Raw genomic sequence first — 266,528 nt, 5'->3', positions numbered from 1 at the left:
CAGCAGGGCAGCCGTGGGCGGATGTGTATGGTGTATTCACTCGATGTTATCGTGCATTGCGCTGTCAGTGGTATTTTGATAAAAGAATTTGAACAACATATAAGAAGCGTATAAATTATTAAACAGTAAAACATTAACATTTAAGAAGTAAAGTTACATTAAGTACTACTGCTGTGCCTTCGGGTATACCTCATTTTTTGTTTGCCCATTACATGCTTAAATGTATACATTTTTTGGTGCACCTACCCGAGAACACGCGACATATAACCGAGCGTGGGAGAAGCATGGATTTTAAACACGCGTTGAGTTCATCTGCTGGTCTCCCTCGTGGAATAACTGGTAATGTTTGACTAAAATCTACAGCGAGTAAAACGACATTACCTCCTATTTTTTTTTTTACGATCTCTGAGATTTTGCTTTTTTCGGTTCAAGGCTTCATAAGCTCTTTTATGTTGTATGGTGTACTTATCCCAAACCATCATCTTTGAATGTTGCAAGACTTTCGCCTTGTATGTAGATCGGGGTAATTACATTCATTGCATTCCTAGTCTGAATCACAATCTGATTGTATGGGTGGTTACCTGGCACTGTAGGGTTGCCACCCGTCCTTTAAAATACGGAATCGTGCCGCGTTTGAGAATGAAATTGCGCGTCCCGTTTTGAATCAATACTGGACGGGATTTATCCCGTATTTTTTTTATCATTTTTTTTTTAAAGCAGCGTCTCATGCAAATCATCCCACACGCATTTTATGAAGATGCCTCCTTTCCTACTTTTGATTGGGTAATACTTGATGTCATCGTTAGTTTGATTGGTGTTTTTAACTGTCCAGTGAGTAGGGCGTGTCTTTCAACGGAATGAAAAAAAGGCCCACCTGACGACCCACCCATTCCATTTTTATATATATAGATATATATACATATATATACATATATATATATACATATACATACATACATATATATACATACATATATATATATACATATATATATACACTAGCAAAATACCCGCGCTTCGCAGCGGAGAAGTAGTGTGTTAAAGAGGTTATGAAAAAGTAAAGGAAACATTTTAAAAATAACGTAACATGATTGTCAATGTAATTGTGTTGTCATTGTTATGAGTGTTGCTGTCATATATATATACATATACACATATACACACACATATACAGATATATATACATATACACATATATTTTTTATATATATATTTTTTATATATATATATATATATATACACATACATACATACATACATACATATACACACATAGATGCACTTACAATAACATAGAAATCAATATAAACAACATTAACATCATTATCATATGAGAATATGAAGTAATATATAAGAAGCATATTTCATATAAATATAAATAATTAAACAGTAAAATCTTCTTGTATAATTTGCTACCGTGGCTTTTCGTTGGTCTGTCCAGGATATTTAAATCACCTGTAGCTTGCAAACTGTTTCACCTATTGACTTGAAATGTGGTACACATATAATACGTCACGTCTGCTATCCGCTTTATGGGTGATGAATGTATTACTCTTTTTATGTTTATTTTATTTTAGAATCAACTCCTATCTGCGCACACCAGGGCGGCCGTGGGCAGATGCGTATGGTGTATTCACTCCATGTTATCGTGCATTGCGCTGTCACTGGTATTTTGATAAAAGAATTTGAACAATATATAAGAAGCGTATAAATTATTAAACAGTAAAACATTAACATTTAAGAAGTAAAGTTACATTGAGTACTACTGCAGTGCCTTCGGGTATACCTCATTTTTTCTTTGCCCATTACATGCTTAAATGTATACATTTTTTGGTGTACCTACCCGAGAACACGCGACATATAACCGACCGTGGGAGAAGCATGGATTTTAAAGAAGCGTTGAGTTCATCTGCTGGTCTCCCTCGTGGAATAACTGGTAATGTTTGACTAAAATCTACAGCGAGTAAAACGACATTACCTCCTTTTTTTTTTGTACGATCTCTGAGATGTTGCTTTTTTCGGTTCAAGGCTTCATAAGCTCTTTTATGTTCCATGGTGTACTTAATAAGTACTAATTATCCCAAACCATCATCTTTGAATGTTGCAAGACTTTCGCCTTGTATGTAGATCGGGGTAATTACATTCATTGCATTCCTAGTCTGAATCACAATCTGATTGTATGGGTGGTTACCTGGCACTGTAGGGTTGCCACCCGTCCTTTAAAATACGGAATCGTGCCGCGTTTGACAATGAAATTGCGCGTCCCGTTTTGAATCAGTACTGGACGGAATTTATCCCGTATTTTTGTAATCATTTTTTTTTTAAAGCAGCGTCTCATGCAAATCATCCCACACGCATTTTATGAAGATGCCTCCTTTCCTACTTTTGATTGGGTAATACTTGATGTCATCGTTAGTTTGATTGGTGTTTTTAACTGTCCAGTGAGGAGGGCGTGTCTTTTAAGTACAGTCTGCAAAGTGTTGGCACTGAGATGTGGCGTCAGCGCCATACTTGAAGCCCCTAACGTTGCGGTCAGCAAGTCGGCCAACATCCGCCATGTGCCGTCTTTCAGTTGCGAGAAGCAGATCATAGAATGGTTGAAACTGTTGCCCCTAACGTTGCGCCACGGCGTGTGGTTCGTTTATACCTCGTGTCTTCTCATTAAACTTTTATCTCGCGAATATGTTATTGCAATCCGCAGCTGGAGCGTTTCTATAAACTTTATTTAAACTTACGTTTTACACCGTGGTTTGTTTCCCTTATGAACATGCATGTATGCTTAACTCGCTCCGTTCTCAATTGTTTAATTAATTTTTTGCTCTTCGCTGTTTGCGGCTGTTCCTCCATTTCCCCCTACTTCGTTCTTTTATCTCGCGAATATGTTATTGCAATCCTTAACGGGAGCGTTTCAATAAACTGATTGAAAATAGTTTTGCATTTACCTTTTTAGTAAAAGGTGAGCTTTTAAGCCTGAGAAATCACCCCGTAAATGCACACGTTTAATTGCACATGTGTTAATATGTATGCTTACACAGTATTAAAAGACAGTCAAAAATTAACGTCATTTACCTTCGTTCCCGCGTGCGACTCGTGCTGTAAATCTCTTCCTTGTTTTTAGTTCACGTGATTACGTAGGAGGCGTGATGACGCGATACGTGACTCCGCCTCCTCCATTACAGTGTATGGACAAAAAATATGTTCCAGTTATGACCATTACGCTTTGAATTTCGAAATGAAACCTGCCTAACTTTTGTAAGTAAGCTGTAAGGAATGAGCCTGCCAAATTTCAGCCTTCTACCTACACGGGAAGTTGGAGAATTAGTGATGAGTGAGTCAGTGAGTGAGTGAGTCAGTCAGTGAGGGCTTTGCCTTTTATTAGTATAGATATATATACATACATATATATATACATATATATACATACATATATATATACATATATATACATACATATATATATATACATACATATATATACATACATATATATATACATACATATATATATATATACATACATATATATATCTATAATAATAAAAGGCAAAGCCCTCACTGACTGACTGACTCACTCACTCACTCACTCACTCACTCACTGACTGACTCACTCATCACTAATTCTCCAACTTCCCGTGTAGGTGGAAGGCTGAAATTTGGCAGGCTGATTCCTTACAGCTTACTTACAAAAGTTAGGCAGGTTTCATTTCGAAATTCAAAGCGTAATGGTCATAACTGGAACATATTTTTTGTCCATACACTGTAATGGAGGAGGCGGAGTCACGTATCGCGTCATCACGCCTCCTACGTAATCACGTGAACTAAAAACAAGGAAGAGATTTACAGCACGAGTCACACGCGGGAACGAAGGTAAATGACGTTAATTTTTGACTGTCTTTTAATACTGTGTAAGCATACGTATTAACACATGTGCAATTAAACGTGTGCATTTACGGGGTGATTTCTCAGGCTTAAAAGCTCACCTTTTATCAAACGCGGGAAGAAAGGTAACTGACGTTGTTCACTGTCTTTTAATACTGTGTAACCATACATATTAACACATGTCCAATTAAACGTGTGCATTTACGGGGTGATTTCTCAGGCTTAAAAGCTCGCCTTTTACTAAAAAGGTAAATGCAAAACTATTTTCAATCAGTTTATTGAAACGCTCCCGTTAAGGATTGCAATAACATATTCGCGAGATAAAAGAACGAAGTAGGGGGAAATGGAGGAACAGCCGCAAACAGCGAAGAGCAAAAAATTGATTAAACAATTGAGAACGGAGCGAGTTAAGCATACAAGCATGTTCATAAGGGAAACAAAGCACGGTGTAAAACGTAAGTTTAAATTAAGTTTATAGAAACACTCCCGCTGCGGATTGCAATAACATATTCGCGAGATAAAAGTTTAATGAGAAGACACGAGGTATAAACGAACCACACGCCGTGGCGCAACGTTAGGGGCAACAGTTTCAACCATTCTATGATCTGCTTCTCGCAACTGAAAGACGGCACATGGCGGATGTTAGCCGACTTGCTGACCGCAACGTTAGGGGCTTCAACTATGGCGCTGACGCCACATCTCAGTGCCAACACTTTGCAGACTGTACTTAAAAGACACGCCCTCCTCACTGGACAGTTAAAAACACCAATCAAACTAACGATGACATAAGTATTACCCAATCAAAAGTAGGAAAGGAGGCATCTTCATAAAATGCGTGTGGGATGATTTGCATGAGACGCTGCTTTAAAAAAAAAAAAGATAAAAAAAATATGGGATAAATCCCGTCCAGTATTGATTCAAAACGGGACGCGCAATTTCATTGTCAAATGCGGCACGATTCCGTATTTTAAAGGACGGGTGGCAACCCTACAGTGCCAGGTAACCACCCATACAATCAGATTGTGATTCAGACTAGGAATGCAATGAATGTAATTACCCCGATCTACATACAAGGCGAAAGTCTTGCAACATTCAAAGATGATGGTTTGGGATAAGTACACCATACAACATAAAACAGCTTATGAAGCCTTGAACCGAAAAAAGCAAAATCTCAGAGATCGTAAAAAAAAAAATAGGAGGTAATGTCGTTTTACTCGCTGTAGATTTTAGTCAAACATTACCAGTTATTCCACGAGGGAGACCAGCAGATGAACTCAACGCGTGTTTAAAATCCATGCTTCTCCCACGCTCGGTTATATGTCGCGTGTTCTCGGGTAGGTGCACCAAAAAATGTATACATTTAAGCATGTAATGGGCAAACAAAAAATTAGGTATACCCGAAGGCACTGCAGTAGTACTTAATGTAACTTTACTTCTTAAATGTTAATGTTTTACTGTTTAATAATTTATACGCTTCTTATATGTTGTTCAAATTCTTTTATCAAAATACCACTGACAGCGCAATGCACGATAACATGGAGTGAATACACCATATGCATCCGCCCACGGCTGCCCTGCTGTGCGCAGATAGGAGTTGATTCTACAATAAAATAAAATAAAGATAAAAACAGTAAAACAATCATCACCCATAAAGCGTGTGTGTGTGTATATATGTGTATATGTATATGTTGATATGTGGATGTGTATATGTATATATATATATATATATATATATATATATATGTAGATATGTATATATATGTGTATATGTATATGTATATATATGTTTATATGTGTGTGTGTGTATTTTATATATATAAAACACAGCAACACTCATAACAATGACAACACAATTACATTGACAATCATGTTACGTTCTTTTTAAAATGTTTCCTTTTTTTTTTCATAACCTCTTTAACACACTACTTCTCCGCTGCGAAGCGCGGGTATTTTGCTAGTACATATATATACATATACATATATATACATACATATATATATACATATATATACATACATATATATATACATATATATACACATATATATATACACATATATATACATACATATATATACATACATATATATACATACATATATACATGGTTGAAATAGTTTACTGCTGACGGAGAATGTTTTCTTCAGCGCTCTTTGGGGCTTTTCCTTGTTTTCAGTTCACGTGATTACATAGGAGGCGTGATGACACGATACACGACTCCGCCTCCTCCATTACAGTATATGGACAAAAAAGAGGTTCCAGTTATGACCATTACGTGTAGAATTTCGAAATGAAACCTGCCTAACTTTTGTAAGTAAGCTGTAAGGAATGAGCCTGCCAAATTTCAGCCTTCCACCTACACGGGAAGTTGGAGAATTAGTGATGAGTGAGTGAGTGAGGGCTTTGCCTTTTATTAGTATAGATATATTGTAACACACGTGCGCTTGGGAGGCAGGCTAAGAGCTTAACCGAGGGCAAAAAACAAGGGCAGGGATTAACGAAGTGCACTAACCTTTCTCCTCCCTCTTCTGCAGATCACCTGAACAGAGTCCCACTTAAAACTTCACCAGTTCCTGCACTCCTTTCCTAGCCACGCCTCCTTCTGTCCTCAATTCAGGCCTGAACACTCATGGACCCGCCTCTTCCTCCCGTACAACTATAAAAGCCAAGCACCTTCCCTTCCTACTCTGTTCCTATATGGATGTTGACCCAGACAGTGAGCTGTTTTTTCCTTGCAATTGTGTACAATATACGGGGTGGATCCCCAACTCTTTTTCTGCCTTCTGTCTCTTGTTTCACTATATTATATATATATATATATATTGTATATTATATATATTTATATATATATATATATATACTAGCCATGTGTGCACAACTACGTTGCGCGTGTTAAAGTTGTCTGTGAAGGGCTCCCTGTTTAAGCGCGGCTGCCAGTTGTGAACTGGGCCCTTCGTCGCACAGCATTATGATTTTTTATAAGGGAAACAAAATTACAAAACCCTTGGACATTGATTCAATAGGAATGGCCTACTCGGAATCACTGTCCGAATAGTAATTATGTGGTGGTGGAGGAGCATTTCTGCTTCTCTCCGTTCACAGTCCATCTCATTTTCACGATGCTGTTGTTTCCTCTCACGATCTCTTCTCAACCTTTCTCCAATCTCGCAGGTTGCTTTGTGGCAATCCAAAGAGCAAGGAAGAACCAATGCTTCTTTCTTGAACTCCAAATGCCGACTGATGGAAAATCACAGAAGTGTGTCTGACTTATATACTCTGACTGCCGACTCCAAGAAGTGGGTGAACATTCGATTTGGACGAAGTGCTGCCAACAACGGTCGATAGAAACACAAAAAACCACAGTCTCGACAACGAAGCAGGTGTCGACGCCAGATCTAAACACAAAGAGTGGTATCGACAGTGTTTGTAAAGAAAAGTAACAACCAAGGCAGTGTCAGGGGAACATGAATTCGCGGACAAACAAAGATCAAGATCCAAATGAAGATTATATATAAAGATTTGTTAATTTAAAGCACAACAATTTGTTTAGTTTGAATATCTGTGTTTTGAGGTGTGACTGGAGTACTACAGTCTTCAGTACTATAAGCCTGGAGGAGATTCTTAATGCAATGCCTATGTTTTAGATGTGTCTCTACTGCCATCTAGTGCTTCTTCTTCTAATTCATTCGCGGACAAACAAAGATCAAGATCCAAATGAAGATTATATATATATATATATATATATATATATATATATATATATATATATATATATAAAGCAAATACTAAAAACATATTCTAAAGATAATCCGTGAAATCACTCCTACTCAGCAAAGAGAGTATATATGAGAAGAAGGCCCAATCTAAAGTTGCTCTTCATCCATAATAAAACAGTGAATAAAACGAAAGGCTCAGCAACAGGCTCGGTCTGCTTTCTTTAGAATTACATGAACGGATTCTCAAAAGGAAAATTCATTTTTTTCCAAATCCATAGCATATTGAGAATAGCACTGTTTTTCCCTGGAGTTACAGAAGGTGCACTGGGATTTTTCCAGTTGAACAAAACAGTCTTTGTGCAAATAGTGTAATAAAGATTATCCGAGTAGATACTTCACAGCACACTTTAATCCAACCTGACATTACTCCAAATACTGCTGTTAAAGCATTAGGAGGGTTCAAGGCTATTCGAAAGATGTTTTGTCCAAAATAGTTTAGGTGTAGAATACTTTCAAAAAATTTGACCCTGTAATCCAGATGCTTAATGACATCACTCTCAGGTTAGTTCTTGCCCGTGGTATATGTTATACAATTTTCGATGAGATGTAGATTTAAGTTGTCACTTTCCAATATTTCATTGTACAAATTTGTAGCTCAGTAATAGAACAGAACATTACTGATTAAAACAGTTGCTGCATAGGTCCTCAAATAGGCATACTAACTACTGTATATTAAGAGCATATGGTCCATGCAACATATTTCAAAAATAAACAATCTCTTATGACCTGAACCAAAGTTCTCCTACTTTTGGTCATTTATGTTACAAATGATCAGAATTAAAGTGGCCAAAGGGTAATGGGATTGCTGCTTCAATCTATTGCTGAAGCCCACACTGTCCAGTACAGGGCTTTTGAAAGCTGAGTCTATTGGGCCAGCAACAGGTGCAAGGCAGAATCCAGCACTAGACAGATCCATCTCAGGGTAAGCTCAGTTAAACTTCACCAATGTAAGTCTGCCAGACCCCTTAAATTGTATGTCTCTGACATGCTGGAGGAAGTGGACATACAGTAGAAAGAAAATGGCAGTCTCCAAACAGATAGTGACCAGGCTGGGAATCAAATGCAGATCCGTGTCGCAGGGTCTAGGAAGCAATAACTCTGAACAATATGTGAAAATATCACCAGATTTAGCTGCTTCTGTTTTTATTTTAACACAATATACAACATATATTATAAATATTAAAGTGCATGGAGGATGAAAAGGGACTTAAAAGTAAGTAAATTAATACATCCCATTATCCAACCCGCTATATCCTAAACACAGGGTCACGGGGGTCTGCTGGAGCCAATCCCAGCCAACACAGGGCACAAGGCAGGAAACAAACCCTGGGCAGGGCGCCAGCCCACCGCATAAATAATTTTTTTCCATAACTAAAAGAATAAATACATCTGTAGAATAAATTAATTTCTATTCATGCCAAAGATGTATTGATTTATTAAATTCTTTATTTCTAGACTTACTAGGGGGCTTTGCCCCCTGCTTCCTTCGCTCGCCAACCCCCCTGGTTGCGCTACACGCTAGCTCTTTGTGGTTCTGCCACTCACGTATGGGGATGCGGTTGTACAATTTAAACAGATTGTTATTTTCATAGGAATTGTTACATATGCATAATAGAACTATTTTACATTACAGTGAGTAATTAACCATATTAAAAAATAGTAAAACGTAATAATTTGAAAGTGAATTATGTTTCATGGTGCATTAGAGTTATTCGTTGAGTAATATGATTTTGTTGTGTTTGGCTTTGAAATTAACACGCAAATACTTTTTAAACTTACACTTTTACTGTAAAACTTCAGTAAAAACAATTTTTTAAATTAAATTTTTGCCAATATTGCATTGAATTTTGATTCTGTGTTTTTAGACTTTTGGCTCTGAGATTTGTTAATTGTCTTTGCAAAATCTATTCTATCAGGAAACTGTTAATATTTTAATACAAATGGCATACAGTGGTGTGAAAAACTATTTGCCCCCTTCCTGATTTCTTATTCTTTTGCATGTTTGTCACACAAAATGTTTCTGATCATCAAACACATTTAACCATTAGTCAAATATAACACAAGTAAACACAAAATGCAGTTTTTAAATGATGGTGTTTATTATTTAGGGAGAAAAAAAAAATCCAAACCTACATGGCCCTGTGTGAAAAAGTAATTGCCCCCTTGTTAAAAAATAACCTAACTGTGGTGTATCACACCTGAGTTCAATTTCCGTAGCCACCCCCAGGCCTGATTACTGCCACACCTGTTTCAATCAAGAAATCACTTAAATAGGAGCTGCCTGACACAGAGAAGTAGACCAAAAGCACCTCAAAAGCTAGACATCATGCCAAGATCCAAAGAAATTCAGGAACAAATAAGAACAGAAGTAATTGAGATCTATCAGTCTGGTAAAGGTTATAAAGCCATTTCTAAAGCTTTGGGACTCCAGCGAACCACAGTGAGAGCCATTATCCACAAATGGCAAAAACATGGAACAGTGGTGAACCTTCCCAGGAGTGGCCGGCCGACCAAAATTACCCCAAGAGCGCAGAGACGACTCATCCGAGAGGTCACAAAAGACCCCAGGACAACGTCTAAAGAACTGCAGGCCTCACTTGCCTCAATTAAGGTCAGTGTTCACGACTCCACCATAAGAAAGAGACTGGGCAAAAACGGCCTGCATGGCAGATTTCCAAGACGCAAACCACTGTTAAGCAAAAAGAACATTAGGGCTTGTCTCAATTTTGCTAAGAAACATCTCAATGATTGCCAAGACTTTTGGGAAAATACCTTGTGGACTGATGAGTCAAAAGTTGAACTTTTTGGAAGGCAAATGTCCCGTTACATCTGGCATAAAAGGAACACAGCATTTCAGAAAAAGAACATCATACCAACAGTAAAATATGGTGGTGGTAGTGTGATGGTCTGGGGTTGTTTTGCTGCTTCAGGACCTGGAAGGCTTGCTGTGATAGATGGAACCATGAATTCTACTGTCTACCAAAAAATCCTGAAGGAGAATGTCCGGCCATCTGTTTGTCAACTCAAGCTGAAGCGATCTTGGGTGCTGCAACAGGACAATGACCCAAAACACACCAGCAAATCCACCTCTGAATGGCTGAAGAAAAACAAAATGAAGACTTTGGAGTGGCCTAGTCAAAGTCCTGACCTGAATCCAATTGAGATGCTATGGCATGACCTTAAAAAAGGCGGTTCATGCTAGAAAACCCTCAAATAAAGCTGAATTATAACAATTTTGCAAAGATGAGTGGGCCAAAATTCCTCCAGAGCGCTGTAAAAGACTCATCGCAAGTTATCGCAAACGCTTGATTGCAGTTATTGCTGCTAAGGGTGGCCCAACCAGTTATTAGGTTCAGGGGGCAATTACTTTTTCACACAGGGCCATGTAGGTTTGGATTTTTTTTTCTCCCTAAATAATAAAAACCACCATTTACAAACTGCATTTTGTGTTTACTTGTGTTATATTTGACTAATGGTTAAATGTGTTTGATGATCAGAAACATTTTGTGTGACAAACATGCAAAAGAATAAGAAATCAGGAAGGGGGCAAAAAGTTTTTCACACCACTGTATCAAGATCTCCTTTGGTGTCTGTTATCTGCGGGAGATGTACTACATTACCTTTCTTGGAAACATCCTTCTTCCTACAGTAATTCGTGCGATGGAAGACCAGACGGTGTTAACAATTGTAGATATTCTTTGGGATATTGCAAGTTAATGTTTTCATCTTCCGCATGATCACCACCAACTGTTTCAGCAAAATCTATTGATACACATTTAAGCAATTTGCTGTGTAACCAATCCACATTTTTGTTGTTGATTTGTTTGACTTCATTGTTTCTCTGTGCTTGGATTGCCCGTGTACTCATTTTTACCGTTGATAACCCTTCATGATGAAATTCTTCAATAAGATTTGGATATAATACGTCAACATTTATTAGAGCTGAGAGACCAGGAACTGTGTCTGTAAAAAGCATTCACATGAATGAGAGGGGAGAGTACCGTGTGCGTGGTTGAATATGGTTGAGAGGAGAGCGTGACTTGAAAAAATCTCACTGCCAAAGTCTCATCTTGTGGGACTTAAAAAAAATCTTCCAAAAAGTCTTGTCTCGTGCCAGGATTTTTTTATATAATAGAGAGATTTATTTTGTTGATTTATTTATTTACAGATTTCTTCATCTCTGTGTTAATGAGATGGGCAGCTCTAACCTTTTCCTAGAGCACTAGTTATTGGTCAGGTGGATTATGTTGATCTGCACTCCAATATCTTGGCCTTGCTTGGATGAGAAGAAATACTAGCTGGCTTTCTTGTTGGGTAATGACAGCTAGCCAAAAAAAAAAAAAAAAAAGAATCAATTTTTAGCTGATGGCAAACGCTTACAAATTCTTGCTACTGAACTAAGGTCATTAGCTAATGAAGTTGAAAACTGACCACCAAATGATTATGTTCAATTTGCTTGGAGGGGTTCATGGATAATTTGGCACAGCTAAATGCAGAGTTAGATATAGATGTAGACCCAGCAGCATTGGACAGACTTCAAGACGTTTCCCTCCAACATCAATAGAGGTTTAATTGTGGAAGGCATTGCATGACAAGAGTGAAGTGAAGAGAACAAGTCGATCAGTGGCTGTTGTTTCTGACTGGTTTGCCCCCTGGCCAATAATGCTTTAGGAAAAGCTTAGGGCTGCCCACATCATTAACAGAGAGATGAAGAAATCTGTAAATAAATAAATCCGTAAATCTGGAGATAAATAAATCCGTAAATCTGGAGATAAATAAATCAATACATCTTTGGTGTGAATAAATAGTATTCATGAACAGTATTTGAACAGTATTTGTTCATTTATTCAACATATTTATTTGTTTATTATTTTATTTATGGCAAGGATTTATTCATTGATTTCTACCAACATCATCTTTATTTATTTATTCCAAAGATGTATATATTTACTTTTAAATCACATTTCGTCCTCTATAAAAGTGTTTTTTATTGTATATTTATTTAGTAATCCCATGATGTTTAGGCACTGCCTTCTGCAAACTACCTTTAATAATGTCCATTCACGAAAGTGGATATTGATAAAACGTACAGTAAGCCATTTGCTTTGAAAACAGTGTAGTGATGATGTTAAAGACTGGACAAGGGGGAACACACCAAAACAGTGGAAACCCTATTGTGCATGAAATGACAACAACGGAATCTGTCAGTTTGAAATGAAAGTGAAGAGGCCGGCTCCAGTAAATACCTTGACGGCTGAGTGCAAGTAAACTGCTTCATGAAAATCAGTCTAAAATGATTAAAGGTATGTCGTGAGTTAGTTACAGAAAAACTATTGTTGTTGTCAGGGACATTTTTCACCCTGAACAGTATGTACTGTACATTATTTTGGCAAAGCTCAAGTTAAGCCCCTAATCTGGCTGTCAGCCTTGCTCTGTGTCAATGTAGCATCTGCCTCTTGACTTGTTCTTGTTTTAATTTGTCAAAATAAAACACAGGTAATGTGCGAAAAGGAATGACATTATTGGGTGTTTTCTACCAGCGGTCAATAGTCATTATTGGGTGTTTTCTACCAGCGGTCAATAGTCTTGTCTGTTAGATCAGTTGAGCCATCTGAAAATAACTTTGATAGTGGTTGCTTGCTTGAGAACCAGTATTCACATATTTACTTTACAGGTTCCAGAAAACAAGCACCATCACATTTTAATGCACCCATGTACACTCTGTTTAAAAGAAAGGCTTACCTTCCATGATAAATATGAACCAGGTAATGAAGAGGACCAATAGACAGTCATAAAAATCCATTAGCAAAGTGCTTTGGTAAATATTCCAAAAAGCAGCGTGCCTTACGACGGAGTCTGCCACAAGGGTACTTGACATGTGGTTTGAGAGGCAGCCTGGCACCACATGCAGAGAACACTTTCAGAAGGCTTCATCTCCAGGTGGGCTTCTGAGCCTGACTGCCCGAGACATGCTATAATCTTGGTAATTATATCCAATGGGTAGGCCTGACAGGCGATTAGTCAAATAAGATCCTGCTCACAACACCATGCACTGGAGTTACATAGATTCAGATACATACAGGGGTCGTCAAAAGTAGGCTTACTGTTGCTCGTATGGATAAAGATAGATAGATAGACATGCAGGTTATGATTATTACAATGGCTTTATTAACTCTATAGCTTTAAGAAGAAGACAAATAATACAAATAAATAATACAAAATAAATAAATAATAAACTCTGTGTTTTGCCTACTCAACCCTAACCCTAAACCTACTTTTGCCAACCCTTGCATATATATATATCTAATATATATATATATATATATATATCTAATATATATATATATATATATATATCTAATATATATATATATATATATATATATATATATATCTAATATATATATATATATATATATCTAATATATATATATATATATATCTATATATAGTGGAAAGCAGCCCGGACACAGAAAGGCAGACATCGTTATAAGTCACCCAACACACGCTTTATTTACAACTATTATATACAGTGCAGCACACAACCCCAGAACTCCCCCACAGTCCAGGCCTTTCCACTCCTCCCGAGCTCTGTCCTTCTCCTTTCCCAACTCAAGCCATTGAATGGAGGGAGGCGGCCCCTTTTATAATCACCCAGATGTGCTCCAGGTTCTTCCTGATAATCTTCCGCTGGCACTCCCCAGTGTGGCGGAAGTACTGGCTGCGCACCCGGGTCCCAGGTATGGTGGAAGTGCTGAGGACCAAGGCATTCCAGGCATCGGGGCACCCCCTGGCGGTGACCATGGGCCCCTATAGGGTTGAGCTATACATACACACATACAGTATATATATATATATATATATATATATATATATACTAGCAAAATACCCGCGCTTTGCAGCGGAGAAGTAGTGTGTTAAAGAGGTTATGTAAACATATATATATACATAAACATATATACATATATATACATATCTACATATACACATATCTACATATATACATATATATATATATATATACACATATACACATCCACATATATATACATATATCAACATATATATACACATACATATACACACATACACACACATATATATATATATATATATACACACACACACACATACAGACACATATATATACATATACATATTTACATATCTACATATATATACACATATATACATATCTACATACATACACATACATCTATATATATCTATCTATCTATCTATATATATATATCTCTATCTATCTATCTATATATATACATCCCCGTGCTTTGCAGCGGCGAAGTACTGCTTTTAAATTTTTATTAAGAAGAAAACCTTTTTAAATTGAGTGAAAATCTACCAATAACAATTTGTTAAAGATCTGTTTTTTTGTGAAGCTGACTTCACACAGCCTCTCCGCTGTTTTATAAACGAACGTCATATAAGGTCTTCCTTTTTCGTTGCTTTGCCAATGGAAGCAGCCTTTTTATTTAATCCTGTTTTTACGATTGTTCTGTTTGTATATCACATTGTCAGTTCAGCACTCCGGTTGTAATATGACCAAGCCGTGCAAGCACACTCTTGAGAATGCAACGTATAGTTGTACAGGAGAAAAGCAATCTTGCCTGAAATTAATGGCAACCTTTTGTAGGTCTATGAACTTAATTTAAACTTTAGGTTTACACGGTGCTTTCTTTCCGAAGTACCTGCACTCATGAATATGTCTGTATGCGTCAGTCGCTCAAATCCCCGCGGTTCGCACCGGCGAAGTTCTGCTTTTAAATTTTTATTAAGAAGAAAAGAAAACCTTTTAAAATTGAGGTAAAATATACCAATAACAGTTTGTTAAGGATCTGTTTTTTTTGTGAAGCTGTCTTCACTCGAGTGATCACTTCGAGCTTTACGCCTGAGAAATCACCCCATAAATGCACACATTTAATTGCACATCTGTTAATATGTATGCTTACAAAGTATTAAAAGACACTCAACAATTACATAGTATTAAAAGACACTCAACAATTAATGTCATTTACCTTCGTTCCCACGTTTGACTCGTGCTGTAAATCTCTTCCTTGTTTTCACTTCACGTGATTACGTAGGAGGCGTAATACGTGATGACGCGATACGTGACTCCGCCTCCTCCATTAGATTATATGGACAAAAAACAGGTTCCAGTTATGACCATTACGCGTAGAATTTCGAAATGAAACCTGCCTAACTTTTGTAAGTAAGCTGTAAGGAATGAGCCTGCCAAATTTCAGCCTTCTACCTACACGGGAAGTTGGAGAATTAGTGATGAGTGAGTCAGTCAGTCAGTGAGGACTTTGCCTTTTATTAGTATAGATATATATATATATATATATATATATATATATATATATATATATATATATATATATATATATATACAGTACTGTGCAAAAGTTTTAGGCAGGTCTGAAAAAATGCTGTAAACAAAGAATGCTTTCAAAAATGGAAGTGTTAATCATTTATTTTCATCAATCAACAAAATGCAGTGAATGAACAAAAGAGAAATCTAAATCAAATCAATATTTGGTGTGACCACCCTTTGCCTTCAAAACAGTATCAATTCTTCTGGGTACACTTGCACAGTTTTTGAAGGAACTCGGCTGGTAGATTGTTCCAAACATCTTGGAGAACTAACCACAGATCTTCTGTGGATGTAGGCTTCCTCATATCCTTCTGTCTCTTCATGTAATCCCAGACACACTTGATGATGCTGAGATCAGGGCTATACCATCACTTCCAGGACTTCTTGTTCTTCTTTACGCTGAAGATAGTTCTTAATGACTTTGGCTGTATGTTTGGGGTCGTTGTCCTGCTGCAGAATAAATTTGGGGCCAATCATATGCCTCCCTGATGGTATTGCATGATGGATAAGTATCTGCCTGTATTTCTCAGCATTGAGAACACCATTAATCCTGACCAAATCTCCAACTCCATTTGCAGAAATGTAGCCCCAAACGTTCAAGGAACCTCCACCATGCTTCACTGTTGCCTGCAGACATTCATTATTGTACTGCTCTCCAGCTCTTCGGCGAACAAACTGCCTTCTGCTACAGCCAAATATTTCAAATTTTGACTCATCTGTCCAGAGCACCTGCTGTCATTTTTCTGCACCCCAGTTCCTATGTTTTCATGCATACTTGAGTTGCTTGGCCTTGTTTCCACGTCGGAGGTATGGATTTTTAGCTGCAACTCTTCCATGAAGACCACTTCTGGCCAGACTTCTCCGAACAGTAGATGGGTGTACCTGGGTCCTACTGGTTTTTGCCAGTTCTGAGCTGATGGCACTGCTGGACATCTTCCGATTTCGAAGGGTAATAAGCTTGATGTGTCTTTCATCTGCTGCACTAAGTTTCCTTGGCCGACCACTGCGTCTATGATCCTCAACGTTGCCCGTTTCTTTGTGCTTCTTCAAAAGAGCGTGAACAGCACATCTTGAAACCCCAGTCTGCTTTGAAATCTTTGTCTGGGAGAGACCTTGCTGATGCAGTATAACTACCTTGTGTCTTGTTGCTGTGCTCAATCTTGCCATGACATGAAACTGTCTTCCACAACCTCACCTTGGTAGCAGAGTTTGGCTGTTCCTCACCCAGTTTTAAGCCTCCTACACAGCTGTTTCTGTTTCAGTTAATGACTGTGGTTCAACCTACATGTGACATTGATGATCATTAGCACCTGTTTGGTATAATTGGTTGATCATACACCTGACTAGAATCCTACAAAATCCCTGACTTTGTGCAAGTGTACCTATAAGAATTGATGCTGGTTTGAAGGAAAAAGGTAGTAACACCAAATATTGATTTGATTTAGATTTTTCTTTTGTTCGCTTACTTTGCATTTTGTAAATTGATAACAATAAGCAATCATTATTTATATTTCTGAAAGCATTCTTTGTTTACAGCATTTTTTCACACCTGCCTAAAACTTTTGCACATTACTGTATATATAGGGTTACATACATACATATATACACACATATACATATATACATATACACACACACACACATATATATATATATATATATATATACACATACATACATACATACATACAGGTGCTGGTCATAAAATTAGAATATATTAGATTCATTCATTACACACAGACTGATGTATTTCAAATGTTTCTTTTAATGTTGATGATTATAACTGACAACTAATGAAAGTCCCAAATTCAGTATCTCGGAAAATTAGAATATCAATTAAGACCAATGCAAAAAAAGGATTTTTAGAAATGTTGGCCAACTGAAAGGTATGAACATGAAAAGTATGAGCATGTACAGCACTCAATATTTAGTTGGGGCTCCTTTGGCCTGGATTACTGCAGCAATGCGGCGTGGCATGGAGTCGATCAGTCTGTGGCACTGCTCAGGTGTTATGAGAGCCCATGTTGCTCTGATAGTGGCCTTCAGCTCTTCTGAATTGTTGGGTCTGGCGTATTGCATCTTCCTCTTCACAATACCCCATATATTTTCTATGGGGTTAAGGTCAGGCGAGTTTGCTGGCCAATCAAGAACAGGGATACCATGGTCCTTAAACCAGGTACTGGTAGCTTTGGCACTGTGTGCAGGTGCCAGGTCCTGTTGGAAAATGAAATCTGCATCTACATAAAGTTCGTCAGCAGCAGGAAGCATGAAGTGCTCTAAAACTTCCTGGTAGACGGCTGCGTTGACCTTGGACCTCAGAAAACACAATGGACCAACACCAGCAGATGACATGGCACCCCAAACCATCACTGACTGTGGAAACTTTACACTGGACCTCACGCAACGTGGATTCTGTGCCTCTCCTCTCTTCCTCCAGACTCTGGGACCTTGATTTCCAAAGGAAATGCAAAATTTACTTTCATCAGAGAACATAACTTTGGACCACTCAGCAGCAGTCCAAAAGCGAGATGCTTCTGACGCTGTCTCTTGTTCAAGAGTGGCTTGACACAAGGAATGCGACAGCTGAAACCCATGTCTTGCATACGTCTGTGTGTGGTGGTTCTTGAAACACTGACTCCAGCTGCAGTCCACTCTTTGTGAATCTCCCCCGCATTTTTGAATGAGTTTTGTTTCACAATCCTCTCCAGGGTGCGGTTATCCCTATTGCTTGTACACTTTTTTCTACGACATCTTGTCCTTCCCTTCGCCTCTCTATTAATGTGCTTGGACACAGAGCTCTGTGAACAGCCAGCCTCTTTAGCAATGACCTTTTATGTTTTGTCCTCCTTGTGCAAGGTGTCAATGGTCGTCTTTTGGACAACTGTCAAGTCAGCAGTCTTCCCCATGATTGTGTAGTCTACAGAACTAGACTGAGAGACCATTTAAAGGCTTTTGCAGGTGTTTTGAGTTAATTAGCCGATTAGAGTGTGGCACCAGGTGTCTTCAATATTGAACCTTTTCACAATATTCTAATTTTCCGAGATACTGAATTTGGGACTTTCATTAGTTGTCAGTTATAATCATCAAAATTAAAAGAATTAAACATTTGATTAAACATCAGTCTGTGTGTAATGAATGAATCTAATATACAAGTTTCACTTTTTGAATGGAATTACTGAAATAAATCAACTTGATATTCTAATTTTATGACCAGCACCTGTATATATATTCCAAAATGGATTAAATTCATTTGTTTCCTCAGAATTCTACACACAACACCCCATAATGACGATGTGAAAAAGGTTTACTTGAGATTTTTGCAAATTTATTAAAAATAAAAAAATTGAGAAAGCACATGTACATAAGTTTTCACAGCCTTTGCCATGAAGCTCAAAATTGAGCTCAGGTGTATCCTGTTTCCCCTGATCATCCTTGAGATGTTTCTGCAGCTTAATTGGAGTCCACCAGTGGTAAATTCAGTTGGTTGGACATGATTTGGAAAGGCACACACCTGTCTATATAAAGGTCCCACAGTTGACAGTTCATGTCAGAGCACAAACCAAGCATGAAGTCAAAGGAATTGTCTGTAGACCTCCAAGACAGGATTGTCTCGAGGCAGAAATCTGGGGAAGGTTACAGAAAAATTTCTGCTGCTTTGAAGGTCCCAATGAGCACAGTGGCCTGCATCATCCGTAAGTGGAAGAAGTTCGAAACCACCAGGACTCTTCCTAGAGCTGGCTGGCCATCTAAACTGCGCAATCGGGGGAGAAGGGCCTTAGTCAGGGAGGTGACCAAGAACCCGATGGTCACTCTGTCAGAGCTCCAGAGGTCCTTTGTGGAGAGAGGAGAACCTTCCAGAAGGACAACATCTCTGCAGCAATCCACCAATCACGCCTGTATGGTAGAGTGGCCAGACGGAAGCCACTCCTTAGTAAAAGGCACATGGCAGCCCGCCTGGAGTTTGCCAAAAGGCACCTGAAGGGCTCTCAGACCATGAGAAATTACAATATGTGTATATGTATACACACACACTATATATATATATATATATATATATATATATATATATATACACACACACACACACACACATATATATACTGTATACACACACAAATATATATACTGTACATAAACACACACATCAACTTTCCTGATAAACCCTTTACTCCAGTTTACAAATTTTTTCAATTATGCTCCCACGTATTAATGAGTCATTTACCTTTAGTCATGCAATAATACAATCACCTTTTTTATTGTTACATCAGTCCCTATTATTTATATTTTTTGAAATTGTATATGAATGGAGCTGCTAATGCTTTGTTATCATGTCCTTGATTTGTACAATGCTTTAGCCCAGCGAACACTATCCTAAGGTATTCTCAAACATGTTAGACCTAGCGTCCCACTGTGAGCCAATGTTAGGACTGAAAAGATAACTGTGATTCGAGTCCAAGGTCTTAGTCTCTAGGCTAACAAGTTTCCACACATTAGAGAAATAACCAAATCAACTTGATCTATACTAAAATATTTTTTATGGAATTACAATATTTACTGCAGCAACAGCTAGAATGCTAAGGGACTTCACTGAAGAAAAAAAAACAAAAAACTGGAGGCCATTTTCTCCCAACTTAAATACTAACAGGGCCTTTTTCTCTACTCTGCGTTCTCCAGGGTTGAGTACCAGCTCATTTTTCTTCACTTTGAACACACATCTAATGTAGACACTTTTTTGTTGACAAATGCTTCTTTGACTTTGATACCCTTACTTAATACTGGGCCACACCATTTAATATTGAAGATTCTCCGAGTATACCTTTGTCAATCACCTGCTTAACGTCTTAATGGACTGTAACTCAATGAAACTATAGTGTCCTATGGGGCTGGGTGAGCACTTTCACACCAGGCTAAGTCACTGTTTGAAGGTGGTCTGATGTGATAAACCAATCTGCTTTCCATCGTTCAACTCCTGGAAGTGCTGCACTGCCACTTGTGATATTTAAGGAAATTTACATACTGCTTAATGCCTAAATTCGATTTAAATGACCAAGGAATCTTACTGTATTCAGTCTTTATTTTGTTGCAACCTGAGCTTGTTATTTATTATTATTATTTATTTTGGATCGCATTCACCAAAGATAACCAGATATTTGCTATTCTGTTTCTTAAATTTGAATGTTTTGTTCCCTGTCTCACACATTGTTTCTGAGTCTCCTGCTCTCTTCAAAGCTGGTTACTTTGTGCAGTCAATCTCAGTAGCCTTTCTACAAAACTGTATCATGTGAACTAACCTAACCTATCTTAGTGTCACTTCAGTGCATTCAGAGACCATGTAGACTGCCTCCTGAAGGATGCTTTATAGCAGGGGTCCCCCAGCTCCAGTCCATAGTGGCTGCAGGTTTACATTCTAACCCTTTTCCTAATTAGCGACCTGTTTATATTTTACCAGTGCTCTTAGAAATGACAAAATCAGCAATTTCAGAAATGTATGCAATTGCACAATGAGAGCAGCAACAAGCCATGGCACTAAAGAACGGGTTTAAATTAACGACAAGAATCGGAGCCTAATTAAGCAACTGGTTGGAGTGAAATTGGTTGGAGTTTGAGGCCCTGACTTAGTTGGCCTTCTGTTGGTTCCCTCACGTCATATTTCATTTCTGTTTGGGTGCCATGTAAGGAAAGAAATGAAGCAAATCAGTGGAATGATGAAGAAATTCAGGGGAACAAATCTTGGAAAACAAGTCAATTAAAATGAAAGACAAAGGAGTTAATTAGCAGCAAAAACAGGTCACTAATTAAGTAAAGGGTCAGAATGAAAACCTGCAGCCCTTCAGGACCAGAGTTGGAGACCCCTGCATTGCAGATAAAACTTATCAAGCTAGTGTTTTATTTTCTCTGGAATGGGGGATGTTTTTCAATGACCATCTATTTTAACCAAGGCAAAACTATCACATCATTAAGGACAGTCTTGCACATCCCTACTGCTAATCTTTCTTTTAGACCATTTTTCTGGGAATGACAAATAGCTGCACTTAACTTCTTGATGTATAATATTCTGCCCATTTTTTTTTTAACACAAAATGATTTTTTTGATTAATTTGTAATTAAGTGAAGACAATCCTGGATATTTCACAGTCATTGGTTGATTCTGATTTATACAAAGGGGCAATACTGAATCAAGAATATATTAGTAACAACCCTTCCAAAAGCAGATAATCATTTGAAATTATGTGTTCTACTAGGATTGCCTTAGATATCAAAGGGGCTGGAATGTGTTTTGGGGACAACTGATTGGTGTGATGAAACAGTTTCAGAGTCAAAATAACTCTGATATCACTTTCAAGACATTTGACTAACCTGGTCAAAACTATTACTGTATGAATAGTTGCAGGCTCTGATTTACGCTCCAGGGTCCGATTACTTCAGCTCTTATATACAGTACTAGCTACACCACACTCTTACACTATTGCTTGACACTGCAAGTACAATACAATTTATTTTTGTGTAGCCCAAAATCACACAAGGAGTGCCGCAATGGGCTTTAACAGGCCCTGTCTCTTGACAGCCCCCCAGCCTTGACTCTCTAAGACGACAAGGAAAAACGTAGCAGGGGAAAAAAATGGAAGAAACCTTGGGAAAGGCAGGTCACAGAGAGACCCCTTTCCAGCTAGGTTGGGTGTGCAGTGGGTGTCAAAAGAGTAATTACAGTACAATACACAGAACAGAACACAAGTAATCTTCAATACAATATAATAGTGCAATAGAAATATTACAAGTACTGAGCAGAATTCAACAGTACATGATATTACATAATACGATTTGGATTTGAGATTCCTGGAGATCTCGGCCAATCAAGTCTTATCCATGGACAGGACTGGTGGGCTTTGTTCTCATCTACATTGTTCTAATGTGCCAGTTGTGGACTTGCTGTCTCTTAGCCAAACTCTGCATGTATGCTACTTTCAGCATCCAGTGTCGTTCAGAGATTCGGAGGCACATCCCAGATTTCTCACTGGGTCTCTTTTTGAACAGCGTTACTAAGGAAGGTGCCTAATCAGATGAATCGGGTGAGTCAGTCTGCTCAGATTTAACAAGGATAGTAAGGTACATCAACTATGGTCATCTTCAGGAGCTCACCACTTGTGTCGTGTTTCCATTCATTCAATGTTCAGAGAGTCAATCACAATAAAATTGAATTACATAAAAATAAAACTTCAAACTATTCTAAATGCTAAATGTAAGCTGTGGGCTGTAAAGTGACACGCACTTCAAAAAAAAAAAACAGACTTAAAACCTGAACTTCTACTGCATTTCAAATTAATTGTGACCTAAACTGAATGTCATTTTGATTTTATTTTGAAACCATGGACGGCTTAAGAACACATTCTTAAATTCAGTTAGATTCAGAATTCCAGGCATTTCCTAGTCAAAATTACCATAATAATACTCATTTTTGCTTTTGTATTGCTTTAGCATAATTATTAGCTACTGGAAGACATTTGTTGTGATAATTTTATTCAGATATAACTAAGGCCATTACAGTTTTAGAATCAGCATTTCAGTTTCAGCTTTCTGTCAGGGCAGCCACTATCTTAGCAAATGAATCGACTTCAACTTCTTATCTTAAGGTGTTATTAGCTGTACTGAGCAATCAAGAATGATCAGACTATATCTTCTGAATTAGCCAGTAGAAGTCAATGCTGCTTCTGGATATGGTTAACATTTGGCTTCTTTTTTTGCACAGTAAAGTTTTAAGTGGAATTTATGAATGTAACTCCATATTGCAGTGCTTGACAAAGGTTTGCCAAAGTAATCCTTTGCCCATGTGGTTACGTATATCAGTTATTGAGGAGTGACAGTTCTTGATGTAGTGCCGTCTGAAGGATCGGAGATCACAGGTGTTCAGCTTAGACTTGCGCCCTTGCCCTTTACGCACTGAAATTCATCCAGATTCCTTGGCTAGCTTAATGATATTATGCACTATAGTGGGAAAATATGCAAATTCCTTCCAAACTTTCTTTGAGGAACATGGTTTTTAAACATTTCAAAAGTTTTTCTCACGTATTTGTCGACAAACTGGAGACCCTCTGCCCATCTTTGCTTTTCGTGGATACTTCTTTTGTACCAAATCATGATAACAATCGCCTGTCTGAAATCACCTCATTATTTAATTATTTTACCTCATTACTGGCCCTAATTTTCCCCCCATCACAACTATTTTTGGAATGTATTGCAGGCCTGAAATGTGGGAATGGATGCATATTAGCAAATGAAATGAAGTTGACCAGACAAGACATGAAATATCTTGGGTTACAGTATCTTGGGAGACTGTCTGTAACGAAATAAAAGTCAAAGTAAATTTAAGAATCACTGACTGTTTTTTTTTTTTTTTGCATTTTCCATAATGTCCCACCTTTTTCTGATTTGGGGTTGTTCATTATGATTCCTATTTGTACTAGAACATATTATAATATTAGCAGTAATCAGGCTACTTGTCAACATCAAAATTCAATGTTTTCCCTTGAGACTGCAGCTTTCTGTTTATTATGTGTGATCCTGTCAATCCTGGGAGTCATCCACCTTAATCCAAAGCCACCCCCTGTCAGCTCCCAGACACCTACAGACTAATTACTTTGGAGCCTGATCTAGTCAGCTCTCATAAGCCTGCATTTTAATCCCCTCAGAACCTGATTTCATTAGACTGTTGCTTCATTGGCTTTTTGTGTCATTGTCGAGATTCAGAATAACAGCACAACCAAAGAGGTAAGGTAAATTTTGTGCTTTTCTTATACACAGCCAGATAGAATAATTAACAATTACAATAGTTTGAATAGAATTAACTTTCAGGTTTCTTAATAAGAACTACAATAGCCATTGTGTTATTTTGCATATTGTATAATATATATTTGCCCAGTTGACACTCTTCTGCTCCACTTATTCCCTCAAAAAGTAAAGTCACTATTAAGTTAAAAACCAAGGAGTCAGTTTTAATAATGATTAAGTGTTCTTTAGTAACTGTTGGCTGCAGAGAGCGTTAGTTCCATGAATGAAACAGGTGCACCTCAGAAAGGTCGTTCCACTTACAGTGCCACCTCAAAACCACAATGATGACCAAGTAACCATTAAACAACATACAGTAAATCAATCAAGACACAAAAAATAAGTTATACTCAGCTTGTATGAAAAAATAATCACAAATCTTGAATGAGGCTCTGTCAGGGGAACCACCATAGCAGTTGATGGAGATGAATGCAGCAGTTAAATGCGGTCTCTCTGTATGCTGGCTGTTATCTTAGATCCTGTTGCTCTATTCAGAAGTTTGGAGGGTGGAGTGAAGAAATTTAAAAGTGACAAAGTTAAGCTGGGTCAACAGCCGTGCAGCTCGAGCATGTCTAGGGTCCAGCAGCTGTGAGGTCTCAAAATGCAACTACATTATAGACAATTTGCTATCTACCATTGAATTCTCATTGTTCTCTCTCCCTGCTTCAGCCTTACGGTGCCACAGGAGACTTGACAAAGAACATTTATGAACCTTGGATCAAGTAAAATAAAATAAAACTGACTTGAATTCCGATGTACACTGGATAAACTCACTTTTTAAATCTTTCAGTTTATTTTAAATAAAGTAGAATAAAAAAATATTTTAGAAGTCAATACAGTACTTAAGAATGCCATTTGGAATGACAACATATACTACTGAAAATCTGTCAAAATGTATATTGTGAAATCTGAAATAAATTGGTTTCAGAATCATTTAGAAGCAGGAACATTCATTATTAATTCTCATAGACCTTAACCAATTAACCTCATATTGGCTAAGAAAAGATACACATTTAAGAAGTTAATTTATATCTTCAAGGTGTATGCTTTTGTCTTTTCCAAAACTTCTTAACATCAGAATGCCCAGCTGGAGTGACCACCATGAGTCTCTTCTGAGGGTTTTCCCAAACAAGAACACCAAGGTCTCTAGCATGATTCCGTAGTACTTCAAAATCCACTTGTGATAAGAACTGGTTGTACAAGACTCCTGCGTACAAAAAAGACCACAATAGTGTTATGTTGTGCCAATACACTTAAATGCTTAATATATTTTTAGTCACTGTATAACAGATCTTTGGTGTAACAGAAACAAAACATCTAATGGAAATAAACTAACTCTGAATAGCAAAAACAATGTCTGGTGTCCTTTAAATAGGGTAGTGTTTTCTGTTTTGATATCTGCTTTGAAGAAAAAAAACCACAAAAAAACACAGAAGTGTTACAGTGAATTCATTCTTTGTTTGCTTAATAACAGAATGAAGCTTGACTCACATATTCAAATATTTAGCAGTCAAGTTATATAGATATACAATATATAACTGGATCATACCTTAGTAAGCATAGGTAACAAAAATATTTTTTCTTCATTATTTTAAAATAAGTGAAATACTTTTAATTGGGAAAAAATAATCTAATTAAATTGCAAGTCCACTTGCAAGAAGACCCTTTTACTATTGAAATTTAGAACACAAGATATTGTGCTTGAGACAATCAAACCATATTATGGTAATCGAAGATTCAATGATTAAAACCGTAATATTCTTCTTTTTAACAAAATGAAAATGGGAAAGCTATATCCTGATGTAATAAAATGACTCTCAATCTCTATTCCTCTGTGCTTTGCTAGGAACCTGCATTAAACACACAAAAAAATCTTATTACTGTTATGACAATGAATTATAAAGAAAGGAAAAAGGGTTTCACAGACAGAAAGTTTAATATAAAAGGAAATGTAAATGACACAGAGTTACAATTTAAACATGTTGTACCACCTGCACCAATTTTTTAAACAAGACACATTTTCAGCACAAGACATTTAAAAATTCCCTAAATGGAAATAAACATTATTGCTCTTTTACATTTTTAAGTTTTCTGGCATTCAACATATTACGGAAGCGTATTAGGGCCACGGTGAAGAAAAAAAAAAACTATATGTCGAGAATAAAGTCGACATGTTGACTTTATTCTCGACATTTCCACTTTAATCTCGACGCTTATGTCGAGAATAAAGTCAACATTTCCACCTTATTCTCAATATTTCTTGTTTATTCTTTCTGTTTATGTCGAGATTAAAGTCGACATATTGACTTTATTCTCTTAGTTTGTCATTAAAGTAGAACATTGTAAACTAAACTTAATCTTAAAATGAACATTTAATTTACTAGATTTTCTCAAACCCCGTCATAAATGATGTAGCACATGAAATGCTTTGTGTTAAGTGTTCCCCAACCCATGTTAATCACTACGTGCTTCTTAAACTGGCTTTCTGTTGCACTAAGAGGAGGCGCAGGCAGCGATCACCATGCAGAATATATTAATTTCATGATATTCCTGCTCCCTGAACATTTACAATGCTAAGATAAATACTTGATATCATTTTCAAGATGAAATGCATTAAAGCATGTACTAATCATGTGGGGGCATGGTGGCGTGGAGGCTGCACTGTTGCCTTGCAGCAAGGGGGTCCCGGGTGTTACCTGCCTTGAGTTTACATGTTTTTCTGGTGGGTTTACTCAGTGTGCTTCAGTTTCCTTTCAAAGTCATGTAGGCAGTGGGGGTTTGTTCTGCTAAACTGCCCCTAGTGTATGTGTGTGCTTGCATTCACCCTGCGATGAGCTGGTACCTCGTTCAGGATTTCTTCCTGCCTCACACACGATGCTTGCTGGGATAGGCGCAACCGTGAATGGATGGCATAATTAAAAATGTACAATGAAGATTTTTTAAAGTTCTCAAATTCCTCTTCAAAGATCTCCTTGAAGATTCTACGTCTCTAAATAATGAATCTGATTTCATTTATTTATTATTTGATTTTAACAAATAATTTTCTTATTAGAATAGTACAACATTATGTAATGATATTTTGGTTGTGTTTGTGTTTTAAATATACCAGAAAGCAGTGTGCTGTAGTAAACAAGGCACAGGGCAGTAAAACACAATTCTCCAGGTTTGATCTTCATTACTAACCCACTGCACACCTCTGTGTCATTTATTCTGCCAATGCTCCAGTTGAAAAAATAGTATGTAAGAAAAAAGGATGGTGGAACTATACTTCTGTATTTGTGGAAGAGAAAGTCTGTGATACGGTTTGCATATTTGCATCTGGAGATCCACAAATTGAGAAAATGAATCACGTTTTTATTCCTGAGCTTTCAGCCCCTACCAGGGGCCTTCATCAGAGGATAATGCTTAGACTGACAAGAATCAAAGGCAATATATAGCAAAAATTACGTAGTTTGGTGGGGGGCTAAGTCAGTGTGAACGGGAGGGGGGTGGGGTTATTGGTTGTAAAGATATTATTTATTATGAACATGTTCTTCTTAAGCTTGAATATGCTGGATTTATGTCCAAATGTCTGCTGATGGCATTCTCATTTGATAGCCATGATTCGGCCAGCTCTCTGGCACTTTTGGTACTGGCCTTAAATCTTACTTGTACATTGTCCCAGTTAAATGTATGTCCTGTTGATTTAGTATGCGTGTAGATCAGTGATCGTGAGTCCTTTCTTCTGACGGCGTTGTGATGTTCATGTATTCGTGTTGCGATTCTTTTTGATGTTTGTCCTATGTATACCGCTGGGCAACAACTGCATGGAATGCTATAAAATGCGTTTCGTGTTTCTGCTGTTGATTTCTTGTTTTCCTTTGGATTACACTCACTACAAAATTCTCTGAAAGTTCAGATTTCTGTAACATTACCCTTTATTAACAATATAGCTCTAACCTAGTGATGAAAGATATATAACAGATTTTACTAATCTAGCCTTGATTTGCTCATAAAATCAGGCAATTTTAACTTCATGTAACAAATGACAGAGGGAACACACTCCTCAGCCTCCCTGGAAAAGTCTATTCAGGGGTCCTGGAGAGGAGGGTCCGTCAGATAGTCGAGCCTCGGATTCAGGAGGAACAGTGTGGTTTTCGTCCTGGTCGCGGAACAGTGGACCAGCTCTATACCCTTAGCAGGGTCCTGGAGGGTGCATGGGAGTTTGCCCAACCAGTCTACATGTGTTTTGTGGACTTAGAAAAGGCATTCGACCGTGTCCCTCGGGGAATCCTGTGGGGGGTACTCCGAGAGTATGGGGTACCGGCCCCCCTGATAAGGGCTGTTCAGTCCCTGTACGATCAGTGCCAGAGCTTGGTCCGCATTGCCGGCAGTAAGTCGAACCCGTTTCCAGTGAGAGTTGGACTCCGCCAGGGCTGCCCTTTGTCACCGATTCTGTTCATAACTTTTATGGACAGAATTTCTAGGCGCAGCCAGGGTGTTGAGGGGGTCCGGTTTGGTGGGCTCAGGATTGGGTCACTGCTTTTTGCAGATGATGTTGTCCTGTTTGCTTCATCAGGCCGTGATCTTCAGCTCTCTCTGGATCGGTTCGCAGCCGAGTGTGAAGCGGCTGGGATGAGAATCAGCACCTCCAAATCCGAGACCATGGTCCTCAACCGGAAAAGGGTGGAGTGCCCTCTCAGGGTTGGTAGCGAGATCCTGCCCCAAGTGGAGGAGTTCAAGTATCTCGGGGTCTTGTTCACGAGTGAGGGAAGAATGGAGCGTGAGATCGACAGGCGGATCGGTGCGGCATCCGCAGTAATGCGGGCGTTGCATCGGTCTGTCGTGGTGAAAAAGGAGCTGAGCCGCAAGGCGAAGCTCTCAATTTACCAGTCGATCTATGTTCCTACCCTCACCTATGGTCATGAGCTATGGGTAGTGACCGAAAGAACGAGATCGCGAATACAAGCGGCTGAAATGAGTTTCCTCCACAGGGTGTCTGGGCTTTCCCTTAAAGATAGGGTGAGAAGCTCAGTCATCCGGGAGGGGCTCAGAGTAGAGCCGCTGCTCCTCCGCATCGAGAGGAGTCAGATGAGGTGGCTCGGGCATCTGATCAGGATGCCTCCTGGACGCCTCCCTGGTGAGGTGTTCCAGGCACGTCCAACCGGGAGGAGGCCCCAGGGAAGACCCAGGACACGCTGGAGGGACTATGTCTCTTGACTGGCCTGGGAACGCCTTGGGATTCTCCCGGAAGAGCTAGAAGAAGTGGCCGGGGAGAGGGAAGTCTGGGCATCTCTGCTCAAGCTGCTGCCCCCGCGACCCGACCTCGGATAAGCGGGAGACAATGGATGGATGGATGGATGGTAACAAATGACACATACACTTTACAGTTTACTTTGAAATTATTTAACTGGTAATAGGGACTTGGTGAACAGTAAACGATTGTTATTTATATATATATATATATATATATATATATATATATATTGTGGCACCCGGCTGGGGTTCATGCCCGGCCGGGATGCCTAGGAGGACCGGAAGAGAGCTTGTACCTCCTCTGGAACACGAGGGGGCGTCCGTCCTGGTTGCTTTGGGGGCCACGGGTACAGAGCTTGGAAGCTCTACCCTGTAGGGGCCCGTGGTCACCGCCAGGGGGGCGCCCCGATGCCTTGGGAGCCCTGGACCTCAGCACTTCCGCCACACCCGGAATTGCTGGGGGGAAGAGGATTGGGGACACCCAGAGGACTTCCGGGTTCACAGCCAGAGCTTCCGCCACATAGGGGTGTGTCTACGGAGGCTCCTCAGGATGCACCTGGAGTCCATCCGGGGTGTATAAAAGGGGCTGCCTCCCTCCGGTCAATGGCAAGAGTCGGGTGGAAGAGGACGAAGCTTGGTGGAGAGGAGTGGAGGCGGACCAAAGGCTGAGAGGGCATTGTGTTGTGTGGCCAGGACTTAAGGGGTGATTGGTGCTGCGGCACTGGGTTTGTGCACTTAAGAACTTGTAAATAATGTATAATAAACGTGTGTGTGGTGAAGCCATCGTGTCTGCCTGTCTGTGTCCGGGCTGTTCCCCACAATATATATATATATATATATATATATATATATATATATATATATATATATATATATATATAAAAAATAAATCCAACGTTTGCCTGTCTGTCTGCATTTCTCGAGAGAACTACTTAACGGACTTAGATTGGGTTTTCTTCTATAATTTGCCTGAACATTCCGGTTGATTTTGTGACGTCTCTCATTTCAGTATGTATCATAGTTCTCATGCAGTACCAATTTATTTGCGTGAATCCGAGAGACATGCAGCAGGCCAAGGGGAGGGGGGCTGGGACCTCCTCACTCATGCACCAGCCTTGGGGCGTGTACCTTACCTCCACTTAGCTAGCGAACTACTTAACAGATTTAGATCAGGTTTTTTTCTATAATTTGCTTGAACATTCTGGTTGGTTTAGCGACTTCTTACATCGTACTAAGAATCATAGTTCACTTGCGGGAGCGATATATTTGCGCTAATCCGAGACAGAGGCTGCAGGCCGTGGGGAGGAGGAAGCGTGACGTTAGGAGTAGGGAGCTGGGCGGGGCCCTCCTCACTGTCCTGTTTCACTATTATGTGGGCAGTGCCACGGGGGACGGCTAGTATTCTATATGTAAAACTACAGAACTCTAGGAGGCAGCACTTATTTTTATTATATGATTATATATGTTCCATTTAAATCACAATCTTGTAATCCTGTAAGGCTGAAAGAAAAAAAGTCACAATCCTCACAATGAACAGCCATTTAGATTTTGTCACAAAAACAATGCAATACCTTCATTAAACTGTAATCTGTCCCTTTCTAGCTCCCATAATCTGATCTGGTCAGTTAGTGTAGGGGGCAACACAGGCACCTGTTAAAACAAAAACAGGAAATGTAGCATCTTTTAAAGAAAGCCACAAACCACACAGTAATAAAGATTGATTGGCTCAGACTTATTTCTTAAATTATCATTGAAACCTAACAGCCACTGCTAAACTCTCTGCTCCCACAAAGAATATAATGTAGCTGTATAAAAAAAGAGTAAACGTAAATAGTAGAATTATTTGAATACATTATTGTTTAATGCAATCCTTCATCACACTAGACATATTGTTATCAGATACCTTGCTTCAAATCTTTTGTTATAGTCTCATCAGTCAAAAATGGAATAAATCACAGGAATTTTCTGCTGTTGTCCTGGGTGGAAAAGACTACCACATGCTAAAAATCACACTAAGCAGAAATTGTAATCTTAACATAAGCAGGGAGAAATAAAAAAATTGTATCTAAGTTCCCTTAGTTGATAGACTGACATTCAAAACAAAATTAAATTTTAGAAACTCGTTTGTTGAGTGTTGATTTAACTTGACATCAAGTTATTGTGTACAATGAAGTGATTTTATTTACCTGTTTCAACATAATTGGATGAGCTCTTGTTCTTAGAAAATGAATGATCTAAAATGACAAAATAGAAAACAAAATATCACAGAATACACATAAAACCAAATGTTTCAATTTTGTAATTAAACTACCATAAGATAGAAAAGAACCCAACCCACCCTGTCCCTGACTGAGCCAAAATATTCTGGGAAAACCCAGGCACCAGAGAAGTGGAGAGGAGGGATAAAGGATCACGATCAAGGAACAACAGCAAAGAACAGTTAAAGAAAACCCCAAAAAAACATCAAAACACAAATGACCAACAGTTAAAAGAAGTAGCAAATTAGCAGCTGTACTCCAAGTTTCAATTGAATTGCTGCACTATTAATCTGTGTTGTGGACAATTTAAAGTCTATTAAATTGTAGAAGGAAGATTGCCAATTATTCACAGTAATGCACTAAGGTGCCTTCCAGCAGGAGGCAAGAATTAATTTGGCTGCCAGTGTACCAAGACAGAATAATTTACATTCCGGAGATTTAACTGGAAGCATTGAGGGGTCTAAATGAAGAAAGATTTAAAGAACATTTTAGAGACATTTTAAAGAAAGAAAAGAAGATAGTAGGTGACATAAATAAGTCCAAAAGTAAAAGACAGGAGGTCAGTGCCAGAATATGTGGAATAAAGTGCTAGATAAACCAAAAAGGCATAATTGACAGTGGTGAGTTTCACAAGCAGCTGATTACCGGGAATTAGATAAAGTCTATGCAGAATTCCTGACAGTTGGAATATACAGAGTAAGATCTAGCACTGGAGAAAGCAGTGTCTTAATGGGGAAAGGCAAGAAGAAAGGTTTTTGTATCAAAGAGGAATCAAGGGAAGACATTTGTAAGACGCTTTACAAAGTAAGAAGTTACAGGATGGAAACAGATTTTTATTGGGAAAGAAAGAGCAAAATAAAGAGCGCAATTGATGGTTTGGTAGAGAGATGCATAGAGAAACTCCACATGCACTGATCGAAACTGAAGGTAGAAAAAGAAACCTGAACTAGGTAAATTAAAATGTGCTTGAAAGATTGAAAAATCGTAAGTCCTGAACTATGAAACAAATCACCATGCATATTGATCCACTTCCGCAGACAAGATAGAAATACGCAGGGCCAACCACCTACTGAGAGAGCAGGGTTATGAAATATGGGAGTGATGGAATTCTATTTTCCAGAGGAAGAAAGAATCTGTTTCATACAGTGCCAGATGTTGACGACATATATAAAAAGAGGAAAGTTTGGAACAGAAATTAGGACTCAAGTCACAAATTTAAGGACTTCTGACTCGACTCAAAAATAATCAAAAACGCTTGCAATTCAACTTGGACTTTTTTTTTTTTAGAACATTAGAACACTCTAGACGAGAACAGGCCATTCAGCTCAACAAAGCTCGCCAGTCCTATCCAGCAATGACTTCCACTTGGACTTCGACCTCTGTCTTATGACTCGTGAAAGCTTGAGGTCTAAAGGCTGGTTTATACTTGACGCTCGCACATGGGGAGTGAGGGCTGCATGGTGAAAATGATGTCAGACATACACACGCACGCAAACCAAAGATACATAGGAGTTCGCTAAACCGTAAGTTAGTAACTGTAAAATAACAGCCAGTTTAACTTTACAGATTCCTACTATTGATCTGAAGCTTTTCAAGTACATTTTATTACATTTACATCTGTTGCTTGCACAGGCTGTTAGGGAGACAACGTGTCCGGCAATTGTCAAAACTGGGCTCCAGTTTGTTAAAAAAGATGGAGACAAACAGGATTAGCCACAATAAAACGGCATGGTGGCAACCCATTAAAAAAATAACGTCAGAAAATAGACAGTATTGAAAAAATAAATGCATAATTAGCTGATAAGGGAAAAAGATATATCAATATCCCATGTTGGCATCCTTCTCTTACTTGTGCAATTTTTGTGCCGGGATGCCAGGATTAGACCTAGATTACACTGAAAGCTAGTTAATCCTTCCTAAATATCAACAATTTCTCGAAAGTTTCTTCAAGCGAGATGGCCTGCATCCGAACAGTTTCAGCGCCCGGGTCCTCTCCGAAAACATATCTAAGCTAATTCGTTTATCTTGACTATCTATCTCTACTCTTAACCCCTTCCGAAATGCTACTGCTGTGCTAGGACATGATAATTGTTTAATAAAATCTTCAGTAAAAGTGCACAACATTAATACTATAATAACTAATCTCAATGCACGTAGAAAATTTAGGCAATATGGGATAAACACCAATAATTTAATTAAAATTACTACTTTAGATGAACAATGTATTAAAACTATAAAAATAGACTATAGATTAAACAAAAAATACACACAGAGAGGCGCTAATAAAAATAACTTAGCTCCTGTTCCAAATATCAATAACGCACATAGTATTCATCTCTGCCCCTCTGAAACATTAAATATGGTACTATTAAATGTTGTAGCTTTAACTAATAAGACGTTTTTTATCAATGATCTTATTAGTGATAGAAAAACAGATTTTATTGCACTTAGTGAAACGTGGCTTAGCTCAGATGGCGCAGCTGTTTTAATCGAATCTGCGCCTCCGGATTACAGTTTTACTCATGCGGATCGCCAAGGAAAGAAAGGCGGTGGCTTGGCAAACATTTACTCAAGCCAGTTAAAGTGTAAAGATGTAAATTTTGGTAAATTCAAGTCCTTTGAGTATCTCACCGTTGTTATTCATGGAGATTCTCACATTCTAGTATTATCCGTGTATAGACCTCCTAAATTCAATGTGTCTTTCTTTGAGGAATTCTCTGACTTAATGTCAATTTTAATTACGAACTATGACACACTCTGAATAGTCGGTCGACTTTAATTTTCATATAGATAATCAGTGTGACCAAAAAGTAAAAGAATTTATGAACCTCCTGGACTCTTTTGATTTGAGACAGCTCGTTAATCAGCCTACACATAAAGCAGGTCATACGTTAGACTTGATTAGTGATTACTAAAGGACTAAAAGTTGATGTAAAGCAGGTCATTGATATTGGTCTATCAGACCATTTTCTTCTACTTTTTAATATAGAAATAATGATAGAAAACACTCATGAGAAGCATATTGTTAAAAATGCTTCTTTGACTCATCAGCAGCTTTAAAACTTACAAACATTCTAAGCAATCAGTCCGTTTATAGTGCCAACTATAATAGCAAGGATAATGTAAATAATAAGGTGGAAAGATTTAATACTAAAGTGAGAGCTGCTGTTGACATATTTGCACCTGTAAAGACAGTTAAAAAAATATTCTAGCATTGTTATACTATGGAAGACCCAAAGAGTGTCTGATTTAAAGAGAACATTTAAACTAACTATCCACTATGAAATATTAAAAGTTAAAATAACATAATACAATAACACAGTCCGTCTTGAGAGGCGCTGCTATTTCTCTAAGATTATAAATAACAATACTAGTAATCCCAGAGTTTTATTCTCGACGATTGATCGTCTGCTAAACCCAGGTAACTCAAAGGAATGCCTCCTAAGTATTTCCAGTAAATCCTGTGAGGCTATTGCTGTATTTTTCAATCAAAAAACTAATGATATTAGAAATAACATAGTATATCTTCCCAACACTAAGGATCCTCCTAAACCCCAGTATTCCGTTATAAACAAATTAAACTCTTTCACTAGGATAGATTTACCTGATTTACATAAAATAATTTCTCAACTGAAACCCTCCACCTGTGTCCTTGACCCAATACCAACAAATTTTTTCAAAGAAGTATCGGGCGTGCTAATTGATAATGTTCTTGACATAGTAAATTCGTCTAATTAGATATGGGGGTCTTTCCAGACTGTCTTAAGACTGCTGCAGTTAAACCCCTACTTAAGAAAAATAATCTCGACCCCTCTGCTCTTGAAAATTTTAGACCCATCTCCAACCTGCCTTTCTTAAGTAAAATTCTAGAGAAGGCAGTCATTATGCAGTTAAATAACCACCTCAATAAACATGCTATTCTTGATAAATTTCAGTCAGGTTTTAGAACAAATCACAGCACAGAAACTGCACTCGTTAAAGTAGTAAATGACTTGCGGGTAAATGCAGACAGAGGCCATTTATCTGTTCTCATCCTCTTAGATCTGAGTGCCGCATTTGACACCATTGATCATAATATTCTTAGAAATCGCCTTAGTCAATGGGTGGGCCTCTCTGGCAGTGTCTTAAATTGGTTTGAATCCTACCTGGCAGGGAGAAAATTCTTTGTCAGTTGTGGTAATTACAACTCAAAGACACATGATATCCTATATGGTGTTCCACAAGGCTCTATCCTGGGTCCGCTGCTTTTCTCAATCTACATGCTTTCGTTAGGTCAGATTATCTCAGGGCACAATGTGAGCTACCACATCTATGCTGATGGCACACAGCTGTATTTATCAATAGCACCTGATGACTCCGATTCTCTTGATTCACTAACACAATGTCTGACTTGTATTTCAGAATGGATGAACAGTAACTTTCTCAAGCTAAATAAAGAGAAAACTGAAATCTTAGTGATTGGCAAAAATGGATACAATGAGGCTATTAGAAATAAACTGGATGCATTAGGATTAAAAGTCAAGACGGAGGTAAAAAGCTTAGGGGGTAACTGTTGACTGTAATCTGAATTTTAAATCGCATATTAATCAGGTCACTAGGACAGCATTTTTTCACTTAAGAAACACAGCAAAAGTTAAACCTCTTATATCATTTAAAGATGCTGAGAAATTAGTTCACGTGTTTGTTTTCAGTCGGCTAGATTACTGTAACGCAATCCTCTCAGGAATACTCAAAAAAGACAAATCGTTTGCAACTAGTGCAGAATGCAGCTGCTAGAATCCTAACCAGGAAAAGAAAATCCGAGCACATTTCTCCAGTTTTTATGTCACTACACTGGTTACCTGTATCATTCAGGATTGACTTTAAAATTCTGCTTATGGTTTATAAAGCCTTAAATAATCTCGCCCCATCTTATATATCGGAATGTCTGACATCTTATATTCCAAATCGTAACCTCAGATCCTCAAATGAGTGTCTTCTTAGAATTCCAAGAGCAAAACTTAAAAGAAGTGGTGAGGCCACCTTCTACTGTTATGTACCTAAAATCTGGAATTCGCCAGGCTAATACAGTGAATTTAATATAATATGAATTTCCCCTTGGGATTAATAAAGTATCTATCTATCTATCTATCTATCTATCTATCTATCTATCTATCTATCTATCTATCTATCTATCTATCTATCTACCTACCTACCTACCTACCTACCTACCTACCTACCTACCTACCTACCTACCTACAGTGGAGCACTTTAAAAAAACTGCTGAAAACACATTATTTTAACATGGCCTTCTCATAACTTCACTGTAATTTAATCCTGATACTCTGTATATCCAATTCATTATAATAACTATTCATGGTGGCTCTAAAATCTGTACTAACCCCTACTCTCTCTTCTGTTTCCTTTTCCGGTGTCCTTTTGGTGGTGCCATCTACTCAAAGCACCGTGATGTTCCAACAGTGATGGATTAAAAGCCAGAAGTCTGCATGACCATCATCATCAAGTCCTTCCGTGAGAACCCTAAAAACAAAGAGGACTATTTCATTTATGTTAGGTAGCATGCCCAGAGGGGACTGGGCGGTCTCGTGGCCTGGAACCCCTACAGATTTTATTTTTTTCTCCAGCCTTCTGGAGTTTTTTTTTTTTGTTTTTTCTGTCCCCCCTGGCCATCGGACCTTACTCTTTTCTATGTTAATTAATGTTGTCTTATTTTAATTTATTTTGTCTTTTATTTTTCTTTTCTTCATTATGTAAAGCACTTTGAGCTACTTTTTGTATGAAAATGTGCTATATAAATAAATGTTGTTGTTGTTGAAAGGATAACCAGAAACATTAAAAAAAACTGAGCAAAAAAATTGTCTCTATGACTGTGTAGGACAGACTGGCATTATCCATTTTGCCAGGCTGGTACCCAAATCCTGTCTTAACAAACTTTTGCAAGAACCTTTTATTGCCAACTAAAGTCTCAGTTTGCCTGACTGGGCCTCCCTTTGGAATGCAGCATCTGTAGACTTATCTGATAAGATGATTGATACCACACCATGTAACAGTCAGGGACTTCTCTCTCTCTCTCTCTCTCTCTCTCTCTCTCTCTCTCTCTAACGTGTGAAATGAACTAAAGTTCTGAACAAAGGACAATAAATTAAGGATTAGTAATATTGATGGACACAATTATGCACCAGTGGTCATTCAAGAGGATGGACTTATGTGCACCCAAGAAGCCAATGATACAACCTCTATTCCTGTCTACAAAAACCCAAGTAATACCATAAAAACTGCTTATCTCTCACTTTGCTACACCTTGATCTGACCATAATTTGGCTGCCCATAGCCTGAATCCATAGCTGATAGGGTGTGGCTGCAACAGAGGTCAAAGCTATCTCTCTACTCCAAAGGCACCCGTGCTGGACTGAAAAGGTAGAATACTTGTCGGTGTCTGAGTTTTTGTGTTCTGTTTTTGGACAAGGTTTCGATTAGTCCAACCTTGCTGAGGGACAGCGAGGACAGGAACAAGAGAAACAGACTATATGTAAATCATGTGTTCATCTTGCTAACGACAGTCACTGTGTGATCACCAGTTGACTTAGCAGCCATAACTTTGCCAGCATCTGAGGATACTTTGTATAAAACCTTTGAAGAGAAGATTGCAGTACTGCCTACCACCAAAAGGCGATGAAGGATATCTCCTAAACAAAGAAAAGAAAGTACACTGAACACGTGTTTGGAGAAAGTCAACCAGGAAAGGAATCAAGCATCGCTCACCGCAAACCATATGTATCCTTTAATTCAGAGAATTATTAACTGTAATTTAACAGGACAAAGCCAGCAGGACTAAAGATAATAATCTTGTGAAGAATACATTCTGGATATAAGTTTCTCATCCTAAAACCAAAAGGAAAGGGCAAAGCAGCACTTCACACATGCACACACACTCATACACTGAGACTGAGAACTCTGTGTGGTGGGGGTTGTTCCCTGAGCCATGACAAATGCTAGCTGCTGTGAGAAAATGAATGCCACTTGCCAGCAATAAAACTTTACAACCAGCTAGACAACTCTTCCTTCTTAAACTCATGAATTGAAAATTCAGGATTCTTAACGTCATGTGCCATTTCCTGTAAGAGAGGAAAGTTCCATCTAAGCCAAGAGACAGAAGTGATAAGTTACGTGCCTTTTTCTATATGAGAGAAAGAGTTAAATGAAGCTTTAGTATTTTTTGTTTTGTACTGTTTATGTCAAGTAGTACTAGGGTGTTGTACCGTGTTAGCCATTATGAATGTAGAGAAAAGCCAAGCAAAATGACACCTTTTATTGGCTAACTAAAAAGATTACAATATGCAAGCTTTCGAGGCAACTCAGGCCCCTTCTTCAGGCAAGATATAACTTGATTCACTTCATGATATTCCTGCTCTCTGAAAATTTATAATGTTAAAATAAATACTTGATATACTTTTCAGGACGAAATGCATTAAAGCAGGTATTAAACATGCACGGTAGTGTGGCAGTAGTGCTGCTCCCTCACAGTAAGGGGTCCCCAGGTGTACATTCAGTTTAGAAAACTTTATGGCAGGTGTGACGAGGCTCCAAAAAACTGGATGTATGAATGGGTATCGCACAGGTTTAACTTAAATATTGTGTAAATGTTGGGTTCGTGATCTGGTGTTCGGAGACATGAACACAGAATTCAATGGACGTTCATCACTTTATTGCATGCGTGCCGTCTCTGTCTGACATACCAAACCCCCAGTTCCTATCCTTCCTTTTTTCTTTCTTCACATAACCAATCACCACAGAATAAACATCTTTGTGAAATTAAAACTAGTTATATACTTAGACCACAGAGTGTTCAGAACTTTAAAAAAAAAAACCTTCGTTATGCATGTTTAATTATGCCATACATTCAGAGTTGTGCCCATCCCAGCAAGCATTGCGTGCGAGGCAGGAGAAAATCCTGAACGGGGTGCCAGCACATCGCAGGGTGAATACGAGCAATACATACACTAGCAGGGTTAATACAGCATAACAAAACCCCACATCCTACATGACTTTGAAAGGAAACTGAAGCACGCCGAGTAAACCCACCAGAAAAATATGCAAATTCAAAGCAGGGAACACCAGGGACCCCATTGCTGCAAGGCAGCAGTACAACCTCCTCTTAGTGCAAGAGGAAGTCAGTTTAAGAAGCACGTAGCAATTAACATGGGAACACTTAACACAAAGCATTTAATGTGCTACATAACTTATGACAGGGTTTGAGAAAATCTAGTAAATTAAACATTGACTTTAGGATGAAGTTTAGTTAAGGATGTTCTACTTTAATAACAAATTATGAGAATAAAGTCAACATGTCGACTTTAATCTCGACAAACAGCGAGAATAAAGTAGAAATGTCGAGAATAAAGTCAGCATGTCGACTTTATCGTCATAAGCGTTGATAATGGTTGATAACATAATGGTCCACATCCGACCTTTTAAATCCAAAGTATCTCCAGACAACAGACGTGACTCCTTTTTCCAGCAAAAGTTCTTCTGTGTCATCATGTTCAACTTTATTACCTGCTACAGCTTCAGTTTCAGAATGTTCTCTGTCTATTTTCACAGCGCAATACCTCCACTACCGCATGTACTCCGTTGCATGTGTGTTTAGCGGTGTAGCAGTGAAAAAGTTCCCCCTTAAACAGTTTCCCACTGCGCCATGTTCTGAACGTTGTTTAGGCAATTTAAACCGGTGTTACAGTATAAGAAAAATCCATATCATAACAAAAATAAAAAACGGTTTTTGGTATGAACCGGTATACCGTCCAGCACTAATCTATATATTTCCATATATCCATCTCTTATTATCCTTATGTTAAAAATAAATTGTATTATTTTGCTTATTTGAACAAGTATGTCTGGCTTATTTGTGAAAACAAGTCTTTGGCCACATTTTGAATCACAACAGAGAAAGTGAAAGTGTTAATATAGACTTTCATTGATAAATTAACCTTGCTCATAAATTGTACAGATCTCTTCAGATTTTTGGCATCCTTACCGGAACATGAAACAGAAATCTCACACCCTATTTACTGCATTCATTTGCCGTCCTGTGGTGGGTGTCTTATTAATTACTAATGAACGAAGACTCCTACAACTATTACTTCCTTCATCAGTAAACTGATGGGAAACACTAGAGTATGATCACCTTCTCAATTCTCCCCTTACTGTTCAGTGAGGAAAAAAAACATTTTACTTTAATAAAATGCATAAAATTATTTGTTTACTTACTACTTCTCCTTCAATTATATCAAAACCAGCAGAAATAAGAGAAGCTAATGTGGATTGTTGCTAAAGTACAAGATTACTGTATCATGCATGTTTTTTCTGTTGCATTTATGAGTGAGTTTTTTTTTGTGATTTAACCGTGTACTTCATCGTTATTAAAATTTCATGATTATATTATTTTCTTTCTTCTTGGTTTATTATTTCATTACATTTACTGTATATGTATTTTCTTTATTAATAATATATATTTTATGTTTTTTGTTGAATTAATTTTACTTTAATTATTGCTCTTTACAATCTGTTATGTTAATGTACAACTCTATTTTATGATTTATTATTCCTACTTACTTTCAGCCATTATCACTAAACTGGTGTTGCACAGTATTAGTGCTTCTGCCTAGCATAATGGAGATTAGGGATCAAATCCTGGTTGCTCCCTGTGTGAAGCTTGCGTATTCCTTTTCTGTCAGTCATCCACAAACATAAGCACCTGGAGTTTGTAAAACGTTACAACTTTAACTGGAACCGTATTCTATGGTCTGATGAAACAAAAATTTAAATTTTTGGCAATAAACATGCAAAGTGGGTTTGGTGTAAAAAGAAGGATGGCTATACAGTGATCCCTCCACGATCGCGGGGGTTGCGTTCCAGAGCCCCCCGCGAAAGGTGAAAATCCGCGAAGTAGAAACCATATGTTTATATGGTTATTTTTATATTGTCATGCTTGGGTCACAGATTTGCACAGAAACACAGGAGGTTGTAGAGAGTCAGGAACTTTATTCAAACACTGCAAACAAACATTTGTTTCTTTTTCAAAAGTTTAAACGTGCTCCATGACAACACAGAGATGACAGTTCCATCTCACAATTAAAAGAATGCAAACATATCTTCCTCTACAAAGGACTGCACGTCTGGAGCAGAGAATGTCAGAGAGAGAGAGAGAGAGAAGCAAACAAACAGAAATCAATAGGTGCTTTTTGGGCTTTTAAGTATGCGAAGCACCGTGTGGGAAGCATGTCGCTTGACAAAGCAGCTGCAAGGAAGTGAGCAATGTGAAGGTAGTCTTTCAGCATTTTTTAGACGAGCGTCCGTATCCTCTAGGGGTGCTTCTCAGCCATCTGCTAATAGCGTCCATTGTATGAAATCAGCTGGGCAAACCAACTGAGGAAGCATGTACCAGAAATTAAAAGACCCATTGTCCACTGAAACCCACGAACCAGCGAAAAATCCGTGATATATATTTAAATATGCTTACATATAAAATCCGTGATAGAGTGAAGCCGCGAAAGTAGAAGCGCGATATAGCGAGGGATTACTGTAATGAAAAGAACCTTGTCCCAACTGTGAAATATGGTGGAGGTTCTGTGATATTGTGGGGCTGTTTTTCCTCCAAAGGCCCTGGAAACATTGTTAGGGTACATGGCATCATGGATTCTATGAAATATCAGGAGATTTTAAATCAAAACCTGTCTGCCTATGTCAGGAAACTAAAACTGGGTCATAATTGGATCTTCCAGCAGGATAATGATCCAAAACACATGTCCAAATCAACCCTGCAATGGTTAACTGACCACAAAATCAAAGTTTTGCTATGGCCATCTCATTCTCCTGACCTGAACCTTATTACAAACCTGTGGAGTGAGTGTTATAATAAGTATGTTATAATATTAAGTTTAATGTCACTGTCTCTGTGCAGACATTTTAAACTCTGTTTTGCTTTTCTTTGTACATGCATATCTGAGCCATATTTAGTACAAAGGGGCTCAGCATTTAGAATTGCCAAGCCAAGCATAGGACTAGATAGCCAAAGACAGCTGCAGGAATGTATAGTCAGCCTAAAGACAGAATAGTATACATCTGTCCTCTATCAGCACAAAATCTTCTTTCCTTGTTTGGAGATTGAGACAACTGCAAGTAGGCATTGTGCTATTCCTGTATTTTTGGAGGTGGGGTTGAGTCCTTTCCTGTTCTTGTTTGGAGACCAGAGAGAAAGCCTGCACATGGAGAAACCAGTATATAAGGCTTGAACTGCTGCCAATACACTTTGAAGCTGATGGAAGGAAGATTATGTCATCCGTCTGGAAAATCCTTTCAGCGCAGCGAATGAAAGATGGCAGACTGCATAGAGCAAAATCCCACCTTGATAAAAGTTTGTCATAAGCTTCCTGTTCTGTAATGCCGCGTAAAGTCGTCAGTAAAGAAAGCTATTAAAGTATATCCTTTTCTCTGAAGTGATTTTGTACTGCCGTAGCACTATGGGAGGGATATCGCCTTTTAATATTATATCTCTATATTTTTCGGTTACTTAACACGCCGCAATTTCAAAAGAACACATTTCCAGAGAGCTAGTGCCTCCTAAGGAAACAGTGAGCTGAAGTGAAGAGTACACAGGAGATGGCCTAGGACCCTGGATGATCTAGAGAGATTACGTAAAGAAGAATGGTCTCAGATGCCCTGCTCTGTATTCTCCAACCTTATAAAAGGTTACAAGAGAAGACTCCTTGCTGTTATATTTTAAAAGGGAGGTTGTACAAAGTATTAAATGCAGGGGTGCCAACAATTGTGGCACATGTTTTTCTTAAAAATATTTATTTCTTGATGAGGGCTTTGTTTTTCTTTGAATTAACTTGTTTCAATTAAAAGTCAGATGTTTCTCATTTTTTCAATGCAAGATGACAGTTCTTCAGCAAGCAGTGATTTTTTCTAACCCTTCTTGCTATTTTTTACAAGAGGTGCCAGTAATAGTTGAGGGCACTGTATAAGGATATGACATGAATGGAATCTGAAAATATAATATTGGGGGGAATAGATGGAAAATGCCAACAGTTCAAGAGAGAAGTCAAAGAGTAAAGGAGACAAAGGACAGCCCTGTCTAGCTCCCCAAATACTGGGGAAGGGATCCAAGATATTTATATTAGACAAGAGGACTGCAGAGAGGAAAAAGTAAGGAGTCTTGACCAGATTTACAAAACCTGTACAAAAGTCCATTATGTGCACTAAGAATTGCCAATTCCTGAAGTCAAAAGCCTTCTCATGATCAAGAAAAAGAAGAGCAGCAGGGCTTGAAAGGGAAGGAACCAAATCAACAATATGCAGAAGTCTACGAATGTTATCAAAGAGAGTATGAATGGGTGAGTTTCTGTAAGTGATGGGCCTGAACTTTAGCAATGAGAAATTGGGGGCCTATATCTCTGACACAGAGTAGGGTTTTTACCTATCTTTAAAAATTGAGTAATAACTGCCATGTTATTTCTAGGGTTTAGATGGCCAGAAAAGGTGGCTTCACTAACCACATCAAACAGGGGAAGAGACAGAGACACCCATTTATCCACAGGGCCTCGCCTGTGCTCATAGAGTCTAGCTCCTCTAAGCTTAGCCAATGAAAAAGTAACATATAGAAAAGAAGCTTCTTTCCCTGTGAGACGGGGAAATGGAAGGATGTTGAGGAATGATTTGATATCAGAGGGGAGGGGTACTAGAGTTGTCAATAAATAGTCTAGAGTGGAAATCTGAAAAATTCCTTATTGATTTTACGAGAATCATTTAAAATGTATGTATGAATGATTGTATGACATTTTATTTGATTCTGAAAGTAAGCAGCCAACTTGGCTTAGTCCTAGAGATGTATTAGTGATTTCTAGTATGATGATTTATTGACCTTAGGGGGCCATGCTCTTTCTAGGGATGAGAGCTTAGGCTCAATTTCCTTCATGTTTTGGAGTTTACAGTGTAAGAAAAGGAAAACAGTAAAGCCCCAAATAAAGTCTTTAATTGCATCCAAAAATCACACCTGCATTAGCTGCAGAACCAGTACAGAATGTTAGAAACTCATCTACATTGAGAGCAGGTTGTTTATAAACAAATTGTTTTTCAGAAGAAAGGTACTGAATTTCCACCTCTGAGCATGGGACCTAAAAAATGGAAGGTGCAACTGCAAAAGGTTAAATATGTGGTTGGATAAGGCAGATGAGACCAATGAGTCATCTGCAACAAAACAAGCAATGGCACATAATGTAAAACTATGATCAATATAACATTATGAATTATGAAAGGAAAAGAAAAAAATGAATTCTCTCCCTCAAGGTAAGTAAATGAAATGGAGCTATTAAATTAAGATTGCCAACAGAAGATTGGACTCAGTGTAACAATGGACTTAGTGTTGCCTTCACCTTAATGCTGACCAGAATTTAAGAAGACAGCTAGTTAAGTCGGAAAAGGAGGGGTGATATGAGATACAGCCATGTGCAGAGATGAAAAATAATTTGCAACCGCCCAGCTTGGCCTGCAAGAAACAGAATCAACCCAAGCTGTCGTCACCCAATCCCAAATTCTTAATTTGTAAGTTGTACCACGATAGAGTAAGAACACTACATCTTCTAGATTGAGCAGAGGATGGCACCGCAACCCTGTAATACTTGCTGTAACAACATGAGACATCCAGAGCCAGCAGATGATGGAAGAAATCTAGGAGGCAAGGAGTACTTCTGACCTGAATTCATGGCTTTCATGTTCCACTAAATAATGTTAAGCGTTGCCATAATTCAGTTAATAAAACAGACTAACTGGAGATAAAGTGAAATAAAAAGAAAAGGAAGTAGTAGTGTGCTGTTGTCTAGTGATTGATACCTTTACAGATATAAAAACCTAAAGTTCCCTCAGCTTATGCATCTTGCCAAATCCACCCAAACAACCTGAAATCCACCTCCAACAATGCCCCGAACAATGTGTAATCACCAGAAAAAACAAAAGAAAGCAAGAAGGCCCCAACACACCTCCAACTTCTAATATTCACATCCCTGACTATACCACAAACCACCATGGCAGCAGGCCCACTCACCTGAGTATAATGCAAAGAAACTAGCAAAAAATGAGAACAAGAAGAGGGGCCCAAAATCACCCCCAACCTTCACTCTCATAATTAATCACAAAGATTAAATAATGTCTTACAATAGTATGTGCAATGTGAAGAACAAGCAAGAAACAAAGGACAAAAAGCTGAAGGGACAGGATTAGATGTGGCATCTGGCTACCCACAATGACCCTGAAAATGCCATAAGGCTATGGCTCTCCTATCTCTATCAAACAGAAAAGTAATGCAAAAGTCCCTCAATTTAACACCATTGCCGGTAAATAAAACATCACCAAAATTCAATGAAGAATATAAAAAACATTTTAACAGTCTAAAGAAGGATGAAGCCCAGCTGCATTCACTTTTTGAGCAACACGCCCATTCACATACCTGTGCACTGTAAAGGAACTGAAATCCAGTTAAAGGAAAATCCTGTAAAATTAATATTTTGAATATGACATGCCTCCTTTAGAATTAGTTGGTGGTCTGAAAACTTTATAAATTTAATTATGAGAGGCTGGAGACCAAAACCATCTGCATAGTCAATGTACACCTTAAGAGTCGGCATGATCTTGGGGCAATGTTTGAGAGATTTGGGGACCATTTGGGCTAAGAAAATGGATTGAAATGCCTTTCTCAGTTTTTAGGTTATCACTTTAAGCCTTGTCTTCTTGATTGACAAGTTTAATTTTCAAGTCAGCATCTTCACACAACATGTTGATTTCCAAATTGTGATGGGATACAGTGGACTGTAAAGCTTTGACATCACTATTTAATTTTACCTTCTTAGTAGCCTTCAGCTCAGCATATGTACCACTGAATGTGAGGAGATTTTTCATAAAGTTCCAGTAGGCATCCAATAGTGGACTCCTATGGAGTATGCTGTAGTTTAATAAGTTAAAAGCTAAGGAATGCAGTCTCCAGCCTGAAGAAGACATTTGTTTTCGGTGACAGTATCAGTATACAGTCATTTTAAATATTACTAGTATGACTGGACAAAATGCTGAACCAAAATGCTTATTTGGTGTGGGAGCGGAGTTGGAGATCTAGCCAGCCATCAGACTGAAGCATCACGTGACTCACTTACCAAATGTTTCTTTAATCACATTACCAAATGAAATATTCTGATATGAATTGTGACCACCACAATTTATCGAAGGTATAAACTTTTGGGGGCGGCACGGTGGCGCAGTGGGTAGCACTGCTGCCTCGCAGTTGGGAGATCTGGGGACCTGGGTTCGCTTCCGGGGTCCTCCCTGCGTGGAGTTTGCATGTTCTCCCCGTGTCTGCGTGGGTTTCCTCCAGGTGCTCCGGTTTCCTCCCACAGTCCAAAGACATGCAGGTTAGGTGGATTGGCAATTCTAAATTGGCCCTAGTGTGTGCTTGGTGTGTGGGTGTGTGTCCTGCGGTGGGTTGGCACCCTGCCCAGGATTGTTTCCTGCCTTGTGCCCTGTGTTGGCTGGGATTGGCTCCAGCAGACCCCCGTGACCCTGTGTTCGGATTCAGCGGGTTGGAAAATGGATGGATGGATGGATAAACTTTTGGGCTGATAAATTTTGTGTAACTACCACAGAGATAGGCATGTATAAATTATGACAGAAAAGGTTAACACTGTAAAGCAAAAAACAGGTTACTGTTAATTTCATGATGAAAAATAAAGTCAGAAAGATTAGGAAAATACAGTGCCTCGTGTTTATTACCTATATTTTTTGTATAAGACTAATCTTCACTTTTTTTTTCATTTAAACACTGATGCTGATAAACAGGAGTTTTTCTGTAACTATTAAATATAATTAACATTCTTTTCATTTTAATAGTTTTCCCTAAGCATAATGAAAAAATACTTCAAAAAGATACTGGGCACTGGATACTGGGTAACATGTTATAATTAAGCCTAACGCAGAGACATTAAAACTGCTCTGTGCAAGGATAAATTACCTGTTCTGCAGTGATGCCATTTGCTATAGCCTGCTGGACACTTTCTCTGGTAACTTGTGCCACCACGAAGTTTGGGAAATGACAAAGCATTTCAGAAAACAATGCCACCAAAGCAATCTGCAATGCAGACTCTGAAAATAGTGAAAAAAATAAATAAATAATTACAAACACATATGGAGAGCTCAGTAAAAAGTAAAAAATAAAACAAATGATTTTAAAAATGTCATTTAATAAGAATAACAAATATCTCTCCTTTCTATATAACAATGAACATTTAGCCAAAATATAATAATTCAACAATAAATATCTACAATGTGCATGATGCATGTAAATTGGTCACTTCAGAGTGAAATACTAATTTTTGAGAATTTAAAAATTTTGTTGCAATACACTTAAGGTCACATTTTTAAATGTAGTTTATAACCACAGAAAAGTGTAGCTAAAGACTAGGTTTAAAAAATAAGCCCCTCAGTTAGAGAAAAAAAAAATCTGCATCCACTAACCACTTCACCAATTAATCCATGTAAACTGGTCTCATTGATTATGATGCATGTAATTTCAATGCATTATTACTAAGTTTTACAAAAATAAACAAACAATCTCGAAATCCTGCCTCTTTTAACATTCATAATCTCTAGAAGACATTCTCTTACATCTTGGGTGTAGTCAGTGGCATGACATCTGAACTGACCCTATTTAAAACCTCTTTATAATAAGCAGCAGGAAGGAGTTGTAGATATAACCTTGTTGGTGTTTATCATGGTGGCAACCCTGTTACAACTAGGGCTAAAAAGATACAAGAACAGGTGTTTGTACTATTCAATGGGGGTCTTTAAGACATTACACTACATTAGAGATTAGAATGAAACTCATTGCTACTCAAAATAAATGAATAAATCAATGACTTAATGATCTGGATCTTTTTTACTGAACTAAATGTAAAGCCTCAAATAACTTTTGTCAACACCACAACACTAATCATAAGATATCAGTAACCGATTAGATTTGCAAAAAATGATTTTTAACCTGCATCTACATTACATTCCCTGAGTGTGGAACTTGTATACCATCCTATTATTTACAAAGAGTTACTTCAGTTTCTTATTATCTTATTATTATTATGCTTAATGACTCATAATATAGAGCTGTTTTGCCTCGTCCTGTACCTTCAGGAAACAGATAAATAGAGACATACCAGTCTTATAGCATGCTCTGCCTCCTTTGGCCCTCAGCATGAACAGCATGGGCATGGATCCTAAACATACAGTGGAACCTTGGTTCTTGACCATAATTCATTCCAAAACTCTGGTCGTAAACCGATTTGGTCGTGAACCAAAGCAATTTCCCCCATAGGACTGTATGTAAATACAATTAATCCGTTCCAGACCATACGAAATGTATGTATATATTTTTTTTTAAGTTTTTAAGCACAAATATAGTTAATTAAACCATAGAATGCACAGTGTAATAGTAAACTAAATGTAAAGACATTGAATAACACTGAGAAAACCTTGAACAACAGAGAAAACTAACACTGCAATAATTCGCGGTATAGCGCTACCAACCACTTGCTAAAAACACTTTTTTTAATGAGTTGTAAGCACAGGGAAAAAAATGAACATTTGAAAAAATCCGTAATTTAATAAACCACCAAGAAAAGTAACATTGCAACAATGCACGCTACGAACCAATCGCTGTAAACAGAAGTGAAAACAAAATCAAGCCCAGTGCATTCTTTAACTGCCTTCCTACCTTATGCCTCTAGCTCTCTCTCTCGTTCTGCCTGTGTGTGTGCGTCTCTCTCTCTTTCTCACGCTGCCTGTGTGTGCGTCTCTCTCTCGTGCTGCCTGTGTGTGTGCGTCTCTCTCTCTCGCGCTGCCTGTGTGTGTGAGTCTCTCTCTCTTGCGCTGCCTGTGTGTGCGAGTCTCTCTCTCTCGCGCTGCCTGTGTGTGCAAGTCTCTCTCTCTCGCGCTGCCTGTGTGTGTGTGTGTGTGTGTGTCTCTCTCTCGTGTATGTGTCGCGCTCTCTCGCTCGCTGCACAGGAAATGCACAGGGAGAGACTGAACATGTACAAACCGAAAGGGAAACTGGCTTGTTCGTATACCGAGTGTGTGGTCGTGATCCGAGGCAAAAGTTTGGCAAACTTTTTGGTCGTAAACCAATTTGTATGTGTACCGAGACGTTCGTGAACCGAGGTTCCACTGTATTGGATACATTATTTAGGAATGTTGTACCATGCAGAAATGACTTTGCTGCACAACTGTTGCAAAATGGACAACGGCGGTCTTTCTTCAACCTGCAATATCTGCCTCATCTGAAAGATGTTTGATAGAGTTAAGAGCAGAGGATTGTGCAGGCCAGAGAGCAATCAATGATGATGTGTGCCTTGTGACGTGTCCATCTAAATGTGCATAAATCATTACTGACAAGGGATGAATTGGATTAAAACTGATATTTTAATTTGCCTTGCCAATCAGATATTTTTCAGTGGGTATTAATGAATAATATGTGCCAGGAAACCATTCTCCACACCATAAAACAAACTCTACTGGCCTGTGCTGTTGACACCAAACAGGTGTCTTCATGGACTCATTTTGCTCATGAGAAAATTATGATCCTTCCATCAGCATTGATGGATTCTTAAAAACAAGCAAACTTATTCAACTCCAAAACAGCCCTGTTCAGATATTTGCATGCCCACTGTAGACGTGCTTTCCTTTTTTTGCTGACAACATTGGTACCCAACATGGTCTTTGGCCATTGTAGCTTATTTGTGACAAAATCAAATATAATTGGTACACTCAGAGATGATGTTTTACACCCCCATGTTAAATGTTTTTTTAAAAACATTGTAAAATTTGCAAGTGAATAATTATTTTGATTTTTTTTTTATTTGAATAAGCCCAACATTTTTCTTTTTGACTTTCCTCTGATGGTTAAAACATGAATAAAGTGACACAGACACTGGTAATAAACAAAATCATTTTTCTATCAAGATATTTAAAAATATTAAAGAAAAAAATATGATTATATTTTAGGGGACTTTTGATAGCACTAGCACTCCCTCACTTTGCCTCTCATCACAAGTTTTCCTGACATAACTCTTAAGTATTTCATCTGCTAGTGGATCCCTGCTCTAACTCTCTTTTCTAAGTCTAGAATCAGTAGGACCTTTGGCACTCCCTGATCTTGACAATGCATTGAGCTCTCTAATCATTGCACTTTTTTTTTCTGAATCAAGTTACATGTTTACATCTGAAGAGACAGAAACAAACAAACAAAAAAAAAAACAACAATAGGCAAAAAAAAAATGCCCATGTTCATATTTTCAATGTTGGACCAAAAATCTTATGAAATATTCTTAATCTGATTATGTACTGCCGTTTTTGTGCCTTAATAGCTGATTGATTCAAGTAATTTAATCAGTAGTAAACATCAAATTCATTTTTTTGCAATATCAGAGTATTTTGCCCATCATTCACCTATACATTCTGTGAAAGGATCAGGCAAATGCCAAAGGCGACAAGGAAAAGGGACTTACTTTTCAGGTAGCATGTGCCTCTGCATAAAACACCTGCATTTTTCTGCTTTTCATATTTGTCTAATAAACATTATAAAGTATCACTATACTGAAAGGACAAGGAGCAGCAGTTCATTGGTAGTAATGGTATTGTCATGAGTATAGTGAAACCTGCATGTCCACACAACATACCAGTTTCATACTTGATGGAAGATAATTAAGCCAAAATGCAGAAATTATACATTCGATACAAAAGACCATATTTTAAAAGTTGTTGTCTAGAAACAACAGCAATACATTTAAATAAAAAAACAGATTTCTGACAAAGTTTATCATAATACATCAACAAAAGAAAACATATGAAAAACTGAACTCTAAGTGAGAAAAATAAAGTCTGAAACAAACATTTTGACTTCAGAAAAGCAAAAGAATTGAAATCAACCAAAATGCACCATCTAACTTTATTTCTGAGTATAAAATGGACTTTTATATCTATTTTCATTTTGCAGACACACACTAGCTCAGTAATAACAGCATGATTATATTTAAATAAAATAAGCTACTAACCTCATTATTTGTAAATGAAATTCAATGTGTTCTATATGTGTAGGCATTACTGATAAAAACGTCCATTGCATTTATATACTGTTATTAGTGTTTAACAGTGTGTGTGAATAGCATCAAAAAGACAGAAGCAGAAAATTGGAGCCTGGTCAATAAGTCTATTCTATATTTCATCAGCCTTCCAGAAAATCAGAAGTAAAACATGAATAAATTTTACTTTAAAATGATTTTTATCTTGTTCCTTTAATATTTGTACTACATCACCTTGCAGTCAAAACCAATAATTAAAAAAACACATTTAAACATATACATTTATTTTCCATTCATATATATTACTATTTTTTTAAATGTCTTGAATGCAGAAAATTGCAAAAATGTAATGTAAATATAACATTATTATGAATAAACGATCCTAGGAACTCTAATGACCTCTAGCATTTGAAAGATGGGAGCAATGCACAATGATAAGAGAAAAAGGATTAAAGTAATAAATTGTTTACAAATTTATTATTTCTGACCTGTGTACCCATATATCCTGTAATTAGTATCAACAACGATAAAGCCTTGTGTATGGACGTCAACTGAAGTGCCTGACACTCCTGAAGCTAGGTTGATGGCTAGACGGGTTGGATAGTACCGTCTAGATTTTCTCTGCAAAAGAACAAAAATACATACAAAAAGAAAAGAACAGATAAATACATGTTCACAATAAACTCATGAAAGATTTGTTTAAAGGATACCTTTGGTATTTTTCAAGTCAAATCTATAGAGACATTTGGTCAGTCTTCAGACTGCACACATATTGTAAAAAGTGCATCCATGTCCATTGTGGTGAAAAAAGATATTTTTGTGAGATTCTGACATTTTTAAAAAATCCGTTTGTGCTCTACACCTCATTGTCGGACTTCCTCCATAACAACTTTTCAACTTGTGGGTGTGGTTTCCTGTAATGTGTTCCATGAATTCTGTAGTGGCCATTGTTATTTTGAGAGTGATTTAAGCATTTATGTTAAGATTTAGAAGAATAAACTGTCATATTATACCCATTCACTCACACACAAGATCTATCCACATGCCAACTCCCACTACTGTGAAATATCCAATTCACCTCCTTGTCATTTGGAGATGTGGAAACAAAGTACATCCCTGGGAGAAACTGCAGCCTCCATAGGCAATGACCAGGTACAATATTCAAACCTAAGATGATAGAACAGAGAAGCAACAACACTACAGTGCCACAATATGTAACATACTCATCCATTACAGATTGCAGTTTGCTAGTAACAACATTGCCATTGCTACTACTATAAAGCTGTATTTTTCACCATGCTTCACTTTCAGTTGCCTTGCACTGACTAACCTGGAAACAGGTGATTAGAACAATCTGCCTTTTTCCTTATGGTAAAAGTGGTGCCCTTGGAATAATGAGTGCAGCAAACTTACAAAACAACTTTCTGTAGGTCTTCTGCTGAGGTGTTCAGCTACAGTGTTCACATCTCAGCTAAGAGCTTTAAGCCACACATCTCTTTTGGCTCTATTCTGCAACATATGTGCTTTTGGACATATTTGATGTTGAAAATGTAGGATAGATTTATATCGGGACCACAGATGACCCAACTGCCACATCCACTACCCTGAAAACCCAAAGTTCCTTGCAAGATATTTCTGACCTCAAAGCATCACAATTACCCCTTGATAGAAACTATAACTGCCTAATTTTTTAATTTTTTAAATCTTGGATACTAAAGGTTTGTTAGGAGAAAATATGAGCAACACCTTGTTAAATGTTAAATATGAGGATGGATCTATTATTATGGTTTAGGGTTGTGTGGCTGCTAGTGGCACAGGAAACACTGAGTACAGAGAAGAATGAAGTACACTGAATATCAACAAAAGAGAATACCAGATTGTCAATCAGAAAATCGAAGTTGAAAAAAGCTTCCACAACAAGACCCGATCCAAAATAAATGTAAAAATATGCTATGAAAAACATCAAGAAACACAATTATGTTTAAGTCCCCAGACTTAAATATAATTGAAAATATTTGGGCAAATCATAAGTGCTGTGCATGCAAAACAGCCCAAGAATATCTCACAGGAGTAAATGATCAGCAAGAAAAAAGGCAAAAACTTCCAAAACAGGAATTCAGAGATTCAATGCCACATTTACTTATTCTTTTTATTTTAATCAAATAAATCGCAATTGTACAATAACCTTCTGTCAAAAGTTATATTTACTGTTTTTTTTACTTAATATGTCAACAAAATATGTAACTTGGCCAGGGTTGTCCAAACTTTGGCATCAAAAGTTAGAGGGAACATTTAGAAAAAACTCTTAAAACCAATGGATTTGAACTTGTTAAAGGAGGCAGCAGCAGAAGCTTTGTTAGGAAGGACCTACTGTTTCGCTAAGAATTTCTTATGGATATCGCTGCAGCACTCCAAAATGAAAAGGTTGCTGGAATGGGGAACAGGGGGTGTCCTGGTGAATATACCTCCTCCTTCAGTGTTAGGTAGGACGTGAGGATATTGACACAAAGAAAAATAGAGGATGTATTTAAGGCTGGGCAATATATTGAAATTTCAATTTGATTTGACATTTATAAAAATCAATTTTATAAAAGATCTCTCTTATATGAATAAATGATCTTCATAAGAAATGAATAACAAACTGATTAAGTCTGCAGATTATAATCCACCTACTTTTGTGTAAAGTATGACACACATAGAGTGTCACAAACCTCCTGCAAGAGCAGGTGCCCCGATAGCAGTTGGTATCTACTGGGACCAGAGGTGATCAAGGAAAAGAAAGCACTAAAATGGTAGAATAAATTTTAAAAAGTGTTGTTTTATTTACAATAATCCTTAAAAACAGTTCAGTTCTTGTGCCAAAATGGTATAAGAATATTAAGACAAACTAATCAACATTCAAGGGCCGTTTACATTGAAATAATACTGAACACTAACAAAAATGCTGTATAAAATAATCCTAAAGCAAATTAACTCATTGTAATTAACCAACTAATATGCCAAACACAACTCCACACTAGAGATTAAACTAAAAATGTAACTAATCGTACAGTGGATTGCATATCCCTGGGCCTGTCTTTACAATCTCCTGTTTGGCTACACTTAAATGCTTAAATTACAAGCAAACATTATCATGTATCTGTGTGAAGGCAGCCAGCATGCAGACATCTAAAGGTCTTGACAACTCATCATACAACTCCCAGTAAGTACTGTGTATTTATAATTTTCTTTTTTTTACGTCACTACGATTAAAGTTAGTTTAGATACAGCATTTCTGCATGTCTAACCTTGAGCAAACTTAAAGAGAAACATTTTCAAGTCACTACTTTGGTTACCTTAGCAGCTTGGGAAGGCTGTCAGCATCACAAGAAGCAAAAACATTAGATCTGAATGCACCATTTGAAGGGTTAAACTGTTGTTTGAAAATTGCAAGTACACCTTATAAAAAAGACCTACAAGTCATACTGAACACTTCACTTTCTACATTAAGGAAGTGTACAGAAATGATTAAGGGGCTAATACCATGTTAGGTTATATAGCCCAAAGGAAATTAGGTGAATTTACAGTGTTACATAAAAATGAGTTTTTTGACAGGAACACAAGGACACGAATGTGCAGTTGTTAAGGGTAAATTTCACACAAATGTTAGAAAGTTTTTCCACACACAAAGAACCACAGACATATAAATAAACTTACCAAGTAGTATGGAAGATAGCAGAAGTTTAGTGATCTTCTTACATAAATCCTGACGTAAAGCTATGTTAGCAAAACTAGATGAGAAGATTTGATGATCTTTGTTTGAATGTATAATCCGTTATGGCCAAAACTGTTCTAATGGCTTCTAGAATGTCTGATCTTGGAACCTGAGGAGTACATATTTGCTATATCGGTTCATCAAACTGTGATCTCTACCACATAGTAAAGTAGTTTACAATGGAGTCGGCTAGGCTAAAAATTAACATTGCCAAATCTAACATCATGGACCTCTGTTTGAAATGAATGAATTGCTGTAGGATAGTGTAAAGCAGCTAGCTCAAGTACTTCTGGATAATGTTCACAATTGTGTTGATCAGCACATTCAACTTAATGGTCAAGCTACATGCCTACTCTCAACCATAATCATGAGCTTTCGGTAGTGACTTCAAGAATGCTCTCAAAAATACAAACTGCTGAACTGGGAACCCTACACAAGGTTTAGAGGTTGTCTCCAGATTGCTGCTGAGCGTAACAATTTCTAAAGACTCTAGAAGAGTTGCTGCATCTCCAGACTGAGAGAAGTAAGTTTTGGTAGTCTTATCATGTATTAAGAATGTTTGTCGAACCCTTAAACTAAGCCCAGAACACACCAGATGATAACGTATAGCTGTGCCAGAAGCACCTGAGTAGACCTCAGAAATGTCTGACAAATGTTGTTGGGAATACAGAAGCATGGTCTGTTGTGCCCTACAAGATACCACCGTAAGCTTTAACAAATAAATACAGATAGAAAATGAATGAGTATTCACAATGTTCAATCTAATATACTTTGAATATTAATTAAATTTGTCTGACTATCAATGATTATGCAGAAAATTAACTGTCAACATGTAACTGCTGGTGGCAACAGTTCAAATCAGAAACAAAGCATTATAAAAATTATGCTTATTTATTCCGAGCTCAAGAGATGTCCATAGAAAAATTTAATAAATAATCTTTTTACACTGATTCCTGTTTGTAATTAAAACTTAAAAAGAATAACAAAATAAGAACTAATTTCAAAGGCAGAAACACTGATTTATAGGGTAGTAAAGACATTTGATATATGAAATGTGTTTCAATTAATCAAGGCATTTAAAGAGCTAATCAATAAATGATGTAATGGAAAAATACCTTATAGGAAGCACACTGTACTACATAACATTCCTTAAAAGATTAGGCAAGCTGTATAACTTGATCCTTTAATGGGACCATTTCTATATTTTGTCCATTAATTCCACTTTATCCACAAATATTTAATTTGCAGCAATATAATACAATAAACTGAACTGCTGAAAATCAAGTTGATGTCAGAACTAAGTGTGTCTACATACAGTTTTAAATGTGTATGTATGGAGTTTTTTCTGTCTGCATTTATAATTTTGTGCTTTTCCTTTTCTCTGTGTGTCACTCACTAAGAAAATAGAGTGCATCCAGAAAGTATTCACAGCGCATCACTTTTTCCACATTTTGTTATGTTACAGCCTTGTTCCAAAATGGATTAAATTCATTATTTTCCTAAGAATTCTGCACACAACACCCCATAATGACAACATGAAAAAAGTTTACTTGAGGTTTTTGCAAATTTATTAAAAATAAAAAAACTGAGAAATCACATGTACATAAGTACTCACAGCCTTTGCTTAATACTTTGTCGATGCACCTTTGGCAGCAATTATAGCCTCAAGTCTTTTTGAATATGATGCCACAAGCTTGGCACACCTATCCTGGGCCAGTTTCGCCCATTCCTCTTTGCAGCACCTCTCAAGCTCCATCAGGTTGGACGGGAAGAGTCAGTGCACAGCCATTTTAAGATCTCTCCAGAGATGTTCAATCGGATTCAAGTCTGGGCCACTCAAGGACATTCACAGAGTTGTCCTGAAGCCACTCCTTTGATATTTTGGCTGTGTGCTTAGGGTCGTTGTCCTGCTGAAAGATGAACCGCCGCCCCAGTCTGAGGTCAAGAGCGCTCTGGAGCAGGTTTTCATCCAGGATGTCTCTGTACATTGCTGTAGTCATCTTTCCCTTTATCCTGACTAGTCTCCCAGTTCCTGCCACTGAAAAACATCCCCACAGCATGATGCTGCCACCACCATGCTTCACTGGAGGGATTGTGCCAGGTTTCCTCCAAACGTGACGCCTGGCATTCACACCAAAGAGTTCAATCTTTGTCTCATCAGACCAGAGAATTTTCTTTCCCATGGTCTGAGAGTCCTTCAGGTGCCTTTTGGCAAACTCCAGGTGAGCTGCCATGTGCCTTTTACTAAGGAGTGGCTTCCGTCTGGCCACTCTACCATACAGCCCTGATTGGTGGATTGCTGCAGAGATGGTTGTCCTTCTGGAAGGTTCTTCTCTCTCCACAGAGGACCTCTGGAGCTCTGACAGAGTGACCATCCGGTTCTTGGTCACCTCCCTGACTAAGGCCCTTCTCCCCCAATCGCTCAGTTTAGATGGCCGGCCAGTTCTAGGAAGAGTCCTGGTGGTTTCAAACTTCTTCCACTTACGGATGATGGAGGCCACTGTGCTCATTGGGACCTTCAAAGCAGCAGAAATATTTCTGTAACTTTCCCCAGATATGTACCTCAAGACAATCCTGTCTCGGAGGTCTACAGACAATTCCTTTGACTTCATGCTTGGTTTGTGCTCTGACATGAACTGTCAACTGTGGGACCTTATATAGACAGGTGTGTGCCATTCCAAATCATGTCCAGTCAACTGAATTTACCACAGGTTGACTCCAATTAAGATGCAGAAACATCTCAAGGATGATCAGGGGAAACAGGATGCACCTGACCTCAATTTCGAGCTTCACGGCAAAGGCTGTGAATACTTATGTACATGTGCTTTCTCAATTTTTTTATTTTAATAAATTTGCAAAAACCTCAAGTAAACTTTTTTCATGTTGTCATTATGGGGTGTTGTGTGTAGAATTCTGAGGAAAAAAAATGAATTTAATCAATTTTGGAATAAGGCTGTAACATAACAAAATGTGGAAAAAGTGATGCGCTGTGAATACTTTCCGGATGCCGGATGCACTGTAAGTTAATTTATTTTTTATGTTTATATTTTAAGTAGACTCTTTGAAACTTAGTGCCTTTCAATGTTAAATATTGTGGAGTTTATTTTGTAAAAATATGAGCAATTGTAACAGCATGAGTTTTTCAGGTTGACAGATATATTATATCAGGTATATTTGTGAACAACTCCTGTAAAGTTTTGTCATTTTAACCTCTGGGTTGTCAACATAATTGATCTTCTTTTCTGCATATTGCCTTTCAGATTTTCTGATTCCTTTTATGGTGAATTTCTGGTATGGTAGTCTTTTTAAGCATGGCTGTAATACCCTTCAAGAGTCAAAAGAAATCATCTGCAGTAATGAAGCATAGCTATGAATGAAAATGAAGAAGCTGACTACTACTGAAAACACAGATCTGCATGTTCTAGTCAGAAATCAAGTTCTACTTACTGTACACAGTACATAAACTTACACATCAACAAAGCAATAATTATTTTTAATTTTTAAACAGTTGTGAATTGTCTAGATGTAGTGTTTTAATAAATCCATTAATACAAAGCATTTACTTAAATGTAAAAATTAGTTACTAATTAAGGTATACTAGGTAGTTAATGTATGCTAATGGGAGCATCAAAAACCCCAGAAATGTAGTAGAGAAAATTACAAAAACTTAATGAAAAAGGATCTTACCTTGCGCTGAAAAACCAATCCAAATTCACGAAGATGCTGCAGAAAGTTAAGTAAGGAGTCGCTCATCCCCTCCACAGAATAGTCCTGCAAAGGCAACAATACTGTATTCCTTATATGAAAAAACATGTGATAAAGCTGCACCACAAGAGGGAGACAGACAACTAGAATTTAAGTTTTCTAGTCTGGAAGAGAGCATGACCGTACAACAAGAAAATCTATTGAAACAGGAGACAAACTGGGTGCATGGAAAAATTTCCCAAAAAAGAAAAGGTAAAAAATGAAAGCAAAAGAATTTAACCTGGTATATATACTGAATGTATATTTACACATACACTTACTTTATACATGGTAATTGGTGTGTCCCCCCCTAACCCCTACTGCTGTTAAAGAAAAATGATTAAATGATTATTGATTAAAGTTTAACACTAGAATTACCAGAGCCTACGAAAAAACTCGTAGATCCGGCCCACCTTAAATCGCTTCTTAAATCTGTTCACACCTCTCCGCCAGCATCCTTTGTCCTCTAAATGTGCTGATAAAAGACAAGCTGCCAGCAGCCGGCTATTCCATCCCCCCACCGAGTTAGAACGTGAGCGAACTTTTCCCAGCTCATGCCTTGATTGATTATCTGGGAGTGAAGTGGAGTTTTACAGTGGAAATAATAGATCGTTATTTGGAACACACGCATTTCATGCGTGTTCCGTTTCTAAAGTTATCTGTGTAAACACATTGTTAAAACAGAAACTTTTTCATATTTTAGTAATAAATGTTACAAAATGTAGTAGGCATAAACTATAGAATGTATAAAGCCCAAGTTCCAAAGATCAAATAAACACTTTCACAAAAGCTTCAAGGATGATACAACAGCTTCCGTGGCGTAGCACGCTAAGACTTGCCTCTTAGAGTACAGCAGCTTTGCCTTGCCTCACAGACCTGAGTTCGATTCCCCCCATTGAACGAAGTGTTGCTTTTTTTTTTCTTTTTAAACTCAAACGGACATAAAATTTATAAATTGGTATGCACTGTCAGTTACTGAGATCGTTATATTTTCATGTGGGATGCTCCTTTTAAAATATTTTTTTAACAATTGAGACTGCAATTAACAGGAACAACTGTCCTTATAACTTATTTTTAAGATCCATAACACACAGACAGACAGAGCACTGCGTAATAGAGAGACAGACAGGCAGAGATATATAAATAAACAGGGAAGCCACATGTACTGAAAGAAAAAAAAGATCAACATGTGCGTTGTTCCTGCTGCACTGAATAAGCTCATGCGCTCTAACATCACCCCTCCCCCCGATCTTACTTAGAGAGTCAGACTGATCATCCTTGAGATGTTTCTCCAGCTTAATTGGAGTCAACCTGTGGTAAATTCAGTTGATTGGACATGATTTGGAAAGGCACACACCTGTCTATATAAAGTCCCACAGTTGACAGTTCATGTCAGAGCACAAACCAAGCATGAAGTCAAAGGAATTGTCTGTATACCTCTGAGACAGGATTGTCTTGAGGTACATATCTGGGGAAGGTTACAGAAAAATTTCTGCTGCTTTGAAGGTCCCAATGAGCACAGTGGCCTCCATCATCCGTAAGTGGAAGAAGTTTGAAACCACCAGGACTCTTCATTAGAGCTGGCTGGCCATCTAAACTGAGCAATCGGGGGAGAAGGGCCTTAGTCAGGGAGGTAACCAAGAACCCGATGGTCACTCTGTCAGAGCTCCAGAGGTCCTCTGTGGAGAGAGGAGAACCTTCCAGAAGGACAACCATCTCTGCAGCAATCCACCAATCAGGCCTGTAAGGTAGAGTGGCCAGACGGAAGCTACTCCTTAGTAAAAGGCACATGGCAGCCCGCCTGGAGTTTGCCAAAAGGCACCTGAAGGACTCTCAGACCATGAGAAAGAAAATTCTCTGGTCTGATGAGACAAAGATTGAACTCTTTGGTGTGAATGCCAGGCGTCACGTTTGGAGGAAACCTGGCACAATCCCTCCAGTGAAGCATGGTGGTGGCAGCATCATGATGTGGGGATGTTTGGGAAAGATGACTGCAGCAATGTACAGAGACATCTTGGATGAAAACCTGCTCCAGAGCACTCTTGACCTCAGACTGGGGCGGCGGTTCATCTTTCAGCAGGACAACGACCCTAAGCACACAGCCAAAATATCAAAGGAGTGGCTTAAGGACAACTCTGTGAATGTCCTTGAGCGGCCCAGCCAGAGCCCAGACTTGAATCCGATTGAACATCTCTGGAGAGATCTTAAAATGGCTGTGCACCGATGCTTCCCATCCAACCTGATGGAGCTTGAGAGGTGCTGCAAAGAGGAATGGGCGAAACTGGCCCAGGATAGGTGTGCCAAGCTTGTGGCATCATATTCAAAAAGACTTGAGGCTGTAATTGGTGCATCGACAAAGTATTGAGCAAAGGCTTTGAATACTTATGTACATGTGATTTCTCAGTTTTTTTATTTTTAATAAATTTGCAAAAGCCTCAAGTAAACTTTTTTCATGTTGTCATTATGGGGTGTTGTGTGCAGAATTCTTAGGAAAAAATGAATTTAATCCATTTTGGAATAAGGCTGTAACATAAAAAAATGTGGAAAAAGTGATGCGCTGTGAATACTTTCTGGATGCACTGTATTTTCTTAGTGAATGACACACAGAGAAAAGGAAAAACACAAAATTATAAATGCAGACAGAAAAAACTCCATACATACACATTTAAATCTGTATGTAGACACACTCAGTTCTGACATCAACTTGATTTTCAGCAGTTCAATTTATTGTATTATATTGCTGCAAATTAAATATTTGTGGATAAAGTGGAATTAATGGACAAAATATAAAAATGGTCCCATTAAAGGATCAAGTTATACAGCTTGCCTAATCTTTTAAGGAATGTCATGTAGTACAGTGTGCTTCCTATAAGGTATTTTTCCATTACTGTGAATACTTTCCGGATGCACTGTACATATTGCGTAACATTCAGGTGCTTTAGGTACCTAAGTTAACTGATATGGAAGTTGGGAGTATTTTGCATTAATTATATATTATATTTATGTTTATTAAACAACATTGTAAAAATGACTTAAACCGAAAAGTAATAGTAAAAGTCGTAATAGAATGCAATTGCATATGTTAGAATATCTTAAATATGTGGTTTTGTAACAGCACTTTACAGTAAAGTTAAAAACTGAAGCACAAACAGGCTTATGGTGACTCAAAAGATTTTCCAATTCAAGTGATGTGAAAATGACATTGACTGATGTGTGTTAGTGGTGGAGGGTTTATGACTAAATGTTGCTCAGTTTTCTTAAACATAACATTTTTGAAAGTACTGTATATATCCGATATTTAGAAACTGAAAAATATCCATTAATACAAAAAAAACCAATACTAGCATAAGTCAGTATAATACCCTATGAAAGGAAAAAAGGAAATTAAATAAGTTGTTTCATGTGGACAGGCAGAGGTCTTCACAATTGGTGCTTTACGCATTATATACGAATACACCTAAAAAGTTTGAATGTGTTGACACTGACTTGAAATAAATGCTGTTAATATAAGTGCATTTATCAAAAGGGTAAATTCCCCTTAAATTAAATACCTCTGCACATTAAGAAATACTACAAAACAAAAGTTAGCAAACAAAGACAACACCTGGAAGCTTTTTTCTACATAAAATGTACATTCAAAAGAGAACTCACCCTACCAAGTGTGGAAAAACTGAGCTGGAATAGAAATGACAAGATTTCAACAAGATCCATTCCTCGAACCTGCAGAAATACATATATAGAAGCTTATAGATAACAAAAAGAACAGGGTTTGGAATACCATCTTTAGCTATCAGTCTACAAGATAAGACTTTCAAATTTTTACTGTGTCAAACCAATAAAGCCCCAGAGATGAAGAGGTGAATACTGAATAATGCAGGGCAACACCAGTTGGAGGACTAAGGACTCTGCTCAGGGGATTAAAATATATGTATTTTGGGTTAAGCGACTTAATAAAGAATAATGCAGCCCAGAACCAAACAAGGATGCCCAAACCTATCCAAGCAGATCAAGATCCATTGCTTCAGGTTGCTGGCAATGACACATTGCTAAGCACAAAGGAAAAAATTCCAATCTACTGAATAGCCAAGGCTAATGCTTATCAGTCTGGTATGATAAATATTTAAAATGTTTTACTTATTCTGATTTGTATATGTTGCAGACTTATGAATAAAAAAATCTTGTATTCATTTTCATTTCCCATAAATGTAGTAGATCACACCTGCAGTAAGCTAAAAATAAAAGAACATTACACTTTGTTTCAGATGTGCATACAGATAGAAGGATGAAGCCCTGTTAAAAAACCTCTTTAAACCAGCTATGAAATGTTACAGAAGACTGTATTACAATTCTGAAGTCCCTACTGTACCTTTTTACAAAGCACAGGACTGCTCATAAAATTAAACCATAAAAATGTGAATAAAACCATAATACTGTGTGTTCAGAACCCTTTTACTTTTTTACATTACTAGGGGGCTCCGCCCCCTGTTTGCTTTCCTCACCCACCCCCGGGTTTGGTTAACCGGATACACAATTTAAAGAGATTGTTATTTTCATGGGAATTGTTACATATGCATTATTTTCACTTTTACTTTAAAACTTTAGTAAAGACAATATTTGGAATTAACTTTTCTTCAGGATCACACTGAATTTTGATTCCATGTTTGGACTTTCATTGCAAAATATACTGCCTGTGAGTGAATATCGTTTCTTTCCCTCTAATAAATAAAACGAGTTTTTCAAATGTTTGTCCTTGCTCTTTATTCTTCGCTTATTCGTTGACGTGTCATCTAGAATGTACAAAATTATTGTCCGGATAAAATGTATAAGTGCTGAGAGCACAGGAAGTGCGTCTACCAAAAGCATTCACACGACTGAAGTTAGATGATTGTAGTCTTGTTTGAAAATAGTTGTAAGTAGGGCATGACTTGAAAGAATCTCATGTTAAAAGTCTCCGTCTCACGGGACTTCATACCGCGCCACTGTTTATGGAATCTTTTAATTCTCCCTGGCAACATGAATTAGACGATCTACAAGTCTCTGACTTAAAGTTTAAATCCAAACAATATATTCGATCTCTTTTCGCTGTTCCATTATTTTACCGAGTAATAATTTACATTTGTTTGCGCTAATGCGCTCATTACTATCCATTTTTTTGAGACTTTCGAATTTTTGTACTTCCATTATCTCTAACCTGCTCTGCATGTGTACCACGCCAACGTAATTGGAATCTTTTAATTCTTGCGGATACACCTCTTCATTGGGAAGAAACGCTACTTTTTTTTTCCCCTGATGGCAACATGTATTAGATGACCTACAAGTCTCAGACTTAAAGTTTAAATCCAAACAATATATTCGATCTCTTTTCGCTGTTCCGTTATTTCACCGAATAATAATTTCTGTTTGTATGAGCTAATGCGATCCGTACTATCATTTTTTGGAGACTTTTGAATTTTCGTACTTCCATTATCTCTAACCTGCCCTGCATGTGTACTGCGCCAACATTCTCGTGGGACATATAAGTGTCTCTCCGAGAAAATCACGTCTTGTCTCCTTCCAAGATTTTATGTTATAATACAGAGATATGAATATGAACAAATGTTGACAATGTTGCGTTTATTAAGAGAAGATGGCTACTAAATTGAGAGATAAATGAATAAAAGTCAAAATACTATTTAAATTGTTACAAAGCTAAATGGTAAAATATAGTAGTCAATAATTAGGTAACACACTTTTAAGAGCTTTTTGTGCAGTGATACACCGGGGAGCATACTTATGTACCAAGTAGAGGAGTACTGAGGAAGACAGTATCTGTATAACAAAGAGCACTATGTAAAGATATGTAAAGATTCATGTTGTTGTTTTCAAACATACTGTTAAATAATACTGTGTTGCTCTCTGTAAAAAAAATGTTTGGAATATGTTAAATACTTTACATTAGATGCCCAGGAGTGTGAACTAATATAGATTAAATTTATCAGAGTTGTCCATTAGCTAATTAAATACCATGTATTAAAAAAAAGTTCATTTGGTAAATTGGGCATAAAATACTGACAGTCCACTTATAAGAGCTATATTCAGTACATAAACATAAGTTAATTGGTGAACTAGTTTCCTGTTTATGCAGATGTCACCAGCATAGGGCAAATTTGTACTAATATTTAATGGTATGTGTTCTTAAGTATGACAATGAACCAAGGTTATTATAGTTTTGCCTTTTTATATTAGTTTTTATTTCTATATTTTTTCTGACCTTACTTGGAAATTCAGTTTAGTTTTAGTTTTCCTTCATTGCGTATTTTTAGTTTTAGTTTAGTTTTTATTTCACAAAGACATTTCTATTTTATTTTTATATATATTAGTTTCAGTTTTAGTTTTACTAATTATGGCATGGAGCGTCTATGGAGTTAGTTTTGTGTCACAATCAGACAGAACTGTACACTTAACAGATTTGGATATGAGTTTAATGTTAGTGGAAGCATACTACACTGCCTGGTTTACTATCTGGTTTTGTTTTTGTCTGATAATAACAAGCATAATCAAAACTAGACACTGAATATGAACAATTTTACACAATTTTATCATTTTAAAAATATTTTCTCATGAAAATCACAGGGGCTTAGGAAGAACAAGGCTCTTAGACTTGAATGAGTGTGCAGACTCCACCTAGCTGTATTAAGGGAAACAAAGAACAACAAGCATGTAGTGTCAAGGTTAGGGGCAGTGAGACTTGAATAGACCACCATAAAGGACAGTAAGCCCATAATGAGAAGAGCAAGAGCAGGTAATAGGAGTACGGACAGGCATAAAACAACAGAGATCTCAGAGAGTCTGAGATTAAGAACAACATATACATTATCTAAACCTGTTTATCCAGAGTAGAACTGCAGGAAATCTGGAGTCTACCTCAGCAGGTTTGGATGCAAGGCAGGAAAAATCCCTGGTATGCAATATGTTTGATAAGGCTGATGTTAAGAACAAAAAGAATATGATATTTCAACTATCTATTTTGATAAAGAGAGAAAAACATTGAAAAAAGGGAGACAAATATTTTAAAATATAATTCTGCTAATGGATTACTTTCACGGGCGGCACGGTGGCGCAGTGGGTAGCGCTGCTGCCTCGCAGTTGGGAGATCTGGGGACCTGGGTTCGATTCCCGGGTCCTCCCTGCGTGGAGTTTGCATGTTCTCCCCGTGTCTGCGTGGGTTTCCTCCGGGCGCTCCGGTTTCCTCCCACAGTCCAAAGACATGCAGGTTAGGTGGTTTGGCGATTCTAAATTGGCCCTAGTGTGTGCTTGGTGTGTGGGTGTGTTTGTGTGTGTCCTGCGGTGGGTTGGCACCCTGCCCGGGATTGTTTTCTGCCTTGTGCCCTGTGTTGGCTGGGATTGGCTCCAGCAGACCCCCGTGACCCTGTGTTCGGCATTCAGCGGGTTGGGAAATGGATGGTTGGATGGATTACTTTCACAATATCAGGTATTTTGAGTTGTGAATATGAACTGAAAAAGATAAAAATTAATAAATATGGAATAAATACAAAACCCATTAGTATGTTTAGTTTTTCATCACTTATCAGACTGTCTACCTTTGTTTGTATCGCTTCGTTGTTAAACAATGTTTTTAAAGCAAAAGTGACTGGTCAGCAACAACATGCTGATCTTGTATGATGACCTAGTCAGTCTCTCAATCAGTGCCATTTTATTTTCAAAAACCGGGAGTGCTCTCCCCTCGATTTTCTTGTATACTCAGATATGGGGATGGACATTTGAGGAGTAAACCGCAAGACAATGATTATATTTTTATATTCTGTACATTAAGGAACCATCAACAAGAAATCAATTTAATAATATATTGAACAATTATTATAAAAGTGAATTTGAATAAATCGGACTCTGCAACTGTATAAATAAAAAAAAATGTGTTCAGGTAAAGTACCACTTCTGGGTGATGGATTTGGCCCAACAGTTAATACAGAAGTATAATTGTGGCGTAACAACCACATGCTGAATTTCATCCATCTATCTAGTTGCGTTTTTGAGTTATCGTGTTTTTACACACACACACACAAGTACACGCACACACACACACAGGCCCACACACACACACACACGTACGCACACGCACACACAGTTCCAAAGAACAATATTGTTGGACACTGGTTAGTCTATAACGTCAAGATTCATCAAAATATCTTGGTCGAATTTTTTCATGATTACTATACTTTCTCTATACTTCGTATATGAGAAAGTAAAAATGATTTCTCCAGTGCGAAGTGGCAGGTGAATTGCTGTCAACAAAAAGCAGACACCTGAGAAATAAACTGAAACGTTACTCACTCGTGATTTTTCTGTCCATATGGTAAATGTTTTGTTGACAAGCACATTCTGATTTCAGCCGTTTGAATTACATCTTGATATAGAACAAGCGCAAAGAAAGGTGGCATGAAAATCGCTTTCTATTTCGCACGCTTTACGCACCCGCACTCAGCTTGCTCTGTCACCGCAAATGCTGTGTGAACAGCCGCCCTCAGTCACCAGCCGCCGTTCACTGGATGAATATATGCGGGCGGCTCGTGGTGGATGACTTTCTGTTTAAGAGTTAAAACTTACAAGGGTTAAAGACTAATGGCAAGAATATTCATTCAAAAACGAAAACTAAAAATATTTTAGTAAATTATTATCTTATTTCAGTTAGTCTTTCCAGCTACTTTAATAGTTTCATTTAGTTTTAGTTTTTCATTTCGGTTTTGTTAATTATTTTATTTCAGTTTACGAAAATGTTTTTTTAATAATAGTTTCAGTTTTGATTTTAGTTTTCGTTAACTATAATAACCTTGCAATGAACTAAGGAAAATATCTAGTTTTTTTTATAAATATGCTATGAAAAATTATACACTGCTTATCTTCATCTGAAGTTGCATGTAGAATAAAGACCCCCAAAACAACTAAATGTCTCTGTCATAAGATGGATTAATTACAACAAACTACATTCAAATGAAACACTACATTTTAACTGATTAGCAAATAGGGTTAATTTTTTAAACTTATTTTCAGAATCTTTTAAGACTGGTTATAGTTTAGCTATAGCAACTTCAATATCAGTAGTGTTACCAAGTTTCTTTCTTATTTCTCTATTTCTAAATTAACTAAGTAGATGTTATTACTGGTTTATAGATATTGGAGATAACAGAGTTCCTCAATTTACTTGTAAGCAATTTTCAAAGATTGCTAGCTCATGTTATTAAAATCATAACACAGAAAATATTTTATTTACAATGAATAAACATACCTCTGCTGTCTTCAGATATTGCAGCATGAAGTACCATAACTGAGAAGCAGTGTCCAACAGAAGGAACTGGAAACCAGCAGAGGTGATACATGGAGGTTCTCCAGACTCACTGGATGGGAAGAGTAAAACATTATTTAATCTGCTAATATATCTACATACAGTGGGTATAGAAAGGAATTCCCCCTCTGAAAATATTCAAATTTGATGCTTTATAGCCTAAAATTAAAACACACACAAAAATATTTTTTCAGCTTTAATTAATCAATACAACCTATAACATCCATGTCAAAAACATACTGTCAACATTTCTGAAAAAAAAAAAAAAAAAAAAACTGATAAAGTTTGAATTGGTAAAGGATCAAATGTGTCAGTACTTTGTGGAACCAGCTTTTGCTTTGATTAGTACCTTGAGTCTGCTGGGATACTTCTGTGCCAACTTTGCACGTCTGGACTGAGCAATATTTGCCCACTTGTCTTTATAGAACTGTTCAAGTTCAGTTAAATTGGAAGGTGACCATTGGTGGACTGCAAGCTTCACATCATTCCACAGATTTTCAACAGGGTTTAAGTCTAGGCTCTTTCACACGAAAAAACATGGTGCACAGACAAAACTGGAAATGTGCGTGTGCACAAAAAAATCCAGATGCATAAAACTGTGTTTACACCAAGTTCCACGCACTTCCCCTTTATAAAACCCAAAGAATGTGAAATATAACCCAAATGTACGCACCTACAGCCCCACTCTGACTCCTCCCAGAATTTCACATATTTGAATATGCAAATCAATAAAGACAATGGCAAAAGCACAATGAAAAAAGAATTTCAGTGAATGCAAAGTGGAAGCAAAGAAAAATGTACTATTTGTTAGCTTAAGCAGTGGTATAAGGAACAAAAGGAAGCTGATGTAGTGACACAATGTGGAGGAAACACTTGTAAGTTCAAGTTCAGAAAGTCACACAGTGCTTGAAAAAAAGAAGTGATCAGATATCAAAGTCGATGTGAGAAGCGATTTGCTGTCCACTGTGCCTGTATTGTGTTCGAGACAATATTACAAAAGTTGACCCCCATGCCGAGGACACCACTCCAAGCGGTAATAGTGCTGCTGTGGCCTGCCCATCTTCAGGCACTGGCTGCACACACACCTCTGCCTCGGAAACTGCTAGGCGACCACCTGGCTGTGTGCTGACAGTGTTCTTAAGTCAAAAAATTCTGTAGTGGACATTGGCAAATGAGATGCTTGCCAATGACCTACGGAATATAGGTCTATACTATGTGATATTGACCACAAATGAAATGAACTGGTTAAAAAATAAATGCTGTGCCTGATTACCTGCTTTTAAATTCTGCTAATTACATTCAAATGAAATTGTAACGGTGCCCGAGGTCCGAAGGTCAGGTTCATTATATCGCATCTCTTCAGGTACAGGAAAGTCACGATTGTGTGCCATATTATGCAGCACGCTACAAGCTTGCACAATGTGACACACTTTCTGGGGACCATAGAACTGCAAATTAATAGAGTGGAAATGCTTTCTATTTACATAAGCAAATTAATTCTCTGAAGACTCCTTTATAGTGTAGTGTCAGCACCAGGCACCACAACGGATAGATTTCTCTGCTCTTTACATGGCTCTTTGAAGTAACTCGCTATCCCAATTTTTCCAACTAGTGCCTTTTTGCTGCATTAGTTAGAAAAAGCACCTGTGACGTTGATGTTTTTATATGCTCTCCTGCTATAGATGATGTAATGCCAGCTCATTATTTTGGTGATTCACCCCTGGCTGATGCAATTTGTCCAGTGTTGTTGTAATAGCAATATGCGTGCAGCTGACCTCTCTGATTACACTTGGAAAACTGGACGTTGAAAACATACACAAAAATACTTACATTTTAGGCTGTAAAGAAACAAAATATGAATATTTTCAAAGGGTGTGATTCTTTTCTATACCCACTGCACATTTTAATTTCACTCTCTCTCTCTCTCGCTACATGCACACACACAGATGAGGTCATTCTTGTTAGAACCTTACATGTTAGGTTTACTACATGTTAGGTTTACTATGTACACTATCACAGTGAAAAAGCTAGGGTTTATATTAACTAATTTATCTGATTCAAAGCAGCACAGGATCAAATAGTAAAAATGAAAAAGAAAATGTGTGGAAGTGTTATAAAAGCTGAAAAGTTGTCATGGCAAATATTGGTACCCTACTGAACAACTCACATCAATTTGACTGAAAGAACTTGATTCAAATTGCAGCAAAACAAGATTCACCTGTAAAACATTTCTGAGCACTCATATGGCATGAATTAACCAATGAATCATGGATTTAATACTTAGACCAGTAAAATTAATTCCTTTTCCTTATTGAAAATGCCAAAGACAACATAGCTGTCATCCAAGACCATCAGAAAACAGGAAGATGCAAAAGTGTACAAGGTCATTTCCAGGAGACCTTGGCATTCATGGCTACACACTTCCTTATGCTAGTGAGATGCATGCTGCTAATGGAACTGTCAAAAACCTCCAAATAAGTGTTAGGAAAAGGAAAAATCAATCAAATAACTGACGGTTGGTGTAAAGTGTTGAAAAATTCCTACCTAAAACATCCAGAAATTTAAAAGCTGACCTGAAATGAACTACAATAATGGTTTCAACCTGTACTATATTCTGCACACTAATCCGTGAAACACTCTTTGGTGAAGGACAAGACCCACCCCCACTGTTAAAAGACAAATAGTCTTTTATTATAATTATCTTTTGCCAAACTTGCCTAGAGAAACCAAAATCTCTCTATGAGAATACTCTATGGAATGATAAAACCTAAGTGGAGCTCTTTGAAAATGCACAGCGGTAATTTGTTTATAAACTATGAAATGAAATCTGTAAAGAAAAAGTACATCCCATTTACAGTTAAATATTTTGAAGGTTCATTAATGCTGTGGGAAATTATTTGCTGCTTTTGGTGCTACAGGAAATGTCAGGATTATCGGGACATTTTACAGTAGAATATGCCATCCACTGTCAGAAAAATATGTATGAGTCAAAGATCAAAGGTCCTTTAGCAGGACAATGACCCAAAAACACAAAAGAATTGTTAAAAAAATGGACTATTTTAAACTTAATGTCTCATTTTCATTTATGTTCATACCTGTATTTCTAACAAAAAAAGTTACATCTAATGTCTCATTTTCATTCGGTATTCATACCTGTATTTCTATTAAAAAAAAGCTTTAAGCTCCCATCTTTGGATGACAAGAACACAACCAGCTCGGAATCAATGCTGTGGCAGACATAGTCTGGAAAAGACAGTTCAGGAGAGCGTGAGGAAGGGCAGATCAAAGCCCAGTGTTAAATGTTAAAAATTGTGTGTCAAGCATGGTACGTGTTAACCCTGATTCTGCAGAGGACAACTAATTGTCCTTGATTTACTGCTTACCAGATGCAGCAGAGTAGCTACGGAGCTGTCCTTGCGCCGCTGCCATTAGACATGGCGAATTGCTGGTGGCCCGGTCACAGTACTATACATATTTTCCCCATATTTGTCATAACAAAATTTCAATTATAACAAAATACTTTTTTTGATTCTGTGAGTTTCGTTATACACACACACCCCGATTAGCCACATTAAAACTACCTGCCTAATACTGTGTACGTCCCCCTTGTGCCATAAAAACAGTTCTGACCCATCGAGGGATGGACCTCATAAGATCTCTGAAGTTGTCCTGTGAATGTGCCATCAAGACATTACCAGCAGATTCTTCAAGTCATGTAAGAAGTGTGGTAAGAACTCCATGGATTGGACTTTTTTTTTCCAGAACATCCCAAAGATGCTCCATCGTATTGAGATCTTGAGAATTTGGAGGACAAGTCAACACCCTGAACTCTTGGTAAAAATTATTCATGAATGGTTTGAGAAAAATGATACTGTGTCAGGACGCTTTATCCTGCTGAAAGAGGCCACAGCCATAAGAGAATACTGTTTCCATGACGAGGTTATGTGGTCTGCAACAATTTTTAGGTAGGTGAGACGTGTCCAACTCACATGCACTTGAATACTAGGACCCAAGGATTCCCAACAGAACATTACACAGAGCATCACACTCCCTCCGCTCTTCTCATAGTGCATCCTGCTGCCATCTCTTCCCCAGGTAAATGACACACACACACGCACCCAGCCATCCACATGATCCAAAAGAAAACAAGATTTACCAGACTAGGCCACCTTCTTTCATTGTTCAGTGGTTCAGTTCTGACACTCACATGCTCATCATGAGTACCTTCAGTAGAGGACAGGGGTCAACATAGGCACTCTGACCAGACTGCAGCTACTCAGCAAACTACAATGCACTAGTGTTCAAGACACCTTTCTCTCATGGCCAGCTTTAAGTTTTTCAGCAATTTGTGCTATAGTAGCTCTTCTGACAGACAGACTGACTAGCCTTTACTACCCACATGCATCAATGAACCTTGGGTGCCCATGACCCTGTTGCCAGCTCACTGGCTGTCCTTCCATGAACCAGTTTTGGTAGGTACTAACCACTGCACACTGGGAACACTCGTTTTGAAAATGCTCTGTCTAGCTGTAACAATTTGGCCCTTGTCAAAATCGCTCAAATCCTTACACTTGCCCATTTTTCCTTGTTCCAAAAAATCACCTTCAAGAACTGACTGTTCACTTGTTGCCTAATATATTTTACCCCTTGAAAGGTGCCATTGTAATGAGATAATCAATGTTATTCACTTCACATGTCAGTTTTTTTTAATGTTGTGGCTATTTGCTGTACGTACATACCAACATATATTAGAAAGTAGGCAAATAGTTTTTCACAGAAACCATATCTACTGTATAACTCCACGAATGTGGTCATGTGCATGGAGAAAACTGTATAAAGCAATGTTCAAGTGCTCAGAGTGATTTTTTTAAAAGGCTTTGTATATTAGAACTGGAAGGTGTTGTTCAAAATGTAAATGTGAAACAAACAAAAGTATAAATTGGGGAATTAAACCTGGCAGCATCAAAAGATTGTCCATATCTTATGGTTCAACTCTCTCTTTTCTGTTGGTGTTCTTACCTCTTCATGAGGCCAGCCTGGATAAGCAGCTGTGCCAAGTCCTGGCTAACAGCAGCACTAGGGGATCCCACCATGAAGTGTAGAATTACCTGTAAAAAAAAAAAAAAAAAAAAAAGAAACAGATATAACATTAAAAATGTGATTAATCAGTAGCTGCCACAGACATTTCTTCATGCACAGAAGGGAATAATGTGCGTGGAAGATTTATAGGCAAATGCTTAAATAAATTATATTTGTTACATTATATCATTGGAGGAGTTTATATTTTGCTGAATGCTCCGATGACATGAGGAAACAACTTCTTTAATTTGCAGATTATGCTTCAATTATCTTACTTTATGTTTTCTTAATTATAAAATGTGATAGTCTCCTCCCTTATTCCATGTTATCAAATAGTGAAGAGAAAACTTGTTTATTAATTAAATCGGTCGCTTGCTTGCGTGTGGAGTTCAATTGAGGGATTAGATCTGATTGACTGTTGGCATTTAAGGTAAAACCTCTGGAGAGATAATTACCCAAGTATAAAGCCCCTATCACACTAAACAACTTTTCCAGCAGTTTCCTTTGCAAGCCTTATTTGCAGAATCATAGTGAGTCAGTGGCAGATAAAACATGCTCTTTTAACTACCAGTTGTGTAGTTCAACAACCCTAGTGACTCAATCTGCTTCTCACCCCAACAAAAGGGCTTGTGTATCTTCGAGAGCTGGCAACCAATGAATGCACACTCGGAAATACAATGCACACAATTCAGCCATAGGTAAGAATGACACCCAGAGTTTTGGACCAGACAAACAGAAGAGAGTTGCTTCCGTTGAATGTCTCATGTGTGTATTGAAAGAACCGAGAAAGGAAAATAAAAGGGCTAAGATTCCAAGTCATGTATATCCACTAGGCAAAAAGATCCAGCAACTGCTGTTGTTATTGCATGTCTGATGTCCCCATCTGAATTGAAGTCATGTAAACTGCACACTGTGTGGCAGTGAAAACAAAGTCAAGAATAACAGATGTGATATAACAGGTTTGAATATTCAGGCAATAAATACTATATAAACTACTTTGTTGTATCAGTGCAGAAGCCTTTTTTTAACAGAGTACTATTGCTTTTCTAAGTGTATACGATGCTTGTATCCATGTAAATGTGGCTTCAGTCATACACAATTGTTTCAGAGTTAGCTTTTACAAGTTGGTAATAATGTAAATTCACCTAAAGGGTTACACAACTGAGGATATGGGATTCTTTTAAACATCACACATTCAGCATGCCTCTCCTCTAATTAAAATTGCTGAAATAAACTGATTTGGGCAAGATCAATCTAATGCTTCCCATCAAAAATTTAATAAAACAAAAGCTTCTGTGTGTTATATAATCCCTTGCACAGCGTCAGCATCCTTTTCCATTTGCCTATGAAAAAAAAAAGTGTAAATGCCTTTGCTCAACTATCAGTAATACACTGCAAAGCTAACAAGAAAACACATTCTGAAATTAAAGATAAATTAACTGCCGTGTAGAGCATACAATTTTACATTTCCGTAGATAGCATCATTTTGAAGATGGCAGAAGACAAATATAAAAGGGCAAAGAACAATATAAAGAATTTTTTAAGACTTGAACATGTCATACACTAAAGAGTAGTGGGAGTCTGGGAGACAGATGAGTGTCAGATTTAAATTCATACTCATTTTAACAGTTCACTGGACAGTGAAACAATTGCAGAAATAAAGAAGCAGAAATCAGCACATGGTGACTGGTAAAAAAAAAAAAAAAAAAAAAATTACTGTAAATATTGTAAGAAAAAAGTCAGAGTTTTCAGGAATTTCCATTTGCCATATTCGCCATTCATTCACAATTAATATAGCAATATATTAATTGCCTTAATAGATGTAAGAAGAACACCTTCAAATCTGCTTATTTTACTTAAAATACTACTTATTGCTGTATACTGCTGTATTCTACTTTTACTTTCTTTGATTCACAGAAATGTATAAGAGTCAATTTTGGGTTTATTTATCTTAATCATTATGCACAATACACCATATTTTGAAGATGTGTATGCCGAATCCACATAACAATCAAAAGTAATAATGGTATTTTACCATACCCAAGGGTGTTTTCTTTCAAATAAATCACAAGTTTCCATGTGGTGTACTCTATTTCAACATACCACTTGCAGTTTCAAGAAGAGATCACCATGCCCCAAAGTGAATGTAAATGAATCATGCCTGCCAAACTTTCAGGAGAGACCATTCTTTGGTCAAATGCACTTGAAAACTCATCCCATTCAATTGAACATCCCTGAATCATGCATCTTGAACTTTAATGGGGATCACTCTTTGATCGAATGTACTTGTATTGTGCTGCCTCTTGCAGTTTCACATGGGGAACACCATCTCTCTTAAATGTCACTGAATTATGCCACATAAACTTTTACAGGGGACTGCTTTTTGATCAAATGTACTTATATCACGCAGTGCTGCGACCACTCGCAGTTTCATGTGGGGACTCCTCTTTCACCAATCAATTTTCATGTGGGGACTCCTCTTTCACCAATCAACTTAATGTCACAAATCCACTCCACTATTTCTGAGTATGCCAGTTTCCAACTTGCATGGCAAACGTGCTGTTTGGGTTGATTGGATGCACTATCTTGGCCCCTATGTGAATGGTTTAGGTGCATGTGTGTGTGACTAGCTCTGGGGACCTGTTCAGGGCGTGCCCTTCACCCAGGACTGCCAGGAAAGGCATTGCCTCCATCCAGTGACCTAGCACTGGAGGAAGATGGTATGAAAACATATGTATGAAATAAATTTATTTCAGATCTGAAATGCACAGAAAAAGCAACCTTTCTGGGGCAGCTGCAACAGAAGCCAGGTGAAGATCTATGAATTGCAGAACAAAAACCCCAATCTATTGTACGAAATACAAGGTTAACCTGTCTAGTGGTGAACAGAAGATATTTCAATGACTGGAAGAAAAATTAATTTTGAAAGTAAAGGTTTAGACAGGTACATAATTATACATAGTTACAAACTCTTTACTTGTTGCTTCAGAGTTATAAATAGTGCGTGTACAGTCAATCCTCAACATTCATGACTTCAAGCATTTTCGCAATTTTATATGTAACATCTTTTATTAATATTGCATTACCTTGGACAAGCCGCAGACACTCAGACTCCTCGCTTAGTCTCTCGAACGCCCCGATCAGAGCCTCCATTAACTCCGCGAAGATCACAGCATCGTCAGCAAAGTCAAGATCCGTGAATCTTTCTTCACCAACAGGATGTCCCACAGGGCAGCTCAATCAACTGAGTCGAACGCTTTGCGAAAATCGACAAAGGCTGCAAAGAAACTCTGCCGATATTCGCGTTTGCGCTCCATAAGAACCCTTAGTGCCAGGATGCGGTCGATGGTAGACTTCTTAGGCGTAAACCCAGACTGTTCCAGTCGCTGGTAGGTGAGCAGGTGATCCCATTGAGGACTACCCTAGCAAGGACCTTACCCGGCACCGAGAGCATTGTTATGCCCCTGTAGTTGCTGCAATCCAAGCGATCACCCTTCCCTTTCCAGATGGGGGCGACAAGTCCCTTTTTCCAGTCAGTTGGGATGATGCCAGTCTGCCAAATGGAAGAAAAGATTGCTTGCTATGCCAGGAGGACAGCCTTACCACCAGCCTGGAGAAGTTCACCCCAGATACCACAGATCCCTGTTTCCCCCCCTCAGCTGGTTCACCACCTGTGCAATCTCAGTGAGATTGGGTGGTTCACAAATAATTGGAGGATCAGCCTCAAGAACCATGGACCCAGAGATATCCAACGTCCTAGCCAGAGGATCAGCTTTGAACAACTGCTCAAAGTAGCCAGCCCAGCGGGTCATAACTACAATGTCATCCGTAAGGTCCGTTCCATCAGCCTTCATGACTGCGAGTCTCTAGGAACAGATTCGGATGTGCGTAATGCTTTGATTCCTCTGTAAGCAGGACGTGGGTCGCTAGACCACAGATGGTGTGTCACTTGCTCACAGATTCCTCTAACAAACGCCTCTTCATCTGCCCTCAAAGCCCTCGCAGCCGTCCTTCTCAGTTCCTGGTACAGACCAGAGTTGCAATTGAGCCTTGCGCGACTCTTCTTGATGATATTTAGGGTGCCTTGCGAGACGAAACACCTCCGGTGTTAATGTTAGTAGTGCTAGCTATTAAAAAATAAATTTGCAAAAAGCATTAATAGCAATAAACGAAATTGTACTTTCTGAAAGGTTTTTTTTGTTTCTCTTCAAGAGTTTGCCCTGAAACACTAAAATGGTAAAAAGTGGATTCAGAAAATGTGTCAACTATCTAAGCAGCTTGCATCACTAACCTATAGATGTTACTGGAAGTGGCCATTCTTTACATTGAGACAACATAAATGTAAAATTTAAAATATTTGTTGAAAAATGTTTTTGGAGCTTTCACTTCTTATGAACGATACCAGAAAGACAATTTAGGAATATTCATACTGCCTTCTTCAAATGTTTTAACTGGTCATTTGCTAACTTATTGCTTGTGTCATACAGATCAGTTTTCTGTCCATCCATATAGAAATGTTTGTGGATTTACTTGGTGTATAGAATGCTATGTATTGTATTGCATGACAAACTAAAAAATATTTTATTAATATTGTGCATTTTTAAAGTATAATTTTATAATTACATTCTCAAGCATACCAATAAATAAAATAGATAAAAGCCAGATTTTATTTGTTCAGGAGTATTTTACCTTTTCTATTGGTTACTATAGGCTTACGTTCCTCACACAAAGACTTAATTACAGATTTCATATGTATGACTAGTTTCGGTATGTCACCATTTAATCATGTCAGGTTCATTAGATTCAACACCTTTTGCCTTCTGAAAATGTAGGATTTATGTATGCATTATAGATGCATAAATAGCTTCACAAGGAGTTCTTCAGAAGCTTCACATTGATTAAAATCAGTAGAGATGCAAGGCATGAATGATTTAAAGAGATTTCAGAAAATAGTATGACAGCTGTTGGAACTAGCAGTGAATTTAAGAGATTTAAGAGATAGTTCAACATTTATCTTTTTTCTAGACTACCTTGAGACAAACAAAATTCCGAACAAGGCCAGGCAAGTTCAGAATATGAACAACCTTATATTGTATATAATTTCTCAATGCTTTTCATTCACGCACTCACAAACATTGTTTCACTGTTTGTTAAGCTTCATACATTTCTGCACAAGAATTGGTTTCTGTGACAATGAATATTGAGTAGCTTATGTGTAACAAACTGTTTAAAGTGTAAATCTTTCACTTATTACTGGATAACTGTATTCAGGGTTGCATGTAAAAATAAACACTCTGTCTTGACAAACATTATTTTTAATATGCTGAAATGAGAGGTATAGTCCCTACATCAGAGGCATTCCCCTCCAAAACTGGTTCTGGTGATGCTGGTAGCTAAATGATAACCCATTCTTTACATTAATCTTTAAATTCTCAATTATTTAAAACAACTAACAAATGAGAAGGTAAAAGTGTTTAAATTACATAATAATCTATATAGAACTGTGTAATAAAATGTTTAATATCATAAACTAAAACATATATGAAAAATACTTTTTATCTGTATAGAAATAATGTCTGATTTTTCTTGATATTACTGCAAATAAGGAAGGAAGGTTTATTGTAAAACTCTCATACACAAATTCCATTTAGGTTACTAAATATTACTAAATATTTAAGCTAAGAAAGCACATTAAGATAGGTAATGTCAGGAAATATTGGTGCTGTATTTTCTCTCATTTGACAAATGTCTATATGCCATTAAAACCCATCAAGAAGAAGAAAAGGTTATTTCAGTGAATGCAACCTATGGATTATCATAAAAAATGTGTATATATATTTAAAATTGTATATATCATAATATATATTTACTATCTATAAAAGAGTTCATGCGTTTAGCTAATGCTGAAATGGTGTACTGACCAATAGTAGGGAAGCACCATTAACTTTATTATTTAAATCAGGCTGAAGACCTGTGTTTTTATTTTAATAGTAACATTGCGTAATCAAGAGGTGCTACTGATTAGTCTGTTTATATTATTTTTCAACAACTGTAGAAAATGTTTAAACTTTTTCTATAGTCTTTCCTATGTTAATTTCATTTTTGGCATCCTGCAATTAAACTTGGTGTAACTTGGAATAATGAATTTCCCACCAATAACAGAGTCATTATCAGAGCACTGTGATATTTTAGTAAATTATCATAATTTGCTGGGATGCACTGCATAGTGGAGTTTAAGACCACCAATATGGAAGTAAAATTTCAATACAAAATAACTTAGGAGTCTGAACGACATCAACATTCCTGTTTACAGTTTGTGTGATTTAAAATGTAACAAAATTGTACACCTGTGACAATTACATCCAGCTAAAATTATTTTTTCTTTATTTTAACCAAATATTTTTCTACTTAAGAGCAAAAAATGGCCGTTTCCTTCATTTAAAAGCAGTGACCAAACAAGAAACTACATAAAAAAACATTTATGAGCTTCATGAGCATGAATAAATACTCTTCACACGTATCATCCAGTATTATATATGAGAATTTCCCATCTCACTTGATCATAAATCATGACAGCATGCTTTAAAACATACATCTAACAAGGCTTAGCTGTAACCCAATTCTCTCATCAATCATATACATAGAATTTACAAGTCTTATTACAACAACAAAGGTGGTTGATAAGAGTGCTAGAGAATAAAAGCTGAAAAAAACAAAACAGAGTTTGGTTTCATGCCTGGGTAATGAACAGATCTTTGCTATTAGGAAAATGAAGGGAAATCATCAAGCAAAGGTAAACAAGCTCTATTATACATTTGCAGATCTGGAGAATGTGACGGAGCTACAAGAGGAGTGCTTTGAGAACGTTAGGTATGGAAAAATGTAGAATCTGTAGTGATGTTAAGGTATGAGGAAACATGAACAATGTTTAAGAGAGATGAGAGAAATATATTTTGAGGTGAAGGTGTGGTTGCGATACGTAATCTGCTCAGAATGTATTGTTCTGTGATAGTGATGAAGGTGGTGACCAAAGAAGTGTCCTGCAATGGGTACTCTTGTATGCCAATGATTTTTGTACTTATGGCAAAATGTAAAGATGAACTGAAGAAGGTAATGAGAGGAAAGACCAAAATTATGGAACACATCATTTTAGACTGTTGTCTAAAAGAAAATACTTATTATCTAAACAAATTGAAAATAAACATAATATTGTTGTCTATCCAATTATCTTCAAAAATGTATTTTTATACAAGTGGCATCTTTTGTTCCTTTCTTTATGAGGAAAAAGGTTATGTGGCTATCAAGGTTTTAATGTAATAATCTGACAGTGACACTGGTACCTTCTAACAATTAAAATCGAATCTCAGCAACAGACGGAGAGCCTCATACTTTATGAAAATTAACAATGGAGTATGCTAAAATTCCAAAATCAGGTTGAAAATCTCTAATTCATAATTTCTGGGACTAAAAGTATTTTGGAATACTGGCATCTTCCTAAAACATCTATCCTCAACTCCTCTAGTCCAGGCATTTTAAATGGTCAGTATTTCAGAGAGAGAATAAAAGAATCTGCCTTGACGTTGTGAGAAAATGAAAAGCCAAAATAACCATTATTCATTCAGATATCTGTAGTACAAGGTAACTGAAGCTAAATGATTAATTTGTACATTATAATGAGTGCAGTTACAAAAGAGACACACACACATGCATAGACCACTGAAGGTACTTGGCTCCACTTGTTTGACAAGTGCTTCTGTCTTCTACAATATATTTCTGTCACTCTGATTATTGCACCACTATGTGGCATAACAACAGCAAATTAAGACTTTAGAGATGCATTGCAGAATACAGGTATATTACTCGTTAAAACACGGCAGCTATTTTCTGGTATGGCATGTTTGCATTTTCATGTAGACAGTAATGTTAACTTCCTTTAGTTATTCGGTTAGGTGTGCAGTCAGAAGGTGGGTGCTGTACAGTGAGAAGGTGGATGCTGTGCAGCCTTGTCTGTGCTTCTAATGGTGCCATTAGGCACATTTATGGAGTCAGGTATTTTGAGTACTGAAATCCATATCTCCTATGGAACTTAATTATCAATTAACTTAATTATAGTCCTGTTCACCTACTTTTGATGAGATGCAATACTTTGAATTAATTTTTTTTACCATTCATAGTTGCATGAATATAGCGGACAATACTTTCAGCCTTACATCAACTTTTGCACTATCATCGTAACTCAACAACAGCTGTTTCAGTTTTGAATTTTGAAATTTTGGATTAGGGATACATTTAATTATAAACATAGAAATTAATGATAGGAAGCTTAGTATTATGGTATTTAGCATTGTGGTATTTACGTAGTATCCAATTGCTTAAGAGTAAAGGGCGGGCCCTGGAAAAAGATTTCTAAGGGGCCACTAAAAAAAATAAAGAAATACTTTTGTTTTTTATTAGTATCAAAAGAATTGATAGACTAAAATTATACACACAAATATTTATGGTAATTTAATAACAATGCTCTTTTCAGGTTAATTGAATTTTACGTAGTAATGCTGTCAGATTGAAAGTTGCTATTTGAATATTATTCAATTTTTTTTTTTTTTAAGGTCTTATTAGAAGGAAAAAGCTGAAATTTGTTTATAAAAGTATGGTTGTTTATTTTACCTGCACTCATTTTGGCATCATGTTACTCCAGATGTTCTGTGCAAAGAAGGCATTATTTTGCAGATTTGTTTATGCTTCCACTATCATTTTGTAATTTTGAATGGTCAACTTGTTATCTTCAATAGCAAAACTTAACAATCAGTTCCCTTCACAATGTAGTTTTTTTTTCCTGATCCCATAAGTGTACTTGGAAAAATGTTTTCTAAACGCTTTTCATGCACCCTGAAAGTTTCATTTTATGTCTAACGCTGTCCCATTCAATCTTAAACCTGAGATCCCCGTCGTTTAAAGCTAAGCAAATGCTAAAGAAATGAAAACAACTCAATCTAATTTTCCTTTTATTAAAATGCTTTAAAATCTCTACTTTAAAGAGCCACCATGCCGTGGCCTACAATAACTCTTCATCTTACGTGGCAGCTGGTTTGACACCTAATACCTAAAACAATAAGGAGCAATAAAAAAATGTCAAGCCACTGGTATTGAAATATTACTATTAGTAAAGGAGAGAAAAAAGTAGACAGATTATGCGGAACCTGACTTAATACTCTGACAATTCCACTTTTTCAGGCGAGTCCATAGGTGCTGACAGTCTTTTTATTCCGAATGCTGTGATATTAAAAGGTACCCTGCTGCTGCCCATTGGGCGCCTCCAAAATAATAAAAGAAGTCCACCTTTGACCTGCTTGCCTCTTGCCTGCTTTTTTTTACTTCAGTCGCCGTTCTCACCATGTCACAGTCTTACTAATTGACCCGTATTCCTCATGATACTTGTTAAGACAATGAGCCATAAAAACAATCACATGGGCTGGCACCACACTACTCTACATTATCTTTTTTTTTCTTCCGTTTTTCTACTCACAGTGCCAAATCACGAAGTGCTTATGACAATGAGCCGTTGTGTTGTGAAGCTCCTATCACGAAAGCTGGTGACCTTCAGAAACCTGACTTCTGACTGGGTTGTGACTTTGGATCTGCCAGATCTCTGTCTATCAGAGTTTCTTCCAGTTTCCAATTGCCTTTGGATTGTGTAGGACACTGTACTCACTGACACTTTGATTTTTCTTTGCAATTTCTCCAAATGAAAGCCCTACACTTCAAAGGGTAATAATGCTGTGTCTCAAATCATTAATTATTTTCATTCATTACATTTCAACTGATTAAATCTGAATAAAAACTGAAGTGAACTGTAAAACGTTTGGCCAGTAGTATAGTTCATTTCGAGGTTTGTGAGAGCACCTAAACTAGAAGCATTAGAAAGTAAGAACAGCTTTAAAAACCTGATATACTTCCTTACATTAGTATGAAGAAATGTTCTGAATGGATTCTAAATTGGCCCTAGTGTGTGCTTGGTGTGTGGGTGTGTTTGTGTGTGTCCTGCGGTGGGTTGGCACCCTGCCCAGGATTGTTTCCTGCCTTGTGCCCTGTGTTGGCTGGGATTGGCTCCTATCTATTTTCCAACCCGCTGAATCCAAACACAGGGTCACAGGGGTCTGCTGGATCATCAGTAGTCAATAACACAAGATGTGCTGGATTGCAGAATGATTCTTATGAGGAAATTTTATAATAAACAAATTCTAATATTAATATGATATGATCTACTCAGGGAAAAAACAACTACACAATCTCAGTGCAAATACGTGTTTGCAGGCCAAGTGTATGAAGCAAGTGGGATCATCAGTAGTCAATAACACAAGATGTGCTGGATTGCAGAATGATTCTTATGAGGAAATTTTAAAATAAACAAAATCCTAGTACACCCAGTAAAGGCAACAGTAACACTTGCTTAAGAGCAGATTAGTAGCTGTCAAGTACATAGATACTCTGCATTTGCGTTGAATGGTTACACAGATAATTGAGCTTTGCTATTTACTAAGTACTTGTATATTAAAGGAACATACTCAGGCCTAGAATACTGCATGTAGTGAACATGTAACAGTGGTTCAAAGAAGAATCTCACTTGTGATTTCTGTACAATTGGTCTTTGGCAATAGTGAAAAAAATTTATGCAGCAAAAAAGTATTGGAAAAATAATATATATGAGGGGAGGACCCAGAAGTTTCCAGAAAAAAAAATTATATAACTTTTAGCAATTCTATTTGAGTGTCATAATACTCCCCCTTGGCTTGAATGTAATACACTTCTAGAGTTCTTCCATTCCTAGAAACATTTTCTGTACTCATCTTTTCTTACCATGTATACTGCCTGCTGCAATTATTTCTGTATTTCTAACATGGTAGCAAATTGCCTTCCCTTCGTTCGCCGTTTTAATCTTAGAAACTTAAAGAACTCACAGGTAATAAGATCTGATTTAAATAGTTTAGTATGAAACCCAGCAACAGGGGATGCACAAACAAGAGTGTTTCTTCGTGCTGGTCCCAAGCCTGGATAACTGGGGAGGGTTACGTCAGGAAGGGCATCTGGTGTAAAATTTTGCCAAATCAATATGCGGACAACAATACAAACTTCCATACCGGATCGGTCGAGCCCCGGGTTAACAACAACCGCCACTAGTACTGTTAGCCAACAAGGTGCTGGCAGAAATTGGGCTACTGTTGGCCAAAGACGAAGAAGGAGAAGAAGGAGGGGGAGACGTGCCCGGAGGCAGGAGGACAGAAGGAAAGTAAAGAGAGTGGAACTGAGGGTAGGAACTTTGAATGTTGGCAGTATGACTGGTAAAGGGAGAGAGTTACCAGATATGATGGAGAGAAGGAAGGTTGATATATTATGCATGCAAGAGACTAAATGGAAGGGGAGTAAGGCCGGCCAGGGAGATCGGAGGTGGATTCAAATTGTTCTATCATGGTGTGGATGGGAGGATAAATGGGGTAGGAGTTATTCTGAAGGAACAGTATGTCAAGAGTGTTTTGGAGGTGAAAAGAGTTTCAGGCAAAGTAATGATTATGAAGCTGAAAATTGGAGGTGTGATGATGAATGTTGTTAGTGCATGTCCACCACAAGTTGGGTGTGCAATGGGTGAGAAATAAGATTTTTGGAGAGAGTTGGATAAAGTGATGAACAGTGTACCCCAAGGGACAAAAACTGGTGATTGGAGCAGATTTCAATGGGCATGTTGGTGAAGGGAACAGTGGAGACGAGGAGGTGATGGGTAGGTATGGTGTCAAGGAGAGGAACGAAGAAGGTCAAAGGATAGTGGATTTTGCCAAAAGGATGGACATGGCTGTTGTGAATACGTATTTTAAGAAGAGGGAGGAACATAGGGTAATGTACAAGAGTGGAGGAAGATGCACACCAGTAGATTACATCCCATGCAGAAGAGATGATCTGAAGGAGATTGAAGACTTCAAAGTGGTGGCAGGGGAAAGTGTAGTTAGGCAGCATAGGATGGTGGTCTGTAGGATGATGTTGGATATCAAGAAGAGGAAGAGAATGAGGGCAGAGCCAAGGATCAAATGGTGGAAGTTGAAAAAGGAAGACTGCAAGGTTGAGTTTAGGGAGGAGGTGAGACAGGCACTAGCTGGCAGTGAAGTGTTACCAGACAGCTGGGAAACTACAGCAGATGTAGTAAGGGTGACAGCAAGAAGGGTGCTTGACGTGACATCTGGAAAAAGAAAGGCGGAAAAGGAAACCTGGTGATGGAATGAGGAAATACAGGAGAGTATACAGAGGAAGAGGATGGCAAAGAAGAAGTGGGATAGTCAGAGAGCTGCAGAAAGTAGACAATAGTACAAGAACATAAGACGCAAGGTGAAGAGAGAGGTGGTGAAGGCTAAAGAAAAGGTGTTTGATGAGTTGTATGAGAGGTTGGACACTAAGGAGGGAGAAAAGGACCTGTACCGATTGGCTAGACAGAGGGACCGAGCTGGGAAAGATGTGCAGCTTGTTAGGGTGATAAAGGATAAAGATGGAAACATACTCACAAGCGAGGAGAGTATGTTGAGCAGATGGAAAGAGTACTTTGAGAGGCTGATGAATGAAGGGAATGAGAGAGAGAAGAGGTTAGATGATGTGGAGATAGTGAATCAGGAAGTGCAACGGATTAGAAAGGAGGAAGTAAGGACAGCTATGAAGAGGATGAAAAATGGAAAGGCCGTTGGTCCAGATGACATACCTATGGAAGCATGGAGGTGTTTAGGAGAGATGGCAGTGGAGTTTTTAACCAGATTGATTAATGGAATCTTGGAAAGAGAGAGGATGCCTGAGGAGTGGAGAAGAAGTGTACTGGTGCTGATATTTAAGAATAAGGGGGGTGTGCAGGACTCCAGTAACTACAGTGGAATAAAATTGATGAGCCACAGCATGAAGTTATGGGAAAGAGTAGTGGAAGCTAGATTAAGAAATGAGGTGATGATTAGTGAGCAGCAGTATGGTTTAATGCCAAGAAAGAGCACCACAGATGCAATGTTTGCTCTGAGAAGGTTGATGGAGAAGTTTAGAGAAGGCCAGAAGGAGTTGCATTGCATGTTTGTGGACCTGGAGAAAGCATATGAAAGGGTGCCTCGAGAGGAGCTGTGGTATTGTATGAGGAAGTCGGGAGTAGCAGAGAAGTACGTAAGACTTGTACAGGATATGTACGAGGAAGAGTGACAGTGGTGAGGCTGGCGGTAGGAGTGACAGATACATTCAAGTTGGAGGTGGGATTACATCAGGGATTGACTCTGAGCCCTTTCTTATTTGCAATGGTGATGGACAGGTTGACAGACGAGATAAGCCAGGAGTCCCCGTGGACTATAATGTTTGCTGACGACATTGTGATCTGTAGCGATAGTAGGGAGCAGGTTGAGGAGACCCTGGAGAGGTGGAGATATGCTCTAGAGAGGAGGGGAATGAAGGTCAGTAGGAACAAGACAGAATACATGTATGTAAATGAGAGGGAGGTCAGTGGAATGGTGAGGATGCAGGGAGTAGAGTTGGCAAAGGTGGATGAGTTTAAATACTTGGGATCAACAGTACAGAGTAATAGGGAGTGTGGAAGAGAGGTGAAAATGAGAGTGCAGGCAGGGTGGAATGAGTGGAGAAGAGTGTCAGGAGTAATTTGTGACAGACGGGTATCAGCAAGAGTGAAAGGGAAGATCTACAGGACGGTAGTGAGACCAGCTATGTTAAATGAGTTGGATACGGTGGCACTGACCAGAAAGCAGGAGACAGAGCTGGAGGTAGCAGAGTTAAAGATGCTAAGATTTGCACTGGGTGTGACGAGGATGGATAGGATTAAAAATGAGTACATTAGAGGGTCAGCTCAAGTTCGATGGTTGGGAGACAAAGTCAGAGAGGCGAGATTGTGTTGGTTTGGACATGTGCAGTGGAGAGATGCTGGGTATATTGGGAGAAGGATGCTAAGGATAGAGCTGCCAGGGAAGAGGAAAAAAGGAAGGCCTAAGCGAAGGTTTATGGATGTGATGAGAGAGGACGTGCAGGTGATGGGTGTAACAGAGCAAGATGCAGAGGACAGAAAGATATGGAAGAAGATGATCCACTGTGGCAACCCCTAACGGGAGCAGCCAAAAGAAGAAGAAGATGAAGAAATAGTTTAGTGCGAATCAACAACCACATTGTTTTTGATCAAAAATTTTGATTGACAATGCATTCAGATTGGCAGTAATAGTACAGTGGTGTGTGCAGCTGTATTGTCATGGTGAAACATTGTGTGCAGGTGCCCCATCATAGTGCAAAATGCAATTTTGTGTGCGCCATGCATTTTTCTCACCCTACAATTTCCAAAGATGATTCAGTAGTTTAGTGTAATGTTACAGATAAGTGGACTATTCACTGAGAAACTTTATTTTCTGTCAATTCGTAAAAATTAGACCATTATTGTCCTGATGTTCAATACAACCTACCCTGCTTTGTTCATTCTGGAGGAGAAAAAAAAAATCACTTTAGTCATATGCACAACTGTAGAATGTCAGAAATACACATCTTGATCAACTCAGAATAATGATACATGGTATACTAATTAACAAGACCGTAGGCATACAGTATGTAGCAGCACAGTTGATAAATACACCCTATTAACATGCTATTGACAAATTCTGGGAATTTTTGACCACAACAACACCATATATAAAATCAATGACAACACCCTGTGGAAGAACAATCGTGATGAATTATACTAAAAACCACACCTTTGACCTTAAACTGCACATACCCAAGAAGCAGAGGAGGATCACAGTTTCACCTGATGTATGTAAAGACCTTAATACAAAAGCTTCAAATAAGTGATTCCTACAGATCACACTCTCACATTTACCTTCATGGAACTACATGGAACTAAGTATATTTTTGTACATTTAACAAACAAAGCACTTAACAGTTAGCTGTGCATTTATTGTCAAGAATAGTAGTTGCTGTTATACATTCTGCACTGTGTAATCTTGCGCAGCAGAATGAGTCTTCTGGTATGAGCTGTGGGGTTTACAAATCCTGTGAAAAAGAAATACAGGTGTCCTTAAGAGTGCCTCCAGCTTTCTAAAATACTCAAGATGAGGTATGTTCCTGCAAAGATAAGTAATTCAGCTTTTGAACATTTTTAGTATATGTTTATCACTCCTAATTTTAAAAGAGAAACACTCGAGTATCACCTGTTAAAATGCAATTTTTCAGATAGGACAATATAGCATTTGAAGATGTAAATGGCAAGAATCTAGGAACCTGCAGTGAGCAATGAAATGTTTAAGGAATATGTTAATATAAATTCTTATTACAAATCTTGCATTTTAACCATTATTGGGAGGCACAAAACCTGAACACTTTGAATGTTAACTAAGCATTCTCTAAGCATATTCTTTTTTATTGATTAGGAACCAGAATCTAAAGCTGACAGCTAGTAAACATAAAATTTATGTATTGACTGTTACTCATCTCCCTTTTCAAGCAATTTTTTTAAACCAAAAACATTTATGAGCAATATCAATTTCCAATGTAAACAGTAGTAAGAAGCACATTATGTCTCCAAAACAACAACTTCCTAAACAGCCACAGTTTCCAAATGACGATATAAAATTTGTTATGGGTTATCGATAAAGGGAATGAGACAGAGTATTGGAATTAGGGGGAGAACTTTGTTCTTTGATGGAAACAGAATTGTCTACATCTTAACATCCGCAAAACAAAGATACTGCTTATTGACTTTCATTGCACCAAAGAGCCTCTAGATCTGGTCACTATTCAAGTCCACTCCTAAAAGTACATGGGGGTCAACATTAATGACAACTTGGACAAGTCTCAGAATACAGAAGAACTATATACATAAGGCAGAGCATAGGACAAGCTCTATTCCCCATGGAGGAAGAAGCAAAGGAGAGAATTAAAACAAAACTGAGAGCCAGTATGAACAATGCTGCACATCCTCTCTCTGATAGATGAAGTACTTTCAGCCAAAGAATCATTGTCAAGAAATGAAACAGGGCCTCAGCCTTCTTTAAACCAAAAGTGCATAATGCCTCACCCTGACAGTCAATTCAATATTTTTTTTTTTTTTTTTTTACTTTTCTCAGTTTTTGGTCATTCTGGTGTGTGTTCAGACCACAGTGTGTCTAAGAGTTTTGGAAAAAAGCCAGATATCCTTCAGGGGACAAATAAAGTTAGAATGAAGGAACAAACAAACAAACAAACAAACAAACGAACATTCTTTCTATCAATCTATAATGCAGATGAAGAGTAGAAAGACATATGCACTTATGTGGGCACAATGTGGGTAGGGCTGTAGTTGTAAAAGGAGCCTATCCAGTCTTCTTGACATATAGCAGTGGCTGAGCACCTAGCCCAGTTGGCAGTGATGCTCACAGTGAAGACTAAACTGAAGTTACTTGGAGATTAAATATTTAATTAAGTATATAACGTCAACAGGTCTACATTTTACAACAATTACACTTCAAATCTGAACTTCCACTAGAAAGCTACTTTTACTATTTGTCAGTTATAAACACTATTAAAAGAAACCTGAGGAAATTTATAATCTTTCCTTACTATCAATAGTTGCCACTATACTATGTATTGATGAAGAAAAGGCTGCAAGGAGCAACTACAGAGTTTACCAGATTATCTCAAACAGTGTACCCATATATTTTCTATGGAAAATTTGAGAATTGGACCTTTTAATTAGAATAAAAATGTATAAAGCAATAACCAGCCATCAACAAGATATACGTCTCAACCATTTGTGAAAAGCATAATATAATTCAATTAATATCATACATTGTACACATTTATCTCGATTAAGATTATCCAAAATATACCTAGAACTATAAACAAATTGTGAGGATGACATTGATCAAGTTTAGCCTTGCTAGAATGTGTTCTAAATGTCCTACACTTTAACCATATAGGCCTACGGAAAAACATTTGCTTATTTGTCAGATAATTTTGAATTTACGATTATTCCAAATTCTCTGATATCATTAAGGTGGCTTCACACAAATCACAGACTGCACCTGTGATTGTCCAAAATGGAGTGAGACATCAGAAGCGATTCCTAGTCTTATAATTTGACATCTTCATTTTGGCCAGCATCAGCAAATGAAGTCAGTATATTTCACATGCTCTTCAACTAAAAGCTGTATAAGTGTATTGTTGCCCTTATTTCAATTAAATAAGAAGGGACAATACACTGTAATGAAAAAAAAAAGAAAATCAGTTGTGGTATCTTACACTTGATTTGATCATTATCTTATTTTACTCAAAGTGACAGAATCTACCTTCCCAACTCAGTCGCCAAATGACATGTTGGTTTTTTTTTTCTTAAATTTTGAAAAGATCCAATTTTCTCTGCAAAGTACAATCTAAAGAATTATTAGAATTTATCAAGAATTTATTAATGTTTATTATATAGCTCTTTGAATTGGGTAAGACAGTGGTAATATTGATGTGATTGGACTTAATTTGAAATTGGAACATACTGTATGTTTCAAATTAGCTGATTTTTTTTTTTTTTTTTTACTTTATGCAATTCATCGTAGAGAGGTAGGAGATTGGTGTGGATACTGACCTGATTAAATTTAATTTGAACATGGAACATGAATATATGGAGGTAGCATTAATTTAATTCTTGTGTGTTAATTTTCTAATTAATTGTAATGAGACATATTATGGGAGGAAGAGGTATTATGACAATAGTCAGCACACCAAGATGTCAGATAACACAAATTGCTATAAATTAAATAATGTCTTTTGAAGTGGTGAGTCTACATATCCAATATATGCTAAAATAAGGTTCACAGCTATATAAAAATAAATCTATGTAATTAAACACATGAAATATGCTTCTTTTACAAGACAAAGAAACATGTTTATGTGAAGAAAAGTATTTATGATAATAAGTAACTGTTCAGTGTAAACAAAGTATTTGTCAAATCCTCACAACAAAGAACACAATTTAGAGGATTTAATTTTTTAATAATTAATCTTTTAGGGTTTTAATTAAAATTTACAAACTACGGTACAACTTATAAATAATATTCACAAAAACTATGCCCTAATAAAGCGATTTGCCACAAGCATTGAAGAACTTAAACGGTGCTGGAGAAGAAACCACTGGCAGCATAGTAAATAGAAAAATTGAATACCCTTAAATACCCAAACATCCTTAAATTAAAGTCACAAGGTACACTTAAATCACATCTGAATTGTTTGATCTGTAATTTTAAACTGTGTAGCAGAAGGATAAAACAAGGAAAATCTGTCTTTGTCCAAACATTACAGAGTGCACTGTAAATACCATCTTGCATTTAAATTTGACAATAATCTGTTCTTATCCAATTGATTAATTAATCAAAGTGGTAATTAACCAATTAGTGGATTATCAAAAATAGTTGCTTGTTGTAGCCCTAGCCGAGATTATGAACTAAACATCCAAAATACAACTTTTGACTTATTAGAAATAATTACATTTTAAAAGGATTTTCTATATGCTCAATCATGAATCACAAAACTGTTACGGGACAGAGAGAGCTGCTGGTGTTGCAGTTTAACACAATACTTGAAATAAATCACAATTAAAAAAAAATAAAATAAGAAATTGGTCCAAACAGAAATCATGGGGTGAGGGATATAAATGCCAACAGCATAAACACTGTTGACTAATTTACTTGCAACATTTCTTAAAATGCTACAACCTAAACATATAATATCAGTTTCTCAAAATAAGATTACAGTCTCCCGGTTCCAGCCACAGTTCTGGTGTACGTAAAGACAAAGCTGAATGAGCACATCTAATTATAATGGCAGAATCAATAAAGAAGAACAGTTAGTGGCAGTGGTAAGGTTGGCACCAGACTACACAGTGGACATCTTGTAGACACAGACAAAAAAAGGTGGTAATTTTCAAAAACAAAAGTGGGCTTTATTGAAAAGTGCACAAAAACACAAAAGTAATGTTCCAATCAAAAATAAGTGAGTAATATAAATAGTGAAGCTGTCAGTCCCAAAATGAAAAATAAAGACAAAAACATATATACACAAAATTGTAGTCTTCCTGAAGAAAGAAAAATAAACACACACACATATAAATATACACATACTGTAAGGGATGGCTGGCAGCCCAACCCAGTCGGGACGCCCAAAAGATGGAAGGATGGGGGAAGGTGGTTGCTGCCTCCCCCAGAACGCTAGATGGCAGCCTTCTTGGTTTACAGCTGTGTCCCAGATTCCCACAGGGCACCATGGGACTTGGGGTTCAATATTTCAGCTCCGTTGGGTACCGTGGGTGCTGTGGAATAGAAATATGATAGGACGTTTCTGCCTGACAAATGGCAAATATAGAAGGATGGGATTGGCCTCAAAAAACGAGCCAGAGTTGGGATGTGAAGGACAAAGCTTGCGAGGAGGAGTGGAGGTGAGTGAGAAGAAGAAAAGGATTGTGTGCTATATCAGTTGGTGCTTTTGTACTGTGCTGTGAAGTGTAGGAAAAAAAGAAAAATACTTCCCTACCTGAATAAAACGTGTGTTGTATTGATCTGTTGTCTCAGCCTGTCTGTGTGAGGGTTTGGGGAGCGATACATCTCCTGGACGTCCAAATACATATGCACAGACATATGATTTTACTTATTTGTTAAGTTACAGTGTGTGTTTTATACATACATACATAATAAATTTTATATATATATATATATATATATATATATATATATATATATATATATATATATATATATATATATATATATACACATACATATACAGACACACACACACACACACATATACATACATACAGTATATAAATAACACACTAACATAGTAAATAAGTAAAGTTATTATTGAAAGAAACTAAAATCAAATCTTTACTGAGTATATCACTAACACATTAACAGGCACATAAATGTATACATCAGAAGCTATGTGCACTCCAAAAAAACTAACATGAGAAAAAACAAACAAACAAACCGTAAAACAAAACTGGATTAATCTGGACAGAGTGAATTTGAGAGAATAAACGACTAATGAATTTAACCTCCATTATTTCTTTGTATGAATTTTAATGCTAAGTGCAAAGTTGTATTTTTTATTGTTAAAATATGGCAACGGGGGATTACTCTACAGGAAATTGCCCAAGGCATTATTAAAAAAATAAACTAACACAAAAACATATTTAAAAAATTGATAAAAATAAATAATTGGTATACAAAATGATTAATAATGCTGTTAAACTTTTTTATTCTCTAGGGATATTATTAAAAAAAGATTATATTCCTAAAGCACTTTGAACCCAAAATGAAAAATAAAACACATTTCAGATTGATTTCATTAATATATTGAATTCAGAACACGGTATCATGACTACAGCTAACTTAGACTTAATTCCCTGTTCTTGGAAAACAAAATGCACTTTTTTTTGTCTGTACATAAAATATTCATTCTATGTGTTCAGTTACATTAAATGTAAATATTTCACATAAAAGATAACAAAAGAAGGCAGGCATACTATATATTATATGATGCTGAACAAAGAAGAAAATACAAGGCATACAAGTCCAACATTTGCTCCCTTTAGTCAACATTAAATAAAAAGAAACAATTAAGATTCTGAAATTTATGCCCACAGAGAGTCTAATTAATTTCCCAGTAAACACCAGAATTAGGTCAAGCTGACCTGAATCTGAACCCTGCAGTCTGTCTCTAGAAGCCTCTTAGTAATTAATACCAAAAACAATTTCAATACGTAGAGGAGTACATCTCCAACTATTCTGCACATTTCAATTTTCCGTTTCAGTGATGAAATGGTTATTATATGAATTGTATAAAGGAAAAACAGTTTTTCAATGAAGTTTCAGTTTTGCTACAATAATACTCATTGATGTTAAACAAATAATGAAACTTCCTAAATAACAAAAAGCACAAAAACAAAAAATGCAAAACATAAAAAATCCCTCTAATATCCTGAGGGAATATTACAAGCATCCACTTACATTGCACCTCTCATTTTTACTTTTACTAATGCCTTAGCCTGCTGCCCTTCTGCTGCATCAAGCACACATGCTGGACAGAGTGCCCCCAAAGCTTCCACACTAGTAAGTATAGGTTCTCTCCTGTAGGTGGTGTGTTGCCCTGGATGTTTTCTGCAGTAATTTGGGATGTTCTCTTGAAAACTAAAGGTCGTCTGTTAATGTGTAGTAAAGTAGGATCTTAAAAAGACAATTAATTTCTATGTAACAAGTCAAATTATTTGTTTTAATATTTTATTAGGCTATTCAACTCATTCAATTACTATTCTACAATTACTTCAAAATGACCGTAAGATAATTTAAGAATAATGATATTAGAACTATTTCTTAAATTGCTACATTGGATTTGCAGTAATATAACTGGAAAAGAATGAGAGTTAAAGTAAACAAAACATCATGAAAACACACAAAGGAACTGTATAGCACTGCAAGACATACAGTGCATCCGGAAAGTATTCACAGCGCATCACTTTTTCCACATTTTGTTATGTTACAGCCTTATTCCAAAATGAATTAAATTCATTTTTTTCCTCAGAATTCTACACACAACATGCCATAATGACAACGTGAAAAAAGTTTACTCGAGATTTTTGCAAATTTATTAAAAATAAAAAAAACTGAGAAATCACATGTACATAAGTATTCACAGCCTTTGCTCAATACTTCGTCGATGCACCTTTGGCAGCAATTACAGCCTCAAGTCTTTTTGAATATGTGGCCACAAGCTTGGCACACCTATCCTTGGCCAGTTTCGCCCGTTCCTCTGTGCAGCACCTCTCAAGCTCCATCAGGTTGGATGGGAAGCATCAGTGCACAGCCATTTTAAGATCTCTCCAGAGGTGTTCAATCAGGTTCAGAGAAGTTTGGGCTCTGGCTGGGCCACTCAGGGACATTCACAGAGTTGTCCTGAAGCCACTCCTTTGATATCTTGGCTGTGTGCTTAGGGTCGTTGTCCTGCTGAAAGATGAACCGTCGCCCCAGTCTGAGGTCAAGAGCGCTCTGGAGCAGGTTTTCATCCAGGATGTCTCTGTACATTGCTGCAGTCATATTTCCCTTTATCCTTACTAGTCTCCCAGTCCCTGCCGCTTAAAAACATCCACACAGCATGATGCTGCCACCACCATGCTTCACTGTAGGGATGGTATTGGCCTGGTGATGAGCGGTGCCTGGTTTCCTCCAAACGTGACGCCTGGCATTCACACCAAAGAGTTCAATCTTTGTCTCATCAGACCAGAGAATTTTCTTTCTCATGGTCTGAGAGTCCTTCAGGTGTCTTTTGGCAAACTTCAGGCGGGCTGCCATGTGCCTTTTACTAAGGAGTGGCTTCCGTCTGGCCACTCTACCATACAGGCCTGATTGGTGGATTGCTGCAGAGATGGTTGTCCTTCTGGAATGTTCTCCTCTCTCCACAGAGGACCTCTGGAGCTCTGACAGAGTGACCATCGGGTTCTTGGTCACCTCCCTGACTAAGGCCCTTCCCCCCCGATCACTCAGTTTAGATGGCCGGCCAGCTCTAGGAAGAGTCCTGGTGGTTTCGAACTTCTTCCACTTATGGATGATGGAGGCCACTGTGCTCATTGGGACCTTCAAAAGCAGCAGAAATTTTTCTGTAACCTTCCCCAGATTTGTGCCTCGAGACAATCCTGTCTCGGAGGTCTACAGACAATTCCTTTGACTTCATGCTTGGTTTGTGCTCTGACATTAACTGGGACCTTATATAGACAGGTGTGTGCCTTTCCAAATCATGTCCAATCAACTGAATTTACCACAGGTGGACTCCAATTAAGCAGCAGAAACATCTCAAGGATGATCAGGGGAAACAGGATGCACCTGAGCTCAATTTTGAGCTTCATGGCAAAGGCTGTGAATACTTATATACATGTGCTTTCTCAATTTTTTTTATTTTTAATAAATTTGCAAAAATCTCAAGTAAACTTTTTTCACGTGGTCATTATGGGCTGTTGTGTGTAGAATTCTGAGGAAAAAAATGAATTTAATCCATTTTGGAATAAGGCTGTAACATAACAAAATGTGGAAAAAGTGATGTGCTGTGAATACTTTCCAGATGCACTGTATAACCTCCACTTTGAACTATATTATAGATTTATATAAATCTGCTAAATAAGTAGAATACTAGGGACAAATTTAAAGTACTCCTTTTAATATATGAAAATCATGCAATACCATTGCATTCCCTTGACCTTATACAACATATGTCTGTAAAACAGAGCATAAACTATGATCATAAGATAGAGTTTTATTACAAATTCCAATTTTGATAAATATCTACACACCCAATGTCAATAACAGGGACTTCATCCAAAACATATTTACATCCATTTCCAATATGAACACTCATAAAATTATAATGGTCAGGGACCTCAGTATGTGCATCTCGGGAATTGCAGATCTGACATTGTGGTCAGCAACACAGGAGCGCCGCAGGGGACTGTACTTTCTCCGGTCCTGTTCAGCCTATATACATCGGACTTCCAATATAACTCGGAGTCCTGCCACGTGCAAAAGTTTGCTGACGACACTGCTATCGTGGGCTGCATCAGGAATGGGCAGGAGGAGGAGTATAGAAACCTCATCAAGGACTTTGTTAAATGGTGCGACTTAAACCACCTACAACTGAACACCAGCAAAACCAAGGAACTGGTGGTGGATTTTAGGAGACCCAGGCCCCTCATGGACCCCGTGATCATCAGAGGTGACTGTGTGCAGAGGGTGCAGACCTATAAATACCTGGGAGTGCAGCTGGACGATAAATTGGACTGGACTGCCAATACTGATTCTCTGTGCAAGAAAGGACAGAGCCGCCTGTACTTCCTTAGAAGACTGGCATCCTTCAACATCTGCAGTAAGATGCTGCAGATGTTCTATCAGATGGTTGTGGCGAGTGCCCTCTTCTACGCAGTGGTGTGCTGGGGAGGCAGCATTAAGAAGAAGGATGCCTCACGCCTGGACAAACTGGTGAGGAAGGCAGGCTCTATTGTTGGCATAGAGCTGGACGGTTTGACATCCGTAGCAGAGCAACGGGCACTCAGCAGGCTCCTATCAATTATGGAGAATCCACTACATTCATTAAACAGTGTCATCTCCAGACAGAGGAGCAGTTTCAGCGACAGACTGCTGTCACTGTCCTGCTCCACTGACAGACTGAGAAGATCATTCCTCCCCCAAACTATGCGACTCTTCAATTCCACCAGAGGGGGTAAACGTTGAACATTATTCAAGTTATTGTCTGTTTTTTACCTGCATTTTTTTTATTACTCTTTAATTTAATATTTTTTGCTGCTGGAGTATGTGAATTTCCCCCTGGGATTAATAAAGTATCTATCTATCTATCTATCTATCTATCTATCTATCTATCTATCTATCTATCTATCTATCTATCTATCTATCTATCTATCCATCTATCCATCCATCCATCCATCCATCCATCCATCCATCCATCCATCCATCCATCCATCCATCCATCATCTTTAATTGTGTTTTAAATCCAGACCTACATAGGTCTCCTGCCACAGAGGCGATGACATCTAACACTGCAAAAACAAATACACAGTTTATAACTGATTACAACTTATCAGATCCCTAGAGATTTCTAAACCTAAACTCAAGAGTATATTCCTTCTACTCACCAGTGCATCACTGTTACTCAAGAATTGATTATTTCTTTATAGATAACAATTTTTTGCCTACGATTAAATCTTGTAAGTACAACGCTATTGTTATCTCCAACCACACCGATTTCATCATGGAGCTAAAATCAATATGCCCCAAATACTCATCTCACAGCTGTTGTCTTAACCTGCTTTTATTAACAGATGAGAACTGTACAGAATTTATATCCAAGCATATTGATTTTTTTTGTGACAAATACATCCTCAGAGGTCTCTGCTGGAATATTCTGGGAAACTCTGCATGCTTTCTTAAGAGGTCAGATTATTTCATATCTTTCCCACAAAAATAAATTCAAAACCAAGAAGAAATCAGAGCTAATCAGTGAAATTACCAGAATAGATCAAGAACATGCCAGGTATCCAAATGAGGCACTTCATTGGAAAAGACAGGCTCTACATGCAGAACTCAACCTCTTGACAACCTCATGTTTAAATCAAGACATCATTACTATGAACACAGAGAGAAAGCTAATAAGATCTTAGCTCAACAAATTCACAAAGTTCACAATACAATCCCAGCAATTACCAGACGAAGACAAAACCATTGACCATAAAAATATAACGCACTACTATAAGTCCTTATATTCTATTCTGTTTAAAGAAGACAAAGACACAACCTAATGCATTTTGGATACATTACAGATACCACAACTAGATACTCTCAGTGCAGAGGAATTGAATAAACCTCTGGCACGATCAGAATTACTACATGGTATAAACTCACTTCTGAGTGGAAAAGCAGCAGGCCCTGATGGCTACCCTGCCTAAGTTTATAAAACATTTTCAATTAAGTTAGCTCCCCTTTTATTAGCAACATTTACAGAAGCTAGAGACAATAAAATTCTACCTCAAACTTTTCACCAAGCAAAATAAGGACTTATTACAATATTTATCATACAAACCAATCTCACTTCAGAATAATGTTGTACGGAACTACCTTTTCACTACATTGTAGATAACTGGATTTGGCCCGAACATTTGTGCATAGATCAAACTACTGTATATCAATCCAGAAGCTTCAGTTTGTATTAACAACATTAACTCGGACTACTTCAAACTAGAACATGGTACTAAACAAGGATGCCCTTTGTCACCACTGCTTTTTGCAATCGCCATTGAGCCACTGACAGTTCACTGTCAAAATGCTTATGAGATAAAGGGGATTATCACAGAAGGACTTGAACAGAAAATTTCTCTACATGCAGATGACATGGTACTGTATATATCAGATCCACAAAACACTGTGCCTGCAGTCCTAACAGCACTAACCGAATTTTAAAAGATTTCTGGTCTCAGAAAAAAAGTGTGCTCTTTCCATTGAATACTCAAGCACACAATATCAGATTGGACACCTTCCCTTTTATCATCGAAGATCAGTTTAAATACCTAGGGGTAAACATCACAAGCAAACATAAAGCTGTTTATCAACAAAAGTTTGCCATCTGTATGGAAAAAAATAAGCAAGACTTGCATAGATGGTCAACCCTTCATCTCACTTTAGCTGGAAGAATTAACATTGTTAAGATGAATATCATTCCTAAGCTTCTCTTTTTTATTTCAAAATATTCCAATATAAATCAATACTCATTTTTTAAGAAATTAGATTCAACCATAACCTCATTTATTTGGAATTCAAAACATCCACGTATCCAAAGGGCGACCCTACAAAGACCTAAGGCGGAAGGTGGCATGGCTCTACTTAGCTTTCAATTTTATTACTGAGCAGCAAATATACAAGCTATAAAAATCTGGACATTGACATAAATAGATGAACATACACAAGCTTGGTCCGCAATAGAAATAAAATCCTGCAGTACTTCTTTATATTCCTTGCTTTGTACCCCAATAAGTACAAGTAATTGCCAATAAACTAACAACCCAATTGTGCTTCAATCACTCAGAATATGGAACCAATGTAGGAAGTATTTTAAGATAGAAAAGCTTTTATCTGTGGGACTTCTGCGTGATAACACACCTTTTCCTCCCTCTCAAACGTACGCAGTTTTTAATGTCTGGAAAACATTTGGGATTAAATCACTTGGAGATCAGTACATAGACAATGTCTTTGCATCCTATGAACAATTACACTCCAAATTTCACTTTTCAGCAACACATTTCTTTCACTACTTTCAAATTAGCAACTTTGTTAAACAGAACCTTCCCAATTTTCCTCACCTCCCACCTACGTCTATGCCAGAAAAAATATTGATCAGTCTTGAGGACTCAGACAGCATTTCCGTAATATATAAAACCATTTTACAGTCCCTCCCTTTCAAAGATCTCAGAGTACAGTGGGAAAAAGATCTCTCTCTCAACATCTCAGAAAAAGAGTGGAAGGTAGCAATGCACAGACATCACTCAAGCTCCATTTGAGCAAAGCATACAATTATTCAACTTAAAATTATCTATCGAGCATACCTGTCTCATTTAAAATTTTCCAAAATGTTTCGTGGATAAGATCCAACTTGCAAACATTGCAATCAAGTTCTAGCCTCATTGGGCCCTATGTTTTGCGCATGCACCAAATTAACAACATTTTGGACCTAAATTTTTAAATGCCTTTGTGACAGCTCCCAGATGGGCTTAAAGTGGAGGAGGACAAACAAACTGTAGTTGCCTTTACTTCACTATTGGCACATAGACTTATCTTGCTCAACTGGAAGAAGCCTAACTCACCTCTTTTAAGTCAGTGGGTAACTGAGGTTATATATCATTTGAAATTGGAAAAAAATCAAAATTCTCACTTAGAGGATCTGTATAAAACTTTTTTAAAACCTAGCAGGATCTAATCAATAACATTTTAGAATGAGCATTTAAATTGAGGAAGTCGACTCTCTTCCCTTATTTTATTCTATTTATTTTTGTAATTTATTTATACACCCTACTATTAAAGTTTTACTCAGTGGACCTAGCGCTCTCTCTCATGGGTGGGGGTTGATTTCATTCAAACCTAGTTTTGTAAAATTTGACTTGCTTGTATGGAAAGTTATTTGATTTTAACAAATTCAATAAAATGTTAAAAAAAGAAAGACATTCCTGTGTAAAAAAACTACTCATGAATAAATAAACTTTAGCTCTAGGACACCCTAACTCTGGAATGACCCAACTCCCTATTTCTGATGGGGATTTAAAAAAAATATATTTAAAAACCAACAAAAAAAACTAACTATGGCATTTGATTTATTGGCTATTCTTATGATATTCCCATTCTCCTTTTGTGAGAAGATGTGTCATTCTATTCTCCTCCTGGGGAAGAGGTGTCATTGCTAGAACCCGACCCGTGGGTTCAAATAAAACTGAAGCACAAGAATATTCAAATAAATGATTTACAACAGAACATGAATACAAATTAGATTTTAACAATGTACAAAAAATGGTCAATTAACAAATATTTAAAAAAATAAATAACCATAAAACCAAATAACATATGCACACCAATAACAATATTTAGAACACTAAATTAAACTATATTTGTATAATTAAATAAAAAGTACTCAAAATTATAAAAACAATACTATATTCTTACATTCTGTGCAATTTACAAAACAATAAATGAAACAAAACTATTACTGTGAAGAGCAACTAATATAATTAACATGGTCAAACTAATACTCCCATCCCAGTAAAGGAAGGTCATAATTATAGTTTCTCTGCATTTATGCCATTGAAACAGCTCTTTTCCTCATAAATGTTGCCCATAACACTGAACAGCTGCTCACTAGGCACTGATGGAAAAAGGGGACAACACAAATATTACTTTGCCTGAACAGAGAGGTTCTTAAAACTAGGGAAGTCACAAAACACGGTACTTCCATACTAGTTTGGTACTATTTTGGTTTTGAAAATGTAATGCACCCAGCTTTTTTACAGTATCGGTGGAACCAAGAATGTCAGTATTGCATTCATGCATGAAGTAGACAAATCACTTCGGAGGGCACAATAATCAAACTGAGATATGCCTTGTCTCTTGGCATGTCAGAGGACTGGGACTCAGTCAACTGTGGCATAGCCTCACTTGGGGAGGAAAAATGGAGGTGAGAGAAGAGAAAGAAAGCTTGTTACTGCTTATTTATCTTTTTTATCCTCACAACTGTAAGTGCCAACATAATAATAAGCTCATTAGTCACAATAGCTGGTAATAATATGAAATCAAGGTTAAAGTTAATTTATTAAACAATGCACTACTTTTACTGAAGACTACAAAATGTCTTCAAAAACTCTGAAGCAGTGTCTCTATGATCAAACAGTGAACTTTGCAAGCTGGAATGTCAAAGGTCTCAATCACGATCTAAAGAGAAAAAAGTATTGTCCCACCTAACAGGCTTAAATGTGAAGGCAGTATTTTTACAGGAGACTTACTTAATAAGTAAGGGCCAGTTCTAATTGCAAATAGATCAGATTGGCCAAATGTTTCACTCTAGTTGTACAAAGATAACTAGAAGAGTTGGAATCTTATTACACAAAACAATCTCATTTGTAGCATGCGGCATAGAATCTGATCCCCAAGATGTTATGCTGAATGGCAATTTATTCAAATCTTCTAAAGTCATTTTGATAAATATCTATGAACCTAATGTGGACGATAGAAATTTTATCCAAAATGTATTTGCATCTGTTCCCAACACTCATAAAATTATAATGGCTGGAGACTGTGTGTTTTAAACCCTGACCTGGAGATGACTTCAAATACAGTACTGATAACATCTAACACCGCAAAAACCATCACATGGTTTGTAATGGATCAAAACTTATCTGACCCTTGGAGATTCTTAAATCCAAGCTCAAAAGAATATTCCTTGTTCTCACCAGTATACCACAGTTAATCAAGAATTGGTTATTTTTTTATTAATGACAATTTATTGCCTGCTATCAAATCTTGCAAGTATGATGCTATTATTATCTCCTATCATGTCCCACTGTTCTTGGAAATGGAATCACTGTGCCCTACACCCTAATTTAGTAGCAGCTGGCATCTTAAGCCCCTTTCGTTAGAAGTGAATTTTACAGAATTTACCTCCAAATAAATAGATTTTTTTTTAGACAAATTGACTCAGAGGTCCTTGCAGGAACACTCTGGAAAACTCTGAGAATTTTTTAAGAGGACAGGTTATTTCATATTTTTTCCCATAAAAATAAATTGGAGACCAAGAAGGTATTAGAGTTAATCAGCGAAATTACCAGAATAAATCAATAATATCCTAGGTGTCCTAATGAGGCATTTTATAGAAAAGACAGATTCCGCAATCATAATTTAACCTCTTGACAAGAAAAGAAACTAACAACTCACCTTTAAATCTTGACATCATTACCATGAACACAGAGAGAAAGCTAATAAGATATTGGCATAACAAATCCACAAGCAGAAAATTTGCAGAGCAAGATGGAGATATAATCATTGACCATAACAATATGAGTTTCGAGGTTTTTGAGTCATGAGTTTTTTGATGCATTACAAATACCATTGCTAAATACTCTTTCTTAGTGCAGAGGAACTGGACAAACCTCTAACACTCTCAAAATCACTGGATGCTATAGACTCAATTCAAAGTGGGAAAGTTGCAGGCCCCGATGGCTACCCAGTGAAATTTTATAAAAATTTTCAAACAAGTTAGCTCCAGTATTATTAGCAACGTTTATAGAAGCTAGAGACAACAAAATTCTACCTCAAACTTTACACCAAGCATTAAGTACTATCTTTCCAAAGAAAAATAAGGACTTATTGCAATGTGTACCATTATTCTATAATAGTAACAATAAGAGCAGCTCACTACTCAAAACGGTAATTCTGGGAAGTACCCGGAATGGAACCGGCAATCTCTTGATTATGAATTAGCAGTTCTTACTGCTGTACTACCACCTTACTTAGCATCGTACCCTAACCCAATTTCTTTTTCTTTGGTTATATTCTTGAATAAAAGCGTACTTGTTTTGTTATACATGTACCTTTTGTGAAAGTGTTCATTTGATATTCGGACTTCAGTCTTGACACATTATACAGTTCATGTCAAAATTTTGTCATTAGTATTATAACATGAAAAAGGTTTCTGTTTTAGGTATGTGTTCAAAATTTCTTCACATTTCCTGTCATCCTACTGTACATTTACCCAGATCGTTGTAGATACGGAACACACATGAAATGCATGTGATCCAAATAACAATGGATTATATACCCTATACAACTTCAGGCACTTCATACAGAGATAAACAGACTTGAGCTGGGAGAACTTTTTGTCCGCATTGAGCTGCGGCAGGGGATAGCAGGCTGCTTGTGCTGATTGACACATTTGCAAAACAAAAGATACTAATATAGAGGTGAGAAGGAATTTAAGGTGGCCTGGGATTATGAGTTTTTTGTAAAGTGTTAAAGGCAAACACTTAGTTTCTCAACAGGGATGCTCCAATCAGGTTTTTCAAATATGGCCGATACCATTTTTTTTTTTCTTTATCCCTCTAAAAATCTCTTTACACTAACCTCTTGCATAATCAGATGCATAGAAGCCTTAATCCGATATTAATGTGCACTATTATAATTAAACTATAGACCACAGGTGTTGTTAATTTTTCATTAACAAAATGAAATTCTGTAGGTTTAATTTTTGGTGACCATAAAACTGCTAAAATAAAATATGCACAAAAATATTTATCCATAATACATATATCATAAAAGAAAATAAAACGCTTCTCATAATTATAAGCTAACATATTGTTCACTTTTTTTCTGTAATGTACCTATCTGAAACAAGGCTCCACATTTAATCCAACAAAAAAATTAAATCAATCGATCAATTAATTGGTATTGGCAAATAAACACTTGTAAATATACCTGTACTTTAACAGTAAAAAAGCTGTTGCAGAACTAATGATTAAAGTATACATTTACTATGTTTACACAGGTGTGTTTTTTTCTTCAGTGTATCAGCTAGAAATTTAGAATTCTTGAGGTGTAATTGTAAATATAGATTACCATTTTAATAAGGCAGTACTGGTTTCTTTACAAAACGTATATTGTATGACACAGCAACAAATAATAACACAGTACAAATGTTTAAAAAAAGCCATAAATTTATCAAATATTCAAAAGTTAAAAATCAAGAAGATACAAGACTAACATGCTTAACAGGTTTAAAATGAAAATGTAAGCTGCTGCACTTAAAACAAGTCTGCTGTCCAAACTCAAACAGTGTTCGTTTTAATTTAAAGGACAAAATAAAAAGGTCTGAACTAATAAAAGTAGCTTTTCTTTTCGTTTGCCTAATTGCACAGGACGACTTCTCAAATTCATTTTTCTCAAAACAAGCCTTGACATATTTTGTTTACACTATAATAACTTTGATGCAAAAACAAAAAAGACACATGCTGCCACATGCTGTACTTCTTTAAATGCATATTTCTACAGTTGTCCACCAATCTAGGCATTTCTTCATTAAACAGTTCATTGTTACGCTGGGGTGTAATTTACATGCATCCAATTGTTACGCGTACATGAATGTGGGTTTTGGGAGGACTGGCAGTGCAAATGTCAGTGGTAGCAAGTAAACACTGATGCAAAATTCAAATAAAGTGGTGATTTGGCTTGTCTATACCGGCAATGGCATGAACTTCTGTTGTGTATCAGATCTTACTTATGTATTGTTAACTGAGGAAACATAAAATTGGGGGTATAAACATAACAAGCATCATTTTTATAATAACGCTTATGTTATATGAAAAGCACTGCTCTGAAATAAAAGTTGAATGACTATACTTTAATCATAATCCATATTACCTCTTTGTCCCAGTATTTTTGCTTCTCATTATATACTAATACTCATTATATACTAATATATAATTTTTACACACACACACACACGGAGTAAGACCACTATACAGCACACACATGCATATAGGAAACTAGAACTGGAACAGGGAACTGAAGATATGCTTGACAAGATTACTTAGAAAGCTAAACACTAAATTAGAGGCAGACCTAAACATGAACAATGTTATAAAAAAGAAAAAAGCAATCTGAAAAATAAGAATCATGTTGCATGCAAATTTCTCACAAAGTACATTCAGTAAAGCATGTGAATAAAAAGAGATGGTGGTGACATAAGCTTTCTATTCAAGAAATGAACTGAAATCAAGAATTATACACTTCAATTCAACCATTCTGATCCACTGGCATCAATAACTTTGTTTTGCACTCATCAAATCAGTGTTCAGTGTGTAACTGTACCTTTAGATCTATTTTACATAGACTCTGTAAGAGCTCTCTAACATCACATGATTTTTTCCATTCAAAAGGCAGTGTAAAACTCAAGATTTCCATTATTTCTTTCTTACATTCAGCAGTTTCTTAATGCTGTTCTCTATCTACAGGTGAATTTTTGCTCTCTATATTATTTTTTTATCATTTCTGACTTTGACTAATTGTTACTATTGTTTTGACATAAAATTGTTGTTTGAGTTATTAGCTTATTTCCCAATTCTTGGTATATATCACCAGTTAATGTTCTTATTACTGTATCTATTAAGCAATTTAAGAATGAAAAATATATACACATAAGTAAAATGATTACTATTTCTAAAAATGAATTTGCAATAAATAACCACCTCTGTAAAATCTGAAGCCGTTAACCTGCAATTGCTCCGTCCTGGTTATGATGTTAACATTAGAATCCCTAAAGCCTATGAAAATATTTGTAAAGCCGGGCCACCTTAAATTCCCTCGTCTGCGGCACCTTTGTTTTGCAAATGTATCACTCAGCACAAGCAGCAAGCAGCCTGCTCACTCTTCCCCCACCAAGGCAGCTGAAGTCAGACACAAAATTCTCAGCGCTGACGTCTGTTTATCTTGGGGTATGGTGTCTGGAATTGTATAGGGTAAATAACAACTGTATATCATTATTTGGAACATAAACATTTCATATGTGTTCCGTGTCTACAATGATCTGTGAAATGTAGGATGACAGGAAATGCGACAGGAAACTTTTTTTCATGTTACAGTAATAATTGACAAAATGTTGACGTGAAGTGTATAATGTGTGAAGACTGAATTCCAAATACCCTAAGTTCTTGTCTATAAGCCGCGGCTTATCTAAGGAAAAAAGTTGTGAAAATGAAAAAATAGAATATCGGCTTATACATAAGTCCGGCTTATACATCCATCGCGGGGGTTGCGTTCCAGAGCCACCCGCGAAATAAGAATATCCGCAAAGTAGAAACCATATGTTTATATGGTTATTTTTATATTGTCATGCTTGGGTCACAGATTTGCGCAGAAACACAGGAGGTTGTAGAGAGACAGGAACGTTATTCAAACACTGCAAACAAACATTTGTCTCTTTTTCAAAAGTTTAAACTGTGCTCCATGACAAGACAGAGATGACAGTTCCGTCTCACAATTAAAAGAATGCAAACATATCTTCCTCTTCAAAGGAGTGAAGCAAACAAATCAATATGTCTGTTTGGCTTTTAAGTATGCGAAGCACCGCGGCACAAAGCTGTTGAAGGCGGCAGCTCACACCCCCTCCGTCAGGAGCAGACAAAGAGAGAGAGAGGGAGAGTTTGTTTTTCAGTCAAAAATCAATACGTGCCCTTCGAGCTTTTAAGTATGCGAAGCACTGTGCAGCATGTCTTTTCAGGAATCAGCTTTACAAAAGATAGCAACGTGAAGATAATCTTTCAGCATTTTTAGACGAGCGTCCGTATCGTCTAGGTGTGCAAACAGCCCCCCTGCTCAATCCCCATACGTCAGGATCACAGATAGTCAGCGCAAGAGAGACAGAAAAGTAAGCCGGGTAGCTTCTCAGCCATCTGCCAATAGCGTCCCTTGTATGAAATCAACTGGGCAAACCAACTGAGGAAGCATGTACCAGAAATTAAAAGACCCATTGTCCGCAGAAATCCGCGATATATATTTAAATATGCTTACATATAAAATCACAATTTAAATGACCGCTACGCGCTCGTGTTGACTCGGCGACGCCCAGAGCAGAAAGAACGCGCTCCGGCCGCTCCAACCGCGCCATGCGGGGAGTGAGAGAGACGCCAATATCTCACACTCTCTCCCCCCTTAAAGAAATTAAATGGGCGCGAGTGAGACCACTGACCTCCCTCCCTTCTATTAGTTATAGGTTATAGTACGTTCGGCTTATCCATGAGTCCGGCTTATCTATGATACGATTTTATTTTAAAAATTCGTATGATTTTTGGTCTCCGGCTAATACATGAGTCTGGCTTATAGACAAGAACTTAGGGTATCAAATAAACAATTTCACAAAAGGTATAACAAAACAATTGCACTTTTATTCAAGAATATAACTGAAGAAAAAGAAACTGTTCAATTTACATGTTACTGAGTAGTAGAGGTAAGGACTGCTGTTTCATAATCAAGAGGTTGTGGGTTCGATCCCGAATCCTCCTTTTATTTACTGTTTTGAGTAGTGACCTGCTACTATTGTTACTATTATATAATAAAAACATGCATTTGATTTGAGTCTGTAACAGCCAGTGTATGGTTTCTTACCAGTTTATGGTACTTGTAAAAGTTAGCACTGAAATGGAGCTCAATAATTTCATCTTGGTGTCTTGTTGAGCAAACAGAAACCGCAGTGTCTATGGTGGATGTTACTTTTCCTCACACTCGGACATTCATATCAACATGTTATTTGAACGATTTTTTTAATTCAAGAATCCAAGAATAAAATTGAACAAAAATTGTTCTAATTAAGTTTTATTCAAGAATAAAACTGAACAAAAAAATTGTTCAAATGACATGTTGATATAAATGTCCATGTGCAAGGAAAAGTAAAATCTTTTACAGGTACCATAAATTTACACAGGAAGTTACAGACTCAAATCAAATGTATGTTTTGTAATATGATTATAATAATAATAACAACAACAGCCCACTACTGAAAGTGCTAAATACAGAGATGATGTGGGATTTGAACCCATTACCTCGCCATTATTAAATGATAGCTTATCCACTGCGCCATCTGCAAGGATCCATGATGGAGCAACATTACCACTGTGACAACTGGTTGCAAATGAAACTAGCAAACACATACATATGCAAATGTCTTTTATTTTATATTGACTGATAGTTGGACTTCAGCAACATGTCAACTGAGCAATTTCTTTTTCTATAGCTTTATTGTTGAATAAAAGCATACATGTTTTGTGAAAGTGTTTCATGGATATTTGGGCTCCACAAATACTACACTTCACGTCAAAATTATATTGTTATTATTATAACACATGAAAACATTTTCTGTTTTAGCCATGTGTTCAGCATTTCTTGCTTTGCAATGCCTCCGTCATTCTATATTTATAAGCAGGGCTGTGGAGTCAGTGTCGAGGAGTTGGAGTCGGATTCATTGAGAAAATGAAGAAAGTAGATGAAGAAAGTGACAAACAGATATTAGAAGAAGACAGTTCTGCAAGTATTGGAGAAAGTGAAACCGAAGAGAATAGTGAAGGTTTGGATAACATTGCTGAAGAAGCATCTAAGCTTACTACTATTCAACATATGCATTGTGCTGTTCACACTCTGCAACTTGCAATAAGAGATGGATTGAAAGATTGTCATGCAGCTACTCTAATTGGCAAATTGAGGTAAGTAACTGTTGCAGTCAAGGCTCCTAAAACAGATGCCATTTTGAAAAGACGTGCAGGAAAAGGAGCGATTTTGGATCAAACAACACGCTGGGGAAGCACTTATTTGATGGTAAAGTGTTTACTTGAACTAAAAGACTTTCTTGAAGAACTGTACAATGAAAATGTTTTATTAACTGAAATCCAGTAGGCACAAGTAAAAGAACTGGAAAGTCTACTTTCTTACCCCGTTACTGTCACCAAGAGGTTGCAACATGAAGATTTAACATTTGGTTGCGTTCCAGACCCCCCCGCGAAAGGTGAAAATCCGCGAAGTAGAAACCATATGTTTATATGGTTATTTTTATATTGTCATGCTTGGGTCACAGATTTGCACAGAAACACAGGAGGATGTAGAGAGACAGGAACGTTATTCAAACACTGCAAACAAACATTTGTCTCTTTTTCAAAAGTTTAAACTGTGCTCCATGACAAGACAGAGATGACAGTTCCGTCTCACAATTAAAAGAATGCAAACATATCTTCCTCTTCAAAGGAGTGTGCGTCAGGAGCAGAGACTGTCAGAAAGAGAGAGGAAAGCAGACAAATCAATATGGCTGTTTGGCTTTTAAGTATGCATGGCACAGCGGCACAAAGCAGTTACAATGAAGGCAGCAACTCACACCCCCTCCGTCAGGAGCAGAGAGAGAGAGAGAGAGAGAGAGAGAGACAGAGAAAAACAAACAATCAAAAATCAATACGTGCCCTTCGAGCTTTTAAGTATACGAAGCACCGTGCAGCATGTCACTTCACGAAGCAGCTGCACAGAAGGGAGCAAAGTGAAGATAATCTTTCAGCATTTTTAGACGAGCATCCGTATCGTCTAGGTGTGCGAACAGCCCCCCTGCTCAATCCCCCTACGTCAGGATCAGAGAAAGTCAGCGCAAGAGAGAGAGAAAAGTAAGTTGGGTGGCTTCTCAGCCATCTGCCAATAGCGTCCCTTGTATGAAATCAACTGGGCAAACCAACTGAGGAAGCATGTACCAGAAATTAAAAGACCCATTGTCCGCAGAAATCCGCGAACCAGCAAAAAATCCGCGATATATATTTAAATATGCTTACATATAAAATCCGCGATAGAGTGAAGCCGCGAAAGGCGAAGCGCGATATAGCAAGGGATTACTGTATTGCCTGAACAAAAGCGGAGGGTTAATAGCTGATTGCATTGTATCTTCAATGAAGAAAAGAGAGAGTCTCTTACTGGATAATCAAATCTTGTTAGCCGCTATTTATGTTGATCAAATGAGCTGAATATTGTTGAGCAGTGACCACATTGCTAAAAAAGGTACTCTATGATGTAGCAGTTCACATGAAGGGATTACTACTACCTGAAACACCACCACTGGATGAAGCTATACGCACTGGTAACTCAGGATCATCCTCTTCAAATGAAGAATTAGACTTTGATTCCTACTTGGACAAAATGGAACTTTCAAAAGCAAAGCGACGTCACCTATGCGTGAAAGATAAATGACCAGTAAATGTACAAATAAAGAGATTCCAGCAGGAGCTTTTTAAAGAATTAAAAGTAGTTGAAAAGTATCATCACTCATCGAAATTGACTGTAGAAGAAGCCATCCTTGTTGATCCAGAGAGTATTAGTGATGTGGCTAGAACTGTAACAGCAATGTCACCCACCCAAGTCAGTGTTGAAAGACTATTTTCAGCTCTAAAAATAATCAAGTTAGATTTAAGAGCTTCTATGAAAGAGGATCTGGCAGAAGCAATTCTGTTTCTTAGAACATTGCATTGAGTTAATTTTGGATTGCATTTAACAGCTATTCTACTCTGCAACTGTATTCCAAGCTTAATATATAAACTGTTTTTTGTTCATGTAGTTAAGCTTTGTTTTTGTTTTAAAACTACCGAAGAATGTGGTTTATACTTTTTGTACTGGTAAAGTTCCTGTTCCTGATTATTTTGCATGCTACTACTTTATAGCCATTTGATAAACACAATAAATAAAACCTTATTGTTTTCATTTTTTTTGTTCTATGTTTAACTGGCCAATACGGTAGAGAGTCAGCTTCCTAGCCAGTAGTTACAGTTAGGTCCATAAATATTTGGACAGAGACAACTTTTTTCTAATTTTGGTTCTATACATTACCACAATGAATTTTAAATGAAACAACTCAGATGCAGTTGAGGTGCAGACTTTCAGCTTTAATTCAGTGGGGTGAACAAAACAATTGCATAAAAATGTGAGGCAACTAAAGCATTTTTTTAATACAATCCCTTCACTTCAGGGGCTCAAAAGTAATTGGACAAATTAAATAACTGGAAATAAAATGTTAATTTCTAATACTTGGTTGAAAACCCTTTGCTGGCAATGACAGCCTGAAGTCTTGAACTCATGGACATCACCAGATGCTGGGTTTCCTCCTTTTAATGCTCTGCCAGTGCACCCTCTGTATTTACTTTCATGCAGTCTTCTCTTTATGGTAGACTTGGATATCGATACGCCTACCCCCTGGAGAGTGTTGTTCACTTGGTTTTCTTCACAATGGAAATGATTCTGCGATCATCCACCACTGTTGTCTTCCGTGGACGTCCAGGTCTTTTTGCGTTGCTGAGTTCACCAGTGCTTGCTTTCTTTCTCAGGATGTACCAAACTGTAGATTTTGCCACTTGTAATATTGTAGCAATTTCTCAGATGGGTTTTTTCTGTTTTCGCAGCTTAAGGATGGCTTGTTTCACCTGCATGGAGAGCTCCTTTGACCGCATGTTGTCTGTTCACAGTAAAATCTTCCACATGCAAGCACCACACCTCAAATCAACTCCAGGCCTTTTATCTGCTTGATTGATAATGACATAACGACGGACTTGCCCACACCTGCCCATGAAATAGCCTTTGAGTCAATTGTCCAATTACTTTTGAGACCCTGAAGTGAAGGGATTGTGTTAAAAAAATGCTTTAGTTGCCTCACATTTTTATGCAATTATTTTGTTCACCCCACTGAATTAAAGCTGAAAGTCTGCACTTCAACTGCATCTGAGTTGTTTCATTTAAAATTCATTATGGTAATGTACAAAACCAAAATTAGAAAACACACATGAAACACACATGAAATGTATGTACTTCAAATTATGATATTTCATTACCTGTAAAATTCCTTACAAACACATTGTCAAATAAGCACTTCAACACAGACTTGAACTGTGAGAATTGCAGCAGGATGTCCTTCATCTGACTGAATGGTGGGGGTGGGGCTAGTAGGCTGCATTCTGCTAATCCATATATTTGCAAAACAAAAGCAGGCTATTATCACAGTGATAAGCTTCTTGGTGTATGTCAGGAAAATTTAACTAGGTCAGCAACAGTAAAAAAAAAAAAATCGCAAGCTTCAGGGATTCTAGTGTTAACCTGCATCCAGCCCTGTAAGCAGTTACTCCAAACTAGCTGTGAGAACTTGGGAGTTGGTGGCAGGATTGGCACTCCAGCCACTGTAAAAAAACCTCACACTGTTCCATGCCATTCAAACTAGTGTGGTGCTGAGGTGTCACCTGTTGCACGGCTGCACTCAAGTCCTAATTTGGGATCCTGTGGTGGTTTGCTGTGTGGTGGGTGCAGCAACATGCTGTATCAGTGAATGTTTCTAACCCCTCTCTTTCTCCAATACTGAAATTGTTTACATTCTGTATTATGTTATAGATATTCCTATCTATGCTGTTATGGAGACACTATTGCTTTATATCAGAACAGTAACAAATTATATAATCTACTATCAACTGGTTTGTATCTGATTTGTGCTCCTAGGCCATATATAACTTATTTTTGAAATGGGAGTGAACAGATTACATGAAAAACATGGGAATAGCAGGTGCTTTATTATTTTGTACTTTACAGACATATAAAAAGTAATGTGAATATTGCTTAGTTAAATATTTTCTTAATACTTGGGACAACAGACACTGCATAGCAATTTTTCTTACCTCCCACCTTTCCATGGCATACTTGTCTAATGACTCGATGTCTCTAGCATGTTTGTCTGGCCCCAGCTGAGTTGTGTCATCTGCCCAGGCTTTACCCCTGCAAGTACATAAAACAAATTGATTCAGACTGCAACTCTGTAGGAATTCATACAGAAACAACCAAAAAAAGGAGCAGCCAGCCAATGGTTGGGGAAACACTTGCTTTATCATGCTCGGTTACCACATTTTACTAACAGTGAATCATCATTAGAAAATTGTCCTTGATTGCTTACCTTTATTACTTGTGTTCTGTTTTATGTATTATATTTACCCCATTTCTTGACACCCACTGTACACCCAACCTACCTGAAAGGAGGTCTACTTCTGAATTGCATTTCCCAAGACTCCTTTCTATTTGTTTCCCTACAAGAGAGTTATTCATCATCTGCTCAGAGAGTCAAAGCTGGGTGGCTATAAAAAAGCAGTAGTTGTTAAAGCCATTGTGGCATTCCATGTGTGATTTTGGGCTATACAAGAAATACATTGTTGTTGCAATCTTGGACAAGCAAACTATAGATTCACAAAGCCCAGCAGACACCCTGGTGTTTTGGATCATGCGATTTTAATTGGTTGTCTATTTTTTACCAATAGAAATTCGCCAGGCTAATACAGTGGAGCACTTTAAAAAAACTGCTAAAAACACATTATTTTAACATGGCTTTCTCATAGCTTCATTTTAGATTAATCCTGATAATGATAATTAAATGCATATACAGAGTATCATTCACGGTGGCTCCGAAATCCATACTAACCCCTACTTTCTCTGCTTTTTCTGGTTTTCTGTGTTGGCGATTTGCTCCACCACCACCTGATCAAAGCGCCATGCTATCCCTGCATTGATGGATTGAAGGCCAGAAGTCCACAGGACCATCAACATCAAGTTCTTCCATGTGATAACTTGAGTACGCTTTCACTTAGGTCAATTAAATTTTGCATACAAGTATTAGGTACAAAACGTAGATTTCCATCAACTTTTGGGCTATTTCCGTTAACCAGAAATGGTACTTTACCTTTTATTCAGGCAGCTGCAGAGTCCGATTTATTCAACTTTCCTTTTATAACAACTGTTCAATATATTATTAATTTGATTTGTTGCTGATAGTTCTTTAATGTTCATAATATAAAAACATAAGCATTCTCTTCTGGTTTACTCCTCAAATATCCATCCCCATATCTGAGTATACGAGAAAGTCTAGGGGAGACCACTCCTGATTTTTTATTAAATTGGTGTCTCACACACAAGGTAGCAAGTTCACAAAGCAAGTAAGAAAAACAATTGTGTTTGTGTTAAAGCAACTGGTGAAGAGACAGCAAGAGTAGACCGCTGAAGGTTAACATTATCATTCTTACCGCAGCATAAATAAAACAAGAATGAAAACACCATTTCATTACAAAAAGCAGATGACGAAGCAAGGAGGTCCAGTAGAACTTCGGCACCAATCATTAGTGACGGTAATTGTAATCACAATCAGCATTAAGACAAACATAAATGAGAAAGAACTTTTTAGATACAGCGCAAGAATTTGAGAATATTAATGCAAGGTTAATTTCATTTTTGATAACATATTTCTGTATAAATCTGAATAAAGACCATGCATCAACATGGAATAATCCTTCAGCAATCATTTGTTTATTAAAATGTTCTTTTTCAAGATGTTAATTGTGTGGTTGAGGATGGAGTGGTATGCTTTTTTTTTTTTTACAATACTTTACAAATAAAATGTTCTGTAAAATGTGGAAGTCTATATTTTGCTTTTAAGAAAAAAAGCTGGGCTACTAGAAATTGTATCTGGGCTAACACATTTAGAAAGTTAGAAACTCAGCAGAACACCATTTACAATTTGCCCACCCCTGTTAAAAACAGCCTAAAAATCACATTAACTTTTATCATTTTATTTTACTTCTCTGCAAAAATGCCCTTAGTGTAAAGATAGAATCAATATAGAATTTGGATCATTAAAATAATGTAGCATTTAACTTCAGTGCAGCGACATACATTCCTTAAAGACTTAAATTAATACTTTGAGGCACAGGTAGCAATTTTTGTCCTGTGCAGTTCTGTAACCACCAATATCATGGAAAATAAAGGGTAGTTGGTTAGTTGTTGGGGAGGATTGAATGGCACACAGGAAGAAACTGGGATGGCTTTGTATCTGTATGTTTCTACTTGATGAAATGATGTAGCTCTAGAAGGAATTTCGTGAAAATTGTAGAACTTAAACTCGTGGTGATGTTGATAAAATAGAAGCCCACAAATCAGAGCCATAAAGTATCCCCTAATAGATAAACTTAAACATAAAGCTCTGTGCAAGCATGCAAATAGCCATACTCCATCCTGGAATCATAAGGTATAAGCTAAATTTCAGTCCTGTATGATATGTCATTTAAAAACACATTTAGAATCACACATGGCAGGACAATTTAGAATTATTGCTTAACCTAATCTTTTGAAATGCATGGGAAAATTGAAGTACATGGAGAAAAGCAAAATTGATAAGGGATGAATGTGCAAACTCCTCGAATACAGTGATCGAGCGGATATCTAAAACTATTTATAAATTATGTAATGCAGCTGTGCTTTCATCACTATTCTATCTTATTAAAAAATATTCATTGATCTTAGTCCTGTGATTCCCAATAACTCAAGACTTTATGGAATATATTTATATATCTTATATATAAATGTCTACACGTGTGTGTGTCTGTCTGTTTGGCCCGGAAGTGCGAGGCTACACCGTGAAGTTCAAATAGCTGGCAAGGCGGCCCCAAGTTAACGAGTCAGAAGAAGAAAGAAGTACGAGGCTACAGCATGAAGCTGAAAGAAAGCGACTCCGTCATCAAAGTGAATTCTCCAAAGAAAGACAAACTTGCTTAGCCGCTTCTACACAAGCGAGGTGAGCACATCAGCAAAACGAAACCTCAGAGGAGAAAGAAACTTGCTTAGCTGCTGATAGACAAGGGGGGGGCGAGCACATCCGCAAAACGAAACCAAAGACTCTGCATTTCAGTTTTTTTTCTGATGATTTCAGTAGTTTCTAGGAGCCCGGCCTTTTTACAACACGGGCTTACACAGCTAGTATGTATGTATGTATATAAAAACACACCACCACTGATGTTTTGAGGAACAGTATGCTGGGAATATTTTTCTGTTTCCCAAGATTAAACTGGAAGAAGTGATCAAAGTTGGAAGGAGTAAATAGATATCTTTCATTAGTGTAAGTTTATTTATTTTGTTTTTCAACAGTGGCATACTGTTTAATACTGTTGCCTCATAGCTACTATGGAAGAGAAACAAGCCAAAGCTTTAAAGATTACAAAAAGGGAAGGATGAAAACTAATGAAATTTCACTTTTTCAATTTATTTTCTCATAACAGACATTTTTAAATCGTTTAACTTAAAAATCAGTGTGGTGCTAAACACCTGGAGATATGTAGTAGAGGATGAGCATCCCTAATCAGAAATTTAAAAATCTGAAATTCTCCAAAATCTGAAACTGAAACCACTGTTTTTCAGCTACTGTACATGGATAATGTATGAGCCTATGTAAGGCTGAAAGAACTTGCAGCTATTTTTGCGAAAATCTGAATGGTAAAATATACATTCGGAGTAAATGATGTACCACACCCAGTCAAAAGGAGGTGAAAAGGAGAGTCACAGGAGATGCAGATTTCAATACTCAGAACACTCAAATCAGTAAATATGTCTAACGACTCACAAAGAAGCATGGATGAAGTTGCACAGCATCCACATTCTGACTGTACATCTAAATGAATAACTAAAAAGAAGGTAACACTACTATTTAATTGGAAATGCAAACAAGGCATGTCAAAATATAGCTGCAGAGCTTTAAAACGCAGAATATACATATACTACAATGCTTATGTAAACTTTGCTTCATTATGGCATATAGTAATGCAATAGACAAAATGACAGAAGGATATTGTAGCAGACAGAAAAACTTCTCAAATTCATACAGCCAAGAAGCTGCAGTGCCTCACGTGTGTGTCTGTATGTCTCTCTGTCACCACCCATTAGTGTACAAATTAATCATTAAGCTTTAGTTACCTTGAGCTACACAAATCCTAAATGGATAACAGCTGTTTTAGCTTTTCATTTATTCACAGCGTCAAGTCTTTTTTTCTGCTTCTTTTGCTACCCCTCTGAAACCTTTGTGGTTTAAACTTGACCAGATTGATGAATTGAGGGCAGGTGTTGTGGGAAGATGGAAAATATGCAAATATTCCAAAATCCGAAAATATTCAAAATCCAAAATACTTCTGATTTGGGATGCTCAACTTGTAATACTCTTTTCTAGTACCTGCATTCTGCACCTTGCACTCCTTTACACTGGCTGTTACGTACATGAACATACCACTCACACTAGACAGTGTCATATTCTATCCACAGGAAAGACTGCCAAGAATCATATATACAAAATGCCTATGTGTACATACGTACGTACATCTCCCTTTCGTTGCTAGGTGATGATAACAATTTGTTTAAACGTGGGACTGTTTTGCGTTGCCAGGTGATTAATATTTGTTTAGAAAATAATGTTAACATTGTTGAGAACGTTTGGTTAATTTTGGTTAACATTGGACTACGGAATCGTATCGTATTCTAATGGCCCTCCGGAATACCTGTACACATGTCAAGAGTTTAGTGCCACACATTCCAGGTAAAGTACACCATTTCCTCACAATAGTGAAAGAGTTATCCTAAACCTTAGACGATTATGCGTCGCAAAAGACCGCTAGATGAAGCGGTCTTTTCCGAACAGAAACCTCAACGAAACGAAAAAGACCGCACTCGACGACCAAATGCAACACAGGAGGAAGCATCCTGCCGGCGTGAAAGACGAAACCAACAAGACCGCAATCACAGAGCAAATGCAACACAGGAGGAACCATCCCGTCGGCGCGAAAGACGAAACCAACAAGACAGCAATCACAGAGCAAATGCAACACAGGAGGAAGCATCCCGTCGACACGAAAGACGAAACCAACAAGACCGCTATCATAGAGCAACACTCACGCAATTACCTATACCTCAGCATCTTCATGCAGCCACCGGAACATATGTTATTGAGGATAACATCGACCAACATTTTTGTGGAAATTTACAATTACGGTGCACATTCTGTGGTGTGAAACATTTCCCTTCTGAACAACCAGCAGATAAACTGTTTAACATCTGTTGCCACAAAGGAAAAGTGAGTTTACCTCCGATATGGGTATCTGCTTTACTGAAGAGCCTCATGACGGAACAACACGAACACTCAAAAAACTTCATGGACAACATAAGGTCATTTAACAGCGCATTAGCCTTTGCTTCAATGGGTGCTAAAATTGCTCCTCCTCCCGGATACGGGCCCTACTGCTTTCGTATTCATGGACAGATTTATCACAGATCTGGGGCTCTACATCCTGAAAATGATGATCATCGTCGATTTGCTCAACTTTATATCCTTGATCTTGATGAGGCGTCTGCACAAAGAATGCAAATCAAAGAGAACTTTAAATGCAACCCCAATCTCATGACCCTACTGAGTTCATTCATGAGCGACAATAATCCTTTTGCTGAAGCATGTAAAATGCTTTATGAGGTGGAGCAGCAATGTCTCGCAGAAGCAGCATCACGGAATCTGCAAGCACCAATAGTGTCATTGGCGATCATTCATGATAGAAACCAGGACCATATAATATAATAAAAGACCATAAAATATACATTCGCCTGCTTCAGCAGGCTTTTCAACTAGTATGTATTAAAAGTGAATTTCTTCTATCTTTATTTTGCTGAAATAAACATGGTTTTCTGAAATGAGAACTTTTGCTGCTTTGAAACGTTTTAAGGCATTTGTTTTACATTTCACCTTCTGCTTCATTGACTGCCCCACAACCCCAGTGTAAGCTCCTAAAGAATATCTCCCTATTATAATAAAAATAATCTTGGGACGAGACTAATCCTGCGACGAGATGTGACGTTTTGAAGAGACTTTTTGGAAGGAAGTCCCGTGAGACAGAGACTTTTGCCATGATATTCTTTCAAGTCACACCCTACTTACAACAATTTTCAAACAAGACCACGGTCATCAGATGCATTTCGGCACTTAAACTGGACAGACACCAATCCATTAAAGGGCTTACTTATGAACACACACACTTACGAAGATCCAGTTTAGAATTACCCATTAATCTATATGTGGCAGCAAGAAAAATTAAGTCAAATGAATTAACATGAAAATAGTCGATCGGGTACACAGCAAATTGCTTAAATGCTTATCAATAGACTATGCTGAAGCAGTTGGTGATGATTGTGCATAAGATGAAAACATCAATTTACAATATCCCATAGAATGTCTAAAAGCGTTAACACCATCTGGTCTTCCACCGGCCGAATTACTGTTGAAAGAAGGATGTATCATAATGTTATTGCGTAATTTATGTATGAGTGATGGATGGACTATGTAATGGAACAAGATTAGTTGTATTAAAAATTGGTCTAACAATTCTAACATGTAAAATTTTAACAGGCGACAAGAAAGGTAATGTAACACATATTCCGCGAATAACATTACACACAAAAGGAGATCTTGATATGCCATTCGTATTAAAATGTTTAGTTTCCCGTGAGAATAGCTTTTGCTATGACAATTAACAAATCACAGGGACAAACATTTGAAAAAGTCGGTTTATTTATTAGAGAGAAAGAAACGATATTCACTCATGGGCAGTTATACATTGCATTGTCACAATGTAAATTCAAAGACGGGATCAAAATTCAACGCGATCTTGAAGAAAATTCCAAATATTGATTTAATTTAAGTTTTAAAGTAAAAGTGAAAATAATGCATATGTAACAATTCCCATGAAAATAACAATCTCATTAAATTGTATATCTGGTTAAGCAAACCCGGGGGTTGGCGAGTGAAGCGAGCAGGGGGCAGAGCTTCCTAGTACAATTTATTAATAAAATGTATAAATTATACTTCACCAAATAACAGCACTTTTAGGGGCCAATGAATGTATACCATGGTTGTGACAAAATAACTTTGACCTCAAAAATACCAAACCTATCATTTAATTATAAATGCATCATGAGAATTCAGCTTATTCTGTCTCAAACACTGTATAGCTCTTATATATTGTGTTACCCAAATGGGGGTGGTACCCAGCCGGGACGCCCGAGAAGACTGGAGGAGGGCTTGTGCCTCCTCCAGACATCAAGGGGGCGACCGCCCTGGGGGCCACGGGTACAGAGCTGGGAAGCTCGACCCTGTAGGGGCTCCTGGTCACCACCAGGGGGACCCCAATACCCGGAGGACCCTGGACCTCAGCACTTCCGCCACACCAGGAAGTGCTGGGGGGAAGAGGAACAGGGACACCCGGAGTGCTTCCGGGGAGACAGCCGGCACTTCCGCCACACTGGGGCATGTCGGTGGGAGATTGCCGGGAACACACCTGGAGCACATCCGGGTGCTTATTTAAAGGGGCCGCCTCCCTTCAGAGAAGGACTTGAGTCAGGTGGAAGGGTGGACAAGGTTTCTGGAGGAGAGGAGGAGGCGGTCTGAAGACAGAGAGAGAAGGCATTGTTGATTGGCCTGGACTGTGGGGTATTGGGGCTTGTGAGTAAATTGTAAATATGGTACGCCTCAATAAATGTGCGTGGGGTGATTTAAACGTGTCTGCCTGCCTGTGTCCGGGTCATATTCCACAATATGTAACCGCTACTCCTAGTAGGGATGAGAAATTTGATAATCATTTTGTACAAAGTATCAGAATATGGTCTAGATGTTGCCAGGATGGACTTGGCTGGTTTTAGTCACAAACAAGTCTCTGCAAAGTAAAATAATGATGATCAAAGCTATGCTTCACTAAGCTACCTTGTTAATGTAGTGAGTATCGAGCTACAGATGTTAAACTTTTCAGCTGCCCAGCCTTATACAGCTCATGTTCTGCAAATATCAAAATTAAACTCAAGCCAAGGAAACTGGCTCTTCACTGAACTTGGAAACAGTCTGTATGTTTACTTCTGGGTACTTAGGCTGCCTCCTCCTCCACTTCCTGTAAAATTCTCCAAGACTCTAACCCTCTGCTACAACCCAGCTTTGACTACATTCTACAATAATGTTCTCAGGACAGGTTTCTTTTACGTGGAAAATGCTTATGCTCTGCATCCAATTCAAACAAAACAAAATAACTGAGCATAAGTATCTTGACACTTGTATTTGTAACTTGTAACTACCCATTTTGCTAGTCATGTTATGCTAGGCTTAAATTCATAGATCTAGATGTAGGTTAAGACGTCACATGCACAGCCAGATAATCCACTTCATGCCAGCCAAAATAGCATCTGATATTTCCCATGACAAATTTTAATGTTTGTGTTTACACAGCTATTGCACTGAAGCTTCTTAATGCAAATTCTATTTGCATGTTTAGCAAAGTAAAGAGCAAATGCAAGAAAACTATTCCTACAGTAGAGCTCTCCTACAACACCTCTATTTCCTAGGAAATATGCCACAAAATAGCATCCTTAGACTAATCTACCTAAAACATTTAGGGCTTCTGAAATCCAAGAGAAGGTGGTGTTTAACCAAGTGTTATACAGGGCAAAGCAATGGGCCTAAAATATATTCTGATACAGAGCTAAAATTTAGCTCTTCAACTTTCATTGTTGGAACAGCACCTAGAAATCAATCAAGAATCTGTAGTCTCTAGACTCTTCTCTCTCCCTCTGCAAATAGTCTGCCTATACCATCTTGCTACATGGTTAATTTTCAATGACACTTGCTTAGTTTTGCACTCTGCTGACTCTATTTATGGGGGACTTTTTCAGACAAAATGAAATAAAATAATAAAGCAAATAACTTTATTATGAAATGATGACAATAAATAAATAACATAATATGTGTTAAAATAAATTTTTTTTGCTTACTTCTTCATTATTTTTATTTATTTTTTTGCTTCATTTACACTATACGGAACATGAAATGTGCCTTGAAATTAAAACTGTCATTATCACCTGTCAAAGTTTTTAGATTGCTGAGTTATCTGTAGAGTGGATGTAAATCTTTGGCCATCAAGTGCCACATTCACAGCAGAAACTAAAGGTACAGCATTCTGTGAAGATAATGAATTCAGAATTTCTTGAATTAAAGTGGTCACTTTACATATTCATTCTAATCAACTGTTCTTTGCATTCATAACTTTGAACATGCTTATAAGTCAAAACAATTCCAAGGAAACTAAAGTGCATATTTATTTAATTTTCTCTATAAAAGTGCATATTTATAATATTTTCTCTATAAAAGAGAACATTATTTTATATTAATTAGATTTATGTTTGTAGGTCCAGGCTTGTATCACTTTTGGCCAGGTAAACAGTATTTCTGTTTCATTCACACTGCTTAATGGACACTATGAAGATTCCCTATACACTGTTAGCTTGCCATTTACTTTTGCTCAAGTACAAGAATCTTAATTTACCTATTATAATACAATGTGAAAACAGCTTTGATTACTTAAAACTAATTATAACTTATTTAATTATGGGTTATTGTTAATCAAAACATTACCTTGCAAATGTATAATTGGCAGAATACTGTATCTGCATTTCCATAGCTTGTACTTACCCTCCTAGCAATGCAATGCGGAGATTTTCTTTAAAGACAGGGTTAAGGATTAAACCTTGAAGACCACCAGGGAGCAGCTGAGTGTGCCACAGTCTGAGACCACTGAGTACAGAGGTACATTCCTCATGCTCCCTTAAAAACAAAACAAAAAACACAAAGAAACAACAACTGCTAAATGTACTGTATAGAATCATGGTGCATAAAGTATAATAAGCTATTAAGCCATCAAAAAAAGTAAGCTGTTGTTTTAAAAAGAGAGCAATATAAATTTGCTTTATTTTAACCAACTAAAAATATGAAGTTCTTACAACAAAACAGTAAGATAAGCAAACAATTGAGTAATACTGAGAAAATAGGAATTGATTAGCTAGCTTAATATTATGTTAAGTAGCTAAGACAGAAGTCTTTAAACATAAGAGGGCAGGTTCAATTCCCATCTCTGACTCAGTGTGGGACCCCGAACAAGTCAGTTAAGCAGCCTGTGCTCCAACTGTAAAAATATATAAACATATATTATTTTGACCTTGTAGGTCACTTTGGATGAAAGTATCAGCCAAATATACAATAACAAATAATTTTCTCCACATCAAACTACTGCTAGTGCATAATGTATATGGTCAGTGCTTGATTGATTAAAGGACATTTGATAAACAACATTAACTTTCATAGGGAAATGAAAAAAAAATCATATCACACACTTTGCCACATTTTATTTTTTATCTACATTGTTATTATTCAAAATATCGAGCTGAAATATTTACTAAGAAAATAATTACCATAAAAATGAAAAAACAATTTACACGATCTCCTGTTCACACATTACAATTAATCAATAGCAGAACCTTATATTTGGTAGTCAAGTGAACATTGCAAGAAAAAAGCAGTATACAAAATGACAAGTGATCTTAGATTCTACAGCATTCTAAAAATGTATCATATGTATGGTAACTGAGATTTTTCTAAATTAAAAAAAAAAAATAGTAAAAACAAACAAAATGATATACAAGTACTAAATGTTATTCTAACACACTTAGTGGGCTATTTAGAGCAATGTCAAATATTTACAATTAATACATACTTGTGATTGTCTTTTTTAATCCACAATGAGACTGCAGCTTGTGGGAGAGGTTGATCAAGAAACAACATCCGCATCACATAGTTTTTAGCCAGTGGGGGGAGCTCCCTGTAAATGAAAAGAGAAGTTTAAAATAGGTAGTCAGAAGCACCACTGTTCCACAAGTATCACAATTGGAGGTGAAAATTAAATTTTAAGAAGTTGTGATACTATTTATATTTAATACCATTGGCTGACTTTTAGGTCTTATTAATCCACCTCTGTGTTATCACAATTTATCCCTTTACTCAGCCATGCTCCACTTTTCACTTCACATGCCCATGCCACCACAACATTTTTCATCTCACAAAACAATTTATTACTTTTACATCAAATCACACCTCTTCGGCTCTATTTTCCAACACTGCTTCATATTCTTAATCTTGTATGACTCACCATTACTACGTCCTCACACAACTTACAAAAAATGTGTTTTTTAAATGAGGAAAAGCCCAAAAACATATAATGGGAAAGTGCAGACTCCACATAGAAAATGACTGTCTGGTCTCTGAGGCAATAAGGCAGCAGGGCAAATCAGTGTGCCACTATGTCACTTCAAAAAGCTTAACCAAACTTTGTGCATGTTTAATCACATATTGCCTTACAGACACGCACTGACTGCTTCATACAGTACAGTACTTATCAGAAGTTTGATTGGGCTAATCTTGTGATTTTGTCATAATTTTTAATGAACATTCTCCCTCTGTCTAAGGTTTTCTTGTACATCATCTGTGTAGTTCAGTTTACTTCCAACATCCCAAAGATATGGATGTGCGACCAATGGCTCCAAGAGAGGTTTATCATCCCTGTCATTTTGATTTATACTAAGTGTATTTGGGAAAATTATGTACAGTATGACACCAAACTGGGTTGTAATTTAAATACCCCACACTGTATTAAAGTATATTGAGCTGCATTAAACCCGTCTAAATAGAAAAATAATAAGCTCTCACTTTCTTGCTGATGTGTCTCAAATGTGATTTCTCCAAGAATGCAGTGAAGAAACTCCTAATGAAGAAACAATATTTATGTAAAGCTTTCAGTTTGTACAGTGCCTATGTATTTTGATTTTTACAAACTAGTGTAAAGTGCCACAACTAGTAATATGCAGAACAATTTCGATATTAAAGTTAAGTTTCCCATTGCTGAAAAGTAATCTATGACTTGTTTATTTGACAAAACAGTTTCCTTGATCTTAAATTGCAAACTTAAAACAAACAGAAGCAGAGATCACCTTTTTGTGCCAATATTCATCACTCCCAACATCTTTATCAACTTTTTTTCAGGCATTCATGATCTTATCAGCTATTAAATTCATATCCATTAGTGTCAGACTGTCATCTGCATTGTTTCTTTGCATGTGCCTCTTTCCTTTGCCATGGAACTTTTCTACCTGTTCTGTGTCATATACTTTGTGAAATGACTAACATGATTATTGAATAGCAGCATTTCCATATTAGATTTGATTGATAAGAATTAATTATTATTATGTACAGTTTGGGCAAGATGAAACAATTTTACATGTATTAATTAATTCATCTAAACAGTTTTTTTGTGACTACCCTGTAGTTGTAATTATTAACAAAAGTAGAGAAAAGCCAAGCAAAATGACACCTTTTATTGGCTAACTAGAAAGATTACAATATGCAAGCTTTCGAGGCAACTCAGGCCCCTTCTTCAGGCAAGATGTAATGCCTGAAGAAGGGGCCTGAGTTGCCTCGAAAGCTTGCATATTGTAATCTTTCTAGTTAGCCAATAAAAGGTGTCATTTTGCTTGGCTTTTCTCTACATTCATAATGGCTAACACGGTACAACACCCTAGTACTACTTTAACAAAAGTATTAATGTTAGCTCACAACAGTCAACATTTTATAATTCTTTCATGCTTGGCTGGGTATGTCTACTTTAGACAATAAATCATGCTTCAGAAAAGCAAACAAAAATGCACTTCATCAAAGCAAATAGTACATGATCAGTGCCACATAATAATGAACAAGAAAAAAAAAATAGTAAATTAATCCACCCAAAATCACTTTGAATATGAAGTACTGAAATGTCAGAGGCTATACTAGCAGCAAACGACACCTGGCAGGAACTATCCTTGGAAAACTTACCAGTCCGTCAATGGGCATACTCATAAACATCATTTACAAACCTAGTTCATTACCACTAATTTAAGAACAAATTTCTAAATCTCACCTGGTCTTTTTGATAACTGATTTGTGTTCTTTAAATAAGTTTTAAAACAACGCAAAACATGGTTAATTTATAAGAATATATATATATATATACAGTGGTGTGAAAAACTATTTGCCCCCTTCCTGATTTCTTATTCTTTTGCATGTTTGTCACACAAAATGTTTCTGATCATCAAACACATTTAACCATTAGTCAAATATAACACAAGTAAACACAAAATGCAGTTTTTAAATGATGGTGTTTATTATTTAGGGAGAAAAAAAATCCAAACCTACATGGCCCTGTGTGAAAAAGTAATTGCCCCCTTGTTAAAAAATAACCTAACTGTGGTGTATCACACCTGAGTTCAATTTCCGTAGCCACCCCCAGGCCTGATTACTGCCACACCTGTTTCAATCAAGAAATCACTTAAATAGGAGCTGCCTGACACAGAGAAGTAGACCAAAAGCTAGACATCATGCCAAGATCCAAAGAAATTCAGGAACAAATGAGAACAGAAGTAATTGAGATCTATCAGTCTGGTAAAGGTTTTAAAGCCATTTCTAAAGCTTTGGGACTCCAGCGAACCACAGTGAGAGCCATTATCCACAAATGGCAAAAACATGGAACAGTGGTGAACCTTCCCAGGAGTGGCCGGCCGACCAAAATTACCCCAAGAGCGCAGAGACGACTCATCCGAGAGGTCACAAGAGACCCCAGGACAACGTCTAAAGAACTGCAGGCCTCACTTGCCTCAATTAAGGTCAGTGTTCACGACTCCACCATAAGAAAGAGACTGGGCAAAAACGGCCTGCATGGCAGATTTCCAAGACGCAAACCACTGTTAAGCAAAAAGAACATTAGGGCTCGTCTCAATTTTGCTAAGAAACATCTCAATGATTGCCAAGACTTTTGGGAAAATACCTTGTGGACTGATGAGTCAAAAGTTGAACTTTTTGGAAGGCAAATGTCCCGTTACATCTGGCGTAAAAGGAACACAGCATTTCAGAAAAAGATCATACCAACAGTAAAATATGGTGGTGGCAGTGTGATGGTCTGGGGTTGTTTTGCTGCTTCAGGACCTGGAAGGCTTGCTGTGATAGATGGAACCATGAATTCTACTGTCTACCAAAAAATCCTGAAGGAGAATGTCTGGCCATCTGTTCGTCAACTCAAGCACAATGACCCAAAACACACCAGCAAATCCACCTCTGAATGGCTGAAGAAAAACAAAATGAAGACTTTGGAGTGGCCTAGTCAAAGTCCTGACCTGAATCCAATGGAGATGCTATGGCATGACCTTAAAAAGGCGGTTCATGCTGCATTTTGTGTTTACTTGTGTTATATTTGACTAATGGTTAAATGTGTTTGATGATCAGAAACATTTTGTGTGACAAACATGCAAAAGAATAAGAAATCAGGAAGGGGGCAAATAGTTTTTCACACCACTGTATGTATATATATATATATATATATATATATATATATATATATATATATATATATATATATATATAAATAAAATGACCTTTTTGGCTAGCAAGGTGAAAAATTAATTTAAAATATCTTATGTTAGGAACACTTAACCAAGTCACAGTCAGTCAGTTTGCAACTAATTCTCGTGAAGCCTAGAAAGAACATTTAAGGAATATGTTTGAGAAATGTTTGTTTGTTGTACCTGAACACTGCCAAGCAAGTCGCAGGATGGTTGTAGAGGCGATCTAACACATGCTGGCTAAGCTCTTTAAGAAATTCATGGAGATTCTTACAGCGCAGGTGCACTCGTAGCTTCATGGCTTCTGCAAGATAAATGTGGGGAAAAAAACACATTTATATTTAAAATATCAATTTTTAAATGATAACTCATAAAATGTCCCTAATAAACTAATAAGTAGAAAAATTATGAAACTATTCAACAGAAATGATTGCTAACAATTACATTTTTCTTTCATTTTTGATAGATTAAAATATCAGACTGTCAGTTCGCCATTTACTGCACTTTATTTTTACTTTAAGAGTAAATGCGGTATCTTACCTAAAATTAACTGCGTATGTTTCATTTTCCAAAAAACTAAACACATTACGACGCATTATGAAATTTAACTTACAGTCACTGAATTGGCAAGAAATGCTAACTATAAACAAATGAGCTGTCAAAAATATTAATACTCTGGACGAAAATGTTAATGCTATATATAAACATTTATGTTAAGCAAAATTATTAACAGCATCTCATTCTCTTATTTTCCTCTTACTTATTAACTACATTTAATACACCACGAACTCCAAAAACTACAATAAATTATATATATTTTTAACCTCTAGACAATAAAAGCCAAATAAGTAAGGTTAAGCAAAAATGCACATTAAACAGATTCACAAAACTATAACGTTAAAAATGCTAAATTATCATCACCGTTTACAGTTCATCTGCGATTAATATTACTTAAATAACCCCCAAAAATCTTCTAAATCTACCTATTAATTTCAGAATAAGAAAGTGAATGTCTTGACAGTCACCTCTTGAAGAAAACAACAACCAAAGTAACTGATTTTCATCGGTCAACTTACTCGAATATTCCTTATAAAATTAAAGAAACATAATTTCTTTTTCTATGTCTAACATTCAATGTTTCTAGCACTTAACAGTAAAACCTGAGAACTCCACTATACTATACGGCCATGTTGACGTTTTCGTGCGCAAGGTTTTCTGGGTAACTTGTATTGTGCCGTATTAAAAAATGGCGTCTGTATAATAGCAGCCTTGTGCCGTATTGAAAGGCTAATAATCGTTCCGTAAAGTGACGTAATACATACGGACTACAGTGGAGGACAATCTTCTTAATCAAAAAGTCGTGTTTTATTTACATTTCGTGGACAAACCAAGCTGTTACCGTTCAGAAGCAAAGCTGCAAGTTAGGGAGGAGTCCAGATATTAGAATGAAATAATGATGCCTCCATAACAGGTACATTTGGACTGTAGAATTATTTAAACTAATGCATATTGTTGCTCAACAATGTAGCGGCACTCGTTTTTACTTTCGGTGTTTTATTTTTTGGACACACTGGAGTTTTTTTTTTCTGATTTAGCGGAATTTTGTTAGGCCTGACATGGAGCTGGGGAACTTGCGTGAGAGCCCGGCAGGGGCTGGGGACACTGAAGACGAGCAATGGAAAGAAGAGAAACCCGTAGTTATTTCGGGAACGCATAAAAGCGACCAGGAACTAAAACGGGGTTGTGAAGGAGATGGAGAAATAAGTGGTGGCAGAGAAGAAGGAGGGCCTGTGAGTAATCGCGAGCTGTATCAAGACGAGGAAGATCTTGATGATGAGGACGAAGAGGAGTTGGATCCTAGGATACAGGTAAACTGTAGTACACTGTTAAGGTGCTAGCATGTTTAGCCGAGCTACGCTTTTCGGCTTCGCAATGTTTTAACACTCAGGTTTGTGTCTTGGAAGAGAACCTGCATTTTAAACACTGTTGCCTGAGGTTCATCATATTAATGCAATCCGATCACTGTCAGAAACAAACATATTTATGTAGTTATAAATGATTAAAATGTAATTGTATTTTTCAAGTTGCTGAAACAAAGTACAAAATCATAAATTGAATTTGAACTAAAAAGTGAGCTGTTATTGGATTCTTTGAAGTACAGTAAGCAAAGTTTAACTGTGTATATATATATATACACCTTTTCTGTTAAATTGTTGTTTGTTAACGTATTTTGCGCAAAATGTATTTACATAGTTTCATTTAACTGTTCACATCTCTCATTTAAAACTGTTTGCTTAGCAATGGTGCTTAGCAATGGGAACAAGTGCCTGAACTGGTTCAATATTTTAAACAGTTCGTTAAGGTGGCAGTGATTATTTCTTTCCGCTTCCAAAAGTGTTAAAAGGTGTATTTTTCTTTTTCTGCGTTTTGTTTCCACGTTGCCTGCGGATTTAGAAAGAATGTGTAATACTTAATTTAATTTAGAAAAGTTCGGTATTACTGTTACTAACCATGATCTGTATTCGGTTTACAAATATATTTTTAAAAGCAGACATAGTGAATTGGCCACAGGAATTAAGTGATTGCATTTAACAGAACCTTAGCCTTCCGTTCCAATGGGGGAAAACACCCACATTATATACCATTGGACTCAAGCTTTTGGGGGATCCCCCTATTTTTGGCCGTCTAGATCAGAAAAAAAAAACTTATTTTTAGGCCATTTTTGAACCATATTTTGTGCCGCAAACTACTTCCTTATGACTACGCATAAACCATCTGGTGTCTTGAGCAAAAGTAATTGGAGAGATTTGAAATTGTGCATGCCATATCCACCAACCCTTAGGGGTTTGCCCTCTAATGGGATGAGAGGGGTCAAAGTTACTCCTTTTCACAAATCTTTGAAAAAATGTGGATCGGTGAGATAGGCATGTGGAGTGTCATTTTATACTATGTGAATGTTGTTGATCACAAATATGACCGTATTTTTTAATATTTGATTTAATTTGGGTCCTAGCCCTCCAAGAACCACTCACTCACAGAAGGTGAAAAAATGACAAATTTCAAACATAATACAGTAATCCCTCACGTATCGCGGGAGATAGGTTCCAAGGCCGACCGCGATAACTGAATTTCCGCGAAGTAGGGACACCATATTTATTTAATTATTTAACGTGTATTTGGACGTTTTTAAACCCTCCCTGTATTGTTTACAACCCACCCTTTACTCTATTAATAACAGGGACAACTGCTAAGCATTATGAAATCGGTAGATAAGTTTACACTTACTGTATAGCGAAGTACACGTAGCTATATATGACGTGATGATGGTGATGAATATGCTGCGCAGTAAAAATGATGATGATGAAGGTGATAATCCCCTGAATGCAGTAGCAAGAGCACGTTAATGCTGAATGAGTGAGATGAGACTTCCTGGTTAATGCAGCACTCCGTCGCTGAGCCAATCAGCAGCACACAGGAACTTAACTGCGTGCTTTGATTGAGTAGTTTCTCAGTCATCCGCCAATAGCATCTCTTGTATGAAATCAACTGGGCAAACCAACTGAGGAAGGAAATACCAGAAGTAAAAAGACCCATTGTCCACAGAAACCCGCGAAGCAGCGAAAAATCCGCGTTCTATATTTAGATATGCTTACATATAAAATCCGCGAAGTCGTGAATCCGCGAAAAGTGAACCGCGAAGTAGCGAGGGATTACTGTAATGTATTGTATTGTTCTAGACTATTTCAAGGTCAGTGGTTATGACAGTTATTTTTAATCCTTTACTAGGGCTCAAGCCCTATAAGGATATCTATCAGTGGGTGAAAAATGACAAATTTCTATTACAACTGACCATATTTAGATTTAGACATTTAAATTGAAGGATACATTTTAATATTTAAGATATTTCACATGACTTATTGTTTACTAGCTGTCCCCTGCAGCTTTGCCCACATAGTACTGAAACAGGACAAACTTTAAAAATCAATAAAAAAAATTGTAATTCTTGCCAAGCAGAAGGTAGATACATTCCAGCGTCAAATACTGGCACTGTATCTGATCATGTTCAGCTCTGACGGGAGAGTGCCCCCCGCATGGGGAGAAAAGCACATGGCCATGATATCTCTGGCAATCAGCAGCTACCCTCTAAAACAAATGTAGCTCTGATGTCTCTCTCTCTCTCAGAAACATCAAACGTTACTCCTTAACAATCTGTAGATGATAATGTCTGTTGAGCAAACTGGTATCTGTAGCTAAGCGGAGGCAAGGCATGCTCCAACAAGTGGCGAGAGGTAGACCAACTCAAACAGAAGCTGGTGTGTGAGTGAGGAGGGCCTGCAGTCTCTCTCTCTCGGATTTGTGTAAATAGATTGGTACCGTAAGCAAACTATGATACTTGGCATGATGAGAGATGTCGCACAATCAAACTTAAATTTGTTATGTAGTTACAGTGGAACCTCGGTTCACGACCATAATTTGTTCCAAACCTCTGGTCGTAAACCGATTTGGTTGTGAACCGAAGCAATTTCCCCCATAGGATTGTATGTAAATACAATTAATCCGTTCCAGACTGTACGAACTGTATGTAAATTATTTTTTTAAAGATTTTTAAGCACAAATATAGTTAATTACACCATAGAATGCACAGTGTAATAGTAAACTAATGTAAAAACATTGAATAACACTGACACAAACGTGCAGGCTCTCTCTCTCTCAGCAGCACGTGAGCGCCCCCCCCCCCCCCCCCCCCCCCCTCCAACATTGCAGCAGTTAGCCTTATAGCCTTACAATCCGATTGCTGTATAAACACTTTTTAAATGAGTTTGAAGCACAGGGGGAAAAAAAAGGAACATTTGAACAAATCCAAACTTTATTTAAAAGCCAACCAAGAAAGTAACATTACAGGAGTTCAAGCTAATAGCATTACAACCCGATCGCTGTAAACACTCTTTTTAAATGAGTTTTAAGCACAGGGAAAAAATGAACATTTGAAAAAAGAGAAAAGTAACATTGCAACACTTCTCATAATTAAGTCTCAATAATTCTCACCACTCTTCACTTGCTTAGAAGCCATGGTTAACTGCAAAAGCACACGAAATACTGTAGAGCACAAAGAGTTCACAGGTAAAGCACACACATCTGACTGAGAACAATGAACAGGGAGAGGCTGAACACGTGCTTAAATACAGTAATCGGTGCATACGAACCGGTGTTCTAACAAAACATCCTACCCATCGAAATGATCTACTCACTGATACTACGCATGCGCAGACCAAAATTACGCAACTTTTCTACCTAGTGTTGAAGTTTGAGGTAAGTGTTATTGTATTTCAGTAATATATATGCTTTTCTTAGCCTTACTACATTAATGCATTTATTACAGTTTACTGCATAGGTATTTACTGTCAACATTTTATAAGTTGTATATTTTGCATGTGTGACTTTTAATCTTGTACAGTCCATTGTATCCATGCACGAGTAATGACCGTCTTGTGAAATCTTTGCATCAGGCTGTGTCTCTTTTGGGCATTAAATGATGCATATAGAATAAATTGAGAAATGTTAACATTTCCATAAATAAAGTACGGTAGGATACTTCGACAAAGTAGGACAAATTGTCAGAACACCGGAAGGGAAATGAAATAGAGCACAAACACTTCACAGCGAAAGCACGCACGCACAGAGAACAATGCAACACGTGCAGAAATCATCGGCGAGGACAAACCGAAAGGGAAACTGGCTTGTTCGTATACCGAGTGTGTGGTCGTGAACCGAGGCAAAAGTTTGGCGAACTTTTTGGTCGTAAACCGAGTTGTACGTGTACCGAGACGTTCGTGAACCTCGGTTCCACTGAATATATCTATATATCAATATAATATAGATTATGTACTTCTGCCTCATTAAGTAAATCGTCACATTTCTTATGGATATCCCAAATTAGGGCAGCTTATGTTAATTCAGACTTTATATTTTAGTAGCATGCTTTATGCGTTAAGTTCTATTTCATCAGTCCATTAATGGTTCAATCTTAGGGCTATGCTTTAGACCGAAAAAATAGATTTCATTGCCTCTTTTGAAGGAGGTCCAGCATTAGTTTTTTTTTTTTTTCTTTTCTCCAGAAATGCTTGCTTATAGTGCGAAAAAAAATAACCCCCCTTCAAAAATTTTGCATAAAGGATATGTTAGACACCAGTTAAACATATAAATTACATTGGACACGAGGACAGGTGTAATCCTTGAGCATTTTTGCCTTCAAATTGGGTGGGACTTTGAGTTAGTTCTTTTCTTTATTTATTTTTTTATGTTTTCTTATTTTGATGAGTTATACATTATGTTTTGGGTTGGGCGTGCCATATTGTGATACAGTATTTGGGGGTACTACATCACAACTCCAGGAATACAGGTTTTTATCCAACTCACTTAAGTTTACACATTACTCATTACTGTGTTTCTGACCGTTTACCTTTGGCATAAATGTTTGTGCCTAGAGCTGTGCATGGCATGCACGAATAATTAATGGAAGAGAGCAGGTTTTTTTTTTTTTTTTTTTTACTAAACATCTCTTTCTTTTCACACTATAATATGTCATCGTGTTTATAGTTGCAATTAGGATAGATAGATAGATACTTTGTTAATCCCAGGGGGAAATTCACATACTCCAGCAGCAGCATACCGATGACAATGTAGTCAAATATTTGTTTGTGTAAAAATAAAAAAGCACCTTAAGAAAAAAAATGTAGAAATTTAATTCAGCCCTGCTTTTCCCCCAAAATCGGTATAACCATTTTTTTCCAAAAGAGAGCCCATAAATATCACAGCCATAATAATTTTTGATCCAAGCAGGCACCTCTTTCATTCCATTTGTTTAGAAATATTTTAGTAATGATGTCTGCCAGCCTCAAATGTCACACTAGGAAGTAGCTAACTAAACTGAATTGCAACACCCTTTTAAGGTTCAAAACATGTTAATTTTGCACATAGATTAACTGGTTGGTTAACTTTTTATGATAGTGAAAAATATACCATGCAGTGAAGACCCTTGTGATGATGCTCTTGGCAAAAGATACTTTACCAAAACCCAGTAGTCGTTAATATGAATGACGTTAATATTATGTATGCAAACTTAAGCTTTCAATTAAAACTTAAAATTGCTGTTCTGGCTTTTAGGTGTGTTTGTATACAATGTGAAAAGCACCTACTGCAACAGCCATGTCTGTCAGTCTATTTGTCTGTCTGTGTGCATGAAACAACTTGGCCCCCCACTGACCAGTTTTGTTTAAATTTGACTCACTTATTCTTCAAAGAAATTTGTCAACACAGTTCAATTTTCATTGGGGTATCTCAAACGGATTGCACTGTAAAACGTTTTGAAAATTCAATTCTCCGAATGAAAAGCATTGGTGAATCTCCAAACTCTCCCATATCCTATTCTCTGCAACTTCAACTACAATTTTGTTTACAGTTTTTCCTTGACAGCAATGATATCAACTTGTATATTTTCCTCTTCGCCTTTGGTATGTGCACTCAATCAGCCTTTACAGCAGCATCTTCTTCTGCTGTTTATGTAAGTTAACCATAAAAGTACAAAAACGCTTCTCAGGAAATGAATGAAAAGGAAAGCAATCATTTATTTATATATAAGATTGATATGCCTGAACTAATATCTGCTAGTTATAATTGCAGAGGAGTGATATTATCAACCAGTAGCTAAGCAGTATTTGAACTAATTAACTACACAGGAAAGGTGCAGCTGCCCTAATTAATGTAAATATTGAATGGGTTTAAAAAGTGAACTGTAATTGATGTGCAGAATCTGATTTGTGGGGCCTGCAACAAGAGTTGTGCTGTGGTGTATGAAGAGACTGGTGTGAATTAGGACGCTGTATAGCGCCCGACTCGGCACAGACTCGCACAGAGGCACGTGTAAAAGACACAAAGACTTTATTTTTTTTCAGCTGGAGGGCACATCTTCCCCGAGAACCCCCCAGCAACAAAATCCCAAGAGCACTTAAAGTAAATCACACAACACTCCCATTTGGCACCACCACTCCTCCCGTCTAGCTTCGTTCTCCACCTCCTGACTCTGGCTTTGAGTGGTGGTTGCTGGCCCTTTTTATAGCCCACCTGGAAGTGCTTCAGGTGCTTGATCACCTGTTTCTGATTGCACTTCTGGGCAACCAGTATAATTTTGAAAAATACTGTGATATAGAATTTTGGTCATACCGCCCAGCACTACTCTGGACTATCTATTTTCTTCATTACATTTCATCTGTTGCCATTTTTCATTAACCTTTTTCATGATTTTTAGTGTGTGTTTTGTTTGTGCTTTGTTGTATTTAATTTGTAATCGACATAAGAGGAACAGGGTTGATATCGTTGTTTTCATTTATTTCATTTGTTTTCATTACATTCTTTATTTGCTGTTTGATTACTGGTTTGCTTTGTTTTTGTCTCTGTTTGTGAGTGGGTGCGGATCAGGCCAAAGCTGGGTGCGTCCCTGGAATCTCCACCATAAAAATAAATAAATCGCCGTCTTCTCGACGTTGTGAATCATCGACACCAGACCACTACAGCATTATTCATTTCTCCTTGCTGCTGATTGACTGTGATGCATCCCCAGCTGAGTGTTCTTGTGTTTTTCCGTTTTTGTTCTGCTTAACCCTTAAACCGCCACAACTGGCTATAGTCGTTTCCCAGTGCCATTTGCAAGCATGCAGGAGCTGATCAGTCAGTGCCGTATATTCGTTGAGCAGCCAGCTCATGACCACTGCCAGCCCCTTGTGAGCAGGGGGCTGAACGCACCCCTAGAAGACACAGACACTCCTCAAAAAGCTCTCTTAAAAAAATGCTGATAGACTACTTTCACATTGCTTCCTTACTTGCTGGGCTTACTTGCGGCTGCTCTGTCGCGTGATATGCTTCTCGCACGATGCTACGCATACTTAAAAGCCTGAACAGCACCTGTCCTTTTTTGCTGATTGCTTTGTTTCCCTCTCTTCCCCCAGACATCCTCTGCTCCTGTTGCGGGTCCCACTCCCATTGTGCTCGCCTATGATGTTTTGTCTGTTGTTTTAATCGAGAACTAACTGCATACTGAGCTTGTTTTACTTCTGAAAGAGACATGTTTGTTTGAAGTGTTTGAATAAAGTTCCTGTCTGTACAATCTCCTGTGTTTCTGTGCAATTCTGTGACCCAAGCGTGACACACTGCAGCCTTACTGTCCCTGGGATTGAGCCGCTGCACTAGACTAGCCTGCCAGCGTCGGCGCTTACTTATATGTGCTTGAGTGCAGCCAGTTCAAGCGCAGTTGGCTCATTGATTTACTGAATTTCATCCTTTGAGTCAGTTGCACCTTGTACATATTGTTCCAGTAGTTTTTTTAAATCGTTTTTACAGTTCATTAGCAGTGTGTAAAATGATTAGTGTTGCAGTAATTGTGATGCTCTTTGCATGAAAAAAATGTGTTCCATTAAAATTTCACTTTTTCTTTGTGAATTGTGACGTTTACTTAAAGTGCAGCAAAAAAGTATTTGGCGTCCAGGGATTCATTAACCCCCAAGTATGTGGCATTTTAAGAGTTAAAGCCCCAAGATGCCACCGAAACGCCTTACACCTTTTAAGGCTTCTGGCAATGAAAATGCAGTTGCATGAATTACAGTACATATAGCGGTAACATTGGTATTTTACATTCTAGCACTGCAGGTGACATATCGGTACAGTACTGTACAGTATGCAGGTTTACCTTTACATTCTTTTTTTTAGGTAATGTATTAAGCTGAGTTTGAAATTAAATGAAAGTGTTTTGGGGGCATATTTAGGGTTTAAATTATAAAAATAGGCATTTTTTTTATCCACATCCAAAATTTGCGGGTGCTCTAGGAAAGTAACCCCCGCTAATTTTGGGGGTGTACTGTTCATAGAGAACACTAAACCAGTAAGGCTCTGCTTTTGAAAATGGTTATGCTTAAACAGACTATTAATATGGGAACACTAACCACATATATGAGTACTGGAAAATATTGAAGAGAAAGCTGCGGACTTTTCAACAATTTTTTATTTTAACATTTTAAACAATCTATTTTCACAAACTACAAATGTAGACTAGACTATGAGTAATACTGAAAAGAAGAGATGACTTATTAAACATAAGGTATTCTTTTAAACATAATACAAGGATTTTCTTTTTTTTTTTTTTTTGTTAGACAGTTTGATTAGATAGGTGCTGACCCACAAGGTTCATCTGTTGCCTCCATAAAACAGATTGACTTGACTTACTAAACACACAATAATGAAACTTGCGAATGTTTTCTTTCTTTCTTTCTCTCTTTCATGGATTAGCATCTAAAATCCCAAAGTCATTTTACAAGAAAAATGATGAACCACCAAGCAGTACATTAAACAGTAACAAAGACAAATTATTATTTTTATAAACAAAGTTAAAACTATGAGGATGCATTACATTTTTATTTTTGTGTGTGTATATCTGTTAATTCTGTTCTGAAAAGCATCCAGAGAGTCCAACATCTTTATGGTAGGTAGCCTTGTTATATATTTAAACTGTAAGTACAACCCCAAATCAGAAAAAGTTGGGACAGTGTGGAAAATGTGAATAAAAAAAGAAAAAAGCAAGTTATAAATTCTCCTCAAATTTTATTTCATTGCAGACAGTATGAACACAAAATAATTCATGTTTTTTTTTTTTGTCAACATCATTTGATTTGTAAATAAATATCCATTCTTGCCATTCAGGCTTGCAACACATTTAAAAAAAAGTTGGGATGGGGGCAATTAAGGGGGGTAGTAATGAGGTATAATAACTAAATAATGATGTGATTTGAAACTGGTGATGTTAACAGGTGATTGCAATCATGATTCGGTACAAAAGCAGCATCAAGGAAAGGCCTACTCCTTTAGGAGCAAAGATGGGCAGAGTATCGCCAGTTTGCCACCAAGTGCGGGCAAAAATGTTTGAAATGATGAAGAAAAACAGTTCTCAAAGACAGATAGGAAGAGATTTGGGCATTTCTCCCTCTACATTGCATAACATAGTGAAAAGAATCAGGGAATCTGGAGAAATTACCGTGCGCAAAGGCCAAGGGCGCAAGCCTAAACTGAATGGCCGTGATCTCCAAGCCCTCAGACGGCACTGCATTAAAAACCGTCATTCATCAATAAATGATATAACTGCATGGGCTCAGGACTATGGCTCAGGAAGTCACTCTCAAGCACTACAGTACGTAGTTACATTAGGAAATGCCAGCTAAAACTGTACTGTGCCAAAAGGAAGCCCTACATAAATAGTGTCCAGAAGCGCCGTCGACTTCTCTGGGCTCGGAGGCATCTGGGATGGTCCATTGTGCAGTGGAAACGTGTATTGTGGTCAGACGAATCGGTTTTTCACATCTTTTTTGGAAGAAATGGACGCCGTGTGCTGCGGACCAAAGAGGAAAAGGACCATCCAGACTGTTACCAGATACAAGTCCAAAAGCCAGGGTCTGTCATGGTATGGGGTTGTGTCAGTGCCTTCGGCAAAGGTAACTTGCACTTCTGCGATGGCACCATCAATGCTGAGAAGTATATCTCAGTTTTGGAGGAACAAATGCTGCCTTCAAGACGACGTCTTTTCCAGGGACGCCCATGCTTATTTCATCAAGACAATGCCAAACCACATACTGTGCGCATAACAAAGGCATGGCTGCGTAAGAAGAGGGTGCGGATGCTTGACTGGCCTGCCTGCAGCCCTGATTTGTCTCCTATAGAGAATGTTTGGCGCATTTTGAAACGGAAAATGCGTCAACGAAGACCCCGTACTGTTGCGCACCTAAAACGTTGTTTGCAGGAAGAATGGGACAAACTAACACCTGCAACACTTAGTCACTTGATTTCTTCAATGCCTAAACGTCTTTTAAGTGTTGTTAAAAGACAGGGGAACTGTACAAAGTGGTAAATGCTGTACTGTCCCAACTTTTTTTGAAATGTGTTGCAAGCCTGAATGGCAAGAATGGATATTTATTTACAAATCAAATGATGTTGACAAAAAAAAACATGAATTATTTTGTGTTCATACTGTCTACAATGAAATAAAATTTGAGGAGAATTTATAACTTGCTTTTTTCTTTTTTTATTCACATTTTCCACACTGTCCCAACTTTTTCTGATTTGGGGTTGTATGTTTTACTTGAGGTGCTCCTTAGTGTCCAACATGTAGCCTTGTGATAATAAAAACATTGGTATTATTGAAACTGGTAACTGTTGTCATTTCAGCATATTTGTTATTCATAACACCTTCTTATACCAGTGTTCCTTGTTCTTCACAGGAAGAACTAGAACATTTGAACCAAGCCAGTGATGAGATTAATAGACTTGAACTACAACTGGATGTGAGTATAATGCTATTTGTGTGCTTCTCAGAGTTTTGTGTTACTAAAATTGCAACATTTTTTATTTTTTCATTGTGATCTATGTTTAGATGAGAAATTTTGCATAAATTTTGCAAGTCTAAGTCTCTGGTTAATTCTGGAATATATATACAGTATTTAGTCCCTGTTTATTTTGAAGTAGTTATTTATATCAGTTAAGGTAAACAGAGTATTTAGCACAAAGTTTGAATGGGAAGAACACAGGAATTTTTATGGTGTACAGTAATCCCTCCTCCATCGCGGGGGTTGCGTTCCAGAGCCACCCGCGAAGTAGGAAAATCCGCGAAGTAGAAACCATATGTTTATATGGTTATTTTTAGAATGTCATGCTTGGGTCACAGATTTGCGCAGAAACACAGGAGGTTGTAGAGAGACAGGAACGTTATTCAAACACTGCAAACAAACATTTGTCTCTTTTTCAAAAGTTTAAACTGTGCTCCATGACAAGACAGAGATGACAGTTCTGTCTCACAATTAAAAGAATGCAAACATATCTTCCTTTTCAAAGGAGTGCAAAGCAAGCAGTCAAAAAAAAAATCAATAGGGCTTTTAAGTATGCGAAGCACCGCCGGTACAAAGCTGTTGAAGGCGGCAGCTCACACCCCCTCTGTCAGGAGCAGGAAGAGAGAGAGAGAGAGAGAGAGAGAGAGATAGCGAGAGACAGATAAAAAAAATCAATACGTGCCCTTTGAGCTTTTAAGTATGCGAAGCTCCGTGCAGCCTGTCCTTCAGGAAGCAGCTGCACACAGCCCCCCTACGTCAGCGCAAGAGAGAGAGAGAGAGAGAGAGAGAGAGAAAGTAAGCTGGATAGCTTTTCAGCCATCTGCCAATAGCGTCCCTTGTATGAAATCAACTGGGCAAACCAACTGAGGAAGCATGTACCAGAAATTAAAAGACCTATTGTCCGCAGAAACCCGCGAAGCAGCGAAAAATCCGCGATATATATTTAAATATGCTTACATATAAAATCCGCGATGGAGTGAAGCCGCGAAAGGCGAAGCGCGATATAGCGAGGGATCACTGTAGCTGTTCTCACGGGTTCGGAGTGCCCATGATTTTTTGATTTTTATGTTGATCTTTTTGGTAGTTCACTATCTTTAAAATGACCATTCGCTGTTGTCGCACAAGTTGAAATTCTTTTGTGGCTTTGGCGGGTTTGCCCCTTTTAAATGATCCTCTTTAGTGAGCTCTGAATCTGGTTATTTGCATTATGAAATGCCAGCTCATACTGTGGGCGACTGATTCCGAGGCTAATGCAACTTGTCAGCGATTTTATGCTTTTTTGTTTTGTAGCATGTCATTTACATGCATGATAAGAAAAGGGAAAATATGAGCTATACAGTTGAAGTCATACACTTCACTAAAACTCTCTTTATAACCCTTCCACAGATTTTATAATAACAAACTATAAATTTAGCATATCATTTAAGACATCTGTTTTGAGCAGGGCAAAAGTAATTTTTTTTCGGACAGTATTTCACTTTTTATTGACTATATGGTGTGTCACAAGTTTACATACACTTAGTAAATATTTGGTAGCATTGCCTTTAAATTGTTTAACTTGAACTAAACATTTTGGGTAGCATTCCAGTAGCTTCTTACAATATGCTGCAGGAATTATGGCCCATTTCTCAAGACAGAACTGGTGTAACTGGAAAAGATTCATTGGCTTCCTTGCTTCCACATGCTTTTTCAATTCTGCCCACAAATTTTCAATTAGATTGAGGTCAGGGCTTCATGATAGCCACTCCAATACCTTGACCTTGTTGTCCTTAAGCCATTTTGTTACAACTTTGGAGGTATGCTTGGGGTTATTGTCCATATGGAAGACCCATTTGTGACTGATCTTCAACTTTCTTGCTTAGCTCTTGAGATGTTGCTCCAGTATATCCACAAAATAGATAGCATCATGAAGAAGGAAAATTATGTAAAGTGCACCAGCCTCCCTCTTGCAGCAAAGCATTCTCACAACATGATGCTTCCACCCCCATGCTTGACGGTTGTGATGGTGCTGTTTGGCTTGCAAGCCTCAACCTTTTTTTCCTCTAAGCATAGCAATGGTCATTATGGCCAAACAGTTCATCAGACCAGTGGATATTTCCCCAGAAGGTAAGATCTTTGTCCCCATGTGCCATTGCAAAGTGTAGGCTGGCTTTTTTGTGATGGCTTTGGAGCAGTGACTTCTTCCTTGCTGAGCAGCTTTTCAGGTTATGTCGATATAGGACTTGTTTTACTATAGATCAGGGGTCCTCAATCATGGTCCTGAAGGGCCGCAGTGGCTGCAGGTTTTTGCTCTAACCCAGTTGCTTAATAAGAAGCACTTATTGGTCAAGTAACACTTCTGCTTCACTTCAGTTGTCTCGCTTGTTAAGATTTTGAACCCTTACTGCTTATTTTAGTCTTAAACAGCTGTATTCTTGGTTTTTAATTGCTCCTAAATAGCAATAGCATGCAAATGACAAAAGAGAGCAGCATTTCTGCAATTAGCTTTTTACCATTTACATCTGTGTGTATTTATTGCACACTATTTGATTTAATTAAATACTTCGAAGGAAAGTGGAAAAAAAAAAAGTGAAGGACAAGAATTACTCATCCATTTTAGCCTTCAAATCATTTGGATGATATCCTTAGAAAGGGGAAGAAAATCTAGGATATGAGAATTACCTGACATAGCAGAGTTAAAGCACTAACAAACCATGAAATTAAATTATTGGTAAGAATTGCTTTCTAATTATGCGACCGGGTTAGAACAAAAACCTGCAGCCCTCCAGGACTGTGATTGAGGACCCCTGCTATAGATAATGATACTTGTTTCTTCCAGCTTCGTCACAAGGTCCTTTGCTGTTGTTCTGGGATTGATTTGCTCATTTTTTGCCAAAGTACATTATTTTACAGGACACAGAATGTGTCTTCTGCAAGAGTGGAATGATGGTAGAGTGGTCCTATGGTGTTTATACCTTTTGTATTATTGTTTGTACAGATGTATTTGGAATGTATGTGGATCCTTAGATTTATGGATATCCACAATTTTTTTTTCTGAGGTCTTGGCCAGTTTCTTTTGATCTTCCCATTATATCAAGCAAGGAGATGGTTCGTTTGATGGTAGGCCTTAACATACATCCTCAAGCTAAGGCTAATTGGCTTTTCAAAGCTGATTGTCTAATTGCCTAAAGGCTTGACATAATTTTCTGGAATTTTCCAATCTGTTTAACACTAGAGTTACCAAAGCCTACGAAAAAACTCGTAGATCCGTCCCACCTTAAATCCCTTCGCACCTCTCCGTCAGCATCTTTTGTCCTGTAAATGTGTCGATAATCAGCAAGCCACCTACTATCACATCCCCCCACCGCCGCACAGTTTTCTCAGCTCAAGTCTGTTTACCTACGTGTCAGTTGCTTAGAATTGTACAGAGTGAGAAGTAAGCAAAATGGCATCTTTTATAAATACTATGTCATTATTTGGAACACATGCATTTCATGTGTGTTCCGTGTCTACAACAATCTATGTAAACACATTGTTAAAATTCTTTGCTTTATTCTTTCAGTCTTTGTTGTATTCTTTCAGTCGCGTTCACGATCCCACCCCACCGATCTGACACTGCTGTTTTCGCATAAAGACGCGCTATAACAGAGGTGAACTCAGATGATGACGACGGTTCTACATCGGAGAAAGAATGCACGTCACACTTTTGCCGTCGCTGTACTTTGTATATGTACATGGGAAGCTCTGCAGTCTACTTGTGACTTTACGCTGTAGGAAGTAAGTAAATAAATCAAGGTAAATAAGTAAATAACATTCGATCTGGCTCTTATGTACAAAGTACAGCGATCGTGAACACGACTGAAAGAATAAAACTGAATTAAAAAAAAAAAACACAAAGCTAACCTTTACAAGTATCATAAATTCACACCGGCTGTTACAGACTGAAATCAAATGTATGTTTTTATTCTAAAATAGTAAGAATAAGAGCAGCTCACTTCTCAAAACGGACTCTTCTGGGGTTGAACCCGTGAAGTTTTGATTACCAGTCAACAGTTGATACCGTTGCGCCACGGAAGCGGTCGTATCAAAGGGGTGTCAATGTCGCACCCTTTTCTGCAATTATATTCTTGAATAGAAGCGTACTTGTTCTGTTACATTTGTACCTTTTGTGAAAGTGTTTATTTGATATTTGGACTTCAGGCTTCACACATTATACACTTCAAGTCTACATTTTGTCAATTATTACTAAAACATGAAAAATGTTTGTTTTTAGATGCATTTACATAGATTGTTGTAGACACGGAACACACATGAAATGCATGTGTTCCAAATAACGATATAGTGTCATTTTGTTTGACTTCTCACTCTATACAACTCTAAGCAACTGACATGTAGGTAAACAGACCTGAGCTGGGAAAACTGTGCGGCGGTGTGGGGATGTGATAGTAGGCTGCTTGCTGCTTATTGACACATTTACAGGACATAAGACACTGACGTAGAGGTGCAAAGGGATTTAAGGTGGGACAGATCTACGAGGTTTTTCGTAGGCTTTGGTAATTCTAGTGTTAAAGGCACAGTTAACAAAGTGTATATAAACTTGTGACCCCCTGAAATTATTATACAGTCAATAAAAAGTGAAATAATCTGTCTGTGAACATTATTGGAAAAAATACTTCTGCCCTGCATGAAGTAAATGTCTTAAATGATATACCAAATTTATAGTTTGTTAGCACAAAATCTGTGGCGGGGTTTTAAAGAATTCACCATAAGTGTATGTAAGCTTCTGACTTCAACTGTAGATAGACAATGATGAAACACAACAAAGTACAGTTCTTTTCTATAATGCATATTGAGCTAAAATGCCACAATGGACACCATAGCATTTATCAGTTGACAACAATTAAAGTACAAAATGTGTTCCCTCTCTTTATAGACTCATGGCTGAACAGTAAAATTGTATAATGCATAGGATATTTGGCTAGTGCCATTATATCATAATCTGTTCTGTGTATCTTTAATAACAGACAAAATAAATGTTTAACAAACATCGGTTCTAAGCTGTTACTTAGCTCATTACATGCTTAAACAACAAGAAAGACTATAGCATGCTTCCAAATAAAAAGTGAGGAACTTAAATTGTGCTTTAGGTGAACAAGAACATGGCCGGGCTGACTGTTAATCATGTGTTCATAGTACTTTGTAAATTACTATATTCATTTTGTGTGTCTTATTGAAAAATATTACTTTTTTCAAAAATGTCATAAGTTCAACTATCAGTTAAACTGTATATCACACAAAAATAGCTACAAGAGGGGCTTCCTGCTAAGGAAAAGTGACTTCTTATTAGTTGGATTGAACAAATGTTAAAAATTGCTCATTTCCTAGTGGTTATTGCAGTCCAGATGGCTTTAATGGAAAAGGCAGACCACAGACAAGCTTTACTTGTTATTATTATTTGGCTCCATTCAGTAAAAAGTGCTGGCTGTTTTGTATCCCAGTCGGCTCATTCAGTAGTACATCAAAACTCTCATTTATAACCATTCAAGCAATAAAAGAGTTTAAAAATGTGTGTGGTATCAAAACAGAAAAAAAAATCTTTTTTTTAAATCTCATATGAAATGTTCCTTTTGATAAATATTCATGTAAACACTATTGCAGGTGACTTCTTTCTAAATGGTTTTAAATCCTGACAAAAAATTACAAATTTGGCAAGGTTTTAGCCTATTGAGAGTAAAATTAGTACAGTATACTTTTTGTGCTGGAATAGTATATTTAATAAGTAAAATGAATCGGTATGACGTGATTGCCTTATGTTTTTCAGGTCACATCTTATTGTATTTGATGCCAACCTTCAATGCCCACTTCCTAGTATAATTATTCCCATATATCGTACCCACTTTTTTGACTCTTTTTACTGTCAAACACTTTTCAAATGCCTACCTGATTTTTCCATGCAATTATTTCACTACTGGCTCTGCATCACCTTTAGGCACTGAGGATCTACAGTATATAAGAGTAGATTAGATTAGATAAACTTTATTAATCCCAAGGGAAAATTCATATGCATACATTCTAGAAACATAAAAAACAAGGATACAGTATCGCAAGACAGATAATATAGCCAATCAACCAATCAATCAGTAAGTAAATAAGTAACTAAAAATAAAGAAATGCATGTATATTGCGCAGAAATTTCAGAATTAACTTAAAGAGTACTTTGTGAGGAAGCGTTGAATTTCCTGATAGTGGTGGGCAGAAAAGATCCACAGAGGTGCTTCTTAGTTAACCGTGGTGGAATGAGCCAGTGGAGAACGCCTCCTGGAATGGATGGAGGGGATTTTTTGTGATGGCATCCAGTTTTGCCCCCATCCTCTTTTCCACAACAGCTTCCAGTGTGTCCTTGGTTTATGCAGTGATTGAGCAGGATTTCCTGAAAAGTTTGTTCAGGCATTGCGCATCTTTTGAGCTCAAGATGCTTCCCCAGGAGAAAGCAGCGTGCAACAACACATTGGCAACTATGGACTGATAAAACATTTCTAGCAGGTTGCTGAATGCATCATCCATCCATCCATCCATTTTCCAACCCGCTGAATCCGAACACAGGGTCACGGGGGTCTGCTGGAGCCAATCCCAGCCAACACAGGGCACAAGGCAGGAACCAATCCTGGGCAGGGTGCCAACCCACTGCAGGACACACACAAACACACCCACACACCAAGCACACACTAGGGCCAATTTAGAATCACCAATCCACCTAACCTGCATGTCTTTGGACTGTTGGAGGAAACCGGAGTGCCCGGAGGAAACCCACGCAGACACGGGGAGAACATGCAAACTCCACGCAGGGAGGACCCGGGAAGCGAACCCGGGTCCCCAGGTCTCCCAACTGCGAGGCAGCAGCGCTACCCACTGCGCCACCGTGCCGCCCGCTGAATGCATCAAAAGACTTGAATCTCCTGAGGAAGTACAGTCTGCTTTGGCCATTCTTGTACAGCAACACTATGTTGTTAGATCAATCCAGTTCGTTGTTTATGTGAAACCCCCGGTACTTGTAGCTCTGCACCACTTCCACATCCTCCCTCTGAATGGTGACCGGTCTCATTGGCTCGTTGGCATGTCCTAAGTCCACCACCATGTTTTTTGTCTTGCTGATATTGAGTTGTTCTCCCTGCACCACAAGACAAAGTCGTCCACAACCTTCCTGTACTCTGACTCATCCCCATTATTGATGCAGCCTGTGATGAAAAGAGTTATCTGTAAATTTCTGTTGTTGGCATGTGTTGGTATCTAGTTAGTCAATTTAATTTTAATTGTGCACACATTTTTAATACTGTAGCCTCTCTAAAAATGAGAAAACAAAAGAGAAATATACAGCTATAGTTCAAAGACGCCATCTTAATCCATACGTGTTTTTTAACAGTGCTATGTATTCCCTGACCTGTGATGAATCTTACACTTTCATTAGTAATATATTGATAACATTAAGTCTTATATCCAGACTTCATTTCAAGATCCATCCATTATTGTAACTTTGTTTTCGGTTCATTTTCACCAGTATCTCTTGTGTATTTGAGTAATCTTATCTCTTGCATGAAGCTAACTTCTTGCTCCCTCAATATTCCTGTATGCCTGCTCACTTTGTTTTAAAAAGGTATTTGAAGTAAATGTTCCTAATGTTTATTATAAACAGTTCTTTAACAATAAGTTCTGTTCTGTCTTTTTTTAAGCATGCAATAATTCAGCTTCTGCTCAAAAAAACTAATCTTGTCCTCTGTTATCAATAATTTGCATCCTACCTCTGAAATGAATACAGTGGAACCTCGGTTCACGATCGCCTCGGTACACGTACAACTCGGTTTACGACCAAAAAGTTCGCCAAACTTTTGCTTCGGTTCATGACCACACACTCGGTATACGAACAAGCCAGTTTCACTTTCGGTTTGTGCGCGCTGATGATTTCCGCACGTGTTACATTGTTCTCGGTCAGACGTGAACTGCTGAACTGCTGCAATGTAAGAGAGAGAGAGCAGGCAGGCTCGTGTGCTGATGAGAGAGAGAGAGCGCGAGAGAGAGCGCAGGCAGGCTCGTGTGCTGATGAGAGAGAGAGAGAGAGCAGGCAGGCTCGTGTGCTAGAGAGAGAGAGAGAGAGAGAGAGAGAGAGAGTGCGTGCAGCTGAGAGCGAGCTTGTACGTGCAGTTGAGCAGGAAGCCTGGGTGTTTGTCAGTGTTATTCAATGTTTTTACATTAGTTTACTATTACACTGTGCATTCTATGGTGTAATTAACTATATTTGTGCTTAAAAATATTTTAAAAAATATATTTACATACAGTTCGTATGGTCTGGAACGGATTCATTGTATTTACATACAATCCTATGGGGGAAATTGCTTCGGTTCACGACCAATTTGGTTTACGACCAGAGGTTTGGAACAAATTATGGTCGTGAACCGAGGTTCCACTGTATTACTTTTTAAAATCCTTGGAAAAAGTTGTTTTGTCTCAGTGAGAGCCCTTTCAACTTCAAAAAGATCCGCCTCTTTCACTCTTTCATTCATTACTTAAATATCCTGTCTTCAATTTAAATGCTCAATATTGTGGGAATGTTTTTGTTTTATCCCAAAATACGGCAGCAAAACTGCCTGGCTGACTGATCAGAGCACCATTCAAACTGTCGTCTTGTGATCTTAAATCCCAGACTGCTGTTTGTCCCTGCTTGTTACTTTCCTGTAGCTGTTACCCATAATATCTGTTGGGAGCATCTTATAAATTTTGTCTTGATGCAAATCTTAAATTACCTGATAACCTAAACTTAAGTTGTATAATTAAACCAAGACATAAAACCAGAGTCTCCACCTGGGGCACCTATAATAGTAAACTTAATTCTAATTAAAACTAAAAATATATCACCAGTTCAGAAACATCTATGCAGTTTTAAATGCTGCTTATCAAACATTCACTGTCTTGAAAGTAAAGCTACTTTGGTAAATATTATATTAAATGCAAAATCTGTTTTGTGTCTTCGCACTGAAACCTAACTTAGTAAATCTGACATTGTTCCCCTACCTGAGGCATTACAAGAATTTCCTTCATAAATCTAGAGATAGTGATTGAGAATGAGGTCTTGGAATAGTTAATTATAACAAAATGCAAATCACTTTTAAAAATTTAGACGAATTCACATCCTTTGAGGCACTCATTTTAAATAGTAAAACAGATTCCAGCACAATTGTAGTGCTAGTCTGCAGACCACCAGGACCATATTCATTGTTCATGAATTTGGCCACCTTTTATATGATATGGCTATAAATTATGATCGTGTAGTGTTAATTGGGGATTTTAATATACACATTGATGTGAAAAGTTGTACTTTTAGCAAATTTGTATGTTTTTGTTACATTCAGTAGGATTTTGTCAGATTGTCAATTGTCCAACTCATAATCAATCCACACCTACAGTATGTGATGGAGCCATGTAAAGGACTCGATACATATGCCTCTTGCCTTACAGCCAGGGCTGATGAAATAGTAACAACACAGGTATTTTTAATTCAATAAGATAAGTGTTGCATTAGGTTACTCATTACATTAAAAAGTAATCAGACTACTTTATGCATTTTACTTTTTACATGTTACCCTACTGCTCTTGAGATTGTGTTGCTGATTTTAGCACTGTACATTCGGCACATCAACACAAATTTAGTAATTTCTAAAATATTGAGATTATTTCAGCCAGGAGAAGTAATAATACAATTGCCTAAAACATTTGCCTCTGGACATGTAATTTGTAGACGCTTCTACCAGCAGCTGCTGAAAGCTTGTGCATAGAAAATACATGTGCAGGCTGACAGAGTGCAACAGACATGCATGGAGAAAGTATAACAGTTGAAGTAGGAAAGTATCAAACTTTTGTATTAATTATTATGTGATAGACATTATTGTAAGTGAGAATGAGTGTCTCTTAGTTTGAATAACATATAAAATTTTCCTGGTAATATCTCTAAAAACAAATCCTTTCCCAGATGAATATGATCTTTGAATGTATTGAGTACTCCTTCGGTAATCGGACATATTATGAATAACTCAGTGCAGTGTCCATTTTTATTTTGTAGATCCACCAAACTAAATCATTACACAGGAATTAATGATGCTTGCAGTAAAACAGTACTGAGTGCGTCAGATCATACTTTTAATATCACAGATGATAAACATTTGTTTTTGTCCAATGTGGACTGTCCATCATAGTCATACATTACAATTTCAAAAATTGAACTCCTCTTACAACGATTCTGTTTAGAATCAAAGATTCAGTGGAAGGAGGATGTCAGTTTTACAGTGTTCTCCTACAGATTATTGAGGGCTCAAACTGGCCCTAATTGTACAGTGGCTGAGAATTTGTAGTCATATCTTAGAGAAGTTTCAGTGCTTAAGACTGCAGCCACATGCCAATGAAATGTCATCTGCAGTGCTGTTAAATATATTCTTGTTTAACTTAAACAATGTTTGTATGAATTTTGTGTCTTGCTTTTCTCTTTGGACACTGATCTTACAACTTTATTTTTCAGGAAGCACGCTCTGCTTATCGAAAAATCTTGACCGACTCTGCTCGCAAGCTTAATGCTCAGGGTTCTCAGCTAGGAGCCTGCATTGAGAAAGCTCGTCCGTATTATGAAGCCAGAAGACTAGCTAAAGAGGTCAGTTGATATCCCAGATGTCTTACGATATAATGTTGGCATGGGTGTCAAGAAAGTGGGATAACATTGTCAAGCTTGTATCTTAGCCGAGCAAATATGCCTAACTCAAGTAGCACATCATGAATGTCCCAATTTAAATCTTATTCACTGGTTGGTTTCACCTAGAAATAATAGATCTTGCATATGCAATATTTTGTTAAATAACTGGGTCAGACTGGCAAATATTTAGTCTCTCTCTCTATTTTTAGTGTAGTCGGCATTACATACTTAAATTTTATGCACAAGCTAAGATTTCAGGTGTCTTCTTCATGGTAGTGAAAATCACTTAAAACAAAAAATAGCATATTTTTGAATAAGTATATATCTCACCATTTGTGTATATCAGTCTTCTGGGAATTACTTAAAATTCAAGCAAAAATGGATACAGTTTGAAACTCTATTTTATCAAGACTTAAGATATTAAACATTAGTGGCATAGAAGTACTTTGTAAATAATTTAATAATTGTATGAAAATATAAAAAAATATTTAACCTCCTGACTATTATTCACACTGTATTGTCATGAACAGTTCTGTAGTTGACATGTTTTTTTTTTTAACAATTGTTTATTATTAATTTTGTATGTCTGTTCTAGTAAGCATGCACTGTTTACTCAGATGCCCTTTATTTTATGGACATTTCAGGCACAACAAGAAACGCAGAAAGCAGCCCTAAGCTATGAGAGAGCAGTAAGCATGCACAATGCTGCACGGGAAATGGTTTATGTGGCAGAGCAAGGGTTAATGGCAGATCGTAATCGCCTGGATCCTACTTGGCAAGAAATGCTTAACCATGCTACCTCAAAGGTATCTGATATTTCTAGACTTTTTGAAAACTGAGATTATTTAACTTTACGTAAGACCAAATTCCTGATGAGCAAACACAAAGGCTGACCCACAAAGAACTTTGTAAACCAGTAAAAGAACCATAATGTGAAATTTAAGTCACAGGAAGTAGTGCATCTTAGAAAGGCAAAGAGTGATGTACACGGTTTTACTTAGACTTTTCTCTGTATAATGGTTTTCTCTCCTATTATTACAGAGAAATAAGATCTCTGTTGTGTTTCTCACATATCTTTGGTAGGCATGATAAATTTAAATGCTTTGAGGATCTTTTAAACTGTATTTTACTGTTGGTTTCATTATTTTAAGAGCTTTAGTAATTTACTTGTTAAAAAGCAACTAGAACTAAACACAATATTTTATTCACAGGTTATGTGAGAGTAGTCGCATTATTAGTTTCTCCAATTTGCATTCAGTAGTGCCTAACAGAATATGCCTTGTAGTTATTTCCTTTCTTTTCCTAAAAAATCCTTTAGACTCTTAACATGCTGATAATATATGTTTGAATCCAGAAAATATTCAAACCTGTTCACTTTCTGATTACTTATTTTGGTTGTAGGTTTAATTTTAAACTGATAAATCTGCCAGATTTGCCCAATAAAAGCCAAAGTTGTAATTGCTCTCAATGGGGCTTCTACAGAGTAAGGGTATGAATACTTAGATTTCAGCTTCTGATTTTAATACGTTTGGAAACCTTTCTGAAAACATGATTTTTACCTTGGTATTATAGGTTATTGAGTATAAATTGATGGGGGGGAAATGGAAAATTGATCCTTTAAGAATTAAATTTACAACATAATAAAGAGCGCAGAAAGAGAAGCAGTCTGAATACTTCTTGAATTCACTGTAAAATTAAATTCTCAAACCCAGTTAATCATGCATTGTGTCATGATGGACTCCAGCCCTCATTCTCCAACTCTTGGGTGCAAGGCAAGAAATAATCCCAGAGAGGGCACCAAATGCCATCCCAGTTTTGATGGGCCCACATATACACACACCCACACTTGTACTTGCCTTTTTTAAGCTAATACCTTTGCTATGGTCATAACACTGTTGTCTAGAAGAGAGACTAGGCTGTAACATGCCCAACATGCCTTATTTGTTTAGAGTTACCATATTCTGCTGTGGGTTTTCTTTTGTGTGCTGTGGTTTTTCTCCCATATCCCAGAGACTCCATATTAGGTTATTTGGGGCTATGTGACACTGAAGTCAAACTACATTGTTTAACAATGATAATATATTATGTTTTTATAAGTCTGTAAAGAACTGGTCCTGCCCGTGGCCTCCGCCACTTGCAACCCTACACTGAAGTAGGCCAGTTCATAAAATGGACGTAGTGATGTGTTATTAAGTGCATGATGCCAATTAAACCTCCATTCAACTTCCCAAATTAAGTTTGTTATCACCCTCAGCATACTGATTGTTTATTCAGTCTGAAGTGCTTTACTTATCACTGTTTCAGCCTGTCCAGTCTTGATCTTTGTTTATACAATTTAAAAATCATTATTCTGATATTCTGCAAAATAATAAGTTATTTGTAATCAGAAATATGAATTAATTTTGAAAACCTTAGTTCAGACATTTCCGTGTTTGCTTTGAGAAGCTCATTTTTGAAGAGTGAGCTCAGTTATAGTTTTATTATTAAAAATGTTGTACCATACTACAGAAATTTAGTGGACTTGGATTCAGTGCAGGTAGAGCATAAAAGCCAAATCTGAGTTTGAAAAAATGCTTGTTGTGTTATAAAAATAAAAAACATTATAATTTACTTTATTTTTTATTTTAAAAGAGTTTTGTTTTATGAGTATGATATGTAAATGATGTCACCTTACAGGTTTAACAAAGCACATAAATATAATTAGACTGTGGACAAGTTTTATGCAAAACATTTTCAAATTGATTTTGAACTCTGATCCTATTAAATTCATATACGTGCATGTAAACAGAGGTTGTTTAGAAACCAGGTTTCTGCCTTAACTGGGTTACTTACCTTACCCTGGTTTTGTATGTGTATGGAAACACACTTAATGTTTTTCAGAAGAGAGTCTGATCTGTTAGATATACACTCCAGCAGGTCTTATTTTTATTTGGAAAGACAATCACACATGATGTAAAGCTTTAAGTAGAAATGTATGTTCTCTAGATGTGTTATCGTGATATTTCCCTCTATTTACGCTTTACTTATTTTCTTCAAGATGAAGTGTACTCATGAGGTTCAAGATTAACACACACACACACCCAGATATACACATACACACAGACCCTAACCACTACAGTGCCCTATGAGTGACGCATACGCAGCTGGTTAATCTCTAGCACTTCAAACCACACAAGTGCCTTATGACTAACACATACACAACATGTAACTCTCTTAGCACTTCAAGAGACTAGCTTATTATCGGCACGAGCAATATACATTACGATGTTTTAAATATATCTCAGACCTAAATATGACTTTGGTCTCTAGGAATATATTCAAACATACAAAGGCTCAACATCTTTGGCTATAGGCCATTTATCAACCAAGAATGCCTTACTTTACGTACTGTTCCCTAAAATTTAGGTGGAGCTCTCACCTTTAACCTTAATACACCTTGCGGTTCAGAAAATATAACAAACTTCCATCTGCTCCAGGTGCACTTAATAAAAATTATCTTATTACCTCAATCACTTTAAATATGAAGACAGAGTATAGAAAGTAGCATGGTATTTATTACATGAATAATAAAACCAAATAGAACAAGGAATAATAGAAAATAAGATTGATAGCAAAGTCTGGATATAGTCTTTAGGAAAAGCTTACGAAAAAGTTAAGATGTCAAAGATCAAATGTCCCAGGCGGCTTGTGATCTAGCAGTCCAAAGTTGTTCATGAGATGTTTTGCTGACGATCAGATGAAAACAGCCACACATTGCCAGCTTCCTCTTCTGATGTTGCTGTTTCCTTTTCTTTTTCTTCTTCTAATGTTGCTCTTCAGACAAGGCATATTTATTATAAAATTCTATGTGAGGGTTTCGCAACACGTGATTGTTAGATATTCCGATTGGCTGGCTCAGTATGATGAATGAATTCACTCAGACTCTTTAATCTATTTGAATACATCAGTTTCCCCAAGCAATAAAGTTTTTGATGTTTTAACAATCTCCTGTCTCAAGCTGTAAACCAGTTTAGTCCTGGTGCCCTTCCCTTCACTAGTGATAAAATCATCAGTACAGCTTGAGGCATCTCCTGAATTCCTGCTCAGTTCAAACAGATTGTACTGTGATTGATATTGGTTCAATTCTGGAAAACAGAATGCTTTTGAAGTTAAACTGCCCATGCAAGTGACCTATATTTAAGTTCATCCTGTTTTTGTCTTGAGCAAAATATAATGAAAATATAGACAAAAATTTGCAGATTTTTCACACCACAACACTAGTGAACACTAAATTTTAGCCAGTTATTTTCTAACCTGCTTAGTCCCAAAAAGGGTCATGGGGATGCTGGAGCCAATCCCAGCTCATATTGGGTATAGGAACAAACCCCAATCCATCACAATGCGAACACACACACCACACTTGCACACCCAACACACACTAGGGCCAATTAAGAATTTGCAAACAACCTAACCTTGCATGACAATGGGAGGGAACTGGAGCACCTGAAGAAAACCCACGCAGACATGTTTAATTTGTACAATTGAATTGACAAAAGAGAAATGGACACATTCAAGTCAGAAATCCTTTCAAACTGACTAACAGCTTAAATCAAATGACTTGTTCCTTTTAACATTATGTCACTAGTAGAAATATGCACTGTATTAAACTCCCACTAACACAATACAGGTGGAATCCTTTTGTTACGAAACTCATGGGACCATAAAAATTTTTCATTATATTGGAAATTTCATTATAATGAACATGGGGAGAATATGTATACTATAGTGACCGGGGTCACCAGCAATTTGTCATCTCTAATGGCACTGGCGCAAGGACAGCTCCGTAGCTGCTCTGCACCATCTGGTAAACAGTAAACCAAGGTAAAGCTATTGAATGTCCTCAGCAGAATCAGGCTCACCACGTAACGAGCTTGTCGCATAATGTTTAGAACATTTGACACTGGGCACACTGCTCTTCCTTGCAATCTCCCAATCTGTCTTCTCCAGACCGCATCTGCCATAGTGGTGATTCTGAGCCGCTGGTCTTCTTCTAATCTGAAGTTGATAGCTAAAACCGGTTGCATGCCTATGTCATGCATCCTAACAGCTACTATTTTGAATGATATTTTGAGACTGTACCAGCCTTCTCTATACAATAATGAAGTACCTGTATTTTCCTTGGAAACCAGGTCTCGCTTTCCTGTCTCTTGTCCAGTCTCCCAAGCTTGACAATATCTGTATATATATATATATATATATATATAAAAAAAAAAAAACAAGCACTCCTTACACTGTAAAAAATATATTTTTTTGTAAATGAGACGTTAGATGTAATTTTTTTTTTGTTATAGAAATATAGGTATGAAAATACAGATTGAAAATGAAACGTTAGATGAAGATGAGGTGCGATTTCAAATGCTTTCGGCATGCTATTTTTCTTCATTCTGAAATCAACTTTTTCCACGATTGTTAACTTTTCTTTCAGTGTAAACTGACACCATTTGTCACTTTTTGTTCATCTCAAAGAAAACTTTGAGAACTGCTATGAAACTTGTGGCGCTAAGTATTTTTTGCATAACATCCTCTTTAGTTGACATTTTTGGATGAAAATGTTTTCGTTATATTGAAATTTACATTTCTTTAAAATGAAATTTGTTTAACATAATGTTGTATGAACGTTTGTTTGGGCCAAGAAAAAGTATTTGTTATTCTGAAAGTTTCGTTACTTCTGTATTTGCTATAATGGGATTTAACTTGTATGCATGTTGGGCAAGTTGGACTTTCCTGTGCCTACCTGCAGTACTTACCACCCATTCAGCAGAGTGCTTACCTTAAATAAAGGGAATGTATAAAGGTTTGTGAAAATGTTTTTAAAGACTGCATGGACAGTAAATAACACCAGAATCTCACAAATCAGCACATATATATATCTGTGATTAGGTTGAGAATTAAATTTAGGACCTTGGAGGCTTGAAGCAACAGTGATGACCACTGAGTCACCATGACATCCTATAGTAGTATTATTTATAAAAATATGTAAAATTCCAATAATATTAGAAAAAAATACAGTAATTCCATCAGTTTGTCTAAACTGCTAAGTTAATTACAGGTGTGCAGAGTGGGAACTTTTTCTTGAATTATGCGTAGGGACTAGCCCTTGATAAGACACCTGATAATCGCAGAGTAGTCTCACAGACACAAACATAGCCATCATTCACTTAGGTTTACTGGAATCAATCAATCAGTCCTAACGTGTATGTATTGGTGTACGTGAGGCAACTGAACAAAAGAAATGCCACACAGATGCAAAGAGAGCATGACGTCTTCATACAGACAGTAGTCCAGCCAAAGTTTAGGTCCTTGTTAATGGAACTCTGAGACAGCTATGCTAGCCACTTCACTAACTTGACATCTCTTCATTGAGAGCAATTACACTGACCAAAATGGAAAGTTAAACACTGTGGTGTTATCTGACTTGAATAAAATATTGTATATAGCTGTTTGGGTTTATTTTATACTAGCCGACCCGCGGCATAGTATACGCCGCATAATTATTTATTGATGGGTGAACACTTCCTGAAAGACACAGTTGTCGAAATGAGGTGGGTTTGAGGATACGACTGTGAGTGAATGAAAAGATGGAACTCTGGAGAGAGCAACATACAATTGTCCGTGACTGAAAACTGGTTTTGGCAGATACAGGCATATCTTTTTGAAAGTTTGACCCTGTGTCTTATTAATTGTCATTGCAAAGGCTAATCTAACAGGAAATTGTCTGCGTGTAAAAGTAAAAGGCAAATTTGAAACTGATGGGGTCAGGGAAATCTGGGGAATAAGGACAGTTTGTGAGGTAGCAGCTGCGATAGTTTTACACTCCAGTACATTGTGGTGAATGCTGGTAACAGTCAGTCTAGTGCCATTACAGAGACTTCTTGCTGGCATGAGGTTTCTGAGAAGCATGACGACCGAACCAATTTTAATTTTGATTTTATGCGGAGGCATGCCAGTGGGAATAAGACTGCTAAGAAATTCTTCGGGGAATGAAGGACGTTCTCGGAAGTGAATGGTGATAGTAGCTGGAAGTATTTGGGACATTGCCACAATTTCTGCCTCGCCACCATAAACTCTGGAAGTATTCATGTAGTCAGCGTATTGTTGAGCAGACTGTATGACTATGCTTCCGTGACTAAGAACAACGGACAGCATATCGCCGAAGTTATGTCAATGTTGGCAAACAAAGGTTACAGTCATGTTGCAAAGTTCGAGAGCAACAGTTTCGTGTCTGACATTTGTCCAGAAATATCCAACTGATAGAAAGAAACAGTTACCTGATGCAGGAATTTGTATAACCTTGAAAGAAGTGTTGTTTCCATGAAATACATGTGAAGCGGTGGCCATGTTAGGAAAATGAACAGTCAACGTTGTGCAGAGGTGTATGTGGACTGTAGCACAGAGCAAAGCGACTCAGGATGTGTTTGGTGAGGAGTTGGGGGTGGGCACATGTGCAGGCAGTGCGCATGCCTCGAGAGCGAGGGTGGACGCGGGAGGAGGGTTACAGTTGGCGGGCGGGCTCTGTCGTGCGTATCACATGACGCAGGAGGAGGGTTAGAGTTGGCGGGCGGGGCTCTGTCGTGCGTACCACATGCGCACTGCCTGCTCTTGCCACGAGAGCGAGGATGGACGCAGGAGGAGGGTTAGAGTTGGCGGGCGGATGTGTTTGGTGAGGAGTTGGGGTCGGGCACATGAGCAGGCAGTGCGCATGCCTCGACAGCGTGGGTGGATGCGGGAGGAGGGTTAGAGTTGGCGGGCGGGGCTCTGCTGTGCGTATCCCATGACGCGGGAGGAGGGTTACAGTTGGTGGGCGGGGCTCTGTCGTGCGCACCCCGTGCGCACTGCCTGCTCATACCTCGTGAGCGAGGGTGGACACAGGAGGAGGGTTAGAGTTGGCGGGCGGGGCTCTGTCGTGCGTGCATACCCCATGGTCGGGCGACTTGGTCTTTATATATATATATATATAGATAGATATAGATAGATAGATATAGATATAGATATATATATATATAGATAGATAGATATAGATATATATATATATATATATATATATATATATATATCTATATATCTATCTATTTTGATTGTTTCTTGTTTATTTCATATTGATCAAAAAAGGTGACATTACTTTACAAAACAAATGATTACATACTCAAAGCTGTGGGACAGGTTATAAATGTTTTATTGCAAATATGTGTAAATAAAATGTGTGCCTCATTTTGTGAATGGCTTCCTGAAATATGCATGTCATTGTCTCCTTAGTCAGGGATTGTCTGGATACTTTCTTGTGGGGTGTCATTCCATGCCTATTCTAGGATTCTGGTTAGCTGAGTGGTAGGTGTAGCTCAGTGAGGGTTGGTATTCACATGTCTTCCAATAGTGTCCCATTCTTATATTGTAGGATTAATTTTCCAAAACTTGACAAACTGCTCAACAGTTGTGACATTTTAAAATATACTCATGAAGGTGATAACAACAGATATGATCATCATATGGACATACTGTAAAGTGGTCATGATATCCTAATTCACATAAATCTTGGATCTGCTGACATATAATATACCTTTCCAAACTAATTATACAGATTGCAGCTAAGGATGTGCTTCCTCATACTTAATGCGTGTGCAAATGTTCAGGATACACATGAAATTCATTCTGCAACATTTCAGATAGAGATGCTGTCCTAATATGTACAGGTACTTATTGTATGGCCTGCCACAAAGTTCTACAGTATGTCCACCTATCACACATGATCTTATGAGAAGAATGGTACAGTATATCAAACTTCATTTTATATTGGCAGAGTTCTTCAACACAACCCTATATCATTTCTTGACTATCTCCTGATTTTATACACACACACACATACATCTATAATAATAAAAGGCAAAGCCCTCACTGACTGACTGACTGACTCACTCATCACTAATTCTCCAACTTCCCGTGTAGGTGGAAGGCTGAAATTTGGCAGGCTCATTCCTTACAGCTTACTTACAAAAGTTAGGCAGGTTTCATTTCGAAATTCAAAGCGTAATGGTCATAACTGGAACATATTTTTTGTCCATACACTGTAATGGAGGAGGCGGAGTCACGTATCGCGTCATCACGCCTCCTACGTAATCACGTGAACTAAAAACAAGGAAGAGATTTACAGCACGAGTCACACGCGGGAACGAAGGTAAATGACGTTAATTTTTGACTGTCTTTTAATACTGTGTAAGCATACATATTAACACATGTGCAATTAAACGTGTGCATTTACGGGGTGATTTCTCAGGCTTAAAAGCTCACCTTTTATCAAACGCGGGAAGAAAGGTAACTGACGTTGTTCACTGTCTTTTAATACTGTGTAACCATACATATTAACACATGTCCAATTAAACGTGTGCATTTACGGGGTGATTTCTCAGGCTTAAAAGCTCGCCTTTTACTAAAAAGGTAAATGCAAAAACTATTTTCAATCAGTTTATTGAAACGCTCCCGTTAAGGATTGCAATAACATATTCGCGAGATAAAACAAGGAAGTAGGGGGAAATGGAGGAACAGCCGCAAACAGCGAAGAGCAAAAAATTAATTAAACAATTGAGAACGGAGCGAGTTAAGCATACAAGCATGTTCATAAGGGAAACAAAGCACGGTGTAAAACGTAAGTTTAAATTAAGTTTATAGAAACGCTCCCGCTGCGGATTGCAGTAACATATTCGCGAGATAAAAGTTTAATGAGAAGACACGAGGTATAAACGAACCACACGCCGTGGCGCAACGTTAGGGGCAACAGTTTCAACCATTCTATGATCTGCTTCTCGCAACTGAAAGACGGCACATGGCGGATGTTAGCCGACTTGCTGACCGCAACGTTAGGGGCTTCAACTATGGCGCTGACGCCACATCTCAGTGCCAACACTTTGCAGACTGTACTTAAAAGACACGCCCTCCTCACTGGACAGTTAAAAACACCAATCAAACTAACGATGACATCAAGTATTACCCAATCCAAAGTAGGAAAGGAGGCATCTTCATAAAATGCGTGTGGGATGATTTGCATGAGACGCTGCTTTAAAAAAAAAAATGATAAAAAAAATACGGGATAAATCCCGTCCAGTATTGATTCAAAACGGGACGCGCAATTTCATTCTCAAACGCGGCTCGATTCCGTATTTTAAAGGACGGGTGGCAACCCTACAGTGCCAGGTAACCACCCATACAATCAGATTGTGATTCAGACTAGGAATGCAATGAATGTAATTACCCCGATCTACATACAAGGCGAAAGTCTTGCAACATTCAAAGATGATGGTTTGGGATAAGTACACCATACAACGTAAAAGAGCTTATGAAGCCTTGAACCGAAAAAAGCAAGATCTCAGAGATCGTACAAAAAAAAAAATAGGAGGTAATGTCGTTTTACTCGCTGTAGATTTTAGTCAAACATTACCAGTTATTCCACGAGGGAGACCAGCAGATGAACTCAACGCGTGTTTAAAATCCATGCTTCTCCCACGCTCGGTTATATGTCGCGTGTTCTCGGGTAGGTGCACCAAAAAATTAATACATTTAAGCATGTAATGGGCAAACAAAAAATGAGGTATACCCGAAGGCACTGCAGTAGTACTTCATGTAACTTTACTTCTTAAATGTTAATGTTTTACTGTTTAATAATTTATACGCTTCTTATATGTTGTTCAAATTCTTTTATGAAAATACCAGTGACAGCGCAATGCACGATAACATGGAGTGAATACACCATACGCATCCGCCCACGGCTGCCCTGCTGTGCGCAGATAGGAGTTGATTCTACAATAAAATAAAATAAAGATTAAAACAGTAAAACAATCATCACCCATAAAGCGTGTGTGTGTGTATATATGTGTATATATATATGTTGATATGTGGATGTGTATATGTATATATATATATATATATATATATATATATATATATATATATATATATATGTAGATATATATGTAGATATGTATATATATGTGTATATGTATATGTATATATATGTTTATATGTGTGTGTGTGTGTATGTAGATATGTATAGATAGATAGATAGATAGATACTTTATTAATCCCAATGGGAAATGTATATATATATATGTTTATGTGTGTGTGTGTATATTATATATATAAAAGGCAGCAACACTCATAACAATGACAACACAATTACATTGACAATCATGTTATGTTATTTTTAAAATGTTTCCTTTTCTTTTTCATAACCTCTTTAACACACTGCTTCTCCGCTGCGAAGCGCGGGTATTTTGCTATTTATCTATATATATATATATATATATATATATATATATATATATATATATATATATATATATATATATATATATATATATATATATAAAGGAGAGTTGGGATCCGAGAGACTGTGTTTGTGGAGGGATGGAGAGTTAAGGCGGGTGTTGGAGTCACGTGATCATCTCCCCTCCCATTCACCTCATTTCATTCCCATCATTTCGCTCCGAGCTGAGCTCCGCAGCTGGCGCGGTCTTGCTGTTCTTCATTTGCTTTTCACATGGCCAACTATACGTTGCATGCTCAAGAGTAAGCTCAGCGCACAACTTGGTCATATTACAACCGGAGGGGTGAACTGACAACATGGTATACAAAGAGATCCTTAACAAATAATTATTGGTATAATTTCCCTCAGTTTATTATTTAAAATTTTAAAGCAGCACTTCGCCGCTGCGAAGCGCGGGTATTTTGCTATATATATATAATATATATATATATATATATATATAATATATATAGAGAGAGAGAGATAGATGGATAGATAGATGTGCAATTAAATGTGTGCATTTACGGGGTGATTTCTCAGGCTTAAAGCTCGAAGTGATCACTCGAGTGAAGGCAGCTTCACAAAAAAAACAGTTCCTTAACAAACTGTTATTGGTATATTTTACCTCAATTTTAAAAGGTTTTCTTTTCTTCTTAATAAAAATTTTAAAAGCAGAACTTCACCGGTGCGAACCGCGGGGATTTGAGCGACTGACGCATACAGACATATTCATGAGTGCAGGTACTTCGGAAAGAAAGCACCGTGTAAACCTAAAGTTTAAATTAAGTTCACAGACCTACAAAAGGTTGCCATTGATTTCAGGCAAGATTGCTTTTCTCCTGTACGTTGCATTCTCAAGAGTGTGCTTGCACGGCTTGGTCATATTACAACCAGAGTGCTGAACTGACAGCGTGATATACAAACAGAACAATTGTAAAAACAGGATTAAATAAAAAGGCTGCTTCCGTTGGCAAAGCAACGAAAAAGGAAGACCTTATATGACGTTCGTTTATAAGACAGTGGTGAGGCTGTTTGAAGTCAGCTTCACAAAAAAACAGATCCTTAACAAATTGTTATTGGTAGATTTTCACTCAATTTAAAAAGGTTTTCTTCTTAATAAAAATTTAAAAGCAGTACTTCGCCGCTGCAAAGCACGGGGATGTATATATATAGATAGATAGATAGATAGATAATGTGTATGTATGTAGATATGTATATATGTATGTGTATATATATGTTGATATATGTATATATATGTGGATGTGTATATGTATATATATATGTATATATGTAGATATGTGTATATGTAGATATGTATATATAAGTATATATGTTTATGTATATATATGTTTACATAACCTCTTTAACACACTACTTCTCCGCTGCGAAGCGCGGGTATTTTGCTAGTATATATATAAATTTAAAGCACTAAACATGAAAAATTTAATGGACACAAGACACCTTGTTTTTTACATCTTAATGATCATTCATAGTGTAGTCTTAATATTCATAGTACAAGCTTAAATCTAAAAGCAAGCTAAATCTATGTGTGTTCAGACCATAGTATTTATGTATTTATTTATTCAATGAGCTTCTGTAAAAAGCTGAATTTCCCCTGAGAACAAATAAAGCCCCATCTATCTGTCTGTCTTTGTGCAAATACATTGAAAACAGTGGATGTCTGTTCAACAAGAAAAAACATAAACCAGAGTTGGGACTGGATTATTGATTTTATTTACTATGCAGATGTGACTGTGCATTAGAATTGTGTTCAGTACACTTAAGTCCAAAAAAAAAATAAGACAGAAAATAAACAGGTTCAACATGGAAAATGGTTACAGTTTGATTTGCACCCGTAAAGACTTAAGTCTGTTTATGTTGATAATATATGACATCATTTTGCCATTTTCTCCTTCTTTATGCTTTTGTTAAAGTTCTATGCTAGGATTTAAACAGGAACTATCTGTATAATGATATTAAATGTTTTCCATAGTTTTTCTTATCCAGAGTAAAGTAACTGTCTCTTCTAGTAGACAGTAAAAAAACTGTTTTCAATGCATAAGTGAACTTGAGTTTTAAAATGCATAGATATTATTATATTGACTTCACATGGTTCAGATAGTGTTAGAAAATTATCAGTAGTATAATTATGCAGTTTTGTCAAACATTCTAACTACGCAAAGAATTTTCTTAACTGTCGCATACCTTTTGAACTGTTATAAAATGATATACAGTAATCCCTCGCTATATCGCGCTTCACCTTTCGCGGCTTCACTCTATCGCGGATTTTATATGTAAGCATATTTAAATATATATCGCGGATTTCTGTGGACAATGGGTCTTTTAATTTCTGGTACATGCTTCCTCAGTTGGTTTGCCCAGTTGATTTCATACAAGGGACGCTATTGGCAGATGGCTGAGAAGCTACCCAACGTACTTTTCTCTCTCTTGCGCTGACTTGCTCTGATCCTGACGTAGGGGGATTGAGCAGGGGGGATGTTTGCACACCTAGACCATACGGACGCTCGTCAAAAAATGCTGAAAGATTATCTTCACTTTGCTCCCTTCTGTGCAGCTGCTTCGTGAAGCGACATGCTGCATGGTGCTTCGCATACTTAAAAGCTCGAAGGGCACGTATTGATTTTTGATTATTTGTTTTTCTCTCTCTCTCTCTCTCTCTCTCTCTCTCTCTCTCTCTCTCTCTCTCTCTCTCTCTCTCTCTGCTCCTGACGGAGGGGGTGTGAGCTGCCGCCTTCAACTGCTTTGTGCCGCGGTGCTTCGCATACTTAAAGGCCAAACAGCCCTATTGATTTGTTTGCTTTTCTCTATCTCTCTGACATTATCTGCTCCTGACGCGCACTCCTTTGAAGAGGAAGATATGTTTGCATTCTTTTAATTGTGAGACGGAACTGTCATCTCTGTCTTGTCATGGAGCACAGTTTAAACTTTTGAAAAAGAGACAAATGTTTGTTTGCAGTGTTTGAATAAAGTTCCTGTCTCTCTACAACTTCCTGTGTTTCTGTGCAAATCTGTGACCCAAGCATGACAATATAAAAATAACCATATAAACATATGGTTTCTACTTCGCGGATTTTCACCTTTCGCGGGGGTCTGGAACGCAACCCCCGCGATGGAGGAAGGATTACTGTAGTGCTTTTTTTTTCTTCTTTAAAAAAAGTGACATGTTCATTATGTCAGATTTCATGTGAAGAGGACAGTTGGTTCTTGTTGGGACCCACTAACTGTAGAAAGGCACATTAGAGTCCTGTCAGTTCTTGAAAAATGTATTTCTTCAGTTTTTTTAAACTAGTTTCATAAGTGCCGTGGCATTTTTCTCAGTTGTGACAGAACAATTTATGGAATGTAAGTACCGTAGCTGTCATTAATTAGCAATGCTGGAAATTGTTACTGTTCTAGAACATCTATTTTCAGATACACAGCACATATTTTGAAGCATTTAGAATTTTTAGATGAGTAACACAGATTTGTATAAAAATAAGGGCAGAATGTTATCCTTTTTTTCTTCTTCTTCTTCTTCTTCTTCTCCTATATTTGAATAATGGACAAAATTTCCAGTCTAGGTCTTCATTAACTCATGAACCAAAATTATATGCATGACACATTATTATATATCCTATATAATGCATCGTTCTTAAACAAAGCAATACAGCCTGAGAAATTTATCTACATATTCAAATTTAGTTTTTATGAGAATTTTCAAAGTACTGTCTATCAGAAATTTACATACTCAGCATTTTCACTATGTATTTAACTGCATTATGCTTTGCTGTATTTTTATTTATTAATGCCTACAGTATATAAATGTCCTGGAAGGTGGTGTTTTTAAACATTTATTGTGTCCCTGACTTCCTCTACATTTTTAGTCACAAATTATAATCCTAGAATATGTTCATCATTAGACGTAATGGATTTTAGCTAAAACGTATATTGAAAGTAGCAGTTTTGGACAATCATTGAAATTTCTCTACTGTTCACATTTTTGCTTTATTTAGGCTTTAATTATTGAGATGAATTAGACAAACTCAGTATGTTGACCTAATTTATGGGTTTACAAATGTGACTTTTTGAAATGTGCATATTGTTGATGCATTTTGGCGTACTTTGTCAAGTTTATTTTATATAATGAAATAATCCCTTGTGATTTGCGGGGGTTAGGGCCACAGGACCCCCACGAATCCGAAAATCCGCAAATACATTATGGGCCCATGATTACTGTATATTCTAAGAGTATTGCACTAAATAAGATGTAAAAAGTTGTGAGATAAAACAATCACTGCACAAGCAAATCACGTGTGTAAGAATGGCTGCTGGGACATAGATGCATGGTGCCCCCCATACAAAGACCGTAGTTCAGCAGTTCTTTAGTGAACTGTATACAATTTAAATTATAATTTGTGTGTATATTTAAGGTAGTAAACGATAAAAAAATTATATTACAGATACAAAAATGAATTCTTAAAACACTCAGCACAAAATGACAAACACAACACAGTCCGGTTTCACAGACGATGGTGATGTAGTTATGAAATGAAATCCCCTGTGAATTATCTCCAGAAAATTATGTATAGTATTGTCCTACTGTGATGCACATGTATGTAAAGATTTGTATAATTTGGAAGCGCTCCCAAATGAAGAAATTTTCCAACTCGGATATAAATAAAGAGACAACTGTAATCCCATGGATGTAATTGTTGTGCAGTGAGGCACTGAAAGAAGGATATCACTGATTGCAATCTTACCGGCTTGTTATGGCTCACATTTAAAGTTGGCGCCCTCATCTTTCACCCAGCAGCCCTTGCAGCAACTGTTAAAGCTGCCCAATGATGCAGTACACCCAGAGGAGCTAGGAATTCCAGTCCATTTAAATAGCAGCCCACAGTGTCGTCTGTTGTTTTCTGCAATAGGTTGCAAAATTCACGAAACAATTTCAATTTAATTATTGATGACAGACCTGCAAATAGGTAGATCCACTAATAATAAACCTACGAAAATGCAACAGCCAATCTGTATATTATGTTTAACCCATCATTTCAAATATTATGGTGCCTGAAATGCGGGGATCATATATAAAAAGTGTTTCAATTACTACATGGTGTGCCAGAAATGTATGCAAATACCCTTAAATAAAAGTCTGCAATGTGCACTTCTGAATTGTTTGATTTGTAATTTTAAACTTTAGAGCAGAGGTATAAATCAAGGAAAAATGTGTCTTTATCCCAAACATTATGGAGGACACTGTATAACTGAAAGTAGCTTTCATTTCCACCATAGACTATGCTGATCTGCAAGGTCAGTCTCTTCAGTTATCACTTTTAAGACGTTTTTGATTTCCATGTGTGTACAGGTGACCGAGGTATACGCTTTTTTTATTTCTGCTGCTTCCTTTCTGGTACATGACTTATAAAAGAAATTTAGTCTTTATGTGTGAGGAGAGAGAGAGAATGGAGATGCCTACAAAGATATTTTGAATGTAATCTTCAGTTTTAAATACCTTACATTGCCTTTGTGAGTAAAGCTAATGTATGCTTTTACTCCTGAGAAGAATTCAGGTTTTTTTTGTCACATTTGAATTGCCACTTTTTGTAGCTGAACAAGACTGTAAGGACGGTCTCATTTATTTGAGTATAGAAATGGTGGTAATAGGGGGCAAAACCAACGATAAAATTATTTAGTATTGTATGTGAGATAGTCTTTACTAATTTTGTATTGTGTCGTAGGTGATCGTTTAGTTTTCATTTTGTTTGATCTTGTGTAGTGGTGATCTTAAGTAATCTTAAGTCCAGGTCCTCGAGAGCCACAGTGGTTGCAGGTTTCAGATGAAACCAGTTTCTCAATTTGAAGCCAGTTTCTGCTGTTGATTAAACATGTTTAATTTTGCAGATTGTCTTTTTTCTGCCACAATTGATTTTTTTATCTATGCATATTTTCTGAGGTGAATCTGTCAAGACAAAAGGACTAAGCCAATTGTGCATGCATTAATATGCCTCTGAGCTATTTTCACACACAAAACTTTGCCCACTTCCAAACAGCCATTTCTTTGAGGTTATCAATAACCTTTTTATAACATAGGATTTAGTCATGTGTAATCTGTTGTCTCTAAATCAGAACTCTTTGTTAACATTATTTTCAAACACATACTTCTAGAAAACGTAAAGAATTTCAAATAGGACCAAGATAGCTGATACAATTTTATTATTGACCTGTATCACATTTAAGCAAACTAAACAATAAAAGTTTTGTGTGGTAAAAGCATTGACCACCTTTACGAAGTTCATAAAGAGCAACAACATGCAGTATTAGAAAGAAGAATTTTGAGATTACAGACAAAGAGAAGGAGAAAACATTTCTAATTCAATTAAATATTATTTTAGCAGCAAACGTTTACATCTAATTGGTCAACTGGTTGGAACAAAAACACTGCAATTGCTGTAGCTTTTCCGGAATCCAGTGTAAAATCTCTGGGCTGTTCAGTACAAAGTTGATACAAGTCAGGCAGGGTTGAAGACCAAGAAGAATGCAATCTATGAGAGAATCAGAAAAGGTTACAAGGAGAACAATTGTAATTCTGAAAGATTTGCAAGCTGTTATATCCAAAGTTGACACCTGATTATAATATCTCGAGCAATTCATATCTCTTATATGCTCATAGCAAACCGGTTAAGAGAAAGTTCCCACAGAAAACAAAATCCAAATTTGAATTTTGTTAGAGATATGTCATTAGGGAGAAATAATAATAATAATAATAATAAATTTTATTTATGCTTTGAGGCTTCAGTTGCAAAGAGTTCCCAACACAACATAGCACCTTGCATAAGAAAAATTGCTTATACTGTGAAACACGTTGGTGGCAACATTCCATATTATTATGGCGTGTATGATTTTGTTTGGTTTAATTAATAAAAGAGCAATTCTGACCAAAAATGAATGGAACATAGAAAGCTGGGCAAGTATAATAAATCTTCAACATCTCATTATGACACATATAGTTTGAGCAAGTCTGAAGTAGTGAAGTAACAAGAGGTGAAATGTTCTTGAGTGGTCTAGCAAACGTTTCAGTCTAACACCAAACATGAATCAATGGTATGACTTGAAAGCTGCTGTCTGTCAAATTTCCGTAAAGAACTTGATTTTACTTGAAGAAAGTTAAAGAAAATGATCAAATATTCACTAAAGTATATTTGCCTAGCTTTCAGTGTCCTATCCCAACAGACTAAAGCTATAATTGCTGCCTAGATATACTTCCAGCAATATTAAATGTAAATGATGGTTACTCATTTACATTTTAATTTTAAAATACACCCCACCCTTTGCAGTAGTTAAAACTGCTGTCTCACAGCATCAAAAGCTTGAGTTTGAATTTTGACCTGGTCACTCCCTGTGTAGTTTGCACATTACCTATGTTTGCGATCCTATCCCAGAATGAGAAAGTATGGGTATGTACTTTGGTATTCTCTTCATGGATTTCTTTCTGCCTTGTCATTAACTCTGACAGAATAAGCTTCCATTCACCACAAAGCTATAGTGAAATATTGAATTCATAAGGTAAGTGGAAAAACAGATGCATGCATGGTTTTTGGCAATTTACCATAACCAGTCTACCTGAACAACTTTTAGACTGTGTGCGTATACCTGAAGCACCAAGGCAAAAACCCATGCATACATGGAACAGCATACTAAATCTTCACTAATAGCATACTGTAGGAGCTGAACCTTGATTTTCTAAAAGTTTAATGCAGAACTACTACCCACTGATTAAAAAAATTTGTTCAAGTTATTGTATGAAGCACACATCCTCTTGTAAGCCCTGGGAGATGCACACTTCTTTAAGAACAGTATAGGTAAGTAATTCACAAATGTATGCAGAAAATAACAATTAATAGTGCACATGACCTCTCAATAAAATATCTCAAAAGTCTAAGGGGGTTTAGACATGTTTTTCTTATGTATCTGGATGAGATAACATTTTAGCTCAATGAGCTTGATGGAATGAATGGTATCTTCATGTTTGTGAAACTTATTATGTTTTTTGTTATGAAAACTAGTGTAAGTGAATAAAAATTGAAAGTGCATAATTTATTCTTAAGATTCTTAGCCTGGTTTACATATTGAGGTAAGGTAGTTATAGTTATGTAAGGTAAAGAAAGCAAATATTTTGTTATACTCGCTAATTGTGGCTCTGGAGTATGGCAACATGTTGTGTGTGTGTGTGTATATATAATATATATATAATATACAGTTAGGTCCATAAATATTTGGACAGAGACAACTTTTTTTCTAATTTTGGTTCTGTACATTACCACAATGAATTTTAAAAGAAACAAGTCGGATGCAGTTGAAGTGCTGACTTTCAGCTTTAATTCAGTGGGGTGAACAAAACGATTGCATAAAAATGTGAGGCAACTAAAGCATTTTTTTAACACAATCCTTTCATTTCAGGGGCTCAAAAGTAATTGGACAATTGAGTCAAAGGCAATTTCATGGCAGGGGTGGGCAAGGTCCGTCGTTATGTCATTATCAATTAAGCAGATAAAAGGCCTGGAGTTGATTTGAGGTGTGGTGCTTGCATGTGGAAGATTTTGCTGTGAACAGACAACATGCGGTCAAACAAGCTCTCCATGCAGGTGAAAGAAGCCATCCTTAAGCTGCGAAAACAGAAAAAACCCATCCGAGAAATTGCTACAGTATTACGAGTGGCAAAATCTACAGTTTGGTACATCCTGAGAAAGAAAGCAAGCACTGGTGAACTCAGCAACGCAAAAAGACCAGGACGTCCATGGAAGACAACAGGGGTGGATGATCGCAGAATCATTTCCATGGTGAAGAGAAACCCCTTCACAACAGCCAACCAAGTGAACAACATTCTCCAGGGGGTAGGCATATCGATATCCAAGTCTACCATAAAGAGAAGACTGCATAAAAGTAAATGCAGAGGGTGCACTGCAAGGTGCAAGCCACTCATAAGCCTCAAGAATAGAAAGGCTAGTTGGACTTTGATAGAGAACATCTAAAAATGCCAGCATGGTTCTGGAAAAACATTCTTTGGACAGATGAAACCAAGATCAACCTCTACCAGAATGATGGCAAGAAAAAAGTATGGAGAAGGAGTGGAACAGCTCATTATCCAAAGCATACCACATCATCTGTAAAACACGGTGGAGGCAGTGTGATGGCCTGGGCGTGCATGGCTGCCAGTGGCACTGGGACACTAGTGTTTATTGATGATGTGACACAGGACAGAAGCAGCCAAATGAATTCTGAGGTGTTCAAAGACGTACTGTCTGCTCAAATCCAGCTAAATGCAGTCAAATTGATTGGGCGGCGTTTCATGATACAGATGGACAATGACCCAAAACATACAGCCCAAGCAACCCAGGAGTTTATTAAAGCAAAGAAGTGGAAAATTCTTGAATGGCCAAGTCAGTCACCTGATCTTAACCCAATTGAGCATGCATTTCACTTGTTGAAGACTAAACTTCAGACAGAAAGGCCCACAAACAAACAGCAACTGAAAGCCGCTGCAGTAAAGGCCTGGCAGAGCATTAAAAAAGGAGGAAACCCAGCATCTGGTGATGTCCATGAGTTCAAGACTTCAGGCTGTCATTGCCAGTATTAGAAATGAACATTTTATTTTCCAGTTATTTAATTTGTCCAAATTACTTTTGGAGCCCCTGAAATGAAGGGATTGTGTTAAAAAAAATGCTTTAGTTTGCCTCACATTTTTATACAATTTAACTGTGTTTATATATATAAATATATATATATATATATATATATATATATATTATATATATATATATATATATATATATATATATATATATATATATAAAATTGAGAACACTAGTGGAAGCTTGGTGAAGTGCATTTAAGGACATAAGCCAGGGAGTACTTCTTTATACAAAGGGCCATAGGAATCTAGAACATACTACTAAGTCCTGTAGATGACAGTTGACTTGATTTAACAGGTCTTGCATATGTAGTAACAATGAAGTTCTTACTTGCTTATGATAAAAAAAAAAAAGTTTACAGTTGATAGCATGGAACATGTAAATATATTTTGTATATATTTGTGTTTATAAGTGACAGTTTCTGGATGAAATGATGGGGCAACTTATGGACTGGTTAACCAAGTAAGCTAAATGGAGTGACTAATCATCTCCTATTTTTCAAAATGTTTAATTTTACATTTAAATATTTATTTCAACGATAGTGCATGGTTTGAAGTGCAGGCCCTCATACAAAATTCCTATAATTGTGGCTTCTTGCTTTTCACATCAGAGATCTCATGAAGAGCAACATTGCCTTAACAAAATAACATTTCAAAGCACATCAGAAGAGTTATTGAAGCCTGTAATTCTGGATGACGACACAGAAATAGTTATGAAGACTAGGAATACTATTCGTACACAGATGGCCAAATAGTGCTTAAATGGAAGAAATTCAGTGATGTATTATTTCTGCAAATGGTCTGCACTGTAATGTTTGAGGAATGATATTTACAGTATTATATACTATTCTTCAGGGACTGGATGGCTTCCAAACAATCAAGAAAAAATGGATTCCATCAACACCAACATTGCTTAAAAGGAAGAAATTCTACATTGTATAAGGGCCCAGTCTACATCCTAACCACTCCTATTTAAATGTTATGGCACTATTCATGAATTGTGTCAAAAACAAATTGGCTTTATGAAAAGGAATCTGCCAAAGTACCTCTTAAACGTTGTGCAAATGAGATCAGCAGACGTAGGAAGTATTTATTTGAGGTTACTGCTAATAACGGAATCTCCACTTGTTACTTGTTTCCCCAAGTTTTACATTCTTGACCCTGACTATTTAAACAATATTCTAAGTAGAGGTATTACAGTTTATAATTCTGTCTTTGCTGCAAATAAGACCATTTTTATTTATTATTATATCCAGAGTCAAAGGTACAAATGCTTACATAGTTGCTTCACCTGATCAGTAAGTTACAGGCCTTTAGTAACATATTAGAAATATACTGCTAAAGACTGTATAATAAAATCATATTTCATGAACAAAAGGTCAGAAAAACTGATTTGGTAATATGCCAAGAATGAAAATATCGTGTTTTAGAGCAGTAAAATATTTGCATGCTTTACTATGGGATTCCAGATGCTTTCCCTAGCAGTTTAAATTGCTACAATGTTATGCCATTGTTTATTCAGACCTGCTTATATATGAATATATATATATATATATATATATATATATATATATATATATATATATATATATATATATATATATATATATATAATATGAGCTCAAAATCAGAAACAACCATTGTTTATTCAGACCTGCGTATATATGAATATATATATATATATATATATATAATATGAGCTCAAAATCAGAAACAACCAAGTTGACATGATAATGGATCCTTTAATAATGATACTTTTAAAATAATACTGAACTTACAAATTACTTTCAGAAACTGAACTTCAGTTCTTACTGCTCTACGTTTTTGTCAGTATAGCTAAATTGTCTAAGCTTAGTATGATGTAGAACATTTTAGCAGCTATGCTTTTAAAGAAATTTGCTGCATCTTTATCATGGTGGTATTTTTCAGGTGAATGAGGCAGAAGAGGAGCGACTACGCAGTGAGCGAGAACACCAGAGAGTCACACAGCTTTGTCAACAGCAGAAGCCAAAGTACAAACCCTGCAGAAATCGTTAAAGAGGGTCATTGTCAAGTCCAAGCCTTATTTTGAGTTGAAGGCTCAGTTTAATCAAATTTTAGAGGTAGGAATGAACACTATACTTTGAAGATGTGATACTAAAAGTTTGGGTAATTTTATGCTATCGGTTTCTTTTTATTTATAGCATTTTAATTTGTTATTTTTCACTAACAGGAACATAAGTCCAAGGTTCTGGATCTAGAACTACGCGTCTCCCAGGTGAAAATGCGTTACTCAGTAGCCCTGCGCAACTTAGAACAAATCAGTGAACAGATTCATGCCCGCCGTCGCCTGGGCAGCCGAAGCAAACGAAGTATTCCCCAACCAATGGCATGGGAGGGACGGGGATCCCCTGTTGGAGCAGAGTCAGACTGCTCCATAACAGCAAGTGGAGCACTGAGCCTTGGGACAAGCAACATGGGAGATTTTGTCCACCAAGTGGACTCCACAGATAATGTGTCAGTGCTAAGTCTGCAGACCATCGCTTCAGACCTGCAAAAATTTGACTCAGTTGAACACTTGGGGGATATTGTCTGTGATGCTGCTAGCCTACATAGTGACGATCTCCTTGGTGGAGATTCTGATGATCCTGGTCGACATCATAGAGCTTCAGAAAGAAAGCAGCACTCTTCTTCCTTTTTTAAACACCATCGCAGTGTCAGCTTATGAAATGAAACCAGCTGTCTCATGGGAAACATTGATCTCTTTTCAGTCATATTTTTATCAGCAGGTCGTCTGCAAATGGATGTGTATCCAAACAAAGAGATTCCCTTACCTGCCTCACAAAAATGGTTGTAATCCATGTCATGTGAGACAAAGGTTACATGTACTAGAAATTGGAAACCATATGATGCGTTCTTGTGGGAAACAGGAAGTTTTTGCCCTTAAATCCATGTCATTTTAATGTTTAAGTTGGACTAACATACAGTATAGTGCTTAAAGCTTTCAAACATTGTTCTCCTGAAGGCTGCTGAGAATTTGTTTGCTTCTGATGTAATGTGTAATTTTCATCTAAAATTCATCTTGAAGTTGATGTTAAACAGCTTTGCGCTCAATCTGCCAAAATCCTCTTGTAAAATTCTCAAGTTCAGAACAGTTTCTTCTGTTCAGTTTTCTCACATGTGACACACATGGTTAATCTATGACTATCTGACAAATATGCAGAGATGTATGAATAATGAATGGCTAGATTTATCTAAAGCATGGAGCAAGGGGTTTACACAAAAACTGATACTTACTCTAGTAAATGAATATGGAAAATACTGCTGAAACCCTAAATGCAGTGTGTGTGTGTGTGTGTGTGTCGTTCAGATAACTGAGGGGAAATTTATTTTTGGTGTAGTCTTATTTTCATTCTTACAATATCATATTTAATTAATAAAAGAGCAATTCTGAAATGGTCATTTACTAAAGTGAGAAACTACATAATATAGGGCACTTCCTGAAAGTAAATATATTTGGGACCAGTATATTTGAGCATATAAACAAATTGTTGACTGTCTCTTCATGGTTTTAGTATGTGAAAATATTTTAATGAAAGCTGACAAAGAGTTTTGCTCTTACAAATTAATGTAAAACAGGAAAATTAATTGTGTTCTTTAATTGTTTCATATTTTTTATTTATTTATTAATGTATATTTTTTATTCAGGTCAGAGGTATTCCACTTATTACCATATCTATTGTACAGCCAGTATTAAACAACAGTAACACCACCCTCTCCCCCAATTCATTTCTTTTAAAGCGAATTCTTATTTTTCTTTCATTGTGAATGCTTCTGTTATTTCTTTGGAGTAAACTTGCCCCTGCAGACAGAAATCTTTTATACACATTTGATATGGTGAAAGTGGAAAACATTTTGTTTGCTGTTTAATTTATTTTTATAAAATTTGACAGAAGGATGTGTGGTTTGTAACTGTAAAATGTACAATTGTATAATGACTACTAAAATGGTAATTTACAAACATTTATATTTGAATCCATTTTGCAAACTAATTATAGTTTTATCTTGAAATTCTTTCTCATTTGGGCTTAATGTAATATTAAGTGAGCTTTTTAAAGCCAGCTTTTACATAATTGCACCTGTTTTAAAGGCACATGTTTCAAACATTTCAGAGGAAGAAATAAAGTTTATTTGGCGACCTGTTCTTTGTCTTATCCACAACAAAAGAAAAAAATAGCATTTACATTTGTATGAGAAAAATGCAGTTGCACTTTATTGAACCATTTTAGTGCTTGCATGACTGTAACGCACTAATGTCACTAGGAATTTGGTGTACTTATTCAGTCCCTGTAAAGGATGCATGGAACTGGGGGGCAGGGCACTGGATGTCTTATTAGGAACTTGAAGTTGGCATTACTTGCTTTTTCTCTGTCTGAGGTATTGGTTATTGTAATGGAGAATCTCTCACAATGAACCATGGGCATTCAAAAGACAGATATTTTCCTTATTTGTGAGCATAAGGTTGTTCTGCAAAAATCTTACCTAGGAAATCATGGGATATTTAGAAGAGATCAATGCAGCAAATTTCTCCAAGTGAAAAATGTGGTAACCAAATGTATGAATTCTGGACTCTGTCCATTTTTCTGTCAGAGAATTCCAGAATGAAGTTGCCAAGGGGAGATGAGGTGTAGAGGTAAGCTGTTATAGTCTTGTAATTTTTCACTGAGAATCATAGTGCTGAAGTATATCAGCTTTCAGCCAAAGTACTACAAATAGATGGGTTGCACATTGATTTAAGATTACCGGGCATCATAAGGGAATATTTTTATGAAAAATGCAATAACCAAGACAATATTCAAGAGACGTGCTGCTATGAAAACAACATTTGTATGAAGCAGCTAAGAGAATGCATCTCATTGGAAACTTACATAGCAATGTGTAACAAAACTTGTGTGCCTCAGATTTATATGCCATCTAATTTCCAGTGTGCATTTATATTCTCAGTGTTTTGAACATTTAGTAGTTTTTTTTAGTTTGGGGAGTTTCTTCAAAGTGTACTGGGCTTTATCTTAAATTAATTAAGCCATGCATTTTACAACATAAATCGTTAAAAATAATACAAATATTAGGCAACCACCTATTAAAAGGTATTCTAGATTGTAAATTTTAAAGATTTTTAAATCTAATATAAAAAACACTAGTGCCTTTGTCCACCTATGTTAGATTGACTCAGTTCAAAATTACATCCAAAATTACATTTGAAATTAGCAATGCTATAATAAAGAAAGCTTTTGTTTTATTTTATTTAAGAAAACTAGTAGAATCCACATTTTGCGTTAGTAAATGTGTATATACTGACTAGTGAAATAAAAGAGTGAGATTTACAATGTAATGCTTGACACAACTCTCTTCTGTTTGTGAACTAAGGTCAGGGGTCACAATGATAATATGTAGTTATTGTGTTTTTAAATTAAAAACCCTGATGTACAGTCCAAAGTTATTTCTCTTTCAGCACTGACGTTGTGCCTAGTAATTCATTTATAGGGAAGAGCTTCCTGTTGATGTTGTATCAGCAAAGGACATCTAATTTGTGATACAAGTACAGAATTTAAAACTTTCACTTTCTGATCTTTAATCATGCATTTACATTGCTTTTTTGTTAATGCAATACTTTTATCTGACTGTGATGTACTGGAGTTCAAAGACTGACAAATAAAATATTCTACAAATGCCCTGTATAGTTATTTGTATGCTTGACCTATTGATGGATAGTTTTACTGAAATGGAGCTATATATATATATATAATATATATAATCCTTTTTGATTGTCACCATAATGGATAATCTGTTTCCATACATTTCTGTCCTCTTCATCTACCTCCGTTATACTCACCACATCCGTAAACCTTCTCTTAGGCCTTACTCTTTTCCTCTTCCCTGGCAGCTCTATCCTTAGCATCCTTCTCCCAATATACTCAGCATCTCTCCTCTGTACCTGTCCAAACCAATGGAATCTCGCCTCTCTGTCTTTGTCTCCCAACCTTCCAACCTGAGCTGACCCTCTAACATATTTCTAATCCTGTCCATCCTCGTCACACCCAGTGCAAATCTTAACATTTGTAACTCTGCCACCCTCCAGCTCTGTCTCACCTGTTTTTTTTGGTCAATGCCACCGTCTCCAAACCCATGTAACATAGCTGGCTTCACTACTGTCTTGTAAACCAATCCCTTTCACTCTTGTTGGTTCCCGTCTGTCACAAATCAGTCCTGAGACACTTCTTCCACCCCAACGCTGCCTTGCCTGCACTCTCTTTTTCACCTCTCTTCACACTCCCCCATTACTCTCTACTGGTTGATCCCAACGTATTTAAACACCTCCACCTTTGCCAACTCTACTCTCTGATCCTCACCATTCCACTGACCTCCCTCTCACTCACACACATTCTGTCGTTTCTACTGACCTTCATTCCTCTCCTCTCTAGAGCATATCTCCACCTCTCCAGGGTCTCCTCGACCTGCTTTCTACTATCGCTACAGATCACAATGTCATTAGCAAACATCATAGTCCACGGGGACTCCTGTCTAATCTTGTCTGTCAACCTGTCCATCACCATTGCAAATAAGAAAGGGCTCGGAGCTGATCTTGGATGTGGTCCCACTTCTACCTTCAATCCATCCGTCACTCCTACCACAGACCTCATCACCGTTACCTTTCCCTCATACGTATCCTATACCAGACATTGCATCTGTAGTGCACTGTCCTGGCATGAAACCATACTGCTGCTCACTAATCATAACTTTCCTTCTTAACCTAGCTTCCACTACTCTTTCTCATAACTTCATGCTGTGGCTCAATTTTATCCCTTTGTAGTTACTACAGCTCTGCACATCCCCCTTATTCTTAAAAACCGGTACCAGTACACTTCTTCTCCACTCCTTAGACATCCACTCACTTTCCAAGATTGTATTAAACAATCAAAAACTCTACTGCCGTCTCTCCTAAACACCTACATACTTCCACAGGTATGTCATCTGAACTAACAGCCTTCCCATTCTTTATCCTCTTCATACCTGTCCTTACTTCCTCCTTGTTTATCTGTTGCACTTTCTGCTTCAGTATCTCCACATCATCCAACCTTCACTCTCTCTCTCTCTCTCTCATTCGTTTCATTCATTAGCCTCCCAAATACTCTTTCCATCTCAACACACTCTCCTCGCTTGTGAGTAAGTTTCCATCTTTATCTTTTATCACTCTAACCTACTGCACATCTTTCCCAGCTCAGTCTCTTGGTCCAGCCAATCGGTACAGGTCCTTGCAGGGCATATGCACCAACAACATTTATCATCACACCTTCAATTTCCAGCTTCATAATCATCACTCTGTCTGACACTCTCCCAAGTCCAAAACACTCTTGACATACTGTTCCTTCAGGATAACCCCTACCCCATTTCTCCTCCTATCCACACCATGGCAGAATTATTTGAATCCACCTCCGATACACCTGGCCTTACTCCCCTTCAATCTGGTCTAATGCACTCACAATATGTCAGCCTTCCTTCTCTCCATCATGTAAGGTAACTCTCTCCCATTCCCTGTCATTCTCTTTACCTTCCTCTTCTCCCCTTGTCTCTGCACATGCCTCCCCCATTCTTTATTATGTGCTTACCTGGCTCTGACTTGAATGCACCTTCCTTAAATTTCCACTGGTGGCTTTGCTGACACACTGTACTAGTTGGAAGGATTCTCCTGGGTTCACTTTGTCAGTGATTTTTAAGATTTTACACATATGGATTAGTATTCTATATAGTCTAATCTCTCAAAGACTAAAGATGGGCATTTCCAATTAAATGCTGAGGTAGAATATCCTCCTTAGTACTGGTTTGAACTTTTTTGCAAGGTTTCTAATGTTGCTGTATCTTGTATGCAGTGTGATAACAATTATTATGTCAAATACTTCAAAAACTCCCTCACTAGGACTTTAGAGGGTTGAGCACATTTTGATATGATTGTGTTTGTGTAATTCCAGTTGTCCAGGATAGTAATTTGTAAGTCTTTCTGGTGCTATTTCTTTTGTTTTTTCTCAATGGTAATATAAACATACACCTAATTTTCAGCTTAGCAGAACCTGAAAACATGACATTTGCCTGCCAGTTAGATTAAACATTAGTGATAGAAAGAACATTTTATAAATGTCATAAGTTGAAGTAAGAGGTGCTAAATGTTATGCAGCAGAGCAGAGTATATCTCTTCACTAACCAGACTCACAGTGGCTATTGCCTGTCTTTCGGTTATCAAGAAATATAAAGGCTTCAGCAGTCTATGATGAAAGTCATAAAACTCAGAAAGCGCAATATCCTCTCTCTAATATACAGACAATGCTGATGGATGACACACAAGGCCTGACATTGCTGGAAGTCCAAGGATTTAAAAGTAAAATAATGATGCATCTAAATGCATGTGGCAAATACAAGCCTGAGCTGTTTTCTCCTGGGGTGGCCACTCACTTGTATTAAAAAAGAAAGGGACAATATGCAACAAAATCGGCCAATGTCAATGCTTTCTTTGGATAGATATATGTTTGAATAAAATTTAATATATTCCCATTTACCTTTGTTAATCATACAATTTTAAAACCACAAACTTAAAGCCACCTTTCATTACTGCACCCAAACCTAAATTAAAATAGCCACTTGCCTTTTATTGAAGTTTTTCTCATTGTCATAGATAAGAGTACATAACAAGACTTACACAAGACATTTTCTGTTTCCTCCTATCAAGGAAAAAAATGTGCCATGAATACGGCCACCTTTATTAGAGTTGTAATTCTTCCATCCATTTCTGAGCTCTCAGTTGGTATCGGGACAGCTAATTCTGGCAACATCTGGAATACATGAACTGGGCAAATTTTAGAATGAAGGGCAAACATTCTGAAACCTGGGTGGACATGAAAACACTACAGCCTTTATGGCACTGTAGTGTTCAATAAATCATTTAGGAAATATTCAGTTCCATGTATTCCCCAGAGCATATTTCCCAATATTGGCTAAGAATGCTCTGCACTATAACAAAAAATGATATTTGACCCTTTGAACTCATGGGTGTATATAGGTTTGTGCCTAGGGAGCAGTTTAAGGGCTCTGGTGATGGTAATTCTCCTCTGTAGACTGGCAACGTTTCCACCACCAACGTCAATTCCAGTGTCTGTCTACCTGGATCCACCTCTTCCTGCCAGAAAACGTCACAGCCGGAAGAACTGCCTTCTTTGGTAGTCTGAAAAGACTTCTTGTAAATCTCTTACCCATGTTTTCTTTTTTTAGATTCTAATTGTATGGGGTTTGCCTAAGGGTGCCCCAACACTTCTTACTGTTTCTGCTTGCTAATTATAATGAATATATACTGTACTGTTTCAAATTTAATCAGTTGACATGCAAAGAATCACCTAAAATGGAAAAAAGGTAAGCAGTAAACTGCCAGAGGTTTATATTTAAAGTTCAGGTTAGCAAAACTGAAAAAAAGGTGGAAATATCAGAATATTATAAATGGGCCTTCTTCAAGGAACAGCTAATAGGTTACAACCTACAGATGTTCTGCAGCAATTAAAGTAAATTAATCCTTGCACGTTGAAGCAAACAATTTGTACAGGTGTCCTGACTTCTAGTGATTACTTAAAACCCCTCTGTCTGTCTTAAAACAGAAATGGAACGGACTGTGCTACCTCTGAGGTACTACTTGGACAATATTACACTGTAGAAACTTGTAAATTCCAGTGATAATGGCAAGAAAATGACAATTAACAAATGAAATGAGACAAAGCATTATCTTTAGAAGTGTACACCTTTCTTTTAGAGAAATTACAAAAAAAAATCAAAGTGTCAGTGAGTACGGTGTCTACACAATCCAAAGGCAATTGGAAACTGGAAGAAACTCTGATAGGGAGAAATCTGGCAGACCCAAAACTCACAACCCAATCTAAAGACCTCGTTTCTGAGGTGTCACCAGCTTGTGTGATTGGCGCCTCACAGCACAACATCTTCAGGCACAGCTTAATGGTGGGTCGGGAAAAAGCAAGTCTCAGTTTCTACTGTGAAGACGGTGACCTTTGTGGCTGCAGGTTTTACAGAGTGAAGTAGCCAGTAAGAAAGCCATTCCATTAAAGGACAGAATAAGGCTTTGAAATATCAACTGTGGACTACTGCAGACTAGAAGAAAATCTTATGGACCAATGAATCAAATATGAAATCTTTGGTTCATCATACAGGTGTTTGTAACGCCGTTGAGTTGGTTGAAATCAAGGCAATATATGTTTACTTTGTATTAATGTTCCTGAGGTTGTTTTTAGTGTAATGTATGCACCAACGTGCATGTTTATTCACTACATGTATAAAGGCATACAGGATCAAATTATAGGGAAGGCTCTTATTCCATTCATTTCTAAATAAGTGAGTCCTTGTTTTCCTTGCTTGCATTTTGCACTTTTACAGGTTACAAGGGTTATTTAACTTACCTGGGAGAACTTCAGGCAGCGGATTCATATTACATAGATTTGAACGAGTCACTGACTTGCTGCTGTTTCAGTAACTCATAGTGGGGATCTTTTTTTGTTATCAGGAGTGGCTATTGGACATATGAAGAGAAAAATATAACGGCTGAAGTAAACTCTCTCAAGGCAAATAACAGTACATTCATTAATCAGTAATTGAGATCACATAAAATATTTCTCAATTATAAGCCAAGCATTTCAAATTTTTTTAATACTAGGGGGTTTTTCCCCGCTGCTTGCTTCGCTCAGCCAATCCCCCTGGGCCTGCACTACGCGCAAGCTCTTTGCGGTTCTTCCACTCAACGTATGGGGATGTGGGTGTACAATTTAAACAGATTGTTTATTTTCATGGGAATTGTTACATATGCATAATAGAACCATTTTACATTACTAGCGAGTAATTAACCATATAAAAAATAGTAAACATAATAATTTGAAAGTAAATTATGTTTCATTTCGCGTTAGAGATATTTGCTGAGTAATATGATTTTGTTCTGTTTGGCTTTGAAATTAACACGCAAATACTTTTTAAACTTACACTTTTACTGCAAAACTTCATTCAAAACAATTTTTTGAATAAAATTTTCGTCAATATTGCATTGAATTTTGATTCTGTGTTTGGTCTTTCATCGTGACGATGCAACGTATAACTACCAGTGATTGAATTTCGTTTCTTTCTCTCTATTTAAAAAAATGACTTTTTCGAATGTTTGGCTCTGAGATTTGTTAATTGTCTTTGCAAAAGCTATTCTAATGGGAAACTGTTAACGTTTTAATCCAAATGGCATATCAAGATCTCCTTTGTTGTCTAATGTTATCCGTGGAAGATGTACTACATTACCTTTCTTGGATACATCCTTCTTTCTACAATAATTTGTGCGGTGGAAGACAGGACGGTGTTAACGATTGTAGATATTCTTTGGGATATTATAGTTGATTTTTTCATTATCCAGACAATCACCACCAACTGTTTTCAACATAGTCTATTGATACGCATTTAACCAATTTTGCCTTGTAACCAACGATATTTTTGCCGTATAATTCATATTGACGTTAATTGTTTGTTGGTACTCCTTTTTTCTGTTGAAAAACCCTTCATGATGAAATTCTTCAATAGGATTTTGGAAAATAATATGTCTTCTATAATTGAGCAAACTTAAGTGGAGGAAAACATTAAAATTTATAAGAGTTAAGAGAGCAGGACTGTGCCTGACAAAGCATTCACACTAGTGAATGGTGCGTTCTCTTGAACGATTCGTTCATTTTGAATGAATCTTTAATGTGACTCAGGCAAGAAACGAGTCGTCTCGTGGGAGTGATTCGTTCAGCCGCGCATGCGCCATTTGCGCAACCTTTTCCATAGTTTTTTCGAGTCTTCGGGTTTTTCGAGTCGTTCGTTCATCACATGACAGCCCCATAAGCTTAACCAACTCAGTCTGAGCCGGAAAGAGAATTGATTAGTTCATCTCTCGAGTCTTCGGGTTTGAGTTGTTCGTTCGTCACGTGACAGCCCCATAAGCTTAACCAACTCAGTCTGAGCCGGAAAGAGAATTGATTAGTTCATCTCTCGAGTCTTCGGGTTTGAGTCATTCGTTCATCACGTGACAGCCCCATAAGCTTAACCTATGCAGTCTGAGCCGGAAAGAGAATTGATTAGTTCATTCCTCGAGTCTTTCGAGTCGTTTGTTCTTTTGTCACGTGACCACTTACCGGCTCAGTAGTAGCGAATCATAGACTAAAGACCCAGGTAAACAATGAATTAATATTTTCTGTTACTTATAGCATTATAGTTTTGTCTTGTTTGTAGTGTGATCAACATTTGTGTAAGCAGTAGATGTGTTAGGGAGGTAACAGGTAACATTTTAATTATATTTTGCTAAAATGAACGAAATGACTCGAAAAAAGATTCGTTCATTTTGCTGAACGAGACTCAAAGGTCCGAGTCGGTAAAATGATCCGAACTTCCCATCACTAATTCACACGAATGAGAGCTGAATATGATTGAGAGGAGGGCGGGACTTGAAAAAAATCTCATGGCCAAAGTCTCGCAGGACTTGAAAAAAAATCTCTTCAAGAAAGTCTCATCTCGTCGCAGGATTTTTTTTTAGAGAGATTTACATGTTTGAAATGACAGACATGGCAAGTGTTTAACACTGAATGTATTCACACTACATGCACACTCATTTTGTCATCAGATATTAGTCATGGTACCAGACTCAGGCACAACTTATACTTAGAAAAATATGACTTTCGTAAACTCAATACCCCGAAGGAGACAACTTATACTTAGAAAAATATGACTTTCATAAACTCAATACCCCGAAAGAGAGGAAATGGATGATTTTTTTTTCTTTAGGGATTGTGCAGGTAGCTAACTATGTTTCCTCATCACCTTAAATAAGCCACACAAACCCCATCAAATTTAAGAGAGAATGTAGAAAACATTTGGAGTTGCCAACTCTATCAAAGTCCCCTCCCTGGACTCTCTCTCCCCTTCCATCACTTTCCAGGGATCGCTGCTACATAAATAGAACAGGAATAACAAGGAATTAAAATGGATAAGGTGGACAGGATTTTACTAGATGCAAATAACAGAGCTTCTTAATGATTTGTGAGTTGTCTCTTTTTGTTTGAACATATAAAGGTCATCATAATTGATTAAAAGTATATCAAAGTTGACATTTAATATGCTCTACATACTTTATGTATGTAGAAGGAAAGGACAACTTTTATTTATTTATTTTTCTTATATTTTTAATTACTATTTCTTTACCGCAAATTGTGTTCGCTGACACAGTGCAACATTCACTTCTTAAATGAGAAATACTCAAGCTGTGGAACTATGTCCTAACCTGGATGGCACAGGGAAAGCAAATCTGTTACGTGAACTTTGAAATGACCCTTTTGTTAGCACAATGCAAGTGTTTGCATGATCCAACTTTTGAACACTTTTGCTTTCCTTGCAACTTACTTGTTAATACTCAGTGATTCCAAATTATAAAGGGCCACTGAGATTGATACTACTGTCAACCTTTGCTTTTCTGAAAAGCTTTTGACAAAGTGTCACCCTGGGGATTGAGCTTTTTGCCAGAGCTGCTGAATAATACATTTGGAGCTTTGTTTGAAATATGAGAGATATATGTAAGGGAACGGGAAAGGCTCACTTGGCTTTTGCCGCAGTAAGTCTTTGTATTAATGTAAGACTTTCCTTTGGGATGAAGTGGCTGTATTTCATGCAGAACCTCCATGCGAATGGGGAGAACAAATAACCCAGTTTAAATCAGGCACAGGGATTCAGGTGGTGTTTGGAATAAATCAGCACATTTATTAATACGGGTTTACTGTTGACCTTGACGTGCATTTTCTGCTGTACATGTTTATGACAATGTGCAAGCGTGTTTTTTTCTCCTCCTCAAAATCCTATTCATCATATTGTTCATGTACAGGGTGTCCCAAAAGTCACTATTCACTTCCTTTTTTCTATTTCGTTCCAGGTATCATTCGGAGAGACTTAAGCCATCAGCATATGACAACTTAGGATTTGCAGTATTTCTAAGCGTATCATTCCCTTAACCATTCAACAAGATGGAGCCCCTCCCCACTTGGCCAGGTTAGTCAGAGATTTCCTGAACATCAAGTTTCCTGACCGATGGATTGGTCGATGGGGTCCCCTCAAATGGGCTCCACGCTCCCCTGACCTTAGACCTTGTGACTTTTTTTTTTGTGGGGCTATTTCAATAGCAAGATTTATGCCACTAAGCCCCATAACCTGTCACAGCTTGTGGAAAGAATCTGCACGGCCTGCAGCAAGGTCGGCGAAGAGATGCTGCAAAACGTCAGAGAGGCTTGCATCCGAAGGTGGCTGAAAGTAGTCGAAAATGGAGGAGCTAATGTGGAGGTATACAACTAGTCTTCAAGGTGTTGGAACGTGATGGCAAGCCTATCAAGTAAAACTGCCACAACTCCTTTGTTGATGGTAGAAATATTAATAAACTCAGTTTCTTGTGTAATTTTTAGGAATTTATTAAACGTTTATAGTGACTTTTGGTCCACCCTGTATAACTGTGTAACTGGTATACTTGCTTCTCTTTTTGTTGTGCTTTTTGTTCATTTTGGGTTAGTTTGTGGTGACTGTTCTGCTATAATACCTCCATGCTTTAATGTTTGGCGTAAACCAAATGCCGCACATTATCAGAAACACACCATCCTCACAGCATGCTTTGCTGCAGCAGTGCCCAGAGATCTGTTTTTACTTTGACATTAAAGAATCTTTATCTGTTGATCAGTGTCAAAAAAGAAAAAAAAAAGCAAAATACACATTTGACTGACAAGCTGTTCCATTGTCAGTTGGGAGCAGGTCCCTCATTATTTCATTAACTATTAAAACAGGTAAAAAATCTGCAGTTGATTCCGAGTAGGGAGTTTGCATTTGGAAGCTGTCACTGTGAACTCTCAATATGAGGTCCAAAGAGCTATCCATGTAAGTAAAAAAAGGCCATCATTAGACAGAGAAAACAAAACAAATCCATTAGAGAGATGGCAGTAACGCAAGGAGTGGTCAAATGCACCATTTGGTGCATTCTTAAAGAGAAGGACCACACTGGTAAACTCAGCAACACCAGAAGTCCTGGGCAACCTTGGATGACAACTGTGCTGGATGATTGTAGAATTTTGTCCTTGGTGAAGAAGAACCCCATTACAACATCTAGACAAGCCAAGAACATTCTCAAGGAGGTAGGTCTGTCATTATGAAGTCTTCTCTACAATCAAGAGAAGACTTGATATGAAAGTAAAGGCAGAGAGTTTGCCAGAAGGTGCAAACCACTGGTAAACCTCAAGCATTGGAAGGACAGATTAGACTTTTTAAAAGACATTTTTAAAAGCCCCTTCAGTTTTGGAATAATTTTCTTTTGGTCAAAGGAAACTTAGGTCAATATATATATCAGAATGTTGGAAAGAGAAGAGTTTGGAGAAAAGAAGAAATGGCCAATGATTTGATGAATACCGCATCATCTGTGAAACATGGTGGAAGCAGGCTTTTCAACATAAAGAAGAGAAATATTCTTCAAGCGCCAAATCAGTCAACCAACCTCAACACAATTGGACATGCATTTCACTTGCTGAACACAAAACTGATGGCAGAAAGTCCAACGAACAAGCAGCAACTGAAGACAGCTGCAGTAAAGACCTGGGAAAGCATCAGTAGGGTGTGTCACATACATGCACATGGGAAGCAGTCTAAGGGCTTAGGTGAAAGTAAGACACAGAGTCTCTGGTTGATTAATTACACCATTGCCTTTTCTCCCTCTTCCACAGACCTCCAGAAGGAGAGCCCATCTAAAACTCCTCCCACTTCTGGTAGAAGTTCACACTCCCCTACTGAGTCCATTTCTGCCTGAGGACCCACATCTTTCTGCCCTCTAGCTATAAACCCGATCATTCCTCTCCTTTAGTCATTCTTTGTTAGGTCTCAGTCTTGGATGATTTTCTTTCTTCTTTTTCTTCTTTCGGCTGCTCCCGTTAGGGGTTGCCACAGCAGATCATCTTTTTCCTTATCTTTCTGTCTTCTGCATCTTGCTCTGTCACACCCACCACCTGCACGTCCTCTTTCACCACATCCATAAACCTACTCTTAGACCTTCCTCTTCTCCTCTTACCTGGCAGCTCTATCTTTAACATCCTTTTCCCAATATACCCAGCATCTCTCCTCTGAACATGGCCAAACCAACACAATCTCTACTCTCTGACTTTATCTTCCAACCATTCAACCAGAGCCAGCCCTCTAATGTACTCATTTCTAATCCTCTCCATCCTCATCAAAACCCAATGCAATCTTAGCATCTTTAACTCTGCCACCTCTAGCTCTGTCTCCTGCTTTTTGGTCAGAGCCACCGTCTCCAACCCATATAACATAGCTGGTCTCACTACCGTCCTGTAGATCTTCCCTTTCACTCTTGCTGATAACTGTCTGTCACAAATTACTCCTGGCACTCTTCTCCACCCATTCCTCCCTGCCTGCAATCTATTTTTCACCTCTCTTCCACAACCCCTGTTACTCTGTACTGTTGATCCCAAGTATTTAACCTCATTCACATTTGACAACTCTACTCCTTGAATCCTCACCATTCCTCTGATCTCCCTCTCATTCACACACATGTATTCTGTCTTGTTCCTACTGACGTTCATTCCTCTCCTCTCTAGAGCATATCTCCACCTCTTCAGGTTCTCCTCAACCTGCTCCCTACTATCGCTACAGATCACAATGTCATCAGCAAACATCATAGTCCACGGGGACTCCTGTCTAATCTCGTCTGTCAACCTGTCCATCACCATTGCAAATAAGAAAGTGCTCAGAGACGATCCCTGATGTAATCCCACCTCCACGTTGAATGCATCCGTCGCTCCTACCGCAGACCTCACCACTGTCACACTTCCCTCGTACATATCCTGTACAACTCTATACTTCTCCATCAACACCCTCATTGCAAATATTGCATCTGCTGTGCTCTTTCTTGGCATGACACCATACTGCTGCTCACTAATCATCACCTCCTTTCTTAACCAAGCTTCCACTACTCTTTCCCATAACTTCATACTGTGGCTCATCAATTGTATCCCCCTGTAGTTATTACAACTCTGCACATTCCCCTTATTCTTAAAAATCTGTACCAGTACACTTATTTTCCACTCTTTAGGCATATCCTCATTTTCCAAGATTCAATTAACAATCTGGTTAAAAACACCACTGCCATCTCTCCTTGTTTGAATTTCTTTTTGCTTGAAACCTACAGTATACGTACGGGGTTGAATCCCCAAATCTTTATCTTGTTTTTGTCTCTCATTTACAGGTGGAAACTCAGCACTTGGAGAAGACCATGGGTTCCAGACTTCAGGCAGTCATTCACTTTACAGGATTTTCAATCAAATATTGAAATTGATCATTATATTTATGATTATGTTAGTTTGTCCAAATACTTTGGAGTCCCTGAAAATGGGGGAAAACATCTATAAAAATGGCTGTCTTTTCTAAACAGCTCATACAAAATATTTTTGTTAAACCCCTTGAATTAAAGTTCAAAGTCTACGCTTCAATCACACAGTGATTGCTTTATTTCACATACATTGTGGTGGTATACAGAGCCAAAATTATGAAAAATATGTCACTGTCTAAATACATGTGGACCTGACTGTACAGTAAATAATACAAGCTTTGCTACTCATTCGTTATGTTATATTTAAAAGACTCTTGAAATAGTTACATTTTCACAAATCCCACTCCTTTGTACTTTGAACATTTCCCCCTCGTATTTGTGTGGTTTTGTATGTACTGTTTGCTTAATGACTGATGCCAAAGTGCTTCAGTATAAATGCGGCTGTAGGTGTGTGAATTGGCATTTCACAATCAACCAGAGTCTATCCCATTGAGAGGTCTTATCTTATGCCTCTTCCTGCTGAGATAGACTCAGGCTCCCCTTAAGCACCAACTGGATTACAGCAGGTGTAAAAACTGATAGATGGGGATTTATGAAAATCTTAAAATACAGAACAACATTTTTGGAGCGCAAGATGAAGCTAATTGAGCAATTAGCAGAGATGTATCAGACAGCTACACAGCAGTCACAAATCTTGGGTAAGTTCAAAATGTTCAAACTGACATCCAGCCATTTCCTAGAACTCATCTTCACGGTAGGAAAACTGGGATGCCTGGCTTAACAATGTGTAGGATGCTGTTTGAAAATGGATGAAATGTGAAGGAAAGCATGCATGTTAAGGTCAATTATTTTAATTGTGAAGGCTGCAATATACACAGCATGCTGTATCATATGTCTCGGCTTGCTACTTCATTTCTCCCAAATCTTTCAGATGTCAGTATACAGCATGTGAACCAAATCAGATTGTCATTGAATACTTAAACATTTTTTAGACATATAAGGCATAGCTCACAGTTTATGTTGTAATGCTGGCTACCCACTGAATGGCTTTATACTCACTCTTATACTACAATACAACTTTTTGTATAGCACTCTTCACTCAGTGCTGCAAATAATTCTCAGTTAAAATACAATTACAGATCACAGCAATCACAAAAACAGAATCAGTACACACACACACACACAAATGAAAACCAACAATATTTGTCCATTAATTGATATATGAACTATGGCCAGTTGACAACAATCGAGACTAAAATATTACAAGAGAAAGTGAAAGACAAAGTCACAGTTCTGGAGACCTCGGCCAACCGGTCACTCACCTGCCCCTTGGTTTTCAGTATGGAGTCTGTGCTTGGCTGTCCAGTCTGATCAGAGAATCTTTCCATCAGATTATTCCAATGGTCCTTTATCTGAGATGACTTTTCTATATGCAGGAGAGTTGCCTGGCAGTAGGGCAGTGGCACTAAGTGCCATATCCAGATACCAAGAAGAGAAATAGAATAGAGGAGGGTTAGTAATGGATTAAAAGATATGGTGATACTTATATTTCTTTACAAATGACTCACAAACAGAAATGCATTATGCCCAGCTAAAGTCAGGTCTAGTCTAATCTAGTCATTACTCATATCTCCATGCAATTCCTAAACCATACTATAACTTGTCTTCCTCCTCCTTCTAGCTATTCAGAGTTGTTGCCTGTTTATTTATTTGCCCCAGAAATGTATTCTTAAATGAAGCATTAGTTATGAATTAAAAAACACAGGGCTCCCTTAGAGCCTTACAAAGGCAGTCTAATATAGCAGTAGAAGAAATGTGAATCAAAACAAAAATGTGAAACAAGGGTTCTGAATGGTTCTGCTCCTCAATATCCCCAATCCTTGGTCACCCCTTATGTCCTTTCAAGAAGTCTTCATTCTGCCTCTGCCTGTCTGCTGACCATCCCACTTCATGCCAATACTGGACAATGCGTCTCGGTTCTTGCTCCAAAGCTATGGAATGATCTCCATTTGTCTATCTGAACTGCACCCAAATTACCTGTGTCTAGATATCTTTTGAAAATGTCAATTTTCATTAAATATTTTGGAACTGCTTTGTTTCTCTCCTACAGGATAGCTGTTGTTGCACTGACAAAGGGTCGAGGATACTGAGTTTAGTCTTAGTCTAGTTGCATGTATACTTATGCAGTAGTTCTACTCCCTTGTGCTCAGTTTTTTCTACTTGTTCTCTGTTCCTTTTGATCCTTACAGCTTCATTCTGGTTTGTGTTATAATTTGTATTGTAAGTCGCCTTGAATAAAGACTTCCGTTAAAAAATAATAATAACAAAGTCTAAAAACTCACCATTCAATTTCAGTTTCAATTTCAGAAAATGTGCTTTTCCACATTTACGAGGCATGTTTATGATGCTAAAACAAAGTTGGGAGTTAATAATTTCTATCACAGATCCTTGGTTCTCTCTTTCCTGAGGGAAGATTCATTTTCTGTTTTCACAGTGACTGGCGTGGATGGAATTTTCATATCAACAAATGCCAGTGAGAAGGAACCTAATATTTGAATTTGAAGTGCTATAAAAGAAGAATATCACAAAATAAAGCATGTGGCTGCTGTTAAACAAGACATTGCTTTTCAGATAATATTTTTTTGAAAAAGCTCATACCCAGAATGAGATTTTTAAATGAAAAAATGGAACATATACTGAATGTTTTTGTGGTGTAAGAGTACCTGCCAAAGCCCACTTATAAAACCTGGAGAACATGTAAACTCCACACAGCGGCGTGGAGCTTTAAGGCATCAATATTACTAATCTCCTTAAAAGACTAGGTACCCACGAAGTTAAAAAAAACAGATAGAATCACGATAGGATGAAAAGTAGTTTTGGAGAGCTGTCAGAAGAGGTAATCAAAAGTATGACCAGGAGTTAAATATAAAAAGATTAATAAAATCAGAACAAAATCCAACAATCACTTTTAAAAGGTTCACAGTAGAAGACCTTTGCCAAACTAGAAATTCTTAAACTCTCGCCTAAAAAAATTTTGCAAAGAAACCATGGAAGTCTCAGTCTTCTTCCAGGACACCAACTAATGCATACTGTCATCATTTGCAGTGGCAGAGCCAAGTCCTACCAAAATGATGGAACAAAAAAAAAAAAATAAGTCAAGGGATCCATCCCAATGAAAGGCCCATAAGCAGAGCAAAAACAAAAAAAGTTGATTGATCATCCACACCGAAATGTAGCAAAAAAATAAGTCAAGTGATCTACAACACTCTGGTCCGCAAATAAACAAACTAAATACTCAGATATCTACAAGGGGGAACTGGTCTACTTAACGAATATCTTTCCGTTTCTCCATATGGACAGCACTTACCGAGCACATGCTAAATACTTGGAATTTGTGGTCAGTGTGCACTGGATAATCACTAAAATGTTGTTGGGGGAGTGCTTGAAGGAGGTGCAATTAAGGTGCTTGCCCTTGCATTTCAAAAGCCTTACTCCATCACTGGGCAGGGCAATAACATCACGATCAACAATCATATACCCAGCAACATGGTTATTTCTGAAACAAATACAAAGGTGCCCACCCATGTATCTATGCACACTATGATAGTGCTCAAACAAGAAAAGCATTGATAAAATGGCAGCACGTTGATGTGACCGATATAATAAAAAATGGCATGCTACATATGCAAAAATAGAAAAAACAGATTCGACATGTATCAGACTGACCTTCATACCACTAAGCAATGTGCCATTGTAGCCAACAAGAATTACGAACAAATTTACTTTTATGAAAGTTGTCTGTGTACTCCTTCTTGCTTTGATCGCTTCTTCCTGTTTAACTTTTGAAAATGAAAAGATGCCTCTTGAACTCCATGACTGATGAAGGCTGAATGATTATCTCCGTCAGTATTATAAACAGCAGCTTAGTGTGACAAATCGAGCACTTATGTATCTTCCAGCAGCAGTAGCAGTAAGTCCACTCTCTGCATTCATCCACAGTTATTTCAAATATACATTACCAGTTTCGTTTCAGGCCTGTACATTTTCCTCTCTCTGTCTTTCCAGTTCTGCTTTCTTGTTTTTTCCCTCATTTTTCATCCCTTTGCAGCTCCTCATCCTCACACCGCTTAAATTTAGCAAAGAGGCTCAGTGTTTTATCTTTTTCATAGTCTGATATATCGATGTTATAAAATGAGAGGTCATTTTTCTAAATGCTTAGAAAAATTTAAATTTCTCTGGAAAAGGTATTCCTTGAATTCTCACATTATCAAAGATTGAAAATCTGCCATTCATGAAATGAGCAACAAGACCCTATACCTCTGGGGTCAACAGTTGCATATATGGAAAGAAGAAATGAAGCGAAGACTTCTTTAAAAAAACAATATGGATACCTTGTTCTAATATGTGTGTATCTCAAGGCATAAGTTAATATTTGGGAACATTCCTGGCTTTGAAGTGAACGTATTCTGTACGATTTAAGGATTTTTTTTTTCAAATTTTCTCTGCTACTGCTTTTATAAGAAAAAATGCCAAGTTTATCTTTTAATATAAAAAGGCAAAAATTATCAGGAAGGTAATGGCAAAGCAGTGTTTGTTAAAGATTTTATCTAGTGTCACACACGTGCGAGTAAGAGGACATTGTATGGACCAAGGAAAGGCAATTCCACTCCAGGCCAGGCCACAGGGTGATAGGGTGCACTAAATCTTCTCCTGTTATCTCTGCAAAGACAGGGAAAACCTGTCTGACTGAACCTTGAAGACGTCACTTCTGGTTCTGGCGTCTAGGATGACGTCACTTCCAGTTCCAGCGCATCGACTAACATCACTTCCAGTTCTGATGCCTCAACTAACATCACTTCCGGTTCTGGCACCACGATTGACGTCAGAAGAAGGTAATTTCCGGTTCTCCTATGTCACTTCCGCTCTGACTATTTAAAACCACCATCTTTACAAACCATCATCAGTTCATTTTGGGACTCCAACCAAGAAACTTGTTACTAGAATTCAACCCATTGCAGCCAGGGATAATATATGGGTGGCTGCCCCAAACCTTTTTAAGTGTGTCGAGTCTGATCATTTTCACACTAAGTGGGCATGAAACTTCATATTACTTGGAACTGAAACATTTCCTACTAAGCATTAAACACAGAATCTTCATTTATAGTGCCTTTTGTGAAGTGAAATGTCACTAGTTCTGCTCTGCAGGGGGTAAGCACTCTCTGAGAAATGGCTCTTTACTTGTTCTGTTTCAGCTAATAACCACTCTCTTCCTTTCTAATTTAAGTCAGTTAAGGACATTCAAGCACTAAAGAAAAAAAATATTGCACTTTAATTTAATTTTTAATGCTGGTTTACTTTTTTTTTACATTCAAGAATACCTAAAGCAACAAATCATCATAAATTAATGTGGAGTTGTCCGTCCTTGGCCTGTGTGCATTAACAAATACCTGTACACTGGATGAATAACAAATGAAAGGCTTTAATGATGGGATATGATGGTCTGCACATCTGCCTGCCCTAAGAAATCTGCTTTTGATTTCCATTCATCACATTTAACTTTTTTTTTTTTCTTTAATGAAAAGTTTCTTGCACTGTCCTGGGTGAGTCATATTATCTCATGAGTTGTTTATTGCCTTCATGGTCACAAATATCATCTTTTACCATTGCAACCTGTCCATCATTGTTTCCCTGTTGTATCTGTCAGGTTTTTTTTTTAAATATAATTTTTGACCATGTCCACTAAGGACCTCATTTATAAAGTTTTGCGTGGATTATGGCATGAATATATGTACATGGCAAAAAAAACAAACAAAACAGAAAAATGCATACGGTGAGAAAAAAACATCTGATTTATAAAACCCGGCACACACACATTTGTATGCAATTTACATTTTAAAAATCACAATTACCTATTAAATATGCATACATAAGATTGCCTCAAACACCACCCTGAAACATCCATATATGGAGTATGATAATCAACCTCATACATATGCAGTCACGATTTTGCAGAAATTGATTGGTTGGTAGAACAGCCTCTCCCTCCTGCCATGTTGAGACCCAACCACCTGCATTCTAGAGTATTTGGTTCTGTTCCACAACTGAGAGCACAAGATCATATCTGGTATTATAGAGCCTCTTTTCTGTGCTCTGGGGGTCTGGGAAATGTGTAAGACACCATTGTCTGAGCAAGTAGCCGCTATTATCTGAGTCACATAATTAAGTCATTGCTGTTACAATGAATAGTACAAGCCATATGAAACACTGAGGACTCAACTAGTTACCTTATTAACAAGCCACTCAACACATACAGCACCAGCATGTCTGTCAAAGTAAATTTTCCTCAGAATAAATTAATTAGGGGCTGACCAAGACCTTCAAGAAACAATATTTGTCAGTCACATGTTAGAAGAGTTGTACATTAATGGGATGTAATTGATTATGGTTAACTAAAACAGCTCAATATGTGCCCTTATTGCAATATGAATGCATTGAAGTTCTCCGTTAGGAGAACCGGACACTGCTGCAAATTGCTTTGTTATAATGGCAAAAACATGTAATGTTCACCAACACCACACGAAAACTAGATGTAGTGCCTTGCTAATCAGTTAATGGCTACCCACACAGTGGGCATGATGGAGTGAAGCTTGGCTGAGATATTCCTGACCTCACTGCCAATTCCCGAAGAAATGACAACAGGTAAGCTATATAAACTAATGAAAAACCAAAAAAGTTCTTCAGCATAAATTTGTAACATTGGCCCTTCAAAAAGGGAATGTGTGTATTATATGCAACATGTATGAGGTGTAACGTATTTGTCATCTCAACACACATTATAATAACGGCTCACTGATAAGAATTATTATTATTATTATTATTGCATGGTTAAGGTGTCCTCATTTCCCAGTTTCTCCGAAATGTTGCGTACACAAAATATACTGTGACAAATAGAGGCACTGTCGACCCCTTGAACCCTCAGACCAGACATCAGACACCAGATAAAAGTCCAATAATAATATTTATTATTATAAATAAGAGCACAAAGCACCACTACTTCACATCACTCCAATAAACAATAATCACTACAATAATAAACAATCCTCCACTCCCAGACGCTTAGCCACCCTGCCTCCCAACTCAGCTTAGCGTCTGGGATTTCCCATCATCCTTTTATAGTCCTTGACCTGGAAGTGTTTCGCCTTCTCTGTCCAGGTGACATGGGACACTTCCAGGTCAGATAAAAATCCTTTTCCTTCACCCCGGAAGCACGTCATTCGTTGTGTCGCTGTGATTAAGACACACTTCCGGGTTATGGTGTAAATAACAATCCCTGGGCATCCCTGCAGTGACTCCTGGCGGCCCCTGTGGTATCCAGCTGGGCTGTGCATTAAAAGTCCACTGTCCATAATTTCCTGCTGGCATTCGGGGTACCTCCATGCTGCAAGGAGGGCTCCATTTGGCGGCCTGGGGATATTGGCCGGGATAAATAGCCGGCCATATCTATATCACAATACATTAGCTTTCGCATCAATTTTTCTTTTATAAATCCTGACATTTGCATGGGAAGTTGCACACGTTCATTTGAAGCCTCTTTTTGTGCGTAAGCAAGCTTTACAAGTGATATCCCAAACTGCAGTTTGTTCTACTGACAGAGAAACAGCACCATGCAGGTTGTGATGGTGGTTTCCACTAGGAAAACTTTACTGCTCAAAGGTTGATCTTAGGTGGTTCATGACACTTGAAAGAGATTGTCATGTATGTTTCATTTAAGAATGAACTTTGTCACAGATGTTTCTCCTAAAATTCCTTAGGAGAAATAGCTTTAAACAAAAAGGAGACATGAGACACAACTGAGGTAAAAGGAGTCAAAACTGAGAATTTGGTTTGAAAAATCTATTATATTTTGTGAGATCTCTTTCTAGTCTTGTTTGAATCTCTTTCAAAACATCATATTTTTTACTTATTATTAAACTGATCCCTTTATCCAAGGTGACTTACCACATCTGAAATACATATAATCGTTTCATTTCTTTTGTTTTTCCAATTGGAGCAGAGGCAGATGATATGACATGCTCACGGTCACATGGTGTCAGTAGTGGGATCTGAACCCTCAGACTCATAGTTTGAAATCCAAAGTCTAAACCACTATACCACACTGTCCTTTTCTTCCAAAATGATGAGTATGATCTAAGTGGAGCCCAGTAATATAAATTACAGTATCCAATAGTATTATTCAGAAGCAAAGACTACAGTTTTGTAATCACAGTAAAGTGTGTTATCACAACAAGCAGCCATATATTACTGACCACACATTGAAAATATTATCAAATTACAAAAAAATGTCAAGACACTTCTCAGAAAATCTGAGCCCATTTTATGGCTTTGATGAGATCTCTGCTGAAACTCAAGATGTGACACTTGTGAAAATATTGGGGTATTTTTTTCTCAGGGGAAATATCTGAGAAGTATGAAACAAAAAAACATGACTCCATTTTTTTTTCTGATCTTATTGTTGTCTGAGTGAAACCAAAAAGATATTAAGGAGAACTCTTTTGTAATTTTTCATTCCCATGGAGTGATGGTTAACAAGGTTGGTTTCAGCTATTACATTTAACATTTTCTTTAATCAAGCATTTCCTCACTATTTTCGGTGTGACTCCAAGCTATCCTGGGTTGGGATATTGTCTCCAGTTTTAATTATTACGTTTTGGGGTTCTTTGTACCAGAAAGAAAAGCCAAAAAATATTGTGTACTGTTGTAATTTCTGCCACAAAAGAAGCACAAAAAATGAACAGGCATTGTGATGCAGGGCACTGGGGCACCACCCCCACTCTGAAGATTTTAAAAACTTACCTTAAATTAATTAATTAATGCAAAATAATCATGAAATAAATTTGTTTAGTTGCGCAACATGCCTGGTGTCAGTGCATGTCAACATCCTTTAAAAATTGATTCCGACTTCTACTTGTTTAATTTCTGTGGAATACCTGTATTTCCAGAGTGAAGGGCGCCAGCCAAATGAGAGTCTATGTAAGTCCTTGATCTTTTGGCAAGCTGGTGACCTGAAGCTGCCCTTTAATTGGTTGCTTTCTGATTTTCAGACACTCCCACATTTATTGGCAGCGAATCAGTATTATTTTTATTGTTAATGTTAATGCATTATTTCATGTTCACATCAATGGTTCACAGTTCACACCTACCGTTAACGTAACTTCAGATGAGTGAGCGGAACTTTATGGAGATGGCAACTTCAAGTGGAACTTCAGAAATCAAAGAAAATTCAGTTATTTCTTTAATGATGTATGCCTTCACAAATCATTCACGTGAAGAAAAAACGAAGTTAAAGGAGCGTCGAGAGGTCCAACCTTTCTAAGTGTTGTGGACAACGACTCAGGTACAAGACCTAAAACATCTTTCTGAAAAATGCAAGCGGCAGTCATCTAGCTCAGTGTTTTTCAACCAGTGTGCCACGGCACAGTGGTGTACAGTGAGAGTTACCCAGGTGTACCATGGGAATAATAGTATAGTGCACTTAGGTCAGAACCTGAGATGGATGAACTTGGCAGGTAGTCAAGAAATGTCTGATGAGGACAGGACTACCTGGAGAGGCTGGCATAAAAACAGCTCCATTTTAGAGCACTTCAGATGCTCATCCAGGCAGCTAGAGTCCATTTGCCCTGGGTGTGTAGTTACCAGCAAGCCTCACTGAGCTGGTGGATAGTAGGCATATGAGTTGCCTCTGAGGCAGAAAGGGGAGGGCAAAAGGGCAAAGCTGCTTGGAGATGCCAGCAAAGTGCTCACTAAGTGCTGTGTCTGCAAATGCTGATCTTGGAGCTCCTTTTTTTATCGGTTTCTCCAATAGTTCCGCATCTCGGGCAGATGAGCACTTGTATGAGATATAATGTGTTCGTGGTTAGTAAGATAGTGGTGCACCCTGGAATGACTTTGGTTAAAAAAATGTGCCACTACAGAAAAAAAAGGATGGGAAACACTGAACTAGACAATATTATGAGGCTAATTGTTTTTTGTAGACTTTGTGAAATGACTCAATTTAATCAGAAAGTAACTGGGAAATTTTCAGGCCTGAAGGAAAGGAGGCAAAATGTATGTTCAAGAGAATATAGGTATCCTGATCGTAATGGCAGAATAACATTTACTCTGAACTTGTCCTGTGGGTGTAGTACAGGACAGGTTGGGGGATGAGTTATGTTTTAAGGTGTGGGGGTCTGTGGATCTTACAGTGTGAATTTGTGCCCAGGTGAGGTAAGCCTGGCACATTTGCATAGGACTGGGCAGATTGGCAGCAAGTGTAAAATAAGATTAGGGTGGGAATGACACTGTATGTGTGGTAAATAATAAATTGGGATGCAAGACTTCAGGAAAATCAGAGGACTAGTCATGGTATGATGTGGATTTATGGAATACAGTGGAAATGGCCAAGGATTGGGCGCTCTATTAGCAGAGGCAGAGTAAGTTTTGGATTGGACTTATGCTATGGGTGTGTTATAGGACAGATGGAAGTCCATGTTTTTGGAAGATTACAGAGATGGAGGTGTGGACATTATGGTGTGGGTTTTGGCTGAATGGGGAACTGGGCAAGTTGGCACATGATTGGGCAATTTAGAGAGAGATGTAGTTTAAAATGTGGATGGAAAGTGCAATTGTTGCTTTCCACATCTATAGGGCAAGTTACGGGAAGAATAAGGGGACTGTGGATATCATGGACTGAAGTTTTGAAGCATGGTAGAAATGGGATAGCTGGCATCAGATTGGGCAGCAAGGTGGAAAGGGTATAAAGATTAACCTGGATTTGTCCTATGGGTCTAGTACTGGACAGGCCAAGATGTACATTGACACTATGATGAGGACAACGAGAGCATGTGGAATGAACAGATAGATATGAAAGGAAGTATATAATAGATAAATAGACGTGAAAAGCACTATAAAATAGATAAGTCCTGCTTCAATTTGTCCCTCCAAAACTACAGCCCCGTCCACATTTTTTTCACCAGCCTCCAAAAAACCCAGACAAAGAACCCAGACCTGTGTTGTTTTAAAGTCTGTGCCACCTGGATTGCTCTCATGGCAGGCAGCCCAGCTCTGACTTAACAGTATGCGTGCTTTAATTTAAATGTTGAATGTTTACAATCTCAAATGTGACAAAAAGTCATTTTGCATCCTCTGGTAGAGGTACAAGATCAAAAATCAAAAATAACATTCAGAATAGTCAAAAACAATACTCCACATGCTTATGATTGAAATTTGTCATTTTATTGCAGTTTTGTGAAAAGGAGTAATTTTGACTCTTTGTACCCCATTAGGTTGTGAACCCCTAGGTTCCGTTGATATTGAATGCAGAACTTTTTTTGCTAAAGACCCCTATTGGTTTACTTTTTATCATAAAGGTTTTGCGGGTCTAGAGAGTCAAAAGTAGGAGGGAACCTGAAAAAGCTTGTTGCTATGCCTAACTAGCCATTGCCACACACGTGCGCATGGGAGATAGTCTAAGGGTTTAACTGGGAGTAAGATGCGAAGCCAGGGGTTAATGAATGGTTCTAATGCCTTTTCTCCCTCTTCCACAGACCACCAGAAAAAAAAAACCCAGCTATCTATAAATCTAGAAGACACACTGCTGTTTATCTCACTTTTTTTAAAAGGCCAAATGCCTATGTCAGGGCACGTTTTGTGGAGCTTTCATCAGCTTTCAATACCATCCAGCCTCACATCCACTTTCATTAATTGTGCAATGTAAAGGTCTGCCCATACATGACACTGTGGATTCAGGATTTTAGTTTGATCTGTATGAAAGTTGTCAAACTCAATAACTTCCTCTCAAAAACTATCAAGTCAAACTCAGATGCTTCTCAGGACTTTGTTTTATCTTGTTTGCTGTTTTTCATTTTTGTTTATTTATATTTTTTGTAAATTAGCACAGTGGTTTTAATTTTGGAAGCTGCTTTTTGGGGGCAAAGCAGTCCTGAGAAGGTTAACATTCTAAAAAAAACTTTTAAAGATTTTTTTAAATTTCCTTATGTTGTTTTTAAGTAATTATAACTCAAAAAATATTCTTCATGTGTTGATTAACAGGAGGAATGCATCAGTTAACTCGTGCTTCTAATGAGATGACAGATGGTGTCCTGGGGGATCTCCTCCCAGATCTAGACCAGGACATCACTGAGCTCTAAGTTACAACTTGGCGGCATCAGATGGACCAAAACATAATGTCCCAGAGGTGTTCTATTGGATTTAGGTCAGGCGAGCATAAGAGCCAGTCAATGGTATCAATTCCTTCATCCTCCAGGAACTGCCTGAATACTCTCACCACATAAGGCTGGGCATTGTCGTGCACCAGGAGGAACCCAGGACCCACTGCACCAGCATAGCGTCTGACAATGGGCCCAAGGATTTCACCCCGATACCTAATGGCAGTCAAGGTGCCGTTGTCTAGCCTGTAGAGGTCTGTGCATCCCTCCATGGATATACCACCCCAGACCACCAAACCGGTCATGCTGAACGATGTTACAGGCAGCTAATGTTCTCCACGGCTTCTCCAGACCCTTTCACTTCCGTCACATGTGCTCAGGGTGAACCTGCTCTCATCTGTGAAAAGCACAGGGTGCCAGTGGTGGACCTGTCAATTCTTGTATTCTATAGCAAATGCCAGTCAAGCTTCACAGTGAACACAAGGCCCACTAAAGGAGTTGGGCCCTCAGGCCACTCTCATGAAGTCTGTTTCTGATTGTTTGCTCAGAGACATTCACACCAGTGGCCTGCTGGAGGTCATTTTGTAGGGCTCTGGTAGTGCTCATCCTGTTCCTCCTTGCCCAAAGAAATAGATACCGGTCCTCCTGATAGGTTAAGGACCTTCTATGGCCCTGTCCAGCTCTCCTAGAGTAACTGCCTGTCTCCTGGAATCTCCTCCATGTCCTTGAGACTGTGCTAGGAGACACAGCAAACCTTCTGGCAATGGTACATATTGATGTGCCTTCCTGGAGAAGTTGAACTACCTGTGCAACTTCTGAAGGGTCCAGGTATCACCTCATGCTACCAGTAGTGACATTGACCATTACCAAATGCACAACTAGTGTAAAAACAGTCAGAAAAGATGAGGAGGGAAAAATGTCAGTGGGCTCCACCTGTTAAGCTATTCCTGTTTTGGGGGTCGTCTCATTGTTGCTCCTCTAGTGCACCTGTTGTTAATTTCATTAACACTAAAGCAGCTGAAACTGATTAACAACCCCCTCTGCTACTTAACTGACCAGATCAATAGCTCAGAAGTTTCATTGACTTGATGCTATACTCTGATTAAAAAGTGTTCCTTTAATTTTTTTGAGAGAATCAAGTTCTAGACACATCTCAAGGATAATTAGCACAAACAGGGTGCACCCAACCACAATTTGGAATGCCACAGCAAAGGGTCTGAAAACTTACATCAATGAGAGACTTCAGTTTTTGCTTAATAATACATTTGCAAAACTTTCTGAAATGTTTTCATCTTGTCAATATTAGTCATTGAGCTGAGATTTCTGGACGGAAATAGAAAATATATCCATTTAAAATTAAAACTCAGTAAAGTGTGCAGAAATTGAAGGGGTCTAAATCCACTATATATTGATTCAATTGTACTGAATCAATTCATTCGTGCTTGCAAATTGATTCCTATGATTCACTGATAACTGTTGTTCAAAAAGAATGAATCGTTTGCAAATTGTCTATCACTATAAGTCAGGGACAAATAATAGAAGGAGGCCCTTGGAGAGAGAATTATCTTGTAAAGCTTTCAACGCTTTGTATTCACCAGAACAAAAACTTCCACTCCTGTATTTCAGAGGAATCTAGAGATTCTGCTTCACTTTCACATCTCTGGCAGTTTTTAAGTAACAGCAAGGAAGACTTTGTGATCTTTAGGGACTAGAAAAGTTAACTCTGCCTTCCTGCAAATTGCTCTACCCTCCCAAAGCCAGTTTTACAGCTGTTGATTTCTGCAGGTTAGGTGCATTGGAGATCCTAAATTGTCCCTAGTGTGTGCTTGGCGTGTGTGTGTGCGCGTGTGTGTGTGTGCGTGTGTGTGCGTGTGTGTGCGTGTGTGTGTGTGTGTGTGTGTGCGTGTGTGCCCTGTGGTGGGCTGGCGCCCTGTGATTTGTTCCTGCCTTGCGCCCTGTGTTGGTTGGCATTGGCTCCAGCAGAATCCCGTGACCCTGTGTACGGATATAGCAGGTTGGAAAATGACTGACTGATTTCCACCATCATAATTTTGTTCTGCTGAAGAGAGTTTCTCATTAAACAATGTACATGTGTGCAATTTTTCTAAGTCCAGAAATCATTAAAATAAAACTGCACCCACCTCTTCATGAGATGCATCAAGTCTATTCAGTTTGTTTGGTCCAGTCAAATCTGTTCTGTATTTTGTTTGTCATATTTGAGATTAAAGATAAAATGGTCCTTAAAGAAATTTCTTGAATAATTTACAAGTGGCAAAAAATGCTAAACTTGCTTAATAGAATTTGGTGTTGGTCAGTTCTTATTTATTTGAATTTTGATGGAGTCATTACTTAAACCTGTATAAATATCTAAAAATAAAATTTGTGAAACTCACATTTTTCTAAAATGACATATAACATGATTTTCCCTCAGCTAAGAAAGTTCTTCTCTTACATGAGTAATATATGCAGGCATACCTAGTGAAAAAATTAGAATATGATTAATATATATTGAAACTTATTTTAAAATATCTTGGCGAGTTCACATGGCATGACCAAATACTTGTAACGGCCATTCATCACCCTTTCTGATATGGATGTGATTGCAGATACTTCTTAAATCTAATTTTGTAAATATTGTTGAATTATTCATTTGATGTAGAAGATCTGAGATTTGTGGGAGGGTGGTAATTACTCTTTACTGTGATCTTGTTCAACTCCTTATATTCAATGCACGATCAAAGTAATCCCTTTTTGCTCCCACTATCAACTTTCTTTAGGTAAAAGGGTTCCACACACAATCATTATTCCAATAAGGAGGCAACTCAACTGATCTCCAATGACATCCTAGTAACAAAACTCTCTTTTCATTTCTGATAGTCTTGTGACTAATTTATGACACTAATAACTTCTTCTTATGTTCCCTAAAATTATGGGTGGCCACATTATCTTTTGGCTTTTCTGAGAGACCATTTCTGAAAACTGAAGTAAGGGTTAGAAGGAAGATCAAAGAAAGAATCTGATCAAAAGAATGGAAAACAGTGAGTGAGTGCAGTGTCAGGTACTGGAGAAGAGCCAGCGAGATAGTGAGAAAGAGAGAGAGAGAGAGAGAGAGAGAGAGAGAGAGAGAGAGCGGTCAGTAGCCACGTGGAAGAGTGAATGATCGGCACTCTAGAGGTAGTTCATCCCTGCAGATTTATTGGAGGAGCGAGTTTAATGGTGGTGGAATCCTCCTTAGAGATCCGAGGGATGCGAAGAGTTTGAGAAGGAAGACAGGAGGACATTTGATCAGTGTTCTGGCAGACACCTATAGAGGCAGCCAAGACGGGGTCAGTAAGGATGACCGCAGCTGGTGGAGTTTCTGCTGGCTGAGCGAGCTATGGGTGAGAGAGGAGGAGACAGAGAAGAAGTTGTGCTGAGCTTAGTCAAAGAGTAGGAGAAACATTAAGGACCCTATGACTGTGTTTTATACAGGTTTTTGTCATGGGATTATTGGATTCTTAACTCACAGACTACTCAATGTGTTTTTAGAGAGTATTTATTTATTGAAGATATGTTTTTGCACTGCACTAATGAGACACTGTTTGATAGTTGTTTTTTAATAAAAGCATTGGCATTTTTGCACCAACCCCTTGCTGACTGAGTGTGTCCTCATTTGCCTGGCTCATCTTTATTTATGACTATCATGGGTTCTGGGTTCAATAGGCTAGTGGAAATGACTAGGGAGCATATATAAGATATGAAATATCATTCAAAGTTCATTTAAAATTGGTACGAATCACAACTCAGGAAGTTAAATCAGAATTACTGTAGCTCATTATATTACGGAATTTGAGGAATAGTAAAAGTTACTCATTAACTTTAATTTCCCAAACATTCCATCCTCAATTATTCTCTTTCTGTTTATGATATTTTCAACAATTGTGACTCATTTTGTCTTGCCTCGTGTAGTTTCCACTTGACTTAGATATAGCACATCTTGTTCTTCTTCTTTCGGCTGCTCCCGTTAGGGGTTGCCACAGTGGATCATCTTCTTCCATATCTTTCTTTCCTCTGCATCTTGATCTGTTACACCCATCACCTGCATGTCCTCTCTCACCACATCCATAAACCTTCTCTTAGGCCTTCCTCTTGCCTGGCAGCTCTATCCTTAGCATCCTTCTCCCAATATACCCAGCATCTCTCCTCTGCACCTGTCCAAACCAACGCAATCTCGCCTCTCTGGCTTTGTCTCCCAACCGTCCAACTTGAGCTGACCCTCTAATGTACTCATTTCTAATCCTATCCATCCTCGTCACAGTCAGTGCAAATCTTAGCATCTTTAACTCTGCTACCTCCAACTCTGTCTCCTGCTTTCTGGTCAATGCCACCGTCTCCATCCCATATAACATAGCTAGTCTCACTACCGTCCTGTAGACCTTCCCTTTCACTCTTGCTGATATCCGTCTGTCACAAATTACTCCTGACACTCTTCTCCACCCATTCCACCCTGCCTGCACTTCACCTCTCCTCCACAATCCCCATTACTCTGTACTGTTGATACCAAGTATTTAAACTCATCCACCTTCGCCAACTCTACTCCTTGCATCCTCACCATTCCACTAACCTCCCTCTCATTTCCACACATGTATTCTGTCTTGTTCCTACTGACCTTCATTCCCCTCCTCTCTAGAGCATATCTCCACCTCTCCAGGGCCTCCTCAACCTGCTCCCTACTCTCGCTACAAACCACAATGTCATCAGCAAACATCATAGCCCATAGTATGTACAACTCTTACATATTTCTCTGCTACTTAGATACCACTTAGATATAGCACATAATCTGTGTTTTTTTCCCAGAGTTTTTTTCACTGTTGTTGTTGTCGTGCTTGCACACACCAGGCTACAAAAAGTGATTGTTGATTGGCATTGTGAACTTAGTGACCCAATGCAATTGGCCAATGGCATTAGTTCATTTAAAACATCTAAGGTTTTGATTTAACAAAAAGTGTAATGTAATGTAATCATTGATTTTCACATGTACGAAGTGCAATACAATTTCAGCACTGGACACTCTCCAGCACCACGAATCTCACTCCATAGGTTATAAAAAATACACAAACACAGAGTTCAATTAGTCACAGCGTAGCCTGTTTCCATGCCTGGTGTCCTCTGTTCCAGAGTCTGTGGTGTTTGTATCGAAATGGAGACATGAAGCAGGACTTTTTTCAGTTTCTATCCTAGCTAATTAAAAACTCCACACTCCCATCTAGGTGTAGAGTTCTTTAGCAGGATAGCGTTAGTTCTAATTAAATTAAATGAAAAAACGTTATTTGAAAGGTACATTAAATATATATAAATTGAATTTCACTTGCAAGTCACAAAACTCAGTTTTATGTCGTTTTCCCCTCTTTACGTCCCTACCGTACCACTGCCACCCTGACCCTTATATTGCTTTTCCTTTTGTAGCAGAAACTGTGCTAAATAGTGCCACTTCATATACTGTAGGATTATTGACATGTATAATGTTTTGTCTTTTAAGTTATACAGTAGAAGTTCTGGAATTTTACAGCCCCTTTTTTAACTTGCTGTGTAAAAAAAGGCTTCTGATGTCTACCAGCTAAGCATTTATCTAAATTGTTTATCATTATTCTAACATTGCACTGATATATTTGATGTTATGCTGTAATCTTCTTATCCCTTTTATATTAGCATTAAATACAAATTCAAGTATTGATTAATTTAATTGGTTTGTAGTGAGGCTGAAGCAGAACCAGGTTATGATCTGCTTTCCCAAGCACAGGCAGCAGGGTGGCGCTGTATGCGTCTTTAATGTTTGCATACAGTAGGTCAATAGTCCTATTTCCCCGGGTGTTACAGTCCACATACTGGGAGAAGGCAGGTAATGTTTTTTCCAGTGTCACATGGTTAAAGTCTCCAGCGATTAGCAGAAGCTCCTCCGGGTGCTGTGTTTGCATTTTACCAATAGCGGAATGGATGATGTCACCTGCTATCTAAACGTCCGCCCATGGAGGGATGTAAACAATATCAACAATGACGTGTCCAAACTCTCTGGGCAAGTAATAGGGACGCAGACTTACGGCCAACAGTTCAATGTCCCTGCAGCAAGTGGAGATTTTGACATTTACATGTCCAGGGTTACACCAACTTGTGTTCACATAGAGAGCGAGTCCTCCTCCTTTGTGCTTCCCACAGATATTTGTGTCTCTGTCTGCTCTAACTGTGCTAAACCCGGGTAGCTCCATGTTAACATCTGGGATGCTAGTTGTTAGCCATGTTTCACAAAAACACAACAAACTGCATTCTCTGTAGTTCCTGACATTTTTCACCAGTGTAGCCAGTTCATCGATCTTGCCCACCTCTTTTAGTTCAGTGGGTAACTGATGTTATATACTATTTCAATTTGAAAAAAAATCAAATCCTCACTTAGAGGATCTGTTCAAAATTTTTATAAAACTTGGCAGGATCTAATTAATAACATTTCAGAATAAGCATTCATACTGGGCAAAAGGATTCTCTCCCCCATTTTCTGCTTTTCAAGCTTTACTCTGGCTGATGGCCTTCCTCTCTTTCTCATGGGTGGGGGTTGAATTGAATTTAGTTTTGTCAAGTTTGATTTGCTTGTATGGAATGTTACATGCTTTTAATAAAGTCAATAAAATAGAAAAACAAGAAAAAGATGTGACCTTTAGGCTCCCAAACTAAATACTGCACTCTCCAGGCATTTGCTGTACCCTGATTTCCTCTCCGTAAAAGTCATGAACAGGAGAGGTGACAGGGTGTCCCTGACAACAACCTGCCTAGGCATTCACAGGAAATGTAACTCCACAAAATATGGAACACATCTTTTTGTTACCCTTTTTAAAAATCTCAGCCTCAAAGCACTGTCCCAGCTAGACACCCCACAATATCCTGTGATGTTAGCAATTCTGGTTGGACCTCATCCCTTCCCCATGGCCTTGTCATTGTGGAGATGTATACTCACCACAACTTCCAAAGCCAGAGAAAGGGACTAAACCTCAACCAATATTTCTTTCACAGCTTTTTTTCTCTTTTTGATCACATATCAGCTGGGAGCAGGAGATCCTCTAAGTGTTTCTATGTACTGAATCAGAAGATTCATTTAGGTTTCTGAAAAGGATCAGGAGATGAGACATAATTAAAAATCAAGCCAAAGTTTTACTGAATAGGTCAAATTGATTTGTTATCAAGTTTAAAATACTAATCAAAAATGAAAAGTTTGTAATACCAAAAATAAGTTCTGTTACAGAAAACATTTCTGACTAAAGATTCTCACACTGACTTTATTTTTACATTAGATGATCTGGAAATGCACTTTGTATTCCCGAATGATTCTGTGCAGGCTCTCAGTAACAACAGCTGAACTGATTCTCTACAATGGCTGTATCCATAAGAAAACAGGACAGCAACACTAAAATTAATGCTAATCATGTTTTACTCTTTCAAAATTAATCCTAGAGGAAAATAAATGTCACAACGAAATTCTTTGGGTTAAAGGGATGTATTGAAGTCCACAAAACACCACAGGAAACACACACACACATGGATAATCGCCACTTGATAATTTCCCCAGTTTAGCTTTAGGTTTTCACTGCCCCTTGCTGAGGGCAAACAGGATAGCATCCTACTTACCCTGCCTTGTCAAATGGTTTACTAGAGCATCTTCAAGACCATCTCCTTGCCACTCCATTCACACATGGCCTTTCCATTCTGCCACTACATTATCTGTTGTCTCTTTTTTCTGCTGGCACCTGTTAGCCATATCTGGAGACCCTTTTGCTAACTTTTCAGAAAGACCTTTTTCTCCCGTTTGACACTTTCACTTACCTCAGGTGTCAATGCTGCAACCATAACAAGTACCAACTATCTTGCAGCTGCCTCTACTTGTGAGGTCTTGAACCGAGTCCATTTAGAATCTTAGATCCTGAGCGCTCCTGAGATGCATGAGAACCTGATCCAAAAGTGAGGGTTGGATTCATCCTACTAGTCGTTCCTAGAACACCCTCACAACCTGTTTGGGGATTCAAGCCAGTTCCTGACCAAGTGATCTTAGATCATATGACATAGATAGTGATAGATACTTTATTAATCCCAATGGGAAATTCACATTCTCCAGCAGCAGCATACTGATACAATAAATAATATTAAATTAAAGAATGATAATAATGCAGGTGAAAAACAGACAATAACTTTGTATAATGTTAAATGTTAACGTTTACACCCCCGGGTGGAATTGAAGAGTCGCATAGTTTGGGGGAGGAACGATCTCCTCAATCTGTCAGTGGAGCAGGACATTGACAGCGGTCTGTCGCTGAAGCTGCTCTTCTGTCTGGAGATGATACTATTTAGTGGATGCAGTGGATTCTCCATAATTGATAGGAGCCTGCTGAGCGCCCTTCGCTCTGCCACAGATGTTAAACTGTCCAACTCCATGCCAACAATAGAGCCTGCCTTCCTCACCAGTTTGTCCAGGCGTGAGGCGTCTTTCCTCTTAATGCTGCCTCCCCAGCACACCACCGCGTAGAAGAGGGCGCTCGCCACAACTGTCTGATAGAACATCTGCAGCATCTTATTACAGATGTTGAAGGACGCCAGCCTTCTAAGGAAGTATAGTCGGCTCTGTCCTTTCTTGCACAGCGCATCAGTATTGGCAGTCCAGTCTAATTTATCATCCAGCTGCACTCCCAGATATTTATAGGTCTGCACCATCTGCACACAGTCACCTTTGATGATCACGGGGTCTAGGCCTCCTAAAATCCACCACCAACTCCTTGGTTTTGCTGGTGTTCAGTTGTAGGTGGTTTGAGTTGCACCATTTAACAAAGTCATTGATTAGGTCCCTATACTCATCCTCTAGCCCATTCCTGATAGCAGTGTCATCAGCGAACTTTTGCACATGGCAGGACTCCGAGTTGTATTGGAAGTCTGATGTATATAGGCTGAACAGGACCGGAGAAAGTACAGTCCCTTGTGGCGCTCCTGTGTTGCTGACCACAATGTCAGACGTGCAGTTCCCAAGACGCACATACTGAGGTCTGTCTTTAAGATAGTCCACGATCCATGCCACTAGGTATGAATCTAATCCCATCTCTGTCAGCTTGTCCCTAAGGAGCAGAGGTTGGATTATGTTGAAGGCGCTAGAGAAGTCTAGAAACATAATTCTTACAGCACCACTACCTCTGTCCAAGTGAGAGAGGGATCGGTGTAGCATATAGATGATGGCATCCTCCGCTCCCACCTTCTCCTGATATGCAAACTGCAGAGGGTCAAGGACGTGTTGAACCTGTGGCCTAAGGTGGTGAAGCAGCAGCCTCTCCATGGTCTTCATCACATGTGATGTCAGAGCAACAGGCCGAAAGTCATTCAGCTCACTAGGACGTGATACCTTTGTGATACCATAAGCATACAAACATTTAGTTTTGGCCCAAGGAACTCTATCATTAAGTACATTTATGAGTAAAAATGTTAATATCATCATTCATAACATTTGGTCCTTGTTTTTGACCAATTATAATACATACAACAGGTTAATCGAGTGAGTATGGTGAATGAAAGGCATTTCAGTTTTGGTGATATACATATAGTAGCTGGTACGGTAGGGTTGAACTATCCTGTGATCCTGTAATGGAAAACATGAGTTCAGGAAATGCTGTAGAAAGATGGAAGCAAGTATGGCAGCACTAATATTAAATCTAATAAATGCATTGTCATTTAAGTCCCTTTTCTAAATTGTCAAGAATGAGTCTTCCTAATAACAATTATTTGTTTCAAATAAAGTAGCAATTACTCACCAAAGCATTACTTCACTTATAATATAGTGAACATTTTAATAAAACTGGACACATACTGTAAAGGTTATAGGTGTTTTTGTCCATTTAGAATATCTGTATTTGTTTAAGTAGGTGACTCAATCCTAACCAATACTTATTTTATTATCTCCTCTGAGATTACATACTGTATTCACTGTGCCTAGGAGATCGTCAAAGTGCTTCTCCTGTACTCACTCAGAAGAAGCAGTAAGATTTTTAATGACAAGGATCATGGGATGAGATGTAGTTAAAAATCAAACCAACGTCATTCCTGAAAAGGTCAAACTGATCTGTCGTCAACAAGTGAACACATACTGTAATGGTTATAGGTGTTTGTGTCCATTTGACATCTATATCTGTTTAAGTGGATGACTCAGTGGTCCACCATGTACAATCATTGCCCTCAAAACACTTGGACCCTGCTTTGATTTGTGTCTGGCATGCTTTTAGTGTACAATTTGTGTATTTAATCTGTGTTTGTGTTCTGTGTCAGGATATCATGCAGAGATATCCAATTAGGATGGCTGAAAATCTAAACTGGTCCACTGAGGGCGTGAGAACACAAACTGATCATCTGTGGGGTGTCTGTTAGTCAGTGTGTGAGTCTGTTTTTTAGTCCTTTTGTGGACGTAGGTGGCTATGGTACACATAACTGGAAATCATCTGATCACAATCAAATATCAGTCACTTATTATAATCATTAAATGTTGGAATTCTACTTAAACAAATTGACAATTCACAAGAACTGCTCTTTTATTAGAGGCAATCCTAAAACATCTAATGTTTAAAATGGTTTAAATGAATGGCCAAATTAAAAAGATATACAACCACCCTTTCCCTGGGTTGCATTGGGGGCACCTGGACAGCTCCGGAGCCTTGGCATGCAGCACTTCTGCCACACCCAGAAGTGCTGCCAGAAGTTGATCGGGAAGCACCTGGAGCACTTCTGGGTGCAGTATAAAGGAGGCTGCCTCACTCCACTTGGGGAGCCGGAGTCAGGAGGAAGAAGACAGAGCTTGCTGGAGAGGAGTGAAGGCGACAGAAAGATAAGGAGATGAGAGAAGAAAGGACTGAATAATTGGTGATTGGTACACTGTGTGCTGTAAAGAACAGCCAAACAAATAAACATGTATGTTTTTGGGACTTCTGAGTCTGTGTATCTGTCGGTGTCAGGGCTGTTTGTTCACAATGTATTTCCCTTCATTTTCACTGTGTTTACTGTGGGAGAAACGTTTTTCTGTTTATGACACTGTGACTTCATTTTTTAGGTAAAATATTAAAAAAAAGAAAGTAGAGAAGAAAAATGGCTACGGGATTTATTTAACATATCTTTAAGGACAAGAATAAATTATGAGAAGATCTAATATATTCAGCTTGTGATACCACATCCATCGTCAGTCTTCTTCAATTTTCAGACATATATACTGAGTTTCTTCAGTTTAGTGAACACTGATGTCATGTTCATTGCTTATAAATTTGGACCATAAAGCATATAAGAATATGGAGAAAGCTGCATTAATGGCTGGAGCATAGGTACATTAAATGTTTGGGCAAATGGCATACACTTGTGATTTAAAGGCTACCAAGAGCCACAGTGCCAGTCAATACAATAGGCTGTTCAGGTATGAAAGAGTTGCAGCTGAATTTTTACTCACCTAAAATCAAAAGGGATACCTATGTTTTTGAAAAAATAATATAAAAAGACTCCACTTCTACTTTTCATGGTCGGTAGATGGCATTATGATTGCTGGGGTATGCTTAACCAATCATGATACCAGTCCAGAATGGAATTATTAATACCACCATGATGGTCCCATTATACTTCCTTTTTTTAAGAAATGATAATGAGAGTAATAATAATGAGTCCTTTCTTCTTCTTCCTGTTTCTAGATCACAGTAATCTTGATCCTGATTATGTCCCAATAGGATGGTAAGATTCAAATACGGGCAGCCGAAATAAAATAATGAGTCTGTTCCTATATCTCAGAGTGAGAAGATCTTTTAAGAAAACTCCAGATTTATTTTTAACGAAGAGTCCCATTGCATCTAGTGTGCAGTGGTCAATGATTTGTTCTCTTTCACTGTCCTTCTTTTATGCGTAATCCATGGTATGTGACCTGAAGAGACAGGGCTTCTAATTTCCTCTTGGACCTTCAGGGTTATTCCTGGCCTCCTCAGACTTCCATTTGATCTTCAGGAGCGTGCACAATGGAATGACAGGAATATTTTCCATAATGCAATGGAACTTAACAAGTTATGAAATGCCTTGAAAGTGAGTTTCTGTGTTTCCTGTGCTCTCAGTAGTTCTTGTTTAAAAAGGCAGAGAGAACTGTGGCACAGGCATAATATATGTGTTGTTACTACCAGACACTACCTTTGATGTGACATACCAAGGTGACTGCTGCAAATATCGGCTGGATACCTGGTTCCGGGTGTAGTTCCTAGCATTGTCATCTGTGTTAAGGTTCTCATAGTGGTATGACTCGCTCTTTGACTGTTCTCTCCTTTTAGTTAAATTTGCCAAGGGTAACTCTACTGGGAGTAAAAGGCCACCAAAAACATAGCTCTTAGGACACCCTTGCACCTCCATGTTAAAGTTCTGATCAAATGATTGGGTAGCGCTGCTGCCTCGCAGTTAGGACACCCGGGTTCGCTTCCCGGGTCCTTCCTGCATGGAGTTTGCATGTTCTCCCCGTGTCTGCGTGGGTTTCCTCCGGGTGCTCCGGTTTCCTCCCACAGTCCAAAGACATGCAGGTTAGGTGCATTGGCGATTGTCCCTAGTGTGTGCTTGGTGTGTGGTTGTGTGTGTGCGTGCCCTGCAGTGGGCTGGCGCCCTGCCCGGGGTTTGTTTCCTGCCTTGCGCCTTGTGTTGGCTGGGATTGGCTCCATCAGACCCCCGTGACCCTGTAGTTAGGATATAGCAGGTTGGATAATGGATGGATGTTTGCTCATTAATACAAACTTTTGTACAAAGATAAACAGTTGAAATGAGGATACATTTTGGATTTGAGGGGAAAATTTGAGCAACTGATTAGTGAATGTGGTTTTATATTGATAACAGGCTATTTTGCTGGTATTTTTATAAGTGATCAGGTTCATAGTAGAGAAAAACTGTGTGCTGCTGTGGACTCACACCTGTGGACCATGAAGCATCTCAGTTGTGCTGCCATGAGTCCATGATCTCTGGCTCAGAAGAAGGCACTTTGTGCTGTGAACTGAATAGAGCACTCCACCTGTAAGATTCACAGAGCCCATCTCTAAACACTGTGAGTGGTGCACTTCCAGGTGACATCAGTTGAACTGATGTATAAGTCCTCACCTTTTTCTGCATGGAGCCACTACACTTCACCCATCCACAGTGCAAACCCCACACCTACCACCAATTGATTTGCTATGGACTCACACCATGAAGCACCTTAGCTTGAAGATTTGTGGTGAACTGCCAGCGGTGAGCCATGAACCCATAATCTCTGACTCAGAAGTGAACGAGAGCTCCAGCAGTCTGCCATGCAGAGCTCATTTCTGAACTCTGTGAGGTGGTGTTAGATGATCTCTCTCTGTGTCAGCCCCCAACTTTTTATGCACTGAGTCACCACGACAAACTGTAAGGTTTAAAAGAAAAATTTGTGCTGTAACTTCTTGGTTAGTTTGTAATATACAGTAAAAATTTGCCTGCTTGCTCTACCTATCACATAATATACCAAAATAAACTAAAAAGTGAACTTGTGGTCATCTAAATCAACATATTAATCAGGACTGGAACTATAGAACAAAATGAAACCTTATACCCTAGCCCATGGACACAAGTGAAACACTTATTAGTAGAAGGTTTGAGAACATACAGTAGGTTGTGCCTAGCCAAGACTGACCTAGAGGAATATGGCCAGAGCATGGGAAGGCAGTTGGCTCTTTAAACCATGACACTCAATTGGTCTAAGGGATACAGTAAGGAAGTGCCTAGATGCCTAGCAAGAACAGCTACTATGCATCCAGGCTGTAAAGTTATGAATTGTCATGAACATTTGCTTTGCTTCAGCTTTTGGCATATTAAGAGCTATAGTTTAGAGAATATAATTCTATATTGAGTGAAAATTAATACCAATGAGGAAGCAGTGCCTGGGGACTCGAAGATGGGCTCTCTGGGACTGAGGTCACCGAGGTGGTCAAAAAACTCCTTGGTGGCAGGGCCCCGGGAGTGGATGAGATACACCCGGAGTTCCTCAAGGCTCTGGATGTTGTAGGACTGTCTTGGTTGACACGCTTCTGCAACATCGCATGGACATCGTGGACAGTGCCTCTGGATTGGCATACTGGGGTGGTGGTTCCCTCGCTTTAAGAAGGCAGACCAGAGGGTGTGTTCCAATTACAGAGGGATCACACTCCTCAGCCTCCCTGGAAAAGTCTATTTGGGGGTCCTGGAGAGGAGGGTCCATCAGATAGTCAAACCTCTGATCCAGGAAGAACAGTGTGGTTTTTGTCCTAATTGCGGATCAGTGGACCAGCTCTACACCCTTGGCAGGGTCCTGGAGGGTGCATGGGAGTTTGCCTAACCAGTCTAAATGTGTTTTGTGGACTTGGAGAAGGCATTCGACCGTGTCCCTCGGGGAATCCTGTTGGGAGTGTTCCGGGAGTATGGGGTACCGGACTCCCTGATAAGGGCTGTTCAGTCCCTGTGTGTCAGAGCTTGGTTCAAACCCGTTTCCGGTGAGAGGTGGACTCCGATTCTGTTCATAACTTTTATGGACAGAATTTTTAGGCATAGTCAGAGCGTTTGGGGGTCCGGTTTGGTGGACTCATTGCTTTTTGCAGATGATGTTGTACTGTTTGCTTCATCAGGCCATGATCTTCAGCTCTCACTGGATCAGTTCGCAGCCAAGTGTGAAGCAGCTAGGATGGCAATCAGTACCTTCAAATCCTAGACCATGGTTCTCAGCCAGAAAAGGGTGGAGTGACCTCTCAGGGTTGGGAGCGAGATCCTGCCCCAAGTGGAGGAGTTCAGGTATCTCAGGGTTTTGTTCAAGAGTGAGGGGAGAATGGAGTGGGAGATCAACAGGCGGATCGGTGCGGTGTCCGCAGTGATGCGGGCTCTGCATTGGTCTGTCGTGGTGAAAAAGGAGCTGAGCCGAAAGGCAAAGCTCTCAATTTACTGGTCGATCTACGTTCCTACCCTCACCTATGGTCATGAGCTGTGGGTAGTGACCGAAAGAACTAGATTGTGAATACAAGCGGCTGAAATAAGTTTCCTCCGCAGGGTGTCTGGGCTCTCCCTTAAAGATAGGGTGAGAAGCTTGGTCATCCGGGAGGAGCTCAGAGTAGAGCCACTGCTCCTCCACATCGAGAGGAGTCAGATGCAGGTGGCTCGGGCATCTGATCAGGATGCCTCCTGGACGCCTCCCAAGACCCAGGACATGCTGGAGGGACTATTTCTCTCAGCTGGCTTGGTAATGCCTCGGGATTCCCCCGAAAGAGCTAGTAGAAGTGGCCAGGGAGAGGGAAGTCTGGGCATCTCTGCTCAAGCTGCTGCCCCCACAACCTGATCTCGGATAAGCAGAAGAGGATGGATGGATGGATGGATGGATGGATGGATGGATGGACGGACGGATGAATGGATGGATGGATGGATGGTGAGTGTATAAACCTTTAAATATGCTTCTCTGCTTCACCTTGAGCTCTTTCTAAGTAACCGCCTAAGGTCTAGAGATAAGAGGAGTGATGAAGTATTTTAACCACAGACACAGTCAGCCCTAGTTCATCCTGAAGGTGGCTACAAGTGTACCTGCAGACTGCTGCTGCATTTCTATGATTGGCTGTTAAATGTGACTTAATAGTGTAAGAGTGAAAGGTTTGGAGGTACTCAAGTCTACTTAGAAAGTCATAAGGAGAGGACAGAGTCACCACCAAAACAAATAGAGTGGACCATGAGAAGACACCAGCTACACCATTCAATGTACAAACTAATGCTAAGTAAAGTTTTTATGCTCCTAGTAATAAGAAACCTTCTTAGATGGGAAATTGACAGTGGCATGACAGTTTTTCAAAGTGTGTCTTTGTACCACAAGGCCTTTGCCACTGACTGGATGTGACCACTTTTTTAAGCATTATGTGAATTTGTGTTTTCTATATAAAAGCAGCTTTTAGCTTCTGGCATTCTGAACAAGTGAGGTATTTTGAGCGATTGAATAGCTTTGTGGAATGTTTGTGAGTATGATCAATGTGACATCTGGCTTGCACTCAGTGTTTTCCAGAGCAATGTATCAAGACAGCCTGGATTGGCCTACAGGCTAATTGATTCATTTAACCACAAATGTTTGGAGCTGCATCTCTCTTCTCAGAAAAAAAAACAACAAAACATAGTAGCTTCAATTTTTGCAGTTTTGATGGTGCAGTATTAGGACAAGGTGCTCAAGGACTAATTTGGTACTGTACACAGAAAAACTTAAATCCTGTTTTTTGATTGATCTCTTTAAAAGTATATCAGGTACCAAAGTGAGTTTAGAGAAGAGGATTTCAATGATTTATCTTAGCCTAACACCTCCAGGAATTCAAATTTTTAAAGTTTCTCTGTTTTTTCAGTCTTAAATTGTTAAGTACTAAACTCTTACTTGAGACAACTAACCTCTCCACTTTCATTTAGTAATTCTAAACAAGGGGTCACAGATAGTTTTTTGTATGGGAGTGTGTCCTTCAATTTTTTAAGTGTGGCAAATGCTATTTTATTTAATTACTAGGGGGCTCTGTCCCCTGCTCACTTCGCTCACCAACCCCTGGGCAGGCGCTACATGCTAGCCACTTCTCAGATCTGCCGCTTGCGTATGGGGCAGCGGATGTACAATTTAAACAGATTGTTATTTTCATGGGAATTGTTACATATGCATAATATAACTAACTATTTTACATTACAGTGAGTAATTAACCATAGTAAAAAATAGTAAAACATAATAAATTGAAAGAAAATTATGTTTCATATTGCGTTAGAGGTATTCATTGCGTTATACATCTGTTTGGCTTTGAAATTAACATGCAAATACTTTTTAAACTTACACTTTTACTGTAAAACTTCAGTAAAACAAGTTTTTGAATTGAATTTTCATCAATATTGCATTGAATTGATCGACAATTTTCACGTTAATTCGTTTGACTTCCTCATTCCTTGGTGCTAGGATTGCCTATGGACTCATTTCTTCTGTTGATAACCCTTCAGGATTAAATTCTTCAATAAGATTTGCACATAATAAGTCTTCTTTTATTGGGAACTTATGATGAGAAGTGATGAAAGCGTAAAAATTTATAAGAGCTGAGAGCGCAGGAACTGCGTCTGACAAAAGCATTCACACGAATGAGAGGTGAGAGGACTGTGGGCGTGGGCTGTTAACCTGAAATGGTTGAGAGTGGGGCGGGACTTGAAAAAATCTCTTGGCAATAGTCTTGTCTCATGAAACATGAAAAAATCTCTTGGATAGTCTCGTCTCATCTCAAGATTTTCTTTTATAATAGAGAGATTTGTAAATGTAAGACAAAACATCATCACCACTGATGTTAAATACTTGAGCTCCACAAAGTTGCTTTTGGAGCAGTGGCAGAGATTGAGAGAGTAGGCTGTTCCAAAATTTCTTATTCTGCACATTTCAGAGAAACTAAACTGGCCAAAAAACACCACTGCCATTGTCAAAAAAGCACACCAGTCTGTTCACTTCCTCAGATACATGAGGAAGTGCGGAATGCCGAAATAAATAATAAATACTACTGACACACTACTGAGAGCATACTGACAGGAGGGATCACAATCTGGAAAAAAGAGGTCACTACAAAGGGTGGTGAAGCAAACACTATATATCACTAGCTCTATTCTTACCACAATAGAGTCCATATATATGTATAGGTTTAAAGCAGCTCTGCATTTTCCTGTATGTCTTGATACAGTTCTATGAAGCCAAAAGGGTTCTGTTGGCATGCAGCTCCTACCAATCGGAATTGTTAGTCTGTTAAGTAGGCTAATAAGGAGTACTTACATGTGTGGTAGTTGGGTTGTTCGTCTTACATTTTACATCATTTAGCAGACGCTCTTATCCAGAGCGACTTACAACAGTGTTTGTTAGTTTTTTTTGTTTTTTTTCGCATACCCCTTGGGGTCAGAGCGCAGGGTCAGCCATTGTATAGTGCCCCCTGGAGCAATTACAGGTTAAGGGCCTTGCTCAAGGGCCCAGCAGAGTAGGATCTCTTTTGGCACTGACGGGGATTCGAACCGGCAACCTTCGGGATACCAGCGCAGATCCTTAGCCTCAGAGCCACCACTCCGTCTTCTGGCCCAAGCCAAGGCTCTAAAGGAACAAGGTAGTGACAAGGACTGCAGAGCCTTGTGTTTACAGCAAACACCTCATCGGCATCAGAGTGGAGACTGATGACTCAATTGCAGACTTGGGGTGAAGACTGAGTTGGGCAAAATGAGTCAAGAAGTCAGAGTTTGTAGCATGAGTAATGGCATACCTGTGAAGGCCTTTTGAAGATTCAGGAAGTTTTGGATTTCATTGGTTCAGTGACTCAAATGGGAAGATTTGCTGCATTACTTATATGAAGCTAAAGGTATGTGCTGAAAACTAGCTGACACTTTCGTTTAAATAGTGTGTTTAGAAGAGGGCATGTGCTTATTCTAGTGACTGAAGACTTCTTGGATGGTGTTTATGCAGTTTGTCTTTTGCACTGATGCTTTAGAGAGAGAACAACACATATTGAAGGAGGACATTTGTGGAAAACACTTTTCTGCATTATTAGGAGCTTTTCAGGTTGTCTCGAGTGTGACCTGCCAACTTAAAGATTTTGCAACTTTTCATACTGTTCAAGGGAAAGTACTGATGTTTGTTGTTTCTTGTTGTATCTATTTACTTTTTATTCACATGGACTAAATTTGACTTATTATATATTGTACCTGCTAAGAAAGAACTTTTTCTACCAAGCTAAACCAATTTTATTTTTTATGTGTTTTTCCTTTACGGAGGTTAAAGAATGAGCAAACTTTTATATATGTATATACTGATAGAAATGTTTTATAGTACCTGCCAAATAATACAAAGAGTACACGACATATGTTTCACCCTAATTGGGGCTTGTCAAGTGTATACATTTTTGCTTCCCCTTCTGGGGATCAAACTTTGGACGTCACTGCCAGAGGCAGAACCTCAGTCGTTGTGCCACAGCAGCTGGTTCGCTTACTTGACAGAGTGTAGATCGGAGTATTATATCTATAGGTCTGAATCACAATCTGGGTGGTCACCTACCAGGTAACACTTGTGGTTGATTCAGACCTATGGATATAACACAAACAACCTGATAATTCTGAACGCTCCTACGCAAGTTGATAAAAAAATGCTTAGCAGGTACTTTAATCCTTTTGTTTCCTCAGTCCTCCTGAGCAGGAAGTCTAGTAAGAGTACATTCCCCTACAACAATAACAACATTTATTTATATGACACATTTGCTTTACAAGATTTCAAAGAGAAAGTAAACAAATAAGATTAGGTAAGAATATTACTTAATAAGTAACAAAGATAAAATAAATAAATCTATATGATCTTATAAAACATGGATATCTAATTAGTCAAACAGTAACATCCATTTTCCAACCTGCTGAATCCGAACACAGGGTCTGCTGGAGCCAATCCCAGCCAACACAGGGCACAAGGCAGGAACCAATCCCGGGCAGGGTGCCAACCCACTGCAGGACACACACAAACACACCCAGCACACACTAGGGACAATTTAGAATCACCAATCTACCTAACCTGCATGTCTTTGGACTGTGGGAGGAAAACGGAGCACCCAGAGGAAACCCACGCAGACACGAGGAGAACATGCAAATTCCACACAGGGAGGACCCAGGAAGCGAACCCAGGTCCCCCAACTGCAAGGCAGCAGCGCTACCACTGCGCCACCCAAACAGTAACATCCTTATGATAATAATACATTTTATTTATTTGTAGGTCGCCTTTCTAAACACTCAAGGACACCGAACAATAGATAAAACACAGATTATAAACAAAACTAAAATGCAAACATTAAAATCAGACAGAACAATTGTAATTAAAGAGAAAAAGCAGTCTTAAATAAATGAGTTTTAAGTTTAGATTTGAAAAGTGAAAATGATTCAATATTTCTAAGCTCAGATGGTAGTGAGTTCCAAAGCTGGGGAGCAGAGCAACTGAATGCTCTGCTCCCCATGGTGGTAAGACGGATGAAGGGGACAGTCAAGTGGATGGAGGAAGAGGATCTAAGGGTACGGGAGGGAATGGCAACATGGAGGAGGTCAGACAGATATGGAGGTGCAAGGTTGTGGATAGCCGTAAAAGTTAACAGAAGAATTTTGAATTAAGTGCAGAACTTAGCTGGAAGCCAATGAAGCTGCTGCAAAACAGGAGTGATATGGTGAATAGAGGGAGTTCTAGTAGTGATGCGGGCAGCTGAATTCTGGACCAGTTGAAACTTATTAAGAGATTTGCGAGAAAGACCAAAGAAAAGGGAATTGTAATAATCCAGACGAGAAGTGACAAGGCTATGAACAAGGATAGCAGTGGTGTGGGGAGTGAGGGAGGGGCGAATATGATTAATGTTACGCAAGTGGAAATATGCAGACCGGGAGATGTTATTGATGTGGGACTGAAAGGATAAAGTACTGTCAAGGATGACACCCAGACTCTTAACCTGTGGGGAAGGGGAGACAGAGGAATTATCAATAACAAATGAAAAATAATCAGTTTTAGATAATGTTTATTTTGCACCAATGAGGAGAACCTCAGTTTTGTCACTATTTAATTTAAGAAAATAATACAATACTTATATACAATATAAAATTGTAAGTTTCTAAAGATGAGTCTGGTGATAAGGTCAGATGCCCAGAAGGATAGATAGAGATTAAGCAAGCAAAAAAAATATCAGTTGAGCTACAGAAAAAAAAACATGTTCTGCAGGAGTTCCAAGGCCAAAAAACCTCCCAGCTCCCACTGGGTCTTCTACCTAACATAAATGTTCTTAAGTCTTTTCTCATTGATTCCAGGCTTTCTCTGACAGGATTCAATGAAGTGGGTCTACTGGACAGCTGGGGCACCCACCTTCATTCCATCATCACAGGTGGCTGCACGGTGCCACAATAGAAGAACCAGAAAAGAAAGTAGAGAAAAGTAGAGAATAGTAATGATTGGAAATCTCTGAACAGTATGCCTATATAGTCAATTAAGAGTAAAACTAAAATGTAGTTACCAAAAATCCAAATGAAAATAATGGGCTTGTAGCAGTTTTTTAAAATGTTCTACAGTGTTAGCCTGACATATCTCTCTTGGTGAAGTATTTCATATTTTGGGTGCATAACAGTAAAGGGCTGCCTAACCACCTTTTTTGAGCTTGACTCTTGTAATTATAAGCAGACCACCAATAGAAGATCTAAGGTTACGACTTGGAGTGTAGGGGGACAGACATTTCAAAATATAGGATGGAGCAAGATTATTTACGGCTTTATACACCGTTTAAATGACACAGGTAAGCAATGTAACAACACTAAAACTGGCAAGATGTGCTCAGATTTTCTTTTTCTAGTTAAGATTCTGTCTGCTGCATTCAGCACTAATTGCAACCAACTGATGTCTTTCTCAGGTTAAGAGAACATTACAGTAATCTAGCTGACTAAAAGCCAAAGTGTAGATTAATTTTTCAGTGTTTTGTAGTGTTGTATGAGGTCTAACCTTTACTATTTTCCTTAAGTGAAAAAATGCAGTCCTATCTATAATCTGGTTAATGTGTGATTTAAAGTTTAGGTCAGAGTCAATGATGACCCCTAAATTCTTTACCTCCACCTTGACTTTTAAGGCTAATTATACAAGTTTATTCCTAAAACTCACACTATTTCCATTATTGCCAATCACAAATTTTCTGTTTTTTGCCTTATTAAGTTTGAGAAAGTTACTACTCACCCATTCGTAAATATAAATAAGACATTAGATCAGAGAGCCAAGAGCATCATGGTCATCAGGCGCTATCGGTAAATGAAGCTGTGTGTTATCTGCATAGCTGTCTTTTGTGTTTTGAGATAATCTGACCTAATGGAAGCGTGTAAACTGAAGAAAGCAGTGAACCCAGAATAGATCCTTGTGGTACACCATATACAATATCATGGGTCTTAAGTAGAATCAAAGCAACTAGCAAAGAATTTTCTACCTGTTAAATAAGACTGAAACCAATATAAGGTGCTGCCAGAGAGGTCCGCCTATTGCCTAATGTGGTTTTTAAGAATACTGTGGTCTGTGGTGCCAAATGCTGCACTCAAATCTATGAGAACAAGAACAGATATACGGCCTCTGTTCGCATTAACCCACAAGTCATTTACTACTTTAACTAGTGCAATTTCTGTACTGTGATTTGTTCTAAAACCAGAATGAAAGTTATCAAGGATGCTTAAAAACTGCCTTTTCTAGAATTTTATTTAAGAAAAGCAGAATAAAAATTGGTCTAAAGTTGTCAAAGACAGAGGTGTCAAAATTATTTTTCTTGAGCAAAGGTTTAACAACCGAGTGTGTTTCCCAGTTCTATGTACCAAGCGTAGCAGAAGTAGGACTGTTGCCATTCTGTGATATTCTTCTCACCCTCTGTACAGTCTATTATCCAAACTGAGGGCAGACCATAAGGATGCTAGTATCAAAGCTAACACCTCTCGATTCATGAAGAGTTTAAGAGTTTTTACCCCTCTGTAGTCTGCCTTCTTAATAATGTGCATCACAGTTAGAATTGGTAAACTGAACATTAAACATACTTTAAATATCCATCAACATACTACCTAGTCATGCAAGTGTTCTGTATTGTGCTTGTGTTGTCTTCCACTTGTTTTGTCTTGTATTTTATATGGATGATGTTTCATGTTTCATGCACCAGATTGGAAAGCTCAAGTAAGATTTCCTAGGTGCATTTGTACAAAAAGAAAACAAAGAATCCTGAGTCTTGATCAGTAATGTGGTTTATTTGGAATACAAATTTAGAAGATGTACATTAAATTAAAATGTAATTTACATGAAAGTGTAGTTACATTTAAATTCAGATAAAAAAAATATCACAAAAATCACAGGTCAAAAAATTAAAAAAAAAAGGAATCAGTCCCAAATATTACTAATTATCATGCATGAGCGTCAAGGGTCACTCTTCTGACTCATTAGAGGTAAGCACTACCGCTCTGGGACATGAGGAGGTGCTGTTGCTGATCACATTATCTTTATACATCCACAACTCCAAAATGACACCCAGTGAGGGCCAGTGGACAGAACTCCTGCCTAACCTGATCATCCTACAGATTAACCCTACCCTGTTTCCGAGGCTATACAGCTTGCTTATGTTTCTTTTGTTCTTGTTTGTGCAATCTTGCGACTACTTACAGTATTTTGACTTGCTACCACAGATATTAAAAGGAGCCCGTTTGACACACCAATATTAAATTTTTGGACAAGTGTGTTCCCTCAGTCAACAATGCAATCAATGTGTTCCTGCGTCATACATATACAGGGTGTTTAACTTGGTTTTCAGTTTTAATAACTTTAAACACAGTTCTGCATCTACATTTTGCCTATTCCTGAATTTAAAGTTTAAAGGATGATGACGGTAACCAAATATAGGTGACACTGTGTGACACAATAGTTTCCTGCTCATGATTTATGTCAATGAACACTAATGTTAAATGTTAGATACATTTATTTCAAATTGAATTAATTGTTCACATTTTCTCATTTTATATTCTTCTGCTGTCAACTTCTAAAAGTATTCTGAAAATGATGGTAGACCAAACAGGTTTGCCAAAACTAAACTTACTGTAACATTGACAGACTGGACCTGTGAGAGAGAAAGAGAGATAGAAAGAGAAAGAGGTCATGTGCAAGCTGCTTGTGTAGGGATGTAAAGGGGGTGAGAAATGGAGAATTTACCTTTGAAGAGCTCTCTTTCACAGGAATCCATAGAGCTTGGTAAATGAAGGGAATTAGATAGAGATAGATAGATAGATAGATAGATAGATAGATAGATAGATAGATAGATAGATAGATAGATAGATAGATAGATAGATAGATAGATAGATAGATAGATAGATACTTTATTAATCCCAAGGGGAAATTCACTTACTCCAGCAGCACCTTACTGATACAAAAAACAATATTAAATTAAAGATTGATAATAATGTAGGTAAAAACAGACAATAACTTTATATAATGTTAATGTTTACTCCCCCGGGTGGAATTGAATTAGTACAGTATGAAGGGAATTAGTACAGATATGAAGGGAATTAGTTCATTGTATGAAGGGTATTAGTTCAGTGGATCAAGACTGTTATTTTAAAATGAGTTCATCAAGAACACGAGGACACAGTTGGAAACTTGTTAAGGGTAAATTTCGCACAAACTTTAGGAAGTTTTTCTTTACACAAAGAATGATAGACACTTGGAATAAGCTACCAAGTAGTGTGATAGACAGTAAGATGCTGGGGACTTTCAAAACTCGACTTGATGTTTTTTTGGAAGAAATAAGTGGATAGGACTGGCAAGCTTTGTTGGGCTGAATGGCCTGTTCTCGTCTAGAGTGTTCCATGCTTTTATCACATCCCACATCGATTATTGTAATTCCCTACTGGCAGGTGCCCCTTCTAATCTTATATCACAGCTCCAGCGTATTCAAAACTTAGCTGCAAGAGTCCTTACTCGAACCAGCAGCAGTGAGCACATCACACCCATTCAGCTCTGTCTCCACTGGCTCCCTGTGTCTTACAGAATCGAATATAAAATCCTACTAGTAACCTACAAAGCCTTAAATAACCTCGTGCCAAACGACATCAGTGACCTTCTCCATCACTATGTGCCTGCCTGCCCACTAAGGTCCTCTGATTCTGGCAATCTTATTGTGCCCCACACTAATCTACACTCTATGGGTGACAGGGCCTTCAGCTGTATAGCGCCCAGACTCTGGAATGACCTACAAAAATTAATCAGGTCAGCTGACTCCATGAATTCTTTTAAAAAACAACTCAAAACTCATCTGTTCAGGAAGGCTTTTAGCTCTACTTGACTTTATTACCCTTCTCTCAGTTTACTTCTCTATCAAGATGCTCATGTAACCTGTGTGTGTGTGTTCTAGGCCATCAATTATGTTGTCTGTTAGGCTTTCTTTCTCTGAATTCACTGTCGTAATCTTCTTTATTTATTTAGCTGGTCTGTACAATGCCATATACTGTATACCCTGCCGTTCTTTCTTATATTCTGTAAGTGCCTTGAGCATGGGAAAGGTGCTATATAAATAAAATGTATTATTATTATTAATAATAATTTGTGAAAGCTGTGGAGGTTAAAAATCCATAATAAATAAATCCAATAAAATAAGGTTAAAATCTAAAGCAGGATAGCAGTTCTTTAAAAACTCACACGTCTGGGTGCATCCCTCTAAAATCCAACGTCTCCCTGGCTTACCCTGTTTGGATCTCACAGTGTGAGGAGACATGAACAAGCAGGCGCAGACAACCCTTTGATCCCGGCCTGTGTCCCCACTGCCAATCCCATTATGTTCCACGGGGCACCTCCCAGCCCAACCTCCTCCGACTCCTGCTGCCACGCCCGGTCTTGTGGTGGAGTCCTCCTGGAGTATTTGGTTGCTCCTGCTCCCAAGCTGCTCAGCGGCCACACGCTCCATACCTGGGGCTCACATTGCCATCTGCCTGCTTCCTCTCTGTCAAACCGGCTCGCTCGCTCCTGCCTTCTCTACGTCCTTTAACCTTTCTCTGTCTTTTCGTTTCTTTTATGTTGTCCCCTTTCACTGTGTGGACTTCTTTTTATATGGCCTGATTGGATGCAAGGGTGACATGCCGCTATGTCCAAGGCACGAATGAGGCACCTGACTGACACTCTCATTTCCACATGTGTGTTCGATGAGCCAGGCACCCCAATCATCCCCAGTGCGGAGCGCGTTCATGCACACACGCACCCAATTCTGAGCCTGCACGCTTTTGGACTTGATTATTTATGTAAAAACTTGCACTTTGCCATGAACAATTCATCATAGATGGGAATTAATAGAGTGGATTGATACTTTTACTTTAAAAAAAGTTCAGCAAGGACATGGGGACACAGTTGGAAACTTGTTAAGGGTAAATTTCACAATATTTCAGGTTGGGTGGAGCACATCCTTAAACCCCTCACCTGTAATACAACCAGCTAAATCCAGAACATCACTGACTTCTTAAAAAAACTGTCTGCTTTAGGCCCCTTACCTGAGGGAACCTTACTGGCCACAATGGATGTTGAGGCACTTTACACAAACATCCTCTATGATGATGGCATATTGGCATGTGAAAGGTACCTCAAACAACATGATTTACCCACAAAGTCAGTAATAGAAATGATAAAATTCACTCTGACACATAATCTATTCTCTTTTGGACAAGATTGCTACTTGCAACAAATGGGGACTGCAATGGGCTGTTGGTTTGCACCTCACTATGCAAACCTATTTATGGCAAAATTGGAGGAAGATTTCATGTCAATGTGCATCGTAAAACCAATGTTGTATCTCCGTTACATAGATGACATCTTCATAATCTGGACTGCCAGTGAGAAGGACCTCCTCCATTTTCATAATGAATACAATTCTTTTCACCCCAACATAAAGCTGAAGCTGAATTACTCAAAAACAGAAGTCAGCTTCCTTGACACCACTGTTCAACTGAAAGAGAACACCCTTGCAACTTCTGTTTTTCACACACCAACAGACAGACAGACCTACCTAAGAAGTGATAGCTTCCACCCCAAGCATATAAGGCGCTCCATTATTTTCAGCCAAGCAATACGGTACAATCGTATTTGCTCAGACCTGACAGACCGGGATAAACAACTGCAGGAGCTCAGACAAGATTTCATCAGACAAGGTTATACCCCCAAAACAACAGACACTCAAATAAGAAGAGCTACTGCCATACCCAGAGACAACCTTCTGGAATATAAAAACAAAGACAACAAGAACCGCGCCCCCCTTGTTGTCACCTACAACCCACATCTTGAAACACTTTGAAAAATTATAAAAGAACTTCAGCCAATGCTAAACAATGACCAAACACTGACAAATGTATTTCATGAACCTCCCCTCCTGGCATACAGACAACCACCAAACCTTCAACAACTAATTGTCCGAAGCTCCCTAAGTGAACCAACAGAAAATGGCACATCTCCATGCCTACAGAAAAGATGCAAAACATGTGCCCACATTTATGATACAGACTGTATAGTTATACCACACTGCCAACTTGAACATCACATAAAGGGATAATTTTCCTGCAGATCATCTAATGTTGTCTACCTAATTCTCTGCATGAAATGTCCTGACACTTCACTCTATATGGGAGAAACTGGACAAACACTCCGCCAGAGAATGAATTTACACAGGATCCACATTAAACATGGCAACACAGATGTTCCTGTAGCGGCCCACTTCAACAGCCATGGACACTGTGAGAGGGACTTTAAAGTCACAGTGCTTATGGGCAACTTCAAAACACAGCAAGAGAGAAAAGAATGGGAAGTTAAACTCATGTAAAATTTAATACATTATAGCATGGCTTGAATAAAGACAAGAGTTTTATGGCCAGATATGAGGATTGTTTACATCTCTCAGAATGACAGAAAACCTGTCTACAGATCTACATTGATTTGAAAAACTCATTAGAAACTTCAAAAGACTTTGTTGGATAGTTATCTTATCCAAAGATCTTGACCATACATTGTTCTTCTCTCTCTTGTTAAATTAACCCTAGCCTGAATGAATCTATTAATTTTTTACATTTAAGATTTCTCATTTAAAGATTTACCAATGTTGTTTCTTGCCCTAGAGTGTCTATATAAACATAGGCAACTCCAGTTTCTGTATTACATCTTGCCTGAAGAAGGGGCCTGAGTTGCCTCGAAAGCTTGTATATTGTAATCTTTTTAGTTAGCTAATAAAAGGTGTCATTTTGCTTGGCTTTTCTCTACACAAATTTAATGAAGTTTTTCTTTACACATAGAACCATAGACATATGGAACAAGTTATAAAGTGCAGTGGTAGACTTCAAAAACTCGACGATGTTATTTTGGAAGAATTAAGTGGATAGGGCGGGCAAGCTTTTTTGGGCTGAATGGCCTGGTTCTTGTCTAAAATTTTTTATGTTCTAATGTTCTATACAATGTAAATGTATTCTTAAGCCAGATAACATCTAGAATATTTAGCACAGTTTTTTTTTTTGGTCTTGTTATTATAAAATATTTATAATAGTGCTACAGAAAGTTCAGAGAACATTTAATAGACTTATTCTAGGACTGTAGCGTATGACATGTAAAGAAAGACTGATAAAGTTGGGCCTTTTTATTTTAATCAAGCAGGGATTACGAGTGTAATGACTGCACAGAAAGGAGCAGTCCTAAGGAAGTTTAATTAAGGATCATGAGATGAGGAGTGAGGCTGTGGCCAGAAAGAGGCAAAATGAGATAAGTCAGGGGAACAAATTTTAAAGTAAATCAAAATGAGTGGTGAAAATATAAGACATGGACAAAAGAGAGATGAAATTAAGAGATCAAAATATAACATTATAATATTAAGTTGCATACTTAGTTTAATTTTAAAGGAATCCTCAAACTCCGAAGTGCATAATGGTGACCTTTATATCGTTGTTCAAATGACATAATGCATCACAAACTCCCAGCCATTCTGCATAGCAACCATGCAATAGAAAGACAAAAATTGGCGGTGATCTTAAAAAACAAAATGGGGTCATGGGGGAATGTATTTAGAATGAAGCTTTAATAAAAATGCATCAAAACAAAAAATAAAGGTAACCACCTTCTTCTCCTTGAAAACCACCAAACTAATATTTTTTGAGGACAAGAAACAACTGTAAAAAATTATAACAGAGTCAAATCACAACACAGAGGAGACATGACTGAAGTATTCAAAATTATAAAGTAATTATGAGTAATTAGGCTGCATTCCTTTTGTTACTTTAAGTGTTAAAAGGAGTTTTCAACTAGAACAACTGGGAAAAATAGAAACTACACAAAAGTCATTTTTCCATAAATGCTTGAAAATTATTGTTCACATGAAGAACCATAGATATGTGAAACAAGCCAAGCACTGTGACAGATATCAGCACTTTAGGGACCTCCATATCTTGACATTACGCCACATGAATAGTGTGAGGGTCATTTTGGACTGATGAAGTGGTTCAAACAGAAGTAATCTTTCAAACAAGTGGAAGAGTCAAAACAATAAGTTCTATAATTGGTGAAGTCGTGCACCCGAGTTATTGTTGAACACTACATGCTGAGGGGCACTACAGTCACTAATGCAAGTTACTGTGAATTGCTGGAGACCAATGTGAAGCCTGCTATTTGATCCAAGTGGCGGGGACTGCTGTCTGAAGGAGTCCTTTTACTGCAAGACAATGACACACTGCTAAGAACACCAAGGCTTGTTTGGAGAAACTGAAGTTTGAGGTATTGCCATATCCTCCTTACTCACCAGATTTGGCACCATGTGATTTCCACCTATTTGTACAGTTAAAAAAATATCTGGGTGGTCGTTGATTCAAGACAGATGATTACGTGAAGAAAGAGGTGCACGAGTGGTTGCGAGTACAAGAAAAAACATTTTATTCTGCTGGAATCCAGGCACTACCAGGCAGGTGGCGGGAGTGCATTGAAAAGGGTGGAGACTACACTGAGAAATGACATTATCAGTTTTGTTAAGGTTTGTTCCAATTTATAATTTTTGCAGGAGTTATTGCTATGAAGCCTATTGTTGTGTTGGCACTTTCAATTGTGGGGATAAAAAGGATAGATTAGAAATAGCTTGCTTTATTTCTCTCCTACCTCAAAGTTTACTTCCTCATGTGAGGCTAGATCATACGAAGTCCCAGTCCTCTGACATACCTAGAGACAGAGCACGTCCAAAACAAAACAAACCCCCCAGCAGCAGTGTAGATGGATTAAGGTAGAGATATCTATTGGCAATACACTCCAAATACTATAAACCTAGAATATAATCTTAAACATAACTCAGCACCCTTCAAATTCAAAGCCACTCCTGCTGTGCAGCCTCACCCTCCTCAAGTTTCGGGTACACACTTCTTCTCGGGGGTTCACTTTTCCATCCGCCTGCTTACTTTCTGTGTTGCACCGGCTCCATCCCGTTCCTGACCTTCTCTCCCTTCCTTTAACTTTGATGTCTTTCTGTTCTGATTTCTTCTTGTTCCATCCCCTTTCAGCCATGCTGGATCCTTTTGATTGTGCCTGATTGGGTGCAGGTATGGTATTTTGCCCACTCTGAGGTGTGAATAAGGCACTTGACTGATCTACTTACATTTGCATGTGTATGCATGCTCAGCCAAGCATGCCAATCAACTCTGGAGTTAAGCACACTCGTGCACAACCACACACAATCGGAGCCAGCACTTCCCTGGGCACATTTATTTAAAAACTGCACTGCTCCATGGACCACTCATCACAGGAAGTGATGGAAGAAGGGAACAAGAGATCAACAAATGAATTGGAGCAGCAGTAGCTCCTCAACAAAAGCTGTTCTGGTCAATGGTGGTGAAGCAGTAGCAGAGTCTAGGGGAAGAACTTTTGGTTTACTGGTAAATCTACAGCCCCGATCCCTTTCCCACCTGTGGTCATGAGCTGTGGGTAATGACTGAAAGAATGAGATCGCAAGTACAAGCAGCAGAACTGAGGTTTTATTCAAAGGCTGCTGGGCTGATTCTCTGTTACAAACTGAGGAGCTGAACGATTGAGGAGAGCCTCAGTATCGCTGCTCCAGGAGAAGAAGAAGTTGAATTGACATAAAGAAGTCCACTCAGAGCTGCTCTGGGCATGTCATAATAGATGGATACCCTGCAACAGACACGGGACATGCTGTAGGGATTTTATCTATTTGTTGGATTTAGAACACCCGGGACTTCCACAAGAAAAGCTGGAATCTGTAGCCAGTTACTATGCTGATGTGCTTCTCCTGCTGCTTACCATGACCCTCACCAGGAAAAGCAAATGTGAGACGGTGAAATGATGAGATGATCATTTTACATAGTGTGTATCCACGAATATCATAGGTCTGTAGAAAGAATCCTCCTGTCAGTCATCTTAACCACAGTTTAAAGTGCTTTCACTCCTGATATATATACTGTATCTTCTGTTAGCTTACTTACAAGTTACTTTTATAACTGCAATGTCACTTCACTGATAAAGTTTATACAGAAACCAAGAGCATTATGCATTGTCTTTACTGCATTCTTATCTCTCACTGGACTTCCTAAGGAAACAATTTAATTCAAAATTATTCAAAAAGATTACATGACATTTCTTTCATTTACGCATACTTTTTCTAAGACAAACACATTTTTGACATGTTGGTAAACATTAAAAAAACAGATGGGTATTTATTCACCAATTGCAATTGTTGCTTTACTGAAGTAAAAATTAATCATACAGCTTTTGGCCTTTAAAGTGGATTTATCTCTGATTTTATTCCTATTTTTATATCAAATTTTTAACTACTTTCTGCTTCTCTGTATTCAGTCCCTCACATACAGCAGATGTTTTTGTATTCAAAGCCTTACATAAATATACTCATTTTATATTGTCAGTTTTATAGTGCAATTCAATCTTATTTTGAGTTTGATGATATGCAGATTGTCTATGCAAATCAGTTCACAATCAATAAACATTATTTTTTATAGTACTGATGGATGAATGGGAAGATGAACGAGAAGATGAGTGGATGGTCTTTTTATTTAAAATAATACCCATATTGTTAAGTACTTAATATAATTGGATTTGTAATCATCTGATTGGCACATGTCATATTAAATAATATGAATTAACGGAACGTAATTACTTGCTGCCTGTCTTTATAATCGTTTTTGATTATTGGTGTTAAGAGATTTTACCATATGGAAGGCCTTTCTTTAAAAAATGCATTATTATTATTTCTTAGACAGTTATAGATGTTAGAACCTCTAGTACCATTAGCAAATATGTGCATTCATTTAAAAGTTTCATTGGCAAGAAATAACAAAAGAAATTTGAAAGTCTCATTAATTAGTTCAAACAATAAATAAGCAAAACATGCAGAAAGTTCAGGAAAAATGAATTATTTGCTACTTTTGCAAGAAAGAAAAGTATCTAAATTGTGAACCAATAAGTAGACAAGGATTAGTAAACTAACTACAGTAAAATTTATTACAGTGTCAGATATTAATGTATAGTAATCTATTTTTCTTTATAGACTGTCTTAAAATGCATTATTAAAATATCAAGCCATTCAAAGAATGCAAGTCTGCAGAACAGTACAGACAGCAATGAAATTAACTGTGTGCTGGTTAATCAATACAAGCCGAGAGGAGGGCTCATGGAACAAAAGTCCTGCCTTGGGACAAAAATAGAGAAGTAAAAGTGAAAGTAATACCAACAGTGGAGGACTTTTATAAACTGGAGATTTACACAACTGGTTAAAAGCTTTTGAATACCTCAGTTTATCCAGTTTTTCTTCAAATTTAATCAGGTGAAATGCAATGAATGACCTAAACGGCAGCTTGTCATTCCTACCCCCAGCCACGATATACAGTGGACCCTTGACTTACGAACTCAATTCATTCGGGCTGGTTGTAACTCAAGTTGGTTGTAAGTCAAGACTATTTTTCCCAAAAGAAATAATGGAAATACGCATAACGCGTTCCGAACCTCCCACAGCAACACCTAATAATAAAAAGGGTTGTATAATGTGCATAATTTACCAAAACACCAATAATTTTTCTAATGTACTAACCAAAAAGTTAAAAAAATGCCTAGCCTACCAGAAACAACAATTTCATACTGTACTCACCATTTAATTTGACATCTTTGGGCTGCAGGAAAGGAGGAGGAGGAGAATGAAATGGAAGGTGGTTATTGTTTGAAAGAGCCTCCTTATACAAATCTTTTCTTTGTAAAATTGTCGAGATGGTGGATTTCGACATGCTGTACATATTAGCGAGATCGGTCACACGAACACCACTCTCACAATTTCCTTCTTTGTTTCGATTGTGATCGCTTTCTTTACCTTTGTTACCTTCTCTTCCTTCCTTAGCAATTATCGAAATAAATTATATAAATCACTGCACTGACCGAAATTACGTCCACAATCACGCAAGCGGATACACGTGACCACATTCAGGTCGTAACGCAAGATGTTGGTCGTAAATCAAAACAAAAATTTTGGTCGTAAATCAAGTTGTTCGCATGTCAGGCCGGTCGTCTATCAAGGGTCGACTGTATATATTGTCACGCACATGCATTGGAGAACTCGTCCACAGGCTTAGTTCAGGTATGCAATAACCCACAAAGACGAGATGGGAGCTACTGCTAACTTTGTCTTCTTGATCTTCTTTCCTCAGAGTGCCGAGAAACCGCCCAATAAGGTCACCTAGCCCCGCCCTTTCCAGTTTGACTGCCATAAAAGCCAGGTGTTCCGGAAGACAATGTCTTTGTGGAGACCATTGTAAGCTGTGGGATGGAGCACTGTCTCAACCTTAAATGATATTTACTTTGTTGATGAAAAACCCTGTGCCTTTTCTTTTCTTTTTTCATTCTTTTCATTTCATCAGGGGACAAATAAAGGGGGTGACCTGGTTGGCGTCCCAAAAATTCTTCATGTTTTGAGACTGTTCTTTCACCACCCAACTACTATATATATATATACATATATATATATATATATATATATATATATATATATATATATATATATATATATATATATATATATATAGTGTTATGTAGGTCACAGACTTGCATATGAGAGAAGGAGATGAGTGTATGTTTCCAAAGAAATTAACTAACTTTACTGTTGTTAAGACATGAACATTACAAAAGCATTTATTCTAAAGGGAGCTGCCACTCAAACACACATAGCATGCAAGCTGGAATGTTGACGTCATCCTGCATTCTCTCCCTTCTCAGATCCAAAGAAAAGATAGCCTTCCCACATGAGCAAGGAGACAGAAAGTGAGCACCTGGCCAGGTCAGCAGCTGGTTTTAAATGTACCCAGCATCAACCATTGGGCATCAAACGTGTTACGCGGTGAGCCTGTAAACTTGCTGTTGCACTGGCAACGGAAAAGTAATCCCTGCCTGCGTTAACAGCATTTTGGCACACATCGCAGTTGGGAGGTTGTCAGGGTCTCAAAAATCTCACTATATATATATATATATATATATATATATATATATATATATATATACAGTACTGTGAAAAATGCTGTAAACAAAGAATGCTTTCAAAAATGGAAGTGTTAATCATTTATTTTAATCAATCAACAAAATGCAGTGAATGAACAAAAGAGAAATCTAAATCAAATCAATATTTGGTGTGACCACCCTTTGCCTTCAAAACAGCATCAATTCTTCTAGGTACACTTGCACACAGTTTTTGAAGGAACTCAGCTGGTAGGTTGTTCCAAACATCTTGAAGAACTAACCACAGATCTTCTGTGAATGTAGGCTTCCTCACATCCTTCTGTCTCTTCATGTAATCCCAGACACACTTGATGATGTTGAGATCAGGGCTCTGTGGGGGCCATACCATCACTTCCAGGGCTTCTTGTTCTTCTTTACGCTGAAGATAGTTCTTAATGACTTTGGCTGTATGTTTTGGGTCATTGTCCTGCTGCAGAATAATTTTGGGGCCAATCATACGCCTCCCTGATGGTATTGAATGATGGATAAGTATCTGCCTATATTTCTCAGCATTGAGAACACCATTAATCCTGACCAAATCTCCAACTCCATTTGCAGAAATGCAGCCCCGAACGTTCAAGGAACCTCCACCATGCTTCACTGTTGCCTGCAGACACTCATTATTGTACTGTTCTCCAGCCTTTCGACGAACAAACTGCCTTCTGCTACAGCCAAATATTTCAAATTTTGACTCATCAGTCCAGAGCACCTGCTGCCATTTTTCTGCACCCCAGTTCCTATGTTTTCGTGCATACTTGAGTCGCTTGGCCTTGTTTCCACGTCGGAGGTATGGCTTTTTAGCTGCAACTCTTCCATGAAGACCACTTCTGGCCAGACTTCTCCAGACAGTAGATGGGTGTACCTGGGTCCCACTGGTTTCTGCCAGTTCTGAGCTGATGGCACTGCTGGACATCTTCCGATTTCGAAGGGTAATAAGCTTGATGTGTCTTTCATCTGCTGCACTAAGTTTCCTTGACAGACCACTGCATCTACGATCCTCAATGTTGCCCGTTTCTTTGTGCTTCTTCAAAAGAGCTTGAACAGCACATCTTGAAACCTCAGTCTGCTTTGAAATCTTTGTCTGGGAGAGACCTTGCTGACGCAGTATAACTACCTTGTGTCTTGTTGTTGTGCTCAATCTTGCCATGACATGAAACTGTCTTCCACAACCTCACCTTGGTAGCAGAGTTTGGCTGTTCCTCACCCAGTTTTAAGCCTCCTACACAGCTGTTTCTGTTTCAGTTAATGACTGTGTTTCAACCTACGTGTGACATTGATGATCATTAGCACCTCCATCTATCCATTTTCCAACCCGCTGAATCCGAACACAGGGTCACGGGGGTCTGCTGGAGCCAATCCCAGCCAACACAGGGCACAAGGCAGGAACCAATCCCGGGCAGGGTGCCAACCCACCGCAGGACACACACAAACACACCCACACACCAAGCACACACTAGGGCCAATTTAGAATCGCCAATCCACCTAACCAACATGTCTTTGGACTGTGGAAGGAAACCGGATCGCCCGGAGGAAACCCAAGCAGACACAGGGAGAACATGCAAACTCCACGCAGGGAGGACCCGGGAAGCGAACCCAGGTCTCCCAACTGCGAGGCAGCAGCGCTACCCACTGCATCACCGTGCCGCCCATCATTAGCACCTGTTTGGTATAATTGGTTGATCATACACCTGACTATAATCCTACAAAATCCCTGACTTTGTGCAAGTGTACCTATAAGAATTGATGCTGGTTTGAAGGCAAAAGGTAGTAACACCAAATATTGATTTGATTTAGATTTTTCCTTTGTTTGCTCACTTTGCATTTTGTAAATTGATAACAATAAACAATCATTATTTATATTTCTGAAAGCATTCTTTGTTTACAACATTTATTCACACATGCCTAAAACTTTTGTACAGAAGTGTATATATATATATATATATATATATATATATATATATATATATACAGTGCCGGATTAACCAATAGGCACATGTAGCATATGCTACGGGCCCCGCAATTTTGGGGGCCCCCAAATGGTGGACCCAATATTTAATGAAAAAGTGTAGCATTGAAAAACTGGTCTTTAAAAATATTATCTTTACATTTTTTAAACTGTAAATTTCTTACACAACAAAACTTTAGGGGCCCAACACATAAAATTCATATAAATATTATAAGATTCTTATTATAATCGAGAGTAAAATAATTATTTAGTCCGGTTTGAACTGTTCAGAATCTAAACTTCAGATGATGCAGACCGAAAGGGCCCCCAAATTTGAAATGTGCTACGGGCCCCCAAAGCTCTTAATCCGGCCCTGTATATATATATATATATATATATATATATATATATATATATATATATATATATATATATATATATATAGTAACAAAGGCGCTATATAGGCACCTGACCCGACACAGATGGACACGGAGGCATGTATAAAACAAATAAAGACTTTTATTTTTCTTCACCCATGGGTGCACGTCTTCCCCGTGACCCACAGGCAATACACAATCCCAAACACCACAAAAGGCCCACAACACAGTTTTCTCTCTTTTACCACCACTCCTCCTCAAGCTTAGTCCTCCTCCTCCCGACTCTGGCTCTCGAGTGTTGGTGGCTGGCCCTTTTTATAGCCCACCCAGAAGTGTTCCAGGTGTTTGACCACCTGGTCCCAATTGCACTTCCGGGTGGGGCTGAAGACTCATCCAGCCTGGCTGTTGAATCCAGACAGCCCCCCCTAGCAGCCACCCCGGGTCCCAACCATGCTGTGGTGGACTTCATCTCCCATGGAGCCCGGTGGGAGGTTGGGGAATCACCGCCTGCCAGGGAGGCTGCCACCAAGCGTCCCAGGGGAGGTGTTGAGCTTCCCATTGTTGCTCTCCCGGAACATAAGCAGCAGGGGTGTCCCGGGCATGGGACCACTCATCACAATATATATATATATATATATATATATATATATATATATATATATATATATATATATTCACGGCATTCGAAGTCTGTGTCACAATCTGTTAGTGTGGGTGGTTACCTACCAGGTAACGCTTTGTGGTTGGCCAGCAATCTGCTAACATCCGCCACGGTGCCCTCAGTTTGTGAAGAGCAGATCATAGAATGGTTGCAATAGTTTACTGTCAAATAAATGCAAAGAGTACATGACACGTGTTTCGCCCTCATTCTGGGCTCATCAGGTGTACACACTCCACTGCACTCCCTCTCGGGAATCGAACCTCGGACGTCAGCGTCAGAGGCGATGCCCCTAACGTTGCGCCACGGCGTGTGGTTCGTTTATTTATATATATATATATATATATATATATATATATATATATATATATATATATATATATATATATATATATATATATATATATATATATATATATATATATATATATATATATACAGTATAAATATATATGAGGGGCAATACAAGAAAAAAGATCTGAACCAATTTGCATATTAACAAACCAATCTTTTTATATATCTGTATATTTTGTGGGGAGGACAGGACTGTAGATTGTTCTCCATCTTGAGAGGCAAGTACAATTCCTGTGGTTGTTGAAAGTGTGTGTGAAGCAAATGCATACACCGGCTGACAGAGTGCAATGGACCTGCGCAGACTACAAACTTTTTAGCAGTATCCTTGTTAAGGGCTTACATGGTTACATAATTGGGTTATTCTATCCCTGTTCTCAAAACAGAATTAGGGTTTACAGGTTATTTTAGAAATCAGGTCTCAGTGAATAATTGGGTTATTGAATTATATGTAAGCAAGCTAAATGAAACCCTGAAGAACACTAAAGGCACAGCAGAGGATGCCTGAAAAAGCAAAAGCAATCTAAGGCCAACAAATCCAATACACAAAGTGAAAAAAGTAGCATAAAGTCAAAGATCTAATGATTTCACAAAAGCACAGAATAATCACAAAAGAAACTCACCAATGCCAACACAATCAATGAACCACAAGGAACTGTAGGTTTTCCTCAGCCTTTGTAGGGCTGAGGGCAATCCTTTGATGGTGATGAGCAGGTGGCCCCACCTTTTAGGGGACCACCCACAAAACACATAACACATAAAAGAAAGATAGCAATATATGTACAAACTAAATAATCAATAATGTTAATACAAAAAAAAACTTGCAAAACAGAATGAGAAATTTAAACTGCAGCTGGGAAGGAAGCATAGCTGAAAAATAACAATTCAAGGTTGCACCAAACCCTGGAAAGGACATCAGTCAATCACTCATGCATGCATATACTGGTACTGATGTGTTGATTAACCCAAAAATGCATGGCTTTGAGGTGTCTGTGAAGAGAAATCTGCAGCTCTTCTGGGAATAAATACCCTTCACATGGGAATGCAATCTTTTCAGACAGTGACTTGGTCAGGAATTCAACTCCTGGAGTTGTGTGATGGCAACACTAACCACCCACTTATTGAACATCCATCCATTTGGTTTCTCTACTTGCTTATCCAATTCATTGTAATTGGGATCAGATCCTACCATGGCCGCATTCTGTACAAAAGGAGTCAACTCTAGAGAGGTCACCATTTGCTCATAAATAAAAAGTCATTTTATTATTACTATTAGAAATGCTCATTGGACTTGAAATGAATCAGCACCAATGATCCAAAGTTTACAAAATGATCCTAAATGTTCCTAGGATAATAATCCGATTAACTTGAAGTTACTGCTTTATTCAGGACTCTAACGCTAACAAGGCCCCAAGGCTTGGAGCTTCTGCCTGACTTAGATTGGTGAGCCCAATTTTTTTCTTTAGTGTTTTATTCTCCTACACTTTTCAGAATGATGGTTTAGCCTATAATAGAAATTCATTCTTATGCTTTGCCTCGGGTATACACAGTAGTTGCTGATATCCCCCCCCCCCTTTCTTCAAGCCCCTCATTTCATTACACTGTTTGTGTGTTGAGTCCCTTTCGTATCCCTCCCTTGAGATTAAAGCTCAGGCTTTGGGCCACATTATAGAAAAGAGTTACGCAAAACCTCACCAATTAAGAATACTGTACGTGCATATATTTTTTAGTATTACAAATGAAAACAATTAATGGCATCTCACAGTGAAGTGCTTTAATGTTCACCTTCTTTCTAGTATAAGTCCAAGTTTAAAGTCTCTAGGCATGCCGGACACGTTACAGAGGGCTTAAATGCTTTGCTGTTGTTTAAATATTTCTTATGCTGTATGCTTTTTCAAACAGCATATATTTTTGAAGTAGGCCAGACCAATGAATGTTTTGCATAATGAGGTTTTCTTATAAGATGTTTAAATATCCCTGAGCTGCATACATTCCACAAATTCTAATATCATAGGGTATTTTTGGCTCATTATTTGCACTATGAGTTCTGTATCTATTTTTCTTTAGTCCATCCCATCTATTTCATTGCAACTTATGAAATATAGATGAAAAAAAAACTCAATTAGGTTAAAAAATAATATTTTGATAGGTTTCCCAGTGAGTGAAAGCCTGGCAGGAATTGAATGGGCACAAAGGAGAAAGAATAAAGGAGTAAATTAAGGACTGAAAAGAGCCTCTTTTGGCATACTGTGGGCATGGGAGCCACTGGAGGGTGGCAAGCAATTTTTATTTATGGTGGCATTCCAGAAAGCCATTCTGTGAAGAAGTATATTGAACCTTTGGCAATGCCAGTCGTTTCCACAAGGTGCTGGATGAGAGTAGATAGCATCAGTAAGGATTGAAGGAAAATGGAAGGAAGCCCAGAATAATTTCTTAGTATTTGGCCCTGTAAATATGCATCAGGATTAGGGGTGCAATGGAACCAACAGCCACCATATGATGTTATACTTGGATAGTGCCAGGAGTTTATTTGGAAGCTCCTGTTTCCAGAAGTGGCTCTGCTATTGCCATGGAAGTAAACATCATAATAAGGTGTAAATATCTGCTTCCCAGCTGCACTTATAGAGTCTGGTAGGTAGATAGGTGATAGTGTGTCCAGATATTTATAAAAGTGAAAGTGAAGAGACATGCCAAGAGAGTGGGCACAAGTCACCTAACTTGTTAGAGGGGGACTTTATAGTCCAGGTGGTGGGGAAGAAGGTTGTTCTTTGGTCTTTTTTATATTAAACATGTTTAGTGCTTTGCAATTACCTTTCTTGTATTTTATGACTAAACTAAAAAAGGGATATTTTGGGCTTTCTTATTTAATTCTAGGCCAGTTTGATTTCCAAGTATCGTATATCATAATCCAGTGTTGTTCAACAAGTAAGCCTGACATCACCCTCACCAACAACAAGAACACCAGCCACTAAAATACTCAGACATATCCGACAGTTGTGAATGTGAGAGCCAAGTATTCATCTCAGGTTGGAAATGAGCCACAACTGAGTGATGACTGCTCTTTGTTTATTTCTAGGAATTATAATGAAACTGAGTTAATTGTCGATGATCAGAAGTATGTGTTTATTAGTAGTACGTTTATTAGTGGCATGTATCTGACTTGCAGCTGATTTTTATTTTGTTGTTTTGAATATTTTAATTATTCTGTTGTTAATCTTGTATTTTACATGGTTATCATATATATTATATACATTGTAAAGGAGGACGTGGATTGATGGGCATCCCAGCCAAGTTGGTTACTTTCCTGGCCAGGAAGCCATAATAAATTAAGAACAGATGGAGACTGCCTTCTGGGGCCACATAATCCTCTCATACAATGGGTGGCAACACCCCTCTAGTGGAGCTCACATCTGTACACCTGCAAGGCAACATGGGAGCTGTAGTCCTGTTGGGGTGCTTGGATGCTGCCAGGGGAATTGCCAAAGGGACACTCCTCTGTCCTGAGGAAGTTCCATCTGACTGTGCTTTTGACTGCTTCTTGTCAATGATGATGTTACACCACAAGTAATCTCAGGTACAGGTTGAAAAGCAGCTGCTCTATCTCCCCTAAATGAGAAGTGGAGTTGGACAAATCTCACATGGAAGGAGTGAAGGAGGAAGGGAAAGAATGAAGAAAAGAATGGAGTATTTTGTATTCTGGAAGAAGAAACTGGTGACAAGGGATTCTGTGCAGTAACACTGTGTTGGTGTAGGTGAGTCAAGATGTTGGGGCTAATTTATGCCCACTAGTGTCCACTACATGTGCATTACCAGTCAAAAGTTTTAGAGCACCTCAGTTTTTCCATTTTTTCTTCAAATTTAATCAGTTGAAATGCAATGAATGACCTAAAATGGAGAAAAGGTAAGCAGTAAACTGCCAGTAGTTTAAATTTAAAGTTTAGGTTAGCAAAAACTGAAAAAAGGAAATTTTAGAAAATTACAAATGGGCCTTCTTCAGGGAGCAACTAATGGGTTACAACCTACAGATATTCTACAGCAATTAAAGTGAATTAAGCCTTGCAAGTTGAAGCAAACAGTTTGCACAGGTGTCCCGACTTCTGTTGATTACTTATAAACTGTCTGTCTTTGAGCAGAGTTGAACAGACTGGCATTGCGGTAGTTAGCTTCTGGATATTATTTTTAAAAAGTGACCATGTCTGTTTTTGATTAGGGCTCTCTTATTATTAGTTTAGATAATAACCTTAGCTTTGTCTCTTCAATTACAATTTAGTCCTTCTCCACAGGTTTAACTTTTGTGATTTTTTGACCTTTGATTACTGAACCACTCATTTGCTTTTTTCCTTAAAAACAAATCTCTTTTCTTTTCTGATCCACCCCTTCTTAAAATCATTTATGTTCAGGATACTCAGTCTTTTCACAACAATAGTATTCCAGCCAGTAGAGCTGAACCTTTCTTACACAAAGGCAATGAAACAATAAATTTTATATAACTTGTTCATACATACCGTGTCATGTTTTCTTGACTCTTTTAACAATGCATATGTTGTCGATTGTTGTTGATTTGCCCAAATATCTTATTTTACTGATTTTAATGGTAGAAATTTGATTATTAAATGCCAAACCAACATATAGTTAAATTAAAAAAATAGAATATGCATGACTGAGAATGCCTAATTAAGACCTTTAAATAAACTGTGACTGACTAAACTTGAAAACCCAAAGATGCCTGAAGATTTATGGTTATGTAAGATGGCCACTGTGATATAACGCGTTGCGTTACACATGCTTCCCCAAATCAACAACCATTATTATATCTTGGCAACTGCAGTAACACGCTGATGTGATTACTTCATTAGCTTACCACGATAACTTAAAAATGTAAACATAAGGTCAAAAACAATTAATTCCAGAAATATTAATACATGCAAAATAACAATCAAAATAAAATGACAGGCAAACAGTGTCAAATTCAGATATGTGATGTCATTCATTACAAGTGTAATAGAACACTTTGCAAGTGTGAGTATTTTGTCAGTATAAAATCGCTGTGATTTGGTTTTGTTAATTCCAAGGTCTTTTTATTGTGGGAATTATGTATGTTATTTCAAACTTGTTTATTTTTAAATAAATTAAGAGTTATGTTTGGTGACCTTCCATGATGTCATTTTTTTTCAGGACTCTACCAATCTGTGCTTGTTTCTCAAGGCTGAGAATATAAATTGAACAATACTGAACAACACATATTGTTTAAAATTATGCAACATATTATATTAAATAGAAGATGCAGGAGTACAAATCTTAGTATTCTAAATTTGAAAATGCAAACTTTTTGGTAGTGGTAGCTAGTGGTAAGAAACACAAGATAATATTGGGTATTTTATGGTTTTTGAATCTTTGATTAGACTTATTTGCTTTCTTGTTACTACACTTGGTTTCTGATTTTTGACTGTTGGACAATTATGATTATGCCTCATCCTGTAAAGAATCTTATTAATTTCCTGGCTATGTCTGCTAACCTAAATTACAAGACATTTCCTCACAATGTCCTTACTGAAAACCATGGAATCTTTTACGATACGTGAACATAACAGGCCGCCTGGTGTTAAAGGAGGTGAAAGCCTACCATGTACTGTATGCATCTGCAATTTTTTCATTGTATTTGCACATCTTTATTGAATAATGAAGCTTTTACCATATTGTGATTTAATCTACTCTTGCATTTTGATTTGTAGCTTGTACTGTTACTATTGTACTATTGCATTATATTTCTGAGTTAGCAATGATAGATTGGCCATCTAGATCCGTGAAGAGGATTACCTGTGTTCTTTACTGTGTATTGTATTTTATTTACCCCATTTTTTCACACCCATTGAATGCCCAACCTACCTGGAAAGAGGTCTCTCTGTGAATTGCCTTTCCCAAGATGTATACCATTTTCTTGTCTTCTTAGGGAGTCAAAGCTCTTGTCAAAAAAACAGAGCCTATTAAAGCTCATTGCGGCACTCCTTGAATGATTTTTGGCTACACAAAAATAAATTTTTGTTGTGCAAATAGTAAACAAGTTATTAATAGATACCAAAGCTACCAAATGGCAAATACCATATATAAGAACCGAAACTTCAAATAAATAAGATTTGATAGGATGAAACATATTCAGAGCAAGCAAGAGACAATGCCCAAAAGACAAAAGATTGTGTGTCTTAGTCAAAACATGAACCGAAAATCAAAGTCCAACAAGTTTATAACACAAGCACTTGCAAAATGTTTTTCAGACAGAATCCGCAAACTTGAACAATGAAGACCATGTTGCACTAGCTTAAATAAGGTTACACTACAGACAGCTTAATATGTTATGGCAGTGACTCCCCAATATGTCAGCTCCTGGCTAAAAACAAAAAAGTGTTGAGGTAATTTAAGCACAGAAAGAAATATAGCAAGCCTTAAACCAAGAAGTAAGTAGATAATTAAAGTAAATTTGAATTCTACTTAATTCAGAGCCCTTGTAAAAAGTACTAAATCACACAAAAACATTTAGAAAGCTCTGGAATTTTCCCTAATTACAAGCCATAATAACAGTAACAATGCCAGCTCTTGGCAGGCAAGATTACAGAGTTAATAAAATTCTGGCAAAAGGCTATAGAATGCAGAAAACAATGAATGCAATACATACATCCATCCATTTTCCAAATCCACTTATCCCAGGAAGCACAGGGAATAAGACAGGAGCAATCCCTGGACAAGGCACCAGTCCATCACAGGGTGAACATGCACACACATACATATCAGGAGCCAATTTAGGAATGCCAAATCACCTAATCTGCTTGGCTTTGCATTCTGTGAGTAAACCAGAGAATCTGTAGAAAATCCACATGGACAAGGAAAAAAACATACAAATTCCGTGAAGGGAGAAAATGGGATGCAAACCCTGTCTCCTTGATGCAGGTCAGCAGCACTCGCACTGGTCTGCCATACCACCCAAATGCAATATAGCATATTTTTTTTAACCAAATTGCTTCAGGAGCTGAGATTAGGTCAAATAGGCCCACGCAGTATTTTCAGATTAGCTAGCAATACCGAATCACATAGAAATGTGTGGCTGTAGCATGTGCCCCTCATCTGGGACAGACATTACATCCATGGCTGCAGTGCTGATCAACTCATTAGGTGACATAGGAGGCTGCCTATTTCCAGGGGTGCCAATTTATCCAGCTAATAATTTTGTCTGGGAAAAAGTGCAACATGCTCTAAATGCTCCTCACACCTATAAGAATTCATGCCTTCTGTGTCACCAGGAGAGAAAAGCTACACAATGTTAGGGGATATGTAAGGTGGCAAGGGTGCTGTTAAGTTAGATTGGTGTGACCCACCCATCCCACCTACCTCTGCAAAAAAATGCATTGCAAGTGAAATGGCGACAACAGGACAAGGACTCATTGAGGAATGTTTCAAAATGATAAGGCAAAAGCCATCAGGTGCTCAAAACCAAAATAGAAAGAAGATGAGGGATGAGCTGAACACAGAGGTATTAATATTATGTCATTATATAAATTGTGTTTATTTTATGGGCTCAGTGTGATGGCATCACTATCACTATTAGCACAAATATAAGCCAAATAAACTTGCTACACGAGATAATGGATGTGCAAACTTAGCCTACAAGCTGTTAACTACATCCTTGAAATTAGATACCTGTGTTTTCTTTGCTAAAGAGTGCATAACAGTGCTATTTAAACATCATAGACATCACCAAGTTCTGTAATGGTCAGAAAATGTTTGAAGGAAAAGATCACATGTTCAGCCTGAAGTTACTATAATGTCATAATAATTATCTAATTAATCATAACAAGGAATATACCTCAGGGTTTGATTGTATTTATATCCATGTGCTACCCCAACACCATATGGTAGAGTGAGGGAAGATTAAGTAAATATTTAATAGCTGCAATCAGTGACTGACATGGATCAGAAATGTCCTATATAGTAAAAAAAATAAGGGCTGTGTGTCCAGTTCCTCAGAACACTCTGATTGGTCAGTTTGGGTTTGGTGTGATTGGTCAGTTTGGTTTTGGTGATGCAATCGAAAGAGGAAGTGTGAGTGTGAGATGTGCAAAAAGGAGGAAAGACGTAGGACACATGCTGAGAGGGTCATCTTCAAAGACCAGATTTGAGAAAGGCGCCTTGAAAATAATGATAGTTGGAGAATTAGGCTTTACGGGAACACTCTTGAAAAGGAGCACTGACAAAGAGAGGTTCACAAACATGAAATGCAGAGGAAAGTCTCTGGAAGGTACACATACGGCAAGAGATATCAAATATTTTTTAAAATTATTCTATTACATATCTTTGACAGGTACTGTGGCTAGTATTATAATAAAAGAAAACGGGGCAACTGCTTACGTGGATTTTATAGCACTGTCATGTATAACATCTTAGGTGCTTACATTTTGTTAAATGTCAGTTGTGAAAGTTCTGCAATCATTGTGTTATATTTAAGTGATATAATGTATAATTTACATAGTTTCAGAGATAATTGTTTTTTATTCTTACATTCATATATGTGTAATTGTGCATTTGCTTCAAGGCACCTGTTTGAAAAGAATTATTATTACCATTATATTTACAACTAGCAAATCATGCTTGTGAAAATTTCGCAAGCATAAAAGTGTTACTGAAATGATGATGAAGGAGAGAGGAACATCACACTTTACAGTAAGAAAGAGGGTTATTTTAGTAAGTAGAGACTTGTGAGAGGACTCAATATTAGAATAGTCACATGATTAGTATGGGATGTTATTATAGTCACTTACAACAGCATAAATATTTACAATACAAAGTGTAATATGAACAGGTTAACAGAACATATTGGATAAGAAGGGAAATGAAGAGCACATGTAAGTCAGTGTGAAGTGTGGCCATCAGGTAATAGGTAGTAGTATACCGATGTCTAAAATAATTGTCGGAAAACACAATTTGTTGGATAAATATTATTGTTAGCAAAAATATTCCCCTGTATGTAACCCGCAAGTACCTTTACGTTTAACCAGGGTTTCAATGTAACTCTTGAAAATATAGTGTATAACTGGCCATGGGTAAAAGCAGGGCCTGACAAATAAACAACATTATTAAACTTTTGTCATTGTGACTTGGTGATAGTCATACAATATGCTAAATGAATGGGGAATTGCCTACACCGTAATATAAAGGGAATATCTTGTTTTGAGTTGTTAGTGTTATGGAATCCCTGTATTTTTTCCGTCATAATGTTTCTTATTGTCCGGCAATTTGCCTCTGCTCCTCAGAAAGGTTCTGTGTGTGATTTGTTTTTTGTTCACTGTCTAGGTGCAAGACTTGCTGTCACTGATCTTCTGATAATGTCGCTTTGTGGTTTGTCGTACGTTGTCTTTGTTGTTCTAGGGCATCTTGCCTGTGTTCGTTGGTCTGGTGTGATGTAGATGTTTCTGCTCTTATGCGTTGGTGTGAGTATACTTGGTCACATTGAAGAATAGAAGACTTGAAGGTAAGCCTAAAACCAAAACTCTGCCAAGAACACGGATTCCTCGCTTTTGTTGTGGAGGGATATAGTAGTTGTGGCAACTGTTGTTAATATCGAGTACGGATGGACACAAGCGTAATAATATTACCTTGCATGCACTTTACACATGGTTATATTTCCATTGCTTTGGTTTACTGTAGTAAATAAAGGCATTTGTGAGCTTTGTATCCTGTGTTCGTGTATTTATTTGGACTTTTTGTGTTTTTGGGGTTTGGGATGCCAGCAGTGAACCTTGCCTGGGGCTTTACATGGGCTTCAACTGGCACTGCATGGTTGCTTTAGGCATTAAACTCAGCGTTTAGACTGAGATAAAGAAAACAGAAAGATCTATTGATTGATTTTACAGTTTACAAGCCATTGTTATATAAGGTCGGAGTTGTTAAAATAGCATTAACATTATAGGAAGGATGACTGGGCTGACTATAATTCTCCATGCCACCCTGTGTTATTAAGATATTTAGTTCTGTCTTTTTAACAGAGAAGAACCTGGTTGTCTAATGGTTTAAACATTTAGTGTTTGAGGAACAGGACTGGGAAACGTCATGGAGATGATAAGAGAAACAAACCTTGTCACATCTACCAGACTTCGCTTTCCAGGATAGCATGAGGATTATTTATTTGTATCCTTCAGGTAATACTTGCTGACATGCCATTCTTTAATATGGCGGCAGGCGGTTTAATGTTTTGAATTTACCTCTTCACGTACATCTGAGCTGTTCTTTACTTTTTATTTTTTTAACACAGAAAGTATTAAAACTGAACAAAAGAATATTGTTTGAATGGCTCATAATATAAAAGCATGTATTTAGTAGTCAAAGCAATTATGGCTCTTCCAGATATGCTCCTCCATTTCATTTTTTCTAATGTGCCTCCTTTTTAATTTCCTTTACAAATTGCTCAAGATAATTTTTTTTGTAGTCAGCTAAAGAAGCAAATGAAAAGCAAACAAACTGCATAGAAATGTGCCTAGTTGGGCTTTGGACTCAGCGGGAAAGGAAATTACACTGTGGATGTTTTCAAATCACATGACTATAGCCATTTATGCAGTAATTTGATCATATTTCTTCATTATCGTTTTACTTATGATGCTTGCTTACTCTAAAAAACAGATTAATAATAAAGCAAGCATGTTCTATTGGGAATTTCATTGTGAGACTGATTGCAGATTATGTAAAGCACTGCCATCTAACTGGAGAGCAAATACGAAGTGTGCAAGCATATTGGTCATTGAGTTTTAATGGCAAAGCAATAATAACTGAAATAAAAATCACCGAAAGTGTACTGGCCATTAATGTGATTCGAAAATCTCTTTCAAGCTGTGTAATGAGCACTCTATGACCATTCAGAACGCTCACAATTTACTGAGGTTCAGGTGCCTCCTGAGGAACTGAGGAAGTCCTGGGACTGCTTACTCTGCTACACCTCAGCTTTTACTGACTTTATCAGGCCCCCAGTCCACTCACTAAAGTACTAAAGCTTTTATATCTACCTAAGATTATTGTTCTCAGTTGCCTATTAACTTTGGACTCTTTCCTCAGACATTAAAATATATGATATTTCAAAGTTGCCTTTGCTTTGGGTTTCTGCTAAATACATTAATTACTACATAAACATGTAAATAAATAGATATAAAATTATTATCATAATGTAAGAAGACTATTTTAATCTATTTTGTTCTTTTCATATTCTACATTACATTTGTAAGGGAATATTATTGTTTTTTTAATCCACTTTTCATTTTCAGTTAAGGCACACTAGTAAGCACTGCTTTTTCACAGATCTCAAATTTGTTCTTGTCCCAGCCACAGTTCGGGAGAAGTTCTTCTGGAATCCATGTGGTTTTTTTCCTGCATTTGATGAACTGCTGACCCTAAACTTGCCCAGTCTGAATGATGCTCTTTGATGGATTGTTTCCCAGTCCAGGGATTGGCTCCCATATTGCACCTGTGGAAATAAAACTCCTTGACACAAGACAGAGGTTTAGGGCAGCCACTGATATACTTGACATACGGCTGCAAAATTGAGGCAATACATTGCAGTATTGTTTACTGAGTCCAAAACAGAACCGAGTAACAGAAGGAAGGTAGGTCAAGGGAAGTGATGTCATCGGGTCTGAAACCAGAAGTGATGTCATTGAATCTGGAACTGGATATGATGTCATTGGATTGTGGCGAGCGACTGGGGGCGGTACCCAGCCAGGACGCCTGGAAGGACCGGGAGAGGGACTATGCCTCCTCCGGACCACGAGAGGGCAGCTGCCCTGGTTGGTATGCGGACCACTGGAACAGAGTATGGAAGCTTAAACCTATAGGGAACCCGTGGTCACTGCCAGGGGGCACCCAGATGCCTGAAGAGCCCTGGACGTCAGCACTTCTGCCACACCCGGAGGTGCTGGTGGAAGGAAAACCAGGGACACCCAGAGTGCTTCCGGGTGCTCGGCCGGCACTTCCGCCACACCAGGAAGTGCTGGCGGAAGTTCATCAGAAAGCACCTGGAGCACGTCCAGGTGATCATAAAAGGGGCCGCCTCCCTCCATTCGTCAGATGGAGTTGGGTGAAAGAGGACAGAGCTCGGAGGATAGGAGTAGAGGTGGTCATAAAGAGAGGCATTGGAGAAAGAAGCCTGGAGTGAGGGTGATTGGTACAGGGGCACTGGGTTGTGTGGTACACTTGTAAATAGAAGAATATGAATAAACGTGTGTGTGGTTTGAAACCATCGGTGTCTGCCTGTCTGTTGTCCAGGCTGCTCTCCACAGGATCCAGGCAGAATTTCCCATGTTTGGTCTGCAGGAATAAAAGAGGAAGGATTATTGTACTTTGCCACCCCCTGGCCTGGCATTGAATTACTTTCTTTTAAGCCCTTTAGCTGCCGCCCATGTGCACGTGTGTGACACACCCACTACTGCCATGGTAAGTACTTTGCAAAAGAACAATTTCAGCCTCTGTCAGATTTAACAAGGGTTGCCTTGCTATCATAAAAGCGGGAACCCCAATGAGATAACCTAATCCATGTAAGTGGAAAACATTATAAAGGAGACATTTAAGCATTTCTAGGACTACGTATCCATTGTCTAAACTCAGTGCTTTGACTCTCATGACTGTCACTGCTGGCTTTCCCGAGAGCCAAAATGACTGCAGGTTCACTCAGTGTCACTAACTAGCTGTGCTACTGAAAACTAAGTAACCAATTTAGACCTCTTGTATCTTATTTGATGCATGGATTGTCCTTTTGATCTGGTGTAATAATATGTATCTTATCCCTTTCTCTCATGGCAGCCTTTTTCTCTTTGAATAGAGCCTCTCATCATCACTCATGAAACTGACCACACATATAGTCAAAGTGTTTTTCTGGGAAAATGTGGCCATGGTTGGTATTGCATTGGTCTGGTTTAGTGACTCTAGCTTAGCCATGTTGGGGCTTTGGTTTCGGGTCATGCACAGCAATTTTTTGGTATTTCCACTCATCCACTGCCCACCACACAAAATTATTAGTCACTAGCTGAAATACCTGGCATTTCCTGGGAGGAAAATAAAGTGTTTTTCTTTAATTGTTTGAGAAAAATATAATAAAAAAAACCACAATTTTAAAAATAAAGAAAAATTAACAAACAATGAAGACTCACTAATGTGCTTGTTTTGCAGTCTTGTACATCTGTTATCATCCAGTTGATGCTCAGAACCGGCCGACTCTATTTAATTTCGAAAGCAAGAGGGGCGCGGTGGTGCTCAAACATAAAGAATGCTGGCAGTCACCTCCAGTTTGTCCTCTGGTGGTCGTTCCAAGTGTCAACTGGATGATAACATGCATACAAGATCGCAAGATCACCCCCACCCTACCCAGAAGGTGGTGGGTTAGGGCTGATTTCACCCTACAGTATTTTTAGTTGACCAATGAGAAACAATTGTACCAAGTTTTATGAAAATCATTCCAGGCGTTCAGAAGCGATGCTAGAACATACATACATTCATACACACATTGACTTTTATATATATAGATTACCAATCACAGCTTCAAACCTCATTTGTGTGGTCTGATGAGGCACAAGAAAGTTGCTACCAGGGTGCTGTTGTCAGACAATAGAATAAGCCGATAAGACCAGTTTTCTTACTTTTTGACAGTTTTTTATTTATTTTTTTATTATCGTTTTTAATTGTTTTCATCCCTTCTTCTAGATAGATAGATAGATAGATAGATAGATAGATAGATAGATAGATAGATAGATAGATAGATAGATAGATAGATAGATAGATAGATAGATACTTTATTAATCCCAATGGGAAATTCACATTCTCCAGCAGCAGCATACTGATACAATAAATAATATTAAATTAAAGAATGATAATAATGCAGGTGAAAAACAGACAATAACTTTGTATAATGTTAAATGTTAACGTTTACCCCCCCGGGTGGAATTCTACATTCTTTGCCTATTTTAAAAAATGTTCTTCCTAACCCTAACATCCAGATGCACAGACAGATACACAGGAACACACACAAACACTTATCCTAATATTAAGATGGATACTTTTGTGTTTTTAATTAACTTCCTGCTGAGTTATTCTTTATACAAAACATTTCTTCAGTTATTATGTAAGGTTTTAAACTGTTTGTGACATGCCTTTGTAAGAAATGAGGTAAGTCTGTAATAAGTTTAGCAATTTTAGCTTAAAAAATGTGTTCTTGTGTGTTATGCTTACTAAACACTCATTTTGCTTTTAAATACATTCTAAAGGCGTATAGTGGACCAACTAGTATGGGTAGCAAAGCCATCACATCTCAGAAAAAAAAGACTGCTCTTTCTTGGTCAAAGCCCTGTGTCTTTCTTTTCTTACTTGGCTACACTGAAACACCGAACATGTTTAATATGACTATGGAGATATTACATGTCTACAAGAAGAATTTAGACAATGATCATTAAGTTCAGAAGTTCATCCATCCATCCATCCATCTTCAGTCAGGCTTAGTCCAGTTCAGGTTTGAAATGGCACTATCAAGCGCAAAACTGAAACCAAGCATGGACAGAGTGCCAACTTGTCACACAGATTTATACATCATTTTATTTTAATTTTTATTCAGATCAGTGCTGTCAATTAATAAATAAACATTTCTGATATTTTCTGGGTGCTGCTTATTTCTCTGTCTCTCCCGATCATCTAAGCTCCATTAGACTTCAGATTTAAGAAAGGCTTCAGATCTTTGAAAAGGAGTATTTCAGTTACTTTTACAGGAAAAAGACTTATTTTGTTGGCCTAGTTTTCTTCTCACAATAAAGATAGCTAGGTCAGCATCAAGTTGATCTGAGACAGGATAAACTTTGTGTGATTTAGCAAATGTCTAGTGTTAACTATCCTTTGATTCAGTGAAAAATATTGGCTAGCTGTTATGCATGTGTGCCTGGGGATCACCTTTCTGACTCTGTCGATGTAAGCAGTATCACCCCACGACTAGAAGGGGCGCTGCCACTAACACTGTCTTCTTTTTCACCTGTAGTTCCAAGGGGTGGCCCAATGAGAATGGCTGGTATCCATCTCCAGTCCTGAGATGGCCCTGCACTTCTGGTCTGAACACAATAAAAACTGACTGTCCCTAAAAGATGGTGGCTCACACGGAACCCCCACCAACAGAGACAGCATTCCTGCTGAAGATCACCTTGTTGCCGTACACTTTGATAATTGCCAGATCGGCTAAGATTTCTGTTGAACTTTCTACACACTTCGAGTGATTTTCTTTTATTTGTTTTTATGTGGTGGCTAGAAGTCTGCTAAATAAACGGGGTAGCCCTGCTGGTGTGCCAACTATTTCTCCTGGCTCCCTCACAATCTGTCCACTATTCACATAACTTCATGACTTTAATTCTTGATTAATATTTGGATTTAAAAAAAGATATTCTTGATTTCATGGTTAAGATAATCGACTTGATTTTTTATTTTTTTTATTTTAATAATTTTATTGTAATCATTCCATACAAATAGATCAATTTTTACAAAAGATAGGATTGAAAACAAGTCGCCCCCCACCCCCGAGAGAGAGAGCATGGCCAATAGAGTAAAACTTAAGGCTTGTAGACCTAAATTGATGAGTTTAATAGGGCAATAGAGATACATGGAGAAGAAAAAGAAATGTGGAGATAATTGCTTCCTCGGTGCATTAACAGCTTATTCGAAGATATTATTGATTAGATCTTGCCAGGTTTTGAAAAAAATCTGTACAGATCCTCTAACTGTATATTAGATTTTTTTCCAATTTCAAATAATATAAAACATTGGTTTCCCACTGACTTAAAAGAGGAGAGTTAGGATTCTTCCAGTTTAGCAAAATAAGTCTGCGTGCCAAAAGTGTAGTGAATGCAATCACAGTTTATTTGTCCTTCTCCACTTTAAACCCATCTGGAAGAACACCAAACACAGCTATTAATGGGTTAGGAGGGATTGTGATACCAAGGCTGTCTGAAAGACACTTAAAAATTTTGGTCCAAAATGATGTTAATTTGGTGCAGGCGCAGAACATGTAACCCAGTGAGGCTGGGACTTGATTGCAGCGTTCGCAGGTTGGATCTTGCCCTGGAAACATTTTAGACATTTAGGCAAGACAGATGTGCTCGATATATAATTTTGAGTTGAATAATTGTAGCTTTGCGCATATGGAGCTCGAGTGAATTGCTATTTTCCACTCCTTTTCTGATATATTGATTAAGAGATCTTTTTCCCATTGTCCTCTTGGCTCTTTAAAAGGGAGGGACTGCAAGATAATTTTATATATTGCAGAGATGGTGTCTAAGTCCTTGAAATTGAGCAATATTTTTTCCGGCATGGAGGAAGGTGGAAGATGAGGAAAATTGGGCAGGTTCTGTTTTACAAAGTTCCTAATTTGAAGATAGTGAAAGAAATGCGTGGCTGGAAAGTTAAATTTGGAGTGTAATTGTTCATAGGATGCAAAGATGTCTATATAAAGATCTCTAAGCAATTTAATTCCAATTCTTTTCCAGATATTAAAAACTGCATATGTTTGCGAGGGTTGAAAGAGGTGGTTCTCTTGTGGAGGTGCCACTGACTTGATTTTTAACTACGTAAATTTCCTGGTGTTCTCAATCATGACTCAGAACATGATCAATGCACTGAAAAAAAATGATTATAACATGTTAACATTAGAAAGGATATGAAAATACATAAAAACACACCAAAAACCACATAACATTTTCATACTGCAAACTACTAGGAGGAAACGAGGAATAATCTGAAGATACAGGGAAAAAATCACAGATACTGTAAATGAAAGGTGATTTCACATCAGGAACTTCGTTAGACAGATAGAACTTTATTTATCCCAGAGGAAAATTTGGCTTTTTACAGAAGTTCTTTAAATAACTAAATAAATACATAAATAGATAAATATATACTGTATACACCCACACTATGGTCTGAACACACACCAGAATGACTACAATGCAAGAAAATGAAAAAGAAAGGAAACTTCTGACTTGGCAGTCATGGTCACAGTGAAGCATTATGCAGGTGTGTTGCTGTAGATATAAAGAAGCCCCCGTAATGTTTCTTGACACACTTCTGCTGAATAACTTGCATAGGCTGAAAGTCCTCCGTGTTAGTGTGTCAGAGAGAAAATGTGCAGTATTATTCATGATGGGAGTCAGTTTTGTTTTATTACTTTCCTTTGTTACTTACTCCAGGGGGTCCAGAATGAGTGTCATAACTAAGCTTATCCTTATAATTAGGCTGTTGATTTGGTGAGCTTCTCTTGAAGTAATGTTACCAGTCCACCACAACACAGCATAGAAAATTGCACTGGCCATCACAGAGTTGTAGAAGATGTGAAGTATGTGACTTCCCGCATTTAAGGAACACAGTTTTCTAAGGAAAAAGAGCCTGCTCTGCCTTTTCTTATATAGTTCCTTTGTTTTCCAAGACCAGTCCAACCTGTCATTAAAGTGGACCCCCAAGTACCTGTAGGAGTGGAACGCCTTGACATCCATTCCTTGAATAGTGATTGGACATACAGTAGAGGTTCTTTGGTGTGGCGAAAGTCAATAGCCAGTTCCTTGGTTTTGCTGATGTTAAGATGCAGACAATTTTCTTTATGCACTGAGAAACTCCACCTGAGTATTCTACTCTGTCTTATCCCCTTTATCAATACACCCCTTAATTGCAGAATCATCTAAGAATTTCTGCAAGTAAAATGACCTGGTGTTACATTTATAGTCAGAAGGTACAGAGTGAAGAGAAAAGGAGACAAGACTGTTTCTTATGGTGCTTACATTTGTATCAGAAACACAGACCTTTTGAGTCTCACAAACTGCGGCCTACCCGACAGATAGTCCATTGTCCAGGACACCATAGGCTCATCTATCTGCATATCTCTGAGTTTACCCCTTAACAGGGATGGCTGGATGGTACTGAAAGAACTGGTGAAATTGAAAAACATAATCCTTAGCTTTGTTCAGGTGAGAATAAGCCTTGTGGAGCAGATAGATAATTGCATCCTCCGCTCCAATCTTTGTTCAATAGCAAACTGCAGTGGGTCCAGGTGGTCTATCACAAGAGGGCTTATATATTACTATACCAGCTTCTCAAAGGTCTTCATTATGTGAGACATTTGTGCCACTGTTCTATAGTCATTAGGTGAAGAGCCAGCCTTCTTTGGAACTGGAACAATGAAGGATGTTTTCTATTGCAGTGACACTTTCTGAAACCTTAGGGACAGACTGAACAGATGACAGAGGACATCACAAAGCTGGTCAAGCACAGGCCTTAAAACTTGAGGAATTACTCCAACTAGTCCTGCAGCCTTTTCTGTGTGTGACTACCTCAGTTGTTTTTTTGCTTGGTCTTCAGTTATGAACAGCCCACACCGATGGTCAGAGGTGGACTTGTCACTGGCCGTTCCAGTTGACGTGGCAGGAGTTGTTGATGTATTAGGGATAGTGTGAGGAGAAAAAAGGTGGCAGTGGCAGGGAAAATCTATTAAAAATTGATTTGGGGTATTAGCTTTGACCACATTCCCTTCTAGCACCTGAGTCCTGAATTGTCTGAGTCCCATAATTATTATACCCGTCCATTCCAAGACATCCTTCATGTCATTTTGAGTGAGTTTGTTTTCTATTTTAGCTTTGTAAGCTTAATTTCCTTCACTCAGCTTTTCTTTAGCACAGGCTGCAAATCCATCAGAGGCTCTTTGTCACTGGATTTGAATGCTCTCTTTTTCTCATTCAGGAGACCTTTTAGCTCCTTAGTAGTCCAGGGCTTGTTGTTTGGAAAGCAGTACAAAGTCTTTCTGAATATCACTGTGTCAACACAGAAGTTAATATAGTGTGTGATGCAGTGACAGAGTCCTTCAATATTGTCCCCATGTGACTCACACATCATGTCTGTCATTTGAAGGCAGTTATTCAGAGCCATTTCAGCCTCCAGGCACCACTTCTTCAACTAATGCACTAAACAAATATATTAGAAAAAAACAAAAATTTGTATTGATATGAATTTTATAAAACTATTAACATAGTACAATGTCCTGAAAGGCTATTTAAAAACTTCACAAATACACAATTGTGAATGAAGCTCCATCTGAGAGGCTGCTCCCATCTCCTCTGCCAACCAGGAACTGACCCACCTGCCAGGTATTTGCTGCTTTGGTAAGATGCAGCCCTCTCTGATAATATAGGAATGAGACTTATTTTAGTAACCTTTGAGCTGCTATAAATAAAAAATGATGCAACAAGCATGTCACTGTTTAATTACCTGTTTGAAATCCTTTTGTTTTTGTTTACCAAAGCCCTCCTAATGGTAGCAAGTGATACGTACTATTTACAGTATAACACAATATAGTAAGACTACTTGATTGGTACTTGAGCCCATTATTATACCAACTTCCTATAAATTAAATGTTTTGCCAAAACTTGCTTATAGTCTAAATCCTATGTTGCCTTTCAGCTTTTCTCACACTGCACCTCTGTTCAGCTTAGATCTATTACCCGAGCAGCGTCAGCTGCAAAAGTAAATTTATGTTCCTATACAGGAACCATCATGAGTAAAAGAGAAACATGGCCTAGGTGAAATCCTACAATCCTACTCTAGAACATCAGAAAGATGGCAGTTTAGCAATTAGCTCCCTTTCCTAAAGACATAATGAAGCCATTGAGAAGATGCCAGAGGTTCCAGTACCTCCTGGGTAATAAAATGTGAATGGTCATAACAAGAAATGTTTGAGTTTGTGCTGTTCCTTTGCAGAGTAGGCAGCTACAGAGGTTGTTTACAGAAGTTACCTTTAAACCATGACTCATGTTATAATGTTCTGTACAATGGAAAAAAATCCCACATCAGGTAAATAAACCTCTGCTGCTTTCTGCAGGTTCAACAGTTTACTTCTCTTAGCAGTTGGGTGAACTGGTGCTGGAGGTTCCTTATGAGTTTCTCGCTGGTCTCTTGGGCAGTTATGAATTGTTTGAAGAGTACTTCCAATGCACACACATCATCTATGATGGTGGTGTCTTCTATGGTCTGTGCTGCATCCAGGTCAACTCCATGTAATCAGTCTGAAGTTCTGACTGCAGGCTGTACAAATCCAACTTCATCTTTGTTCCCTCACTGGTTTATCCCACCACTACCATCAAATGTGATTCCCAGTGCAACGTAAGCGTTGCACAGACCTAATCCTTGGACATCTTATAGTCATAACCAGTGAGTAAGAAATAGAGACACCGACCTAAAAGATGTTAAAAAACAGAACTGCTGTTTATTCCAGTGAGTGCCAGCTGTCCATAGTACAGTGTCATGAAATTATTAAAGCACAGTTCAATACTATGACACAATTAAAAAGGCAAAAATTTATATATATATATATATATTTATAATATATTTACATGTGCTCCAAAATAAAAGGTGAAGAAAAAGAAAAAAGCAAATGTTCTTATTCTTCCATAAATGTACACAGTTCAAGAAGGTTTTTTCCCCAATAAATGAAAAGAAAAATAATCAAAAATTAAAAAGTGAAAACGTCTGGATACCTCCACAAACTCCCAATTAATTGGAGGTGAATGTATATACATATATTGTAAAAAAGGCGCTATATATGTGCCCGACCTGACACAGATTCACACTGGAGGCACACGTATAAAATAAATAAACTTTTTATTTTCTTCACCTGTGGGGCATGTCTTTCTTGTAATCCCCACAGGCACAACACAGTCCCAAAATAACACAAGCACTAAACACTTCTTCTCCTGCACCACCACTCCTCCCAGGCAACCTTGTCCTCCTCCACCCGACTCTGGCCCCTGAGTAGTGCCTGCAGGCTCCTCTTATAGCCCCCCAGAAGTGCTGCAGGTGCTCATTGACCTACTTCTGGCTGCACTTCCGGGTGTGGCTGCGCTCCCGCCCAGACGGGCTTGCTAAGCCGTGCAGCTCTATGCAGCTCCCCCTGTCGGAGGCCACGGAGCCCAACCAGAATGAGCTCCAGTGTTCCATGAAAGTGGCCCCGACGCAACCTAGGGGGGCTGCCAACAAAGGTTCTGAGGGACGTAGCGTGGCTCCCATGGGTCCCAGCCATCCGCCACTATATATATATATATATATATGTATATTGTGGCACGCTGCCGGGGGTGGTACCCAGACGGGACACCCAGGAGGACCGGAGGAGTGCATGTGCCTCCTCCAAACCATGAGGGGGCAACCGCCCTGGTTGTGTTGGGGGTCACGGGTACAGAGCTGGGAAGCTCAACCCTGTAGGGGCCCGTGGTCACCTCCAGGGGGCGCCCCGATGCCTTGGGAGCCCTGGACCTCAGCACTTCCGCCACACCCGGAAGTGCTGGGGGGAAGAGGATCAGGGACACCCGGAGGGCTTCCGGGTACACAGCCGGTGCTTCCGCCACACGGGGGTGTGTCGACGGAGGCTTATCAGGAAGCACCTGGAGCCCATCCGGGGATGAATAAAAGGGGCCGCCTCCCTCCAATCATGGCTGGAGTCGGGTGGAAGTGGACGGAGCTCGGAGGAGAGGAGTGGAGGCGGTCTGAAGAGTAAAGGCATTGTGTGTATTGGCCAGGACTTGAAGGGGTGATTGGTGCTGAGGCACTGGGGTGTGCTCACTATCTTGTAAATATAATTAGTGTAAATAGACGTGTGTGTGGTGAAACAACATGTCTACCTGTCTGTGTCCAGGCTGGTTCCCACAATATATATACATACAGTATATATATACAGTACATACAGGATGGCCCATGAAAACGTGGCCTGCTTTCACCGAGATGACTGCATCATGTGGTGAAGAGAAAAATTTGGTACTCACATTTACAGAAAATGCTGAAAGTGTTCTCCTTGTGCATCGATACATCTCTGTGCCCATTTCAGCATGTTTATCCGGCAGCAGACAAGATGGGAGTCGTCTCGGTGGGGGTGAGCCACCCTGTATATATATTGTCACGCACAAGCGCATGGGGAGCAGCTTAAGGACCCGATGGGCACCGCGACAAGTCGTGCCAGGGGACAATGGCGGGGTACTAATCTCTCTTTTCCTCTTACTTCAGAAAAAACGAAGCACCGCCGCCATAACCATTCCTGGAAGACTCTTGATACAACTCACTTCCGGGTTCCTTTCTTACCTCTGGTCCTTCCATGATGATGTCAATTACCCATCAATCACCATGGCTTTCCCCATCATTTCATCACTTCCTGTCCTCCTCTATAAATTGCCTGACCTGCCTTTGTTTCCCTGTTTGTTGTACTCGAGAGAAAACACCGACGAAATAATTTGTTTTGTTTTACAGTATACGGGGCCTAAAAACCCTAAACCTTTATGCTTGTCTGCTTTGTTTTTATATATATATATATATATATATATATATATATATATATATATATATATATATATATATATATATATATATATATATGTGTATATATATATATATATATATATATATATATATATATATATATATATATATATTGTGAGAGACGACCGCCTATGGACTCCGGTCGTCACCCCCAGGCCGCTAGGAGGAGCCCTCCGGACAGCATATTTGCGCCCCGAGTTCCAGCAGGGCCTCATGGACTTTGTAGTGTTTTGACACAGCCCTGCTGGATACCTTGGGGGCCGCCAGGAGTCGCTGTAGGGGGGCTAGTAAGCTCTTGTGTGCCCTATAACCCGGGAGTGCATCCCAGTCACGGGACTGGAAGAAGCGATGTGCTCCCGGGATGAAGAAAAGGACTTTGCCCTGACCCGGAAGGAAAACGGACTTGTGGGTTTGGCTTGGAGCCACTTCCGGGTCAGGGTCTATAAAAGGACTCTGGGTGAGCCCAGACATTGAACTGAGCTGGGAGGTAGGGTGGCGACGTGTCTGGGAGTGGAGGATTGTTATTATAGAGAGAGAATTGTGGTTAATGAGTGTTTGGAGGAGAGTGCTTGGTGCACCTTGTAATATTAAAATAAAGTATTATTATACTTTCACCTGGTCCGAAGAGTGGTACCTGAGGGTTCGAGAGGTGGACAACACGTCTATCTGCTACACTGGCGTAGTCGGCAGGATTCTCTGGCCGTCTGGAGGCAGAGGATCTGCATTTAATAATAAATTTGTTGTGGCAGAGAACCCTGAGAAGGTCCCGCTTGAAACCGCGGAGGTGCAAACACCCCCCATTACAGAGAAGGTGGTGACGCTGATGAATCTCGCCTCGTACCTGGTCGAGATGGGGAAGGTCAACAGCGGTCCTTCGGTGAGGTCAGTCTTCCCCTGACGGTTCAGAGCTCCCTGAAAGGGAAGGGGGCGGCGAGCGAAGCAGCGCCACCATCAAATGAAGGTAAAGAGGGACGGGACGTGACTGTAGTGTCTGCCGGCAAAAGTAAAAAGGCAGACCGCAGCCAGCCGCAGGAGGCTACCCGTTCCTCTAAAGACTCCATATCCCAGGAGCCCTTGCGCTCATCAGCAGAGCACGTGCCAGGAGTGGACGTGCTCATTGGTTCCCGGTCGGCAGGTGACGAAAATAAGGAAATGTATGTCCCTCCGGCCGAATTAACTGAATATATGGTACGGGATCTCGAAGAGGTACTCGAGCCCGTACTGCCTTTCTTACAGGGAATCGCGGACTTGAGAAAACGTCTGGAGGAACTGGGAGCCACGGTCGAAGCGTCGCTGAGGAGACTTCATGAATACCTTCGGCGGTTAGGCCGTGAAGCCCCGGCCTCGATTAATGCGGCGGTGCAGGTAGGTGCCCTCTGTACCGTATATAATAAGGGGACGCAGTGTGAATCGGCACCGCGTTTAATTAGTTGCGGTTGCCAAAGCGCTGTGTGCCCGACAATCGAATGTGGCACGATGACGGAGTGGTTGGGAAATTGTCCGTTAGAACCGGAGCAGCGGTATCAGACGCTGCTCGGGACTAAGGCGGACGTTAAAAGCCCGACCCGCGTGAGAAAGGGGTTGCCGTTGGTTAATGAAGAGGCGGGGGAAGCACCGATCGTCCCGGGGCAGCTGAATAGTGCTGTTACCCGGAGCGATACGGTACTAATGACGCCGCCTCCGAGTTTATATAGGACAACGGGCGTGCAAACAGCAAAGAGGCTCTCTCTCTTCCATAGAGAGCCTCACGTTGTGCACAAGCCCCAGAGAAAGCAGGAGATCCCCACACAGAAATGCGGGTCTCCTAACATGGAAAAGACAAGGGCAAAGAGCAGCAAAGCGGCTGTTAACCCCTCCTTGGCGGAGGACAGGGTGGAGCTGACAGAATTCCCGAGGTGCTTCAGGTCTCGGGAAGAGAGGCCACCAGGAGGACGTCGGCGGTGCTATAACTGCCGACAACCGGGCCACGTGTGGAGGAGTTGTCCCCAGAGGACAGGGGAGCGAAGAGACACCAGATACACCGTTCCCCCAAGGTTCGCTGGGGGATCTAGACAGCAGAACCACGGCCCGGATCTCGCGTTCTCCTGGAGGAAGACGTCCCTCGCGGGAATCAACGCTCCGCCCCACTGGTCGTCGCTAAGGGGGAGGGACTGTGAGAGACGACCGCCTATGGACTCCGGTCGTCACCCCCAGGCCGCTAGGAGGAGCCCTCCGGACAGCATATTTGCGCCCCGAGTTCCAGCAGGGCCTCATGGACTTTGTAGTGTTTTGACACAGCCCTGCTGGATACCTTGGGGGCCGCCAGGAGTCGCTGTAGGGGGGCTAGTAAGCTCTTGTGTGCCCTATAACCCGGGAGTGCATCCCAGTCACGGGACTGGAAGAAGCGATGTGCTCCCGGGATGAAGAAAAGGACTTTGCCCTGACCCGGAAGGAAAACGGACTTGTGGGTTTGGCTTGGAGCCACTTCCGGGTCAGGGTCTATAAAAGGACTCTGGGTGAGCCCAGACATTGAACTGAGCTGGGAGGTAGGGTGGCGACGTGTCTGGGAGTGGAGGATTGTTATTATAGAGAGAGAATTGTGGTTAATGAGTGTTTGGAGGAGAGTGCTTGGTGCACCTTGTAATATTAAAATAAAGTATTATTATACTTTCACCTGGTCCGAAGAGTGGTACCTGAGGGTTCGAGAGGTGGACAACACGTCTATCTGCTACAATATATATATATATATATATATATATATATACAGTATCTGCTTGCAGACAAAGCACAATACTCTTTAGTGCTCCTAAATGCTCAGTAGGTCTGACTACAAGCCACACTGTCCAAAGATGGTCAAAGGACAGCCTCTCATGGTTGTTTTCATGTGTGGAAGATGTAGAAGACATCAAAACATTTGCCTCAATCTAAGCTGGTGAATGCTCTCTATATTGTCCCTTTTATTCCATGCCAAAGTGTGTATGACCAATTCATTCTTGCAGTTAAGTACTTTCTTGACTCACTAACCTATCACTCAGGATCCTTGTCTTATATGTCTGTATATATTGGCAAATAATTAATGCTCCTGTCTCTTCAGTCGAGTAACAGACAACTGCCAAGATTTCAGTCAATCATACCTTGAGGCATATGACCATTCCTAGGTCTCTGAGCTGCACATGTTTCCTAAGGGAACCACACACCAAAGCGCATCCTTGCACTGCTACAGTGCAGACCATTGTAGAAGAGTTACTTTGATAAACTCCAGGTGAGCATACCAATAACTACAACAATAAAAATGACTATAAATAGCTATATGAACTATAAACAAATTAATCTGTTATGTGGTCTATCACAGACGGATCACAGGCGCTGAGATTTCAAGGATCGGGTGCTACTAAAAGAAGTACTATCCTGGTGTCCCTGTTGCCAAATCAGTGCCTCCAGAGACTGTGGAAGTTGTCAAGAAGATGACTCAGAGTTTTAAACCATCCACAGATTAATTACATTTAAAATTAGCAGCATAGGAGAGGCACTGACACTGGCACTGTTGATAGCTGAATTTCATTTTGGTATATGGAGCTAGGCCTTCCTTTGTTCATCCCTCTCTTGTGTATGTTTAATATAATAAATGTATCTTTTCTGGTCACTGTGTCATCATTTTAGGTAAGGTGTTCATAATAAA

At 38.1% G+C, this 266,528-nt stretch overlaps 3 protein-coding genes across 6 annotated transcripts in view; 1 reads left to right on the top strand and 2 right to left on the bottom strand.

Moving 5' to 3' along the window:
* Nucleotides 1-13,601, bottom strand: part of LOC127529633 (uncharacterized) — a 17,007-nt gene extending 3,406 nt beyond the window's left edge. The window contains exon 1 of the mRNA XM_051933831.1: nt 13,399-13,601. Coding sequence (XP_051789791.1) covers nt 13,399-13,534 — 136 coding nt within the window. The 5' untranslated portion in view covers nt 13,535-13,601. The remainder of the gene's footprint in view (nt 1-13,398) is intronic.
* A 12,037-nt stretch (nt 13,602-25,638) lies between these two features.
* On the bottom strand, nt 25,639-130,461 carry gtf2h4 (general transcription factor IIH, polypeptide 4). Of its 4 annotated transcripts, none has more exons than XM_028800570.2 (14): nt 130,302-130,461; nt 129,409-129,529; nt 125,517-125,621; nt 124,439-124,570; nt 114,765-114,861; nt 74,384-74,472; nt 69,308-69,416; nt 63,676-63,744; nt 59,968-60,051; nt 53,015-53,147; nt 48,413-48,543; nt 32,290-32,337; nt 31,675-31,753; nt 25,639-26,075 (listed from the first exon to the last, which is right to left on the bottom strand). In XM_028800570.2, the coding sequence occupies exons 2-14, from the start codon at nt 129,522-129,524 to the stop codon at nt 25,903-25,905; spliced, it is 1,365 nt and encodes a 454-aa protein (XP_028656403.1). In that variant the 5' UTR covers nt 129,525-129,529; nt 130,302-130,461; the 3' UTR covers nt 25,639-25,902. The 4 variants fall into 4 exon arrangements, with proteins under 4 accessions (XP_028656403.1, XP_028656418.1, XP_028656410.1 ...); XM_028800585.2 differs by having other exon boundaries at nt 130,209-130,458; XM_028800577.2 differs by having other exon boundaries at nt 130,251-130,458.
* Nucleotides 130,462-130,546: 85 nt separating this feature from the next.
* Nucleotides 130,547-179,077, top strand: sh3bp5lb (SH3-binding domain protein 5-like, b). Its single transcript, XM_051933764.1, is given in 7 exon segments — nt 130,547-131,093; nt 141,540-141,602; nt 152,185-152,313; nt 152,997-153,158; nt 175,299-175,368; nt 175,371-175,471; nt 175,582-179,077. Coding segments are annotated over 7 exon segments (1,272 nt in total). The 5' UTR covers nt 130,547-130,841; the 3' UTR covers nt 176,077-179,077.
* Nucleotides 179,078-266,528: the final 87,451 nt, after the last annotated feature.

This window comes from Erpetoichthys calabaricus, chromosome 1 (genome assembly GCF_900747795.2).
Source record: "Erpetoichthys calabaricus chromosome 1, fErpCal1.3, whole genome shotgun sequence".
Taxonomy (NCBI): Eukaryota; Metazoa; Chordata; class Cladistia; order Polypteriformes; family Polypteridae; genus Erpetoichthys; species Erpetoichthys calabaricus.
The sequence above is the reverse complement of the archived record's forward strand: the minus strand, read 5'-3'. Positions and strand labels throughout refer to the sequence as shown.

Bases quoted from the DNA above. Each gene is read 5' to 3' on its own strand.
- gtf2h4 (XM_028800570.2), bottom strand. From the start codon at position 129,524: ATGAAGCTACGAGTGCACCTGCGCTGTAAGAATCTCCATGAATTTCTT. The intron at 124,571-125,516 runs GTATGTATTAAT...TTTGTTTTTAAG, and splicing joins ATTAAAAAAGACAATCACAA to GGAGCATGAGGAATGTACCT. The intron at 48,544-53,014 runs GTCAGAAATAAT...CACTATTTTCAG, and splicing joins CAGGATATATGGGTACACAG to AGTCTGCATTGCAGATTGCT.